The following is a 281,685-nucleotide window of genomic DNA, read 5'->3' as shown; positions in this document are numbered from 1 at the left end:
ACCTGATTTGCATACATAATGCTAGAACTGAGCAAGTAATATACAACAAAAACATATTCTATTAATATTATTTTCTTCTGTTCTGAAATTAGCTGCAACTGGATTAGGAAATACTCAAGATTTTCATCACTCAAAATGATTAGTCTGTTTGATGAACATTTCTAGGTCTACTGATGTGCTGGCTAATTACATATATCAAGTGATACCGATTTTGTACCCTGTTTGGTAACTTGCCGTGAATTTTACAATAAAATGTGCAATTCCACCTTTTTCACATTTAGAATTTGACTTGAAATTAATTTGCACAAATAAATCTTGAGCGCATGAATATTAAAGTATCACAACACAGATGCCCCCAAAATTTGCTTTGAATTCAAATATTCATTGACTTTTTTTTTCTGTTTGTGCAATCCAGCTGCTTTTCCGTGTATACAAATATGGAGCTGCTGCATGCGTAGAAAAAGAGGCCAGTGCAAAGAGAGTCTGTGGAGTCTGGAGGATATTTCCTACAGGACTGCAGTTGTAAGCAGACAGGTCACACCTCATAGATAATGAAACAAACAGTTTTCCCTTGGCACAGTAATGCCAGAAGGGTCTGCCTTACTGGAAAGTAAGTGCATACCCTGGGAGGGCTCTGGTGACACCCTTGACCCTGACCTCTCCTCTCCGGTGGCTCTGTCTGCCTCCCACTGCCTCCCTGCTCTGCACATGTACCAACACACTTCTTTTGGTTTGCTTCCCTTTGCTGTGCTCCGTCTTGTTCAGAAGGCAAATTCCTCAGGCACAGACCTGTCCTATTTGTCTACAAAGTCTTATGCATACTAAGGGGCTTTAGTTAGAGAATAAATAAACAAAAACTGCATTTCTGCTGTGCTGTGGAGACATTTTTGCATGTCTCTAACTGTTCTCATGGGCTTATCTCCAAACCCCTTTAGGCAGCTCATTATCATTTTTAAGATGGGGTCACCGAGACTCTTTCAGATAAGGGCAGATCTTTGGTTCCTGTGATGGCGGTACAAAGCTCCACATAGCGCTCAGCATTTTATTCCTCATGCATCCTGGTGTTTGCTTTCTGATCAAAGATGCCCATTTTACAGAGATGAGCTTCCACTAAGTTATCCAATGGCAATCAGGTCTTATTCTGGTACCTTTAATTTAAAACTAGGCAAAATGCTGAGGAAAATGGTTTCCTCACAGTATGCACAACTGCATATGCCATAAATTTCACCTGCTTCTATCTGGCTTATTCACCTATCACCAGTGTACCAAGTCCTGCTGGCTTGATTCTTTTATGCTCAAACAGCACTTTTAAACTTTTCAACATGCCCTCTTGTTCCTTCTCCTTTAGTATTTAAATTGTAAGCATTTCTGAAAAGACCATGTCTTTGTCTTCTAAAAACTATGTTGCACATCTTTGGCTGTGTCCTGGTTTCAGCTGGGATAGAGTTAATTTTCTTTCCAGTAGCTGCTGTGTTTTGGATTTAGTATGAAAAAAAATGCTGATAATACATATTGGTTTAGTTGTTTCCAAGTGATGTTTACATTAGTCAAGGACTTTTTCAGCTTCCCATAGAAGCACAGACAGGACAAGCTGGCCGAAGGAGTATTCCATACCATAGACGTCATGCTCAGTATATAAATGGGGGTTGGCCGGGGGGCAGAAATCTGCGATCACTGCTCAGGATGGGCTGGGCAACCGATCATTGGGTGGTGACAGCGACTTGTGTTGTATATTCTTTTACCTTTATTATTATTATTATTATCATCATCATCCTCTTCCGTTACTGTTCTATTAAACTGTCTTTATCTCTTTATCTTAATCCATGAGTTTTGGTTTTTTCCCCTCCTTTTCTCCCTCTTCTCCCTACCCTACTTGTGGGTGGGGAGAGGGTGGGTGAGTGAACAGCTGCATGGTTCTAGTTGCTGGCTGGGGTTAAACCACAACAGGCTGATACAAGAGAATAATAATAAAGAGCATCAAGATATTTGACAAGATCCACATTTAAGAGCCATTATTGTGTGCCAACCTTGCCGTTGATTATCTGTTGCCTCTCATTTCGGGAACTTCTCACAGTTTCTTATTCAGGGACTCTTCACCTCATGACCTATTTGTTAATTATCTTATTTATTTTATTTCCAATGCCTTTGCTGCTCTACAAAGTTTTGCTGCTCATAACTATGCAACCATTTGGCTCTTATTTGTCTGTCCATCACAACAGCTTCGAAGCACCTCCCAAGCATTTAAAATCAGAATATTCTGTGTGTCTCCTTTGTCCCCCTCTCTTTTTCATCCCCACCTGCTGAAGGATAGAGCTTGTCTAGTTTTCTTTTCTTGCCTTTGCCTCTGGCGCTTGTTCTTCCTTCATCCTCTATTTCAGGCTAAGGGTCTCCAGATCTCCTTGACACATGTCCCAAAAGAGGTACATTTCCATTTCTTGATCTTTCCTGACAGCAACCATCCCTTCCCACACTCAGCAATTTCATTTTTATAAGGAAATAAATACAGTAGCAAGTCAGGACCACCTTTGTAAGCTCAAGAACTTGTAAGAGGCACTGGAAAGTCATGCATGCCAAGAATGTAGTGTATCTGTAAGTCATATGTTCAAGCTATGGAGGTAAAAAAAAACAGTAGTTCTTCTGTCGCAAGGTGTACGTCATTCTAATCCTAACATTTATCACACTTCCAAATAAACAATGCTACTTAGAAAGGACTCAGGGCCTTCATTGTTCATGTTCATCACACATACCTAGTTTAACCTCACAAATTCCCAAAGAGGAAAAAAGCATTTTGTTGGAGACGCTGTACTTACACCATATACACAGCTTCCTTCCTGTATTTGCAAACAAATTGCTAAATGTAACCTACGTCTCTAAGGACCCATGGACCTGGAGCAAACCAGCTATGCAAGGTTATTGGACCCAGCAGGGAAGAAGCCAGAGAAATTACAGAAAGGACTTAGTAGTGGGAGCAAATTAAATGGGTGAGTGTGTGTGGTTTGCCTTGCTGTGGCAAACAGGCCCCTCGAGCTATGTGCTCAAAGGGGGACAAACTGCTGACTGAATGGACTTGGGACCCTGAGACAGAATAATCCTTGGGGAAAGGACTGAGAGGCAAATGGACTGTATCACTAACAGAAAACTACAGCAGCTACATAAAAGACACTGGCAAGAGCAATAGGTAGATATATCTCAATGGATTCTTCTGTTGTGAGGGGGAAAGATGGAAATGTTGTTTGTCTGCTGCTGAAAAACCAGAAGCAGACCAGGCACTCCTCCTGCAGAGTCAACAAAAGCAACAGGAACTGCAGCTTGCACCTCAGCAGGAGAAATTGCTGCAATGTATGCTGACGTGGGGTCTGGGAAGTGCTGCTGGAATGGCAGAAGGTAGTTTGGGCCAGCTTAGCTCCCTACTGATGGAGCTAAAACATTACCCTCCAATGCCCATCTGCGTCCCTGAATGCCTAGTGCTGCTGGTGTGGAGGATTAAAATTGAGTAGCTACAGCACACCTCCCCAGTAAGAGGGGGCCATGCAGCATAGAGAGCATTGAGCTTGGCTCTAATTCTCGCCAGGCTGAGACTGGCTCCAGAGGCAATGCTGTCATTGCATCTGAGCATCATAACATTCATGGGGAATGTGCTCATTTATAGCGATCAAACAGCCAGGGAACATCACTACCTGTATGTTCAGAGATGAGAACGGTAGCCTTGGAATGACATCCGCAGGGTCTGCAGCTAGAGCTCAAACTGATTGCCACTCTGGGCACTCCTCTACAAGTAACATGATGGAGGAAATAGATGTGGAGGGAAAGAATTCATGTGACAGACTACAGCATTCTGCTACAAAAGGTAAGGAAAACTTGTAGCTTGCCAAAAAGCTTTAGAAGAATCATTAGTCCTACATTAGCTTACAGAAGGTCCTCCTGAGAGCAGGGAAACTCCAGCAACATGCAGCTGGCATGCAAACCTGCGCACATGAAAGGATTGTTCACTCGAGCATATATAGGTGTATGCCCAGCATATATAGATATGTGTCATGTGCCATTTGAGCCATGGGTGGACATCTCTGTTCAGCACAGCAGCTTCCTGCACCAGGCAGCCAGAGAAAGTCTTGAATAGTGAGTGAGGGGTAAAATGTTGACGCAAAACCAAATGGTCTCAAATTGCGTGGGAACTCCACTGTTGCCCAAATGAAAAATCAAGATAAGTCTGATGACTACATTGCCAGGCTTCCTTAGGGAACAACAGCCAAAAAGGCTTAAGAAGCTTAGGAAAAAGAGCTACCCAGGCCCAGGCACCTTTAAGCATCAAGGAAAGCTGGTGTATCAGTATGCAGACTTGACAACCCTGAAATGGAACATCATTGAGAAGTCTGTGTGGTAATGAAATAGGTCCGCATCAAACATTGAACTAGCTTGGACAAGACCCTGAGGGTAATCGTGTGTGTGCTGCTAAGGATTGATCCCTTAAACGCTCACATCGCTGGGAAGGAATCAGGTGACTGTATAAAGAGCTCATCTAAGGAGGAAACTGTGTGGAGCCTGTGACAGCCTACAGTTCCCACAGACTTGGACTGACATATGAGCACAAAGGGCCCGCTTTGAGCAGAGGAATGACCTTCCTCTGGTCTGGTCCCTTGGTTCTAAGGTTTGAAGAACTTGTACTTGCTTTAAGCATTTGCCATCTTTTCTGGGCTGGAGGACAGACCCTATGGCTATACAAGTTCTGGACAAATGAGGAAGGATACAACTGTATTTACAGGCTCTGTGCTGGAAGGATTTTTCTCCTTAAAATATTAGAAAATAAATCTTTAATTTTATGTAACTCCTTATTTGCAACAGCAGGAAGGAAATGTGGGGTTTTTCTAGAGTGACTTTAACCTGATGTTGTTTTCAACAAAGTGCTATTAACAACTGTTATTGTTATACAGTTCTATAGAGTTATGTTGTAATTAATTTCCATAGCAACATGATCATGTCATATATTATGGATTTTAACTCAGAGGGAAAAGGGATGGGAAAAGCACAGAATGACGACTACAGAGCAAAACCTGTCCTCATTATTACTTGAATCTTGAATGTTCTTATTAGTCCAATTTGTTTAAACAGTGTTTATTTGTAGGTAATGTTGAGGATCCAGACAGGCTGCACCTGCCTCCCCAGGCATGCTCAAACACAGCCTGGGATTGCACATCTTCAAGGGAGAGCAGGGTGGGGTTCCTTCAAATGACAGAACCTTCTGTGAGGAGGAAGTTTCAAGCTGTAACTTGCAAAATATGCACAAAACACTACTGTAAAAATCCAGCCACCCGAACAAGGAAGATCTAGGCAGAGAGCTGCAAATAATCATGCAGAAAGCTGAAAGGAGCTGCTCTTGGTATTAAGCATGTGCAGTGCAGTTCTCAGGAAATGCTATTGTCTCTTCTAGCATGGCGAAAGACAGGTACACAAAAGCATGAGAATTTCTGCATCATTTCCTGGTATTTAACTATCACACAAGCCCCTAGACATCCTATCAAGGATGCTGACTAATGAATCTATCTTAGGCTGCAGGTCCTTGTTAACACAACGTAACTAGATGTCCACGGATCATGCAACTGATCCTATCCCTGATGGCTGCGCCTCTTGCTGCCTCCCCTCCAGCAGAAATGATGCAATGAGCACAGCTGAATGAGTACAGTTGGATGAACAGAAGAGTTGACTGCGGGGAGGGGGGAGGAGAACCATTTAAAACCACAGCAAGTGTTTGCCAAAAATGAGTATGTATACTTACCAAGGTACAGCTCTGGAAAGGCTGCATCCTTTTGATAAGATACATGGCATAATCTTTCACTGAAGGAGGTGGGATAAAATAGATGCACCAACTGGCCTTTCTTATCAATGCAGTCTGAGTTCTTCAGGGAGGAATTATCTTTATGTGTAACAGGGAGTCAAGCACATCAACAACACTGAGCAAGTAATAAAAAATATTCCAAAATTTACTGCTGCAGGAAGACGAGAGATCTTTCAGTTGTTTTAATCCTAGATGTTTTGTACCTTCTCTTTTTATTTTACAGAAATAATTTACAGACACTGAGGAGGAGAGTTCTGAGAGAAAATGTCTAGCATATCAAGCTAGATCAAATAAGCCTGCAACATCTTCAAGTCAGTGGCCTATATTTTTCAGTACCAGACCAGATATTCAGGCTTCACACTCCCTCCCTAGTTCTGCCCCTAGCTCTGACACAAATCAAACCTACAAAAGTGCATTTTCCTTACCCCAACTGTGTGCCAGCCTGGACATGTTAAAATGAAAACCTGGGCTACGCTATGATCTTGTCTCTTGTTACCATGATATGTGCAGCGAAGAGTAAGATTGCCTCAGATAGGTCCGGAATACAGCAATTCAAAGCAACCCCCTTCTGTCTTTGATTTGGACGTGCTGTGCTTTCCATCATAGCCAAAGGGGAGCTCCTACCTCTGACACACAGGTATGCACTCTCCTTCACCCCAGCCCTTGGTATGTTGCATCAGCAAGAACGGCAACAGCTTCCAGCCTTGGAGCTATCTCAGCAAAGGATGCAGGCTACAGGCAAATGGCCTGGCACTGAACATTGTTGTTCCCAAACACCTGTGTCGTACAAATGCTTTTGAGTTCAGCTGTACACAGTCGTTATAACAACATGCTTTTATCCCAGAGGAAGGGAGACTAGAGCAGTTGGGGCAGTAACCCAAGGCCACAGTCTCCCTCATTCTGATAGGCGTTTGCCGTGTGACCTTGGCTGAAACACTTCAGATTACCCATCTGGAAAACGGATAAACTAACGTACTGAATTGAGGAGTAACTTCACCCTTTCCTGGGCGCAGTCCTCAATTATGGTTAGCAACGTCCCAGACGGAAGGGCAAAATGCTGTTTTGGCTTCAAAACAGAGTTAGGGTTGCTCGCCTCAGGAGAAGCCCCCAATTCCTAGCCAGCCTTGGGCAGCCCAGAGGCAGAAGCAGGCTGCTAAATCAGTGGTTTGCCTGAGGAGCGAGCGGAGGCTTGCAGCAGCATGGCTGCTTTCTCTGCACATTCCTCTGGTGACGCTGCTTATTACCCAGCATGCAGATAACCCTGAGTCAAGGCTTTGGTATGAGTGGCGCTGCCAGGAGCTGCGTGCTCAGAATAGAGGGTTACAGTTTAAACCGAGGTGAAGCGCCGTCCCCAGCCAGCTGCACCCTGCCTGCCTCCCCTCTCGGCTGGAGTCAGACACCCCTTCACCTATTTGCAGAAAAGGAGCTTTCCAGTCCCTCCCCTCCACCCCACTGCTCAGCCAGGGATCATTCCCATTGAGAAGCTCTCAGCCTAATAGTAATCCCGACGAATTTAGCTGCTGCTAATAAATCCCACCCCTCTGCCCCTCCCAACCTGCCTCCATGCAAATCCATTTGTAGGTTACTTGAACAATAGCGGAGCTGTAATCAGCCCTCCCCTCTGGCAGCCTGCAGGGAGGGAGGGGAGGAGGATGATGACAGTGGGGAATTCTGCTCGGCTCCTTGAAGCTGCACAGACATGTTTCATGTCCCCATTCCCATCCCCTGCGCAGAGGCAGGCAGGCGGGCGGGCGGGCAGGCAGGCGGGGGATCACATGGCCGTCTAGGCTGGGCCCAGGCCAGTGGCAATGACATGCCATGGCAGCCCGGTGCCCCCTCCCCACCCTGGCCCAGCCTGGTTCAGTTCAGCTTGGTTCGGTTCAGTTGGCTGCTTCCCAGTCCCTGCCTGAGCTGCCATGCTGCAGCCGTGCCAAGCCACTCCATTCTCCGATGGGGTTGCCAGGCTCAGCCTCCACTCACAGAGCACTGAACAAAGCAAAGGGCCTTCGCACTGGCCAAAAAAATAGAGGAAAAGACCCCAGTGAAGCAGGTTCAGGGGAGCTGGTCACCCTGGCACAGCCGGTACTGCTGAGAGAGCAGTGCCAGCCAGAGAGAAAGAGGCAGCTCCCCGTTATAGCTCTCTTTGGGAACAAGGGAAAAATCCAGGCTTCTCACTGTTAAAGTTGATCGGTGTGGGAAGGGGGTGTTTTCCTGAAAATAATTTGCTATTCAACAGCAGCTCAGATCTTTGAGGTGTCTTTGCAAAGGGTCATAAAAGCAGCAGCGAGTGCATATGGCCACGCAGGGCTACAGGGGGAGGGCTGTGAGCGGATGCCAAATCAGCTGAAACCTAAGAAGCTTGACCTTCCTCACCTCCACCCCTGCTCCCACCGCCTCCAAATAACCTTACAAGGGCGCATCGGGAAGGCAAGGCACACAGCAGCGAGGGGAATGCAATCTCAGTCCAGCAGCAAGCAGGGCTGTGTGTCAGTGACGGGGGGAGAGAGGAAAGGACGCTTGAGGGTAGCTGCAGCCACTGTCAGCAATGCACACTGATACCAGCAAGGTTCATTTCGTCGAGCCAAGCACAGTAGTCAGACTGTGCAATCTTGAACCTACCTAGCCCTAAGTAGCTCAGCCAGTCCAACCAGTCAAAGACCGTACTGGCCGGAAAGACTGGTGACGAGCATCCTCCCCCTCCCATTCACATGTCTAACTGCTCCCTTCTGCTTTTCACTCTACAGTTCCCTGAATGGCTGGAAGAGAGTGGGTTTGCTGTCAGAAACTTGAAATGACACGTAATCTCCCGTGTTTCTTCCCACGGAGGTAGGTGAGCCCGTTCCCAGGGAGAAGAGCTGAGTTCCCGCAGAGCCTCTCAGTCAGGGCCAGCAGGATGGGGCTGGGCTGCCCTGTGGCAAACACGTGGAGAGGGAGATGTTCATCTGGCTCGTCAGAGGAGCCCAGTAGTAGCCTCACTCAGCGCACAAGCACCTAATCCTTCTTTTAAGACATACACCAGGGAAAAGACCTTGTCTGCAGTTCTTTTCGCATCACCCCATCAGCAGAGGCACTCCCCTTCCCAGTCTGCAATACAGATTTTAAGGCAGGGGCTGAAACAAAAAAAAAGCTCAGTACACGGTTTTCAGACACTTTGAAGATAAACCCAGCAGGGCCTATTTCTATACAGGAAGGTATAACTATGCCCTCTGTGTCTTCCAGGGGATGGTTGTAAGGACAGCTATGTAGGTACAAAGCTATGTTTTGGGTAGAAAATGCATGCTGTAATGGATTCTGATGGCTGAACGCCAAGGGGGAAGCTGTTCTGCTTCAAGAATAGCCTTACAAGAGTCAGCATTACAGTGACAGTTCAGTACTCTGCTGCAAATCTACAGGATGTGTCACTTTGGCAGAGAAAGAGGCTGCTAATGCACAACACAAACCATCCTACTATGAATGGAGAATGGCTGCATACCACAAAAAAAGAAAATGGCAAGACCTAGGGAAGAGGGAAGCTGCAAAGCAACTGCTGCATAGTAAGCTGGGAACCTGAGAGCTCTGAGGAGACAAAGCCCTTTCCCTTGAGGGGAATTAAAACTCAGCTCGCAAGATGCGTAAAGAAGCAAAGACAACCCTTTTTCCAGTGACTGCTGCAGCTCTGCAAAGCTATGCTGGCAGACAGCCTATTTGAAGAGATTGCAGTTTCAAAACAATGTTAGTCCTGACTAGTTTGGAGCTCAAATGTTAAAGGGGAAGGGGAGTGGGGGGGAAGAGCATGCTCATATGCATAACATTGCTATGCAAATAAAAAAGATAACAGACACCAGTGAGCATTGCTGAACTTGAGATCCTGATGAAACTGTGTAGTATTTCCCCCAAACGGACATAGCATCTCTTCACTGCACAAACACTTCCATCTCCAACTCACACAGAGCTGCCAATGCTTAAAAAACAAACATCCAGTGACACACATGTTCTAACCCATTTCTTAGAAAATAGGCTACAAGGCTATTAAAAGAAATGTCGAGAATAATCTAGCTGGAAAAAAAACGCCACCAAAACAACCACCAACCCTCCTTGGGAAAATAAACCATTTAAATACTTCCCCATTACAAGAAGGAATGAGAGCACAACAAATGACCACCTGGACAAATAAATTCACTTACGCGATTTATTCAAGCAAACATTGGGCTTTACCTTAAATAACTGGCTAATAGGGGGGAGGGGAGCATTACTGTAAAATACAGAAATCAGCTGAATCTCTGCATGTGAGACTCGCTCAGCAGCTCCCTTTTCTTCCTCCTCAAAAAAAGGTTACAGCTTGTTTGTCAGCTATGGACATCTTCAGAAACAGAAAAACCTATGGAGTGGGTTCAAAGAAATGCTGGATAATATGCCCAGACTGGCTGCTTAATGAGCCAGAGTAAAAGAAAAGGTCACATGGTTACAAAAAACCTCCATACAACAAATGCCCCGTAGCCACGGTTAACTTTAATTAACTGCAGTATTACAATTCACTTCAAGCTTATTTACCACCTATGTCTACTGCCCCTTACCTTTCCTTTGCCTGCTAAAAATCAAATTGATGAGTATCATAAGTGGGCTTATGCTTCCAAAATTCTGACTGATAAGAGCTTTTCAAGAATGCTCTGCAATTAAAGAAATCCACCAAACAGGGCTCTTTCTAACTCCAACTACTGATGACTGATTTCAGGATTACAGGAGTGGCTCCGTTTATATAAATCAGGGTACTCACACTTGTGTGACATAATTAAATGTTGAATAGCCAGTAGCTTTTTTCTCTTAATGGCAGCTGCAATTCACACATGAATATTACTTCTCTCCTTGTTTGGTTTAAACTCAGAATTTCATCCATGTGAACAATTTTTTTCTCTGACAGTCATGAGCTCACAATGTTAGTCTGCCTATCTCATGATTTAGAAATAAACTGCTGTGTGGGAACTGCATGATTAAAAATAATTGAAAATAGGATCAGTACAAATCTATACTCTAAAATCCGCACAGGTTGTATCCAATAATTAACTCAAAATGTATAGGTTGTATCTAATAATTAACTCTAAACATTCTTTTTCTGCATTATCCACTCCAATTCATTACATAAGAACAGTATGTTCAGAGATTTTTAAGCACCAATATATCACTGGGCAGAAAAAAAAATGAGTATGTATACACACAAAGTCATTGTCTGAAATCACAGATACAGTGATGCCAAAGACTGAATCTCAAAATATACCCCACACCACCCCCAAAATAACTGGAGTATGTACCTACACAAGAGAGCAAAGATCTGGATGCACACTAAGCATATAGTCTCAAGGCTTCTACCATCCTCTCCACCAGGAATACAAATGAAAAATGACTTAAGATCAAGCAGATACCAAATGCCATCTAGACTTTTAAAAATTACCTCTTTGTACAATTATGAGATTTGGGGGAATGGGGATCCTTAATATTCAATAAACTCAGAGCTCATAACCTATGACACTGTTGCATTTGGAACAGCTCTGTGTTCTGCCGGTCAAACTGCAAAGGGTTTCTGCAGCGCTGCTGTTTTTGTTTCAGGTTTTCTATCTTTCCTCCATTTGCCTCACTGGAAAGGACAAAGTTCACATTAGGTTTGTTTGCATTTTCTAGCTAGTGTGAGGCCTGTGTATTTACTTTGCCTGTTGATCACCTAACAGGTATTGCACTGCTCCTCAATCTCCAGCAAATGCCAATGTCACATAAAATAGTTAATTATACAAAGAACCACAAATGATCGTTGCCAAGAGGAAAGCATTTCACTTCAGCGCTTTAAGGAAGCTTCCTCACCTGAAAACACAACACAGCCCCTGAACTGTTCACCGACTCAGTTATGAAAGCCATTGCCTGAATGGGGTAGTGACCCACCAGCTGCAACACCAACAGTAGAAGCTGTTACTTCCCGCTACCCATTTTTGCGCCGTGCTCAACTACCGTCCTGCCTTACTACTTGTCTACGGCTAATGCCGAGCTTTGATGACTGCTCTTAAAATCAGCTAAAATAATTAACCACGTGATGCTGGAGGTTTTTTTGTGAAAGAGTGCTTCGTTTCAAATCTCAAGCCTTATTAAATTGCGTACGCAATGGATGCATCCTGTATTGCAGACACTTTGCAGCTGGAGAGCTGGGGGGGGGAGAAGAGAGGAGGAAATGAGATGCAGAAACAGTAAATAGAAAATGCTTAGTCAGCAACTGTTACTGCAACATTAAAGGTGAAATGTAAATAGGCACAGTGCCAAGATTTAGATAAGTTTGATAACACTATCAACATCATCATCTTACTACATATATGTGAAAATGTGTGTACAAGTGCCACAATTATCGCAACGAACTGCAGGCTCGTGGTATAATGGAGACTTTTAAAAAGGCAACATGGCTTGCGCGTGCTGCCTAAGCTCTGAGAAAAATAAAACTTGCTACTCGAGAAGTATTAATATCAATTGAATTTATTACAATTTACTAAGCTCCAAGGCACATTACAGTGTTCTGTTAACTACAGAAATGTATAAAGGACAAACAGAGCATGTTTTTCATGTACAGCATTTTGCTCTACTGTTCAAAAGCATCCGTGCATCAATAAAAGCAAAAACAAAAAACACATGAAGATTAAAAACGTTCAGATCAATAGAAACAAACTGAAACATTTTCCTTACAAACTTGCAACAAAAAACACCCTCCCCCCAGAGCCACCCCACCGTTTTGCAAACAAAAAACAAAAACGAAAAAAATAAAGTGAAAGACTAACACTCAGGGCTTGTAAAACATAAGCTGTCACCATTTTCGTAGCAATTTTTTAGGCATCAACACTGGCCTTGGCAAAAAAAAATTTTTTTTTGTCTTTTGTGTTTTTCTTCTTCTTTCAGAGAAGTGCATACATTTACAAAAATACACACCAGCAGCAGGTAATCGCTAAGGGCTATTAACTTTGTACCTAGCCAACACACTGCCAAAGAAATGAGAACAGGTATTATGTAGTAACCAAACAATATTATATTCTGTTTAACAAAAACCAGCTCTATCCTTCAAATGAAGAAGAGTACATACCTTTGTTTCAAAATATAGAAACATACGACGAAAATAATGTCTATACATAAGACTAACTTTTGCAGTTTGTTATATTCACAATTCTACATCTTCAGGAGTCTGAAGGGATTGGATTTCCTACTCAAGGGTCTCTCTCCTTTTTCACTTTAACGTCCCCAGCTAAAATGGTCGCGATCTCGCCCTGCATAAATGCCCAAGGCACATTGGAACCGACTAGGGGACATTTCTCTCCGCTGGGGCAGTAGACTTCGCCAGTCGCCCCTTGGGCCTTGATGCTCTCTCTGGAACAAGGGAAGCAGAACTTGTGGCTGGGCACAGAGGGGCACTGAACAAAGTGGGTGTCCTCCAAGCGTTCGTGGCAAATGGTGCAGCACAGGGGCCCGCTGTTGGCCATGGGGGAGTCCGGAATGTTTTGGGGGTGCACTTGGTCCATGGCGGGGTGGGCGCTGGGGGGAGGAGGGGCCACTTGCAGGTTCATGTCCCCGTTGCGGGAGGCCAGGCGGCGCTGGCCCGGCACCGAGGCCGGCGACACGGGGCTGCTGCTGTTCCTGCGGGTGGACGTGGTGGAGTGCACCGAGCTGCCGTCCTTGGGCGAGTGGGCATTGCCCAGCGTGTCGGCCACCGACATGAGCGCGGCCATGGGGGACTGTCCGTTCTGCGGGGCGGACTCGGGCGGCGTGGTCCGGTTGGAGTGAGGCCCGAGGGGCGGCGGCGGCGGCGGGGGGCCCCCGCCGTGCACCGCCCCGAAGCCCCCGGCCGACATGGTGAGCTTGAGCGCTTCGCTCTGGCTGGCCATCCACTGCTGCCGCTGCTGCTCGTCGCTGAGCTTCAGAGCCCCCTCGGCCGAGTCCGAGGGCTCGGGAGAGGCTTTCCTCTTGCGCATCGCCCCGCCGCCGCCGCCGCCGCCGCCGCCGGGTCCCCTAGAGGCGGCGGCCGTGCCCTGCGCCCCGCCGGCCCCGGCCCCCGGCCGCGGGAGACTCACCAGCGCCGTGGGCAGCATGGGGCAGCTGGCGTCCAGGTAGGGCTGCGGCAGCATGTCGGCGCCCACCAGCTCCTTGAAGAAGCGCACAGACTCAGGCAGTAGGTCCCCCAGGAGCCGCCAGTCGCCGGAGCCGTGCTTCTTCTCGTATTCCAGGTACTTGAAGCCCGAGGAGAGGCCGCGGCCGAAGTCCTTCATGCAGTCCTGGTACATCTGCTTGGCCACGCCGGAGGCGCTGGAGAAGACGGTGCCGGAGCCGCTGGGGTATTCGATGAAGAGCTTCAGCTCATAGTCCATGCCCGGCTTGGAGACGGCGTCGAAGGCAAAGACGCGGCCCAGCAGGGCGTGATCCTTCTTGAAGCGCACCTCGTAGGGGGTGCAGCCGGCCAGAGTGAGCAACGTGTCCCGCACGATCTTGGGCTTGCTGGCCCACTCCTCGGCCCGGTTCCGCAAGCTCTCGCTGAGCTCGGCCAGCGCCTCCGCGTTGCGCTGCTTCTCCTTCAGCTCCCGCTCTTGGTCACTGCTGGACACCGAGCCCGGCCGCTTGCCGCAGGCCTCGGAGGATGATCCGCCGCCTCCCCCGGCGCCGCCGCCACAGGTGCCCCCTTGGGAGGAGGCGGAGGGAGCCGGGGGACCCCCGCCGCCACGGCCGCTCAGGCCTCCGTGCGGCGGGGGCAGCGCCACGCCTGAGGCGGCGGGCCCGTTCAGCAAGGTCTGCGGCAGCAGGTTGGGGGGTACGTTCATCTGGGCGCCGGCGGCCCCCGGGGGCAGGCCGGACACCAGCCCCCCGTGCGCCCCGCGGCGGGAGGAGGAAGAGGAGGAGGAGGAGTTGGGGCTCTGCCGGTTCAGCTCCGGCGGCCCGTCCTCAGGCGGCTTGGGGAAGCCGTTGGGCCCCCCCAGCCCGTTGGGCAGGCGGGCGCCGTGGCTGCTGCCCAGGCTGCCCGGCGGCGGCGGGTATTCGAAGCGGCTGCGCTGCTCCGCCGCGGCGGCGCTGAGCCCGTAGCGGTCCAAGCTGGACTGGGTCAGCCCCGCCGAGGCTGCCTTAGAGGAGGCGTCCACATGGTTGAGCTGCTGGGCCGCCGCCGCCGCCGCCGCTTCTTTGGCGGAGAGTGGCACTGCCTTGACGCCGACCGGCGGCGGGGGGCCCGGGGAGCGGCCGTCCTGGAAGCAGCCGTGCGCCCGCTTCAGCTGCCGGGCCGTCTCGATCACGAACTCGATGCGGTCGGCGCCCTCGTAGTTGACGCATCCCCGGCAGACGGGCTCCGTGAAGTCCCAGATCATGGCCCAGGGCATGCGGGGCAGGTCGCACAGGTAGCATGACTGTCTCCGGGACGACGACACCTGCGCGGCGGACATGGTGCTGCTGGCCGGGGAGCTGCTGCCGCTGCCGCCGGGGTAGGGGCTGGCTCAGTCTTCCCCCCTGGGCTGCAGGGGGGCGGGGGGGGCTCTCCTGTACCTGATCCTGTTGCCCCTTTCAGCGGGGGGATCGTCTGCTTTTAGCTTGCTCCCGCCGCCGGAGAGAGCTTCTTCTACCTGGTCCTGCCGCTGCTGCCCCGGAGGGGTGGGAACCGCTTCTACTGCTCCTCCGGGGGGCTGGGTGGGGGTCGCCTTCTAGCCGCTTCTGTTTCCCTGCGCTCTCTAGCTCTCCGCTGCTGCTGCTCCTCCTCCGGGAGGAGGCGGAGGTGCACGGAGGAAGATGGGGGGGTCACCTTCCACCCTCCGCGGCTGCCTCGCGAGCTCGCACTTTGCTACGTGCTGATCCACCGCCGCGAGCGAAAGGGGGACACCCGCACGGAGCTGTCCGCTCCCGGCAGCGGCTTCCCCGAGCGCCGGCGGAGCGGGAGCGGCCCGGGGACAGCGGCGGCAGCAGCGTGGCGAGCGGCGCCGCCTGCTCCTCACTCACATCCTCGCCGCTGCTCGCAGTCCGAGCGCGGGGTGCTGCGCGCCGCCGCCTGTGCCTGCGCGCCCCCTCCGCCGCGCCGCGCTCCCGCCGCGCTCCCCCCGCGCCGCTCCGCGCCGCGCCGCCCCTCCCCACCTCCGCGCCGCGCTCCCGCCTCGCCTCGGCTCGGCTGCACCGGGCGGGGCCCCGCGTCACCGGCGAGCGCCCGCCCCTCGCTCCCCTCCCCCGGCCGGCGGCGCGGAGCCCAGTTGTTGCGCGGGAGCGCGCATGCCCGGCGCCCTGCCCGCGCCCGCCCCTGCGCGGCCGGCAGCTGGAGCGCGGCGGGGCACGGCGGGGCGCGCGGGCAGCCCGCGCTGCCGGCTATGTTTGGAAACTTGAACGCCAGATCGCGCCCTCGCCCTCCTCCTTCTCCTCCTCCTCCGCCGCCGCCGCGAAAACGCGGCCAGGAAGCGCATGAACAGTGATGGGGGGGATGGGGCGGTTGGTGGTGCGGTTTTTTTCCTGGCTGGGCTTTCTAAGTTCAAATGTCTCGTTTTCAGGATTTTGTCAGCCCGCGGTTCGCCCCGCTTCGCCTCCGTGACGGCTGCGCGGCGTCCTGCCACCGGGGCTGTCGGTGGGATTCCCGTGCGCTCCGGCTGCTGAGGCAAATGGGGGGGATCCCGCCTTAATATCCGATTTCGTGTTTCTCTTTCAGTGATCCCGGTGACAGAATGACACAGTTTCTGTAAGCCCGTGACTACATCAGAAGCTCTTCCACTTTTGATTTGTTTAAATCGGCCATGTTTGCCGAGTGTTTAAGGTTGGGCTGGGAAAGATAGTGCTGTGCGTTGCTCAAGGGTGTAGGAGAGGCCGGGCAGGTGAGTAATCGCTGTGATCTCATCTCGCTAATGCAAAGGGACATAGGATTTCCCCGGCGCTGTGAGAACACACGGCTCTTTTTTTTTTTTTCTCTATTTCCCCCTTTAAATAGCTTGCTAACATTTGCATAACACTGCTAACAGGCAAATTACTCAAAACAACTTCGCCTCATGCAAATAAGCCGAGAATTAATTTCACTGGGAGGAAAACAAAATAAAATAAAAAAAAAAACCTAAACCCGAAGCCTGCCTTCTCCCGACCGCGATCCCCAAAGCTGCCCGCTCCCCGCCTGCCCCCGCGGCCACGCCGGTGCTGGCCGGGAGGGGCTCCGCACAGCCCGCTTGTGCTCTCGCTGCAGTCGGCGGCTGTTTTTACAAACGCTGTCCACATCCAAAGAATAATAAACCCCCACCGCGGGGACGCGGTTCGGCAGGGAGCGGGCGGGCTGCGCGGCGGGCGGCAGCCGTCATCGCCTCACGGGGCAGCGCTGCCCGCGGAGGGAGCGCTCTCGCTCCCGGTGCCTGCGGAGCCTCTCCCAGCCGGGCTGTGTTGGGGGCATTTCTTTCTTTCAGTACTTCTTCCTGGTTCCTTTGTTGCTAGAAACGCCGAAAACCCCGTCCGTTACAGGTTTCCCTCTGTGCTTTAAAGGGACTTGGGGTTTCTGTGGCGTGGTGCCACGGCTCCCTTACACGCGTACACACACACACACGCCCAGCAGCGATGCAGCACCGAGCAGGAAAGATACCTTGTATTCGGTCAATAAATGTTTCAAAACTCACACTACCAAAAAGTTGTTGCTTTAAATAATTCTTTTCATATTGCCAGTGCGTCTCATTTCCATTTTTAGTTGTCTAAAACGTTTTATATGTGTCTGGTTATAATCTATAAAGCTGGCAAACGAATTTGATATGTATGTGAGCGGAATTATTTTACAGGGAAGGCTTAATGAAATGCATATGCTGAAGTTAGAGAAATGGTAGGAGCAGATAAAATACAGTAAGAAAATCAATTCTGACAAAGTGACTGTTTTTCAGGGGAAGCTTGCAGAAGCAGTGAGTAGAGATAGAAAAGTCTTTGAATTATGTGTGTCTCCCATATGCAAATTGGCTGAAGAAGATGCGCTAAAGGAGAGTGGATTTCACACTTAGAAATTTCACACCTAAACTGTGGACATTATAGAGGCTTCACAGAAGCAAGCTTCCAGTAAGGCAGATGAAAGATGGTCAAAGTCTTTGCTTCCAGCCACAGTGATTTAGTGATGGCTGCAGGATTTCTACATTAATATGACTTTACTTGACTAAACAAGCATGTGTTCGCTCTGATTCATACTGGAAGGTCAACTCCTTTCCTATCCTTTTATTGCCCCGTGTTGATCTTCATACGAGAAGCAGAACTGGGCTGTGGGAAAAGGTCAGCCTCTGCTTAAAAAACTCAGGTTTGAGAGAGCTGAGGCTTTCCCCTTCATCCCGAGTGTCTGGGAATGCAGAATTGCAGCATATCCCGACTGTATTTCAGTCCCCAGGTTACACAAACCCAACACATGACAAGGCACTCTGTGCTTGAACCGCCCCTCACCCTGGCTCCTCACTCCACTGAATCCTGCAAGAAAGCCCTTTTTTGGTAACACTCACCTCACAGGATCAGACTTCTTGGCTCACAAGAGCAGTCTTTATAGTGGGTGTAAATAATAATCACTTTAGATATAATCTAGCCCCAGAAAACCATTTACAGGTGCTGTCAACTCCCTTTATAGTTTGTGAATAGAAAAAGAGCAGAGATTAGCATCTGTGACCCGACCAAACTGCCTTTACTTTTACTTGCAGGATACACAGTCGCGGAAATATGTTTGTTTTTCCGTAATGATTAAACTTTGATTTAAACTTTGGTCATGGGCACGTACTGTACCATTACGCAAGCGGCACTTAAGGATGAAGTGTCAACGTAGCAACAATATGGCCAGCAGCAGCGGTGATCTCTGCAAAGCTGATTGATGAAGAGAACTGCAATGTAAATGCAAATAAATGCCACGCTGTGGCACCTTCACAGGGAACGAGTTGTCAGTATCAATCTAATCTGGTAAGGGAAAATAGATTGAACGGTGGCAAATGTAACAAAGCTCCACTCTATGGCAGCACTGTCCCTGCGAGGGCAGCAGTGTGCTTTCCTGCTCACCTTCCGCCTTTTCTCTCTTTTGCCATGTGTATGGCAGGGCAGGACTGATCCAGATTGGTCTTGCTGGATTTATACTAAACACGTCTGGTGTTTATTTAGCTCTGAAATAATCCAGGAATTAAAATTACGTTTGGAGGAGGAAAAGAGGAAGCCCAAACAATGAAACCGTTCAGGTGCTTGATCTGGCTAACTGAAAGAAAGAAGCAAGCAAATAAAAAACAGCATAGGAACCCCCCCTAGACAGTAGCTTGTTTAATAAGAGGGAGGGGAGCGCAAGGAGGGATGGAGCCGCCACCACGAACAATTGCTACCCAGCTACTGCTTTTTGTGCAGGAATGCGAGTCAGCACTTTGGATGCAGCATTTGGGATTCTGTGGAGATTGACCAAAGTTCACGACCTGCCAGTTGTCCCAAGGGACAAGGAATATAATTTTCACTATCAGAAGTGAAATCTACTGACTCCTTCCTTTCAGTGCTAGAATAAATACTGCCATCCGATAATCCCTTTCCCTTTATTCCTATTACCCTCTTTCTTTGGAAGTACACACGCACACGCATGCACATACACATCTGTGTAACATTAAACAGCAGGTGAAGTTTTGATTTAAATGAAGGAATCAAAACGATCATACGAAACATGGCATGTGGGAACCAGCCAGCACTTTTCTTAGTGCCACCAGCAGGTATGAGAAGCAGAGGGTGCGACGCATCATGAAGAAAGAAGTGACAAAACTCAGGTGCCTGGATACACCCTGCGTCTGCCAGGCTCTGCTCTGTGCCATTTGCAAAATATGGGGATTACTGTTGACCTGGATGCAAGAGAGGAGTACTGTTGATTATTGATCAGCAGTCCTGTGTTAATTATGCAGAATATAGGACAGCCCCAAAGTTTGCAAGCAGTAATAATTAGGAGCCTATGATATTGGCAGTTTGGGAATAAATGGTCTGGTCTGGCTTTAAATGCTCACAGCCTGGGAATACGTTTAACTCTTTCCTGCTTGCTTTCTAAGGCTTTGGCACTGATCAGTCACAGCAGCTGGTTCTTCTGCAGGCGCTCACCTACAGAAATGGCACTTCCCTCAGCGGTCAAAACAGCAGCTACAGCTGAAAAAAAATACAAGAACCAGAAGGGAAGCACACTCCCGAGCGTGTGATTTACATGGATTTACCTCAGTATACCAAATAAAATAAAATCTGTCACAATCAAATTACTGGCTTCAAAACAACGCAGAGATTAGCAGTGAACAGAGCACTCAGTGGTAAAGGGAGTGTGTTCAGCAAATCAAAACACAAACACTTCAGGAAGGAGTTGCAGAATTTTGTCAAATTAAAAGTTAAACAATATTGTCTTCTACTAGGAGCTGCCAGCCAGTGTCAAAACACCTAGATACAAAGAATAGGAGTGTAATTACGTGTTTCTGTTTATTGTTTCAGTTCTCATCTCATTATAATTCTGTTTTTCCTACCATTCTTCAGGTAGTGAGCCTTGCTGACATACAGAGCCTATCACTTTCCTGCCCAGGAACTCTTCCCTCCTTCCTTCCTTCCTTCTCTTCTTTCTCTCCTTGGTCTGCAGTGCAGACACACGTCTTAGCAGACATTGCCTGTCGTGTCCTCTGGTTTTACTGGTCCCATTTCCACATTGCTGCCGGAGCGTGGAGCCCAGAGCAGAGCCAGGCGGCAGGTTGCCCTGCCCACAGCCCCACGTGCCCAGCCGAGTCAGCTCTGCAGCCCCCCGACCCCACCAACCTCTCCTTTCTGCCCCGGAAAGCAGTTAGGGCTCCTCTTTGAGACCCGCCCCAAATCGATTTTCCTACAGCTGTCTTTATGGTTTTAAAACCTGCCTGCAAGCCCAGATTTCCACATGTTAACCTTTGCCAAATCTTACAATGCAAAACAAGACACCTATAATTAATTCTGCTCGCCCTGCAAGGGACTAGCAACTGGGTAGCATGTTTTAGGCTGGGATATACAGAGGCTGGATCCTCCGCTGTTGTTATTTTTACTTTATCCCTGGACTGTTTTCATCTTACATCCTGTGGACGTAGTAAACAATCAACAATAATGAATCAACTGAATCAGTACATTTTTTAAGGCTATTCCCACTGAGAGCCACTTGCACTTTCGTGACAGTTAAGAATCTGCCAAACATTAGCTTAGTTACCAGCAAGACAGGCTCCCCCCTCCCTTCACCCCATACACAGATTGTTTATCAAAACGTGCTGCCAAGAAAAATATCCCTGCTTTTGGCCTCCACTAGTGATTAATAACACTTGAGAACTGAACAAAACTTTACTGTGTTTTCCAAAAAATGGGGGAGGTGGGAAGGAGGGGGGGCGGGATTAAGAAAGAAAGACAGAAAGAAAGAAAGAGAAGGAAAGGAGGGAAGGAAGGGAAAGGAAAAGAAACTGCACTATCTTAAGTTATTTTACATGGCATAACCTCCTTTTCCTCTGTTAACTAGGCCATCTGAAAAGACCTAAACCACTTTTTCTCTAACACTATGTTAAAAATGCTGATTAACATTGTTATTGAAAGAAAGATGTTATGGACACAGGATAAGGGTGAGAACAGAAAGGGGGGTGGGGTGCATTTTCTTTCATTAGCACATATCAAGATGAGCTATGGAGGGAAACCGAGAGGAAAAAAAAGATCATTTACTTTCTTTTCAAAGACTGTTGGTAAAATTCCTAAGGGAGACTAAGTGCCAAAATTAACTGTCTTGGTGTATTACTTTTAGACACTACTGCCTGGGTGAATTAAGTCAAGTCTTCAAGCAGCAGCCAAAGATAGCTGCAAGCTGAAAAAGAGGCACTACATTTCCTTGTTTTGTGGTGAAACTCACAAATTTGTGGAGATTGTTTTTGCTCCAGGGTTTTTTTTCGTATCTCTCTCTCTCTTTTTCACCTTCTGGGCTATTTTTACTATTTTATATTTGGCATTATAAATGTGTTTTGTAAAGGGAAGGCAGGTAAGAAACAAGCAATTGTTAAGAAAAAACTGAAAAGTAAAAAAAAGCGCGTGCACCCATGTGTACTGTATCTATTCATATATACATACATGTGAGCGTATACATACGTATGTAAGTCATATAAGGTATTTTTCATTACTCTGTACTCCAGAAGACATTATTTAGTAAAAGATAATAAACAGCCCTTGAACAGTGGGATATAGACTAGTGAAAACAGTATACTGAAATTAATGATGCTGGATTGAACCAAACCTTCCCTTTGGAATTAGTGCCAGACATAGTTTTCCTGAACCCTGTCCAACTGCCTGAGCGACAGACAATTTTCATTCTATTTGTGCTAAAGGCTTATGACTAGTGCTGGAAAATGAAGCCCTTGCCCTTGATCTCAGTGCAGATTAAAAAAAAAAAAAAGGCAGAACTGTGCCAATTTGTTTCCTCTGCCAATAGAAGCCCTTGTGCTTTGGGTAATGCAAAACAATAAAAAGTTCACATGAAAACTCTCCATTGAAAGGAAACCCACCAAGAGCCATGTATCTCTGCTACATTCATCAGCCAGTTTCCGAGATTCTCACAATGTCAGCAAAATGCAGAGGGTAAGGGCAGAAAATATTTACCAGCCAGCAATACCATCTTCTTTTTCTATTCCATGTCTCACTGCTATGCATTTGACGATGATTGCTAAAAAATACTCTACTGTAAATAACCACACTCTGCCTTCTGCTAACACCCATCTCCCCACGCTCAGGTTCTGCATGTAGGTTTGGGGCTGTGCAGCCCCTGTTGTGGGAGCTGATTCTATTTCTGAGGGGTAAATACACATTTGACATACACACCCCAACTTATAAACAGTGTCTACACTGTACTGCTGTCAGCCAGCTAATCTCCCATTGCGTTTTCCTAGATTATTAATAAAATTAGAATCCCAAGCAGAAGGCGTATGCTTTCATTGTACAGTCTGCACTTGTGACATGGTACATGTGGAAAATTTTGAGTGCACTGCAGTGAATGGTCTGGGGGTTAGTTTTTAGCTTCCGCTAAGTACCTGGCAGGCTGCCATGGCTGAAGGATTCTGGGAACTGAAAGGCTCCCAAGTACAAACTGCCAGCATTAAGCAGTCCTGACAGCTCTGCTCCTTCCACACTTGGCAGCAGTTCAAAGTGCTCTTTCATTTGAAAGGCTGGAAGGCTGCCATGTGCAATGCAGATTTGCTGTGCCTGCTCTCATAAGGAACTGATAAATGCCGTTGCTGTTGCCATGGGGACAGGAGGCTATCAGAATGGCCTTGTGATCTGCAGCCTCTCAGCTCTGCAGGGTTTTTTTTTTTCTTTTTTTTTTTTTTTTCCCTGAGATGGTGAAATAAATGTTCTAGAGAAGGTTAACTCTTGAAGGACAGGAAGCGCTGGTTTGAAAGGACAGGGTGAGCCTCTGTGCGTGCTCCTCCGAAGTGCTGGGTACAAGATTAACACGTACCTGCCAACTGTCCCTATTTGGGAAGGACTGGCCCCAGGGATTTTTTTTAAGACCAGGAGGGAGGGAGGGAGGGAGAGAGGGAGGGAAAGGAAAGACCTCCTTCTCCCCTCTCAGTCCCTTCAGATTTCTTTTCCAGTTCAGGATCTCCCAGCACAATTAAAAGGCTGTCCCCTTTCTTCCCCTCACTATCCCCACACACAGTTTTCAGATGCTGGTGGAAATGAATTAATTTACCACTGGATTTTGCAACACGCCCGATGTCTTTAGCTCTCATTAACATCACCGGACAGCTAGCAGGATTAGACCCATTATGTGGACTCCGTGTGTGGTTAATGTGAGTAAAAAGAATGAAGTGTGATATAAAACTGCATGTTTAAGAGAGATCTTAGTGACGATGCAAGTCCTGAGAGTGAATCTCAGCTTGTCCTAGTTCCCAAGATTAAAATAAACACACCCTTGAGCTATGCAGTTTGAGTGTGTATATAAATGAGTGTGCACATCTACTTCTGAAAAAGTGTAAAGAAAAATATAGGTGGCATATATTTTAGCCAGAATTTATACCCTTTTTCCTATGCCCTCTTTTTCGTACATGTTATTTCTTTCCATCTCTGCTACAGCAATAAATTTGTGTTCCCTACAGACATTTTGCTGCAGTTCAGTAAACTGAATTGTGTTTAACCAAGGCGAAGTCTGAGAATGACATCATAGCGGGGAACAATGGAGTGCATCACTCCTCTCCCTGACCACGCAGCAAACTTCAGGGCAGCGTTTAGAAAGATCAATATGGGCATGTATCTGTGTTTACAGAGCGCGTATAAAACGCAATAAGCATTCAGATAATGGCATAAAACAGGAAAGATAAAGCATTGGGAGAATTTTGTTTATATACTGGAGTGTTAACAGTTTGAGGGCTTTTTTTAAAACTGGGAAAAAAATCAACCACCCCCCACATGAACAAATCTCCCCCTTCCTTTTCCAAACGCAGATCTCTGCCTTTCAGAACTGTACATTTGTATCTTTCCAATATATGTGAATGGTATTATATGAAATGGCACGTTAAAACTAAACAACAGAATTTCAACCCAAATCTGATAGACAATCTGGTTAACCACTTGATGCTTAACCTGTAGCTTTTTTAAATAAACACCACCACCCTTACTTATTTTAGTTTCACTTCATTTTAGTTTCACTTATTTTTTACTGTATTCATTGTTTAAAAGCTTTTTGGCTGTGAATGTGTTAAGAAAAGGTTTGAACAAAACGTATGTTTGAAAAACGTACAAGGGAAAATGTTTTAGAAATAACACAGAAATACACGCTATACGTGTGTGTACACACACACGCACCCTTTACCTTTTCCAAATTCCTTTTTAGTTTCTGTTTTCAAACAAATTAAGGCATCTGTGATTCTGAGTTTTGTATCTGACATCAAATCATGCTGGTTAAAACAATCTGCACATGCAATACTAGATAAAAGCTTCTTGTATACATTTGCAAAGCAATTTCACAATTGCAGACAAGGCTGCATTTCACAAGCCTTTGCACCACACTGAGCTAGGCCAAAGGAAATATTTCTTCCTGACTGCTCGGGATTTTTTAAAAAATAAATAAATGTGAAGTTAACTGTAATTCTACTGTAATTTCTTTACCTGATTCTCTCTGGGTTCTCGCCTACGGTTGTCATGGTAATTTGATAATTCTGGCTTGCTCTCTACACATTCTGTTTGTCTCACTGGATTTCCTGATTATTCAGAAAACTCTTTTAAAAAACCCTCCTGTCTCCCCCCCTCTGCCCCCGTTCTGGGCTCAATCCTGCTTTTTTCATTCCTCTAGCATATAGAAATGTGTATTATTTTGCTACAAGTCTACTAAGGTGAAACTGTTTGCTCCACTTACCTGAAAATGGAGATAATGAGATAAGCACACATACTAGATCACTTCTTATATTATCTTTCATAGTCTATGACAAGGGATAGAGAGGAAATGTGGAAAGATAACTGCATATAGATTTCTTGTAAAGTACTTGGATCTTAATCCTATAGATGTTATTTAGGGTTTAACTGCTGCATTTCTGACAGCAGAAACATGTATTTAACTGTTGCCTTTTCAAACGTGACAGACACATTTGTACCTACAGTGAGAGAGTTAGAATATATTGTCTCTATATGACAGAGTAGAAGCAATATTTTTATTCAGGGTTTCAGGTGACAATTTATGCCAGAAGAAATAAACTGATCATGCTTTGAATGCACCTGTAAAACCCAAAGAAAAATGCAGACTGCTAAGTAATATTTAGCTTGGGTGTGTCGTTACAAAAGGTTTATGTCATTGATGTGTGCACTTTTTAAAAAGCACGCAGTGTTAGATTATGTACACAAAATATATACAGACATATTAGAGATGTATACATAATACTTATCTATGAAGGCACATAAAACTTGCTTTTTTGGGGGCAGTTGTTCTCCCCCAGACACTATATGATTTTTGTGATAAAAGCACAGAGCTACCATATGTACCTATGGTCTCTTTAAATAATTTGCTTGAATATTGCATCTCATATTATTTCCTTTGTCTAGTCCTTGTGCATTTAGCCTCTAAGCTCTTCAAGAAAGGATATGTATTTTACTGTGCTGGATCTCAAAGAATTATCTCAAGGCAAATAATTCACCACCATTAAGGGTCGTATCTGAAGCTATACTCCAATTTATTACAATTTAGACCCAATAATTTCCACTAAATGCTGCATTTCCAATGTATCAATGGAATCTCCAATCCCACTGGATAAAAACTATCTGTATCAACTAAAAGTACCAGTATCAATGGAATCTACAAATTCTGCTGTCTGGCCTCTATTGTTTTCTTCTTCTTCCTCTTTCTTGTACTGGAAAGCAAATTTGGGATTTCTTACTAAGCCCTTTTGATGGCATCATGCTGTGGAATCTGCTAAGCTCAGTGAGCATTCCAGCCGTGACAGCCTCTCCGCCCTAACCTATTGACAAAATCTAGGACACCTGTGACATCATTTGACAGTCTGTGACATCACCCTGTGAACCACAAGACCACAAAAGGTTGCTGTTCCTTAATCATCATGAATTTAAAAGGTGTCATAGGTAGTATTTCGCATGCGACTGCAATGTTCACACTTGATTTTAACTGTGAAAATGCTGCTAAAATAACCCCTTGTACATAGAATAAAGGACCCATAAATCTGTTTGGAAACTTTTCAGCTGTACAAATCTTATTTTCGTCTTGCTTTGATTTTCAAATTTCCATTTTCAGTAAAATAAAAATGACAAATTTTATCCAATTCCTATGTAGTGTAATAAATCAGCAATGAACACATTTTCTCTTATGTGCTAAAAACCACATATCTCCCACTGCTACTCAACAGAAGAAGAGGTTTTGGTAAATCACATGTAGGACATTTAATGTTAAATTCACTTTAAACTCCTATTTATTCATGTATTTCCACAATATAGACACCACAGAAGCTCAATAGAGTGTATGCTTCATACCTAGCAGAAAAATGATGGCCTCTCTCTTCTGAAAAGAAGACTGAGCAGGGGAATGCTCTATTTTACATTCTGCTAACACTTAATTATTTTTACAAAATATATCCAGTAGCATCTATTATTTGAGTGATCATAAATGTTTACAAAGAAATTACAGTCTTGAAAGCAACCTACATGCTGATGCTTTTTTCTTTTCTTAGAATGTTGTTTGTTTTCATACCTGCTAATTGCTAAAATTCAGTAATCTGTAGTGATCTTACTTTTATTAGTGTAAATTAGCAAAGTCTTGCTGCACAAATTACCAAGGCTTTGCCACGCAAATATAATAGGCTCAGCTATTTCTTTTAAAAGTCAGTGTGCTCTAGTCTATTTTTTTTTATTACTGTTATCTTTAGTTCTGTGAAGCCTTGGAACACTTCCCAGTCTGGATCTATAGAAAGTTTCCCGGGAAAATGTATAAAGAGCCTGTGTTCTGCTTTACTCTGTGCTGGCAGTGCCTGTGTGCTTTTGGTGAGCTATGTCTTTGAAGACCTAGCCCATGCATGGAGTCCAGTCAGGCTGAAAAATTTAGCAGTTGAGACTTTTTACAATCCAAAATCTCTTTTAAACAAAGGTGTGGTTTAGCAGGACTGGCTGCTTCTGACCTCTTTCAGCCTCTTATTATTGCAGCTGCTATGATGTAAGGCTGAGTATGGTAGAGCTAAAGTAGCTGAGGCTCAGGGAGAAATGCTGAGAACAGCTGTTTTACTGTAAACATTAACAAGGGTTTGACTTCATTTGCAAGCTGGGAGCATTCACAGTTTCTGTACAAATAATACTTCGGGAATTTGATCTAGATGTTCACAGCATAAAGGAAAAAAATTATCCCTTCTATACATTACTGCAGCTTTGAATAAAGCAAATTCTCTGCACAGAGATGCATCCCATTAAAATCAATGGGGATTTTTTCACATTAATACACGGTTTCACCCAGACGATACAGACACGCACACAGGAAAAGAAGAAGCAATATTTATCTGCTTTAGCTATTTCTAAAGCTCCTATCATGTTGGTATCTAAGTGCCAATTAGATACCAAAAATATTCAGTTGTAGCAGACACTGATGTCTGCTGATTATTGCACAGCTACAAACAGAATCCTATCCAAGAGGGCAGAGAGGGATTTGAATGCTTTCCCCTTAGCTCGGTGCTGCAATTCATGGATGTTAGAAAACAAATTTCAGACCTCATTTCCTTCATTACATTCTCGAGGTTGCTTTATTCTGAAACAAATGAAAAATCTCAGACAAAGTGACCTTTGCAGCGAGTGGGGACATTCACTGACATCACATACATCTGCATATGCACACACAGGCGTGTGGGCCGGATCCTCCAGACACTGAAAGCTGTTTTTTTCCCACATTATCAATGCAATGGAGTCTGTAAGGTAGCTCAGCCAGCTACTCGCGTATCAGCCAGTGCAGATACAACAAAGCCTCAGCTGGTTTGCAGCCACTGCAGGGACTGCAACGGCTCTTCTTTTCTCGAGTCCTTGTGAAAGACATATAATTTAGAAATGGCTAAACTGAGCCCATTTCTCCTGGATGCCCAGTTACCAGACTAGTTTCTTGGGTCCAGTGGTAGCCAGTGCAAAATACAGTAGCTCTGCTGGTGTTACAGTTTACACTGGGGACCATGCTGTCAGGGAGACAACCCCAGGATGATGCAAGGATGGCTAAAGCTGCATTTTCACCACCCTCTTGGCCTGCCAAGAACTGCTTGGCCAAAGCTTGGGGTCTGGGCAACAGTCCCTACTTACAGACTCCTTCCAGAAACTCCCCGTATTAAATATAAAGCTACTTAAATCCTGACTATCTTCCCCATTTGTTATTATGGTTCACAGACTAAGTAGCATAAACTCTGGTCAGCCCTTTGATAAAAGACCAAGGCAAACTTGGGGTCCAGAAAGGCTTTTTAAAGTTCATCACTTCCAATGAAAATCTTAAAGTTGTGTCTGTGCTGTTGGATGTGGACCCCTTTGAATGAGAAATAAAATTAACCAATTGGACATCTGACCTTTTTAATGTTCCCAGGACACTTCCCACAAATCTGTAAGTATCAAATTTAGCATTTCTCTAAAATTCAAAGCTAGTTAACTATATTCCATTCTTAAGCTGTTTGTGTTTATGCAGAATAAGGGAAGGTTTTTGGTCGCTGTCCTGTTCTATGGTGTTAATCTAGTATGCAGTTGAACAGCTACTGTATCCTCCTCCAGAGTGGTTGTGTTTCTTCAGATCGTGGTTTGTTCCTACGTTTTGGGATGAAATAATATAAAACTCTGTCTACTTGCTACAGCTGTAGATATTGCTTCTCTTGCATTCCTGTATATAGTGGAAAATAAAAATATTCTGAGTGCCATTTATTCCTGAGCCCAGGTATGTTCAAGTCTCCAATTAAAGTTTCACCATCCATGTGCGATAATTGAGGCTTTGAAATGCACCTGGAAATGTATCTCTCTTTCTTTCCTTCCTTTGACAGGATTTCAGAGCTCTGGAATCTCATCTGTTGTGAGTTGCCTTTCCCCTAGTCATACATTTTATTGAACAAATGTTCAAAAAACTACCCAGTTGTTTGCCTAGATCTTGTAACCAAAACAAGGCCCCATCCTGTCCTCTTCCACTGCCCATGCCTATAATTTCTTCTCAAGCTGAATGCTGAATGGGGCTAAAGCCAGCATACTATTACATTTGGAACCAGGTTCCATCCAGGAAAATGATACAAATGAACCTGGGAAATAAGCTGCAGCTTGAGAAAGTAATAAAGCATGTTACAGTACTCATATGTAACTGGAGATGGAGGAGCTGCTTCCAGAACAGGGACTGGAAAGGACATACTGGCACCTGTGTAATTTCTGAACCACTGAAGTAAAATTCTTTCCTCTCTGTCTTGGCAAGTCCAGAGACCAGATGAGATGCCGTGGCCTGGCCAAAAGAGAGGCTGCTCTGGCACTACAGAAACCTTTTCTATAGCCGATTCTTCCTGTGATAGTAGCTCTTCTCACCACCTCAAAAATGCTCCCTGAAACACCAGCCCCAGCTGCAGTTTCTATAACTGGATGAAACATCTGTCACCACCATTAGAACCATTCAAGCAAAGAGTGGGATACGACCCTCCAGCACTGGCCCAGCAAAGAATAACCCTGCTCTAGACTGGCAATGAACATTCAGGCGGCTTTACTGGGGCATGGTAATTCTGAATGCTCTTTCCCAAAGGTCCCTGAGAAAACCTGGTCCAAAACTTTGGATTTTTTATTGAAATTCACCATTAAACATCCCTGTAAGTTGAAACATTTGGTCTTGTCATCTGTTCCCATTTACTAATCCCACTTAGAACCCTTCTTGTCTATAAACCTGTCAGACACACACAGTTGTCCACCAGAAACCAACAAACTCATCACCTTGGTAATTCACAACACTAGCCCACACTGTTTTTCCTGTGATAAAAACAGGACTGTCAAGGTATTCAGAGATCTGAAAGAGGCTGACCTCTAAGCATACAATCCAACGCTATTGACATACAATCCAAACTATAAATACTCTGGTTTATTTCATCCATTCCTCGATTTGTCAGAAATAAAACCTCATTTCTTAACTAAGAGGCTATAATTGAAAATCAGTCCTTTACTTCTGGCCCTCACTGCTCTCCTGCAACTCACATGTTGCTGCCGTAGTGCACTTCCAAATGTTCTTCACACCAGTGAGCCACCTCTGGTCACAAAGAATTGCATGTATATCACTTCCTAGTGCTCCCTATCAGGATCCTGAACCAGTCAGGTTTAAGGAAATCACTGCGAAACTGCAGAAGTTTAGGCCAGAAACTTAACAACCCAAAAAGCCAATCATATTGAAAATGTTCCAGGTTTTGTTTTTGGTTTTGTTTTTGGTTTTTAAAAAAGGGGGGGGGGAATTCCTGTGATTTTCCTCAAACATTTTCCAAAATCAGTTTTTCTCCAAATATAAACCAAAACTTCACTTGGAAGGTGTGCTTGTATTCCAATCCAGGCAGTCTCTTGGGGAAAAGCACAAAACACCAGACTGTATCACAAACCTTTTGGATTAGAAAAACTCCAGTCTAGCTTGTTATCTGAAAATAGGCATAGTTAAGCTTCTGTAATGGGAAAATGGCTGCATTCTCTAGCAGGTCAAGTACAAAACAAAAAATGAGCTGTAGTCAAAGATAAAGTCTGACCTGATTTTTGAAGCTTTTAATTTTAAAGCTATCTGGAAGAGCCAAAGGAATAGTGGTGGACTTGTAAGAAGGAATACCAAAAAAAAGTCAGTGCCAAGCACACTGGGAAGGGAACTGTGATGGAGAAACTGCATCTCAGAAATAGATTTTTGAGGTGACAGCCTAAGGATGAGGTCCAATAAGGGAATTAAGTTACCCAGAACTTCAACCCTGCACTGGCAAAATGAAAGGTACTGGTTTGCTACAGGGGAGTTCAGAACCTCTTGTTCTGTGTCTAGATTTCCTACATAGAGCATGGGAAAAATTAAGCACCTCTGAGTATGGTATCCAAAACATCTGTTTCTGTATTTTACCCAGTGACTATTTATATGATATATTTAAGAAACAGTCCTGAAAGCTGGGAAGGGAATCTAAGGCGGTCTCTGCCAGATGGGTGCCTTAACCAGTACAGTCATGCTTTCTTTTACGCTTTCTCTGCTCTCTGTGACTCCCATTCTCTCTCTCTGGCCCAATGAACTTAAATTATTTTCTGCAGCATGGCACAGTTTCAATAGGAAGGGTGGAGAGTGCCTGCCTTCAAAACAGCCTGCAGTCTGGTGGTCAGGCTGCTCTCCTGGGACAAGTGAGTCGGAGTCTCCTCACGCACGGAACATTCTTGTGCTCTCAGACAGGAAACGATGAGGGTGCACTTGAGAACTCACCTTGTTTTTTCTAATCTCTAACTGCTATTATACAGATAATAAAAGGAAATATTTAACAATAACCATGAGAATTACTGACACTTATAGACACCTTTAATCTCTGAGATTCCAAAGCAAACAATGGGTTATGCTGAAGCAAGTTTGCCCTTTGGAACTAGCAGAAGCACCCAAGAATGCAGAAATGGGCTTTGCTATACTCCTTAAAATGTCGTAATGCATGTTTTTTTTGTGAGCTAGATCAATTCTGTAGGCTGAGTCAGAAGAAAATTCTGCTTGCACGGTAACCTTTTTTGTCCACTCTGTGGAGACTGGCTAACACCATTTCAGCTTTAACCTCCTTCAGCTCCTTATGCTTTCCCAGAGCAAAAGTACAGCAGTTGTATTTAAACCCTGTGCAGAAGCTCAGAGGGGTAAGTCTTACCCACAGGTATGGACGTTTGAATCACATTGCTTACTATCAGTTAATCATCTCTTGGGGCATCGTGCAAGCAACACTGCACAAGCTTCGGCTAGGAGATGAAGAAAACTTCAACATGTTATTGAAAGTGCAGAGAAGAGCTTGAAAGAAGCAGAAAATAACAAAGCATGCTGGATTTTGGCCAAGACAGTAAGAATTAATAGCCTGACTTCCAATAGCATACTATGGGATAAACCATAATTACAGCTATGGCCCATTGTCTGTCAGGTTGTTGGTGTCACATGGATTTGACAGTTTTGCAGGTCGGTCCCCTTTGAATCTACTTTAATTCTTACTATATTCAAACAAAAGAAAAAGAGGAGGAATTTCTGAGTCTGCACAGCTCCGCCTGGCAAAGCTACACAGAGCTCACAGAACAGTAGGAAGCAAACTTTCCAGAATATGGATGTCTCTTTTTTCAGCCAAACCAACACTTGCTGCTCAGATAATGACAGGCAGTCAGTCTCGGCCTGCCTCTGTGCTGCAGCCGGCCAGGAGCCCTATCAGTGCAGGTCCTACTTCCAGGGTTACTCCATCATCCCTCCAGCTCTTGCACTTGTACAAGAAGCAGTTATAATAGCCCCATACTGTCTTTCTGTGCCAATTGCTGTGCATTAGCAGACCTTGTATATTGAAGGAACCAGAGCCAAACCTGTCTTAGTTTCTAGTTTTTTGACTCAGGAAGTTTATGCAATGCAGGAAGTTATGGTTTCCCAAGTCCTTTCCATAAACAGTGTTTTTGGTGAGCGCTTTGCTCCTCTGTGACCCAATCAAATCAACGGCAGTTAGCATATAAATAATTTCAGGTCTGTATTTCAATGCTTTGCTGAATCTGGGCCTAAGTAAAGATGTATTTAAAGACAAAAAGTTTTCTAAAATTACAGATTTAGAATCTTTGTGCATACCTTAGAAAATGAAAAACTAATGATCTTTTTCTAATAGCTTCACTAACGTTCTACATTAATTCCTTCCTTTTCCTATTTCAATGTAGAGCATTTAAGACTTGTAAAATGTGTGCTTTACTATTAGGACTTTGGTTCACTATAATTTTTGCTTTTGTGTTTTTTTGCCATACAAACGTACACGGGTTTCAATTTTATGCATTAAGGGAGATTATCTTTGATAGGCATGCCAGAGTGCACACACTATTCCAATCTGAGGACCTTTTGAGGAGACAGGTAGTGCCCATACTCCCTGAGCATACACTGAATGAGCAGGTAAGAACAACATCACAAAAGCTAGCCTCTGTCTCTGCCTCCCAGTAACACAGTCCCTGCAGCACGCACTCCACTTTGACTCATTGGTCTCACACATAGCATGTAACCATATAAACAGGGCTTCAGCCAGACACCGTCCATCAGTCTCCACTTTGCAGCTTTGACATATACATGATGCCTCTTGCTGCAACTTCTGCTGCTGCTGCTATTGGTTTTGGATGGGATCAGACTTGGAAGAACTAACTTGGACGCAATGGGATGGGACACAATGGTTCTCAATGACCAGGAGAGAGTTTGGGACTGCAGGCCTCTCCCTCATCCTAGGCAAAGAACAGAAAACCTCTGCTACTTATCACCTAGACTTACTCCTATAGCAGAGTCTATCAAATACGGATCTCTTCCCCAGCAAATAGAGGAAGGGAGAGGGAGATGAACATGCACCGGGAAGACTGTTTCACATTCTACAGAGGGAGTGTGGGCAGTGACTCCACCACTTTAGGATAAGGAGTCACTCTGTGCAAGCAATTGGAGCCTGCCCAGCAGCATGATGAGCTTTATCCTCATGTCTATAAGCACTGCAGTCTGCTCGCAAATTATGGACATTCTTGACTCCTGTAGCCAGTCCTGTAGTGATAGAAAAGTTTGTCGTCAGGTGGCCAGCTCAAATGTACTCAAGTCCACCACCCCAAAATAGTGTGGACCGCTGTTACCTTGAGATCATAACACAGTTTCCCAGAAAGTATGCTCAAATACAGGGAAAGGGGCCAGATTAGCTAATTGTGCCTGGCACAGAGGACCTTTGACAAAGTTATTCAGAAGAGATTTTACTTCCTGGCCTACAGAGCCTTGCTGAGTACAAGGAAGAATACAAGGACATCACGACAGGGTATGCCCACTGAACATATGATTCCTGTATTTTCTGGGTTAGGATATTGATTGCATTTTGATCAGTGCTATCTATCTTGTGCTCTCCTGGTCATGCTGTCCTACCAGACAGGGAGGCAAACATGAGTATTTCATCAAGCACTAAACTCCTGATGGGCTGGGGATAAATGAGCTTTTGATCAACTCATCAAGGCTACCAGGTCCTCCAAAGCTTTTACAGGGGCACACGAGAGCCTTTCCATTCATAATGGATGCTGCAAATAAAGCCCTTCATAGTAACTTCTCAAAAGCTAGCACCAGTGTAGGCCATGAGTCTGGCTTCTTGATGGGGAGACAAGTCTGAGAAGCTATCAGAGTTTATTTTGCAGCAGAACTCGCAGCATGCTCATGAAGTGAAAACATGTGGGTAAATGGCCACCAGCAGTGGCCATTTCCCTTAGCCACTCTTTTTTGCCCCCTCTTCCTTCATGACCCAACCCTTCAGCCCCTCACGACTGATGTCTTATTCCCCAGGAATGTCCATGGGCTTCAGCCCCTAAAAGGAAGCCAAAGGCTAGTCAATGTGCATTTGGCAGGAGCTCCCTCCTACTCTGCTGGAAAAGCTTCTCTCCTGTGAATACGGGACTCCTTCCCTCAGTCCCATCCCCAGTGCTCACTGCACATACCGTCTTCACACTGTGCATTCTGGACCAGGGTTTCTCCCTCTACACAGGATGCCTATTTTGGCACACATGAAGGACCAGGAAGGTGAGGGGAATAAAACATAAAGGCCAGAGCCTAAAAATTCAGAAAAATATAAGAGAGCACGCTATTGTAGTGCAGTATTCATTTTACAACTAGCTCATTATTTATCAAAAAAGCCCAAACAGGGCAATAAACTATTTATTCTCAGCAAACGAAGTAAGTGGGGATTTGGGCACTAATAAGAATATAGCAGAAGGTTTGGGGGTCATGTAGACAGATCTTAACATGACGAAAGGGGACATAAATACCTTTACATTTTGCCCTTTCTTCTCCCATCAGTTCCTGCTTCTCACTGTCCACCAGCAAGATGACAAGTGTGCTGGGAAGCACCCGGACTAGCAAGGCCAGAATGCTTGTCAGGATATCTCTGGAGACCTGGAGGTCTAGCACAGGTTGAATCTGTACTGTTTGCCTATAAACCAAAGCAAGTTTTTCTTGCACCAAGACCTATTTATTTTTCCCTTTAGTAGAAAACCTCAGCATAAATTAAGCTTGTATTCTGTACAGATGGCTAACAGATGAGGACACCAGCATGAAACAGGGGTGCATGGTATACAGATACACACAAAATAGAACATCTCTAGTTTCAGCATAGTCAGGTAAATGATGCTGTTACTGGGGTCTGGTAAACTATAAGGAAAGGTCTCAGGTTAAGCCCCGTACTTCTCAAAAATATCAATAAATGTACAGATTTTCCTCTTCAAACTACTATTACATTAACTGGCAGATCACCAGTTTCAGATTGAAATAGTCCAGTGTTGATACAGTCAGAAAATCAATTATATTTCTAATTATATTAGTGGGAATATAGGCTAACTGTATTAAATTAGAACTTTTGTTCTAAGACAGAACACAAGTCAGTTTTTTTGTTCAAAAGTTAGAACTTTTGAAAATCCCACCTAATATGGATAATAATACTGTACACTGCAACAGAGATTCCAGTTAGCTTTTCATAGAAAAAAGGGGATGTGACTATATCTATTTTTAAAATTCAATTATTAAAGTGTCTTTGAATAAACTGACAATAAAACACTTAATGATCAACAGCACCACATAAATGCTAGCAAACTACAGAAGACAGAGACTGATGGAAATTGTAAGATAAAATTATTCAATTTTATATTTGGCATATGTGGGTTTGTTTCCAGCCAACTACCAAAATAAGTAAATTGTTTTGTTATGGGCCTATGTTTCACACCAAGGTCTTCACAACTCTCACAGTTTATAGTGACTAAAAATGCTAAAAGGAGATGATCAAGATAAATTTTTGTGTTTTGAATGCCCTTGCTAACAAAATCTATGATACTGCATCCAAACACCCTTTAAAATGTTATTTTTCAACAATCAGACTGTTTAGTTTGTTTATTGATTTCCCTAAATATTGGCAGTGAAACAAATCTGATCTGTGTCAAGGTTGTTTCTCATCAGTTGCGCTTTCTGAGTCCCAGGTATCTATCCATATATATTCCCCCTATTAAGGTTTCAGATCTTACTGGGAAAGCTTTGCATTTGTCAAGAGCTGGTATAACAGTTACCTAACACTTGACATTATAAGGCCTTGGTTTAGTTGCTTGTAACTGCTTAATCATTTGAATTTAATTTTCTGTGCCATCCGCCTCAGGCTGATACTTTGTACAACGTCAGCATAGATGTCTCTGTCTTTTCTGATTAATAACTTACAGAAAACTATATTGTTTTGTCAATGATAAAACATTCTTACATTTGTTTTCAGAAGGTACCTTGCTGCTTCAGAACTGCAAACCAAATACTAGGGTAGCCCTGGCAGAGAGAAACTTTTCTTTGTTCCCTAGGTCATTCATGCTGGTAAGGTGGAAAACAACCCACCATAATAAAGACTACAATGGCTAGCTGTGTACACTCAGTACATGTAAGAGGCTAGTAAGTAAATATGTTGATTACTTCATCCATATTGAGCAAATCCTACTACAGGCTGAGCTGACAGGGAGTTTCTTTCCAAATACTGAAGGAAATACCTAAAGAGAGTTAGAGCAGAGGGTCTGTAGCCATTAGCGTACATACAGTTTCAGGACAAGGCTTCCTGAGTCCCATCATTCCTCTATTGTCAGCAACTAACCATGAAATCCCTTTGCAAAGTGCTTGTCTTGTTTTGCCTTTAAAGGCTGGTTCTCATAAAGGATAGCTGGCTGTTGTTAAGGTCAGTTAGCTCAAATGGTAGAGGTCTGTACAAGCATATCTAAGTTCCAGCTATACTAATGATCCATGTGAGACTTAATGTGGTTCCACATGATGGAATTAACACAGGAAATTACACATAAAGAGATTATATTAAAAGAATATTATGGCTGCAAAGTCAAACACTCCAAAATTTAAAATGCTAAAATTCCTATTGCCATGAAATCGTAATTCATTCTTTTCTTGTTGTTCACATAGAGCACAAGATGAGCAACACAGTTAAAACTTTGTGGGTACAAGCAGGTCCCAGGAAATCAGCCGCCTTAACTTTTTCTTAACAGAGGACATACACTTAAGTGTTTTGTTGAGGAAGACTCTGCAGCCTAAAAATGAGGACAATGACAGTGATGTTTTATCAGCCATTCACGTATCATGTAAATATTTTGAAAAATAAAGCCTAGTTTAACGAGTGATGCAAACCTCATCATCAAAGGTGAATTTAGGTGTCTTTCTTGTCTGTGTTTATCTCAAAGAGACAGAAAATGACTTCACGTTTCTAGGAGTGTGTGACTGGTACCCCTTCCTCCCAACCCCTGATAATATCGTTAGCTTAATTAGTGCCATTTTATGAGGCAAAGCCATTCTCTGTACCTGAGCGAGTCATGTTTGAGTTTCCTCTCCCCTCATTATTAGGCCCTCAAGGTCCTGTGAACTAAGCAGACACACCAGGTTTCTTCTTCCCCTCCCTGCCAGCCTCAAAGTTCCTGAGGCCAATTACTCCCTTCCTTACCAGCCTTGAAGACCCTAGGTACCCTGCCAGCCAGGTGTTGTTGATCACCCTGTCACAGAAGAGGGAAGCGTAACAGCACACAGAGCGTTGTCTACAAAATCAAGCAGTTACAAGCCCTAAGTGGGTAAGGACCGGAGCTGCTGCTGGACAGTGAGACCCATGACCTCCTGATGGCCAGGGACGCCTCCACCATCATTTGCTTCCTCTGAGGACCGAGTGAGTGATTTGGATTCTTTATATAACTTTTGAGTCTAGATTATGATTGTTTTATTGATACAGAAAACCATCTGATCTGCAAAGGGTCTAGGTAATTAGAAACCATAAGTATAAATTCTGTATTAGAATCATAGAATCATAGAATTGCTGGGGTTGGAAGGGACCTTTAAGATCATCAAGTCCAACCATTAACCTACCCTGACAAAAACCACTTCTAAACCATGTCCCTAAGTACCACATCTACCCTTTTTTTAAACACCTCCAGGGATGGTGAATCCACCACCTCCCTGGGCAGCCTATTCCAATGTTTAATAACCCTTTCAGTGAAAAAATGTTTCCTAATATCCAATCTAAACCTCCCCTGACATAACTTGAACCCGTTTCCTCTCGTCCTATCACTTGTCACCAGGGAGAAGAGGTCAGCCCCCATCTCTCTACAACCTCCTTTCAGGTAGTTGTAGAGGGTGATAAGGTCTCCCCTCAGCCTCCTCTTCTCCAGGCTAAACAACCCCAGCTCCCTCAGTCGTTCTTCATAAGGTTTGTCCTCCAGACCCCTCACCAGCTTTGTAGCCCTCCTCTGGACACGCTCCAATACCTCAATGTCCTTCTTGTAGTGAGGGGCCCAAAACTGAACACAGGAATCGAGGTGGGGCCTCACCAGTGCCGAGTACAGGGGGATGATCACTTCCCTAGTCCGGCTCACCACACTGTTCCTGATACAGGCTAGGATGCTGTTGGCCTTCTTGGCCACCTGGGCACACTGCTGGCGCATGTTATGCTGGCCGTCCAGCAACACCCCCAGGTCCTTTTCTGCCGGGCTGCTTTCGAGCCATTCCGCCCCAATCCTGTAGCACTGCATGGGGTTGTTGTGACCCAAGTGCAGGACCCGGCACTTGGCCTTGTTGAACCTCATAACGTTGGTCTCAGCCCATCGGTCCAGCCTGTCCAGATGCCTCTGCAGAGCCAACCTACCCTCAAGCAGATCAACACGCCCGCCCAGCTTAGTGTCATCTGCGAACTTACTGAGGGTGCATTCGATCCCTTCATCCAGATCATTGATAAAGATATTAAAGAGAACCGGCCCCAGCACCAAGCCCTGGGGGACACCACTTGTGACCAGACACCAACTGGATTTAACTCCATTTACCACCACTCTCTGGGCATGGCCATCCAGCCAGTTTTTTACCCAGCAAAGAGTACACCTGTCCAGGCCACGAGCAGCCAGTTTCTCCAGGAGAATGCTGTGGGAAACGGTGTGAAAAGCTTTGCAAAAATCCAGGTAGATAACATCCACAGCTTTTCCCTCATCCACTAAGTGGGTCACCTTATCATAGAAGGAGATCAGGTTTATGCTACTTATAAATTGTACTACATTGATTCTGCTTGTAGAAATCCTGTGCAATTCTGTGCTATGCTAATCGTAATAGCCTGTTAAGAAAATCAAGTTTTAATTGTAACTACAACTTAGTGCTGTCATTGTTTTGCCACCACCCCTAAAAGAACCTGTCTGTCCCCTCAGTGTCAGGTGACAGAGTGTTTTAGTCCCATCAAAACTAGTAATAAATTATAAATATTATGCTATGTAAATAATCAGCTCCATCTGCAAACAGAAGATGGACTGTAAAATAAACTGTAAATTTACAACAGAAAAAAAATGCAGATGCTAGGTTATACATACACAGCAGCTTAAACCCAGGAAATCCCAGCTCTTACATGTAGTGACTTGGGCTTCATTTCCACCATTCTTGGTGCCAGTTCTCCTTGATGGAATTATAGCTTTTACTCTCAGTGGTGGTTATTGATTTTACATAAGTCTGCATGCAAATAATTAAAGTGATAACTCTGGATTATATATGACTAATGAACAGTAAAACCCAGCACCTCCTGAAGCTTGGAAATGTTCCTCTGTTAGTGACATTACAGCTGATCTTGAATTGGTCATCTGAAGTTTGACTCCATCATTTCTTCCACATTGTTTTTGTCTTACTTACTGTTGAACAGAACTAGCTGTTCATTGAATATCCCAGTAAATTTTCCTAGATCAAAATCCTGGGTTCTGCTTCTGATAAAATGGGCACTCTTTGAAATAACCCACAGGCTGCTAATAAAAAATTTATGTACTGTAACAGCTCATTTCAGTTGCCTGACCCTCAAAGAAGATTAGGTACCTTGGCTTTCTATACTGTGCTGGGAGAAAATTAAATGCCCCAATCAGACAATCAAAAAGGATGAGTGGTGAGCTGCACAAAGATGCATAAAAGGAGAGAAATGCGAAATGCTGTTGAACCCAGGAATTCCATCTTCAAGGTGAGAACTCCGAGTACCAGCCTAGTGAGTCATGCCCCTTCTTGTCTGCCATTCTTCTGGAACTATAAATCTTGTGCTCCTTCCAGCATGAAGGCACAGAGCCAACAGGAAGAAAAACAATGCCCCTACCTCAACCAGTTTGCTAACTGTTAGGGCAGGCTCCTAGGGAGGAAGAAGATGGCATAATTGAACCTCCTTAAGCAAACTAAACTCAGAACCCCAAGGACTTCGTTGGCAAGTGCTCTCACCAGTGGCTTAGAGAGTAAGGCAAGAGCTCTAGCACAAGGTAAGGTAACCACCATATAAAAGGAGACCCCTATAATATAATTTTAAGAAGAAATTAGTTATGATTCCTTATGTAATTTTCAGTCCTAAAATTATTGTGTAGTATAACAATCCATCGTTATGATGGATTATATGGATTATAGCAGCCGTGATGTTCTTACCCAGAAGTGGCAGTATTTTAGCCATGAACAACCAGCCACCTGGGATATATGTAACTGGAAAAAGAAAAAGGGAGAGGATCTGATTATCTATGAAACATTTTTCTACCCTTCAGGATGAATGACAACAGCCAAAGATGTTTTCCCCATAGTTTCATATCTTGCTAAAACAAACAGATAAATCATAATATCTCACATTTCCCTATCTTCTGTGTTCTTTTCCCTACGAGCAAGTGCACACATTTACAATGGGCTTGGCTCTACAGTCTCGATAGGGAGCCACCTGCCCAAGCAGAAAACAAGAAAATTAGCAGCAGAGTGGATTGTTACTTGACGCTATGATGCTTTTCATATTAAAGTCATAAGCTCTTCCTTAAAAGAGTCCAGAAATGACAAATTCAACAGGTAATTAGTATTTGAGGTTTGGCTTCTTCCCTTGTGACCATCTTTAACACATACTTGCTTTTTAATTTACTGGAGAAATGACTGGCTACTGATACAGAGGCAGATACATTATCTTGGTTGACGTTTCCAGATACTTTATACTGAGATATATATATATATATACATTAATTTGAAAAGGCAGTAATTTTTTTTTCTTTCACTTTTTTTCCATTTCCCTTGCACTCTCTCTTCTCTGAGCCATAATAAGCAGAGAAGTGGATTGAGAGCTGTCGCATAGAGACAGGCTCCCTCAAAACCTGCCCTGCATACTAATTAAGTACTTCCCGTCTGCAGGCTTGGACCTGGATTCAGTCTTTCAAGTCAGCCCAAGGCTGAAAATGAAAATGAAAAGCTATAAACCACACTCAGCAGAATGGAAAGCATAAGGTTGCTGGGATATTGTATTGTGCAAGTTACATTCATGAATACAGTGAAAAGGACTAAAAGAATCTGCTGTCATAAAAAATGCAATGGATCAGGGGGATTTCTCAGGAGAGGCTGGGTATGGATCTGAATTCCAGCTACTGATTTGCTTTCATGTCATCGTCAATATTTGTCATCTCATTGTTCAATGCCCTTTTATAGGTAACTCCTCAATATATTACACACAATAGCAGTAGTTAGTACTGTACCTTGTGGCACCCCAATATTAACCTTTTGTCATGTGGAAAATCTAACAGTTCTGCCTTTTAAACAGTATCTAATTCATAAAGGTATTACCTCATATCTGTGACTTTAATCACTTGAATAACTTTGTCTGAAGCTTTGCCTGTGAGATTAATGATTAGTGAAGGTATAACTCCTTTACCCTATAGTACCCCTTCACGCTCTGAATCAACAGAGAGCCAATGGGAAGATTGGTAACATCAGGCAGCTAGGAGTTCCCTGTGAGATTTCTGCACAAAGAAGCTCAGACTAGGGGAAGTTCAGGCTGACAGGTGGGATGCACGAAGAATGCAGCCGTGGAGAGGTAAGGCACTGCCCTCAAATGCTGTACTGTGTGGTTATCTAAGAGTGAGTTTGCTTCACTGTACAGAACCTGTGAAGAAGGAGTGAGAGATCTTTGTTATTTACATTTTATTTCAGTTGTGTCTGTCTCTTGCTCCTCGAAAATAAGCTGTAGCTGCTCTGATTTGCAAGCAAAAGCTGCTTGGGATTCAAGGATTCTTGAAGAAGACATTTTTTTCCTTCCAGCAAGGAATGTGGAAGAGCTCTATTAATGTGCAGGTTTACCGCAGATCCAGAAGAAATACATCTCTTTTGACGAACTGTTGACAAACCAGAGCTAGGGTAGAACCCTCCTCCCACCTCTGCTGGAAAGATGCTGTGGACCTCACAATTTCTAGGGACTCTTCTAGGCGCGAACCTGGCAAGTGGACTGCTCTGGAACCAGAGATGCTATCTAGATAAGTTTATTCTGATGATGCTTGATTCCTAAAGCCCAGGAACAGATGTCACCCATTTTTCTTCTTTGAAGGGAAAAACTCTTTGCAAGAATGAGCGCACTTCACCATGAAACTGATGCTATAAGAAGCTTTGACTGGTGCACAAAGGAGTGTTATGGCCTGGCTGCCAGAAAAGGGGGCTGGTAAAAGTAAATGGTAGGCCATAGTGTACTGATTGCAAAGTTTTCTCTGTGTTAGCATTTTTCTCCAGAGAAACATTTAAGAGTTGCTCTGTTTTTTGGATTGGATACTCCTTACCAATCGTGATTTTTGGAGATGGCTAAAAGAAGGGCATCTCCATCCAAGTATATTTGGTCAGTACTGGATCGAATCTTTCATGTGTTGATGGAAAATGCACCGAGTCCAAATTTCAAATGCTTATTTTGTACTTTAAATTCTCTTATTCTGGTATAGATCATACCCAAATTGCATACCATTCTTCAGTATAAAATTAACGAAATAAAATAATATAACCTGGGTATTCTGTTGTGGATGTAGCTTGATCTACTGTCTGCATTAAATTTTAGCAGCTGTCCAAGCACATGTAAACTAGATCCCTTTTTGAGACTCCAGGTGGCCTCTGTCAAGGGAAGAACCTGAAATGGGGCAAAAGAAAGTCTTATTTTGACAGGGATTCTTCAAGTAATAAGTTTCCCAGAAGGCATGAACTACCCTGCTGTAAAAATGATCTCTAATGAGTAAGTTCTCTAGATAACTAATGCACCTGCAGACGTTAACAACAAAGATAAGATAAAACCATTGCCAAGCATTTAATGATAGCCTAAGGACTAATGAAGATCTGAAGGATAGCAACTTGAAAGGCAATGGTCACAGCCCACCGAGAACATGATGTACTTTCTTGTCTTACTGAGATATAGATGGGAAGGATTCAAAGGCCTAGAGACCAAATCCATCCTGAACATTGAAAGGATGGATTACTCTCCTCTAGTAAAGCATGCAAAATTTTCTTCTACTGAGGTATTTGTCCAAAGTGTGTGTGTGTCTGTGTCTGTATGTCTGTGTGTGTTTGGAAAAAGAATGCAGAAATTGAAATGCTTCCTCCTGGCAATGTCTTCTATGATTCATATTTTCACCAGGGCCAAGTAATACTCTTCAAGGGTTTTTTCATCAGCAAGATACCAGGAGCAGAAGGGGACAAGACCTATGGTCTTTGGTTCTTTTTCTAGTCAGAATCACCCGCCTTTTGAGCCTTTCAAGCCAAATGACCCAAAGAAAAGGCAAGATAAAGAATCGTCATAAGGAGAGAAATAAAAACATCTCCTCTTTGGCTTTAGATCTCTCAGTCATATGCATAAATGATATCTAGATTCAACTTTGGCTTTAACTTTGGATATCAGAGGCAATTTTGATTTTTTTTTTTTTAAGGGAGCAGAAGAGGGAAAATGGCAAGAGGGGTGTTGGTTTTTGTGTTCTTTGGTTAGGACCGGCAGATTCTTGTGGTGTCTGCAGGTACCCCGTTCCTAAAAGAGGACTGCTAACTGCTGTCACCTAAAGAACTGAAACAACTTCCTGCAACAGCAGAGTTTGATTCAAGCCCTGAAAACTGGCCGTCAACTCTGTGGCTTTCAGCTCTTCTAAAACCTTGTCTGCCTTGAGCTGAAGAGATCTGAGCAAGTCCAGTTTCTCAGATGAACAGAAAAGGAATTCTCATCTCCCTATTTAAGTTCCTATACTAGCCCAGTCTCTGAGATATGAGTCAGTAATGTCTCCTGAGAGAAACCATCATGCCTAAAGACTGCCAGCAGCACAAAATATCAAAGGAAATTGAGGAAATTTTGGACACCTCCTTAGCCTTCCTTGAACAATTCCAGATACTTCTGAACCCAAAAGCCAGCCATGAACCACAGTGGGTCTATGTCTGGCCATAACTACTCAATAATTGGCAGCTACAAGAATTGAGAGCGCCAAAGAATAAACCTTTCCTCCAATCATGTTCAATTGTTTGGACATTGTCTCTAGGGGCCGATGACACTTCTCTCAGTTTTAGACTTGCAATCTTGCAGCCAAAACCACAACAAGACAGGGTAGGATGCAGGAAATAAATCAGATGCCACCCTTTTCTGGAAATTATTTTTCTGCAGATATTTGGCAACATTTTTAGGTTTGTAGACCGGAAGGTTGTCAGACTGAACAACTCAAGAGACAGGGAAAGGAACAAGTTTCATCACTGGAATTGCTATGCATTCCTGCCTCTCTTCTCCCACCCAGTTTAATATCTACTATCTCTCCTTTAGGGCTTTTTTCTTAATTGTCTCTGAAAAAGTTACACAAATGGTTGGGTGAGGAGACAGTACTGGATGATATCTGTACCACCACATTTAGATGAATCTTTCATGTTTGGAATATGAACTTATGATTCCTATTAACATTTTCTTCCCCAAAGTAGTGGTGTGCCCAGCTGTCCCACAAATTCTTTTCCGGTCTTTCCTATCTTCCTTATGTTTTCTTTCTGTCTAATGAAGGTTTGATGCAGGCAGCCACAACAATCCTCAATTTGCACAATGCTCTGTGAGACAGTGACGAGAAAGGAGTGCCTTAAACAAATCAAAACTAGGAAAAGTTTTTAAGTGTCTAAGAAGAATGCTGGACTGCCCCTTCCCAGAAGTTACTCTGTATGCTATGACACAAATGAAAGTTACACTCACCCTCCATGCTATTTTTCCTTTCCCACATATCTCCCTTTTTTAAATTTATAAAGCAAACCAATGAACCAACCAACTCAGGACTGGCATCCAGCACCAGCAGTGCAATGCCACCTAATTAATTCTCTCTACTCCTCCACGTTTTTTATAGCAGGGATACTTAATACCACCTTTTAAGGCTTTGTATAGAACAATCAAATTTAAGTCTACATACCTGGCAGGCAAAATAAAGATCTTGCTTAGCTTCTTTTTTTACCCATGTCAAAACCCTTTCCCCCCTCTTTCTTTATCTAAGGAAAAATAGAAAGTTTTTAAGTCATCACTTGCAAGGGGAGTATACTTGGCTATAAGTGCATTTGCAAGGCATGCCACAAGCCACTCTGAAACCATCTGAAGAAGTACTCCCTTGAAAGAGGGTTTCTATACACTCACAAGTATAGAAATGATGTTTCTTGCCAGAGGGATGGGTGATAGATGAGCAGAACCTTAGCACCAACAGCCCATGTTACTGAACACCTGGAAGAAAACTGAAGTTAGAAGGTGAACTCTACAGCTATCTAAACTATTAGGAATGGCTTCAAAGGTGATCTCTTGCTTGAACATGATTTTTATTAAGTGGAGTTTCAAAAGAATAATATGAAACCAGATCCTGGACTCTGACAGGTTTATGACAGCAAGATGGGATCTATAGATTTCATAAATTTGGTGGCATAAAGTTGTCTTTAAACTTTGACTTCCCTTACACAAAGATCTCGTTTTCCTGGACACTCATTTAGTCCAAAGAAAATGCTTCCTAGAAATGTTGAGGCATCAGTAACTGTTCAATTATTTGACGTTTCCTTCATAAGCACTTCCAAAGATGCCAACTGATGGTATCTTGGCCAGGCAAACTTAAGCGGCACATTGCTACAGATGAATGATCCAGTCAGTCTAGATGCAAGAAGCTTTTATTCTTGAGATAGGATCCAAGGTTGTTGACTAAACAGATCCATTTACTGTTGGAGCCCCTTCTCTTCCTTTTTTTGCTCATATTACAGGAGTTGCTGTCCTTCACTTCATCTGACAAACTCTAAACGTTTACCTACTGGAACCCACTTAACAGTTCTGTGTCAGGGATAACACACATAAACCCCTTCCTGGTTCACTCTGCATTTAAATTCTCCCACTGTGTGAAAACAGGAAAGTAGCTCCTACACGCTGCTTGAACTAACAGCTGTGACTTGTTAGACTGTTAGAAAGAAGAGATGAAAACTCTCTTCTTAGTAGGGGAGGCTATAAAATAAGAAAGCAGGGGTAGAGGGGAGAAGGAGGTACATTCCTCCCATGGAAGGGAGGAAGAAACTAAAAAAAACCTGTAAGCCAAGGAGGCCACCGTGGTCTCCTTACAGCTTTTTCTAGTTTTGTTTTATAAGAGAATTCCTACTTTAAAGATTAAATGAAAAGAAACTGTACTGGCAACACCTACATGATCTTTTAGGAGACGATATAGTGGTTTAGGTTTTAGTGGAAAGCTTGAAAGACTAAGTTCTCAAGCTAAGAACTGTGTCCCTTCTGGACCCCTTAGGGAAAGGTTTTCAACACCACACCCCATAGCAGCATGTTTCTCAATGGCATAGAGGCAATTTCTGTGCCCTGGAACAAAAACACTGGGAATGGATCTGCCATATTGGGCAAGGTCCAAGGAGCCTAAAAATGTCCCAAATTTGATAACCTGTCAAAAAAAAATTAATTGAAAATAAATTTTGTGAATCTACCTTTAAGATTTTTTAAAATAACTCATAATTTTACAAATTTATTTCTTCCATAAGACGAAGGTTTGTTCTGAACACTGATCTCTAGTGCAGCTACTTGAAAATGAAGTCTCTGATAAACTCACTGGTTTTATTGTGTTTAATTTGTAAATTCAGTATCCTTCCCAGCAGCATTTATATGTAGGTACAACATTTACCTCTATGCAAATATCTGAAATATCATGGTAACTTATTTCAGATTTTTAAAAGTAGACTGAATATTTTATTAGCAGCTTAGCTACTTCAAGAACTCTGTAAAAGCTTAAAAATGGATAGAAAGTAATATTTTTTTTTCCATTAGAATCTCTCATATGTCTTTTAAATTCTTCCTTATACCTTGCATTTGGGCTGCATTTTTCTTTTCTGGAGGTAAGAATACTCATTTGTCTTGAACTACCATGTGAACTACTTTACCTAATGCTTTCCTTTACTATTTTTCTGGTTTGGGGTTTTATCATTACAGTCCCTTTTAAAATCGGGAATGCTTTTATACTTTATCTCATATTTAATAGTAAAGAAGTATAAATACCAGTCATAATAATTTAATAACAACACAAGATGATAAATGTTAATGTCTCAGCACAATGTGTCTTAGAAACTGCTCTCTGCAAGACAGCATGATGATGATTATAAATCTACCTGTCCCATAATTTAAATGCATACAAACTCTCCAATGCAGAAAAGCACATAACAGTACTACACAGCAGTTCAGGAAGTGATGAAGTCTATCATGCCTGGTTCAAACTTTAGAGGGAATGTAGTTAAACAACTGGTAACTAATCACAAAGCTGTAGTTAGCACCTCAATTCTTGAAAAAGATGCTACCAATTTTTAATAAAATCAAACAACAAAGAACTTGGGATTAAACTTCATCAATAAAAGAGTACTTTCTGAATCATAACTCTAGCATCAATATCATGCATCAGTTCAATCCCGGAACACAGAACTGAGAAGGACACAACAGGCACAAGAACATGCACACTTTCATTTACATCCTCCAGAAGTCACACCCAAGGCCTCTGTAATGTCAGGGGATTTGTTAGATGAAATGAACTCAAATGATCCTAAAGTGATCCACTTTACAAACTACAGGGAAAGGTACTCCCCACCCCCACCCCGCACCTCCAAGAAGATCCTTGCCAACTTGACCAGTAAAGAAATTTTCTTTCAGACCTGTAATCAGCGCACCAAAACTGAAATCCCATCAAAACTGTGGCCAATCTCATCAGAGAGAGATGGGAGAGTGAAAAACATTTCAAAAGTGAAATTACACTACTGAAAAAGAAGGCAGAAAACAAGAAATTTTTTCTTCTCCTCTTCAGGCAATGAATGGAAGCTCTGAAGCATCCAATAAATTAATTAAATGCAACAAATAAATACAACAATTACTACTGAAAGTTCACAATCCAGCAAAAGCTGAAGAACCTCATCTAAAGAGTGGATTTGGATTGGCCCAATCTTCTGTCCTTGCACATATCAGCCATAGAAACCTTTGGATCCCATACCGAAACATGTCCTTGAACAGTCAGTTTGCTTTCATGGTCATGCCTACTACCTACAGGACAGAAACCATGCCAGTACTTAGCCTTTCCTTTTATCTGTGCCATTGTATCTCATTACAAATTTTTCTGGCTTCACTCTCTTCCACTTACTAGTTTTACAGCAGACTAAACACATGGCACCAAACACTTCCTGACACACCTGTATATGGAAAGCCAATCTTCCTTTAGTACTCTAATAAGAATGACAGCAAACACAATGCACACAGCCTCACTTCACAAGCTTTACTTTCCAACTTCATGACCATACCTAGCCTGCACTTAATTTATCAAGCTTCACCTTGTAAGCCATTCAGATTCCTTGTACCCATTACTCCGTCTGGAAGACAGTTGCAGAAGTTCATTGCTCTGATGGCTAGAGAACAATGTTTTACTTCCTGTCTAAATGTATTATTGATTAATTCATATCCATTTGATCTTATATTTTAACTTTAATTGTTCCTCTCCCTATTTGCTATTTACCCCCAAATGTATTTCTAGAAAGTAATTGTATCCTCTTTGAATCTTCACCTTGGTCAGCCAAACCAAGCCACATACTTTTAGTATCTTCTCAAGACTTTTTTACCATTCCATTAATGGTCCTTGGAGACCTTTTCTGCGTTTTTTCCAGTTTAAATTCACCTTTTTTCCAGTACAGATGATCAGACTGATACCAGTAATCCAGATGAGATCTTAACAGTATTTTGTGCTAATCTTATCAATATTTTCCAATACCCACAGAAAATGTATTTTTGACATTTACAGCGGCTGCCTTCATGGCTGAAAAATACTATTTGTGCGTTTATCTTAATAAACACAGAGGCCTAACTTTCTGGATCCCTGCCGACCAATGAGTCTCCTACAGCAGAAGGTCCCTAAATGCATGACTTCGCAGTATTAATTTTTTTTTCATTGTGATGATTCTTATTGACAGTCATCTCATTCTTTCTATCATATAGACAGATTCTCCTTGATATTAGTAATGCCTCCTAACTCTGTTACCTGCAGATTTCATGAGCACAAACTGGGTTTTGCGCTAAGGTCACTAATGTGAAATATTAAACAGAATCAGACCCAAGATGAATCTTTGAAAAATACCATAAATAAACTCCCTACATTTTTACAACCTCTCTTTCAAAATACTCCGTTATGAGTCTTTAGCTAGTTTTTAATTCCACTTCCTTCCTCTCCTGCTTAAGTAATGATTTCCATGAACACCGTTTCAAATGTTTTGCTTAAATCCAGATGTATCAGGTCCACTGCATCGCCCGTTTTAAAGAAATCCCTTATCTTATCAAAGAAAGATGAGGTTTGTTCTTCCTGAGGTAGCATATGGCAGAAAAAGCCATCCCTATGCCATTACATGCATCTGAGAACACGGAGCAATCACTAAAATTAAGTTCTCTCTTTTTATTCAGAGAGTTATGACATTTCCTCTATCTGACTTTTCATCCCACAGAAATGTGAAATAAAATACAGAGTTCTCACAGTTCTTCAATCATAGTTTTCACTCATCCCTGAGACATGGACAAAATTTCACTCATCCATGAACCATGAACCATGGACAAAATTTACAGAAATGACATCTTTTTCCTTTCATACCAGCACCTCCAGACTCCCATCAAGCTCTGCTCAGGCAACCTAGTATGCTTGGACAAACAAGGTAACAGATCAATCTGGCAATTAGTTAAACACAATAGCCTTTACGATTTGTCCTAACTTAATCTATGACAGGACAAAGTAAATGAAGAATTTGGTCAAAATAATTCTTTTGAAAGCAGAAACAATCACTAAAAGAGGTCTTCTTCTTCCACAATATTTTTAAAGCTCTTTATAGCCTTCTCAGAAAGATCTGCCTTTAGGATACTCTTTTCCTATTTGACTGCCTTTGCCTTTCTCATTCCTCTTCGAACTCTCTGCTCCCATTAAAGGATCACAGATGTTGCAGAGACAAGCATTCACAAGCTGGTAAATGCCAGCAGTAGTTTTGTTCATGCATATTCATTAGAATAAGTTTATAATTGCATGATCACATAATATTTCCATGGTACTATTCCACTGCTCTACCCAGACAGTGCCTTTTACCCTCTTTTGTACTTTATCCATTTTCTACATGACTTCAAACATCCAAGAACATGTAATTGGATTATTTCATAACACACAGATAAAACACTTTGGAGTCAAGTTTGGCCAGGAAGCCTACATTCTGTTTTTCCCTTTTCTGAATGCATGACTTAGAACTTTAACATTCTTTTGAGATATTTTTGTAAGTAAAATGCATTTTTCTGAATGCATGGCTTAGAACCTTAAAATTCTTTTGAGATATTTTTGTAAGTAAAATGCATTTTTTCCTATAAATTCATAGGTCAGAAAAAACTTCAAAATCCTTTAGTTGGATCTCTAGCATATCACAGTCTATTAAATTTCACTCTATACTAAGGCTATTAACTTATTTTTCACTAATGCATATAAAAAAAACCAATCCTGTTTTGAGTTGAAGGTTATTCATATTTCTTTAAAGAAACTTTCAAATCTTCTTCTTAGGAGATGAAGAATCTCCATTTTCCTCCGTAGCTTATTCCATCACTGTTAAAAAAATTGAGTTTTGTTTCTAACGTGAATTTATCTGGAGACAGGTTCCAGCACAAAAGGATGCTATTGTACTATGCCTATCTCCCCTAAAATGAACAGCCCTTTAGAATGTGGGATTTTCTACACAGGGAAGTATTTATACATTGTAATCAAATCACTTCTGAATAATTTCTTTCTCTCTCTCTCTCTAATGAACTAAGCAGACCGGGCTCTTTAGTTTTCAAACTACAAAGCAATTCTCCAGAATTATTTCTGTGGCTCTCTATCCACTCAAAGTGCCCATCGTTCTTTTTAAAATGCAAGCCCCAGAAACTTATTCAGGATTCTAGTGCCAATTCCATATCCAAAATTTAAATGACCTCTCAAGTGGTCCATTTCCTATTCAAATTACCTATTTTTGCCAAATCATTACAGCGGGAACCCATGTTGAGTCATTTGTCCACTGTAACCTGGAAATCTTTTCAAAATCACCATTTTCCAGGAAACACCTCCTCTTCCTACCGACCAACAGACAACATGTTTTCGCTCCCTAAATATATGATCTTGCTTTTGGCAGGGTTAAAATAGAACTTTCTCCTCCATTACCCCTGTTAGCAAGAAGCAACAGCTTTAAGATACAAGGGAAAAGGTCTTAGCAGTTTCCTCTCTGGTGCCATGGCACTCCTAAGAACAATGTCTGGAAAAGTCATGGTCCATGCTAGTCTGTTCAGGGAGTTTTTGGAAATGGACTACTTTTACTCCCTTTAGAAAAGAGGCCATCAAAGGGAAGGAAGATCAGTAGAGACAGACAATGCTCAGTGGATTTGGCTGCCGGATTCTGACAAGCCATTTACGAATATTTAAAAACAGTGATTTTTGGAGATTAACAGTTCAACCAAATTAATCTGAATCACCATAGAGGCATACTGAGCTTGCTGAACAGAACTGTACCTATTTTGCAAAACTGACATCTTTCAGATTTTGAGCATCTATCCACTGTGTTTCTGCACCAAATTTTACTACTCTGACATAAATTCTGACATAGCTTCTTCCCATATATGTCGTGTACAAAGCCTGTAAATGTTAAAAGAATGAAGAAAAGTAGGCTTAGAGCCTACCTACCACATTTCTGCTATTTTTTCCTAATTTAGGCCAAAATCCAGCAATTATATTAATAATCAGTGATGCTGGCTAAATAACATTTCTAATTATAAAAAAAATAAACAACCAGTAACAAAGAAAGAACATCTTTTCTCCCTGTGTGGTTCTAGCTGTTAATTAGAGATGCCATTTTTTTCACTGTGACCATGACAGTAGACCTGTATGTCCATAAACTTTCTATCCCTCAAAACCACAACATAATAGCTTCTGTAAATGCAGCACGTCTGTAAAACAAAACCAGTAAAGTCTGTTGTGTTTTGACCACAGCCCACTTCGGGCTCAACACAAATTTGGATGCCTGTGTTATTTCTGAAGAAAGTATAGAGACCTTTCAGATCTGATTTCCTTTGACAAAAAGGTGAGATAATAATGCTTGAATCATGTAAAATGGACTTACAGGTGTGTTTAGGTCATTTTATGCAGAACAAGCCATTATCTTACTATAAATGAAAATCAGGTCAACGATTTTCCATGTTGTTCCTCCGAATGCTGTTGGGAAGGTGCAGCATCAATACTCTTCTTTTAATCAAGCAAACATGAGACTGATGGTTGCAGGAGAATATTTGAACTCCCAATATGTGCTATATGATGGTGTCTGATGCTACATTATTTCACAATTATATCTTCAATGTATATTGAACAGCTACCATACAAATGTTTAAATTGTTTTTTAATGTAAATAGCTTTATTCTCTATATCTCCACCATTAGAACAAGTGAAAAGATTCCTTTATGCTTTTCTTTTGAACTAGTAGGCAACATCTATACCAACCTGGACACAATATTCTTTGCTTTTCTTTTCAGACACAAAATCAATAGCATTAAGTAGGAACTCATTTTTCTGTATGGATACTTGTATCTATTATTGGATCATTTCTCATGTGCAACGAAACATCTGCTTTAATGTCAAAGTTGATTCTTTTAGTTGCTCCTTTAATTTTTTTCTTCTGTCTCTTCACTTGCAGTATCGAATATGAAACCACAAATTTAAATCTGTCTGAATGAGAGTATTCAGGGCAAAGTGCTTCAATCACTTTTAAATTGCTCATTTTGTGCTACACTGAAGGTGATGTTTTTAGAAGAAAAGAAGGTTGCAACTTTCTATCAAGTTCAAGCCTTTGCCTTCATTTCTTTCTTTTCTTCCTTTTTTTTTTTTAAGGTGCAATCGCCAATTGATCTGTCATATTGTCGTTTTCAAAGATGAACTGGGAATGCTCTGAAAGGAGGTTGCTGTTGAAGAGCTGCTGGAAGACCTAGAGTAGGGAATTACATTTTCATTGTGGCTAACTTTCAATGACACTGAAGATGTCTCACTTGGAAGATCATCAAACCCATGTTTTCTCTTCCACTTCAGCAGACAAAGCTTCATTCATTTGATGTGGAGACTCTGAAGAAACTAATTTTCTTTTTGAAATAAGTGTGAATTCTTTTTATCTTGTGATTTAACAACCCTTGACAACGCTTACATTTCACTTCAGAAAAATTAGCTGTTTTCATAACTTCAGTCTTTCCAATCATTTTTTCTCAGTAAGTCTTTTAGTATTCCCTTTCTCAACCTAGGTTAATATACATGGAATTTTAGTAATAACTACTTCTTTTTGTTGTACTAATAAAAAGCTTTCCCATTTACTAAAATTACCATAAAAATAACCACTTCTTGAATTTAACACTGTAAAGAATTAAAATAAGATGTGTTAATCGTGTACTCCAATGACTTAACTTCCTTTAATTTCTAGCAGATCAAATCCATTCTTGATTACGTGATACTCTTACCTGTTTTCTCCTTAACACTATCTAACATTTAGTGCCATCCCTGTTCTCCTGTGATTAAGAATATCATGCGTTCCCTGTAAGGCTTCCAGTTCTGTAACTATGCTAATGCTTAGTACAAAGAAAAAGTATTTCATAGTTTTATAATATGTATTTGACAAAGATTTCATGTACAAAAAGGGAGACAGCAATAAAAGTGAAATGAGATCAAACTTCTGGAAAAGCCTATTATTTTGAAGTTCCTTTTCTAGAAAAGAATCCTGATTTTTTCAAGTCGCTGGAGGTCTGGAACTAGTTTTCTATTAAACTAGTTTTCTATTAAACAGTTCAACATACACTGTGTTGTGACTTACCACCATGTTACTGGGCTATAAGAATAATGCTCCAAGATCTCATTTTGTATGTAGAGTGGTGCTAAGGCCTTGTGATCTCCTTTGGTGAGAAGATGCTTTACTCAAAAATTGCAATTTCTACCTGAACTACAGATATGACTTTCAGAAGTTTAAGTGAAGCAAGAAATTTCTTACTAAATTAGAAGTCAAATTGAAGCTCCCAATGCAGTATTTAAAAAGCATGTGGAGGAAAAACACAGGAAAAGAAAAAATGAAGAAGGATTACAGCTGACGGTGACTTTTATAGTGAAAACATGGAAGTCATTTTTGGTTTAAATATCTACTGCATAGAAGTTTAATGGCTTCTGCCCCCAGCTCTACATGGTACTTAAGTCATACAGGAAAAATCCTCCCAATATTTGTATTATACAAATCAGAATATCTGTTTCCTTCTTACAAATTTTTATTGAAGTGAATATTGGTGAAAAGTGCTTGGTTGCCATCACTGTTGTCTGAACTGTTTGACATACACACAAGATTAGGGCAACCAAGGTTGGAGAAGGGCAAACTTCTGACATAAAATGACCCTGGAAAGGACCTTTCAAGGTCTTATCTCATCTATCTACTGTCCTAATGCAGGACAGAAATATCAGTAACATTTCTGAGCACAGGTAGTCTGAACATAAAGAACTCGAGTAATAAGGATTTGACATAATCTCTTCACAATATATGCCAGTGCTTCATTATTCCTACTTTTTCCTCCCAATATTTAATCTGAATTTCTCTAGCTGCATTTCAAACCTCTTTTTTCTTGTCCTATCCATGCTGAACATGGAGAAAAATGATTCCCTTTCATTCTGGGGTAGCCCAGAAGACATATCTGAAGACATGTTTCGCCTCAGACTTTTTTTCCTATAACCTAAACACCACCAGTTCTTCAAACTTTCCACATAAATCATAATCTCTCTCATTGTTCTCCTTTGGACTCTCTCCAGTTAACTTACCTCCTCTGTGAAGTGTAATGCTAAATGCTAGCTACAGTAATCTAGGTGAGACCTTACTGATGCCGAGTACTGTAATTTCCTATATCTTACAGGCTACATTTCTGATTTTGCATCCAAGGGAGACCTACTCTATCCCCCAGATTCTTTTCTAAAGGACTAGCCAGATATTTCATATTCCAAGCTATTAAAGCTGCTTAATCTCACCTAAATATGAAACTTCTAATTTCTCCATGTTGAACTGCATCCAATTTTCCAGATTGCTTCTCCAACTGGCCAAGACCATTTTGAATTTGAATTCTGTTCTCCAACTTGCTGTGGCCAGCCTACTGCCATCTGTAAATGGAATAAACATACTATGCATTCCATCCCCAAGCCACTACTGAAAATACCAAATAGTATGAGAGATACTTGTTCAACCCAGTTGATACATCCTTCCAATTTGATAGTGCTGATTACTTTTGCAATTCTGCCACTACTACTATTGCTAAGTATTGTCTGAGTATGCTTTCCGAATAATTCTGCACTAACCTTACTGTCATGCTGTTCATATCATGTTTTCCTGCTTTGCTTATAAAAATATGGTCTATATGTATGACATATAAAGACGGTCAGAAACCCTGTTGAAGTCAAGATACACATCTATTATTGCTTTTCTGTTCACAGCCCTATTATCCCAAAGCAGAAGGAAACCAGATTGGTTTGACATGGGCTGCTCTCAACAGATCCATTCTGTCTGTTAGCCATTTTTTGCTGTCTTACAGATGTTTACATATAACTCGTTTGATTACTTGTTCATTATTTCTTCTAGTATTTTTGTAGGAATTGAAGTTAAATTGACTTATGTAAAATTCCCTGGCTTCTTTCTTTTTACCCTTTAAGCACTACATTTGTCCTTTTTAATCTCTTAGAGGCTTACCAAGCATCTCCAGGTTATCAGAGATGCCTGCTGACAGCTTTAAAGGGTTTTGGCCAGCACTCTAAATAAGCTAGGGTCCATTTTATTAGGCTGTAAGATCATGCTCCTTTGTTTTTCATAATAATTCTACTAGCCACATGATTACAGTAGACTTTAGTGAATACTGAAACAAAAAAGACATTAAATGTTTTGGCCTAAGACATCTTGCATTACTAGTTTTCTCTCTCAACTGAGAGAAACTCAGCCTGTCTCTTATTTCTTACAGAATTCAAGTAGAAACTCAACAGTCATAAACTGTAATGTTCTTTATAAAAACATATTTTTTAAGCTGGTCACCTATAAAAGGTTCCCTGTTCCTCTTAATTATAACTTCTTCTGTGCCTTGTTCTTTTTGATTTCTGTCCCCACATACTTATGCATTCCTTTATACTAATCCTAGTAATCTCACATAATTTTAATTTCCTGTATGACTCTTTCGCATGTTTGAGGTCAATGTATATGATTTAACCAGATGATTTCTTGCTATATACTTGCTATTCTTTCCTTGCATTGGGATCATTAAATTCTGAATAGCATGTTTTTCATCAGGAATTACTTAATTCCTTCATTCCTTTAAACTTCTCTTCCATGATATGTGATGTTCCAGTATCCGGAGTTTGTTGAAGTCTGCTTTCTTGAAATACTCTTTTTCTATTTCGCTTTTCGTGTTCACACAAGTTCTTTTCCACTCTCATGTTCTCATATACATCCTATTTAGCACAAGGCTGCTGTAGACTGTATTCTAACCTCTCTAGTTGCTTCCTCTACTTTCTGAATCAAGGCAGTCGCAAAAAAAAATATATTTTGCTTTCTTTCTGTAAGCTGTTATATTCCTTTCCAGCTGAAGTCTATATAAACTTTTTTGCCTGTTTTTATAAATTCTATGCCTTAGAGGATTTGTCTAGTTTCTCAAAGAAAACAAACCCACCCCAAAAGAGCGCCACCCCCACAAAAGAGCCAAAACTGAACTCAAGCCTTACGCAACAGACATTTCTGGCTTGGAATTTCAACAGAAATCTCCCTGATCTCATGACAGGTGTATATATATCCTCTTTCTGGACAAACCACCATGTGTGCCTTTATACTCATATTTTAGTCATATGAGCCATTCTAACAAGCCATCACTATGCCAGTTCAGTTGGAGTTTTGTATTAAGAACTAGAGCTTTTCTGTTTCTATTTTCTGTTCCTGATGTCTATGTTTGCAAAGACTTTTCTAGATTTGAAATGACAGCAATCATTCAGGCTTCAGATTGCCTGCTTAGTCTATCATCAAGGGAGAAAACGAACACCCATTCTCATGGAACTGTTTATATTCATATTTTTCAATGAAAAAACAAAACTTTCCCTGACGTGCGTTCACCACTAGGTTTTTTTTCTGGTGACCCTCAAGTCTGAGATGTGGTTTTTGCTGCTATATATTATGAGAGGAAGGAATGGCACCTATAGTCCAGATTTAGTAGCATTTGCTATATACAGAAGATAAACAGGAGGACTATTTGGCCTTAAAACTGGAAAATAAGTTAGAAATCTCAAGTTATTTTCTCACTCTGCTACTCATGTGGCTATTGTGTTTACTAAGAAGTACACGTAGTTTTCATGTGCTTTAAATATAGTACAGGTATAATCCTAGTGAAGACAAGAGAGTTATAGCATGAATCCACATTAGCTGCTTGAAATAAATTCTAAGATTAAAACCTTTTTTTCTGGTGATGACACTATCCAGGTATGTGAACTTTGGCAACTCATTTATCTGTCCTTTAATTTTTGGTTCCTAGCTGTAAAATGACTACGACAATAGTCATCAAATTCATAAGTGGGGTGTTTGTCTTAAAGAATATTTATAAGCCCATAAAGATCCCTTGATGATAAGTGCTACAGAAAGCAAAGGATTATTATAAATAATGCCCACTCAGAATTATGTTTGTATCTTAGCGATAACTTTATCCCTAAAATCACTAGGAGATTTAAAAGCTTACAGAAAATGCTGAAATGAGGCAAATTTTCTCTCATCTCTGTAAAGCATCTTGCTGCACTGAGAGCTCCATCACACATTTGTCATCTGGAGGCCAAGCAAGCCTTCCACAATTCCAGGAAATCAATTCCAAAGACTGTAGATTGTCATTTGCTTGTACACTGGAGGCCATCCAGGCAGCAGATTAAATTGTATGAGAAAATTGTAGCAGGCTCTAGACTGCACGTAATGGAGACCCCCCGTGACCTTTCAGAGGACTTGGGAAACATGCATTGAAATTACCAACAGGCCCTTTTGTAGCACCAAAAGCCATACTGAACTTCTCTCACTCATCACACAGGGTCATTCACAACTGAGCTATTTCTGAAGAGGAAAAACAAACCAGAAAATGTAATCACCATTCTTCCTTCTGGGAGAAAATGTACAAGGATACCAGAGCTGCATTATCTGTATGACCAAAAAAAAAAAAAAAAAAGAGAAGTTGGTACTTGTGAAAGCTGCAGTCTTTAGCAGCCTTTAATGCGGCTACTGTTCCTGAATCTTTCACCCCTGAGAGACTTCAGCAGAATACCCAAAACACTGGCCAAAATGATCGCTGATGCAGAAGCCTGATTTAGACAGTAACAGTTTCAGTTTTGTTGTTTCATTCAAACTCTGTTGACTACCCTTTGGTTTTTGGTTTCATTGTTTCTAGAGTACCCTTGACATGGCCAGAGTTCAAACTGCTAATGTGACCCTTTCAGTGCCGCTCACTTGGGGGTTCAGAGTGTGTAACTCTCCTTGTCATGAACAGGAATGCTACATATACACAAAGAATCTAATCCCTTTTGAAAATAAAGTTTTGCTATACCAGCAAAGGATGAGCTACATGAAATTCTGTTTACTACTTCTGATCAACCTATGGTTTCAAAAACTGGGGAGTTAATGCCCCTGACTTCTACTTTCCCGTTTACCAGTGGCAAGGTAGGCTGGTCATTTTATCTCACTCCATAATAGTATTCCCATTCTGTAGGAATGCTGCATGGCTCAATGTACATTTGCATTTTTTTTTTAATTTGAATTTATTAGAAAAGATTTACAGAGCATTTTAAGCAGATGGAATGAGTACATTTGTTGGTTTGGAGGGGGGTTGTGGTTTTTTTAATAGCCCCTTCACATTCACTCTAACAGATAAACAAGTATTTTTCCTTTGCTAAAAGATCATATGGAATCAGATACCAAGCTGCCCATAACTTAAGAGTTTTATATTTATCTCTAAAGCAGCTTTTATGGCGTCAGACCAAGCCAGTTCTTAGTTTGACAGCAAGGCTCTACAACCTCTGTAAGGCACATGATCCGAGAGGGAAACGGTGAACAGGAACTGCCCTTACCATTCTCATGTTTTTTTGACTCTGCCACAGACTTCCTATATGACCTTGACCAAGTTTTTAAATCTATTTCATAATTCCCCATGTGCTATTCTGGAGTAATAATTCCCCATGTCAGAAGCATCTGAGTATAAATTTATTGCTAAATGTCTTTTATGCTAAGGCTCGTAAGTAACATACTCTCTCAAGGAAAATTATCTTTCTGCTAAAGAGCAATTGCTCTATTGATTATAAACTAACCTTGTTTAAATTTTCTTTATTATAGATCTTGTTTTGATTCATCTGTAAGTTGTACCTGATGCATTCATTTACACACCGGTATTCTTATGCCGCTTATATTTGATATTTTTACACACATTTTGATTAGCTATAGATACCTACTTTTGGTGCTAGGCACTGTAGAATTAGACCTCCTATGTTCTGAGGAGGAAAGATGGGGAGAAAAATATGGAGCAGCAATCCTTGCACACACAAAAAGAAAATCTATGGGCTGAATGAATGAAGAATGGAATGAAAGGCATATGAATATGAAGAGGAGACTTTCAAAGACTGTTTTAGCCACAGGCCTTTTCATGTCAAATATCTGGTGCATCCAAGCTGTAAAAAGCAAAGCAGGAATTTCTAGGATCGATTTCACCCCTTTGACTCATCCCCTTCCTTTGCCCATTTGCTCTCGTAAGACAGGTCCAGAGTGTGCAACAGGAAACCAAGCAAAAACAATACAAGAAAAACGCATTTTAATTTTAGCCACACAGCTGCCTCTGGGTTCTTTAAATACACTCCCCTCTAAGTGCTTCCATACACCAAGCTATCCAAGCGCTCTAGACAGGCTGAGTTTCAACTGCAAACTCATTCCACAACTAATCTCTGTCTGGCATTGTTACAGCAATCAAACCCAGTTGGTCAAATGCCCAGCTGGGACAAACTGTGTCCTTATCCAAGTGCCCTCTGTTATGTAGCTTGAAGTGATGAGCTACAGTCTCCAAGTTCTTTGGGCAGGGACAAGTTTTTGGATAAGGGTTAAAAACAACCTCTTTTTTCCTTATCCTCTCCCTCTGCACATTAATACCCAGTGTAAGAAACCAAAAATATCTTTTGAAGTTGTGCCTGTGAGTGACACTGTGCCCTAGTATAATGTGACAGGTGACCTATTCTCCTTGTGCCAGGCTGCATGTAGTCTGGCTGTCTGGAAAACTATCTGGGGAATTTAAGGACCACTAGGAGAAAAATGGGAAATCTAAAAGCTTAGTCACATACTCAGTTCTTCATCTTGGGTTGTTTTTTCCCTCTGGCTTTTGAAGGTGAAACATAAACCACCTCTGAATTCCAGAGGTTTTTTACTGCCATCATGTGGAGAATTTCCTAAAAAAATGAAAAACCATCTTCCCTGACTGTTTTGATTTGACCCTGACTGGATGTGATTTTTCCTGCCCTTGGCAAAACTGAAAAAATCTAATTCAGTCTTACACCTAACACAGGGCTAGTCTTGGAGCCACAAATGCCTCTGCTAAAACATCTGCTAACTATTCTACCATCCTTAGTATACTTTGCTTTTGCCCTGCTGAAGCAGTGTATTTGTTGGCATAGCAGAGCTGGTCAAGAGTGTGACAGCCTGGGTATGCTTGTCGTTTCTGATATTCCATTACAGGTTTCTTTCTGTGGTCTGCAGGAACACACAAACATTTAATATCAATGCTATTCCTTTCCATGCAGCAACAATGCAAAGGAAAACAATATTACAAATCCAATTACATAAATTATCTTGGGATCAGAAATATACATTTTTCAGGCATTACTGTTTCCACTATGCAATCCTCCATTTTATCTGGCCACCATAACAATCATACTTGAGGGATTTGGTAAACAAATTAGAATTGTTCCAGAAGGTTGCAAATTTAGAGGTCTATATTAATTTTAATAAAAGAAGAGCATTTCTACCTTCCAGGAAATTCCAAGATTTCAAAAGTTTTGACCAAACCCAATAACTATATTTCAATTTAAAAAAAGCAAAATGGAACATCACCAAACTTGATTTCTATTTTATTTCTTTTTAGTTTTGTATTGTACTGATTAACATTGTATTTACTACTGTAAACGTCAAAATAAAATAGGCAGTGAACTTTTCATCAATATTGACACATTTGCCTTAAAGGTTTTACTTTCATTAAATCAATACAATCTGGAAGACAACTACTGTCAGAACATTTCCAAGAAGCTCTGTTTATTTTCCCAAAGACATGCAAACAAGTGGCCCTCTTTTCAAATGATAAGCCCCTAGTAGTTCCTTCAGATTGGCACAACAGAAATCAGCCTTGCGTGCCGATTAGGAATCCAGTTGGTATCTTCCGTCCATTCTGGTATCTCACTTGAAATCATAACTGGTTCTTAGTTTCTCCCTGACCAGAGGCTTGCAAACATAGTAATTATGGACCTCAGCAAGGTCCATAAATGACTCCAGAACAAAAGCATGTTCTAATTGACAGCAACATCCTCTTATACAACAAGGCGTCTTCAGAAGAGCTGCTATACTTGGTAAGTTTTGAAAGTTGGACTGAAGATCTGTGAAGTACTATCATCAAGGCACTGCTTTTTTCTAGTCTCATAAAAATCCATTCAGCTTTGGCTACACTATACACAGGCCACTGGAAAAACCAGCACTCAGCAGCTTTTTCTTGATCTGCTTCTATAAGCCCTCACAAGTCCTGTAGCCTTGAACACAAACTGTTCAGTGTTTTGCTGTGATAGTCTGTGCAACATAGATTTCTAAGTTAAAGGAAAAATGGACCCTGCTACTGTCCCCACAGCATAGGAGAACATACTTTCCCCTGTGAACTGAGAGCCAGTTCTATCTTTGTCTTTTAAATGGCTCTAGTAATTCTGAACATTTCACAATCATATTATTAAGCAAAGCCTCAACCACTACTAAGGAACCCACACGCAACAGATGAATTCCGCCATCGAACATAACAAGCCTACAGAGAAAGCAACTGAGTCACAGTGGCATCCGAGCTTCTCGGAAAGCCTAGTCTATACCCTTGGCTCCTCTATCTGTACTATGAGGCACAGCACATGGCTATATCAATGTTACCGCATCATATGATCTCTCTAATGACTAGTCCGTAGAAAATTTAATCCTTCTATGTGCAACTAATATGGCTAGTCTTTAATCCTCCACAGCAGAGGTCTGTACTGAAGGTCCAAGGTTCAAATTCTCTTCTGCATGAGGTACATTTCTTATCCTTGCACATAAAGTAATGAATTCGTGCCTTTTCATTTGCTTGTAAAAATGACAGGAAATAACAGTCCAAAATCCTTATCAAAATAATATTCTCAAATATAGCCATGTCAAATATAGTTCTCATCAATTAGGAAAATACAGATTTGAGATCACCAGTGCAACCTTAATTCTGCTACATTATACATTTATGTTATCAGGCTATCTTTAATTACGTACTGACATCTTAGGGTTTTTCCACCAAACAATGTGTCGTTCAGTTGACTGGGTAAATGTATTGGGAATAAATCACGTAGAGAATTAGGCTGTTGTTTGTAGTATCCTTATCTCATATTTGTTGCCTTGGTACATAAATAAAATTGTTTAAAAGTAAGATTTGGGATTACTCATTATAATTTTATATAAATTAGATAAAGTCCCTTTCATCCTGAAAAAAAGTCCACAGACAGTCCTTGATTGGACCAAGTTTGACCTTCCCTATATACTGTAACTCAGAGACACACGACACCCAGTGGTTATTAGAAATAACGCAGGAATGCAGAAGCCATGTAGAATGTGAAGATCCTTATCACCATTCCCAGGTTCACAAAATTAAGATGCGACAAGAAAAATGAAGACATTGGACAAGCTACAACCCATATTAAAGAGTCAGTAGAGATGACCTTAATAGACTCAACACCTACAACACAAAAGAACTCCCAAAACAACCACGCAAAATCTGAAATACAAACCCAAAGAGTTTTTGATCTCCAGGAAAATACAACATCTATCCTACTTTGGAGTAAGCAGTAGCTCTTTCTGTTACGTGACAACAGTTTAAATCCTGTAGATTTCTCCATCAGAAAATAATAATACCATGAGGAGATTTCCCTGATGGCACTGCACTGAGTAAGCAAAGCCATCCCTGTACATCCTATAGCTTTCCACACTCTGGAGGCTATACTGAAGACAGACAGAGAAGAAGATGACTGCACTGGGGAAGTGAGGGAGTACGAAAGGGCATGCCGCCCTTCAAAGCACTCTGGACTGCTGAAATGGTTTGATGCTGCACACATTAAAAGCGGTCACTGGGGCTGCTCTTTGCGGTTTCCCCAAATCCTCAGTTGGCCCAAAAGTCTAGGAGCTGCAAAGGGGGTATTAAACCCACCTTTCTTCTCCTCCAACATAATATGGTACAGAAGAGCATCAAAGGTGCTTTAATCTTGATATGCCGTCTCTGCTAATCATTTGTTACTATTAAACTATCGTCATTCTGCCTTCCCTTAATTTAGGGACATTTATGGTAAACTGAAGTTGCGGATGGACACAAGAATCTCAAAGATGTGTACTTTGAAAAGGAAACATAGCTAGGTACCGTTGAAATGTATAAGAAAAACAAGCCATTGCTAAAATACCTTCATTAGAGAAAAATCTTGTTAACTCAACTGCTGGGTGAAATTCTATGACCTGTGATAGACTTCAGGTCAGACCTGGTGATCACACAATATCTCTTTCATGCTTTAATATTTATTAAATAAGGTATTAATTATTAACAAAACCCACATGTGGAATGTCTTTTCAAACAGGTTTGGAAGTGTAATATTGTTTTAATGTCCAACAACACAACTAACACAAATTAAGAAGGAAACATGTTTGAGATTTAGTGCCCCTCTGCTGAAAGGTGAAGCAAATACTTTATCCACAGGAATTCATTCTTTGGTTGAGATCAGTGAAAACTTAGAGGCATCATTTGAACAATATTCTTCTATTAATGTATTAAAATTACAGAAACGAATAATAGAAGGAACAAAGATATCTGTATCAAAATATCATATAAGTTAGACTTCAGTTCAATAAAGTGAGATGAATACAGCCATTTATTTTCAGACTAACTTAATGTAAAACAGTACCTACTTAATTGTATTTTGTCTGTGATAGCAAAATATATCGGTGAGTAGATGAAGAAAAAAGATTGAGTACACCGTGTTTTCCGACAAACACCTAAACTCTCCAGTTCAGACAATGTATTATGAAATCACGTTCTTCTTCTGACCTGGCTATGCTTTACTTCCAAAGTTTGCCAAACATGTCTTTCTACTCCTGTGTTAGGACAAAAGATTCTTTGTTCCATAAGCATTTTTGAAGTCCATGCATCAACACCTGTATTAATTGTTTAGTAACCGCACAAGACCTATTATTTAACCACCTCATTGGATAAATACTTGCTTTTGTTCCTCTTAAGCCATGGAAGATGATTTCTGCAACTTTTCCTGGAAGAAGAGATTCAACACTTTTTTTTAAATAAAAGTGTTGAAACACCTAAGCTGAGTAAACATCCAGTCATACTTCACCCATATTGTTTTCACTCTTCTCTTGTTGTACGATCAGATTAAACAGGGAAGTGAACAAAAAGCTAATACTTATTTGTCAAAACGCTCACCTTGAGGAAAAACAAACAAACCACAGAACAACGTATGAAAATAGGAAAACATCCTGTTGCCACTGACAGTAATCACTGAAAGCACACAGTAAATGAGACCTTGTCCCAATGAAGAATCAATGAAAGGAAAAGGGAGAGAAGGGGCAATGACATAAATATCAAAACCACAAAAAAGGCATATTTTGGAGCAGGGAGAATTCAGGTGATAATGCTCAATATAAACCTAGGGTTTAATTCATCTGAATTCAGGGAGAATTCAGGTGATAAGATTTAGTTTATTTAAAAACAGAGTTTACCTTGACTATCCAAGACAAATTCTCTATTAAACAGTACAGTATTTCAGTTCTCCTACCTGCTGCCCCTTGGATGAAGGCCTGGTATCACACATACCAAATCTGTTCTGAATCACCTGAATGGCAGGTTGTCTGTCCCAAATACAGATTGTTCACTCTCTGATGAGCTGTTTTCAGCAAGCACCCACACATACTCCATATCCTGAGAAATCTGGTCTCTGTGGAGATCAGTAAGGGTTGTTTCTGGGGATAAGGCAACCGGGACCATGCCTGAGCAAATATCATGATGCAACAGCATTCTTAGCATGCTTTTCCTCAGAACTCAAACCTCCCAAACAGTAAGGGTTCCAAATCCACAGTCTAGAGATCACACATCTCATGGTACTGTTTAGATGTAACTCAGAGCCAACTCTGGTATTTAAATACTCAAAAATACATCCTAAGAATATGTCACTAGCGTTCTCTTGCAGCACTTCAGATTAGTAGGACTGGAATCCGTTCTATGTCACATTTTCAAAATAACAGTGTCATTTCACATAATACTGAACACTTTTGGTTTGCATTTGACAGGTTATTTATGAAACTACGCTGAGATTAAAGGTCCTTCTCTTTTTCACTCAGGAATTTATTAGATCGTGTTGATCTTTTTAATCAGCATGTTTCAGGTTCTTTAACAAGACCATGATAACAATGAAAGTATTTCTTTCATCCATTTCTATTCAGGGAATTCATTCTGTCTTTGCTCAGCCCTTCCACACAGCCTTTTCAGTTTTCTCTAATAACATGGCTTTCAAGTCCAAATGCAAAATATTCTGACAGACTTCTGGATGCTGGTAGTGTTTAATCAGTTCTCAGAACAAGAATAGCTACCCTAGTTGTATTCATTGAACCAGAGCGTTCACTTCCTCTTATTTGCCCTTGGTTTATATGCAGTTCATGGAAAGCAAATCCACATATTTCTTTCACTAATATTTACCAATCACCTAGAAGTATAAGGGTATCCTTTATTCATGACTGCTACTCCTTTTGCCTTGTTTTCCCTCTTTGAGTCAAGTTTAAAGCCTTTGGACCTCTTTGGTGCTGCTTTCCTCATTTTCTAAGTGGCTGTCAGTGTTTATGTTTTCACTGTCATCTCATTCTTGGAGTAAGAGAGGCTCTGCGAAAGTCTAAACTCCTGTGTAGAAATGAATTGTACTCTTTTACACAATATTTGGGAAGACCAGCAGCATCCCAAACTCCTGGCTCTGATCACTGTGGTTCCCTCAGAAGTCCAGGCCAGGCATAAATAGCTCCAAGCCCTCGCACATATGCCCGGCCACATGGTGCCTTGCCAACAGGAAGCACACACACCGTTTTTCAGTGAAGATACTCCTTTCTGCCATGTCCCTGAGAGTTGTGGTGGGATGGGTCTCCAGATGCCTTTTAAAACCAACTCGCTGGCAGGCCCTTCTCCCTGACAGACCCTGTGTGCATCCACGGCCACTTGCACAGCTAGAGCTGCCCGCTCCCACCTCGCACCAATCCCCACCGCACTCGAAGGCCTGCGGAAAGGACTCCTGTACCGGGCCTGCCCCTGCTGTCGCCCAGATGCCCCTGCCCTCCCGCCTCCGCTCCCGATGACCTCGATGTCACGTCAAGCCTCCGCCCCGCGCAGCGCGAGGACGGCCACCAACGGCCACCAACGGCCACCAACGGCCGCGCGCACGCGCGCCGCAACCGCCCCGCCTCCAGCAAGCGGGGAGCGCGCGGCGGGCCGGCGGCGGCAGCTTCGCTGTGCGCATGTGCAGCGACGGGAGCCCGGCGGGCCGCTTTCCTCTTCCGGGGTGGGCTTGTCTAGGCCGTGAGGGAGGTTGGTGCTTCATGGTAGGGTATCGCGCATGCGCGGTCTGGGGGGGTTTGGAGCTGTGGCGGCCTGCATCCAGGTGAGGGGCGGCCCGGTCTGGCGCGGGGGGTGGCGGCCGTCGGGGAGTGGTGGCAGCTGTGGGGTCTGGAGACTCCCTGCCATCGCCGGGGCTTGCTTCGCCTCGCCGTGTGGCGGGGGTGGCGGCTCGGCCCCGAAAGCCGGGTGTCTCGGCCCGCCTACGCGGGGCCCGCACCTCACGCCGGGCCCGCTGCGAGGGCACCCGCCCTGGCGGGCAGAACTCCCCGCCGCCCGAGGCTGGCCTATGGGTAACGCGTCGGGAAGGCGGTCGGGTGGGGTCGGCTCTCGCCGCCTCTGCGGGAGGGAGGGCCCTGGGCGTCGGGGTTGGCGCCCGGTGCTTCCCGCCGGTGCGCGGCGGACGGCGGAGCACCTGCCGGCCGGGGCGCCTCTGGCCCGCGGTGGGGGCCCGCGAGTCCTGAGAGAGAGGCGTTTCTGGTTTGTTTATTTTCGGTTGTGGTTTTGTTGTTTTTGTTTTGTTTTTCGTAAGGGAAGAGAATATGTGCCATCTCTTCCCAAAGGTTCCCTTGATGCAAGGCTGGTAGATGGCATGTTCTTACTTTACTTATTTCTAGCCCTTCTTCTGTTTCTACTTCAGCTTTTTTTGGAGTTTAGCATCAGTATATGTCACTTTCTCAAAAAAACCCAAACATCTGTTTTGGAAAGGGCTAAGTAACTAAAGTGTGGATCAGGACTTAAATCTCATCTTAAACCTTGTCGTCCATTTCAGGCATGGCATCTAGGTTGCTGTTATGAAATTAGTGTTTGCTCTATACCTGTTAGCAGGGCAGCAGGTGTGGCTGAAGATGGAAAGTAAGAGTGATGCAAATAGCTACTGAGGAAATTCTCTTCTGCTGCCCATTATTCTGTCTTTTTTGTAGTTATATAGACAGTCACTCTGCCATCTCAGCACTGTTACCTAATGTACAGAATTCATTACTGGAGGTGCCAAGGCTTGAGATCTTGGAGTGGAATTCTAACAACCAGTTTTCAGGACCTTAAGAAGAAACTTCTAGGGCAGATTATTCCAGAATGTCTGCTGCAATGTCATTTGGGGTAGGTTGCACTGGATACTGCTGTTAATGGGCTGCTGGCCTGAGTACGATGCAGACGCCTGAATTCCTGTATTTGTAACTTAAATATACAGCTCTAACATGAGACACAACTTCAAAGGGTTCCTTTACAGGAAAATAATTTCTACAAATAATATTAGGCATAATATCTGCACTTTATCCTGTCAGTTTTCTGTTAGCCAAACTCTCAGCTACTTTCTTTAAGAGAAGCAGAAACTTTGCTCTGTCTTACTAGAGTCTGCCTACCCTCAGGAAGCAGTTGAAGGTTGTGACAAGTATGTAGCATGGGAGGCTATAATGTAACTATACATTTTTCTGTTAGTTTCAGCCTTCCAATGTTCTCATTCTGAGTGTGGGAAGAAGAGGGCATTTCTAAGGCCGTGTCTCCCCTAGGAATGCATTGCAGGTATAGTACGTGCTGTGCTTTTAGCAGCATGGATTTCTTTAGCCCCACCATGTTCTTTTTCTCTGTCACTTATTTTACTTTACTTTCTTTTCTCTGATGACTTTACTCTTGAGAGTAAAACAGACGATGTTAGCAAAACCATAGCTTTGCAGTTCAGCTGTATTGTATGAACTTCACCCAGTACACATGACTTCTTTTGGGATTTGGTTCCTGGGATAGCTAAGTTTTTGTAAGATAAATATGGCCTGAGTGACTTTTAATTTTTGAAAAAAAATTTATTTATGAATAACCTTTAGCTTTTAGTTTGATTTGCCTTTTTTTTTTTCTGTGTTGAGAAACATGTCTAATAAATTAGTTTTCTATTTGCATTTAATTCTTTTAATAATTTGAGATGTTTCTGTTCTGAAAGTCTCCAGTCACTAGCAGTGTAAAAAGAGATACGTAACTATCCCACTTGACTCGGGGGGGCGTTGATTTAATTACAGATAACAACCATAAACTTTGTATCTGCTGTTTTATCTTGGTTACCCACGTTGCTGAACATCATAGAATTGGGCATTACATTTCTAGCAGATAAAGAAATCACGTTCGTTTTTCACAAGTTTTGTGTGTGCAGTAAGGAAATATTACCTTGTCCGACAGAGTTCATAACAGAATTAGAAATTACTTATGCATTGTGCTCTCCAGATGAATCTACCATGTGCCTTACTGAATAATTTTAAGTATGAAATTATTCTACTTCAGGTAGATTGGCTGACTTGTTCTCTGTACTCTGACTTGCTCAGCCATTGAAGAAAGGAGCTGAAAGAGAAGGGGGCATTTTCTGCCCCTTCAACTGCATCCATGTCTTCAGTACTTCTAAAATACTTTTAATTCATTGATGGCATTCACAGCAATAGTAAAAAATAAAGACATTTTTAAAAAAGTAAAATATCTGTACTCTATTGCTTCAATTAATTTCTTTGTTCCCATGCCTTAGGTTTTTTCTCATCTTTTAACCTACCCTAAGGGACTCAACAGCCATGCCTAGTGTGATATTGTTCTCTTGTAGTTGGTGCAGGGGACTGAAAGATTGGATCGTGGAAACTTTCCTGAAACTTAAAAATCTGCCTAAAGGCAGATGGAAGACTTTAGTCCAGAAGATTCTACAAAGTAACATGTTAGTTGATGCGAAGAATTGTTGCCTATCTTTTCTACTCTGTAATGCGTTATTAAACATGTATAGTTTAGAGAGTCTTGCAGGAAATAAACTGTGGTTTTATTGGCAAGCCTTTGCTAACCTAAATGTGTGATAAACATAGCAAATGTGAAGCTGGGAGCTTAATAGATTTCTATGGATTGCTTAACAGATGCAGCAAACCAGATTTCCTTAAGGACAAACATGGCCTTCTTTGTTGTCTTATACTGATGGGACTGTCTTTAGTAAAGCCCCTTTTTTGTTCTTAACTATTTTTGTAGTTCCTCGATGGAAAAGGTGTTAAAAACTGCCTGTGGCACTATGGAAGCATGGAGACAAAATAGCTGTCTATTGAGACCCTCAAGGAACTATTGGGCAAAGTGATGGAAATGAAGAGCTTGAACCATCGCTTCAGCATGGCGGCAGCTGAATCTGACAAGGACTCCGGATATTCAGGTTTAGAAAACCACTGCATTACCTTTTTTGTGTGTGTTATTTTGCTCAGACTTTGTTTTATTGTAGGTGTTTGGCAAATCTGACTCTAGCCCCTTACAGTTTGGGTCTCATTACCTGGGAGGGCCTTTCTATGTAAGACGGGTTGCATCTGCAGTCATCCTACCATCAAACTTTTTTGGAGTGGAGCTTTATGTAGTTATAAAGTTCATTCTGTGAATTTGAATGGCAAGGGAATTTAAAATGTGCCTAGTAAAGAAATGAATGGAATAATTTCAGACTTCAGAGTCTAGAAGTGGGGATGGCAAAATTACTTTTTGTTCTTTTCAGTGATGAATGGACTGTTGGATTATGCCATCTAATGTCTCTTATGATTTGACCAGGTTGTCAGTAGAGCCTGATAAACCAGAAAGTAACTGTTATAACATCAGTAGAACGTAGACACGGTGTGCCATTTTAATACTCAATACTCAACAAAACTGTGCAAAGATTGCCTTAAAAAAAAAAAAGCTTTTGTGAGAGATACCTGCCTTATTTGGTTTGTAGATAGAAGATTTCAAGACACAAAGTGCCTGCAGCATGGACTATGGCTGCGGCAATGTTGGAACCTGTAGGTTTTTCCTGCACCAGATTTTAGAGCAGTCTTCATGATAGTGCGCAGTTCCTTGGAGACTAAGTACAAAAGAACAAAAGGTAATAGATTTTTTTTGGGAGACGTTATCTGCATGAGAATTGGCGTGAAATATAAAGCCTTTTATTAAAGGCTATTTGACAGCTGTCTCAGTAGGTCGACTTTTATTGGTATTCCACCACTGAATTTTTTTTTTCTTTGTGGCTTGGTTCAAAGGAACCAGAACAGTAGAACTGAAAGGAGGTAGCAAGCATGCTGCACGTGAAACAACTAACAGCTGAATTCTACATCTGACAGATGGAAGTTCAGAGTGCCCGAGTGCTATGGAGCAGACTGACTCAGAGGATGTCCTGAGTGCGTTGTGTTGGAACACGGAGGATGGGCCTTGGCAATGCCCAATGACCACAAGCAACTCGTTTCCTGCACTTTCTCCTATGGTTGTAATGAAAAATGTGTTAGTTAAGCAGGTATGGAAGAAATAATATATTGAAAAATATTGCATGTTCTTAACTTTTTTTTAAATATTTGCCATAGATTTTTAAATATTTCTTTTGAAAAGATTTTATGAAGTTGGTGCAGTCCAGAAAGTAACTGGTAACTTGAAAAGTTCTACTGTGACAGCCTGTTCTTTTGAGAGGTACTAAGATGGAAAAAAAGTGAAACGGAGAAGCTCTACTACATCTTCTAAACCCCTTTGTCTCAAAGGGATCCCCCAAAAAATAGATCTTTAAGTAAATAGATCTTTATGTAAATAGCACCAAAGATCAAACCAAAAAAAGTGAGTGTTTTTCCTTGTAAAAGCTGATGTTTTCTTTTTCATTCAATAAAGATAGTAAAGTAGGATGATAGGTTTTGCTTCTTAGTTCTTAGGTCATAGAAGTGCTTTATGTGCAATGGGAAACACTAATTCAAAATGTTACAAATGGAAAAAATGAAATCCTATCTGAAGTTAGCTGTGGTATTTTTACTTAAGCAATTATTATATCTTAATTGCATGGGGTGGCTCACATTGCAACAATTAAGTTCCCAGTCTATGTCCTCCATTATCTTATTATGTGTTGTTCTTCCAGCACATCTGTGAGACTTTTACATTGTAACAGAAGATATGAGAGCTCCAAGTTCAAAGTATTGCCGTATTATTAGACCTCTTGCTCAGTACTCACGTTCTCTGAGCAGAGCAAAATTCTTCAATGTTTTTTATTAGAATACTTATGAGAATACAGTGAGAAGGGGAAAAAAGTAGATCCTGGTTCTCTTTCTACTGAATCTGTTAAAACAACAACCAAAACCTATTAAATTCAAATACTGTGTATCAGTGCTAACATAAGTATGGGTTTCTGTTAGTATTTAGGTGTTAGTATAATGCAGGTTATGCATTTGTGGGGCAGATGGTTCTGATCTCTGAGCATTGTGCTTTATCTTGACAAACAACTTTATTTTATAGTCGTGTTCCTAGATGCGTGGGCAAAATACTGTCTAAACAAATGCCAAAGTTTTCATATAGTAGGGAATAGGCAAGCTTCATCTAAGGTTGATAGCCTTTGGCCCAGAGCTCAAAAATTAAATACTGCTTGCAGTGGTAGTCTAATGTTAAACTCTGAGTTGTGCTGCGAACAGTTAGGAGATATATATAGATAGATAGATATCTACCTATATATATATATAAATAAAAAAAACCTGGTAGTGTAGCAAAAAGGGAGTTTGGGGAGGAAGAGTTGAAGGTAGATAAAATTACCAGTCTCGTCTCTCTTGAGCAGTGTGTCGTAACACCTAAGTCTAATTATGTATAGTTAAGGACAGTAATGTTAAATTGAAAAATGTTTACTGCAGTAAGCATCCAGTTACTGCTGTTTATTTGTTCCAGTTTCAATTTCAATTTGCATCATCCTTCTGTCTTGGAACCACTGTGATCCTGCGTAGTGATGGTTACCTGCTGTCCCAATTTCAGATTGTAAACAGCCAACAATAATGCTACTAAAAAAAAATAATCAAGCAGAGATTAATTCTCTGAAACACAGTGCTGCTTGTGGCAAGGTTTCTGTAAGTCTTGTAAAAGTCCTTAGTAAGTAGGAAAGCTTTTTAGACAAATGACACTGATACATGCAGGATGTATGTATCTTTCATTTGAAAAAAACCAAACCACTTTGCAGAATTAGTAAAATAAACATGTCCTCCTCTACTAAAATGAGAATTTGGGTAGGAGAACAGGACCAGAATACAATGTGAGTGTGAAGTAGAAGAAAGTAGGTAACAGAGAGGAAAAAAACAAGAACAAGATAAACAGTTACCACAGCTCTTTTGGCCTTAATGATTTTGGGGCTTTGCTGTGCTAGATACTGTACAATTGTGCAGTAAATGACAACTTCTGACCCCGAAACCTTGCTCCTTAAGGCTGCGTGTTCTGTCCTGTATGTGTATAGCCATGGTATTTATATACTTCCTCACTCCTAACATCTCCAGATACTTTTCTTTTGAATGCGGTTCTCCTTTATTCTGTGATAAGGTAGTAATATTTCTTCTTTACAACTTTTTACCCCTATTCCATAAGCATCTTTCCCACTGAACCAAAGAAATTCTGTGCCTCAGTGGGTAATTGAATCTCATCTCTGGGCTTACAACAGGTTTTTTTTCCTTGCATTGGTTGATATTCAGCATTTTTTTTTTTTTCTACTTCATGGTTTGAAATTTATTGAAACTGTGTGTTGTACTTGAGATTGCAAGACTTGCTGAACAGCTGTCATCCGTTTTAAATAACCATTTCAAAAGCTTGCTACAAGAGTAGGATTGACAAGTTTAGAGTTGCTGCCTTCTAACGAAGAGGGAGTCTGAATTGTTCCTAAAATGTCTGTGCGATCTTTCTTTGACTCTCTTAAAATATTTCATAACCACGATGCTTAATTAAATTATTTTTCAAATTTTCTGTACTCTTGTTGTTTGACCCCAAGTCTGGGTCGAACATTTACATGAGCATTGTATATATAAGCATGCACTGTAATCCTTATTTAGGAAAGCACATATAAATTCAGATTGAATTGTTTTTAAATGTATCTGCTGTTCCATAGTAAAAGGATTATGGATTACAGCTTTGATTCTAGTGCTGTGCTGTGTTGTCAGAAAAAGAGAAGGATGATTTTGATGGAAAACTGTTCAGAATGTATTAATCGAATGCTGTATATCAAATATGGAGAAATGGCACAGTCCGCCTGCTTCATTTAAGATTTTTTGATCCTCTTCAACAATGTTGTTGTAAGACTTCTGTTTTTTCCCCGCTTGTGCTTCTCAGGGCAGTTCATCACAGCTCCAATCTTGGACTGTGCAGCCATCCTTTGAAGTGATTCCAGCTCAACCACAACTAGTGTTTCTTCGTCCGTCAATCCCACCTCCCATTAACCCTCACCCTGTTGGGAAAAAGAGAAATGACTCCACTAATTACCTGCCCATCCTGAATTCTTATCCCAAAATAGCACCACAGCCCTGCAAGAGGGATCACTCCTTTGATCCAGAAGAACGTCAGGAAACAAATTGCCATAAACGACTCTGCACAGAAGGACCCAAAATGGAGACTTCTCCTGCACTGAGGGGCACAGGCTTGCCTACTAGTCCTTTTGCCCATCTACCAGTTAGCTTTAAGACCCCTCAGGATTCTAACCAGCAAAGTTCTTCAACTCTGGTGACAAGTGGAAAACTGTCAGCTCTTCCTGGTTTTCATCGTATTTCCAGTGACACTCAGAAAGTGCCAGGTTTGACTCCCCTTTTGCCTTTTGGAACTCTGCAGGCAACAAAGTGCACCCCTCATGAGAGTGAGAGTGCAGCGCAGACTACGATGCAGTCTGCAGTGTGGAGCCCCCCATTGATACCAGAAGAGATTTGCACTACCCCTGAGCTGCTCCTGCAACAACAAAGCAAGTGCAGACGCTTTCAGAATACACTCGTTGTGCTACGCAGGTCGGGATTGCTGGAGATCACTCTAAAAACCAAGGAGCTCATTCATCAGAATCAGATGACTCAGGCCGAGCTGGACCGGCTGAAGCACCAAACACAGCTTTTCATAGAGGCAATAAAGAACAATGCTCCACAGTCGTGGGCAGAGCTAGAAGCATCTCTAACAGGATCTGATAAAGCTGATAGCAAGCTTGAAGACTCTACTTATCCCAACATGTAGTGAAAAGGTACATAGGTGTTGGTCAAGTTATTTCTGTGCCTCCTATTTCCTGTCTCAAGCTTTTACTTGAGCGTTTTCTGAGTCCAAGACTTGCAAAGTGGCATGCTATTAACAGTTTGTCTTCAGAGCCAGCTGTGGGACTGGCTCTGAATGGGCACTTATTACTTCAGTGTGACCTTGAACTCCATGCTAACTCTGTGTACTTCCTTGGACTTGAGAAGCTTGGATGTGCTCTGCTGGCATGTTCCCATTCTTGCAGTGAAAAGACAGTCATTTGCAGTATTCTGCAAGCAAGCATCTTCCTATTCCCATCTTCAGATAGTCAGTTCTGAGAATGGGACAGCAGAACAAGCCCCAGTATTGGGCTGTCATTAGCTGCAAGTAGACAAAGGGAGCTGGTGCGAGGAGGGGAAACTTACTTTGGTGAAGTGATATCTGTAGGATATTGTTGTAGCAGAGAGTCTTGCTTTGGGGTTTGAACACATTTGAATTAGTGGAGGTCTGCTTGTGCTGAAGCAGCATTCTATATTCATTGCAGTCTTTGGTCAAAGTGATGAGCGTCTTAGGACCCAAGTGAAATTATGTGTTTTGATGAGTATACTTTTGATTTTGATCTGTACAGATGAATGAACGAAAATAATGAGGCTTGTGCTGGAAGTGTTTGTTCCAAAGCCATATTTATTAATGGCTAACAAGTGTACAAGGCAAGTGGCTTTGGATTTTCTCAGTAGTGAACAGATTAAACATTGTTATTAAAGACTGCGGTGACTTTTTTTTTTAAAACAGTACAAGGAAGGTATTAATTCACCAGGATTAATTTGGCAAGACTAGTTGCATATTATTTGATATGTCTATCTTTAGTTTACAAGCCTAAACTCCTTTTGTTTTTCTGTGAAATCAGATTGCTAAGTATGAAGAAAAAAAAAAAAAGAAAAAGGAGGGAGGTGAAAGGAAAAGAAGCATAATGGCCTCTGGTGAAACGAGTCCTTCTCTCATCCCCCTTCCCTCTCTTTTTTTATTTAGAGGAATCAGATTAATGTACCCGAAGAACAGGGTGGAGGGAAAGGAGGAGGGGAAAAAAAAGAAAGTGAGAGAGAGATGTCAGCTTGGATAATCTCCCTAAAAATTTTATCTACCTGAGTTTGAACTTAAACCAAAAAAAAACCCCAAAACATTTTTCCTCCACATAAATGTATATCATTCCTAGCCTGCTTGCCTTGAGATATAGCTAACACCACTGTGCGCATAAGATATTAGGCCTTACTAGTAGAGATCCACAGTAATCATGTTACAAAAACTGTTCTGTAGACATTTATTTCATTCCAGTTGATCTAGACACTTAACTACGTCACTTCCTCCAATCTGAAGGTTTTTTTTTCAGAGGCAGTCTGTAGAGAACTAAGAATGGCATTGTCTAAGAACGTTAAGGAATCTAGATTGTTTATGGTATGTTCCTTTCTGCATGACAATGTTTTCAAAAAATTGTGCAGTCTAGGTGACTGGTATTTTGATGCTTTTATCACTTCTATTATCTGTTTCAGATTATTAAAAAAAGAAACTTGAAAGTAGAGTGGATGTCTTGCTCATTTGTGATTAGAACTTCTCATTTTCTGAAGCCTCTGGGAATCAATATTGCAGAAGACTGTGGAGAATGCTTTTGTAGTCTTCCTCAAATATGTGCATTACAGAAATTGTAAGGGGCTTCCCTCTTCTAAGGGGTTTTCCCCTTTTTAGACTGATGAAAAGAAATGTTGTACATGCTTCACAAAGAGGAGAAATATCTGTCATATTTGTACTAGCCATAGGCCTAGAGAGAAACGTCATGGCAGGATTTGCCCTAGTGAAGCTGTAGCAAACTAATAGCCATGCCTTTCATGGTATCCTGCCCATCTGCTGAGGACTAGTGCAGTACATGAGAATTGATTAGAAGAAAAGTGTTCATAGACTATGTTCTGTCATGTATTTTTTAAATATACCTGGTATAATCGTGCATACTAGGATGTCTCATAACTCATAGGACAGCAATATCAAAACTCAGCCAACAAACCCAGAAGGCAGGAAGGCAACATAGTGCAGTGTAATAATGTAGGACATGTCCAATCTAGCTCTTTTGGAATCAGTTGTGATATCTGCACTGAATGACATTTGGCAGGATAGACATCATGGTACCTTAGTCCGTTTGTGAAAGAATCCCAAAAAATATGCTTGTTTCCTCTGAGCTTCTTACAGGAAGGAGAGGAGGCAGTAGGAGGCTGTTCCATTGATCTGATACCTTTAATAGGCCTAGAGGTGAGGTGTGGGAAAATGGATATCTTTCCTACTTTTCCTAAAACCCTTATTCTACCCACCAAATAGAGAGGAGAATTTGAAGTTCACAATATACATATTTTTAGGTAGCAATTGTCCTAGAAAACAAGATGATGGACTCAGGCTACCTGGAGATGAAAGGAAGTCAGAAAAAAAGAAGTCCAGTCCTAGCTGTTTGAGATAAGAAAAAGGGAGTCTACTGGTGACCTCCTCTCCATCCTATTTCCATTGCTCTGATAGAGTAAAAGGAAGGAAAAACTGGCCTTGCAAGGTAATACCCTCTGACTTAGGGAGACTCCTGCTGATAGAAATATCTCATAATCCACACAGTACCACATGTATTTTTTCCCCTGACGGCGCTTAGGATGGTCTGAAGTGGGTGTGCCTATAGCTGGTGGGCCTTTCAGCTGATATAATTTGTATAAATATGTATCCAATAAATCTGTGGATAAAGTCCAGCAGCTGGTTAGAAATCTCCTACTGGGCATCAGTCCAGACTTAAATAGTATTTGCTGAACTAGAAAAATCTACTCTGAAACTATTATATGTAAATCTGGGGCCGCGTAGGAAACTTATCCCTAGATAACTGCAAATCTTGACGCAACATCTATAAAAAAAGGACGTTGAAGGCCTCTAGTGATAGTCATCAAGTACCATTCTTTTCAGTTTCCCTTAGCTGCCTGTATTTCTAGAAGCCCTGATAAACCTTTAAACAATAAGGGCTTTCCTTTCTTGGCTGCAATTTAATAAAATAGGTTAGCTTGGAACTGTGTTGAGAAAATTAGTTGACTACATTAGGACCAGAATAGGTCCTGATTCTGGGCAGGATCTGGAAGTGGTCCAATAGATCTGAGCAGAAACATTAGCCTCTCTGATTGGAAACCTGTAAGCAATGAACTTACAGATTTATTTTTTTTTTGACCTTTCAAGAAGCAAAACTTTGCATTAACAAGTTAGCTGAAGACAGCTGTCCTAGTCTAAAAGTCCCCCCAAGAGGGCCTGCTGGGGATTCAGTTGCTGCTGACAGCTAGCAGGTGGGGTCAGACTGACTTCTGGTTTTCTATTAAGTTTTAATAAATGTTGGTATTTTTGATTACTTTTACTGTGTATTTTTGAAATTCTACTGCTCTAGTTGGAATGTAAACATTTTCTGTACTTTTGAAGTCTGTTGCCAGCTCTGAGTACAGTAGCCTAGGAACCCTGTTATAGAACATGACTTTTTTGCTAAAACTTTACAGAAACAGACTGTGAAATATGAATGAAATAAAGTATATACTTGAAAAGTTTGTGCATTATTTTAATGCTGTTAAACTGCAAAGCCCTTGGTTCTGAAGCATGCTTTACATACAGCTCCACAACAGCATGTTGCCTATGTGGGAAAGTGCAGATCCAAAAGTGATACTATGATGTATCTCTCAGAAGAGAGTCATGTGAGCTTTAACAGTATGTATGAATTAAAGGGTCTCTGGGAGGAGCATGAGTACAAGTGGGCTGTACAGAACACTAAGAATATATTGTCGTGGGTTACCATTGCCATAGATCTGTCATGAACAACCTGGAAGGATTTTTCCATCTCTGAACTGTTATCTCCATGTGATGACTATACATTATGCTCACCGTCTGTGCAGGGCGAACTCCTATACTCCATCTTAATCCTGTCAGCCGGGTATGAAGAAGTTACAAATTGTGAAGTGACGATCTTGGCTACTGAAAGAATTACTTGAGTGAAAAATCTTACTCTCTCTTGAAGAACATTCTTCAGCTAAATCTGCATACCAGCTTTTTACTAAAACACATTTTTCAACATGTGGCCATCTTTCCACGGTCTTTTCTTTGTTTAAAGATGATTCTTACAGTAAGAACTAAGTCGTCATTCCCAGAACATCCAGCAGCCTTGTGGCATGAGATCCTCTCTTAAGGTACAAGAGATTCTCATTAAAGTTCTTAATTGGCACCAGACAAGGCAATAACTTGAATCTCATTATTTTACATCCAAAAAGGAGTGCCATTAATTGAAGTAATTTTATTCCCTGAGACTGGAGACTCAGCGTTTGCAAGTTTTGTATTTGTAAAAGGTATGGGTACAATTCAAGCAGGAAATTTTCAGGTCTCTGTGTCTCTTGTGGCTAGCTTTTTCTTTACATGGTGAAGTCTATCTGCAGGATGTCAGCCTGTTCACCTTTATTTCACTGAGGCCAAAAAGGTGAATTGCTTTTTTCAGGTGTGCTGCATACGTCTGGTTTTTCTTTCTCAACACAAGAACAGTCTGAAGGGAGCAATACCCCCCGCAGGCTTGGGCTGAGGAATCTGCGGGCGTGCAAAATTTCTGGCATCCACTAGATTGAACAATGTGCTGTTACTGCTTTCGTTCTTGTAATTCATGTGACAGAAATGTGGGTCCCTACCTACGCAATTTTGCACTCTTGCTGTATCTAGGTGATGCTCTTTCAGGCCGCTTTGTAATGCAGCCATATAGCCCCAGCTGTATTACTTGGTCCAGAGCATCCAAAATCCACGCTACTTCTCTTCCCTTCTTAAATCTGTACCTCTTTTGAGGTATGTCCATGAGAGAAACTTAATTGTTCCAGTGTGCTCTGATTCAGAAGGCAGAAGGAAACAGCATGTGTTCAGTCTACTCTCTTGTAGAACACATTTTCCAAGACTTCCTGAAATTCTTGTTTGAACTAAAGCATGTTTTTAGAGGAAGCATCCTGCTTTGATTTGAAAGCTCCTAGCGATGAAGAATCCACCCAAATCGTTCAAAACGTAATTACTTACTGTTTAAAATGTGCCTCTTATATTGAGCCTGAATTTGTCGTCTTTTCAGTATCCAGCTGTCAGATCTTTTGCCTTTTGTCTGCTAAACTGAAGCACATGCTGTGACATTGCTGTTTTCACTGTAGGCATTTACAAACTGAACAAGTCACTCTTCAGTTTTCTTTTTCAAAGTAAGCTCTCAAATCTTTTGAGTCCTTCATTCATCTGTGGCACTCTTTGGATCCTTTAAAATTATTTAAATGCGTTTTTAATTGGAACACTGACGTTAATAGCAAAACAAATTGCCAGAGTTGTACATATCAACTCTCCCTGCTGCTACTCTGCCTTATTTCTGTAGCAGCCTTGGCCATGGCATCATGTGGGAAGTCTAAATCATCCTTGGACCTGTTGCCTCTGTGGTTGGTGATCCCTTGTCCTTTAAGTATGTTTCCACAAGCAAAACAAACTGTTTTTAATTAGTGACCAATTGCATTTATTAGTTACCTCTGCTTTTCTCCCTCAAAACTTTTTCACCTTTAGATTTTAAAGGTGATTTTATGTTGTATTCCAATTATTAAAAATAATATTAAGTAATGTTATAGTCAAGAAAGAATTTTATACTGTTTTCAAAATTGGAGTAGAAGATAGTGTTTACCAGATGTCTATATACAATTCATAAACCATAGTTGTAAAGCATTTCACACTAACCGGTTAATTTTGTAATATTCTGGCTTCAGTCTGTGATCGGGCATGCTATTAAATGCCTATCAAAAGTATAAATATTATATCCGTGTTGGTTTTGTCCTCAACCAATTTTTAATTCTAGTTCATCAGAATAAGGAGTCAATTTTATTTGACCAGCTCTATTTTTATAAGCTTCATTAATTTAAATTATTTTTGCTTTCTATGTCTGTGATTTATCAAAAGTTATGGGCTATTCCATTCTTTTCTCTCAGTTGTCCAGCCTATGTTCATTCAAATCAGCGTACCTACCTGCTGAAAAGCTGATGCTGTATTAGTTCTTCCATCCCCCCAGTCTTCTAAATCTTTCCTAGTGGTCTGAAATTCATTGAAATAGTATTGATGGTCCGGAGAGCTTCTTGGTTAGCTGCTGTTAAATTTTCAATCACAACTTATTCAGACTTGCTGACTTTAAAATGTTTAATAACCGTTGTTTAAAATGTCCTGAATTACTTTTTGAAGTGGAAATCAAGCTGCTGACATGGTAGGAGAGGAATACATCTGGCTTTTTTCTAATTGCTCAACAGAATTTTTTGTGAAATGCTTTTGCCGTTCTGCACTGCAGCAATATAATTTCCATCTTGAAATGGAGTGCTGCCAGCATAAAGATTTCTTCTGCATCTCGTACATTTTAAGAAATGGAGGAAGAAGGTTTTCCAGGGCCAAAAGGGGAGTTTCATCAAGTTCTTCGTTGTTTTCTTCTCATTCGTACTGCGATTAAATTAATTGAGTTAGTTTAATGGAACCGGAATGCCTCTTACCATGCCCACTTAGGCAATCTCACCTTTTCTCCGTAGCAGTAGTGAGGGGTTTTTTAGGCCACTTATATTTACCAGGACTAAGAAATCCAATAACAGACAGAAAACCAGTCCTTATTGTTTTTTAATAGATAGGACTGCTTGAAAAATTTATGTGTTTTCAATGGAAAACTCCTGTGTTTTTATTGGAAATGAAAATGTATTTTGGCTGGAAGCTTAGTGTTTTGCAGCATTAGTCATAGCATTCATTTTTCAGTAAATCTCAAGCACTATGGAAATAGTCTGGCCTGTGGGGGTGGGGGAAGAAGTTATTTCCCTTTACCCTCATCCTCTTCTCCTGGATTGTTTTGAGTTGCCTGTAGAGGAAGCAGGACCCCAACTTTGATGAGTGGTTCCGTCACTTCATGATGAAGAAGCAAAAGCCCACAAAGACAGCCAAAACAGCTAAATTGTCTGCGATGGAGAAGGAGACTAATAGAGAGCTCCTGAGTAAGTGAGGATGAAACAACACCTCTTGAGAAAATTGCTAACTCAGTGAGTACAAATACCACTTTTTCACCATATCCCTAAACATTCTAATTAAAAAAAATATTAAGGGTGTTGTTTGGTACAAAACACCAACGTGCCAGATAGACCTTGTTCTACATTTGCCAGAGGCAGAGCGCATTGCAATAACTATTCTGGGACATGAGCAGTGTTTAGCGTGGAAAGTGTGAAATACGAGTAGACAGTAGGAAAGCTGTTTTACCCATAGTGAATGTTAACAATGCCTATTGTTTTGTATTCTTGCTAAATATTGTCTCCCATGCAAATGATAATGCTATACAACATGTCCAAACATGCTTGGAAGTCAGAACAGGATAGTCTTTGTCAAAGTGAAATTGGCTCTCACTCTTCAACATCCTATCGCTGACTATGCTTGCAGCATTCTTACACAATAATGCTTTCTGAGAACATTGAAAGTGCGTTGCTAACATCAATTGTGTGAGAAATGGCCAGAAAGAATTTCAAAACATTTGTTTACACACTAATTGTGCAAGGAAGACAAGTCTGAGCTTGAAGATAATCATCTGAATACTGAAACGCCTCCAGATGTATAATGGGAGCTGCAGCCAGCCCAAACTGGAAGAGAGAAGAGCGGTGAACTGCACTGAGGGTCTGTTGCTGTAATGCTTGTGGTCTGCAGTGGCAGCATTTGGGTAGCGACTGTTGTAGTTAGACAGGTGATGCCGTTCAGTGTGAGATCCAGGACAACCAGGTGATCAGGCCCAGTCAGCATGGGTTTATGAAAGGCAGGTCCTGCTTGACAAACCTGATCTATGACAAGGTGACCCGCTTAGTGAATGAGGTTAAGGCTGTGGATATTGTTTACCTGGACTGTAATAAAGTCTTTGGCACTGTTTCCCACAGCATTCTCCCAGAGAAACTAGCTGCTCATGACTTGGATGGGTGTATGTTTTGCTGGATAGAAAACTGGCTGGATGGCCGGGCCCAAAGAGTTGTGGTGAATGGAGTTAAATCCAGTTGGTGACTGGTCACAAGTGGTGTTCCCCAGGGCTCAGTATTGGGGCCAGTTCTGTTTAATATCTTTATCAACGACCTGGATGAGGGGGTGGAGTACACCCTCAGTAGATTTACAGATGACACCAAGTTGGGCGGGAGTGTTGATCTGCTCGAGGGTAGGAAGGGTCTACAGAGGGACCTGGACAGGCGGAATCGATGAGCCAAGGCCAATTGCATAAGGTTCAAGGCCAGGTGCCGGGACCTGCACCTGGGTCACAACAACCCCATGCAGCGCTACAGGCCTGGGGAAGCGTGGCTGGAGAGATGCCTGGTGGAAAAGGACCTGGGGATGTTAATTGACAGCCAGCTGAATATGAACCAGCAGTGTGCCCAGGTAGCCAAGAAGGCCAACAGCATCCTGGCCTGTATCAGGAATAGTGTAGTGAGTAGAACTAGGGAAGTGATCATCCTGCTGTATTTGACATTGGTGAGGCTGCACCTCAAATACTGCATTCAGTTTTGGGCCCCTCACTAGAAGAAAGATATTCAGGTGCTGGAGCATGTCCAGAGAAGGGGAACAAAGTTGGTGAGGGGTCTAGAGAAGAAGTCTTATGAGGAGTAGCTGAGAGAACTGGGATTGTTTAGTTTGGAGAAAAGGAGACTGAGAGGAGACTTTGTCACTCTCTACAACTATGTGAATGGAGGTTGTAGCGAGGTGGGGGTTGGTCTCTTCTCCCAAGTAATAAGTGATAGGACAGCAGGAAATGGCCTCAAGTTGTGCCATGGGAGGTTTAGGATGGATATTAGGAAAAATTTCTTCACTGAAAGGGTTATCAAGCATTGGAACAGGCTGCCCAGGGGAGCGGTTGAATCACCATCCCTGGACATCTTTAAAGGATGGGTAGACGTGGTGCTGAGGGACGTGGTTTAATGGTGGTTTTGGCAGTATTAAGTTAACGGTTGGACTTGATGATCTTAAAAGTCCCTTCCAACCTAGACAGTTCTACAATTCTATGAGATGGTGATGCACAGATACACCAATAGCCCTGACTAGTTTCTGGCAGTTCAAAATCAAGCTGGGCCATCTGGACATGTGCCTCATGACCAAAGCCAAAGGGGCTATTTCTTTGAAAGGCTGGGATGCAAAGATAAAACTTGCCTGCACATTAAAATTGTTACCCTGTTAATTTTTTCCACAGCAAAACTTAAAACAGTGATGTTAGGCAAAGCAGAATGATGCATTACCTCTGCCTGATCCTGGAGGCAGCAAAGTTATGGGAAGCATTATTGCAGTTTCTAAGGCTTGCTTTTTTTCAAATTCCACTGCTTGTCCAGCACCTAAACACCTACCAGCCTGAGACACCATATTAGTACAGTAAAAGTACAGTAATACAGTAAAAGGGGTTAGTTTATCAGTGAGCTTAGTTGGGTGAGTAGAAGCAGATGAATGCCAATAAAATAAAAATTCTGAATTCCTGGGGACGAGATTATTCCCCAATATCACTTTTCCTGTTCCATGTCATTATATGCATGGGTGAACACCTTAGAGGAGTACCTACATGCTTGCTTCATTTCACTGTTCTGGCAGTTGGTTCAGGAACAACCAAGTGCTGGGTAGCCCTGCAAAGATTGACTATTATCTCTTAAAAAATAATGGCAATAACAGTAACAGGCCACTGCCTGCATCTCACGTTAGTTTGGGGAAGGGAGGAAAACATCCCATTGTTCTTCACAGCTCAGCTTAACTTTGGGCATGCTTTTGTAATTTCTTTATCACACCTTATTCTGATGCAAGATCAGTCTTTAGCACATCATTTTTCAATCAATGGGCTACTGCATCCATTTTAGGTCCCTTCAAAATATAAATGTGACTAAAAATAAGCGTTTATTTGCCTGAAATTGTTTCTGGTTGGGATGAGAATAAATGTGGTGGTGGAGGCCCCATCCCTGGAGACATTCAAGGCCAGGCTTGATGAGGCTCTGAGCAATCTGATCTAATTAAAGATGTCCCTGCTTACTGCAGGGGGGTTGGACTAAATGATCTTTAAAGGTCCCTTCCAACCCAACAGATTCTATGATTGTAAATACAGCAGCACTCGATTCTTGAACTCTTCTCATACATTTCCATGGCACCCAAGCCCCAGGTCAGAACGGCTCTAACCATTCAGGCTCTAACCTGAGCACACGCAACGGCATGAAATTGATATTGGCAATTGTGTTCATGCTTAATGTCCAACAGGTACCATCAGCACTAATGTGTCTAACACATGCTTTTGGACTTTTTCCTTTATTTTGAGATTTGCCCCAGTCTCTTTCTTATTCATTCAAAAAAGATCTTGGTGTAGATGTGATATTTATGATGTGTAATATCAGCTCTCAGTCTTGTTTTAGTGATTCTTATTGATGTTCAGTATTTCCTTGGCATGACAAAATGTTTGTTTTAAATCATAAACTGTTCACAATGCACTGTAATTTTCCGTTCCCTTTCTACAGTCTAAACAGTCACATCAGGTAGAAGATAAAATAGGAGAACTTTGAGTGAGGAACTGGTTGCCATATGGCTGATGCCTAAAATCTCAGCAATTTAAGGGAAAGAAAGTGGAAAAGGATGAAGTAAATTCCACAAAATTAATGCCATAAGTACGTGGCAGGTGTTAGTAAAGGAGAAGGAGAACAAAGGCAAAGGAAAGGAAAAGAATACTGAACAGCAATGGTATCAAGGATTTTTCTCACAGATGGGTGAAAATAGATTTTAAGGTAACCATCCACACATAGGGTCCTAAACCTGTTTTCCAGGTTTCTTTTTAAAAATGTGAACACTGTATTTTTAACCACAAAGATTATTTTTCCCATTTGATCTAGACATATAAGCTGAAATGTATCTCGATGGTGGAGACGGACTCACTTTCTTCTTTCCCTGAGTGGTTGCTCTTCTCCCCTCCTCTTTCCTCCAGCCAAAAAGTATGCTGTAGGCTTAAGTTTGTGGCTTTAATCCTGCAAATTACACCCAGCTCAAAGGTGCTTGGCACTGGCATTGCTACTGCTGCATGAAATAATTCAAACAATAACATATGGTTGGAATTGAGATGGCCCCAGGCTCACCTTGAAGAAGGCACTTTGATCTTCTCAGATGTAACGTGAGAAAAGCAATACTTGTTCCCTATTATAAGATTTTTTTTTTTTAAGATTCTTTTAAGATTCTTTTAAGATTCTTGTATAAGAATTGCAATATTGGTATTTATTGCAAGTCATGGCTGTGGGCTGTCATGGTTCTGGTGCTGGATTTTCTAAAGGCTGAGCATCTATGTGGTTATACTAACCTACATTTTGTTTCATATTAATAAACTATATACTCACTGGGTTAAATTCCCCTAATGTAATTCCACAAATGAATGTAGAGACTGGTTTCTTATGGTTTGGAAAACTGAAAGGAAGAAATATAGGAGACTAAAATCTCTACTCCTATGCCTATCCAGGGAAATTTTTATAAATATATCAAGGTTGATAAGGCTAGGGCAATGGAGAGAGCGTTAGCTGGCTGTGTTGCAGATATAAAAAAAATACAATCTTTTGTGGTGTAAGCAGACATCTGTCTTGCCCCTCTCATATTAATTTATGCCCACACATGTCATTTTCCTCCCCAGCATGTAAACCTGTTCCTGTAACGGTAGTAATGCAAGATGTGAAACTAGGGTCAAAAGCCTGGAGGCTTATCAGATGTTACATTTTCTTGTCTAAAAACTTACAATATTTGAAATCAGAAAAATACCCTCAATGCAGTCCTGGAAGACACTGAATACTGCAGCCTAACCAACAGAACTGAGAAACACATGAGCAAAATGAAGGGTGTGAGTAGTGCAGCTGTAGTTGTAGGACTGTGTCCATGCTTGAAGCTAAGAATATGCCCAAATCTTTTTTCCTGGACTGAGCTATGGTGCTCTGCAACTGGTAGGACTGAGTATTTTCATTATTGTCTTTTCATCCGTGGAGCTTCTGTCCTGCTTGCTTACCTGTGTTTACATAGTTTGCGCAATTTTGTTGGAGAGACACGGGGATTTGTCAAAGCCCAAGGTGAAAAAGATCTGGACATAAGATTTATAAAAATTGACTTTTGAGACAGCGTAAAGATTGATAATTCTCTCAGATGGCTTGTAATCTGTAGCAGTGCATTAATGAGTGGAATTTCTGTATGCCTTGAAGAAACTTCAGGGGCACATTCTTGCTATTTGTGCATCTATATAACCCAAGTGATTGAGCATTGCTCCCAAAATTCGCATTTGTTAAAGGACTTGACATTTGGCTAGTTAACTGCAAAAGAATTACTTTCTGTGATGTAGTTCTGGACAATTCTGACCACCAGAGTAAGGCTTCTAATGCCTCAGGGATTTCCTATGGGGAGTGAAAAATACGTAGAGCCTCTTAACACTTCAACTTAAATGTAAACTTTAATTTTAGGCTACTGCTGGAAATTTAAATTATGTATTGGTTGTATTTCCACTGGGGTTTCTGTAAGTAAATTTTATCAAAAAAGTATAAAAGGTCATTCGAGTTGATTCATAAATAATAATAGCTGAGCTAATGGAATGTCTGCTCTCTCCTCTTTGGTATTTCGCAGATACTGTGAAGGTCTCCCAATTCTTCCACATAAATCTTTTCTATATGACCTGCTATGTTTTATCAAAAATGTTTCCCAAATGTATTATATTTGGAAGGAGAGAGAAATGGAGCAAGAGTAAAGAAAAATAAAGAATATCTTAAAATGATGTCAGAATTCAAAAGTGATCTTAAATCTATTATGACATCTCAGTTTGCATGTATTTATGTAGCTGCTCTATTTAAGGGTACTGACATTTCCAGAAGTTCTTAATTGGCAATGTTCCTCCAAACCATATGAAAGTTGTGTTATGGGAAGTTAACATACCTAACTGTTCATTTCAATGTTAAAAAAACCAAAACAAACAGAAATATTGATATGTTTTCTTCAGTTTACATACACACAGAATGGTCATTCTGACAGTACTTGAAAGTATAAAAGAGAGTGAAAACATAAGTGGTTCGACTATCTCTTAGTCCTATTGAAATGCTGAGAAATATCCTAACTCATCATTGAACAGAAAACTACTTTAGGGATGTAAAATTGTGAAGTTCTCTGGCATCTGTCAATCATTGCTGTAGCATTTACAAACAGAAGCCATGTGGGAATCACGTGGTCTGATCCCATGCTTATAAAGAGAAGACCAAAACACTGTTTTGTGCTTCTCTTAATACATATTGCCTATATATAACTACTGTATTTTTGCACAACTATTTGTATTTCATGTTACTTCTATTGAATAAAGCACTGATACAAATAAATATTTTGAACCCATCTGAGATGGCAAGAAGTGCAATGCAGAATAGAAAAGGATCATAATAATATTACCAAATCCCAGGTGATCAGCATCTATCTCCTCTTGGCTTAAGCTTGAGCAACTATCTCCATAAAGAGTGGAAGTTGCTGTTTCTCCGGCTTATTTTTCCCCACTGTTTTCCAGCAAAAGCAGGCAGTTCCCTGTTCACTGTGCTTTACCCTGTTCAGTTCTGGAGCTCCCTAGATGTGAAGATTTCAGCTTCTCCAACATAAGCTTGTTCTAAAGGCTGACAGTGGAAGAATTGCTGTTTGGACGTATTTCCTGAAATGTTAACATGTCATTTTCTTTCCGTAAATTGAACTCTATTTCTAGTTGATGCTTGTTTATCCAACAAGAATTATTTCTCCCAGCTTCCAAAATATGTGGATGGTTGCCACATTTTCCTCACATCCACTTTGGCTGTAGTTACCCAAGCTAGGCAAACATAACCATGTTTTTCCTCTTACAAATCCATTTCTCAGCTTCTTAATCATTTTTTGGCTTTTCGGTGAACTCCATCTGGTTTGACTAATGAAGGCAAAGCTGAATATAATATTGTGTGTCTTTATTGCATCAGAGCAGCATGGAAAAGGTTTATTGTATTTTTCTTTTTGCTTCAAGTTCATCTTCAGATGCAGTCTGAAATGCTGCCATCTTATTCTGCAGGCTCATATTGAGTTTGACCATCATGCTATAATTTGTAGGCTGGGTTGGCACGCTCCTTCACGTATTTCACACTTTCCTACTCTTTTTCCATCAACATAATACATAACCTGATGAGCCCCGCTGAAATTCATCCTTTCCCAGAATATGCCGATAGCTGATTGGATGATGCTGGACAAGTTTGGGCCAAATTAGTTCGTGAGGAGCAGTCAGTACACAAAGCCAAAAAGAGATTGTCAAGGGGAGAGATGTGGCTCCAATGTGACTACAGAATTTCTCCTACCCCAAACCTTCTACTGCCAAACACAGAAAGCTTCTGTGTCACATGGAAGTTCCTTGCCTGAGCTAAGGGGTTTTTACTGTTGACAGCCTGGATAGTAGTATTTCTTTGTGAGCTGATGGCATCTTTTGCTGCAGGACATTGTCTCTGCTCAGGTTGACTGTGCCCGCCCGCTGCATTGATTATATAGACAAATTTCTGAAACACCTAACTACCCTAAAGCAACAGAGTGGTCTGAGATGGCAGTGGGCTAAATTCATACACCTGGAAAACACTCCAGTTCTGGGAGCCAGAAACTGGGTCTTACAGTTTGATTTGAAATTTCAGCTTTCCTCCTGGCACGAAAAATATTTATGAGTTTTTTAGAGCTTTGATTCCAGAGGCTTTAAAAGGGATTTTAGATCTGTGTGAACTACGTTGCTGATAGCTTAGTGGAACTTTGTTGACATCTTTTGTTTTCTGCAGTCAGTCCCTTTATTTCCTTGTGCCTTCTTTAATGGCTTCATATTCACAAATTAGCTTATTTCCTTGGATTGTTAGTGTCAACGGAAGTATAAGGGAAGACATCTAGAGCACTCATAAACTTGCAGTCTAGTGCATACTGGTCTAGAGACATGGATAGATGGGTCCAAAAGATTTTTTTATACCCTATATTGTGCTTGAAGAGAAAAGGAAAAAAATCTTTGCCTTAACAATAACACTTCTAAAATCTTAATCAAGTTTTGTTTAGTGTAATAACTACTTGATTAATCAAGGTTTTCTCAGACAAATCCATCTCGCTAAGTGTTACAAGTATTCCCTGGAGAAGAAAATCATAGCATCGATACATGCTACTGGGAGGACCTATGGTGGTCTTCAGTATTGTATAAACCACTCTTATTTAATTTAACACTGGATGTTTTGGGAGAACATCTAATGACAGCCTTGAATATCAAACTCAGTGTAGATTAATAAAGAACTGATACTTGAAAGTTTTCAGTAGGGGGACAGGTTCTCCAAGTCTTGAAGGAACTTCCATTGCTCAAAACATTGATCTTAGCTTTGAATGCTTGGAAGTTCTTATCTAGTGAAACACTTTCTCCTTTAGGTAATGTGATTTTTAAGTTTTTCTCAAGCTGCTTTCATAACATCTGGACTATGTGGACCTGTTTGAATTTGGCAGTTCATGTTTAGACATAGAAAGATTGCTTATGTTGTACTGGTCAACAATTTCCTCCCAGTGATCATAAACCATTAGGAGTCCTGGCTGATGATGCTGGATATGTCTTTTGTTTTTCTGTCACTGAACATAAAGCTCATTTGTGATCTCAAGCAGTTCTGGATGATAACATAATTTCTTGATAACAGCGTCTGTGGCAAAGCTACATTCAGCAGTTGTGTGTTGACTCTTAGGGCACTCTCATGTGGGTCCACTGTGTTAAACCCACTGCCCAGTGAATATGTAAGATTCTTAAGGGTATGGCAATCTATTGTATTTTTGTCAGTCTGATGATACGTATGTTCATGTCTTCATCTCTTCTTATCCAACACAAGCAGCTAAAAGTCTAACTTGACATCTAATGGAAATTTTCCAGTCAGGCATGATAACGTGAATCTGGGAATCATGGGTGGTAAAGATAAACTGAGCAAAACAGCTGAAATACATGCCAGAAGCTATGCCTTCCCCTAAGTTGGTGGATATGCAGTAATCACAGGAAACCCAAGTTGATAACTATTCAAGATCAAGGTAGATTAACAGCAGTGTTTAGAAAATCAGTAGCAGACAAATGAAACTTTCCCATCCCTGTTGATCACAAGGTGAATCTTCTCTTTCACATGTAGAGCTTGCTATTGTGTTCCACTGCTTTGACTCTTTTGAAGTAAACTGATCAACATGCTCCATTTATTTTTAATTGATAGCAATTCTGGAACTACTACTAAGGTGTCTGCTAACGTGTTAAATGAGGCACTGTGCAGACAGTGTATGACACTAGTACTTGAGAACTTGCATTTTTTATTTGTCAACATCTGGGGAGGCTAGATGATGCTGGCTCCAAAAGCCTTGAGGGACATGGGACTGGCCTGCTTGAGCTCTGACGTCACTTGCCAGTTAGATTCAGTAGGACAACCAATGCTAAAACCTCTTTGGTGTAATGAAGATGAAGCTTCTGGCTGGATGGCTCCATAAGAGGACTGAAGCACTAATTGGTCCGTGTTTGATGACATTTGGTGTAATCTCCAAGAACTCTTTATTCCTCTGGTTATCTGGAAAAGAGCTGGAAAAGCGGAGAATCCACATGTGGACATGTAGTTACTAGAGAAGATCTTACTGTTTGTTAATGTAAGTTGTCCAACACTGTGTTTCCATTGATTTAAATATCTAGCAGGGCACAGAGACTCCACATATGCTTTAAATTGTCTTCTCCCTTTATTTATTTATATTGAACAAGTAGGTCATTGCTTTACTTTAACCGTGATAGTTCTGGCTAGTCTTTAAATAACTTGAAGAGAACTATATAGATTCTGCTGTTGCTACTTATGACTTCTACCCATGCATCTCTTGCTTGTAACATCATTTGCTGTTCAAGAGAGAAATACCCTTTTGGCTGTGCTTGGGCTTTGAGGTTTTTTGTGCAGAAAGTGATTAGCAGTGAGTTTTCTCAGTCTCGGCTTTATTTGTGTCCATCCAGTTAACAATCAATGAAGATAACTTGAATTCTATTGTCTTAACTTCTACTGCCTGATGCGTCTCAGTGCATCATCCCTACAAACATCAAATCACTTCTGCTCTCACTGGGGCCACTGTCTCTGATTGCTCTCTTCTGACTGTTGTAAAGATAGATGCCCTAAGCTCTGACCTCAGCTTTTCTTTCTCTCAGTCCAGGACTATCCGTCCTCCTCCAGCTATCTCCTTACAGTTAATGAGTCTCCTCATTCATTTATTCTGTCTCCTTGCAAGTATTTTTAGACTGTGATCATCTCCCTTGAGTTGGCTATTTCTTAAACAAGATAAATGCTATTTCATGTCATCTTTTCTCATGTGTTCACTGTTCCTTATTACTTGATGTTTTAACTCCATATCCTCTGAGGATATCAAATGAAGACTTTCTGCATCCAGGCCTTGGGGGCTGCCCAATAGTGTAGTATGAAGAGGAAAGCCATCTATTTCTTATTTTGCATGAGATTCTTACTATACATAAGAACAGACTTTTTCTGATTTACTTCACAGTTGCATTCCCTAACTGGCTCTATACTGTCATTGCAAAGACTTCTGAGACCTTAGAGGTGGCACCATTTTTTCAGGTAGCCACACTTAAAATAGACAAGCCACTAAGCAAAAGTCTATGGTTTCTGTGCAAGGTCTTAAGCGACAGGGAGCTTTTGCTTCAGACATTGGCATTATCAGAGAAGAAATGCTCATCTGATTTTCCAAAGCCAGAGAAGTGTTTGATTTTTAAAACCTTCATAAGTATTTAGACATTGTCACAAGAAACCATGTTCCAAAATATACTTGCTCTTGCAGCTACTATTTAATAAAATGCAAAGAATAAATAATGGCTCTCTAAACACGGAAAATGAGAAGCTTTTAGTATTTACCCTTATAAAACTTTAGAGCTATTGAACAGATTTAGAATTTGTAACACTGCCATTGGGCTCAGCCTTCATTTACTAAGTCATAGCTAAGAGCAAACGTTCTGTTCACAGTTGTTGAGCCCCGTTACTTTTTGTTGCCAAGGATTTCTATAAGAGGATGCACAGGTATGACAAGGAAGGGATGTCAGGGCAGCTGGATAATTAAAGAGCCACTCTCAACTGTTCCTGCAGAACCACTACTCTGTCCCAAACAGGGCAGTCCACACACTTGGGAATGAACAGAGAAATAAGCCAATATACAGGGTCAGTCTAATGTTACATTTTTATAGCTTGCTTCGTCCCAGAGGAACATAACTATGAAGGCTGTATCCATCTGAAAGTCCCACCACTACCTCTGAAATCCAGCAGTTTGCTGCAAAGGAACAGTTTAGCTGCGTAAAATGGCGATGCATCAACTTACAGCTCAGAGCACAGGTGTCTGACAGAAAGAATAATTGTGGGGAACTGTGCTGCACTTACTCAAACCGGGATCTCTCTGCTTTAGCAAGGACCAAGACTTCGCGACGAGGGCAGACAGCCGTGATTCTGAGGCAGGGGCTGGGCATGATCCAACCCTGGTGTGAAGAGGCAACAGGCTTCATGGACAACTAATCCTGTTGTGCTGCGTGGGGGCTGTCCTTGCAAAGCGGCCCACCGAAACTCTGAGCGGGTTTTGCCCTTCTCAGCCTGCGGTCCCGAAGAGGTCACAGCCTGAGGCAGCGCAGCAGCAGGCACCGAGTGCCACGAGCTGCCCGAGACTGCAGTGTCAATCAAACGCCAAAAGCAGAGGGTGAGGGTGTGAAACCATAATTTCTGCTGACATGAGGAAGGTGCTGGCTGAAATGTTGGGAGCCTGTTGCCTCTAGCAATATACAAAAACGAAGAAGTTGGATCAACCGGTCTGTGGAATAAGAATAATCCTGGGAATCCTTCCAAGGCGAGGTGTATGGCACGAGGCACTGGCTCTGGTTCCAGCGACAAGGTGACTGTCTGCTCACCTTGATGCCATTGTGCCAGTAAGGAATAATTTACATCAAGATGCTGTTTGTGGGCGATGATAATAGCTTAATTTTCCTGTAGCTTTGAGTTGAGGTTGATTGTGTAATTTATAAATAGAAATTAGAATGGGTCTGCGAGTCGTTTATTAGATGCATTTTTAGATTGGTCATTACATTAAAGTAGGAAGAGTGAAAGGACTTGTCCAAAATCACATGATGAATTATTAGTGATAAACAAATCCTAACTTTTTCCTTCAACATGTCCATGTGTATGCTGTAACAAATGTACAGAGACAGCTAATGAACTGCCAAAAAGCACAATACAGCTCATGTAAAAAATCAGAACACTTTTTATTGTTCACTGTTAGTGAAAATACAGCGTATTACTCATGGGAACAGCGGTGCATTCATGTGAACACACAGAGTGTGGAAGGACATACATCCTACAGCTTTTAATTTTCCAGCTAAGGGTTTTTCCAGTATATTTTCATGGTTACTCTGCTCATCACAATAGACTTTGTTTGTTATTGATCCAAATGTGTATGCAAGTCTGTAGCAGTGAAGGACGGTTACAAAGCCTGTAGCAATGAGTGCCTCTGTTATGGCTCGTGAGAAACGCAAGGATGAAAGCAGGTGCATTCTTCGACCTGAGATGCACCGAGAGCATTTCTGAGGAAGAAATAACATTTTTCACGGCTTGTCAGCATACTCCCCAGCCTACTGAAGAGAAGCAATGGATTCCTATCCAGCCCGCATAAGCTGATGCAGTTTCCCAAAACAGAGGCTTCTTGTTGCAGCTGCTGGAGAATCCAGTGCTATGATCCTCGTAGAGATGTCATGGTATCCTTTCTTAAGGCACCTATTAAGCATAGGATCTCAGCACTGATCTCATGGGCTGTTGCTGCAGCTAGAAAACAACTGACACATTAGGCTGATTAATCCCTGTAGTAATTCCATTAACCTCCTTAATGGAGTTATAACATGGATGAATTTACCCCTCTGCAGCAATGCGAGAGGTAATTGCCCTGGAGAGCCTATAAATACGGTGTGGCAGGGATATTTGAGGTAAACATTTTTTTGTTTGTTTTAGTGCAAAGTGAAGCTTCCTGACCAGCTGGAAAACCTCCCTGTCTTCTGAGATTTTGAATTCTTCACAGCACTAATGGTGCAGGTGCCCCTGTGAGAGGGTGATGCATCAGGGATCAGGCGCATCAGCAGGGCTCTTGGCACCCTACTGACAGCTCGCTGTGTGTCCACACTTCCCCTTCTCTCTCTCACAGGCACACACAGCCTGCCTCATCACACAGCTTCTCAGACACAGCTTTTTCATTCACCTCTGCGGTCTCCTCTCCTTGTGCCTCCATCTGATCATGATTTATCTACTTGCTGCTCCCTGTCAGAAGGGCAGCTTTGCCTGGACTGTGTCATTGGGCAAAGGACTGCTAAAAATAAGTAGCGGAGCTACAGTCCTGACATATCATTGCACAGGGAGCAGATCAAGAACAGAAATGAGAAATTCTGTATTTCTCTTTGTTTCCTTCCTGATTTTCTAGCCTGTGGAGAGAAGGTTTACCTGTCGCCTTAGCCATGTGCATAGCTTGCTTCTAGGGCAGCTTGATTGCATTGCAGTTCTGTCATTAAAGGCTTCTCAGTACCGTGATGTTACCTCAAGCATATCAGAGCCAAAAGGGCACCCTGCAAACCCCTCCCAAGGAACAGACAGAGACACCGTTTTTGCAGTCTACCACAACAGGCCAGGCTCTCTGAAAGCTCCTGCTGCGGTTCATAAGGGACTATATAGGGTGGCTAATGGGGCTGGGGGCTGGAGGAGTCAGGCAGGAAGCCACAGGAAGGTCTGACTAATTTTTCTGCTAGTTCAAAGACTGTTGCCACGTACGCAGGTGCAGTGATGTGACTACTAAGCTGCAGTATCTCTTAATCTACATGGTTTGTGATCTCCTTGTTAATATGCTAAATTTATTCTGTTTGATAGCCAGTCCTTTCCTCCCACAGAGGCTGCAATCCCGAGAGATGGAGTCGCCCAGCCCTTCAGTGATCCAGGAGACAGTGGGAGAGAACAGGGGAGGTGTTGTGTGCATGGGATGCACGCACATTCCTGGGGATTTTATTTCACTTTCTGCCTACGGTAGTCACTTCCCACGTTCAGCACAGGGATGAGAAGTCCTAGCAGCCACCTCTTGCCAAAGACCTCTTGCAGGTTCTCCCTCCAGGGCCGGGCTCTTACCACTATCCCTTTCCGCACCTGGTACCGCGTCTGCCCACGCAGGATCAGCAGCATCTGGTGGCAGCAGAAACCAGCGCAGGCCAGTCCAATCCCAAGCCAGAGGTAGAGCATGAGGATGACAAACATCTCAGAGCTAAGGAGAGCTCCTGCAGACCAAGAATCAGGGAGAGGGAGGACAATAAAAGAACGAGTTTAGACACACCTCACATGCCAGTGTAACGCTCAGCCCCGAGAAATGACGAGCTGCCTGTATTCTCCGGCCACAAGCGGGGAGTTAGGAGCAAGACAGGCTGGTTGCTCTAACTATATAATATTGTTTCATTTGTAGTGTCTGATGCAATGGACCTCGCTGGGGAAATACTAAAATGATACACTTCTCCCTTTGCTGTTAATGTGAGGCTCTAGGTAACAGGGGCAAATTCAGCCAGAAGTGAAATATGTCTGTAAGACTTCACTATTTTGAAGAATGGTTAATTTATTTCAGGATCTACCTGCTCATCACAGCAAGTCTAAGATTTCTAGGTTCCTTTTGAAAAGAGATGTGGGTCCTACAGCAAGTAGATGCTTCCAGAAGCCTTACTGTGTGCATTAATACTAGGCAGAAAAATCTGGGATTTCGCTCTGTCTCTCTCTCAAATAATTTTTTAAAAATATCTTAAAAAAGAAAAATAAATCAGTAATGACTTTTCTACCATTGGGCAAAGGCAGTTTTCATATGAATGCAAGAAACAGAAACAGAAAACTTTCCAAAATATAATCTAAACTCCTTTTTTAAAACTGCTGCTGGAATATTCAAAATACTTTGTAGATCTGAAGCTCTTAATTTAACAGGTTTTGTAGCATGTATTTATGCTAAATATATTTAAATAAAAATGTTCTGTGGGCCCTTTCCTCTACAATGATTTTAGAACTCCTTCTGGAAAATATTAGTATAATAGCAGGTATCACTGAGTGACCTTTCAGTGCGTAGGCAGATCTAAGCCCATTAAAATAATATTCTCTGTGTGTGTATACGAATGTGTACACACATATTTTGTGTATATTGGTATATTATTAAACACCCATATTTACACACAGGCATACAAAGAAAATTAAATGTGTGTCAATACTGGTATAAATATATCTCTTACTGGTTCCTGCGAGGTTTAAGAATGAAGAAGCTCTCGCATGTTCCCATCCCTCTGGATGGGACAGACGGACTCAGGCAGGTGAAAGCTCTGGTTGCTCTACGGCCCTACAAGAGCAATTCTCCTGGCGCAGGGATTGCACGGACGGTAGAGGTCTGCTGCCTAAAACAGGTACATGGCTGCTTCAGGGTTTAAATTCAATACAAGGGTGGCTGGATAAGCGTCTCTTGCTTCTCTTATACAGAAGGCTGGATTAGGTGGTGTCATCTGGTTTTGCAATCTGTGAATCCCGGCTTCTCCACCTGGCAGTGCTGTAAGTGAGAGATCGGGGCTGACCTGTGACGATCACGTCAAGCTTTGGGCTCAGCCAGCAGGCCCCTCTGAGGATGATTTGTAAGGACACTGACTCCAGCCTCGAGCTTTCAGAGATTGTCCTCACTTGAAAATGGCAAAGGAGTCATTCAGTTTTCTTCCTAAATGCAATGTCATCTTTCCTTTCTCATTAGATCCCATTCAGCTCAGTGGGCTTCATATGCAATAACAGCAAGGGAAGAACAAGCCCCTTAGGATGATGACAAATGCTCATACCAATTCTGTCGGAATAACTTAATTTATCAGGTAGGAAGCCCAAAGCCAAATATGGGCTTCTGAGCCCCTCTTTTACTGGACCAGAGTGTGACAGACATTTGTTCTTTCCTACAGCTGATATTCAGATGGGATATGGAGAAAGACAGCTATTTTCTTTAGAGCCTTTGCAAGGCGGCTGTAAGCTTTATTTCTATGAGCTGCAGAAATTCAACATCAAGAGAGTAATTATCCTTGTTTCCCCTTGCAAATATTAAGCATCTCTGTGCCATGCTATCCAGATACATGATTTTTTTAACCTTTTCTTCAGGTTACCTAGAAAAGCATTTTCTATAATTTCTTTTGTGGATCCAATCTGACCTGTGTTTACAAAAGTGCGCTCCATTTGTCCCTCATGCATTTTAGTCTCGGATTCACTTTTTCTCTGACCTGGTGTGATCTCAAGCTTATTGCCATACATTATCTATGCTAGAAAAGCTGAATCACAGGCTGAAATTATAGACTCTGGGTCAGATTCTAAAATCCATGCCCAAGCACAGTCTGGGCCAACTGAAAATTTTCCCAGCATGAAAACAGGGAACGCTCAGTTGACATAAGACCAGCAGATTCACCCTTCATCCTCCTATACTCCTCCTCCCGTGCAGAGGGCATGATGGAGAAGGAGAAAGGTAAATTTTTTTCTCTGCTATAGCAATGCTCTCTTTAGATCCTACAACAACCCTTAAGTAATAGTTGCGTTAGCTGAAAAATACTGGGTGGACAACCCTTCCAGGCAACTATTCCAGGCTGTGTTTTTCTTTCCAGAACTGGAGGTTAAATATGCTGGTAGAAACCCAGTAGGCCATTATTCCCAAGCAGCCAAGACACCACATGCCCATATATTGCTGGGTGAGGCAGCAGTTCTCCCCTCAGCTGAGCTAGAGGTTCAGTGGGAGCTGTTGGGAGCTGCTGCCTCTCGAGGGTGTTCTGGCTCTCGGCTCCCAGCTCTGCACCCAGCGCCGTTGTGTCCCACTCAAACACTCCCCATGCCGTCCTTGGCACTGCAATTGCTGACGCCGGAGCTGGGGCACTTCAGTGGCTCTTCAAACATATGCCAGGACCCAGCTCAGTGCAGATGAGCCCACAGAGTCAGAGAGAGAGAACTAATTCCTTGATAATCTCCTCCCACATCCCCGTTCCCCCTCCCAGGCTGCTGTGCTGAGCACAGCTTAGGCACAGGGGAAAATCATTCCCAGTGTTTTTAATGCTAGCGAAGCTCATGCAACATTATTTACAAAAATTCTTCTACTTGGAAAAATGACTCCATAAAAATGTCATGGCAGGATTTCATGTTTATTGTCTCTCAGTGATTACCATGACAAATCTGCTAATTTGCCAAGTAGAGAGATATTTGTTTGTTTTCAGATGGCAACCCTGCAAACCCAGCCTGGAATTCTAAAAGCAAGCTGGGGCCTCTCTGGCTCCTGCATCCCCAGCAGCGGAAACTCCACGCTCAGATCATCATCAACACTTCTGGTGATGGTGCACGAGCCAAAACAGATTCCGGGCCCTTCTTACTGAGCTCAGCTGAATCTGCAAAGCTAAAATATATGGGATACCTATTTTAGTCTAACAAAAGCTTATCTAAGTGTGCGAATCATGAGCTGCACAGGGGGAGAAATAGCATTTTTCTGCCGTTGCTTTCAGGGCAGAATACCAGTCTAAGCTGTCTGCATAGTCAGTTCTCTGAGACCAGGCTTCATCTAGTTCTTGGGTTTGGACAGAGAAAGGGTTGAGGTTGGAGCGTTTGAGGGCATGTTGAAAGGTGAGGAGGCGAGGATGGGAGAGGAAGAGTTATGGGAGCAGAATCAGGAGGGGGAAGGGGAAAGTTTGTGGAGATTTATGGAAGGGCAGGAGGAGAGGGGAAAGGGGGAGAAGCAGAATGACGGGTAAGGGATGGGGACAAGGAGAAAGAAATATTCCCTTTTGGTGTGGGGCTTGTGCAAAGAGCAGGCACAGAGAATTTCCTCTGGTTCTCTGTGGACCCCCAGACTGGGGTCATGAATGAGGTGGCTGATCATGTCACGTTAACTCCTCTCTTGGTTTCTGTTGCCTGAACCCCAATTCTCCTGTGCTGGAAGGATGGCAAGATCTCAGTATTTTTGTTCTGCCAGGAGGCAGGTGACAGTGGAGGGGGTGAGTGGAGACCTGGATGAAGACGATGAGAATATCTCTGCTGGGATATAGAGAACCGTCAGACTTGTAGGATACAAAACCCTACGGACCACCCACCTCTGCCTGTGAGACAGGCAAAAGATTCCCCTCACCTGAAGTACAAAGAGTGAAATCCCTCTCCTATGTCTAATTGCAACACACTCCCTGCATGAGTGATAGCCCTATTCTAGCACTGACAAGCTGGTTATGGGGCGTTTTCCAGAACATTAGGAATAGGGCTGTGGCTGTAACCTGGAGTGGGTCCCAGCCTCTATTTCAGGTGAAGCAAAATCCTTTGCAAAGGCTGTCTCTAGCCTCTAAAGAGGACTTCATTGAACAAAGCTAATTCTCCCTCTTGCCCATTTCCCCACCACCGTTCCCCACACACAGCTATCTGAAGAAGATCATGCCCCCCCCCCCCCCCCCCCCCCCGCAGGAGCCTCGGAGGAGGAAGAAGGTCTTCATCTCCAAGGAAGGAGTTCTTACCTGAGAAGAACTGGCTGATGGAGTGAGGCAGAAGAGTGAGGAAGGCCAGCGGGTTCGCAAAGGACATGGAGAGTGCAGCAGAAATGTAAGCCATGCCTGCCACCAGGGAGTCGAGGCAAGCCAGGGAGGTGTAGAGGCAGAACATGATGAAGTTTCGCATGTTCCTGCTCCCAATGCAGTTCCCTGTGAAGAAACAGTGGTGGTCATGCCTCTGGGTGACTCTGGCACACAGTCTACAGAAGTGAGTGCTGGGCAAGGCTGAGCCAGGGGACCTGCTTCCATCCAGCCAGTCCGCCACCACTTCGGCTCCTTCGCCCAAGTTTAAGCCCTTGCCCAAGTCCTCAGGGGAGCTCTGGATCACAAGGACGTAGTTGCCCAGGGCATTAGCTGAGAGGAAGAGGAAGAGGGCCCCATGCAGCAGAGCAGGAGAGAAAAGTGGGGTGGTGGAAGGGTCTCTGAACATGCTGGGGATGAAGAGAAAGATCTGGAGGACGAAGGTCACTAGGGAGATGCACAAGAAGTAGGCTGGAGCGACAACATTGAGCAACCTGAGAACTAGCATTGCGGATTACGTTCCTGCAGGGGAAAGCAAGGAGAGAAGGAACATCACCGCTCCGGCTGCACACTTCATCCTTCCATTTCCTGCCGGGTCCCGGCCCCGCCGCCTCCGGGCAATGCCCTCCGGCGGCCGCTCTCCCCCGCCGCCGCCCCACGGCCCCGGCCGGGCCGGGGCAAAGGGACAGCCCGTGGGCAGCGACCGCTCCCCGGCGCCCGGAGGACGCACCCCGGCCCCGGCGTTTGCCTCCGGCGAACTTGCAGCAGCGATGCCCCGCAGGGGGCTGCGGAGGCTGGAGGGGAGAGCCGGCTCCCGCGGTGTGCCGGCGATGTGGGCTCCGCTCGCCTAGCAGAGTCCCTCTGCCAGGCAGGGTCAGTTTTGGTATTGCATGAGAGGAAAAAAGGTGGTGCTGGAGGAGGGGGGAGTGAATGGAAGGGGGGGGGGGGGGGGGGGGGAGGAGGAGAAGGGGAGGGGGGAGAGGTTGCTCTAATCCACTGCAATACGGATCAAATCCAATGCTCTAATTTACCCTTTAAAGCCACGGATCTACAGATTACCTCTATGACCGCTGCCCTGCTCTGCACGAAATTAGAAAATGCATAAAACAGCTGGTCAAGTGCTGTCCGGATGCAACCTGCGGCGCCGGGCTACCGAGCCGGGGCGGCCCCGCAGCCGCAGCCGCGGCTCCGGCCGGGCACGGCTCATCCCCGCCGGCCGGCCCCCCCCCGCCCTGGCCCCGGGGCTCAGCCTACATCGCCAGGGCACCGGGAAGCCCGGGGGACCAAACGCAGCGGAGAGCTAGCCGGGTGGCGGTGTGGGTGTCCCGGCACCCCGAGCACCCCCTCGCCGGCAGCCCCAGGGGCTCCCCTGCGCCGCCGTGTCTGCAGCGCCCCGGCGGCCCGGGGTGGGGGTCGTGTTCGCCTCGGCCCCGCGGCGCTGGGAGCTGCACGCCGCCACCTTGTCCCCGGGCGCGGCGGGTGCCGCCCGGTACCGGCGTGTCTGGCGCCGGAGGAGCCGCCGCTACCGCCCGCCGCGGCGGCCGCCCCCGGCCATGCCGAGACCCCCACGGCAGTCGCGCCGGAGCACAGCCCGGCGTCTGCCCTGCCCGCACGGTTCGGCCTTGTCCCTGTCCCTGTCCCTGTCCCTGTCCCCCCTCTCTCTGTCCCTGCTCCGTGTCTGTCTCTGTCCGTCTCCTGCCCTGTCTCTCTCTCTGTCCCTGCGCTTTTCAGCCCTTGTCTTCTCTTCTTCCTCTCTCTCCCTGTCTCTGTCTCCCTCCCCAGTTCTGTTGTCCGATCTTCTCTCTCCCCCGACTCTGCCCGTGTCCGGTGGCTCCCCCTGCCCCTCGCCGTGTCCCTGTCCTTGTCCCTGTCCCGGAGCTGTCCCTTCAGCACCACCCGCACCTCCTGCGGGTCACTCCGTCCCTCTCCGAGCACGACCCGGCGGGCCCTGGGGAGGAGAAGGGTGTTCCTGGGGCTCTGAAATCCTGACAAGTCCCACGGGGAGAGCAGGGAGGCGGGAAAGGGAGGTTCTGCCTGCTCCAGCCCGCAGAGCATCCTTCCTTCCTTCCCGCAACATGGGGAAGGGAAGCAAGGTGAGGCTGCAGCGAGTCTCCCTGCCACCCCAAAGCGGCCCCTATTGGAACGAGCATCTGAGGGAAGGCGAAATTTGCAGGTCTCTGCGGGTTCAAAGCCTCCTTGGGTTTGAAGGGCATCTTTGCACAACAGCAGGTAGGTAGGAAAGGCTTTGAGCTGGGCAGGTGGTGCCCGGGCAGTATGACAAGCTTGTAGAAGCTTTTCAGACATGTATTTGCCCTCTGACAGCTGCACACCCTCATCCCCCTGTGCCCACCCACACAGTCCTTGTACTGTCTACACAGGCACTGTGCACAGCCTCTCACTCTCCTAACACACCTACGTGCTGCACCCTCCCAGCTCTGATGAAAAGCATCCCCCTCTCTTTCCACAGACGAGTCACCCATGACAGGAGAAGGGGAGAGAAGAGGCTGCTGGGCTGCAGCTTTGCCCCTGGAGACAGTCAAACTCTGCGCTGGTCACTAGTCAAAGAAAGATGGGTTTAACCTAATCTTAGGTCCTAGGCTTCCTGGTCAACCCCTCAGCACAACCAGTGACAGACTTTGCTTCTCCAAGAGAGACTGTCCCTTTGCCTGAAGGTACAGAGCAAAAATAAAGTGTGTTTTGTGTCTCGGTTTCTAGGAAGAGAGGCCTGTAGGAGCGAGTGGTTATTTGTCTCCTGCACGTGCACTAGCATGGAAGGTGGTGACAGCAACTGAGTGTTCAAGGGTTCCTTATCAGAAATAACTTCTCCCTGATAACTTTCATGATTCAACATTTCTGAGAAAAACAGTGGCAATAATAAAAGCAAGTGCAAACCAAGCCTGTAGGCACTGGATCTGCAGTGACGAACAACTAAGAGACACCTTCGGCAGAACTGGAGGGAAAGCGGCTCAGAACTGATGGAGCTTTCACTCCCACCTCCCTCATTCTCCTGTCACGACTACTGAGAATAAAAAACCTCCAATATTCCCTCGACTCATCAATTTAAAGTAGACTGAGCCTTGCAATAGAGATACGTGACCCAGCCTGGATTTTATCTTTAAATAATCAGACAGTGTTTTCTCCATATTTTAACAGCTTACATCAAAATAAAAAAAAAAAAATAAAACTGCACATGTCATGAAAGAATTCTGACTGAAGGGACTGCATCTCATGAAAGACATTAATCTGCCTGGATTGGGAGCATCATAAGCTGTAGCCAAAGGGAAGGAAGGAAGGAAGGAAGGAAGGAAGGAAGGAAGGAAGGAAGGAAGGAAGGAAGGAAGGAAGGAAGGAAGGAAGGAAGGAAGGAAGGAAGGAAGGAAGGAAGGAAGGAAGGAAGGAAGGAAGGAAGGAAGGAAGGAAGGAAGGAGTAGTAAAGGAAAGAGAGAGAGAAAAAGGGAAAGGAAGGGAAGGGAAGGGAAGGGAAGGGAAGGGAAGGGAAGGGAAGGGAAGGGAAGGGAAGGGAAGGGAAGGGAAGGGAAGGGAAGGGAAGGGAAGGGAAGGGAAGGGAAGGGAAGGGAAGGGAAGGGAAGGGAAGGGAAGGGAAGGGAAGGGAAGGGAAGGGAAGGGAAGGGAAGGGAAGGGAAGGGAAGGGAAGGGAAGGGAAGGGAAGGGAAGGGAAGGGAAGGGAAGGGAAGGGAAGGGAAGGGAAAACCTGTTTTCCACTGGAATGGAAGACTAGTGAGGCAGATTATCCCCCACGTTCTCATTAAAATGCTCCTGCAAATTGATGCTTATGATTTGTCACTGTCAAAATACTGGCTTCATATCTTAGAATATAGTAAAAAAAAAATCCTCTTTCAGCGCTGTTGTGTTGATATGATGAGCTGTTGGCAGGATGGGGGAGAAGTTGTCTGGGGATGAATTTGCCTATGTATGTGCACGTGTATGTAAGGGAGAGGTGGGTAAATAAGGAGATTAGCACAGGGAGTAAGTAAATAACGAGAACAGTAGTTAATTTGGAGCAAGCATGAAAAAGTAATGATATTTACTGGAGGAATTTGATTTTCTCCTGCTGTAAAATCAACATAATGAGAGAACTTGCATGTGTGGCACTCAGAAATAGTATCTCCCTTTCCCTTCTCTGGGGAGACTGCGTTTCCCTGGACAGAGTGTGGTTGTGACCCAGGAGATGGAGTATTTCTCTATCCTGCTTTTCAACTGCAGGTAAATTATTTCATGCACATGTCAGGATTTTCTTGTCTTTTGGATAGAGTAGAGATTATGCTACATGCCTTTCTCTGGAAGACCTTGACAGCTGAGCATGAAGAACACCTGTAAGAGCAATTTATTTTTGTTATTACCTACTGTGCAGATGTTCTCCAGAAATTAGCACAGCATACTGCAGCCAGTCCCTCTCTCTCTCCCCAGCCTTGATATTGCTGAGTCTCACCACTCCATTCTCCTCTGCTGGCCAGTTGTGTGGACAGGCTTTCTCTGTTAGGCACCCTTTCCCAATATGTCCCTTTAGCAAGCGCGGTGGGAAGCCACAGGCATAATCTATACATTTGTCAGCCAGCTGGTGTTTTCATCTTCCAGCTCAATAGCCTGGGCTACGCTTCATGATGACTGGCAGATGACAGTCTTGGTAGCTTAGTCCCCGGATCTCCTAGTTCCTTGTGCTCAGACATTTTAAGCAGAATAAAATACAGTTCCAGCTGATGCCATGCTCTGATACAGCCTGCTCAACGTCTTTCAATGTCTCGCTTTAAATTGCATCCCAAATTATGTATCATTTCTTCCAACTCAAAATGTGCATTGCCTCAGACAGTCCCATTAGTTTAGCATTCAAGATACAGCCTAATGGTGATTTTTCTCTGAAATGAGTGAGTTAATCTCTGCTATTTGCTGTGATAGTTTGGAAGAAATGAGTGCTCTCTCTGTGGTAAATCTGGTGCTGCTTGCCTGAAATTATCACTTAAATACAAGCCTTATGAAGTTTTTGTGGGCTTTTTTTCTTTTTTTTTCTTTTTCCAGTTAGTTAGCTTTCAAAATTTGAACGCCCACAATGTCTGGAGAGGTTTCCTGTTTGGTTAGGTAAAGTTGAATGGCCACAAAAAGTAGCAGACGATGCCTGATGTCTTCAATTTAGCAATGAAACAAATATAGCATTGTTGGCAGTGGAGCTGCATGCCTGTATGCTGACCAGCTTTCAGTTGGCCTCGGTGGAGACACAAACACTGAGACAAAAAGGGAGCTCAGTCCTCTCCTCATTCAGCTCCGAGTTATACTACTGAGGTTGTCAGGGTGGACCTGAGCTTCCTGAAACAGTAAACTAATGCTAAGCTCCTACTCAGAGTGAGAAATGACCTTCAGAGTCCAACTCAACCATCTTCCCCAGTTCATCTGTATCCTTGCCCTGAGTATACTTACCCTTTGCAGACAAGAGTCTAATCAGGTCCCAAAGATCTCTGCTGATGGAGATTGTCCACCGCCCCCAGGAAATCCATTCAGTTCATTGTTATCCTCTCAGAGTATTTCCTCATACCTAATTTGACACTCCCTTGCAGTAATCTAAGGCTTCAGTCCTTATCATATGGCCAGTGGATACAGAGAACATATAATCCTTTCCTCTCTGCAGTCTTTTACATAGTTGAAGGTGGCTACTATGTCTTCTCTAGCTGAAGCCACCCTATTCCCTCAATCTTTCCTCTTGGATAGTGTTTTGGAAACCTCTGAAAGAAAGACTGAAGGGCCTGGGGTATTGTATCTGTTGTGCGAGTATGTAAGAGCTGAGGGGCACCCAGTACCAAGGTCAGGCAGACTGACAGCATAGTTTTAGGTAACCGGGTTTTAATCATTTTGACCTAGATTGCCAGTTGTGCTGCAACAGTTGTGCTGGGGGTTTCAGTGAGGAGGACACTTATTAACAAGGGAAGAGACGGTAACTAAACAGTTGACAGATGGTCATGACTTTAGCACGCTGTCAAGCGCGTGCTGTATCTGAATTTATGACTTAAGCTACTGAACCTCTTTTTCAGCTCCCATCTGGCCAATCTTCACCTGCCCTCCCTTTCTCCTTCCTTCAAGGACAGTGTCGAGAAAGGGAAGGGTTTTATACAGCCATACCTCCTGCCTCAGTGTGCCGAGCCTTCCCCAGACTAATACTGTTTTCTCATTACAAACCCCACAGCTTATCATTCAGCGTAAAACCAAGCTAGGATGTAATGCCTGGTGTACAAGGTATTTATGCAGGGACACGTTATGATTCAGATAGTGGCATACATTGAAAACTAATCCAGACAATTCTAAAGTAAATGAGTAAATAATCTGCCACCTAACGACATATCCGTGGCTCGCTGTATCTTTGTATTTGAGAGAGACATTTTCAGGTCAATAAGCCATGTGAATGAAGAGGAGAAATGGAAATGAGGTGGGGGAATGCACCTAGAACCCCACTCTTCAAAAAGGCTTGTTCTCCACCTTTCCCTGTGACAATGTTCTTTAGCGAATGGATTTCCAGCACTTCAGAAAACAGACTGAAAGGTTTATTGACAAAAGGTCAATTGCCTCCAAATGAAGAATGAGTTGTTGAGTAGGCTGTAAAAGATGTTTCATTTCTATTGAACAAAACCCACCTTCTGAACATCTGAATAGCAACCCACCACACAGACCAGGCTGTTGTCATTCCTGCCAGAAAGTCCAAGACTCAGGTGGCTCCAGTAGTGTGAGCACAAAGGGTATCTTTAGACAAGGAAAATACCGGTTGCTTTCTAACAAGTGTCTTAGGGGTCTTCTAACTTACAGTAAATTTTCTTAAACAGGACTTGGTGCCTGGGGTACAAGGAAGGCCATCCTTCAAAATATTAGCTGATTTACTTTTCTATGCTCTGCTTGAGTTGGTGCTGGCTACCTGGGACTGCTTCTCCTCCTGCAACCAAGGAGCTGCCATGATGGCTACATTCCTCTGATACTGGCGGTGACTAACAGGGGGAATCCTTGTGATTGTGGGATACCAGCTGTCTACAAGCACTCAGCAAGGAATACAGAGCTCTCACCATAAAAAATCAGTGCGGTCACTAGCATTGCCTCAACCCGTGTGAAAGTCCTTACGTGTCTCTCTGTCCTTCCTAGCCTATCTCCCTCATTCTTGGAGTCATAGAAACATCTAAACATCTTTTGAGGAGCAGAGGAGAAAGACCAAGCGGCCAGCGTAGTTCCAAGGAGCTGGGATATTGTGTTGTTTATGATGCCCTGGGCTGTTCTAGCTGGCCTGTGCAACGAAGCACCAGGTCTGTTTGAAACAAGTCACAATTCACGGTGTACCCTGCTGTGTTAGGAAAGCTGTCACAAAAAACCAACATTTGACTCTTTGCTGCTTGCTGGTGGTGTTGGGAAACAAACTTTTGCAGTCAAGTAAAGTTCAGTATGTCGGAGCGTGCCAGCAGGAAGAGAAAATGCTGATGATAGGCGGGAAGGGAGTGTTGCAGGAGGGAAGGCACTTATGGGGTTGAGCTCAGGCCAGGGCTGTTGTCCCTGGCTGTGGTGCACCCCCTCCTCCATCCCACTGGCCTTGCAGGTGCCCCTGAGCTCTGTCCCCATAATGGTCCAGGGATTCTACCCATAACGGACCCAAGACCCTTCCCTTCAAGTGCCTACAACTGCCTCCTCCATCAAACCCTGCCCACAATACTGGCTCGGCACCAGAGGCTGAATGCCATGCCAAAAAAAACTGTGGAAAAAAAAAAAGCTCAGGCAGTGAAAAGAAAAGGAAGGACAAGAGAAAGGGGGAGTACTACAGTCATTTCTTCCCGCAAAGCTTTGAGCATCCTCTGCAGGTATCTGGGTGCTCTCGAATTCCTGTCATCACCAGCAGGCTTCAGTATCAGACATTATACCCTGACAACAAGGTGCCATCCTGGGACCTGATGGGACTATTCTCCTTGCTTTCAAGATACTTTGGCTAGCAGGACAAGTGCACAATAAAATGTCTCTTTTTGTTTCAGCTGACTGATTTGAAGCTTCTGAGCCACAATGGTCCAGCCAAGTGAGCGGTCCCATCACCCCCAGGTGAATACCACGGCGAGGAAAGGTATTGGACCAAGGTTCCTTTTGTTCTGCATCATTTCCAGGCAGGACACTGCAGGAACAGAGCTCTTGAGAAGCAGAGAACTAAAATTATAGATGTAAATGGTGTTTATTGCAGGGGAGGATTAAAACCCAAACTAACAGGCATAAATATGAGAGGGTGGTCATCTGAAGCAATCTGCTGTCAGCAGGAGCAGCTACTGCTCCACAAGTTGTGCGCTGCCCTTTTTCACAAGGGTGGCATCTTCCTCCCCACATCCAGCCAGTTGCCCAACCCTCATTTGCCATGCTGTGTTGCTGTTGAGCGTTGTGTCAAATTCATATTGAGCACAACAAGGCGCAAGAGCCCTGGTCTTCCTTTCTGCTTGTGAAGCGCCAGGCACACCTAGGGTATCCTATAAATGATAAATAACAATAACACATGCACATATTCATAACCAAGTCACTTTTTACATAGTGAATATTCAGCAGCCAGCAGATGGTTCTTCTTTCACTGCCTCCAAAATGGAAATGACCAGTTACTAAAGATAAAATATTCCTTCCCTTTTGCTGCTTCCCGAGGGCTCCTACTTGTTGTTCTCTTGCAGAACTGCTGCTCCCTAGAGAAGGAAGCCTTTCAGCCTTGGAAACAGTGAAATCAGATCTGAAATATGAAATGTTTCAGCAGGAGCTGCAGATAAATGAACAGAGTGTTAAATCAATTCCAGAAAATAGACTTGGATTAATCCTCCTGCCTGCCACAGCAGTGCTCTGGGAGGAGCGATCTCTCTCCCTGCTGCCACACGGCTGCTGCCCCTGCCATCACGACACTCCTCTGGCGGGTCTGTGTGAGCAGTTCCTAAATTACTTTGGCTCTGCAAAAAAGCTAGCTATCAACTAGTGCACTGGATGCGCTGCACACAGCCACCAGCCCGGCCACACTGCAGGTGGCAAGGATTTTAACTGGCTACTTGTTTGCTACACGGAGGGCCGGATCCTGCCTGCTTCGTTTCTACCTGCCCCAGTGGGTGCAGTTTCCATTTAAGATCCATTACGTAAAATGCACCTACAGCACTGGGAGCAGAGACCAGGCCTCCAGCCACCCAAGGCCAAGTCAAACACCATCTTGCGTCTTGCCCTTCTGTGTCCCCACGTGTCACATGCACGATTGCCCAGCTCCATTGAAGGACACGGTCCCATCCCGTCCCATCGGGTAGCTTGGTATGAAAGATGCTGGGCTCAAACTCTGGCAGATTTAGGAGGAGCTGGAGCCCAGGCACTTCATTTTCTGAGCACCTCTTTAAGCCCTGGGTTTGGTGCAGAATAAGGGCCGTTTATCCCCCCCAGTCAGATGCCCACGTAGAGGGGATTCCCACACCAATCCCTGAGTAGGTTGAGGTGCTTTCTGCACAGCCCTGAGCTAGACATCTGTTCAGCCCTATCACAAGCCAGAATGTTCTCTGGGCAGCTCTCTGTCCCTACCAGTGATGAACAGTGTCTTTTCTTGGAGCAGATCTGGCTTGCTTTACTGGAAGAAATTCAAAGCCTTGTTCAGGAAGAGGGTGAGAGGCAGAACCAGGTCCTCCTCTGAGGATGCTGGAGGTAGCCCCACGTTCACTTGTTTCCAGCCCCCATGCGGCCTGGACTCCCAAGGGAAACACCTCCTTCTTTGTGCCGGGGCGGTGTGGAGATATCCCTACAGATGTTGGGAGTGAACATGAGGGCCCTGAGGCCAATACGCCTTCTGGGCTCAGGGCTGAAGGGTAAACCTCAGCCCAGTAATATCATCTGCCTAAATGAGCCAAGGAAAAATAATTGAGATGCTGCTTTCTTTTCTTGGCTGAAGGAAAAGCAAGCCACAATTTGATCATATGTAGCTGTTTGTCAGATTCCAGGAACCACCTGACGTATTTGGTATCAAGCAAATGAAGCCCTTAGCACTGCTTTGAGTAAAGTTAGGTAGATGGCACTGTATCAAGGGCAACTACCCATCAAGCTGTCTGAAGAAAGGGCATACTGCTGTCAGATGGTAATTTCCCTTATCCCCAGGCTTCTGGGCATCTCCAAAGGCCAATGGTGGTCCAGGGCCCACAGAGCCAGTGTGGTGTCTGCTGTGGGGGTGGCATCTCCTCCTCACAGGGGCAGTGATCGAGTGAGGAAAACCCAACAAAGGATTGCAGTAGAGGAGCAGTGACCTCTGCAGTGGAGGACCGCGGAGGATAATTACAGAGGACCACAGTGTAAACAGCCAGGAGGGAGATGAATTATTCACCTCTGAAGACCCAGTGAGGAGTTATGAGAGGAAACAGAAAAAGGGGGAATAAATGTGAGGGAGAAATCCCACAGCAGTGAAACTTGGACTTTCTCCAGACTTGTCTTCACTTGCTTCTCTCAGATTCCTGCCTGGTGGATTTGGGGTAAGCACAGCCAGTACCCAGGTTTCCAAAAGGCCTGCCAGAAGAGGAGCCATGGTCTGCTTCACTCACAGCTGGGGAAAGAGGGCTGCCCCATAGAGCTGGAGGGGGCGGCAGGCAGGCTGTGCCTGGGGAGCAGAGGGAGCAGTGGGGAGCAGGGGCACGATCACTCTGGGGACTCTGAGAGGACCGAGGCCAGGGGGAGGCCTGGGGAGGGCTTGGGCAGGAGGGGTCCTGGCATGGTGTGGAGGGCAGGACTGAAAGGAGCTGGGAAACAGGAGCGGAAGAGATGGAGATGGGGGGATGGAGGGGACTTGGGGAGGGAATGTGGAAGCTGGAAAGAATAAGGGTGGTTGGGGTCAAAAAGAGCCAGCGGAGGGGTTGGGGTGAGCGCCGGGATGAGAGGGGCTCCGTGCAGGAGGCACCGGCTTCCCAAGCACCCTCCCAATCCCGGCACTTCTCGCCGCCCCTCCCCGGGCACCCAGCTACCGCCCCCCGCCCGGTTTTCCACGGCTGCCGGCTGACCCCCCCCCCGCTTTGCAGCCGAGGAAGAGCTGCAGGTCCGCGGGTGACGGGTGAGCCGGTCACCTCCTGAGGAACAGCCGCCGGGGGGTGCCCGGGGCGGGTGGGGTGGCCCATGGGGACAGGAGAGCATCCCCCTCCCGCCCCGCCCCGGCGCCGGGTGCGGCGGGGATGCCCGGCCGAGCCGGGAGGTGGCGCTGGGAGCCCGCCGGGAGCGGCGGAAGGGAGGGGACGGGAGGGGAGCGGCGGGGAGCGCAGCCCTGCCCGCAGTCTCATCCAGAAAAGCCCCGCCGAGCCGCTTCCAAAGGCCGCTCCTACCCCGCTAGCCGTGATGCCCCCGGCAGGTCCGCCCCCGCCTGGCCGGCTGAAGGCCCCAGAGTGTCGGGGAGGGCGCCAGGCTTTCGGTTGTCATTGGGCAACTCCCACTGGAAGATACAGGCACAGACAAACAGGGTCTTCTTCAAAGAGGCGTAGCTCCTTCCTACGCTCACCTTCATCAGGGGCATCCAAAGGCAGTGGAGTGATGATCGAGGTAAAGGGAAGCAGCAATCCCACCTCCCCTGCCGGGGTGGGATCGAATCACCTCCCCAAAGCCTTTGTCATCTTGCCCTTGGGGAAAGAGTAGCAGATGGTTGGACTAGATGATCTGAAAGGTCCCTTCCAACCTAGGCTATTCTATGGAACAAAGGGTCTGCACGGAGAGGAAACAGAACAGATCGACAAACTCACTCCAGCACAATTAACCCTTCCTACAGTACCTGCTTGCATATCCAAGGCAGACAACTTGAAGGTTCATCTGGCTCCAACCTGCCCATAAAATATGCCCCATATGGGGACATCCACACCCATATCTTAACAAAATGCCATCTTGTCAGAGGCTAACGCAAACTGGGCAAAGTGCTGGGAACCACACGGTGGGGAATGAATCAGCTGAGCAAGCGATGTAGGTCAGTGGGTACAGGCCAGGCCTGTGCCACATGTGGTATGAGATGCTGCGGTGCTGTGTTTTCGGCCCACTGGGTTACAGAGCTCAGGGCGCTTGCTTGGCCCACAGCCCCATGCTCACCTCAGCAGACCCCTGAGGCGCTGCCCTGTCTGGGAAGGTCGTGAGACAGCAGCCAGCAATGAGTGTGGAGCGTACATCCTGCAGCAGCCAGCTCTTCTGAGCCCACCTCTCCATCCCTCACAGCACACAAAAGGGAGTAGGGGGCAGGTGGTGTGGGGTGGAGAGACATTTCAGTGGAGGCTGAAGATACAGAAGGGGTAGGAGAACGGGAGCCCTGCAGTAAGGTGTGCTGCCCCCCAGCACACTCCTGGTGCTGCAGGGAGTGGGCTGGGGGGGGGGCAGAAATGCACAGGTTACACATCCCTTCCCTGGGTCACCCACTGCGTGGGGCTGCCACCATTGTGACTTGGGAGCCAAACAGCTCAAGGGGATTTGTGGACGTGCGATGGCAGCCCAGTATGGTACCATCAAAACCCAAGAGAGACCTCTCCCCTGCCTCTGTCCCACCGTGGTCCACCTCCAGCTCTGCTGGGGAGCCTCCAGCCCCACAGCTGTGATCTCCCCTGGGAGGGCAGTGCTTGCTCTCCCAGCAGGATCCACACCTCCCCAAACTGCCACCAACAAGGACTTTGTAGTCCTCATTGCAAGAGGCTAAAAGCTGCATCAGATGTGAATCTTACCCGCTGCAGTGATTCGTGCTCTCTTGCAACATGGCTAAACGTGCTCCAGGAGTTCTCCAAGCTTTTGCTTGGGAGCTTCAGTGCTTTCTCCTTGTTTGTTACACCCTGTGTTACATTGGTCACCAACAGAGAGCAAAAGAGCTGCTGCATCTGCCTTGTCTCTGTGTGCTAGAGCTCTCCCTGGGTCTCTTGGGGGTCTGCTGAAGCAGTGGCAAAGCTGCCAGTTGCTGAGCTACCTGTGAGAGTAACCTGGAAGTCAAAAAGCATGGCTGCAATCATCAGTGACCACCAGTGTTTCAGGACTCTGCTTTGCCACGGGGTAGCATTATTAGCCATCAATAAATGTCATCCACCCGCACTTCCCTTCTAGCTTCAGTTTGTCAGAGTTCTCAGCTCCTCCCTGGTGTAACTCCAGCCTGATAAACGCATATTGCCTCTACCTGAGTGGTGGCTTCATTTCAGCAAAGGGGTGGGAGAAAGGAGGTGCAAAGATCATTATGAATGAAGTTGAAGATGAGAAATTATATGCGCAGTAAAACCATAGGTAAAGCCAGCAGCAGCAGCAGAGAAATTAATAAATAATTATTTGTTGATGACTAGGGCTGCAGGTGTTCCAGGCTGAGAAGTGGTCGAAAGTAGCTGGTGAGTGGGTCAGAGGAGACGTTGTGCTCTTCATACAACGTGCGGCTTACCTAGGGAACACCTTGCTGCAAGGTGCTGTGGATGCCCACATTTTATACGACTTCTGAATTTCTTTCAAGAACGATGTATTTGCTGGTGCAGGAAGCCTCATGCTGGCGAGTGGGAGAAGACACTGCAGGAGCATCGTCCTCCTGCTCTGTTCTTATGCTTTACTCAAGGTGTTTGCTGCCAGCCACTTACAGAAACAGAATGCTAGTCTACATAAATCCTTTTTCTGACCTAGGACCCTTCCTTTTTCTTCCCTTTTGTCCTTTTTTTTTTCATTCTGAGGCTATCCTGCACATGGAGGAAAGGCCAACAAACCGTTAGCAAATATGTTTTTGTTGAATATTTTTTATATGAGACAGCCTATTTAGAGTTAATGACTTTCATAAAGGACCACGCTACCCTGCATTAGCTAGCTGCACTCCTGACAACTGTTTTTGCCGGCGAGAACATCAGTGCATTGATTGTTTGCTCCTGGGCAGGCTGGGCATGTGGGCAGAGACACAGCCTGCACGCAGAGGCCCTGTGTTTGGCCAGGATGGGAATACGGTTCATTACATGATGTGCATATTCCTCGCTGGCTCTCCCGGCTCAGCCTGTCAGCTTACATCCTTCCCCCATAATCCACTGACATTCTCATTAAAACTACCATCACTTTTCCCTGCTATCTCTGCAATCAATCTTTCATTGCTTGAAGCATCATCGCAAATGTCATTTCCTGCTTCAGAAGGTCAAGTGCTCAGCCTGGATCTTCTTCTCATCTGTCAGGAATTACCCGTTGCACTTCCTGATGCAGTGGGGTCATTTCCCTGAGATTTGTGGGAAAGATTTGACTGTGATCCACGACCTCCATTTCGAGCTCCATATAACCACGTATTTATTTCATTTCTCTCTCACACGCAGGTGCGTAAGAGAGGGAGGTGTATTTTCCACAGAGTGAATGGACCGGTGTTCCTAGCTGTGTGCATCTCCAGACCACAAGGAAGCAACACAGCACGCCCTGGGCTTTTAGAGCAGACACAGGGCCAAGTCAGAGCCTCTGTTGGTGACAGGGTAGGTGGGCGGTGGGCTTGACCTCTGGGGAAGTGAGACTAGCTATTTGCAGAGTAATGCAAGGATGTTTGATGCACAAAAGCTGGCTTGGCATTACCACGTGCAAGCCTGCAGGTCTAGAAGACGACCTCTACTGGGTCCTTCTTCAAGGGGGTGAGCGAAGTGCTCCGTGTTGCAAAAGGCAGGGGAAAAGCGGAGGAACATTTGGGTAGTGGCGGGATGCTGGGGTGAAGAGAGGAAAGTCCTGAGCAAGAAGCTACACCAGTTGCTTGTGGTGACACAGGAGCCAGCGGGAGCAGCCACAGAGGCGCTGCTGGAGGCAGGAGCGGCTGACAGCCGGGAGGACCGAGGGTGGTATTCATTGAGAAGAGCGGTTGAGTTTAAGCTGCATTGGTGGCTCGGACAACTTGAGCTGCTGGTGCTGAGGGCACAGCCATGGTGTCTTTTGGAGCCAGGCTGACGGTGGCTGGGCAGCACTGTGGGAATACCTTGCTTCCCCAGGCCATTAAAAAAACCGAGATCTGGAGCCACGGAGAAATCCCGTGCCTGCGAGCGCTGAGCCACACTGTCCCACCTGCCTGGCAATCGGGAAGAGCCAATTAGCATATTTTAATGTAACTGATTAGTGCCTGGTCACGCAGCCTGGGTGGTGGGTGATGTTTGAAGCAGATTTGAAATTACAAGCATGTAGACACCAAACCACGAGGGAGCCGGCATGGGGGAGAGACGATTTCCCAGCTTAGCAGCTGCGGCCCCAGTTTCTCTGTTATTCCCAATGGCAAGCCGCCTTCAAAGAGCCCTGCAAGGGTCTGGGGTGAGCACTTGAAAATTAAGAAATTAACTTTTTTTAATTAAGGGAATTGAGGTGGCTGGTGTGATGGCGGCTCAGCCACTGCTGCAGCTCTTCCAGCCTTTCCTTTTCCCATGGTCTCCTGTGGGAAAGGAGAAGCGTCTTGCGTGGGGCCGGGGGTCCCCCCCAGGCAGACCCCAGTGAAGGGCTCAGAGCCCCCTCCCCCGCGCAGGGACATGCAGGTCTGTCGCAGCTGGCTCTGCCCCGGATTTCAGGGGGTGTATGTGGGAGGTGCTGCCCTGCATTTGGGCTCTGGGAGCGGGCTGTGGGGCAGCCCGGAGGCCCCCGGCCGGGCCGTGGCTGTGGCGGGCACTGCCTCAGCCCGGGATGGTGCCCGCAGCTCTCCCGCGCTCTGGGGACCCAGCAATGGTGCTCACTGAGAGAAGAGGCTGCCTACAGAGGCCCTGTTTCCTTAGTTACGGCAGGCAGGAGGTATTTCGGGAAGGAGGCAGTCAGCGCTGGGAAAGGCAGGCAGGCCTCGGGAGAGGGGAGCTAACGCTGCCCCGGGGAGCAGCTGCCCTCCTGCTGCCATCCCCAGGGCTGTGCGAGGCAGGGTGGTTCACCAACACTTCCCTTATGCGGTCACTGAACTGCCCGGATTTCATTTTCCGAGTGTCTGCTCGGTGCCCTGGAGTCCAGCTGGAAGAAACGCCGGGTGCCTGTGGCTGGGGTTGAAGTGCTGCTCCCCAGCCGCAGGGGAAACCATCCAGCATCGCTGGGAAAGCACAGCTTTAACCTCCTCAGGTGTGAGTTTCCATCTCTAACCAGGAGATAATCCCCAGCTTGTCCTGGGGATGAGGAGAAATTCATTCCTGCTTTCGAAGCATGGACATAATATGATGATGAGGAAAAAGTCCTCCAAGGAAACAAGTAATTCTGCCCTGGAAGCAGTTTGCAGGTAAGAAAGTCTGGGGCCTCCTCCAGGGTTGCGCTGCGCCAGCACCGGCCAGTTTGTGCCTTTGCCCACTCCCAGCCCTGCTTCCCAGGTGCCGTGTCCAGGCCTGCCCACACCGCACGGTCCCGTGAAGCCCCTTGCTGGCTCCCACCCCTGTGCTAGGGATGTGAGGGCTCTCTTCGATGGTTGCCTACATGGCTGAGGGCTCGCGGGCTGTGCTTGCCGCACCCCAGCTGGCTCATCCTGGTGGGGAGCAGCCTGCATGGGGACATCCCGGCAGTGCCGTGCTGTGCCAGGCTGGGCTGCCAGCCAGGGGCACAGACACAGTCTGGTCGGCTCCAGGAGCAGGGACTAAAGGGTATTTTCATTCCTGCACCCTTCAAGTCTGCCCCTGGCCTGGGCAAACTGCCGTTTTTGGGACATACACCAGCTCCACAGGGGTATTCAAAGGCATATCTCCAGCGAAGGGCCACACCTTCGCCAGCACTTGGCTCCAAAGCTCGGAGACACTGGAGCTGCCCAAGGGAAAAACCACCAGCCTTTTTTTTTAAACATGGGCAAAATAAACTTTTTCTCCAGATGTCATTCTCAGGAACAGTTGCACCATCTTGCCTGAAATGTGTCTAGACAAACTCAGCACGAGTCCCTGAGCTTGCCTGGAGAAATTCAGCTTGAATATTAAAGCCATAAGCAATGGAAAAGAGGAATTACAATTGGGAGCATCACACAGACAGCAGGACGCAGTGCTACAGCTCCGACTGCGAATCAGCTCCCTGTGCCTTGTCCTCCCGCGGCACTCTGTGTCTCTCCTGTGCTGCTGCAGGGTCGTAAGCAGCGCAGGAAGGAGGTAACGGGCTCCTCCACATGCGGAACTGGAGCCTGAGCCACATGCTGCTTGTGCTTCCCAGGCGTGGGGAGGGACCTAAAAACCATGGGTTGCCCGAGCCCTTGTGAGACCACTCCTGTAAGGCTCTTCCTGGGCAAATTCTATTCTATTCTATTCTATTCTATTCTATTCTATTCTATTCTATTCTATTCTATTCTATTCTATTCTATTCTATTCTAGTCTATTCTATTCTATTCTATTCTATTCCATTCCATTCCATTCCATTCCATTCCATTCCATTCCAGCTAAGCACAATCTGGGCTAGAGTCAGGAATCAGAGAGTCATAGAACGGTTTGGGTTGGAAGGGACCTTAAAGATCATCCAGTTCCAACCCCCCTGCCATGGGCAGGGACGCCTCCCACTAGACCAGGCTGCTCAAAGCCCCATCCAGCCTGGCCTTGAACACCTCCAGGGATGGGGTATCCACACCCTCCCTGGGCAACCTGTTCCAGTGTCTCACCACCCTCACAGTAAAGAATTTATTCCTAATATCCAATCTAAATCTACCCTCCTTCAGTTTGAAACCATTACCCCTCATCCGATCACTACACTCCCTGATAAAAAGTCCCCCCCCATCCTTCCTGTAGGCCCCCTTTAGGTACTGGAAGGCTGCTATAAGGTCTCCCTGGAGCCTTCTCTTCTCCAGAAAGAAACAAGCATCTCCAGGGAACAGCTTACACACATGGTAGGTTTGCCCAGCTTTGTGTGAGCCCTGATGTCTTGGTGGGCCAAGGGAGGAGGAGTGGCTGTTCACTCCTTTGGGATTTGGGCAGCTCAGCAGCAGCAAGGTTGCCAGTTCTGCCCAGAAGTCAAGATTTCCCAGCAGCATTTGCCAGTTTAGATGGCAGAGAAGCCATGGCTTATGAAAAACACGGTCTGCGCTTACTGAGAACTAGGGTATCGAGTATTGGGGACCCAGTGGCAGATCACAATCACGAGGCATTTTAGAAAATCCCCACAGATTTGTTTCTCCCACAAGCCCCCGCTGTTCAGCATTTGCAGAGCACATGTTGTACTAAGCCAGTACAGTCCTCTCTGCTCTCTCCTGAGGCAGACAGTGTCATCTGCTGCAAGGCAGCAGTCACGGTCCCCAAGCCTTGGTGATGCTGTAGGACTGGTGCTGGCTTGTCTGGGGTGAGGGGGCAAGTTGCATGACTTCTCTGCATCATACGTATCGCTAGGGCTGAAGGAGATGGCAGTGAAAGAGATCTGGAAATCTTTTTTTATTCAGCTGTTCCCTAAAGTTTTAGGCACATGTTGTTTGGGCTATGGTAGGTCCTAGACATCACCAGTTGGGGATAAAGGTCTCATTTATAGTAAAGTTTTATCAAAAGGCATCACGTTGTAGCCCACCCGTGTTCTGCACCATGCCTCTGCAGAGCAGAAACCAGCTGAGTGCTACCTCACCTTGTGGAGCCTGAAAAAAAAAAAAAAGGAAAGACCGTATGGGAGACACCCGTTTTTCACCCCTTGGTTCCTCATGGTCCGTGAGCGGTGTCAGCCTGTGTCCACTTGCAGTATGAGGTTCCACTTGCAGTATGAAGGGAGGTTCTTGGCTGGCAGCTGATTACACGTTTTTGTTCCCTGATGCTTCTCCTGGTGACTTTCATAGCTGTGCTTGTCAGACTGGAAGGTCTTTTAAGCGGTAGGGGCTTAGCCACTGGATTGTTAAAAGAGATGAAATGAGCCCAAACCAACCTTCAGAAGATGCTGCAGAGCAGCACTGTTTACTCAGCATCTGGAGAAGCCCCTGATGTAGGACCCTAGGCCCCCCATACGAGGTGGTATCAATGAAGCACTTGGGATGTCAGTGGGACTTCCCTGTAGTCACGTTCTGGTGGCTGTTCCCTGGCAGTCCAGCTGCAGGTGTGTCCCTGATCACCGGCTGGGAATACCGGTGACTGGGTGAGATCGCCAGTACCAAAGCCCTGTGTGTGCTGCCGGCCCTTTCTCCAGCACGGGGTGTTGCACCTGCATCCTCACATCCTGTGGAGAGATGTGGGCATCCTGTGGAGAGATGGGGCACAGGGTGAGATGCTTAGGGGAAACCAGGCTCTCAAAACCCCTTTGCACCTTGGTGGCTCAGGTCCCTGTCCCACCTGCCGGTCACTCCTGATGGCAGGAAGGCACGGCTGCCCTGCAGAAATAAGACCCCTGGTAAGTTTCTTAGCTACCACCCCTGCCACGCAACTGAGCCGTGCTGCATCAACGGGAGAGGCTCTGCAAACGCTGCCGAGGTCTAAACCGCTCCCGCCCACCTGCCCCTGTCGCGGGGCTGACCCCCTGTGTGCCCCCACTGCGCTGCCTGCCTGCCCCGGAGGCCCGTTCCCCTCGCCCCCTCCCGCCGGTGGGCACACGCCCGGCCAGCCATCCCGAGGAGTCCCAGCGCCGCAGAAGCTGCTCGCAGAGGCCGATGCGGGGGGGGCAGAGCCTCAGACCCCGAAATAGCCTGAGCCGCCGCAGACCCCGCAGCCCGGGCGCTGCGCCGGCAACTCCCCGCCCGCTCCCCGCACCGGCAGCCGCCGCGGAGCCGCCGGCCGCGGCCTCGCCGCCTCCTCCCCGCACGGTAGGCAGCGCGGCAGGGGGCTGCCCGCCCCCGCTTCGGGCCAGGAGGCGGCTCCCCCCGCCCTCTCCCCGCGGCGGGGCCCGGAGCTCCGGCCGCTCTTCGGCCCGGCAGCGCAGGCCCCGGCGTCCCAGCATCGGTGAGGCGGAGGGAGCGGCCCGGGGTCCGCGGCCTCTCCGCCGCAGCGGGGCGGGCGGGGAGGCGGAGCGGCGGCGGCCCCGGCCCCTTCCCCTTCCCTTTCCCTTGCCGGTGCCGGTGTCGGGCAGCCGGCGGCCGGGCGGCGCGGGGGGGCCGCGGGGAGAGGAGGAGGGAGGTGGCGAGCGCGGCGCGGCGGCGGACGCGGGGCCCGGAGCGGAGCGGGCGCGGGACTCCCCCCCGAGCAGGTCAGTGCGGGCTGCGGGGCTCAGCCGGCGGTGGGCGGCGGGTCCGGCGGGCAGCGGGGCTCCGGCGAGGGGTGGCTGAGGGGTCCCCAGGGGTGCAGGATGGATCGGGGGGGGCGCGTCGTGCCGGTGGGGTGATTGGGGTGGGGAGGTGGCCGCGCCGTGCGTGGGGGGAATGCCGCCGCCCCCAACCCCCATCCCCATCCCCATCGTGCTTAGCTGCGCCTCCCGGGTGGGCCTGGCTTTGAGACTGCGCTGGGGGATGCTCAGGGCAACTTGCCTGACCCCCTGGGCGAGTGTGCCAGCGCCGCGTTGGGCAGCACCCAGATGCGGCTTGTGAGGGTGACTCTGTGGGTCCAGGGATGGGTTTGGTTTGCTGTTGTAGGAGATTTTGGGGCACTGAGCTCTGTTTAGACACCGTTTTCCTGCCCTCCTTCTGGACCTCGTACCGAAGTGGCTTTAAGTAATGCTTGTCTCCACCCGCCTGATGGGCGGCTGGGGCCCAGCGAGGTGCGGGGGCTTCCCTGGGCTGCTGGAGTACGTCAGTGGCAGAAGCAGAGCGCGAGCCCCAGCCCCTCAGTGTCCTTTCCCAGTGCCCGCGCGCTGGCCTGCGCTCCTGTCCTCTGATGCGAGATAAAATGTCATCCCACCGCTGTGTCATGCCATGGGCTTGTGCTCGGTCCCCACGTCATCCTGGCTACAGAATCCTCCTGACGGTGTTAGAAATGCTTCATGCTGGCAGGGGGCAAGAAGGGGAATCTCTCCCCATTTCTCCCTCCAGCTTTTGAGAGATTGATGACTGTGAAAGGGCTGTTGGGTCAGGATGATCTAACGCTCTAAGCTGTTCTCCCCCCAGTTTACGACTTGTCCGCAGAACAAGGCCCTGCCTTCTCCCTCACTTGCTTCCCCATCCTTTCTAGCAGCAGCAGTGCTGCACAGTGGGTTTGCAATTCAGAAACCTCCTGAACAGAACGGGTGTTATCCAGGAGAAAGAAAGAGAAACCTTTGTCTGGCTGGCGGATGTTATTTCTGCATGAACATCTTTTTCTCTTTAACTGTTTAGCCACCATCTCCAGCACTGATCTGCACTCCTGCCTTCTCCCCTTTCAGAGAGGTCAGGGGGGAGTGGACAGAGAGTGAGGAGGAGAGGGGAAAGCTGTCTGGGCAGAAGAGGTACAAGAAAGCACCTTGCCCCACGTTGGGGTTTTATGATGCAGTGTGACAGGTCAGGCTGCCTGTCTGAGCAGCAAAGAGAAGGCAAAATGTGCCATCTGGAATAAAAGGTGCCGTTGAAGTGGTTTGCGGTATTTGTTCAGAGGAGAGAGGGGCAAAAGCACAGAAAAAGCAGAAGGCAGAAAGTCTGGCCTTGAGACCAGACCTGAACCCTGGCCTCGCTGCCTGCCTTGCTACCCTGCGAAGTGGTGGTCAGGGCTGGGCAGCAGAAGGAGAGGGAGGCAGAAGCAGCTCTTTCAGGAAGGATTTATCTTAAGTAGCCTGGCAAACAGCCATTGGCAAACAAATAAGTAATAAATAAAAAGCAGGGAGGCTGCCGGCACCCCTGCAGCCTCTGACTCCGTAGCACATATGGGCTTTTCCGGCTTCCCTGTAAGCTTAAACCTCTGCCTTCTTCCCGTGGCAGCATCCTGGCTCCTGTCTTCCTGCAACTCCCATCTGAATGCCTTTCTGCTCTTTTTTTTTTTTTCTTTTTTTTTTCATGATAACACTCTAATCACTCTGTAGCTGCTCTCCTCTTCAAAGCTTTCCCTGATGTTAACTAGTTCATCCCTGGTTTGGTGGCTGCTGACACTGGTAAGCATAGGGTGGTCCTGCAAACGGGGACAGAAATAGCAGTGCTTGCTGGGGATGCGGGTCAGGGGTGTGCATAGGCCCTCGCGGGTAAATACCATCCTCTTTCCACGCAGAGACTTCTGGCCCAAGGGAAAGTAAGGCAGATTTCATCACACCTTCAGAGCCTACATCTGCAGAGTTGTAAAAGGAGGAGTGTTGCTGCTTTAAAATATCCCTCGCAGGAAATACTCCCGTCTTAACAGACTGCGAGAGCTTTCCCAAAGCAGCAAGGAGAGGGAGAAATGTTTCGAACACCCACAAGTGAATTAAATTGATATTAAACTAATCAGTCACCTAAACTCTTAAGCAAACACCAGCGTGCTGTGCAAATGCTGACTCCTCTGTGAGTCCTATAAACACCAAAGCCTTCTACCATTGTCACTTCTGTGTTTGGTGAAACTGCTCTTCTTACCTGCTTTAATTGCTGTAAATATAGTTTGTGTACTTAGCCCTGAGTTTGAAGAAAACATTGCATCGCTGATGCACTGCGCTCAGAGCAAAAAGCGGGTTTGCTTTGAGATTCTTTCAGGAGAGGCAGCTCCAGTCCCAATTCCCTTCGGCTATGGCTTGATTACATTCAGTCCCTAACCAGCTATCAGATCCCTCAATGATGAGAGGCCTTAGAGCTTGGCATTTACCTGCACTTTAAGATGCCTGAACATCTTTTAAAAGCTAGCTTGAAGTTCTTGCTTCAAATGTAGCTGCGGCTGGTAATTAGGCTGTGATCACAGCTCGTTATTAGGTGGGGACAATGGCAGCAGTTTGCTTACACCGTTAAAACAACAGCTGTGCACGGCCCTTCCCATCGCCCAGGCTGCTATTGTTGCTGGTTAATGGGTGAGACTGGGCACAGCAGGTCCCGAAGGAGAGAGGCCAGGGGAGGTGGGGTGGAGTAGCCTGTTGGGGGGCATGGGCTCCCCTCTCCCAGCTCGCTGTCCCGGTCCCTGTGTCACCCTCACCTCTCTGGCAGTTCAGCCGCCGCTCCATCACCAGGCTGGCTTTTTATGACTCATCTTGGTGGTTACCTAAGCCCCAGCACTGTGTCCTGCCTTGCCTGTCCTGGTACAACCCTCTCTTAGTGGATGGCTGTGTTGGCGTAAGAGCTGCAGCCACGCTAAAGGCTGCAGAGAAAACCTCTTTGGCTGAGAAATCTCCTTCCTAATTGAAATTACTGTAATGCTGCCCGGCCTCTGGGGAGCGTGAACGCCACAGTGTGGAAGCATTTCAGCACTGGGATCAGTTGTGCAGTTCCCAGCAGAGTCCCCATGAGAAGCTGTGGGTACCATTTTGACCAAAGAGGGGCCTCTATGCTGTTGTGGTTTGATTTCACACAAAGATGTGTTTAAAATGGAGTTCCGGGGCAGAGGGGCTCAGTGCTCCTGTTCAGTGGGAGCATCAGAAAGCTTTGGGTTACCCAATTCCCCTACCCCTAGCACCAACATCTTGTGTCTTGTCATCTGCAGAGTGTGGGTGAGCCAAGAGGAAGGCAGGATCTGAGCTGCGCCCCCAAGTGCTAGAAGGCAGGTTGTGAGAGGTGGAAAAATATGTCGTCATGTAATTTTGAGTTCACCCTAACAGAGAGAGGAACATGCTCCGGCCCTGCTCTGCCAGGGAGCACTTTATTGTTAGCTGGGAGTTGGTGGCAGGGGGCAGCTGGGGCAGGAGGTGATGGAGATTGAGACAATGAGACCCTTGATGTGCTGCATTGGATGGTGTAGGGGAGACCAAGAGAAGGTAGAGGTGGGAGAGTTAGGGCAAACCTCAGGTTTGGAAGAATAGCTGGGGAGCAGCTCCCAGCTGTGGCCCAAAGTGAGCCCAGGGTATACTCTGCGATGAGGCCTGGGGACCCTGTGTTGGCCAAGCCATGGTGACTATGCTGGAAGAGTCCCCTTGCTGCACTGCCAATGCAGCAAGATGACCCACGCTAGGATGACACACACGCCAGGGAATTGGCACAGGCTGAAGAGATGAGATGTTGTGTGAGGGCTGGCAAACTGAGGGCTGCCTTGTGAGGCTCGGAAGCAGCCAACCGTGGGCCACAGGGCACCAGCGCAGCTAGGATCCCAGCCAGCGCTGGGACAGCCCCCAGTAGCCTGTGGCTTGGGACCCACCTGGCTAGAGGACCTGGTTGCAACAGCAGGTTGGGATGGTTTTCTTGGCATGGCCCTGGCTTGGAGCAGAGTCTCCATCCTTGGAGATACTCAAAACGTGCCTGGACATGGCCTTATCAGCCTCCTCTAGCTGACCCTGTTTTGAGAAGGGACGCTGGACTAGATGATCTCCCTTCAGCCTCAACGCTTCTGTGATTATTTGTCCTGTCTTCTGACAAATTTGGTCACCATGGGATAATCCCCAAGGCAGCATTAGAGACCAGAAGTTTGGAGGTTTGCCTGGCTGCCCTGGGCCTGCAAACAGCGGTCTGGAGGTCTCTGTACCAGTAAGAGACTCCCAGGGCTTGCAGGCTCCAGGCTGGGGACATGCACCATTCTTTGTGTTTCTGGGCAGCTTTTCTCAGGGAGAGGTCTCAGATGGCAGAACTTCATGGAAGGGAAGTAAAATGACAAAAATGGCAGAAAAATGAACCAAACTTCATAGACTTCAAGTTTGATCTGCGCTTTGTTTGGCTCTTGACCTGCTGCTGAGTAGGATGGATGGATTAAAGTCACAATTTACATTAATGATCATAAAGCCGTGACCTAAGCACCTAGTTTTAATCTGGCTGTGTTTGTACACTTCTGCACTTTTCCTAAGGACAAACTGATTCTCAGTGATGAGTATGTTGTGATACTTAGGGCTGAGCAGGAGGCTGCACCGTGCTTGAGTGGGTTTACAGTGTAACATATAGTTATTTAGATTCTTAATGTTTATATTTCTTGCATTAGAAAATGGTGAGTGACACATTTATTTGTTAGATATCATTTCATTATTTATTATAAATTTGGTCCAGCTATATTTCAGTGGACAATGAAATCCAATTCAAACTGCAGACAAATGGTTTCTAGTTGGTTAAAGTGTGGGTCCACAACACAATAGAAAAAAAAATAGTTTATGAAAGCATTATTTGTATATGTAATTAATTTAACAATAGTATCTTACTATACTATATTGTATTACTATAATAATACATTATAAGAACAGAATTTTATTATAGGAGATGTAAAATATAACCAGTGATATAACCTGATTATTTCTGGCTTTTAAGAATTCAGAACTAGTAGAGATTATCTTCTCACACTTCATCCTCATTGGGCTTGGAAAGGGAACCAGGCTCTCCTGTGTTAACCTGCAGTAATTTTCTGAACTTTGACTAAACTAATCAGTGTACTAAATTAATTGAAACTTTTTTTTTTTTCCCCTCTGCTTTCAAAAAAGTTGCTGCTGTCAGAGCCGCTTTTGCAGTTCATCGGGCTTTAGCTCCAGATGCTCAGCCAGTGTGTGGATCTGGCAGCAAGGACATTCTGCATGAATTTCTACTGACTTATTTCTCACTGATGAGAGTGATCTGAGGTCTTAGCATGTAGGTTGTTATAACTTCCAGTTTTAAATTGACTGTCTTTTAATTTAAAAAGTTTTTAGTTCAGACAAAATCTGATTACTTTTAAGTCAGGTACGTGTTTCCAAAAGCCATCACTCTTTTATTTGTTCTAGTTCCAAGTCCTCTTTATTGCTTTTTCCTTTCATATTACGCTGCTGCTAATCTTGTCATCAGGCAGTTTCATTGCATTTTTCTGTTGGGAGGTTTTCATGAAGTTTAATTTTCTTTCATCCAAGTTTTTAATTTCTTGTGTTTTCTTCCACGAAATTTCATCAAATTCTTCCTTGTTCAGAAAACAAAAAAAAGCCCCAACAAAGCAAATACTGATAGTAACAGCTGCAGTGGCTAGGCTACCTCCTGAGAATGGTGAATTTTAAAGACTTTCAGGTTAGTTTAGTCATTGCAGGAAAGTCAGGGGATGGATGTTTCTGCAAATACAGTCTTCTGATACCTTACGCATCAGGCTTGATAAACCTAACTATGCAAAACTGTAGTAATTGGACTTATAGAAACTGTGACCATGCCCTAAGCCTTGTCCTGGGTACATACGTACACTATAACAGCTACAGCTTTACATGGGTTCCAGAGTAATCATTAGGTTTCAGGATTCCTTCATGCCAGTAGCTACATCTGAGGGGCCGGCTGTCTTTTGGACAGTCCCTGCACAGAGTCAAACTTCAGGTGTTTCTTTCCCTCCATAACAAGGAGGTGAATTCCTGGTACTCATGAAAGGCATGTTGTAGTTGTTGGTTTCAGCAGAGAAGGGGTTTCACTCTACATTTCTTTGGGCCTGGGATTTTTTGTGGAAAATATTCTGGGGGTAGAATAAATTTCTGTGCATCTGTAGCCTTTGAAGTCCCAGCTGGGAGTGATGTTCGGGGGTGTCCCTGGGAGCCTGCAGTGCCACCACTGTGTCCTCCCCAGCCCCTGGGGTGGGAGAAGGGGTGCACAGGCGTGTGATGGGACCTGCCGAACTTCGGGTCTGATCCTGCTCTCGGTGCTGCAGGCTGGCTGCCCACTCCCCAGACGTGCTGGGGAATGCTCTGTGTTCCCCGGAGCTTGCCTTGGTCAAGAGATGGGAAGCGAGGAGGGTGTTTGTGTCAGCAGGATGGTATCTCGCTCCCTCATTGACCAGAGCTAATGCGGGTAGCTGGGTTTTGCGGCCATACCTGTGCACGTGGCCAGCCTGGTGCTCTGCGCAGTGCCAGCGGCATCTCTGGAGCCCGCTCTCAGATTCGGGCTGGTCCTGCAGCTCATGTAGCACAGGATCTCTCCCTGCCATGGGGAGCATTAGGAGGAGCCTTCCCGGTCCCCTCCTGTGGCTTTTCACTCCTGGCTTTTGGTCCTTTTTTGGTCCCCTCCCTCCAGCATGACATCCATATGCCCCGTGATGGAGCTGTGCTGCCAGGAGAAGTACAAGAAAGCAGCTGGACAGGATTTGGAGTCTGGTGTGTCCTGCGGGTGGTCCTATCCCCAGGGATGTGGCAACAGTGTGGGATTCAGCATCACTTAAATATTGATCCCCGCCGCTCTGGAGGAGGGTTTGGTTGTCTGTGCGGAGCTTTGCTCACCCTCCTGGGGCTGTGGTCAGCACAGGCATGTCAGGATGAGCCGAAGCCTCCACAGCATCTGCGGTTGCACAGTTTTTTTGGCTCTAGTAAGTGCAGGTGCAGCACTGGCACTGGTGAAGCAGAGGGGTGTTTCAGGGCAGGATGTGCCCGTGCTTTACTGGAAGCACTGGTTGTCTTGGAGAGCCAGGCTGGGAGTCAGCGGTTGTGCTGAGGTCTTGTCCACTCTCACCTTGGGTTTTCTCAAACTGGCTGAAGGCTCTTTGTGTTTCCAGGTGGGGAGATGCTTCCCAGAGCAGCGATGGCAGCTATGCAGCACAGTACGCGCCAAACTGCCCCTTACATCAGCAATGTAGTGGATGAGGAGGTGGAGACCCTCGCTCCTTTAGTAAATGCCTTGCCGGTACCGCAGAGGCCAAGTATGGGATCTCAGGCGCTCACTGCGGGGCCAGCCCAGCTAGGCGAGAGCAGCGTTCACAGTGGCAGGTTTGGGATGTGCTGAGCGGGGATGCAGGCAGGGAGAACAGCATACACAAAACCAGGCAGAAAGCAGGAGCCCGGTCTGGGGCTGGGCCAGGACACCCAGCCACTGTGAAAAGCCCTACATATCAGCACTGCATCCCCAAGCATCTCTCCCAAAATGGGCACAGACCCTGTCTGATTCTTGCTGATTTTGGCAGGGCCTCAAGAGCTGCTGGGCTGTGGAGAGGTTTGCAGTGGCTCTTGCTGGGACACTGCACCTTACCTGGGCCCCCAAATCTCCTTGGATGGCTGTATTCCTGGTGTTGGCTCTGCTGTGCCCAAAGCCTCCTGGAAGGACGAGGGGGCACAGGCTTGAGGAGGCTCCTTTTGCAGCCATCTGCTGCAGCACCTCCCATTTAGTTTCTTTTCCTTTTCTCTTCCACATGAGCGGTGATGCTCTGGAGGGCAGGGGTGGCTGCCTGGGACCCTGCGCTGCCATCAGAGTGGGCAGAGCAGCGCAGGGGCTGCCAGCCTTTCCCCAAGCACCAGCCTGCCTGCGTGGCCCTGTGTGCAGGGAAGGCAGGCTTGTGCAGAGAAATTAGGGACAATCTCTCTGTTTCCCTGCCCCTAAAACTTGCCATCCTGATTTTTTTTCCCATTTCCCCTCTGATCCCAAATAGCCTTTTTCCAAGGCTTGCCCACGGAGAATCTCTGATGCTGACTGTTGGATGCGGCATGTTTGAAAGGATGCGACCTCCCTCCAGACCTGCCAGGCTGGGCTGACAGCCGCTGCGCAGTGTCGTGTCGCCTGCTCTTGCAGCTTGCAGGTCTCTCTGTGACCACCCTGCTGCCAAATCTGCCATCTGTTTCACCACATCCTCTGGGCGATGCTGCGCCTCCCGGCCCACGGCTTCTCTCCTCCCGATTCCTTGTCCCTTTCTCAGCTCAGCTGCTGTACATGTCCAGATGTGACACTTGCTTCTCTGCCTGAAGGGAAAGAAACCATTTCTTGTGTTTTCCTCCGTTGCATCCATCACTCCCGACAGCCCTTGCACTGGCCATGGGCAGCTGCTGGCCGGTGGGCATGGCCGGAGCAGGGCAGGAAGGCAGTGCAGTGGGTGCAGGCAGTGCCAGCCTGCGGCACTGGGACAGCAGAGGCTGCGTGCTGCCCATCTGTGCCCAGCTCACCCCTGTGTACTGGGCCACTCGCCTGCGGTAGGTGTGTGTTGGGGTGGGATCCTGAACCCCAGTCCTTGCCATGCATCTTGTCCCTGCTCCTGCTGTTTTGGGATGCACCAATGTGCCCATCCCAACAGCCCCATGATTTCCATCTTATCTCTGATGCTCCAGGGACATTTGACTCTCCGGTTCCTCTCCCTGGAGGAGACGAGAGCAAGCTGGTGGGTGTGATGGGCTGTCTGCTCCGCTCTGCTCTGCTCTGCCCTGCAGCAGGTACATGGCTGGGGCTTTGCTTGGGTGTTCTGGGCAAGGGGAATTCCCTGGGGGTGACGGGGGTGATGGAAACGAGCTGTCTTGTCGTGTGAGCACCCGTTGTGCCAGGAGGAGGCTGGAACAATCGGTGCTTTGCAGAGCCACGTGTCTGCAGCTCCACATATGCCCGTGAGAGCCGCCTCCCTTCCCAGCTGCAGCAGCAGCAGCATCTTTCCTCTGATCTCCCCCAAAGGCTGCGTGGGCTGCGGAGGCGGCTGGATGCATGCCCCGGTGATTGGGGGAAGACTGACTGCATGATTCCCCCGCTGCCCAGTGAAAAGCAGGGCCCGGCTGGCCCTGCATGGGGACAGGATTTGGTGGGAGGGCAGGTGGCTGGCCCACGGCCCAGGCAAAGGCAGCACAATCTGGTGTTGAGACTATGCGACGGGTTCAGTCTCTTCCCTCCGCCTTTTCAAGGACCAAATTTACTTGCACACTGGGGGATAGTTGGTGATTTGGTGGATCCCCTACAGATGTGTCCCCAGGGGATGGAGGTGGCTGAGCCAGGCCTTGAGGAGCACCTTCTCTCCTTGTCCTACTGCTGCAGACCCCTGTGTTAACCATCAGTCTTTCCCCTTCCCTTTGATGCGCTATTGACTCAAAGTGGTATGCTGAGAGCTAATCCCTCTGGCGCAGCTGGATGCAGCTAGTGCAGTGGCTGCCGGGGCCATCCCAGCTTGTGCAACCCGCTGGTGCCGGAGCCTTCACTGAGCTGCCAGCTCCCACACTCCCAGGGCAGCGTGATTCATCCCGGTCGGCTGCTATTACCCCAATCTGCTCGGAAGCTGGGCAGAGGTGGGAGGAAAGCCTCATCGGGGCCAGGATTGGCGAGTGGTGTACTCGTGGGCTCCTGCTGCAGCCCAAATCTCGCTCTGCTCCTGGCACCGAGCACAGGCGATAGAAATGTTCTAGCTCTGCAGATGCTCTAAAATCGTATTTTATGTGTGCGCGTGTGTGTATAAATAGTGTTGTAACCCACTGCTCTCAGGAAGAAGCTTTTGTGTGTGCGGAGAGGGGAGCTGGGCAGGGCAGGAGTGTTTCTTTGCTTCTGCAGCAGAATCAGCTATGGGAGATGTTGTGGCTGCTCAAAGCTGGGGAGAAGCAAAGGGGGCCAGCAGCCGGGTGCCAAGGCCTCCCCCAGAGCAGTGTGGAGGGAGGCGCGTGGGTGGCCCGAGGAGAAGTGGATCAATGGGACAAGCATGATGCTGCCCACCTTATACTGGCCCCTGGGAGGCTGTGGGGTGAGGGTGCTCGGTGGCAGGGTGCCCTCAAGTCCCTGGCAGGCAGCAACAGGCTGGAACAAAGCACAGCTGGATCCCTGCTAGCCCACCATGTACTCACGCTTGCCCCCCATTGCACAGCAGGCTTGCGGGCATCAGCTGTGAGGGTGCTGGCTGGAACAACTGTGTAGGGGACTTGAAATGCACCCGCTTTCTCCACCAGCTCGACAGCGAGGTCCCTGCCGTCCCCACCCATGCCATGCCATCCTGGCTGGGATAGCTGCTCCCCAGCCTGCAACCCCCTCATCGCACGGCCCGAGCACGCTTGCGTGCATGTGTGTGCGAAGCGCAGTCCTCTCCTTGCCTCTGCCTTGGGGTGAGGTGCCTTTTGCTCGCCGGGGATGGCTGTAGCTCTGCTGGAAAGGGCTGTGCTGGCCACTCCTGTGGCTGGCAGTCTCTCTGCAGCAGGTGGCTTTATAAATGGCAGCAGATAAACCTCCCACTTTCCTCTTCACCTCCCACAGCTCCCCGCTCCCCAAACAGCAGAGGGGCTTCGGGGAGGAAGGAGCTACTCTCCTGCCTTTCCCCCCATCACCAGGGACCACAGTGCTGCTGGCACGTTGTGGCACTGTGAAAGATGGCCGTGACCCACAGTGACAGCCTCAGCCTGGCCCCTGACCGTGCCACAGCTGTTACCGGTTTCCATATAGTTTCCATGAGGGAGTGTTTTTCCCAGCAGAGGTGGCACTTTCCTTCTCACGGGCCCTAAGATTCTCCTCTGTTTGAGCATGGTTACCTGGGTGGAGGAAGAGCAATCTGCCTTTAAATGCCCAACATCCCATCACCATCACCGCCTTGCTGAGAGGTGCCTGCCTTGGCCTTTGATGCCAAAGGGGAGCTGCTCCCGCCGGGCTGGCTGTGCATGGGCACAGCATGCCATGGTCCTGGGGCTGGCAGGTGATAAACAACCCAGGGGCACCCTTTGCCGAAGCCTTTCCCTGGGGCTGCCTGCTGCCATGGCCCTCAGTCACGCAGGCAGCAGGGGCTGCGAGTTGTCCTCATCTGCGCTTGTCATCATTAATTAATTGCAAGCTCAGGGGTTGCTCTGGGGACTGCGAGCAGCCTTCAGCATACCAGCTCGGAGCAGGGACCTGGTGGTACTGGGGGCTCTCTTTGCTGTTTTCCTGAAATGCTGTTTTCCCAAAATGCTGTTTTCCCGAATGCACATGCATGTGCACATGTGTGTGTGTTAACCGAGAGCCCTGGGATGACTCCCTGACCCTTTCCCACCTGCGAGCGACCTCCGTCCCCTGCAGTCAGCCCTGGCTTTTTCACAGAATCATAGAAAGGTTTAGGTTGGAAGGGACTTTTAAAGGTCATCTAGTCCAACCCCCCTGCAATGGCCAGGGACATCTTCAACTAGATCAGGTTGCTGAGATCCCCGTCCAACCTGACCTTGAATGTTTCCAGGGATGGGGCATCTACCACCTCTCTGGGCAACCTGTTCCGGTGTTTTGCCACCCTCATTGTAAAAAATTTCTTCCTTAGATCTAGTCTAAATCTTCCCTCTGTTGTTTAAAGCCATTACCCGTTGTCCTATTGCAACAGACCCTACCAAAAGCGTGTCCCCATCTTTCTTTTCCTGGTTGTCTGCTCCCAGCCATCACCCACCAGCAACTTGGCCGCTCCCTGCCCCAGGGCTGGGCCCAGCCTGGGTAATCCTTTGTGCTGAAGAGCGTTGATTTAAGCGTTATCAGAGGACAAGGGTGCAGTACGCAGAATGAGTGACAGGCCCCTGCCCTGGAGAGCTTGCAGCCCAATTAGCTCATGTTTGCTCGGTGCTTTGGCACACACAAAGTGCGGTGTGAGGGGCTAAGCATGCTGTGTGCACAGCGGGATATTGAAATATAAAACAAATACAGGTTAGAGCTAGCCTGCAGTGGCAGCTTAGTCAAATGTGGTGAAAAGGGCTGGGGATGGAGAGAATACACTCCGCTCCGGTTCTTCCTTCCCAATCTCCATGTGCTGGCTCCAGCAACTGTGGGCTCACAGATGTGGGGAGGAGGCGCTGGAGGAGAGCATGGTGTCTCCCACGCAAACAAACCTCCCCGGCTGTAGATCTCGCCCTAAGCACCGTTTGCTCTCGGTTGCCTGAGGTTTGGCTTTATTCTTGTACCGAGGAGCACTGCAGCGAGTCAGTGCTGCCGTGTCCGGTCCGCAGCATCCCTCCGGGAGAAGGGGCTCGTGCAGGTAGGTGGCTGCTGTACCACAGAGGAAGGCCACAAATATTGTCCTATGGAGAGCCCCGCTGGAGGCTGGGGGCTAGGATGCCTTCTCATCCAAAAACCTCACACATGGAACTTAGTCTGTCCCAGCACCAAAACGCAGCCGCCCCTGGGTCTAAACAACAGTGCCTGAGAAGGGGAGGGCAGGGAGCTGGGGGCGATGTGGCAGCCACCACAGGGGGACATGGCAGGGAACGGTTTTGCTCTCAAATGCTGTGTTGGTTTAAGGTGAGTCTCAGTTTTTTTCCCTTGGGGCAGCATGACCCTGTGCAGGGTTTCCTGAAGGTGGTGATAACCCGCCACTCCTGAGAGCAAAACAAATTGCTTGGCTCCCCAAAATGGGGTCGTGGTCTCTCCCTCCTGGTGAGTCATGTAATTTAGACAGTCAGTCTCAGCAGGGCAGTTTGGGACCGGTGGGTGAGGAGAGGGAAGGGGAAAGGACATGCATTTTCTGTCCCAGGAACAGACACCTCTTCCCTCATCCTGCTGCCCACGTGGTCCCTGGCTGTGGGTCGCTGTCCCTCTGCACCGTCCCTTTCTGCAGGAAGCTCCCAGGGGGCCAGGAGGGACACATGAAGCATTTGGAGGTGAGAGTGGGGGTACCAGAGGGGGACTTGCTGTGGGGTTTGCATCCCCAAGGCCTGGGTGGGCTCATGGGCCAGCAGCTCCCCTCGCCATCCTGCTCTGGCTGGCAGGGAGCCTGGCAGGTGTTTGTGCCCATCGAGGGGAAAGCAGTGCCAGAACTTACGTGTGTTTATTTACATCATCTTTAAGCAGGTTTATTTTACTCAGCCATGTTCTCACTCTCATTTTCTCATTGATCCCACTCACTCCCACACTCATATCCCCCATCCTCACAAGCCTCTTGTGGGCGATATGGGGACAAGGGACACAGGCTCTTGGGTCCTCCTGACTGCTCTGAGCAATCATGCTAGTCTTTGAGCATGTATTTTGTACCCATTAGGAGTCAACAGTTGCTGCAGGGTGGTCCTTTGCTCCAAACCTTGCTGGCCCCAGGCATCTGCCCTGAAGATGGTGTGAAGATCCCTGCCCAGGGATGCTGCTGCCCTGTGCCTGCTCCATGGCCCACTGGCAGCCCACCTTCTCTTTGCTTTTTGGACCTGGAGGCCATGACTCTTAAGAGAGAAGGGCGAAGGGAGAGCTAGGGATGCGACCCACATGGGGTTTTGGAGTGCCGTGTCTGTGGTTCCAGCCCCTCTATGCTCATCCCCCTCAGGGACAGATGTGGCCTGTGGTGTGCCTGTTCTCCCATGCAGCGAGCTACAGGGATGGAGAGGTCACCACGCCCTTTGGTGCCAAAACTGCTTCTACTAGGGTGTGCGCTGAGCTCAGCACAGGCTGTTGATAAGCCTTTTCCCAACCGGAGGTCGTTAGTTGTGCTGAGTCAGTGGCAGCGTCTCAGATTTCCTGGCTGCCCCGTTCACTGCAGTCCTGCAAGGTCAGTTGCTGCAGTCCCACAAGGTGGGACACCAGTGGCTCACCTCCCCACCTGGCCCTGGGCACACCAGGGCACAAACCTGATCTTCCCATGATGGCAGTCCTCATTTTCCCCTCCCACAGCCTGGCCACATCTCCTTGAGAGGAAGAATGGTGCAGAGGCAGTCAGGTAGCAGGGATGCTTGCTTTTTGGGAGACATGGTCTGGCTTCTCAGCCTGGCTTTTCTGCTGTCTTTGCGTGGCCACGGGCAGCTCCATCAGCATCCCTGTGCCCTGGCTGCCCACCCACCAGCCAAAATGAGCAATGCCCTCCCTGCGGGAGCAAGATGCCAAGGCTGGGTGAGCGCAGGCATGCCGAGAAGCCTGGTTTAGTCATCTGAGTGCTCCCAAGACTTTGTTTTGGTGTTTTGCTACTCCAGCTGTCCGTGAATCCCCTAGCAAATGAGTTTGCTGGCAGGGTGCTTCAAGGGAAAGACGAATTTTGAAAAATTGCACTCACATAAAAGAAATGCCTTATTTTCAGTCAGAAATCTGATTCTCTGGATTAGTGCCCACCCAACCGGAGAGAAGCATATGCTGGCGTATCAACAAAACAAACAGGGCACTGAATATTCAAGGCAAACCTTACACACTGGAAATGCTTCATAGAAATTACACAGCAAATCACTTTCAATGGCAAATCTCATACATTGACTGTTGATTCACAGCCACTGCAAACAGAAGAAAGAAGGATTGCCTTCCTCTAGTTCTGTGCATGTTTTCTGACCTTATTTTACCCTCTTTCCTCCAAGTAAGACCTAGATTGTGTAGACCCTATATTGTGATTTCTGCCTCTATTTTATTGCTTCGTTTTGCCAGCTGCAACCCTGCCCACTCCTGTGTTTCTTGACTTGCCCCTTGCTGTCACTTCTCCAGGACAGCAGCTACTCCAAGGGACACCTGTCTCTATGGTTGGCATCTGGAGGCACTGCCTCATACATAGCTAAGGGGAAGCTCTCCCAGTGCTTTCTGGAGGTGAAGGCATCCACCCAGCTCTGTTATTCACAACAATATTTCCTCCTCTGGCCATTAAAGATTAGGAAAAGCACAATGACAGTGGTGTAGCTGGGAAAAGGATCTGGCCTGGTGGTGCTGTGGGGTTCATTTGGACCTTTAAGATACGATCACCAGGGTATTGCAAAATACTGAATTATCTTGTACATTTGGTCTGAAAATTTAGCTTAGGTGTTTTAACAGTGACTTTAAGACTGACCTACAGTGTCTGTGTGATCTCTCACTCAGTATACCAAGTAAGGTGCCTCCTCCAGTTGGAGGGAGGTTGAACATGTCCTGCAGCTCTGAGTTCAAGCTGCTCCTGGAGTACACGAGGAGAAATCTCCTCTCCCCGTTTCTGCTGCATGTGCTGTTCCTAGAACGTTTACATGATTTACATTTAGCTGGTTGCTCCCGATGGTTATTTTAATGGTAACACTGCAGCTATATAATTTGCATAAGCTTTTCTAAGAGCAGCACCATAAAAGGTGAGATTAGCTGGAACAAATGATCTAGAAAAGTACCAGTTTGGGTATTTGAGGGTGGGTTTCCACGGGTATTTGGGGGTGAAGGGACCAGGGAAAAGGCAGGAGACTGAGCTTAAGATCAGCTTCATAGGAGCTGTGACACACTGCAAGGGCTGTGTTACAGGACTGAGCACTATGTGATGGCTCCTTCAGGCAGCAGAGTTGAAGGCACCTGAGAGAGAGGGGACAGAGCTGGACTGGTGGATTCAGGACTCTTCTGCTCCTGAAATTTCTCTGTGCAGTGCTGGGTGGAGAGACAGGAACCAGTTTGGCTGGGTGGGTGAAGGCTTGCATTTGGGATGTCTGTGGACAGGAGAGCTTGCAGCATGAGATGCTAGCACCATGTCCAGCAGGAACCCATTGCTTTTTGCCACCAGGAGCAAAATATCTGCTACTGGGGGATGGGGACAGCAACAAGGACTTTTGTTAGGGAATGACAACCCATACTGATCCCGGTGACAATCCCCCTCACCCTGCCATTGTGCCGCAGGATGTTCCTCCTACAAGCATGAACACGGTGCCTAGAAACAAGCTGCAGGATCTTACCGCTGGCAAGTGGAGTGGTGGTGGCAGAGAAGGGACTCGGAGGTTGCTAAGAGTCTCCTTGTTTATTTGCTGAAGGTCCAACAGCTCCCTCGGTCAGAGATACACTCTCCTTGTTAACAAAAAGGCAGTGAATTATTTAGCAGCTGAAAATGCCAGATGGCGATGGCTCTGCTGCTTGCAGGAGGAGGGGAGGGAGGGAGATGTGCACATGGGGAGAGCAGATTGAGAGCATCTCTGTAGGAAAGGGCTGACCCCAGCCAGAGGCCCTGGTGGTTTCACAGCTGCTTGATGGCGAGTAGGAGGCAGGCAGGCTGGGGCAAATGGCTCCTGCTTGTCACAGTGGCCCACCCATTTCCCATTTGTCTCCCCTTGTTGGAGTTCCCTCTTCAGGGGTTGTTATCCCAATGGGACCATGTTGGGCATCGAAGCATGGGACTCCCAACCCCAGCTGGGAGGCAGGCCATGACTGAGGGAACTACAGAGAGGCTTTGCCAGCCCATCTCTCACTTCACACCTGGCTGCAGGGATGGTACTTCAGCCCCAAGTCTACTGGGATGCCCTTGGGACCAGTATCAGCGTATCTCAGGTGACCTGGCAGTTCTTTTGGGAGCTAGTGGTCAACTGTCCCAGCTTGGGCTGCGGTGTCTCCAGACACCATGAACTGGCCAGATCAATATGTATATGGCTAGGGACCTCCGAGGAGAACTGAAGATGCTGTAGGCAGCATGAGCAGATCTGTACCAGACACTGAAGCCCGTGCCCTAGGTGACACAGCACCATATGCACAGTAAAAGGGACTGCCATAGGTCTGCATGTTCTGCGGATCTTGATGCCTGTAGTTCAGCAGCTTCTGACATCTCTTCAAGGCATCTATGCAGGTAGCCAGATGCCAGCCTGATCCTGGAGTGGGGTGAGCCTCAGGCTCTGCTGGGGTCATAGCCTTGGTCCAAGCATCCCAGCCACTCTTTGGCTTCCGGTGGAGATTTTTCTTTGGGCTGGAATTTACGCTTCAGAAGTGAAGAAAATAGCGAGTCACCATCTCTCTCTGTTTAATTTGGAAACTGCAGACACCAAGGCTAGTTTTTAAGCTCTTCGACCCTCTCAAGAGCTTGAGAATCTCTTAGAAATCCTTGGTGTCCACATGATTGCATTTGTCAGGCTGTCAAAGCCTTTTTTTTTTTTTTTTTGTTGTCAACTCTGTGTTTGAAAGCCTCTCTCTTCCTCAGTCTTTCCTTTCCCCAGATTAGGATGTCAAAGAGAATCAGTGTCTCAGGTGTGTAATCTGTGTCAACTCCTGCCCCGGCACCCCTGTCCTACCTGCTCTGCTCAGCTGCGGAGTGGGGATGGTCTGGGCTCCTCAGGAGCTTTAGGACAGTCTAATCTCCTCAAGCAGGAAGCTGCACAGTCTAAGATAGAGAGGCTGAGGCTACAGCAGTCCACATAAAACCACATGCTGCTGTAGTCTCCCGTCTGTCACACTGACACAGCAGAATTAAATGTTACCCAACAAAAGCAAATGCATGTAGAGCTCAGGAAGATCCCCTTTCTAAGCCAAGGCATTTTGTGCGTGCTCTCTCTGTGCTCTCCAAGGACCTCTTGATCAGATTTCCTTTGGTGTTGATGCAGAGTTGATCCTGTTTGGTCTTGATGGGAAAAAACCCCACCATAAACACTTTGCATCTCCAGGTCCCTGGAGGTGCTGGCTGTCTTTGCATCCTCCTCCATTCCTTAATCAGACTGTGGTTCCTGCTCCTCTTCCTCCATCCTGTCCATGTGGGCTGTGGGCATCCTGCAGAAGGGATCAGCTGTGGCTGGGTGACTGCAAGGGCTGCAGCAGGGTCCCAGTCGTGGCTGGAATATAGATAAAAAGGAAGGAGATGAATGAATGCTTGATGGCTTGAATACAAAGCTCACAGGAGTACGTGTTAATGGGCATGATGAGGTTTCATGTGGCCTTTGCACAGGCCACAATATACTGTGCTCAGCATGTCTGTGGGGCAAGGCACTCATGTAAGTCCTTATAAAATTCAGGCAGGCCGGAAGATGTTGTTGTCAGGAGCACAAGTCCCTGAGAATAGGGACATAGAATAACTGAGATTGGAAGGGACCCCGTGGAGGTGAGCTGATAGAAGCCCCTGCTCAGGATCAGGCCAGCTTCAAAATTACATTTGGTTGCTCAAGGCCTCCAGAGACAATGTTTCCTTGTCCATCTGTTCCCTTCCACCCCAGTAACCTCAGTCTTCCCCTAAGCAGGATCTTCAGCCCTCTGGGTTTATCTGCCTAAAAAGTATGAGACATCCTACCTCAAGGCCTTTTCAAAAGAGACATTAGGGATCCAACCCATTTTGAAAACTCCCCAACGACCTGTTAAGGGACCGTCCTGAGAACACCCTGAAGACCCCTTGCTGTCCCAGTGTGCCTCTCACCCCAGCAATGTGGTTGGTCTCACCACAGTCCGAGCTGTCCTCCTCTGAAGGCCATGCAGATCTCCAGGCCCGGGAGCAGCTGACTGAAGGTGCTAGTGGGGGCTCCCACACATGCAGACATGGCAGGAGGAGAGAGTCTGGCCCTGTTGTCCCCGCCTCGGGTCTGTTAGCATTTGCTGTGCTGGTTCCTTCTTTTCCTGTAGTTCTAGTGAGTGCAATGGCCATGCAGCACTGTCCTGGCATGCAGGTCTGTGGCATCCCCGTGAATGACAGCCGTGCTCATTCATGCTGGCAGCTGTGGGGTGCTTGTTCCCAGGGGTCTCAGGCACCGCACATTTGGAGAGGATCCCCTCCTACTTAAAGCATGGTGATAGGAAACATTCCACACTCTTGGCCATTAATAGCCTTTAAGTGTTTCCTACCAGTGAGGGCTGTAGCCTGCAGTATCAGCTCCTGGGGAAATGGGGGGAACCTTGGCATTTAAGGACTTTGAGAAGCTGATTCTTCTGAAGACTTCAAGATCTCTTGGAAGGAGCAATCCTGCTCTGATGGAAAGACAGAAGGGAGGTCCCAAGAATCCTGAGTCACACAGAGCATGATGCTGGAGAAGGGAGGGCTGGGGGATGTTCCACATGCAGTAGATATCTGGCTGGAGGGAGCCAAGCAAGCACAGCCCCAGCAGCCCAGTTGTTAACATCATCATTGCTCTTATTCTCAGAAATTCAAGCAAATGCTTCAGCTCCTCATTCCTGCCTGCTGACCACACCAGGGTGGCCATGACTCAACCCAGCTTCCAGGACTGAGGGGCAGAGGTGGCGAGAGACCTGTCTCAGGTATGAGAGAGACAACCAAATCACCTGGGGTGGGGTAGGGAAAGGATAAGAGGTAGCTGTGAGATTTCTTCAGCAACTGCCCTGCATCCCACAGCCCCTCCCTGGGAGAGACAGGGACTGGGGAAGCTCCAGGGTCACCAGCCAGTCCTCTCCCATCCCTGTCCTCAATGAGCTCCTCACCTCACTAGAGAACCTGCAAGAGCCATGTCCCCTTTTCAAGCAAAGGCTTCTCCATCTGCACCCTTACCTCTGTGTTGCAGAGTGAGACCCCACGGAGGCACCGATGGAGAGTGTGTACTCGGTGGAGCCAGTGCCTGACGGTGCTGGTCCCACCTCGCTGGACGTGCTCAGCTTCCTGGACGCCCTGGTGAACAGCACGGAGGAGCAATGCTTCAGCGCCCGCTCCCGCAGCACTGTCCTGGAAGGGCTGCCGTTCGGCGGTGTGCCCACCGTGCTCGCCATCAACTTCATCCTCTGGCTGGTGAGCAGGCCAGGAGGGTGCCATGTCCACGGGCACCGCAGCCCCCAGCTGGGGTGTCAGAGACTGGCTGTGAACATGAGTGTCTATGTTATGGGTGTGCTGATAACCACACGTATGTGCAGCGTGTGTGCCATTGTTTAGGGGAATGGGTGTGCGTGCAGGGGACCAAGAGCTTTGCCCACAGCATGATGGGTAGCAGGTGGTACTTGGGCAGCAGTGGTGACAACACGGAGCAGGAATAGTTTGGCTTGGGGCAAAAGTTTTGCATGAGCTTGGGCTCGTGAGTGGGAAAACAGAAAGGAGCAATGTGGGGAGATCCCGTGGATTGAGACCCTGTGGTAAAACCCTTCACCTCTCTTCTTGCCTCTTCTTCCAGCTTCTCCTCCTGGTCTTCTCCTGCCTTCGGAAAGCGGCTTGGGACTACGGGCGCCTGGCGCTGCTGATGGACAATGATAGGTGAGCAGGATGTGAGGCCACCGAGGGTGATGGCTCCAGCCTCTCCAAGAGGGCTGGCAGGAGGGCCAGTGCTGTGGGGTGGCCCATGGAGAAGCTCCGCAGGTGTTCCTGTCCCCGCTGCCTACTAGGAATGGCCTGGCTGCCCTTACCCGTGGACGCACAGTCACCATCTGCTGCAGGGAGACAGAAAGCCCAAGCCAGCTTTGATGCCCTCTTGCAGGCACCATCTGGTGACTGTGCTGTCACTGCCAGGGAGGGCACTGTCCTGGGAAGGACAGATGCCCAAGAGCTGCTTTCAGGTGGGAATTGAGATGCCACCTCTCCCCCTGCCGCTCTCTCAGGATCAGCAGGGCTGGCCAGTGGAGGAGGCAGAGGGCGACATGCAGCAATAATACTGTTCCTCATGTCAGCAGAGTAGCCCACGGGAGGAACTGTTGTAAAAGCCCCTGTCCTGCGTTCTCCCCTCTCCAGCTCCTCTTGGGCTCAGGCTCTGGAGCTGAATCTGGCAGTGGACAGGCAATGTTTCCCTTCACCAGGGAGATCAAAAGGGCAATCAAGACTTAAAATTCAAGCACAGATTACATTCCTTTTACTGTAATGCTGTTTGAGGGCTGAAACCAGTAGAATATAAAAATCCGGTTCAGCAGGCTCTTGTCGTGGAGCTAAGGCCAGTTCTCCACCAGCCACCCTGCTGTGGGCCAAGGCCAGAGAAGCCACAGGGACTCATCAGTGCAGAGGCAGTGAGTGCAGCCCCTGCCCCGAGCCCAGTGGTAGTCGCTGGTCCAGCCCCAGTGCAGGATGCAGGGAGGGGGAGGTTGTCCTAGTTGCTCTCCTAGGAGAAGCTTCTCCTCTGGTGCTCATCCTCTCCCATCTGCTGCTTCTCTCCTGCCTCACCCCTCCACTCCTCCCCTCACTGCAAAGTTTGACGTCGCTTTTCTACGGAGAGCAGAGTGAGAAGGAGAAGTCCCCATCGGAGAGCAGTCCCCTGGATGTCGACAACAAGGATGTGGTGAGTGCTGGTGGCCGTGGCAGCAGGAGCCCAGGCTGGTCTCATCCTGGCCCAGCCTGCCCTGCACTTCATGGGAAACCCAGATCAGAAGTTAAATGGGAGAAATTAAATCCTCCAGTGTAGGGTTTCCTGCTTGACACCCTTTAACAGCTGGGTATTCCTGGGAAAGCTGGAGGCCTTCTTTGTCCTGGCTTGGTTTGAGGCATCTACCTTGAATGGAAGAGATGTTCCCACCAGTGTGAGCATCTCCTGTCCGCGTGGCCGTCTCTGCTGGCTGTGGGGACCTAGTTAGAAGCATGGCTGGAGCCTTGCTCTGCACGCCCGCAGGACCTTTCTGGCCCTGGCCAGAGTCCCCTGGATCACACCTCCACCTCTGCAGGCATGGTGGGCTGTGGGGGCTTTAAAGCCATCTTTTGTTTCTTTCTATCACACCATGCACAGACCAGGTTTTGCTGGAAACGAGCATGGACCGACACGTTTTTCTGTCCGTTTCTCTTTTTTGGCAACAAAAGCTCAAAAAATCAGTCACTGGTGCGACTGAAAAAATTACAGAACTTCTTTAAAAAAAAGAAACTAGGCAGGAAAGGTGACGAAGGAAAATCCTTGCAGGTGGCAAGAGTCCTGTTTAAAGGCTCAGTACTGGATGCTCTGGGCAAATCTATATTGCTCATCAAAAAATAAGTGAGAAAGACCACAGGGAATGCCAGCATGGCTAAAGAGCAGATTAGGGGAGATTATTAGATATAAGAAGACATCCTTTTAAAAGTCAAGCTGTTCCCAAATGAGGAAAATCTAAACTCTGCCATGTTAGAAGTAAAAGACTCTAAGTTGCGGGGAGGGGGAAGAGGAGTTTGAGGAGACATTTGTAGAGAGCATAAAAGCAGGTACTGGATTTTTCTTCACAAATCAGGAACAGGAAACCTGCCAGAGGGTTTGTAGGGCTGATAGGTGGTGAAGATAGAAAATGCTTGCTGGAGGAGGTGAGGATGTGGCAGGAGAGCTAAATAAAGTTTTGTTGCCTGTACCCACTGAGAAGGAGCTTGAGTAAATTCCTGCCCTTCTCTACGGGGAAGCACGTAGAGCATCCCTCCAATGGCAGGGCTGGAGTATAAGGTTGCAATAAAAGCAGCCTGACAAATTCTCAGGTTAGCATCACAAATTCCCAGGAGCAGGCGTGGGACTTCTCACTCACGTGCAACCTCTCCCCTGCACATGGGCGACCTAGAGAGCTGGGAATCAGCTGATAAATGCTGGTTTTTCAGGAGGGTTTCTGGAAAACCCACGAAATTACAGCCCAAGGAGCTTGTGGGCTGCACAAACAGCTTCCCTGGAGCGGGGTGTAGGAGGGGAGTCAACCTGGCTGTCCTAAGGGGGTGTCTGGCCCGCGCAGAGCTGTCAGGTGTGCAGGGATGCCTGCGCCTCCAAAGCATAGGAGAGAAAAATCCTAAAATTGCATATTCAGTGACTGGGAAGGAGCTATTACACAAGATCTTGGTGCTGTTGTATATCACCCTATGGCAGTGCTGGCTCAGCGCTCGGTAGTGGTCAAAAAAGCACATTGCATGTTAGGGACTGTCAGAAGGCAGAGAGGAGGGAGCTGCTGGAAGCCAGGAGCCTGTGTTACAGAGATGCCCCGTGTTCCCTGCTCCTCCCGGGGCAGCTGCCTCTGGCCATTGCTGCAGAGAAGCCGCTGGGCTGAGCGTCGCCGAGCTGCCCTGGGCACTGCCTCCATTTGCTCAGCCCCCTGGCCCCAGGCACTGCACCGTCTCCACACACATCCCCAGTACATGCCGTGTCCCAGCTCCTCGCCGAGGAGATGGGGGTGGTCGCCCCCAGCTCATCCCAACTCTCTTCCATTCCAGGGATTCTGCTCCTGGCTCATTTCTATCTACCAGATGAAGTAAGTGTGTGTCCTCAGCATTGCAGCCATGCCTCACCGCTGCCTGCCCCTGGGGAGTCCATGCCCATAGGTGGTCACACATCACCCAGAGCTGCTGGGACCAGTGGCTGAGGAGAGCCCTCCTAAAACATCCCCCCGGGAGAGATGGCAGAGGGCTCACCTCTGTTTCCTCCTGGCCCCTGGCTCCTGTCCCAAAGGAATAGGCTTCGACCTCTTCTGGTAGGAGCTGCCTGTGGGCTGCCTGTGTCCCCCATTCCCTCTGTGCCCAAATTCCACATGCCACACACAGCATGCCATGAGTTGGCATGGGTTGTGTGAGGCCGAAGCAGCCAGTGTCCCTGGGGTGGGAGGTGGTGGGGAGGCACCACCAGCGCTCACCCCCACCTGCATCTCCCCCAGGGACGAGGAGATTCAGAGCAAGTGTGGGATCGACGCCACCACCTACCTCTCCTTCCAGCGGCACCTCCTGGTCCTGCTGATGCTGGTTTGTGTGCTCTCTGTGGCCGTCATCCTGCCTGTCAACTTCTCGGGGGACCTCCTGGGTAAGTGCTTCCCCAGTTGTGGGATGGCTCAGGAGCATGGCACAAGCTTCCCAATGCTCAGGCTGAGCACTCTGCTCTGGGGATGGAGGGCAGAAGAACCCCTCCGTCAGGAGACCCCATGTGAGCAGGAACCCACCATCAGCTGTGGGACAGAGGAATGCAAGAGGCAGGGAGCTTCAGGGTGGTGTGGGCTTGACAGGGACCTGGGAGATGGAAAAGGAGGGACCAAAGACCAGAGCTACTAACCCTGCAAGCATGGGCACGCACACAGCACTGGATTCCCGTAACCTCCCACTTCTCTTTCCCTGCAGGACACAATCCCACCCACTTTGGCCGGACAACCATCGCCAACATCCCAACACAGTACGTGGCTCTTGCGTTCGGGGAGGGCTGTGGGCGCTGCTGCGGCAGGCACTGCTGAGAGAGCCAGTACTCGCCACAGTCCTGGAACGGGGACGGGTCCATGTGAGCAGCGTACTGCTCCTGGTAGCCTCATGTCTGTCTGCACCACGCGCGAGCACCATCGTGGTGGGCAGCCTGCTGGCACTGCTCGCTGCACCCCGCTGTGGGCAGAGGTGCTCTCAGGGGTTCTGGGCAGCCTATCTGCAGTGTCTCAGCCAACATGCTGGATGCTCCCTGTCTTGTCCTGGGATCAGGGTCCGGCAGCCAGCTTGGGGAGGCTCCGCTGGGCGGTGGGGGTGGCTGTGGGTGAGGCGCTGAGCACCAGGCTGGTCGATGTGCCATGCACCCGCCGCAGCGCTTGCTGATCCCCTATTCTCCTCCGCCAGGGACCGTCTCCTGTGGCTGCACAGCATCTTCGCCCTCATCTATTTCATAGTCACCATCCTCTGCATGGCTCACCACTCCGTCCACCTTGAATACAGAGAGAACGAGAAGGTGAGCAACCAGCCTTCCTCCAGCCCTGCCTTGTTCAGCACCAAGGGACAACTTTGTGCTTTGCAGAAAGGATGGTCCCAGTAGATAGGAAGAGCTTTAGAAACAGCCTGGCACTGGGCAGGCACGGAAAAATAAGGCTGGTTTTCTCCAGCTTGTGGAGAAAGCCTGGAAGCCTGGAGGCAAATCTCTCTGTCCTGCTGCCGTGTCTCTTGAAACTGAAGCTCTGCTGTGTCTGTCTGTCTGGGAGGTGGCAGCATCTGGCTGTGCCCTGGGGTCTGGGAGCAGGCGTTGAGGAGGTCTGTGCTGACTTGCCTCCGGGGTGGCAGTCGGTGGCCTGGCTCATCTCTGCCTTCTTGGTGGCTGGGCGAGCAGGGTGACAGCACAACGGCCCATGGACACCCACCTGCCCACACCCTCTGCCCCTTCTCCTCCCCCAGGTCGCTCGGACACTGATGGTTACCCACATCCCCAAGGAGATCACAGACCCTTCCCTTATCATCAAGCATTTCCAGTGAGTAGCGGCATGCCGCAGCCTCGCCAGGGCAGCTGGCAGGCAGGTGGCAGGGGCTGTCCCCATCCCCCAGCTCCTGGTGTCACCATGTCCCTGTGCCCGCAGTGAGGCTTATCCCAGCTGCACCGTCACCAACGTCCAGTTCTGCTTCGACGTGCGCAAGCTGATGAAGCTGGATGCGGAAAGGTGAGTGCGTGCAGGTCCCTGTTGCCTGTGGGGGTGGGTGTACCGCTCCTGCCCAGCATGTCGAGGGACCCGGTCTGTCTGTCTGCTGCTCCCCAAATGACCCTCATCCCTATCGGCTTCCTGGCAGGCGCAAGGCAATGAAGGGGCGGCTTTACTTCACCACCAAGGCACAGAAAGAGGGGAAGATCATGATCAAAACCCACCCCTGCGCCCGCATCTTTTGCTGCCGCTTCTGTGGCTTTGAGCAGGTAGGTGGGTGCAGGCAGGGCTGCAGGCAGCACGTCCCCACATTCCCACTGTGGCAGGGCAGAACACGGCAGCTCGCCCATGCCGCAGCCTGGCGAGTGTGGCAGAGTCCCGGCTGCTCCTGCAGGTGGATGCCGAGCAGTACTATGGGGAGCTGGAGGAGAAGCTCACGGATGAGTTCAATGCGGAGCGCAACCGTATCACGCTCAAGCGGCTCGACATGGCCTTCGTCACCTTCCAGGACGAGCGGATGACAGCCGTGTGAGTGGGGCACCTTGCCGGCTCCTCTGGCCAAAGCCAGGCGATGGGCCTGTCTCCGCTGTGCCTCTGCCACCTGCAGAGATGGCTGCTCTGTTGGGGCTGCGGGAAGTGTCTTGTGAGAGGAGTTGGGGGGTCCTGAGCCCTCACTGCGGACCTGACCCCCTGCTCCCTCCTCCTGCAGGATTTTGAAGGACTACAGCCACATCCACTGCCGCAAGCACCCCCAGCAGTCCTCTGTCACCACCGTGGTCAAGTCACATCACTGGGGCGTTCGCTATGCCCCTGCACCCAGCGATATCATCTGGTGAACCCCCATGGCGTGAGAGGGAGGGAGGGCAAGCAGCTGAGAGGAACCCATACCCATAGTTATAGTCAACCCATATAGCTGTGGGGAGCTTGCGCCTCTACCTCTCAGGGTGGCAGGGGCTGACAATTCCTCCTGTGGCCATAGCAGAGATCACCAGGGGTGACTGGATCAGGCGAGGTTTGTGGTGATTGCCAGGCTCTGGTTTCTGCAGCCTGACTCCAAAGCCTCCTGGTGGCATAGCACTCCCACTGCAGTCGTACTCTGGTCCTCGGGGCTCTGCAGGTGTCAGTGCAGCAGCACGGGGAATGAGATCGGTTGAACTTGGAGCAGGTGCTGTCAGGATGGTTGATGTGGGCAGCGGGAGGCAGAGCTTCGGGGAGCCAGGCTAGGAGACCCAGGACACGTGGCTTTTCCTCTGCACCATGTCCAACTCATGCTTTCCTCTCACAGGGAGAATTTATCGGTCCGTGGCACATCTTGGTGGGTGAGATTCATCCTCCTTAATATCTGCCTCTTCGTCCTCCTCTTCTTCCTCACAACACCAGCCATCATTGTCAACACCATGGACATGTTCAACGTCACACAGCCTGTGGAGAGCCTCAAGGTAGTCCCTGGGGCCCCATGCCAGCTTTCCCAAAGGGAATTTTCAGGCTTGTCCGTGAGGGGGAGGGCACCAGCTCTACACTGGCCCAAGTAGATGAGCCATCACTGGTGTCATGGTTTAACCTCAACTGGCAACTAGGACTACGCAGCCATTTGCTCACTTCTCCCTGCTCCCCCAGTGGGATGGGGAGAAGAATCAGAAAAATAAGGAAAATTCGTGGGTTGAGATAAAGACAGTTTAATAAGTAAAGCAAAAGCTGCACATGCAAGCAAAGCAAAAAATTCACTTACTACTTCCCATTGGCAGTCAGGTGTTCAGCTATCTCCAGGAAAGCAGGGCTCCATGACACGTAATGGTTACTTGGGAAGACAAAACACCATAACTCTGAACATCCTCCCCTTACTTCTTCCTCCAGCTTTCTATGCTGAGCGTGACATCATATGGTACGGAATATCCCTTTGGTCAGTTGGGGTCAGCTGCCCCGACTGTGTCCCCTCCCAGCTTCTTGCGCACCCACAGCTTACTCTCTGGTGGGTGGTGTGAGGAGCAGAAAAGGCCTTGACTCTATGTAAGCACTGATCAACAGTAACGAAAACATCCCTGTATCGTTAACATTGTTTTCAGCACAAATCCAAAACATAGCCTCATACTAGCTGCTATGAAGAAAATTAACACTATCCCAGCCAAAGCCAGCACAACTGGGTTTGTTGAGTCATCTGCGTTGATGAGAAGCAAGGAATGGTCATGCCCCTGCTTGCCATCCGTCCCCTTCTTGATGTGTTTCTGGTGGCAGAGCCCTGGGGCACGTGTGCAAACCTGAGCTTTGGTGCTGGTGTCCATGGTGGAGTGCAGATTGGTGTCCATGCAAGAAGAGAGGGGTGGGAAGAGCTCCAGGAGATGTTAGGAGCTGCCAGTAGCCCATCTCCTTCCTGCTTATTGACCAGTGAGCTGTTAGGTGGACACTAGGGCTCAGAATGTGCCCATGGTGCCTTTGGCTGGCCTCAAGTTCTTATCTCCTGAAACAAATGCCCCTGCTGATGGAGAGGATGCCCCAGCCTGCCTGTTTCACACACTATCCTGCATCAGGAGGCCCAGGGAGATACCTCCAGCATGGCTGAGCTCTGGCGGGCTTCTGAGGGGGTGTTCGACATCTCTCTTTCTGCAGAACCCCATCATCACCCAGTTCTTCCCCACGCTGCTGCTCTGGGCCTTCTCCGTCTTCCTGCCCTTCCTCGTCTATTACTCAGCGTTCTTCGAGTCACACTGGACAAGGTAATGGGGCTGGCCCCTGCACTCCCCCAGGGCTGTGGTAGCTGGGAGGAACCTCAGTAGGCCTCGTGGGACCCGACCTGCAGGGAGGCAGGCAGTGGAGCAACAGAACCCCACAGAGCCCCATGGGTGTTGCCCTCTGTGGAAAGAGCACCAGCTCCATGCCTGAAGGAGCCATTTCCTTGCCATAGCCCTGAGCACTTCCAGGCTGCTGACAAAGGCAGGTGGAGCTGGTTTTAAGACGAGTCTGAAGAAGTCGGTGAAAGGGATGGTGTGATGGTGGCTTGGCAGTAGGAGGGCCATGGCCCTGACTTGGGTGGCATATCCCAGCCATAATCCTAGCCCTCCAAGACAGAGGTATGGATTCAGGATGCTCAAAGTCTTCTAGCAGAGGAAGCTCTGCCCAGCTCTGAGAATTTGTCTGTCTAGACCCTCCCCTAGCCCCGACCCCTGTGCCTGGTCTGCTGAGTCCTTGCAGGAGCTTTGTCACCACGTCACTTCCTTCTCCCAGCGAAAACGGGGGCTCCTGAACCTATTGTAGACAGCCAACTGCCTCTTGTTTGGTATCTACACCAGCAGGGATGGTAGGAGAGACTAGGGATGAAGGAGGTGAGATGCTGGGAGGACAAGAGCTTTCACTACAGCAGATTTCCTCATGGTGCCTCCCACTGGCCTGGGAGAGGCTTTGCAAGACCCCAGGAGATGCACAGATCAAATGCAGGTGGCTTCCTGGGGCTGGAAATAGCTCCTTGGTGAAGAGTAAGACCCAGCCCAGCCTCTCCCCCCACCGCCTGCTCTGCCTCAGAAAAGTGCAACGTTCTTCTCTTGCCTCCCTTCTCCACAGGTCGAGTGAAAATCAGCTTACCATGCACAAGTGCTTCTTCTTCCTGGTGTTCATGGTCATCATCCTGCCCTCGCTGGGGCTGAGCAGGTATAGACCACCCTGCCATGCTGCTGCCTGCTCCCCGGCAGCTGGGATCGCACCTGAGCCCCTTGCCTCCTGCAAGCCAGCCCCAAAGGGCTATGGGCCCACCGCCGCCGAAACAAATCTGTCTCTGGAGAGGAAAACACTCGCTGTTTGGCCATGCCGAGCTGCTCCTAGAAAGCTTCCAAGGGGAATGGAGCAGCTTGCCAGGCTGGCACAGTGGTGGTTATGCCCTGCTTGGGGTCAGCCCGCAGCAGACCCTGAAAGGACCAGGTCAGGTATCAGTGTAGCCCCAGCTACAGCAATCCTGACTGTCCGGGAGGTGAGCACCCACGCTGCGGTGGTCCTGTGTGGCAGAAGGGGCTGCTCTGGCAGTGTAGGGTCCAGAGGGTCTCACCCGCCCGGGTCAGAGGAAAGCATGCACCCACTGCGTGCACCCCCCAGTTGCTCTGCGGCTCCCCATCTTTCTGAGATGCTCCTCTTCTTTCCCCTGCAGCCTGGACCTTTTTTTCCGCTGGCTCTTCGACACCCACTTTCTGGACGAGGCCAATATCAAGTTCCAGTGAGTAGCAGGGAACTCCCAGGCAAGTGGGAGCACCCAACACCAGCCCCCAGCAGCTCTCATGGCGATCTGCCCGAGCATCCTCTCACCCTCTGTGTCCCTGGGGCAGGTGCGTTTTCCTCCCAGACAACGGCGCTTTCTTCGTCAACTACGTGATCACCTCCAGCCTGATCGGGACAGCCATGGAGCTGCTGCGCATCCCAGGCCTCCTTGTCTACACTGCCCGCCTCTGCTTTGCCAAGTCTGAGCCCGAACGGCTCCACGTCAAGCGGGTACGTGGCTCTAGTCACCTCTGAGCCTACACAACCCCTGGCAGCCCAGGGATATGCTCTCTGGAAACTCGGACTGTCTTGGTCTTATGGGGAGGCCACCACGCAAGGGGCGCTGCTGGCCCTGGCCCCATGGGAATAACAGGGGGAGGCAATCGTGTGGGCAAGGCTGCAAAGACAAAGGCAGCCTTTGCAGAGGCAGAGGCAGTGGCGGTAATGACGCTTCTGCTTGTGCCCCAGAGCCAAGCCTACCAGTTCCAGTTTGGACTGGAGTACGCCTGGACCTCCTGCATCTTCTCCGTTGTCATGACCTACAGCATCACCTGCCCCATCATTGTCCCCTTTGGTGAGTACGAAACCATACCCCAGTCCCACTGTCCCAGGCGATGCCAAGAATGGCCAGTCCCAGCTGCCAGTAGCGGTGTGGGAGTATGAGCTTCCCATGTGGTACAGGAGGGTATTGTCCCCTGGGCCACTGTCCCCCAGCCCTGGCTATCCCTGTTGTCCTCCCCCCAAACTGCCTCTCTCCTCCCGCCAGGTTTGCTCTACATGCTGCTCAAGCACATGGTTGACCGGTACAACATCTACTACGTGTACATCCCCACCAAGCTGAACCAGCGCCTCCATGTTGCTGCCATCAGCCAGGTCGTAGTGGCCCCCATCCTCTGCATGTTCTGGCTGCTCTTCTTCTCCGTCCTGCGCCTTGGTAGGGAGAGCTTGGGGTTGCCCCCTGCCACTGCTAAAGGTCATATCTAACACCTGGGGGGACGAGCCACCGGTGTCACCCTTGAGTTAGGCACGGCATGGAGGGTGGGAGGGGGGATGGGATGGAGGAAGGTGTGATGGAGACCTGGTAGATGACAGGGGTGTCAGCTAGTGTTTTGGGAAGGGGGTTGAGAGCCTATAAGACCCAAAGCGGGCGCCAGCCTGGGTCTCAACTGGATGTGCTGAGATGGTCCTTGGAGGCTCATGTGCTTCCCCAGTGTCTCTGCTCTAGGTCCCACCCGCCCTGTCACGCTCTTCACCTTTGTGGTCCTCCTCTCCTGCATCGTCTTCTCCTTCTTTGGCCTCTGCCTGAAGAAGCTGCAGCCGCGGAGACCCTCCAGCTACCAGGTGAGCGCGGGCTGCCCGTACTGTTCCCTGGCCCCGCTGCATCCCCTCCTCACTCTCTGGGGTGCGTTTGCTGCTTCTGCTGGGAACCCACAATCCATCGCTTCCTCACGACCTCCCTCTCCCCAGATGTCCGACCAGTCTGATGGCACCTTCAATGATGTGGAGCGGAGCAGCGTCTCCTCCACTCCCAACTCCAATGTGAGTACCCCTTCCCAGCCCTGCTGTGACACGCCCCCCCGCAACCTTGCTCCACTGGACCCTGACCTCCTGCTGCCCCTGGGGCAGCTCTTTGTGGCCACCGTCCTGCAGGAGCCCGAGCTGAGCCTGACGCCGGCGGCCTCCCCAGCGCACCAGTCCTACGGCACCATGGGCAACCACCTGGAGCCAGCGGAGGATGGGGAAGACGGGGGGCTGCAGAGCTTTGAGACGGAGCTGGAGACAGTGGAGGGCGAGTACAGGAGTGGCCCCGTGATGGAAAGCCAGGCCCGCTACCAGTGAGCATCCCTGCCGCCGGGGCAAGGACCAGCCATGCTGAGAGCGGAGGATGTGCCAGGGGGCAGGAAGGAGCCTTCTCAGCCCTGGTGGGGACCACCTCGCCGATGGGGTGGGGGGGACGACAGGACTGTTGTGAGGGTGATTTCCCACTGCACGGGAGGTGGAGGGAGGCTCTGATGGTCCCTCCTGCTGCTTGGACCGGCTCAGCATCCCCTGTGCTCCCTCATCCCCACCTGCCTCTTCCAGCCCATCGTGGGGAAGAGGGGGTGCAGCGGTGTGGGGAGAGGGCCTCTCTGAGAGGCCATGGTTTGGGGGCAGGAGGGAGGCTCTGGCCCCTCCATGAGGGGGAAGCAGCCCAGACAGCTCAGATGAATGTGCCCGCCACCACGCTGTCCCATGGGTCCTCAGTGGCAGGCGACAGCCACCCCTAACCCTTGCTTCCTACCCTGCCCACACACTACTCGTGGTGGCTGTCCCTCCATGCCAGCCGTGCAGGCTCCCACCCACCTCCGCTGCCATAGCCAAGGCTTTGCCATTAAAGCAGGGACTGCTGAGACGTGTGTGCTTTGGTGGAGGAGGTGAGTTCCCACGGCTGCTCCCACACCTGCCTGAGTACCAGCGGCCCTGCCCCGAGGCAGGCATGAAAACGCAAGCCCGGCTCTTCCCAACCCTCCCACCCCATCCTGTCACCGCCGCTGCACCATGCCTGTGCCCTTGGGTCCTTGGGGATGAGTGGGAGGTCAAGGGACGAGTGTGTTTAACAGCTGTGAGGGCAGCAACTTGTCATCCCGCACCCCTCAGCAGCATCCCCCTCGTGCCTGCGCTCGCCCTGGGGCTGGCCATGGGACCCCGCATGGCTCTGTCTTAGTTGCCACAGAAATGGGGCAGGAGGAGCTGGCAGAACCCCAGCCTCCGGGTCCTGGTCCACCGCATCCTGCCCTTGCCCACAAGCCACAGCCATGGGATGCTCCCCCAGGAGCCGCACCGCCTCTTCAGTGCGAGTCCTGCTGTGGTCAGTGTAAATGCACCAACTTCTGCCCGGATGGCATCCCTGGTGTTTTCCAGCTCATCTGCAGCAGCTGTGGAGGCCTCCAGGGACAAGGGCAGACTCTTGCCCTGCTCAGCCCCTCTCCCACCAGGCTAGTCCACCTGGCCATGTTGGCTCCTTGCTTGGCCCTGCTTTGGCCTTGGGGCTGATTTTCCTGCTCCTGATTTTCCTGCTGGCTTCAGAGCAATCTAGCCACCATCCCAGGGCCGTGCTGGGAGGGAAGGGACAACGATACAGCTCTGCCAGCACTGGGGCTACAGTGTGGGGATCGCTGCTGTGCACAGGCAGATGCTCGGCCATGGCACCATGCAGCATTACTGGTGCCACTAGGTGGGGGGGGTGGGAAGGGGGGGGCATGGTGTGCCAGTTCTGGGGTGGGGATTTAAAAGGCAGCCCAGCAGCGAGCTGTGAGGCGCTGTTGGATTCTAGTGGGGATGGTGGGTCTCAGCTCGGTCAGCTGACAGCGCCGTGAACCCCATCCCACCCATACTCCTGCGTGCTGGCGTGATAGCTGTGGCTCGCTAGCCACTGAGGGGTTGCCTCGGGGGAGCCTGGAGCTCAGCTGCTCCCTTCCAACCCCAAAAAACAGCCTGGGGGACTTGTGGCTCCCTGCCCAGCTGCCCCCAGGGCTGCCCACAGTTCAGCTGCTGCCCTCACTGCCTGCTCCGGGGGCAACCCCGGCCGGAGCAGGGGGATGCTGGTGGCCTCTTTCCGGGTGGAAGCAAGTGCCTGCAAGTGGCACCACGTCCTTGGGCGCTTGGACTGCTGGTCCGATTGCCCTTGGCTGCCCCGCTGTAGGAACATGCCAGAGGTCTGTACCTTCTCGTGATTTATTGCTATGACCGTGCCTTGAATAAAATGACTTCACCCAACTGCTGCCTGGTGTTGTCACCCCTGTGCATCCTGCCTCGCACCAGGAGAGGCGGGACCCTTGCCACTGGAGCCAGTGGAAGTACCCCATCCCCTTTCCCCACCTGTGTGCTGCTTTTCACCCTTCCTGGGGATGTCCTGCAGAGACTTCAGTGGCGGGAAGACCACATGGACACCTCCCCTCCTCCAGGGACCTTGCCCCCACCATGGTCCCACAAAAGCAAACCCCAGTGAGTGGGCAGAAGCAGCAGAGGCACTGGAGTAGGGAAGCATCCCGCTGTGTCCCCTCAGAAAGATGGGCACAGCCCTTGGCACCATCCCAGACATTGGGGATGGGGTGCAGCCTCAGCACAGGCATGTGCTTCTCCTGCCCGTCCTCTGCCAGCACTTGCCCCCACAGGCAGGGCTGGCTCAGGACACCACTGCCTGGAGGGAGCAGGAGGGTGGCCTGGAGCTCCTCTGGGACTACAGCAAGGAGCAAGGGTAGCCATCCCATCTGGGGATGGAGCAGATGGTGCCAAAGCTGAGTTGTCCACCAGCAAGTCCTGGGGAAGTTCTAGGAGCAAGGGAGCAAACACCATTTTGGGAGCCCTTCTCTAGGTTTTGAGCAGATAGTGCTCTTTCACTCCCCTCTTCCCTTCCCCCAACACATTCTTTGTACCCAAATTCCTATTTGAATGATTTGCCCCTGGTTTCAGGAGGTCCCTCCTACCCACCCCTCGACGGCTTCCATGGGGTGAGCCCTGCCTAGCCAGCCTGGCTCACGGCACAGGGCACAGGGAGGTCTTGCCTGTGTGTGAAAAACTGGAAAATTTAAAAACCCAGCCCCCCCCCATCACACATCCCCACGGAGGCCTCCCACAGTTCATAATTAGTGGTAGACAGGGCTAAATGCAGGGCTTTGCTGGCGCCAGGGAACTGAGGCAGGAGCCCTGGCTGTGAGTGAGGGCTGTAATTGCCCCCCGCAGCTCGCAGCTCTCCCAGCCCTTGTGCCAGGGAAGCTCATCACAGCCTAACGAGGTTGTGTAAGCCCCAGCGCGTCGCGCCTCTGCCACTCCAGCCCTCAGAAGCCCACTCTCCTGATTACAGCCTGCGCATACAAAAGTCCCTCACAGCCGGGGCTGAGCAATTACATGGCGTCTCCCACCGCTCTGGCCGGCGGCGGCGGTGGGCAGTGCCGGGGGCACCCCCGCTGGGCAGCAGCCAAGGCAAAGGGGTGGTTTGGGGGAGCCGTGGCAAACCTCCACGCCGGCACAGGGAGTCGAAGACGGGGTTGCTGTGCTGGCCCTTCCCCACAGAGCTGGGGTTGGGGTCCCACCACCAGCCCTGAGGCTGGCAGCTGTGCCCCAGCACAGGAAGAGCTGGAAAATTTATTTTAGCAATGAAACACACATTTCTGCTGCCCTCCTCACCCTTCGCAGCCCATCACATGTTGCCCTGCAATGCAAGACCCATCCAAAGCGTAGCTTTCCTAGGATGCTCACCATGCTCACCTGTGGCAAGGCTGGGATTTCCAGCCCTCAGGAGATGCTATTACAGATCCCAAGCTGGCTTCCCCGCTGTAGGAATCATCCTTCTCCAGTGCCAAGCGCCCAACTCTCCCAGGGCTGGAAACCCACCATGTCAAAGCTAGAACATGCCCCAGGAAGGGGGAGACAGGACCTCCTGCATCCCCACCAGCTGCTCCCTGGAGCAGGGCTGCTGGGGCGGCTCCACAGCCCAGCTGGCAGGGGGGATGCTGCGTGGAGCCCAGCAGGACTTCCCTGTGAGGCCATGCCCTGCTGCTGCGGGCAGCCAGCAGCGGGTGACCAGCAGCAGGTGAGGTGATGTTATCTCAAAGATCAAAAGCAGCAGTTGAACAACAGAAAAGGGATTTTTAGGCTGATTGCTTAAAACTCTAATTCTGTTTGAGATCGTTAAATTTGAAGGGTAATGAGCAATCAGCAGCAGGACGCCATTGCTAGCCCCTCTGCTGCTCACCCGTTCAATTACAGTGCAGAAAAGCTCCCAACAGACATTTGGTGCTGGATGCCTTCTCGTGTCAGTCGAGCTGAACCACATACATGCTCCCAGGGACCAGTAACTCCAAAGCCTGAGCCAATAAGAAACCAGTAAATCCCTCTCTGACATCCTTTTTTTTTTTTTTTTTTTGGCTTACTTGGGCCTTTTATATTAAAATAAACAGAAGGCAGCAAAAAGGGCCAAGACTCACTGTTGTTCTTTATTAAACAGTACAGCTGGATATAAGAGGCACACGGACTAGTTCAGTTCTGGTGGGAGTTACACAAAACATGGTGCAGAAGAGGAGAAGTTAAGGAGCTGGGAAAGCTAGAGGGAGCAGGGATGGTTTGGGGCAGTAACACCCACACCCCATCCATCACACAGCTGCCTACTTGTCACGCAGAGTCAGAAGGTCCCCCACATGATGCTGAATGCTGATACCCCAGAACGGGGTTGCAAAGAGGACATCCCCATTCCCAAACCCTCCTGTCCCGTACCATGGGGACCTACCCCATCACAGCTAACACCTCCCTCCAGCCCCAGCTCCTCCAGGCCTCACTACCTGGCACGAGAATGGGGAGGACCTCACCTGACCCAGCTGATGGAGAGAGACATGGGCTGGGATGCATGACACCACGCTGCAGGACTGCAGGAGCAGAGCCTGGTACCATGGGGAGGACAGCGAGCATCCTACACAAGGATGTTCACTACCTGTTCCACAACACCTCTCAACTCCCCTCCCAAACACAGCTGGAGGGCTCCTTGCTTGCTGGAAGCCTACGGCCACCACCAGGCCCGGTGTCAGGGAAACAGAGCCCCATCTCACAAGGCACCCCATCATCCCCTCCATGGCATGGGGCTGGGAGACTTGAGCTGCAGCTGCAAGGAGCGGGCAGCCCTCTCCTGCCCCAGAGTGGAGGACATCTGAGTATAGGAGGAATGTGTCTCTAGAACAGGACCATCTCAGCCCTCAACATCAGGCTGTGCCTGCCCTGAAGGAGCAGCAAAAAAGGGACCTGCCTGTAACTGAAAACTTGCTCCATGTCCTTGTCCCAGGGCTAGTGATGTCTGGAAACATGGTTCTGCCTGTCTCACAGTGACTTCGTCATAAAGATGAACTCTTCTTCAAAGTGCTCAAGTTCATTTCCCCCCAGAGCCCTCAGGTACTGCCTCTCAGCCATTTCCTGGGATTTCTTCCTGCAGATACTGTCTTCTCACACCTGTCCTGACACAGCACGGCTGCATGCACCTCGCTCTGCTACAAAGCGTCTGTGTCTCCAGTATGGCTGGGAGGGATGACTAAAGGGTGAGGAGCTCTGCAGATGGGCACTGTGTGCAGCTGGGAAGCGCTCCAGGTCCTGACAGCATCAGCAGTGAAATTCCAGCTATGCTTCCTCTGGCCAAGAGCCAGAATGATTTCTGGAAGCTGTTGCCATGACATGATTGCAACCTTCATTTTTATTTTAAGACATCTTTTCTTTGTATTTACTTTATTCTCCTTAACACAAAGCAGTGAAGAGCCACCACTGCTGCTGCATTTCAGCTGGCTCTGAGGTTAAACCAACCAGCCAAACCAACACAAAGCCTTTCAGCTGACAGCCCAGACCCGCTAAAAGCAGCCTCACCTCAGGATGAACATGAACCCACTGCTCAAAGCATCCCTAGGAAACATGCCGAGTTGTGGCCAACCTGACATGAGGAAAAGCCATGGATCCCATCCAGGGATGAGGCAAGGCAGAAGAAAGCAGCAGGATTAACCATCTGGTAGTGACATGTTGGTGAAGGAAGAGGGGGAAAAGCTCCCCGAAGGTTTGGGAGGACAGCCACACAGCACGGCATGGCACGGCATGGCACGGCACGGCCAGCTCCCACCTCTGCTGCCCTTGCCCCTGGAGGGGCCAAATCTGCCACTTCCACAGCTGAACCGGGCACAGCAGCACGGGAGGAGTGAGCAGTGCCAGACCCGGCTGGTCTTGGGCATAGCAAATAGGATCTTGGGCAAATAAGCCCGAGAGGCCTATGCTAGCTGTCATCTAACTAGGGAGGGTGGCAAGAGGAGGGGAGAGGAGCCAGCTGAAAACCAGAGCAGGTACATGGGTGTTGGTGGTCTGGCTAGCCCAAAGGAACTCGGGGCAGGGCGGCATACCTGTGCTGCGGCACTCGTAGGCTTCGCTGCAGAGACATACCCTGCCAGCCCTTAGCAAAGGCAGAGATGTGGTCGTGTCGAAGCAAGGCAGAATCACTGGGAGACCCCCGAAGCACGCGTGACTGAAGGAGACAGCAATGGGCTAGTGCACAGAGAAAGATGGAGGTGGAGAGAGGCAGAGAGCGCAGTGTGAGCGCTCCCCCTGCCCAGGACCGCTGCGTCGTCAGGGATGGGGATGGCTGGCAGGATCTAGTCCCCTTCTGGGAGGGTGTCCCAGCCACGTCGCATGGCTTTCACCACAGCACCGTAGAGTTTGCTCCAAGCCTCCCGCACATCTGGGCTGAAGGCAGCGCCAAGGCATTTCTCCAGCATGTACAGCAAGGACTCGCCGACAGTCTGCAAACCAAACAGGGAGGCATCAAGCTCAGCAATGGGGGACAACACGCAGCCCCTTCTCTCACTTCACCCCCTTTTTGGATTTCCCCCATTGCAGGGCAGCTGCTCCTCCTCCACCAGCAGGGCCAGGCCACTCCATCCCTGGCTGCTCAGAGGGGACCCAGCCCCAGCCCATGCCATCCCCTTCCCCTGCCCTGTGCTGGCCCTCACCCCGCACCCCACACCCCGGGTGAGCGGGGAGTGCAGGCAGGGAGCAAGGGCTGACACCGCGCACGTAACACCAGGGGAGAGGTACACGTCCATCCTCCATGGCTCCCACATGCGGGTAGCCAGCCCCATCCCCTGGCATAGCAGCGGATCAGCAGAGCTGAGCAATGCCCTGATGCCAGCAGAGCGGGTCAGACCCCAGGCTGGATGCTCAGGGCCTGCCTCGCCACCTCTCAGGCCTTTCCATGGTGCACTGCTCCTCACGGAGCTGCGAGCAACCCCATCCAGGAGCACCAACACACTGAGCGCAGGGCTGGTGGGATTCACTATCCCAAGTTACGGGGACCCTGCTCCCTCTGGAGAGGAACAAAGCTAGCAATAACAGCAGGGAGCCATGCGGTTTCCTTCAACCTGCCCTTCTCCACTGCGTTATCCAGCATTTATATCTGTGCTTGATGGCAGGAGAGGAGTAACCAAGGGTTTAATATGGAGGATGCTCCTGTCTTACTGCCACGGAGGAAGGAGTGGCTGAGGTGCAGCAGCCCCATCCCAGTGCAGACACAGAGGCACGTGTGCGGTGAGCATTTGATGAGCGCAGAGCATTTGATGGAGCAATCCAGGGCCCAGGGCAAAGGCTGAGCCTGCAGCTCCGTGTCGCAGGAGAGACTGCAGTGCCCCTAACCGCGGCCTTCTTCAAACAGGGGAAATGCCTTGCCCCTCTCTGTCCTTTTTCCCTGGCCGCACTGGGAGAGGGCAGAAAATGAGGGGAGCTCAAGGGTTTCCCTGATTGAGCCAACGTCACTACGCAGGTAGCAGCTCGGGGGCTGCCCTGAGCCACCAGCTTTCTCTCCAGCCAGCTGAACCCAGCAGGTGGGCACAGAGGGATGGGGACGGTCGAGGGCTGCACAAACACAGCCGCAGCAGGACAAGAGAGGATGTCTCACCGAAAAAGACTCGACCTTCACACCGACTGCCTGGTGCTTCTTGCCGAGGTTGCAGAGATACTCTTCCAGGCAGGACAAGTTCTCCAGGTGGCTCACAGCAGCATCGATCACCAACATCACCTGCAGGAGCGCAGAGGCAGAACGGCACTAACAGCAAGGCTCAGCTGCCCTGCCAGGGGAACAGAGAGTCTGACCCCTCTGCTTCACCCTTCTCGGTGTGACCACCTCCCAGCCCAGCAGATGCCCTCTGAGCTTTCCTTTGCTCCTCTGTGATCTGTGTGACACATAGGTGAGGCATGCTGGCAGCAGCACACACCACATCCTTCCATGGGATGCTGCCAGAGGTGCCACGGAATCATGGAATTTTTCAGAGTTGGAAGGGACCTCTAGAGATCACCTAGTCCAACTCCCCTGCTAAAGCAGGATTGCCTAGAGCACATCACTCAGGACTGCATCCAGGGGAGTCTTGAAAGTCTCCAGAGAAGGGGAGTCCACAGCCTCCCTGGGCAGCCTGTTACAGTGCTGTCACCTTCACTGTAAAGAAGTTTTTTCTCATATTTGATTGGAACTTCCTATGTTCCAGCTTGTGCCTGTTACTCCTCGTCCTGTCACTGGGAACCACTGAAAAGAGTCTGGCTCCATCCTCCTTAAACCCACCCTTTAGATACTTGTAAACATTAATAAGGTCTCCCCTCAGCCTTCTCTTCTCCAGGATAAAGAGTCCCAGCTCTCTCAGCCTTTCCTCATAAGGGAGATGCTCCAATCCCCCAGTCATCTTTGTTGCCCTACGCTGGACTCTCTCCAGCAGTTCCCTGTCTCTCTTGAACTGGGGAGCCCGGAGCTGGACACAGTATTCCAGTCGTGGCCTCACCAGTGCAGAGTAGAGGGGGAGAATGACCTCCCTTGACCTGCTGGCCACACTCTTCCCTGTGCAGACCAGAATTCCGTTGGCCATCTTGGCAACAAGGACACATTGCTGGCTCATGGATAATTTACTGTCTACCAAGACCCCCAGATCCTTTTCTTCAGAGCTGCTTTCCAGCAGGTCCACCCCTAACCTATACTGGTGCCTGACATTCTTCCTCCCCAGGTGCAGGACCCTACACTTGTTCTTGTTGAACCTCATTAGGTTCTTCTCTGCCCAGCTCTCCAGCCTGTCTAGGTCATGCTGGATGGCAGCATGGCCCTCTGTGGTGTCAGCCACCCCACCCAGTTTGGTAACATCAGCGAACTTGCTGAGCATACACTCTGTCCCCTTGTCCAGGTCATTGATGAATATGTTAAACAATACTGGTTCGAGTATTGACCCCTGGGGGACATCACTGGTTACAGGCCTCCAACTCGACCCTGCTCCATTAATCACAACCCTCTGAGTCCTGTCACACAGCCAGCTCTCAATCCACCTCACTGTCCCCTCATTTAGTCCACACTTCCTCAGTTTCCTAAGGAGAATGTTATGAGAGACAGTGTCAAAAGCCTTGCTGAAGTCAAGGTAGATGACATCTTCTGCTCTGCCCCCATCTAGCCAACCACTTATAACATCATAGAAGGCTATGAGATTGGTCAAGCATGATTTACCCTTGGTAAATCCATGCTGACCACTTCCAATAACTTCCTGCTCTTGAATGTGCTTGGATATGACAAGTCGCTCCATTACCTTCCCAGGGACGGAGGTGACACTAACCGGTCTGTAGTTCCCTGGGCCCTCCTTCCTGCCCTTTTTGAAGACTGGAGTGATATTGGCCTTGCTCCAGTCCTCAGGCACCTCTCCTGTCCTCCATGACCTTTCAAAGATGATGGAGAGTGGCCAAGCAATAACATCTGCCAGCTCTCTCAGCACTCGCGGGTGCATCTCATCAGAGCCCATGGACTTATGGATGTCCAGATTGTCCAAGTGGTCTCTAACATGATCTTCCTCTACTGGGGAAAACTCTTCCTCTCTCCAGACCTTCCCCCTTGCCTCCAGGGCCTGGTATTCACGAGGGACAGCTTTAGCAGTGAAGACTGAAGCAAAGAAGGCATTCAGTAGCTCTGCCTTCTCTGTGTCTTCCACCACGAGGGCGCCCATCTCATTCGTTAGTGGGCCTGTGTTTTTCCTAGTCTTCCTTTTTCTATTGATATACTGAAAGAACCTCTTTTTGTTATCTTTAACTGTGGTGGCCAAGACGAGTTCTGCTTGAGCTTTGGCCCTTCTAATTTTCCCCCTGCATAGCTTCACTACATCTTGGTATTTTTCATAAGTAGCCAACCCCCTTTTCCAAAGATTATAAACTTTCTTTTTTTTCCTGAGGTCCAGCCAAAGCTCTCTATTTAGCCAGGCTGGTCTTCTTCCCTGTCTGCTTGTTTTTTGGGACTGGGGGATGGCCTTCTCCTGAGCTTTTACGAGATCCTCCTTGAAGTAAGACCTTCCTGGGCACCTTTGCCCTTCAGGACTGTCCCCCAAGGGACACTCTCAACCATGCTCCTAAGCAGGCCAAGGTTTGCCCTTCGGAAATCTAAGGTGGCAGTTCTGCTGGCTCCCCGCCTTGCTTCACCAAGAATCGAAAATTCTATCATTTCATGGTCACTCTGCCCAAGACGACCTCCAATCTTTACATTCCCTACAAGACCTTCTCTGTTAACAAGCAGCAGGTCCAGTAGGGCACTTTCCCTAGTTGGGTCCTTCACCAGCTGTGTTAGGAAGTTGTCTTCCACACACTCCAGGAACCTCTGGGACTGTTCCCTCTCTGCTGTGTTATATTTCCAGCAGACACCTGGGAAGTTGAAGTCCCCCACAAGAACAAGGGCGAGCGATTGTGAGACCTCTGCCAGCTGCTTATAGATTATTTCATCAGCCTCTACATCCTGGTTGGGGGGGTCTATAACAAACTCCCACCACGAGGTCTGGCTTATTGGCCTTCCCCTTGATTCTTATCCATAAACACTCAATAATGTTGTCATGCACATTGTTAAGTTCTTGGCATTCAAAACTGCCCCTGACATAGAGGGCCACCCCACCGCCTCTCCTTCCTTGCCTATCCCTTCTGAAGAGTTGGTGGCCATCAATCACCGCACTCCAGTTGTGCGTGTCTTCCCACCACGTTTCTGTGGTGGCAACTATGTCATCGTTTCCCTGCTGTACAATGGCCTCCAACTCTTCCTGTTTGTTGCCCATGCTGCATGCATTCGTGCAGATGCACTTCAGCTGGGCTAATTGCCTTGTCACTTTATTGGGGGGGACAAGCCCTTATTCCCACCTTTCCGTGTTCAGATGTTTCTGTAGCTGCCAACCTGTCACTAGTCCTCATGTCTTTGCTAGCACAGCAAGCAGTGCTGCCGACCTCCCCATCCCAGACGTGGTAAACAACCCTATGTCAGCAGAGCAGTCACAGGCTAAGATCCAATGCTGATGCGGTCATTACAGCCCTTAGAATCCCGGGACAACTGCAGGAGAGCCCTAGAAGTTACGAGGACTAGAGTTTCCAACTAAAAGTTGCCATGATGGTGCAGTTGTGAATAAGGCAACTCCAATTTTAAGATTAGCCAAGGTATTTTGATGAGATGGGGTGGATAGTACAGCTGAGAGACCTGGTCTGGTAAAGCACGAACTACCATGGTCTCCCAGGAGCACGAAGAGTCAAATGGAAACAGGACAGAGAAGGGTTAATAAGGGATGAAGGGAACAGACACACCAAATTAGAAGAAGAGATTAAAGCCAGGACATGGTTAGCTTGGCAAAGCCAAGAGGTAGTACACTTGTGCTCTATAATTTCAACAGGGAAATTATCTCCAGCAAAAGCAAAGAGCTATTTCAGCTCAAGGCAATAATAGCAGAAGTAAAAATGGACTTAACTTTGCCAATAAACAGAGGCTGGAAAATAACAAAAAGCTTGCAGCTATCACAGGAGCGCAGTCCTGAAACAGCCTCTTACAAGGAATAAAGACAGTCAAGCGAGGCACCAAACTGGTTTAAAGATGGAGCCAGACAGTTTATGAAGGCATCTGCAAGCCAAGGCTGTGCTCTGCCCTGACGTGGCCTCTCCGCGGAGCTCAGCAAAGCGTCTCTGCTGCGCTGGGTCTAATTCTGTCTGTGCATGAGCTCCTCCAGAGGACATCAGCATCGCTCCTCTCCCTATTTTGGGGGGAGGCAAATGTGCATGGCAGCACTCCCCCAGAGGCTATCCAAGAGATGCTGTGGGCCTTCTGGCTCTGCAGCCGCACCAACAGCTTCTCCACACTTAGTGGGTCCACAGAAGCCTGGCCCACTACGCAGCTCTATGCCACCTCCTGACCAGCATGTGGCCAAGCAGAGGGCTTCGGTCCTTGTCTGGACAGAAGTGAGCTCACTGATGTGGTTCCATGGTAGAAGAAGGGGGCTTCCAACTTTCACAAGAGGCAATCCACTCTCAGATGAGGGCATGGAAACCAGCATGGTGCATCTCACCCACCACAACCCGCATCCTTCTCCCTTCCCCACTGTTGTAGGGCACTTTGTCATGGCAACAGCACCTTCTGCTAGCACAAATCACCCCCCGCAGTTACCATCTCAGGAGATTTTTCCATGCGCTGCCCAGTCAGACACCCCACAGTCCCAAGCCATTGCCCAAGGGCTTCCCACTCCATGCCACAGCCCCTCTCTCACCTTCCTGATGTGATCCAGGAACTCAGGGGCAGAGAGGCACTCCTGAGGGCTGGCAAACTGTTTGCAGTTGTACTGGAAAAGGGGCAACAGCTCAGGGTCCAAGTCAAACAACCTGCAATGGCAAGAGAGAAACCCCCATCTTTTCACTTAGCTTTAGAGTTCTGCTCACCCCTGGAACAACCCCATCAGCAGCACACCTGAACCCACACCCCCCCGCCTCCCTTCCCACCTACTGATCCCTCCCCACCTGTAAAGGACCCAGAAGTTCTGAAAAGTCTTAGTTTGGAGCAACCCAAGTTACCTATAGTCAAAAAAGTCTCTGTTTCCCAAGCCCACAGCCCCAGCTCTCGGACAATTGTTTATGGCACCTGAGGACCAGTCCCAGCTTACTGGAGTTCCTCCCCGCCTGGCCCTTCTCCCCAAAGTCTTCGTTGTCATCTCAACTCTTCCCATTCCCACTTCGTGATCCCCTTGAGACCCAAATCTGCCAAATCTGGGGAAGGCCTGCAAGCTCCAGCAGCTGGCTTTCCCACTGGAGTAACAGGAGCATGTACAAACTCAACTAATGCCCCACTCTCCCGCAGCATCACCAGCTCCCATTTTCGCCCCTTCATCCTCCCTACCAGTGTATGGCCAAGCACACGCAGGTCTCAGTAGCAGCCACCCAGGCGGATCTAACAGGCTGATGCTGTCCACAGAGGCCCCAGAGAATTCAGGCGAGACAGTCTCTCTTCTCCCCATCCTGCACGTTAAATTACTGCATCCCCCCGCTCTCCGCTAAAACTCCCAAACATCGCTGTGGCTGCTCCCAGCCCTGCTCTGCGAGGTTTGGCTCCTGCCTGCTACACCCCACTCCAGAAGCTGCTCATCAAGTCTCCAACCGTCCTTTTTAAACCACTTTTCATAGATCTTTTTCCTTTTTTCTCTTCCCATAATCAAGACATTAACCTGCTTAGGAGAGACGAGGAGCTGGGTTTCAGCCGCTCCCCCTGGCACACCGTTTCCTCTGCCCTGAGACTGAATCCCTCCCCAGCGGCCAGGCCTTTGCTGGGGCTGGAGAGTGTCGTGTCAGGGACAATGAGGAGGTCCCTTCCACACACTCCCCGGAGCCGGGCGGACATGCAGCTCTTCAAACAGCAGAAGTCAGGGTGCCAGGGCGGGGGATCGGTGAGCAGAAACGCGCGAATCCTGCCCACCGCCTCTCTCCCTCTCACCCTCCCTCTCCCCGTAACAAAGTTCTCACACTGGTGGAGGGTGGGAAAGGCCGGGAGGCGGCGGGGAGCGGGGCGCCCCCCTCTACAACGGCGGCCGCGGCTCGGCGGTGGGGGGGTTGCAGCCCCGCGCTGCTCCCCCCGACCCGCCAGCAAGGGAGCCGGCCGGGAGCCATGGCTAAGCGAAGGGAAGAGCTTCTCCCCGAGAAGGGGAGCCCGTCCATCCCCCTCCTCCACAAGCCCCCAGCGTCGATCCGGACGGGCGGGGGGGCTGGGGTGCCGGTGTCCGCATCCCGTCCCTGCCGCCCCGCTCACCTGGTGAAGAGGACGAGGCCGTGCTGTACGGGGCTGCCGCTCAGCCGCTGCCAGCTCTCCCGGATCAGCGCCCGCTGCCCGCCAGACAGCAGCGTCCCGCTCTCCATGGCGGGGGCGGAGAGGAGGGGGGGGGTGGACACCGACCCCTCGCCGCCCGAGGCCAGGCGCTGGCACCGCTCGCTCCGCCGGCGGAGGGGCCGCCGAGCGGCAGGCGCCCGCCCCTCGCTCCGCCGGGGGGATGCTCCGCCGGGGAGGAAGGGGGTGGTAGCGGGGAGCGGGCGGTGCCGCGCTCACCTTGGGGGGGGGGGGGGGTCCCGCCCCCGCGGGCGGCAGCGCACCTCCCCGGTGCCCCTCTCCGCCGCCCGCCGCTTCCCCGACCACCTCAGCGGGAAGGAAGAGCTCGCTTTATATTTCCCACGCAGGGGAAAGGAGGGAAGGCACACACCCCCCACCCCCCAAAAAATAATTTAAAAAGTAAAAATTAAAATGCCCAGCCCCCCCTCCCCGCAGGACAGAGGAGAAAGTTCAGCTCATTCGTGGTTGACATTTTCCGATCATCCCGATTTTACGAGCGAAGCATCACGGCAGAGGCGCGCTGGCGAGGGGACCACCGTCACCCAGCCCTGTTCCCTCCCACAGCTCCCTCCCAGCACAACTTTGCTCCAGCACTAGGGCAGCCCCTTGCTCTTGGCCGCTTCCACTGGGACTAAGGATGCCCCACAGCCACCTGCTATCTCCCTGGGCAGATGCAGTCCAGACACTGCAAGATACATGTTTAATTTAAGGCTAATTAAGCCAGCTGAACCAGGCAAAGTTGCTAATAACAGATCAGAAGACGTGTCATCTTTGTCAAACATGTTGAGGACACCCAGCTCCTCTTTATTGTTCAGATACAGAGAAACACCGCTTTGGATTTGGCCCCAGGATTTAGGCAGCATGGAGGAAACAAAGAGGGAAGGGGCAAGCGAGGTCTCAAGCAAGCACAAAAGAAGCCAGGAAAGCCAGAGCAGTCATGCAAGTAAAGGGTGTCAGAAGGACGCGAGCAACATAAAAGCACAAATATTACTGAAACCATCACAATCCGCTCTGAAGTAACAATTGTGCTGATCTTACTACAAGTTCTGGTTCTACACATCAGACTTCTTGTAATCAGGAGAGAAGACAGCAGCCTCCGACCCAACCCAGGAGCACGTTAACTCAGTGGCAGCAGAAAGGAGGTTCTTCTTGTTGGAATACTGAAAATAATCTCTGGAAGGAGATAAGTTCAAAGCCACAGTGCTACATCCTCAGCGCCAGCCCCAGCTTGCCTCCCAGGGGCCTTTCTCCTAAACAGCCAGAGTGACAGCACTGACTGCAGTGACAGTAAGAAGCCACCCGAGACATCTCTGCGAGTGCCAAAATAAATTACTTGTTTCCTTGGGATTTTGAGACCCCTCATTCTCAGTGCAGACCAGACAAGATGCTGTACAGGAAAAGCTCCATATACATTAGAGGAAGCTGGAGAGTCCAACAAAACTCACAAAGAAACTGAACTGTCAGGTGGGACTGGGGAGTCTCACAAATGCTGCAGATCTCTGGCTGCTGAGCCAGAAAACAAATGATGCTCCAGGTTTGCCCTGTTTTGAAAGACTTAATTATTGTCAAAGGTCCCAGGTCCTGGAAAGATGTAAATGGCTTATGCAAAATCATGGCTTCTGTTAAAAATACAGGATTTTAGTTTTCACGATAACTAAGAAAAGCCTGAAAAGCATACGACGTCTATGCACCTATATTCTTAGAGAACAGGGGATAAATAGAAAGCATTCAAGAATAAAAAAAAGTCACAAGTTGCACGGCCATCTCATGGCTGGGGCATCGGAACATGCAAACCTGCTGGCCCGCAGCGCTTCCTGCTGTTGGCCACCATCTTCTGGTCCACAACAAGCTCCCACTAAAACAGTGTCCTAGCTGTATGATTGCAAAGGAAACATTCACGCTGGGGACTGATGATAAATCAGGGTGATGATAACTGCCGAAGCTGCAAGGAGTCTGGAAGAGCAGCGGGAAACACCGGGTTAATCTGAGCAGGGCAGCGAACACCAGCCCAGCAGTGCCAACGCAAACATTAACCTTTAGCTGTCTTGCAGCTGATCAAGCGCGCCAGTAAAGAGCACGAAGTATCATCCTACAGGCATCTGCGCAAGCTCCTCTGACATTTCAGCCTGCTGTCACAACCACACAGCCATGGAGCTCCACCAGAGCCTGGCTGGACCCTTCAGCCTGACCCTGCTAAGGAGAAGGGGGAGCAGAAGTGGGCAGTGCTGTGCTGCCAGGGCGCTGGAAAGGAGAGCGGAGAGACTTCCCTAGACCACAGGATACCCAGGAGCAGAGTTGAAGCACATATACGCAGTCAGAGCAGCAACTGAGACCGAATATTTGCCTAGCAACATTTTGAATATATTCAGCCCTAGCCGATAGCGAAGGAAGAGAAGCACCGCGAAGGCAAGTTATTCTAGTTAAGAGTGATTGTCTCCTAAAGCTTACTTGGGATATGGGACACCTCTCTTTGGGTCCATGCAGGCACCTTACCAGCTACCGCATCCCAAAACAACAGCAAAATGCAGGTTCAGCCATTGCTCCTGGTGGCAGCGGTATCTCGGACAATAGCAGTGAAGCCGTGACAGCACGGGAAAATGGTGGCTTTTGTCCAAAAGTCTTCCCCCACACACCTTCCCTCCATGCTGCAGATGGTGGCTGCACGCTGAGTGCTTGCAGACAAGGCGCAAGTGTCAAAACAGACTAGAGATAACAGCAGCAATGAGAGCGCTGAATGTGACATGTCTTCTCCTTCCATGGAACATATGGGTGCCCCAGCTGACGGAAGGGGCAGTGGGCTGGCCCTACCACTGCCCATCTGTTGGCACCCAAAGCCTACGCTGGTATGACACTCAGCAGAGTCTAAGGACCAAAGGGAGTGAATTCCTCCCCTGCCCCCAGCACCAGCTCCTTCTGGGCAGGGTACGGGCACATTCATGAGCAGTTCCCCACCTTCCCTGCCCCTCTGAACAGTCAATTGTCCCTTTGTTGCCTTCTGGCACTGGTACATCCTCTCTCCCTTAATAAATCCAGCAGGTTTGTTTTCCCTGTGACAGCACCAATCTTCCAGCACAGGAAGAGGGAGCTGTAAGGAGGGTCTTGAGGTGGGAGACAAGGAGAGCTCAGGGGTAAGAAACATCTGAACCCGCCGTTCACATAACTTAAAAGAGCAAGGGCTCAGGAGACACAGTTGCTCTTCCCTGCGTACAAAGCAGCTTCTCCCTTGCAGCTACGTGGCTGTCAGAGGAGTTCCTCCTGCTGCAAGAGCACTGAGGTGCTGACAGCCCAAGTGGAGTCCAAAGAGGATTTAAAGTACAAGGACAAACAAACAAAGAAACCTCCCTTCTTGTTCAAGTATTTTGTGAGCCTTCAAGCATGACGAGCCCCAGGACGCATCAGGAGGTTGAACACTGCAAACATTTCCATGGTCCGAGGGTTTCTTCTGATGGTCCCCAGCTCCCTTGGCTCCCTGTACCCAGCCTGGCAGCACGGCTCTTTCCTGAGATGTTCTTGGATTTCTGCAAGACTGTTGCTGGAGCTGTCATGGGTGAAGAACCAGGTCAGCAGCACAGAATTCTCCAAAATCATCTTTAGGCCACTTGAAGAAAGGGGAGGCAGATTTCTGGAGAAACTCGCTGACCCACAAAAAAAACAATAAAGCTTTTTTTGTGCTTTGGAAGAAGACAGTTTTATGCAATGTTTTTAACTTCTAGTGGGCCTCATTATTGTAATCTACGGCACCTTCAAATTACAATACCAACACACGTAACTCTCCTTGCCAAGTGTTGGCTTTATTTGCTCAGTGCCTCAGTTTACCCACAGGGAAAGAAACTTACCCAAAGCACGTAAAACAGTGTGACAGAATTGGGAGTAAGCTCGTAAACGCCTGTCCCCAACCCTGCACTCAGGGTTCAGGCCCCTGGAAAACAGACCTCCCTCCCAAAGGAAAACCACATCGGCCTGGCCCAGGGATGGCTGTTTTGCACGTGCTGCTGCAGCGCCGTCAGTTTTCACCCCCGGTGCCGTGCCAACAAACCCAGATCCCCTTTGGACCTTGTTCATTTCCCATTCTACATCTGCAAGTCCTCATGAATAATGCCACTCTGATCTAGCTGCTTCAGGCTCTCCCTGCTCACCTTGGAGATGGACTCCTGGGCTCGGCTAATCCCATTTCTTCCCCCTTGCCCCCAGTCTCAAATCCACAGACCGCGGCAGCTCTTCTTTTCCCCAGACTCCCATTCCCATCCTCAGGTGATAGCAGAAGTCATGCAAGTTCCCAGCAGCCTTCTCAAGCTACACCCCCCCAGGCCATGGCACGGCACAGCTTAGTAGCAAAGCAAACATGAAACGCAGTTGCATAACATGAAGCAAAAGAGATGCAGGAGGGAATAATCTTGCCCATAAAAAGATGAAGGCAACAGCTGCAGAGCTCGCTGGCTGCCACCGTGCCTGCGGGGAGAGCAGGACAGCACTACCGACCTTGAAGATTTGGGCGAAGGGGAGAGGGATAGGCAAAGGGAGGAGGAACTGTGCATGGGAGAGGATTCAACAACAGAATAAAATGAAAACACAATCTTTTGACTTCTATTTGCTGCTAGTCACCCCCAGGTTCAGCTTGGATCTCCCAGGACCAGCTGGGGAAAGTTTGTACAGGCAGGTGAAAACAATCCAAGGTTGATAGGGCATGAAGCGGGGAGAGAAGGCAAAGGGGACCACGCAGAGAGCTGTTAGCCTGAGTATTTTTGACTTATGAGGCTGTTGAACCATGTCTGTCACTTACAGATGCCGAGACCTTACCTTGGTTGTTATTCACCTTGTGCTCTCTAGCACAATGATGATCCACCAGCTGCTACCCCCCTACCAGGCTGTGATCTTCCAAGAAGCAACTCCTGCCATTTGTAAGTCGGTCTACCAAAGTGAGTTCAAAAGTCTATCATCTACCATGTCAGTCTCGTCCTAAAGCTGAATTTGACAACAAGACACAACTACAGAGGTGTGCACACTCCCAGCTGGTGGGATGCAAGCAGCTGTGGTCCCAAAGCTCTGCAGCCTCATTAGCTCAAACATGGTCCTCCAGCTAATACACCTGGCAACTTGGCAAGCGCTGTGTCAGCACAGTTACATGGCTTCTGTCCTACCTCGGGACAGTGCACACGGGCTTGGATCTCCCTCCAACTGTCCTTATACTTCCAGACTGAATCATCCTTCATGGCAAAAGCTTGGTGAAAGGATGCTTTACTCCCAGTGGAGCCTCCTCTGTGTTCCCCCTCTGGATTTGTCTTGTTTCAGAAGCGCTGCTGGTGCCAGTCTCTGAAGTGCTCACTGTTGTCTTCTCTCTGATCTCAACTCTGTCTCTTCTTTCCCTCCTTCTTGCAATTTGAATTGATGCTATTGACCAGGGCGTCTCCTACAATCATTTGACCTACAGCAGTTGTCTCCCAGAACAGTGTCTTTGCTTGATTTATTTAAAAAAAAAAAAAAAAAAAAAAAAAAATTTTGCACTTAATTGCACCCATTCCTTGATGGCAAGGCTGTGCTAGCATCACAACCTTTCAGCTTTGCGTTCAGCCATCTGCTCTCAAAGCAAACCCCATGTGTTATTGCTTCTATGTGTGGGATTCCTTTTCTGCTTGAGGTCGTCTGCTCCCCACCTAAAGCCATTCCAGTTTTGGAGCTCTGTCAAAAATATTCTCTAATTCAGTGAGAAGTTTTGCACCTGCAAACTCCAGAGTCAAAAATGCCTAAGCGTTGAATAAATATTGTGGCTCTGTCTTGAGGAGAACGATGTACTTATGCCACATCATGAAGCGCTTTCCAACCCATTAGTAACTAAATAGGATGTTAAACAGCAACTGTTAGCAATAAAGACTTAAAATCAGCAGGCACAGAGAGCTTGCACCCATGAGTCCTACAAGAGCTGCCCGAGGGTATCTCCAACCCACTTATTGTTAATTTTATTTATTTTTATTTTTTAATAATGCTTGAAACAAGGAAAAATCAGCAGACATATGGAGTATAAAGTGGCAACACTCAAAAAGGCCAAACAGGATGATTAAGTAAGGCAGAAACTAACTAGCTTGATAAAAACCACATAGAGAAAATAATGAAAAACCCAGTAGGGAGTTTATTTTAAAAGCTTTTGAAGACGGGTGTATAACTTCTCAGGGTGATCCATCAGTTCATGCCTTTCCATCTCTGCCAAGTTGTGGTCTAATTCTCGATCCGTCTCTTATTACCTACATCCTGACAGTTTTTCATTAACTTTGATATTCCTCATTACGTCTTCATTTTGTGAAGCAGCCTTTTTGCTTTCCCCCTCCACATGACTGTTCCATAGCAGCCCTTAGTAATTTGAGTTGTCACTTTCTGGATCCCTCTCTCTTGTATTTGAAGTCAATTAAGAACTTGTAACTCAGCTTCTCATCTTTGGCTTCTCAGGTTCTTCCCGGCCTTGCTTTGCGCTGGGATATAGTTGGTGCTTGTGCTCTTGGTCTCCTTTATTTAAATATCTCTCCTCAGACTTCCTTCCAATGGGGTTTTGCCTGGAAGTTATCAAATTGTTTAAATTCCCTTTCTTCAACCGCACTGGCTTTATTTCGCTGTTCTCACAGAATTCAGAAGTCTTAAAGAAAGATGTACCATCTTTGTGTGTTCACATTCTCATCTCAACCAACTCCTCCTCACTTCTCCGCCAGTTTCCTTCTCTACCTTGTAGCCAAATAGTTATGGTCCCTAAAGTATTCCAAGGGATCAGCACAGTGCCAGGGTGGGACTCAGCTGGCCCAACACAGATGCCTTCATATGGGCAAGTAACCTAAACTCCCTTTCTGGTCAATGGAGAAAAACAGGTTCTTCAGAACCACCTCATCCTAAAATACACGGTGAAAACAAAGGTCAGATGAATGAAGCCTGAAAGCTACCTTTTTTCATCTGCAAGGATGTCAGCTGCAAGACGGCAGGATGACTAGCTTCAGATAAAATCTGGAGATAAAACAACTACTGCAAAAATGGTAAATATAGAAAAAGCAATTTACAGCAATCATAACACTTGGTAGACTGATGTACAGCTAAAGCACAACCTTTCTGTTTCCAGAGCATGCATTACATGGGGCAGAGCTACAGAGATAGAGATGGTGTATTAGGAAACAACTCCAAAGTGTATGACAACCGCAGTCCCTGGACATAAACCAGGAAGCAGTGGTAGGAGCAATGAAGGTTTATTTCAGCATATGGAGTTGGGGAGACTGGTATCAGATGACAGTGTAGTTTGGGAAAACATACAGGCAAACCAAAGAAAATGAGAAAAGAGGCACAGGAGGTTTGAGAGCAAGAGAAAGCAACTTGCATTGAAAGTTTCTATTTGGTTAGCAAAGAGATCAAGCAAGCAGCTTGAAGACAGAGCACAAACTCTGTATTAAAACACTAGGTTATAAGGCGGCCCCATTCTTATTGAGGAACATGCAATGGGATGACGACTGGAATCTAGAAGCCTAGAAACCCAGCAGGTTCAGGAAAAATGCAAAATGTAATCAGTCACCAGTGTCCACCCATGTGAAATCACTTACCTGCAGAAAGAAGCCATTCTTCCTTTAGAGGGCAGTCAGAAGTAAAATTTTACTTCAGATATTATCAGCATTTTCTGAACAGTACTTCATGCGTTTTACTTCTGGTCATCCCCCTGCACTCTACCACAGCTACTGTATCAGCAGTCCTTCCTTCCAGAACAACAGCCCCGATCAGACGATATCCAAAGACCACCTTGCACTTGCTGAAGCAATACTAGATGTCAATAGGCTTTTTAGTCTATCGTATAACCTTGCGCAGGCCACAGTCCAGTTTCTAGCTGTCCTGGCTTTACTTTAGCAGCCCTTGGAACATGTCTAAACCGACTGGTTGGCTCTGGTCTGGGCATCAATGCGTAGCCCCAAATAAGAAAGCTGTATTTTGTTTTTCCCCATCTTGTTCCCCCCCTTCCAAGGATGGCAACCCTTTGTTACACTACTTAGAAGTATACACTGCCCCGTCACTACAGCCTGGCATAGAGCTGGATTCTGATTTACAGCATTCCAATTTTATTACAGATGCTTGCATTTAGTTCACTGCAAGGACCTCATTTGTATAGAATTGTGCATCAGTCAAATGTTATAGACACTGCACACCCAACATAAGAATGATTTACAGAAAATGTTGGGTTCCTGAATAAAGTGCTTGATCTGTCAAATGAAGCGTTCATAAGCAACCGACCAGAAGCTTGCTGAATATACCCATTGAACCTGACATATTAGACATATTTACAATTTAACTCGTCTTTAACATGCAGAAATAAACCCGCTTCAACAGACAGCACTTCATTCGCATCCGAATGTACCAGTTTCACTTCCCACTGCACTTATCAGCACATCACTTGGACTGCAGTAAAACATGACCTCCTAGAATTGCAGTCTAGCAACATTTGTGTGCTAAAAGCTGACGTCGGTCACTGTTGTCCTAGATCAAACTCTCCAACGGGTCTGTTTAAAGTTCATGTTGCTACTTCAAGTATGCATGTGAGGGAGAGGAAAGCAGAAAAAAAACACCCCAAGATCTAAATGCAAAGAGAATACTTGAAAGAAGAGGTATTTATTACAAAATTAAATTCCAAGTTCTAGCTCATTTTCCACATCTCCTGTACAAAATACATTTATAGCTCAAGGGAACATTCTCCCATCCACACTGTATGGTGCAGTAATTACACTTTAGTTAGAAGATATTCAGTTCATGGACAGATGCACACACGTGCACACACACAGCATTAGTAGGAAAGGTTCAGAATATAGGACAGAACTACAAAAGAACCCCTCTCACTGCGGCTCCAAACTCTTGCTCAGTCAGGGGCAAGTTCTCCAAAGATGGCTCTAAACAGCGCCTCTTGTAAAACACAATAAACTCACTTGGTAAAGTTTTAGGACCAATTACAAGTTCAGCAGGAGTGGTTTCTGTGCTATTATGTCCCCTACCTCAGATATTATTTGAGACAGTCATAGCCCTTGACATTCAAGAAAAGAGCATAAGGGATTTTAAAAACTAAAGCAACTCACAACCAACCATGCAACCAAAGTCTTTGTACTTTAAAGAAGACAGAGGCAATTTACAGTGTCGACTGCTTGCAGCCCACAACCTCCCGAAGAGAGCAGTGTGCTATGGAGGTGGTGTTCTTATCCTCAGCCTTCCTTTCCCAGCAGGAAAGAGCCTTATGATGTTCTAACAGTCTACACATTTTTGCTTTCATGACATACACCTGCCAATGTGTTGGGTCACTTGCTGGAAAGGGGGGGGAAAAAAAATCTTACCTATTTTCACCAGCTGGCGGAGGCACAGGGCACTGCTAAGGAGATTTTCACATTGCCAGCAGGACCCTGAGAGGAGTAAAGAGTGTTATAATTGTATTTGTGTGCAGAGTGCCAACCCAGAGGGTAAGTCACACAGACACGGCCTCTGGAGGGGAAGCTGCTAAGCGTGGCAATGGAGAATTTCAGGTAAATGCCTGTGTCTCCATGCTGACGGCTGGTTCACTCTCAAGTCCCTTGAAAACAATTCTCAGAGGGATACAGGAAGGAACTGTCAAAAAACATATTTGTTTACCTTTCCATAACAAGATTCTGGGTTTGCTCTCAGTATGTGACAGGTATTCATCCACTCAGGATACTATGAGGTGTCCTGTCCTACCCCTTGTTCAGGCACCCATAGGAAATGAACGCGCAGCCTGAAAACTGGAGGAGAAGCAAAGACGCATCTGGTACTTTGGGGCACAGGTGAAGAAGAGGAAGGAAGGATGGGGATATAAAAAGACAGATCCTGTCAATGCCCTTTGTGCATCAATAAGCCCTTCCAATTAGGATGCAAAAAGAAAAACTCTCTGCAGACGAGAAAGTGGTGGTGGCTCTCCCACCCACAGGGCTGTGAACAATGCTGGTAAGCAGCGCACGACACAAAAGCCCTCCACACCTGGACCAAGGGCAACCTTGGCACAGGAATCTCCATTCAAATCCTCCTCACAGTCACATCTGTGTCTCATAGCATAAGTAGTCCAGTTCCTGGAAATAGGCCAGTCCCTGCTGCTGGAATAGTTGTGTGCATACTGGTGTCCTGAAGCAACTGTTAACAGAAACTTTTTAAGATGGATGGAGTGTCTAGGATGAAGCTAGATGAGCCTAGAGGCCTTCTATCTATCCTCCAAAGACTGAAGAGGTGAAAACAGAGTTTACACATAAAAAAGAATTTGAAGTAGGGAACGCGGCAGCCCGCAGCTTTTTGTGATTTGAATCCATGGATACAGTTTGATCAAAATACTTTGCCAGTGATAAAAGGAGCCCCCGCCAAGCAAAGTTCAAAGAGAGCAGCTGTTCCAGAGAACAGCATCTTCTGGCCTCAGAAAGCACCGTTAGCTATTTTTCACATGACCGGGGAAGAGGACTAATAAGCAATCATCAAAATGAACCTGAACTCATTCCACAAGCACAAACGGAGAAACTGAACGGAAGCAGCCCAAATTCCATTCAGAAAGCAGAGTGCGCTGCACTCGTCACCTCACGTCTGCACCACTTGGACATTTTAAGTCAGAGTCAATAAGGGAATCACAATTATTGTATTTTATTGACCTCACAAAAATACTGGTTACTATTATGCTCCAGCTATGGCCTGACAGGTTTTGTTTTGAGAAGCAAATACTGAAGGTCAAGTTCTAACTAAAACAATTTTTCAGTATTTTTCTTCTGAAAGAAAACAGAGCAACATCAATTTACACTTATGTGAAAATGCAATCCTTGGAGTCCAGAGGGTGCAGAGGAAATGTCTGCCCTCTAGTCTTCAAATGTAGACCTTTTAATACTTTTATCTCCACATTTTAAATGAGAAAAAAAAAAAAAAAGATTCTGTTGAAGGCTGCTCCCTCTTGTGGAATAGCTAGACTTTTTTCACTGTATGCCTCCACCCCCTTACCCGCAACACAAGGCCTAAGAAACAGGCTGGTGTCAAACACCAATTAAGCGCTCTCAGAGGATTTCTGAAATGGCAGTCCTAAGAAAAAAAAAAATAAATAAATGTTTGTCTGTATTGAAACAGAAGCTCAGCTTGTGCACAGGAAGGTGGGATGCGAGCACAAAATTGCCTACCTTCAGCTGGCCCATCCCCAAATTCAGCCGCCAATTCCCACCCAAAAGATCATTAGCAATAAAGGACAGAAGGACCCTGGCCAAGGAACAAACTGGCTCATCTTCCACAGGCAGCTCCTACAAAGCTGACCCGTTCATAACAACTGAAGTAACCAAGGTTTCCAAGTCAATCTTTGCTTTTCCGCAGATTTAATTTAATGAATAAGGAGTGTTAGAAACTGTCATACCAAAACACAAGTTTCTAAGTTTTCTTTGTTGTTCTTTCTGTGTAAAGGGCAAGTGTGTGATTGTATGTGCTGGGAAAAACTCTACACTTTAAATCACAGCTTTAAATCAGCTCTTCTGGCAAATCCTCCCCATGGCAATAGGACTACTTTAGGGAAAGCTCATATTCAGGATAGCAAGGTATTAAGCCGATAATCTCACCAAGAGTAGAAGATGCTGAATTGCATTACTGCAAAGGCAGCACTGCACTGTCTGCCTGCCATGCTGCCAATAGTTAACAATTTGCAGCTGCTGTCAGATCAAGCAGGCTCTGACGGAGTATGCAGCCTTCTCCCTCATCCTTCTTGCCTATACATCGCCTCTGTGAACCTCTGGCTCATGCAGCTGGGAGCACTTCCTGCAACAGCAAGTGGAAAAGCACCATCAAACCCAGTAGCTAATTAGCGCAATGACTTCCCACCATGTATTACCAGCAGGTGATTAACTCAAAACCTTTAGAATCAAAAGCATAGGCCCATACCACCTGAGTTAGTGTCTACAGGAGTCAACTTCTGGCAAGAGATGTGACACACCAAGCCAGAGCCTTACAATAGCAAGCAGCTGCCTTACTGAACAATGCTATGGATCTCTATTAAAGAGGAATGAAGGCAAGTCTGACTGGAGTCTCAGTGCCCCACACAGAACAACTATGTTAACACAGCCCTTCTGTGTCATAGGAAATACATTAGAATTCAAGGCTTGGTAAGAGAAACGAATGCACAATTAGTATTTAAAGATGCGACATACTTTGCTGCTGCTCTCCCTGTACCTGTAATTTTGATGCAAGGCTGAGAAGCAGAGCAAGAATTCTGAAATAAAAGGCTTGAGTTTCTTGAAACGTACACAAAAGAGTTTTGCAAATATTACTTCTTGAGACAGGAACACAGCTGGGGTCTAACTGCCATTCATGTTGGATGCTACAAGGTAGCAACCTTGAACTGTGACAAGAAATTGAAGTTGGATGAAGAGTAGGAGATGGAAAGAAAGGAACATTTACAAAAATAGACCTAACTTAGGAGAAAGGCACCTGATAAATAGTTTTCTGCTTTCTTGGAAGGGGTGGATTCAACACCCAATGCTCTTGACACTTAGCAGACAAAGAATTTTTGCCTGGCCTCACATTTTCTTCAACACAGTAATTTGACGGTCAGCCATCTATGAGAGGGAACTTGCTGGAATACAGTGCGTAGACACTGTGGCACTGACAGCCAATTTTGCAGATGCCCCATTAAGATGAAGCCTTCCCCTTAAAAGCACAGATACCGGCACTGGAATAGCTGGTTTCAAAACATGAATGACAGCTCTCTGTAAAATTCCCAAGCTATCATTTCAGTCTCTAGTACACCCACAAAAAACCAGTCTTCACAGCATACTGGGCAGAAGATAAATTGCCTGCTATTTCCACTGTAATATCCTTAGCAGTTCCAGACAGAACTGCAAAAAAGCTGCAAAGTGCTGAGCTGAAACAGTCTGGCTCTGAACACAGGCCTGCTAGGTGATTGTTATAAATGATTAAAGGTGACCAGAAAGCAAGACAGTGTACAGGGATAAAAAAAAAAATCTCACTCTCCTCTGTCTGCAGAGGGCCTGGGAGACAGGCAAGGCACAGTGGCTCAGGAGATTTCAAGCAGACCCCTTTCAGTCAAATTCTAAAAATCCAGGGTCAGAACAAAAAACCACAGACAGCCAGGACAGGACAGAATGGAGGTCCCCAGATACTTACATGAAGCTTTCAAAAAACCTTGCCATAAGAAAGCTTGTTAATCATGATAAAACTCCTAATGTCTCAGACACCGTCTGGCACTCAAACTGCAATGCTACTTAGATTCCCAGAAGGAAGACACACACACACAAACAGGCATACACACAGCCTCCAACTGGTACTGATCTGACTGCTGGAATGCCACTGCTGTTTGACTGATATATATTGCTCAAAAGAATTGAGATTTAAGCAGACAGTTGTCCAGGAATACAACCTAAGGATTCAGGACATGAGTCTTTTTAAGAGGACCTTATCATGGTCATCCTCTGCATCTTCCAATGCAGGCAGTGCAAACAAACGTCAAAGCAACAGGGCTACTATACCCAGAGTTGTCCAGAGAGGGCATTTTACAGTTACATGTTTCCAAAGCACCAGAATCAGCCTGACACGCAGCAGATCTCATGCTTCTCATCCACTGTTCCCAGGTTCCCTTTGCTGGCTCTAGAACTCCCAGGAGTCCATCCACCGGAGCCCTGCCATGGGGCTGCTAGGGTCAGAGGCCATGGGTCCTATCATCCCATAGGACAGAGGATGGAAGAGGTAGAAGCTGTGGAAAGAAACCAAATGCCCATCAGGGACTGAACAGTTTTCCATCTCAAAAACATTGCAGCAGATTAGTCCATACAGATGTCCTATGGGACTTTTGGTTTTGTGCTGGTCTAAGATCCACTGGGGACCTTTTAATCTCTGCTGAAGACAATATATACATAGTACACAGTTTTAGCATAGGTGGCATTTTCTCTTAGCAAGCTTTTCTCTTTGGAGAAAAGCCAGCTGAGAAAGCCTACAGCAATGAAGAATTTGCCTGTGTTTGAGGGATGTGTCACCATCTGACACGGGGACTACAATCAGAAACCACTGAGCTGCGGGTCTGGAGGAAAACAGAGTGTTCACATTGAGTGTTGGGATACAAGAAAGATTCCCTGCAATGGGACGATGTTTTAATGTTGTATAATGTATTGCTGGGACACAGATGCATTTAATCTAAAATTTGATCTAATCAAATTTTGAAGGTTTAGAATTGGGCTTGATGAGGTCTGACAAGTTCAACAGAGAAGAGAGGCAGAGACAAAGGCCATGGATAATTAACAGGTTTCCACTGAGACAGTGATTGTCACACATTCAGGAAAGTTCAGCTTTCAGCACTTACCTGTACGTGATGAGCAGAACCAGTGCCACGAAGCCCCCTCCATATACTTTTCTAGCTGTAGTGCTGGGTGACAAGAACCCAGCGCAGAACTTCAGTAGTGTGTCCCAGGTGATTCCTAGGAGAAGGAAGAGGTAGAAGTCAGGAGCAACGCAGAGGCCAAAGAACAGAGCTGCTATGTTCAGCCATAGAGCGGGCTGACAAATTTCTGGTTAATACCAGAAAACCTTGTCAATTTTTAAATTAATTTACCTTGGTAACCTTCAGAACTATAGGGATTGGCTTGTATCGGCAGAACATTCTTTTTTCCTACCTTTCCATTTGAATAAATGCAAAAGAGATATGGGTCCCAGCATGCTAAGTTGTTACAAAACCACAGGAAAAACTACCAAGACTGAACTATGAACAGACATGACAGAAAAAGTGGGGGCAGCGAACAAAGGGAACTTGTAGAAAAGCATGTGTAAGAACAGTGACACAGCAGAGAACAGGAATCATCTCTCTAAATTTAAATGCCCTAAGCACTAGACATGACTGCCTCTTTAGGGGGGTAACAAAACAAACAAACAAACAAAAAAAAGACAATCTGGCACTGCAACGTGCTTTGTGAAAAACATTTTGAATTAGTCAATGTTTTCAAGTACTTTGTACAAGCAACCAGAAAACCCATTTAAAAAAATATATACTTTTTGGTCTGAAAACATTCCATTTAACAGAATTCTCTTCTCCCAGACTCTAGTATTTTACCTGTCAGCATGCTGGAAAAAAGCATGGCAGGAAAGTAGTGGTGAAAGTAGAGAACACGTCCCATCATAAAAAAAGGGAGGTAATGAAGAAGCCAGCCCAGCGTGATCTGTCCTCCACCACGTAGCACAACTCTGGACAATTCTGGAACACAAATAAACACACTTCAGCAGAGAAAAACTCAACTACAGTTCCTATTTGCAAGCCTTATCAGAGTAAGTAAACTCAATGGGAATGATCTTTGCAGGAAGTCATGTACTTGTCTGAAATCGCTCCAAGCCTCTACAACATCCTAGCTGCATTCTTTATAAACATACAAACGCTCTTCATGAGAACAGTTACCAGAAAAGATACACAAAGGCGTAAGTCTCAAGGGACTGGCAGGAGGTTGACCATGCCCTGTGTTAAGAGTGAACTTGCAGTTTCTGAGGACGTACATCAGACTAATTACGTCATTCCAATTTCTGATTTTTTTTTATTCTCTCTGCAATGAGACTACAAGCCATCAAGATGATGACTTTGCCAGCCTTTCCTGGAAAGAAATGTTGCCTAGCTTCCAGAGCCTGTGGAAGGGACTGAGAGCTCTGGTGTCTGCATGCAGCTTAGCCAATAATTTATTGTGTAATGGAATAGTTTCACATCACGTTTCAGAATTCACGTCCCACAAAGAGATCTACAAAACAAAGCAACCATTGATGCAAACTGGAATGGTCAAAGTATGACCTATTAGGGTTTGTGAAAAGCTCTGCAGCCTTGGCATTGGACATAATAAAGGATCATTGCATCCCTTGCATTTGCCATTTACTTTCATAAAGATCAGGAAACGTTCCTCATTTCAAAACACGGTGCATGCTACAGTAGTACAGAGCACACGCAGAGCCTGAGAGCAGGGCACTGATCCAACTGATCTGTCTCCTCTACAGCCGATAGAGTAGTCCCTTGCAGTATTTTTGCTGAAGATCTGTCCTGGTCACTATTAAACTTTTTGAGATACGAAGCTCCCATTCTCTTCCTTGTGGACATTGTACGATAACCTAAGTTCAGTAGTTTTCCACCCTTGGCACACAAACTCCTACCATCCACACACTTTTAAGGTGCCCACAAAAGGCATTTGTGAAAAGGAAGCCTATTATCAGTAACCTATGTGGGGTCAGTGTCTTTACTAGAAAAAACACCTTGGAAGCCTGCAAAGCAGAACAAACTAAAAATCATGGGACCAGTAGATCTCTGCATCAGGAGGGTTTTCCTGACATACGTTTTACCACCTTCTCCCGCTGTTATGTCCAGATCAAATATAGTCTTTCCAACAGATATGCAGTTGGTTATTTCTGAACTGCAGTAATCATGTAATTGACAGCAACTGCGGCCAACATCTTGACTCTTGAGCAGTTCTTATGCAACTCCAATGCCAGGCAGGGTGACCACCTGCAGAGCAGAGCTGGCATGTGAGCTACGGACTAATCCAAGAGCTTGTTTCCTGCAAGAAAACAAGGCAGCAAAAGCCTACTGAGATTCATATCTTTAAATCACCTTAAGATGCCAGCTTATACCCAGTCCAGCTCTGTACTCTCCAGCAAAAGAGTGGTAAGACTTTTGAGGAGCCGCTGATCACATCTCCTGCCTGTGAGTCACCTCCAGAGCTCTTCTCTTTGGCTAAGTAGGTGTCCCAGGGTCCCTGCTGACTTGAGGATTTCCAATCAAGTTTTGCAGGCTTAAGAAATTTGGCAACTCATCAGGAATGGTGTGCCATGCAAAATGTGAGATTTATTCACAAAAGTGATGATGTTTACTATGGAACCCTTTGTTAACAGTCACATTGTTCAGTGCTACACTTTCAAAGCGCTATATAGCTTAGTGTTTTGTACATACAGCTGCCTTGCGTGTATTTTATTCAACTGCCAGGGTTTTAATACAATATAAAAAAAAGATTATTTTTTTTAATAGATGAGTCCCAGGATGAGCTTTCCCGTATCAGGAAACCAAGGATGTTATAACAGGGATTCTATCGTGCAGGAGGGATAGGAAGACTGACCTCACCTTTGAGTTCAGATGTCAGCTGGACACCTCTCTTCAGGGTCACTGCAGTGGAAACTGCTATCAGAAGATATAAACCAATAGTGACCAGATTTAGCCACCAAATCACCTACATAGGAAAAAAAGAAAGATTTGGGACTTTAGGATAGACAAAGGAACGTGCATGTGAGAGGAAATGAAAAGCTACATGCAAGCATAAGAGTACAACAGGAGAGACAGTCCACAAGCAGGAGAAAGAAGAGAATCATTGTCACTGGCCGAATCAAGAGTAAGCTAAAATTTGCTAAAGACACTGGCTTGGAACCTCCCACTCCAACTTACCGGGTTTCCCAGCAAATAAACCCGGTAATCAGTCTCATTGACACCAGAAAAACGCAGGCCCTGAGGAAACAGACCAGAAGAGAGTAAAATGGGCTTGCATCAATCCAGTTTGTATTTTGCAGTGTCGAAGGTGAGACAAAGTCTCATCCATGAAGCTTAGGTGCTACAAAATAAAACCAACAACATTTTCAATGCAATTAAGAGGTGCTATGCTTCAAGAAGCACAGCAAAAGCCCTTGAAAACAGAAAGGAAGGTGGATTGATCAATATACCTGGTAGTTGATGGGCCAGTGCCAAGGTTTGGATGTAACTTCATTGTCCTTTGGTTTGAGGCCACTGTTTCCCTACAGAGAAGTCAAGATAAAATTTAAATGGACAGGCAGTTATGCTGCAAAGCCTGCCCAGAAATGTCTGGGTAAGCAAACATACATGAATACTCTTCCTGAGTATAGGCTGTTTTCTGACTACATAAAAACGTCATCGTCTGGAAACGGCCACAGTGAGGACAATTAATGTTTTAATATTACTGTGCAAGTGAAAATGTCCTTTAGGTACCATTAGAGGCAGTATTCTCTCACTTCTCTTCTCCAGCTTTTCTGTCACTGAGGACCCACGTTGCATAAGCAAGACCTGTGCTCATTAAGAGACTACTTCAACAGGTTTCCCTCCACTGTGAAATAAAAACCGCAGAAAGATTATTTCCATGGAAACTTATGCAGGTGCTTCCTTACCTGAGACAACATTATCACTGGTTGCCATGGAAATGCTTAGCATTAATAACGATTTGCTTGACTACCGTCTTTCTTTTAAGAATCTGGGAAGAGCTTTACAAACAGTAGCAAATAAAACCTTAGACTCCTCTCTCAAAATAGTAACTTCTTATTCTTCAGACAAAGGATTGAGGAGCTGGGAGCAGAAGGGCTGTGGCCAAGAGCACAAAGAACAAAGAACGACTGCAAGAGTAGTCCACTTGGGAAATATTAAATCCAGCTCTGTTTTGTTGTTTGTTTGGTTTTTTTTAATTCAGGGATAAATCGGGAAAAAGAAAGCAGAAAACACAGCACCTTGATGAACTTTTAAAAAAGTAGTTTTCCATTTTCAATCCAAACGCTTGTCGTTCTCCTTTTTGTTTAGCTGCTTTTCCTGACTCTGACCATAGTAATATACTCATGCCTCACAAGTATTAATTTAACCTTAAAACCTTCCAGTAGGGTAGGGAAAATTTCTAACTCTCCTTTACAGAACTGAATTTCAGCTGCAGAGGGATTACATAATTAGGCTGTAGCTAGATGACACCAGCAGCAGATCCAGGCATCAAGCCCAAAGCTCCCAAAACCTCTGGAAGATTTAGCTGCAAGACCACCCCTTTTTCTAAGTATAAATTCAATTAGGTTGCTGGGGCATGTAAATTCTGCCCTAGCTTGCAGCCACCACCCAGATACCTCAGAAAATGCTATTTCTTTTTGATGCAAGAGAAAGAAAGAAGAAAATTATAATCTAGAATTAATGATATCCTACCCGGATCATAACCATGTGGGATTCTAGCAGAATTTCTGCAAAAGAGGGCTTCAAAACATCCAGGCTGATATTGGGCACTTTAGAAAAAGAGAGAAAAATAGATTAGAAATCTATATGGTTTACTTTTATTTGCCTCTTTCATAATAAACTAATCTCCCTCCTCCTGTAACAATCTGCTTCTAGCACCTCTTTTAATTCCATATGCAATTCATTCATATTCTAAACACAGAGTCTTGCAGTCAAAAGTATCCCCCAGTGAATTTCACAAGTGATGTACTCCTAGATTTCTCCGTTCTTCCAGGAGCAAGAGAAATAGATAAAAGTCCATAAAATAAACAGATTTGTATTTCTAGCTGAAAATAGAGACATATTGTTCATAGGCTGCTGGTTATCTGTGAGCCATGAGCGCGGGAATGTAAAATGCATTACAACAGAAGAGGAAATTCTACCGAGCCAACAGCCCAGGATTCCTCTCCTTTGGTTTGCATACAGTCGATCTGAAAGGATGAAGAACACTAGGTTTTTTAATAACTCAGAACTCAGCCCAAGTTATCTGCAATTCATGGGATGAAAATTGTATCGAATCATTCAGGCCAAAAGAGGCTGTGACACCTATCTAACTCCTGGATGAGGCTGCAAGGGCCATCTGTCATTATTGGCAAACTTAGTTCTCTGTCACACTTCTATTCATTTCTTGATGGTACTGCAAAGTCATTATTTAGCATGCCCCTGGTAAGAGAAGGAAAAATACACCAGAACAGGGTGAATCCTAGCTTTTTAAGAAAATCATTAAAGTATATATGATATACCCATACTGATGACAATAATTCCCAATTAAACCAATGATGTTAAAAATTACACCTTGTACTGTGGTGCCTATAAAATTTCATACTTTTGTTACCCACGAAGCTCTCAAAATCCTTAAAAAAGTTTTTATACTATCACTACACTTGAAGCATTATCACCAGCTTACTGTACAAACAGTGAAGTAGCAAAAGGCTACGCATCTCTGAACAACTGGCCCAAGTTCAGCAAGTTTGTGCTTTGGGTGGGAAAGAACACACAAATTCCAAACACTGAACACCAGTTCTTGCCACCTGATAGCTCATCCCTTCCAGCAAGCCAAGATGCACTCTCAAAGGGAAAAGAAATAAATGACTTACACCTAGGGTTAATGTGATCTTCAAAGTTCCAGAGGGAATTGGGAGTCTCCTTCAGGTATGGTGTGCAGGTGACTTCCACTTGTTCCCAACCCCTGAGGAAAAACAGAACAGTTAGCCACCACCCTGCAAAAGATCACTCGATATTTCCAGTTCATGGCTGATTTTTCCCCCATTTAGCCCTATACTTCCCCACAACACCTACCATACCACCCAGCCCCAGCAGCTGCATTCTTACACGCTCGTACATGCTCTAAGAACCATGTAGAAACCAAACCAGATTTGCAAGGCAGCCAAGATCAAAATTCTACTGAATATTTTAATCACATTTCTAAGTCTAAATGGCGCTTGCATTCCTGACCAGGCAATCACCAGAGGTATGTGCCTGCGCTCACTATGATTCAGCATCCACAGGATTCATTAGAAGCCCTTTTTAACATAACACAGTGAAGGGAAACTTAAGCTAGCAGTACCGGTGGCTGCTCTGGAAACAGAAGCAACATGACCGCACAGCCTGCTGCTTCAGGATCCATGTTCGCATCCCACACAGTACGGCTTTGCAGAAACAGCAGCTTGCTTCGCATTAGTCTGGATGTCTCTGCATATACCTCATTTTAATGATGAGATATGTAATCCAAGGACATATTAAATCACAACCCCTGCTAATAGCAGCTTGGTACTGTTGCACATGCTTCAGATGCTGTGTGTAAAAATGGCAGAAGGTCTTCCAAGCACAGAAGTAATATCAATAAAAAGAAATTTGCAGGATTACGGTATGGAACAGCACGAACTGCTCCAGTTTCTAGCAATTTTTGAGAATCTCGAGGATAAAATGGGCTTGAAGAACACATCTGTCATCCCCTCCTGGACTTACCAGATGACAAGATCTACGCCATGCCACTCTTCAAACTCCTAGTAAGGGATATTATTTTTCAGAGCTGTATACCTTCACTGTAACAGACTGCATAACCCTAACCCAGATCTCCCCCTCTGGCTATACCTTTAGTACCAGCTAGTTACTTTTTTATTCTTTTAAAGATAAAGAAATGGAGGAAACGTGGTTATTGCTTAGTTTAAAAGTACCATTGAGCAAAGGAACGCATTAGCTCAAGGCCTTGCCGGGGTGGAGGAGGATTAAAAGCTATTTACCATTTTGGCAGAGTCTTTCCAGAAGAGCCCAATATACACCCTGTAGCCACATGGGTTAGCCGGACCTGACTCCGTAGAACTTTGATGAGCTTTCCAGACTTTCTGCCCACCACTTCAATCCGCCAGAAATCATTGGAGTCTCCTGTTCCATTCTATCATGCAAACATACCATAGGAGGAAAAAACCAAAACCAAAACACACAAAAAAAGAAAACATACCAATCCAACTAGAAGATATACAAGATTGAAGCACTGCAAATACGAACTTCTGAAATTCTAATGGTGGCAAAGCTAAACAAAGGAGCCCGGGCTACCCTCACACAGACTTCACAGAAGAGATTCCCCATCAGGAAGAGATGATTCTAGACACGAACAACTACTCACAAATACACGTTTATCTTGCCAACCTTAATTTTTTTTTTTGCTTCCAATTCATACTTGACTGTGGCTCAGAGTTACATTTTAAATGGGGATAACTTGGATGCTTCACAAAAAGGGTTCAGGCAACAGCCCCTTGCATTTGGAAATTCAGCCCTCAAAGCAGATTTCGTTTTAGTGATTCAAAATTCTGTCATCATTCTGTCAAAAAAAGGCACTTGTCTATGTGACAAGGCCAAATACATAAAATAATACTTGTCAGAGCAACTTCCAGGTTGCTCAGTTTGGCATTTCTGGAATTGAACGCTGCCAAAGCTAGACTGGCAGTAAAAGCTTAAGTTATTTTCTTGTTTGTGTTCACATTAAATAGATTATCTCATATTTAAGGTCTATTTCATACTAAATCAATTTTTCCTCCACTATGGTAGATGCACACCCATCACCTTGGCTAACAAACTAAAAAAGCAAGAATAGATCCCCTTGGCATGGTATGAACTCTGCCCAAAAGAAGGAGCTTTTGTTTTATCTTGCCATTCACTTACTATTCCATAGCCAGTGACCTGAAAATGCTTCCTTGTCAGGGGAGCCTTATGCTGGTGACTGTGAAGATTTCTAGAAGTTCTGAAATGAAATTAAAAGTCAAACCTTGCTTTGATTTTATGTCTCAGTCAATTTGTGATAACAACTTTGGTCTGACCCATTCAGAGAGTTGCCAGCGCTTTGATCGCTCAATTCCAGCCAAGGGCAGGGCAGGATGCAGCCTTAACAGTGACGGGGGCCACAGAAACTGCCGTGTCTTACCATGCAACTCAGAGCTTATGCCACGCTGGGCAGCTGCTGGGAAAGGAGGACATTGTGAATAAATCTGACCCTCAAGCTACAATCCACCACCTCCAAGTGGGAAAGAGATTGTTGGTTTTGTTTTTTAATGGTGGGACCAACAGTCCTGCTCTTGCAAGAAGCAAAGCAAGGCCCCGACCTCTCTTGGTTATCAATTTTGCTTTTGAGGGGAAAGATTGTACCATTTAGCCAGGCACGGATTTACTGAGGGCAGGATCTGTGGCCCCCATTAGCACCAGCTGTAGACAGCGCAGACAAGCAGCCTCCCACCCTAGCAGGGACTGCTAGCTGGGGCAACCAGAAAAACCTGGCCATATCCTGGTCAGTCCTTAATAGTAAATCAGACAATGAACCACCCCGCCAACAATACAGCTGCATCTAGCCCGGCCTGGTCTGCACAGAAACCCTCTGCCCACACTGGATGTGGTTCCTTCGCAAGGAGACGGGAGCCATCTGCCGGACCTTTCCCGCAACACCACAGTTTCACCCCCCCATTCCAGAGACCTAATCAAGACCTAACCAGCACTGCCTAATCAAGATTTTATCACCTTCATTATCACACATTTGATAGTAAACCCCAAAATTCAAGGCTTTTTTTTTTTAAACGTTAAAATAATTTTGGAAACCTCAGCAATGATTTGTGAACATGCAGTATCGAACGCAATATGACACGATTTCCAGGCTCACAAGTTTAGAGCTTCTGTTAAGAAATCAAAGCTGTGACAGCACTGAGCATTGTGGCACAGTGACATTAGGCTTAGATGAAGATTAAATATCAAGTCACTAGGGTTCCCCTGCTCCCTCTCAGGTATTCCATACAAAGAGGGATGGCACCAGCCAACATTTTCATTAGGTGTTTCACTGCTGTGTGATCTCAGTGCTGTTGAGAACTTCAGTAGGTGGATACTGCCTATGCATATAGGAACAGGAGACTTGCAGTACGCTGACAAAAAAGCCACACAATTTGCCTAGAAAAATTGTCCTAGAGTGGGGACAAGCAACAGAATGAGGGTTTTGAAATTGCTTCTTTGCAGAGGAGTTACCCTTAATATTCCACCTCACACAGACGAACGAATCCCTCTGCTGCTTAGGTACGTATTTCTAATGAAGAAAAACTCCACAAACTCCACACTGGAAACACAGATATACAGCCTATATCACACAGCCCACTTGTGCTGGCCTAAAAACATGGTCTCCAGCAGGACAAATCTCCCAGCAATTCTATTCAATCATGCCATCTCTTGGAATGCCAGAAATCATCCTTACTCTTTATGTTCCAGACGAATAATATCTCCATGCCTCACGAACTCCACACGGCTCGAGGGGTCTGACAGATCTGCTGAAGGAAGGCAAACTAATCATATCAATGCACTGACAAACATATCAGGGTCTTAGTTTCTTGGGAATGCTCATGCCTCAAGCAGACAACACACGGCAAACTAATCTGTGTCGACTCTAAGCCTGGTGGTAAACCACTGCTCGAGATTAAAGACCAGCCCTGAGGGCTACGCCAAAGAACGTGGCCCCAAGCAGCACATGCTGCCCTTAAATAAGGGGGACGCCTGGTCAGGCTAACTGAACACCAAAACTACTTTTTTTTTTTTTTATTTCATGAACTGTAAAATGACTCTTGAAAAACTGATCATAATTTTGTTGTATCTAGGTTATTCGAATTTTTTTGTTGTTTAGACAGCTCTTGTTAATTTTTATATACACATGCTGCAGGTGAAGAAAGGAAACTGCCAAACATGCCTCAGCTACACTATATGATATTCTAAAACAACAGATGTATGTACAAACCATAGACCTTCACATCCAGTACTCTATCTTGTCACAAGCAAACATCCATGCAAGTCACATGAGCACAATGTATCAGGACGTACCAGGACCCAACTCCCCCCACACCCATAGCCACAGTAATAAATTCCACAAAATACTGAGTTCAGATTAGGTTCCTCTCTGTTATTTGCAGCCCTAACCCAGCTGAAAAGTTGTCAATGCAACCTTCAGCTGAGAAAAGCTTATTTACATCAGCTGTACAATCTAGAGAAAAAACAAAAACACAGGAGACACAAACAGATTCCCCTTGTTCTTCCTCCTCCCTTCATACACAGGAAGGATGCTTTGCCCTGGAGGGAATATTTAAGCGAAAATCTGAAGCAGAAGTTATAAAAGGCATTTTACTGGTATTTGTTACCTGTATCCGAATCATGTTTCTTTATAATCCACAGGTTATTCAAATCTTTATGTAAGTAGGCAGTGACCTGAAAGCACAGGATAAATTATTTTACCAAGCAAGAGAAAAGCTGGTGATAGCAGACACACATTCACCAGCAAATCGAAGTCCCAAATGAATGCACCAATAACATAGAAACCCTGGGATGGCTTTTACGTTAGCACCCCCTGCAAAGTCAGCTGCTGGCCACTCCTTAACCCAGATGACACCTTTTATTCAGCATACAGCCCGTACACTCAGAAGCACTACACTTAATGACAGTTCACATGCATCATGAGTAACAGCCTCCAACCATATGGCTCAACCTCCTCTCACCCTACTTCAGAGGCTCCTTCTACAACAGGATATCCAAACCTGAACTTTTTGAATAATCCCTGACCAGTACCAGAACCAGGAGATGGCTTTACGTACAGTCATCACCAGTAGAGATTTAAGACAACAGGCTGCCTGTGACAACCATAACGCTTCTGCCAAAAGATCCAGGCAAGTTAAGAAGGATTCAGGGATCCACTGTTAAAGCTGCACATGCTACCCAGCTAATCCTTACCGGCCTGCTCAGACTCATACAGTGTAACTGCTCCTACCTCCCCCCTACCATGGGCAGGGGAGACCACCTGGCCCCAGGGTGCTGCTGTGAGGGCAACCTTCCCAAACAGCATGAGAAACTGTACCCACTCTGTTTACTCTCCTCTTCCAGCAGCAGCAAGCCCTGCTCTGTGGCACCCTAGACTGGTCCCAGATCTGTGCCTCCCACTCAGGTGGAAACAGATGGCCCGGAGGGTGGGTGAGAGGCAGAACTTACAGAAGTGTCTGAGGGTGGGGAAAAATGGAGAGCTGGAGGTGGAACCTTGTACCTTTAGGTATATAATCAGGAGAGGAAGGGAAAGGAGGCAGAGAGATCACTGCCTCCATCTTTTCCTCCCTAAACCTCCTCCAAGTTCTAAATTCCTTTCCCTTCTCCACAGCCCTCAAACTGTCCCATCCCCCTACACTCATCCTAACTCCAGAGCAGGGAGCACAGGGAGGGAATCTCCATCCTTTCCCACTTACCCTCAAGGAAACTCCCATCAGTGTCCTCTCCAAATCCCCTTTCCCTGCTTTTAGTGTCATAAAGCATGCTGTGTACTTGAATTTTGCCTATCCTTGAGACAGTTTTGGTGTGACATTTCCATCTACGGTAATCAACAATGTCACATGAGAGTATTAGAAGTTGTGGTTGGGAATAAAAGCAGGAAAAGAAGATTGAGACAAGTTTTCATTTCTGAAAACTTCTTCCTCACCACACAGACTGAAGGGAGTTAAAAACAAGCACTTATTTTTCTCTGGCAACTTTCTTTGAAGGAGCTCAGAACCATTTTTAGACGCTAACATGCAAACTGCAAAATACATCTTGGGAAAACTGCAGAAGCTGAAAAGATTTGTGAAGCTTGATGATGACAAAAATAAGAAATTCACTTAATTTTTGTACTACTTAATTAGCGATAGTTACATGATTTCTGATTTTTACTTATTGCTTAATCATTTAATCAAAAACCCTTAGGGAGTTCAGACAGTTTAATTATGGCTAGCTTACGAATGTACAGATATCTAATTTAATGAGCAAAATCTTAGAAATTCTTTGGTGACAGATGAGGAAAGCAAGGTACAAAGGGAGAGTAATTCCTGTAAGGTCACAGAGGCCAGTGGCAGGAGTGAAAACAACACACAGCAGCCCTATTCTGTTGCTTTTAAAACACAGCAATGAAACCTATAAGATAAAGTAATGTATTTGTTTTAAACATAAGTTCTACAGCCTTCCTTGAGGTAATAACAGTACTTTACTATGGAAAATTATTTTTAAGTCCTCTTGGCCTCCATCCACGGAGCGTGGTCTTGCTATTAGAGTGAAGCCTTGTTACTGTAAGTCAACTCTCTGCCCTCTTCAAGCATCCTTTTTACTCAGACTTCCACGCCAAGTGCACAGCTGTGGCACTGAGAGGGTAACAGATGTTGAGTAAATACACAGCTCCTGTCACAACAGCACCTAATGCTAAGTGCAATGGAAGCGAGTCGATGGTTGTAATCAGAGGCACTACTACTGCTGTACACTAACCTGCTGCTGGCGAGCCCCCACGCCCTCCGGGTAGAGGTGCCAGTGGGAGTGAAGGTATCCCCCTGCCATCCGAAGGTTCTTCATTGTGACCACAGACCCGTAAGCCAAGTCTACAAGGGAAGGAAGGTGGAAAAAAGGCATAAGGCAGCTCTCCTACAAATATTTCCCCCAGCTAGTCTGCAGTGCTCCAATTAGCCATGCATTCTCTTGCATTGTTCAGATGAAAGCTCAATTCCTGCTTGACACATTACTACACACAGCTCATTGCAAGCTTATCTTCCATCCCCAACCACGATTCAGTAAAATTGTTACATAACATTTGTCTGAAACACTTAAAATTGTCCCACCTACTTTTAACATAAACAGAAGTACTAGTTCCTTTGTGTGTAATTTCAATAATGAGATGTTTGAGATAGCTTTCCATAAGACTATATGGTCAAATTAAAACATGATCAAGTTTGAAAATCATGTGACTACTTTGAAGCACTCCATCACCCAACCCCTACAGCAATGCAAGAGGGAAGGGAGACAAGCTCAGCTATCAGATAGGGGAGCTGACACCCTGGCTTCAGACACCTTCCTTCATAGCCTCCCAACACAAGTGGGAGAACACAGTCTTGGAGAATGGACTTGATGCTTTACCCCAGTTAGCAGCTCTGGAGCAGGGAACAGCCAGAGAAAAGCTGATGTAATCGAAAAGCTAAATCACATTAAAGCCTCGGTAGTGCCTAGCCAACCTGAACGACCACAGAGCCATCTTTCCCCTAAATTCATATGCATGCCTGAATACAATACAGCTGAATCGGGGGCATGCTGTGTCACAACGAAGTTGATAGTTTTCATTTACAAATATTTTGGAAACAAATCCTGCATTTGACCACCTACAAACCTAAGGTGAACAGGGTAAATCTCTTTTTGTTGTCTCAAGCAACATAAAGGACAAAAAATACAAAGATGAATGTACACAAAACTGTCAAATCCCTCAAAATGGCATCTCTCCCTCTAGAAGGAATATGATGAAACAGCTAGTGACCTTGCACTAAACATGGTGTTATTTTCAGCCTTCTTTTCTGTCAATATATCTGCACAGAGGAAGAACATGGATCTGACCACGAAGGCATAATCTGCACTGTCCTGCACTGACTCACAGGAGATGCTGTTTTTATTTAAACCCCCATAAACATTGACAACACTCAGAGTGGTTTATTCCTTTGGACACTCACACTCTGGAACGGAGACATTATGAAGATTGTTCCCAATCAGCTGGGACTGAAATGCTGAACTGAAGAAACCATCCCCAGGACCACTAGAAAAGAGAACAAAGAATGGGACATTTCAAAGTCCGGCAAAACAGGCATACAAAGCTCTATCATGCATTACCAAATTGTTTTTACAAAAGGAAAAAGATAAAACCAGACATGGCATCAGGAGAAGAATGACTGCAGTTCCCCTAGATGCACACACCTCTAATGTTGTGAATCATAGCAAACAGTCTTGCAGAAAATTGTCCAGAGCTGCAAGGACTTGAGGTCACAAAAATATAGGCACTGACACTGCACAAAGCACCATCAACTACCTTTGGAGGTGTTCTTATGGCAAATACATTGACCCACTGCCAGGTTAAATATAACAAAGCCTCTCTCTGTGCCTCTTTAAGTGTCATTTCTGCTAAGAGGGTAGTGGCAAGACCAGTTGGCTTAAACTGAAAAATAACAGATTTAATTTTACAGTCTTTTTTTCTGATGAAATGCTTATTCACCTCATCTCTTCATGCTGGCATATGGAAAAACATTACTTGGCCATTTTGCTAGTTGTTGTGCTCTTTCCACATCAAAAGCGTCCCTTGGTTGCAGGCATTCAGGGAAGAGTCCTCCCTCAGGGTGCATTCAGACTTTTTTTTTTTTTTTTCTTTTTTTTTAATCACAGCCAAAACATTTTTCAGGAATGCAATGTCTTTTTTGTCTTTTTTAATTACAAAAACAAAAATAAAAAGAATGGAGTTGAGACATTTTCAGGTCCAGGAAAGAGAGGAGGGGAAAAAAACCGAGACAGAGAGTTTGGTTAAGATACTTGCTTGGCATTTCAGAAAGTCTTAAGCTCAAACTCAGTTTCACTGCCAGCTTGGCCAGAGCCTTTTTCTAAAAACAATGTAGGAGTCTGGGAAGGGAATTAACAAAGACACAGCTTGTGACTGCGCTTCTGACACTGAAAATGAAGCAATTCATAATCAATAGCCTTTAATTCAAAGCAAAAACAAATTACTCTTTCTGGAGAAAACATTATGAAATACCTTTTATTTAATACTGTAAAATGAACAGCAAACATAGCCATGTAGAGTACAAGCGGGAGCAGGATGAGGCAGAGTACACGAGCCAGTAAATGCTTCCCAAACATGACCTGTAACAAACACAACCTGGATCAAACAGTGCAGCTGCAGGAATATCTCCACTCTTTACCTCACAGGACTCTGAGCAGTGGTCCTACAGCAGAAGCCTACCACGCAAGCAAGCCCAGCAGGGCGCAAAATTACCTCAAAAAGGCCTAGGGAGCAATAAAAGCTTAGGCAGACCTTGTTGTGCATCTCCAAAAGCTGGACCCAGGGTACCTTGAAATTTCAGGGTCTTGGGAGGAAGACAAAAACAGGCAATAGGAGGGTTTAACTTTCAAAAATCTTGGGCGTACCTAACTTTGGCAAAGAAGGTTGGGCAGCTGCAATTGACAATACTTTGAAAGCAAGGACCATAACTCGTTTATCAGTGGTACACATCTTGACACAAAATCACAGCAAGGAGATGTCTTCCAGAATAGTAACTGTCAAAGCTAAGCAAAAGGGAAAATGAAGACATGAGGGCACAAGTTACTAGATACAATTCTCCCAACAAGTTTCCCTATGCAAATATGACTGCAATAAGGACTTCTTGGGGACCTAGATATGTTGCATTCACAGAAACCAGCTCACTTAGCAAGGATGCTCTCACACTCCAACTTCTGTTTCTGCTCCTCAGCCAGAAGTTACAAAAAAGTCAGCAGCAAAACCGGTGTTTCTAGCTGCCTCAGCACAAGAGCAGAGCATTTTATTTAAAACCCTTCGAAAGGTGGTTTGTACACAGACACCCAAAATGCAATTACATATTCACGTCCTACTGACACTGCTGGTAGCAGAGCAAGTAATCTAAAATACAGGGTGGGTAATAAACAGCTGTGGGAGAAGAAAACACCTTAAATAGCAAAAATTGTTTGCTAAATGTCCATACCTAACTTCAAAGCAGACGAAGGCAGATGTACTTGCCATCTTGCATATTTTTTTATGTGGTACTTATCATAAAATCATTAAGCTAATCATCCTTCATCCCTTAATAACAGATCCAAAGATTTCAGAAGTAATGGAAAAAGAGATGAACACGTTACAAAACTAAGAACTTACTGAAGGCAACAAAGGAAACAGTTGCTCAGCTCAAGTACTTGAGCAGAACACCACTGGGCACTGGGAAAAATGCTGATTGATGGTACATAATCAAATTTATGCAGCAGAGAGGCATATGAACTAATCTCCAGTTCCCTACTCAGAATGACCACAAGATGCCTCAGTCTTTGTGAAAAGGTTTTCTTTTAACTACAGACTTCAATGCAAAGTCAAAAAAGAAAATGTACATGAAGGACAGCATCGAGCAAACCAGAACAGTGGACCAAGATAAGCTGAGAATTCTAGAAATCATGATTAGTTTCCTAACAAATGCAGAGATAAGTTATTCACGGGTTTAATCCTCACTTGTGTTTTTTTTTTTTTCCCCCTCTTCTCAAACACCAAGGTTGCCAAATAGTTAGTTATTCAGAAAGCATCTACCTTCTGGAGTAAATTTCTTTACATATTCTAACACTCAGGGGCTTGCTGCCTTTGCTGCCAGCAGCTCAAATGAAATCACTGTGCAGCTGTCTACTGGCAGAAAGCTTAGACATGATGGATTTGTTCCATTTCAAATGCAATTAACTGACTTTGCTCAAGAAGTGTTTCTCTGGAGCTGGAACATTGCATCTTTGCAGCCCATATTGATTCACATTAATCAGAGAAAACAAATCACACAGCAGGAATGGAAAAAGTCCCCCCAAGCCCCCACTGTTTTTGAGACAAACAGGACAAAAACAGTAAATGAAAGATATAGAATTTTCAAGCTTCAGAAGAGGCTGAGACAAGAGGAGAACTAAACACCTTTTAAAAGATGCGCTTGAAGAATTTATTTTCCCGCTGGTTGCAACACAGCAAAGGGTACAACAAGGTATTTCTCCAAATATTAGATTTCACAGGCCCCAAATATAAAAGGCAACATATTAAAACAGGCCACCTAAACACACTAGCAAATTTCTTAGAGCCTGTAAGAACAAAACATGTGCAAAATTGAGCAGGTTGTCGCCCTCAGGACTCGCTACAGAGACTCCAAGTTGCAGAGCATGCCCATGACTCATGATGGACTATAGCATGCTACTGCTATGCGGCCTGCGCCCCCCTACTCTCACAAAGAGAGCCTGAGCTTGCGCTGCTTATGCAAACTGGGTGCTGCAAGACATGCCTGTCTGCCAGGTAGCTCATACTCCTCAGAAGGTCATGTAACAGTGTTGGACAACATCTTGTTTTGGGCCATTGTACGGCCATCCCCAATGAGCATTTTTAACCTAGACGGAAATAAAATTCATCCAACTGGAAAGGTAATAGTTTCTCTCAAGAAAAAGCAACAACCTTTTTGCTCTGCTCTTATGACATTATATCCCGCTGACACATATGGGTTTTTTTTAAACATATGGCAATAGTTTTTCCATTATAACCTTCACCTTTAATCATCATCATCCACCTCAGATGCCCCTGTTTGCTACAAACAGAGTATCACTGTTCAGCTAGTTCCACGGTTGACAATAACTAGGAGAATTACAACAGCAAAAGAAAGCAAAACGAAACAAAGAAACCCTTAATGTAAAGAAAAGTTTTTGACACTCACCAGTGACAAGCTGAGGTCCCCCAGCAAGTCCCATAGGTCATAGATTGTGTTCAGGCCAACCAAGAGGACGACAAAAAGGCCAACAAACTTTACCCCCATTGCTCCAGCAAGGTTCACGCCAGTCAGACTCAGCCAGAACCACCACGAGGCAGAAAACGGCCTGCAGGACAGATGGAACAGGTCAGTGTATAAACGATGGCTACTTGAATGGGTATCTGCGATCTGGAAAACAAAGAGCAAATCGGCTACCCCACAAAATTACATTCCATTCCACCTTACATTCCATCATCTTCTCAGGAGCCAATGAGGAATACAAATGTAATTGTTTTCATTAATTTTCGAATGATTCAAGGATAACCCTGATGCAAGAGGTCCCAACACTTAAGCATGGGCAGCCATAGGTCTTCCTTTTAAGGAAGGGAACATAGACACCAGGTATAAGCTGAAATACTAGTGCGAAGAAAGTCCCACACATGGAAGGTCTGAAGATAGAAACCAGACTTTTGCCCCATAAAATGCAAACTTACATCTCTCAGAATGCTAACGACATGGGGGAGAACGGACAATTAGCAGCTACTTTTCATAAAGCAGAAAGGCCATAGTGGAAAATACCTACCCAAGGCACAAACAAAAGCTGCAGCAAAAAGCAAAAAAATTACAAACTAAACTAAAATTGAACCACAGAGAAAAGACGAGAAAAGATGATAGCAGAACTAAAACCCCTTTTCTGACTGACTCCTGATGCCTTGACGCTTGTATTTTGGCTAGACAAAATCCCTGTGACCCACTAAGCAACACAATAGCTAGAGCTGGCTTTTAATTTTAATTTTGGCTGATCAAATACTGCCCTATAACTTAGCGCGTGCATTGCCTGGGGTGTGCGCTGTAGATGAGAATATTCAAACGCCTATAAATCACCATCCCCCTCTGGAAGGGTCTACAGCAAATACCCTGAGCAACTTAACTGCTTTATTCAGTAACACCTTGGCCACATTTCTCTCAAATTTTTGGTACCAATTTCTCTAAACCCAACAAATTACACTATTTACCTCAATTACCAGGATTTTATAAGTGCTTACATGATCAAAGTCACAGATAAGCTGTGTTTCTCCAGCCAAAGTGACTGGTTCGAGATAACAAATTAATATTTTTGCCATTAAGGAGCAAAGCCTTGAACAGGCTCCAACCACCCTTCATTCCTCCTCCTCTGACCTACAACAGCCCATACTAGCTTGCTTGCTTGTCAAGTTTTAAAAAGCCGTAACCTTCATTGTCAAGATCTGCAGTCCCATAAACACTATTTCTGCTGAAATTTCCTTTCATGCTAAAACAATCTATTTAAGTCTCTCTCCTGGTTTACGCCAGCCACGATACTTTCTCCCTAGTTTCACAAATCCTTATAATAAAATTTTCTCTCCCCTACCATGAGCCATTTTCATCTACAAATTTCCTGAAACAATCTGATCTCAGCCATTCACCCAAACTACCAAGTGGTAGATATGTTCTAGTACTTTATCTGTGTGGAAGTTGAGTATCTATAGTTTAACAATATCATCATCTTTATCTTACCTATCCGCACAGCTGTTACATTTCACCATACTCAGAACAGCTCCCATGAGGAAGAACATCAGAATGGGGTCCAGCAGAATATATTGCGACAAAGTAATACAGCCTGTATCTGCAAACAGTCACACAACAGTGTCAAAAAGGCTTGCGGTTCCAAAGTGTATCTAAAATTGCAGGAAGCCAGTTTCCTCAGTGTAGTCAAGACAAAGGGAACAAGGAAAATTTTAGAAACAAGAGCAGATCAGAACATTTCAACTTCCACTTGCGTACCAAATGAAAAAAAAAAACTCACAAAAACCAGGCATTACAACAGTATCTGTGAAACACCATTTGGGAGGTGCTGCTGAGATACTCAGATGGAGGGCGTTACAGACAGCAATGATCTACCTACTAAGGCAGCAGCATGGTGCCAGAGGATGCTACGGGAGAAGTCATCTTTCAGGTGTTACCTATAAAAAATTAACATGACTTGGATATTTTAAGTCTCCATGCCTCAATATCTATGTGTCCTCACAAAACCTCAATTTGGGTAACTTCATTTGCAATGTTAATTTCTCCACTTGGCTCAATTCAACAAGGAACTTTATTAATTTCTTACTGTGAGCTCCTCCACAGTAATGCAGTGGGCTGTTAAACACCTCTGTAATTGATATGGGAGACATCAATATTTCACTAGTGAGCAAAATCATTCCTGACCATCCATCTTAGAAAAATTTTTAAAATTGAGGTGAAATGTAGTCCAACACTGCAGTCATGGTTATAACAGAAGTACCTATCAACTAAACAAGACTGTAAAATTCTCTAGGGGACCACTAATTAAAAAGCCTCATATATATAAAGCAGAATTACTTTGTTTTTTGGGAATCTCTCTCATTAACCCAAATATCCCCTGGCTAGGTAACACACGCTAATACAGAAATTAAATTCTCTGAACAATTAAACTGCTCAATTTTGCTGTAGCAGGAATACCTACCAAAAATAAGGATGAAAGCTGTGAGTAAGGCTGCTGGCAGTGACTTTGACAGTTCCAATACTGTGAGGTAGGCAAAGGGAACCAGGCAGGAGCCAAGGAATGCACAGAACTGCAGGAAAAGATCACGGGAGAAGTTATAACGCTCCCCACGGTGAACATGCACCCACATCCACATACCAACAACAGGAGGTGTCGCAGTAGCTGAACTGACTCACTAAGAACATCAGACAAAAGCCAAATGAGCAAAGATACTGTTCAGAGAAGGACAGCTGCTTACTCTGTTCTGTCTCTAGAGGTGTCAGTAACAACAGACGGTCATTCTCTTGCTAGACTACGTCAGATATTCATAAAAAGATATGTCAAGCAGGTGCGCTACACATCCACTGTACTCAACTTCTTTTAACAAGATATCAGAATACGAAACCCAAGAACAAAATGTACCTGTACCTTACATCTTTAGCAGATCAGTATCACCTCCCCTACATAAATGAGACTGAGGATAGTTGGAAGAAGAACAGAAATCAAAATAAAACAAAGCAGCATCACAACAAGATTTGTTCTCTTCAATGCTGGTTCTAGCACTTCTCCCACCTTTGGCTTAGGGAAATCTAGACCCACAAATTGCTGGAGGCCTGAAAAGTAAACCAAGAAAATACACCTTCCCAGTTTTTACCCTTCTTTCTAGGTACTAGCAATTGGGCACTGTTGGGGTTTTTTTTGGCTCGTGTTATCTGCTGTCAGTTTTATGGCTCTTGGTCTTCCTGGAGAGCAGTACAGACAGGGTTTCAGATAGAATACTACTCTGAATAGTAATTCCGCCCCTGCCCCCGCTCCATCAGCTCACTGTCACTGGTGGTAGCAAACTGCAAGTGGCAGGGAATGATCCTGGCTTTTTGACATCCTTGGCTCTCCACCAGAGCAGCCAGGCACAATGGAGTGAGCAGGAGCCCAAGCTCAGCAATGTTCCCTTTGCAGAACAGGCAAAGTATCTGTCCCACTCATGAGTGTAGTCCCACTAATTAGCAGCAAGGGTTGGCCTCAATAATCACCCTACTTTCTCACCTGGCCTCTCACAGCCAGATATTAAGACTTATCTGCAATACAACCAATAACACTTTTCTAAGGAGCTTAAAGACAAGGCGCAAGGCTAAACGGACCTCTGATCTGATCCGGGAGAGCTGTTCTTATGACATAACACTGTATAGTGAAAAGCATGGGAGCGCCAGCCAGCTTGATACTAGCCTGTAGCGCCTTACCCCTCTCATTCCCACGTAGTTGTGCTGCTCATATCTGTCCCCTGGCTTTTGGAAAGGAAACGTACCATCATATCCACTAAGGTAGCCAGCAAGTCCAATCAGCATCTGAAGAGGAAAGGTGAAAAAACAGGTCAGGGAAATCACATTGGAGAAAGCAGCATCTGTATCCAAGCCAGCAGCAAGTAAGATTTTTATAGAAGCTAAGTCTGATCCAGAGGATAACTACTAAATTCAGATATATAATCCAAACAAGAGTTTATGTACAGAATTGATATGCATACATATTGCCCTTTGTCTAGAGGCAAAATCAGAAGTGATCAAAAGGACTTTGGCTGCTGACTATAAGGACAACTGCAAGCTCAAGAGAAATAACAGGTGTGAGACTTAGCAGAGAGAATTCTGTCTCTGTAGATTCTCCCATAGCTCCCTCTTCCCATAGTTTAAGGGAACTCAGCCTGAAAGGAAGATAATCTTTCTGAGGCAGTGTCTTCATTGACACTGCACACAGTTGCTAGTACAAGTTCTGTGATTACAGAATAGCATGTGAAGGCTTTCAGGGTCCTTTGTGGTAGGAGTCTTATTTACTATCAGGAACTGCTTGGTTCCTTTAAACTGTAGTCTTTTATTAAACATCTCCTCCAAAACATGTAAGTGCCATGTTCATTTTTTAATGTCGAGCCTTTCAAGTACCCAAGATGCAATACTGTTTTCCTTTCACATATTCAAAGCATTTTCATAAATAAAAAAAGATGCTAGCTGAGGCTCTGGGTAGAGAACAAAAATTACCACGATGGTAACAACAGTTAGGAAAGGTGTTGGTGTCCATCACATCCTTCAGCCAGAAGGATGGGGAAGACTTTTGTTGTCCCACTCCCATGTATTCTAAAACGCTTAACAGAAGAGCAGTTTACCTTCCCCAAAGGGGGGTGGACATCAAAGAAGAAGGTCCGATTTATGTAGTAACTTCCCATCTTCCCAAAATGAGTTTCATCCCAACTGGAAAAAAAAAAATAAAATAACCAAACCACTAAACAACCAGCTGTACTGATGAAGACAGTAAAAAAAAAATCTATGTAGGTCTCTTTACTCATGCTTTTCATCATGTAGAGGGTTAGTGCCATACATTCTGTATGAGACAATGCATTAAACGCGCTGGGTAATCATGGAGAGTGCTTCAGCCATTCTAAGCATGGTCCTTTTCAAAGAGTTTGACATTAACACTCCAAAGTCTATAGCCTGCCCTTCTGATTCCAGGTTGGGCTTAAGAGATGCTAAAAAGTGAGCCTGCAACCCACAGATCCTTAAAAAATGCCTCCCTGCTCTGCAACACGTTCTGAGAGCCGCAGTGAGAGCAGGGGCGGGAGCTGGGCAGAGAGCGCACCGCTTCCCCGTGTCCCTCACCGCCAGGATCCCATCCTAGATCCTGCCTGGGACACACACGGATCCCTCCCAGCCGGGCAAGGCAGGGGCGGGCGGGTGACTGAGAACGGGCCGCAGGCGGGGAGTTCGGGCGCGCTCCTCGGGGACAACGGCAGGGTCCTCCTGGGAGGAGGCGGACTCCCACCCACAACCAGGGGCTCGGGCCGGGCCCGCCGCCCCCAGGGCACAGGCCTGCCCCCGGCCCCTACCAGACGTGCGGCGGCTCCGGCAGGCGGTGGAAGCGGGAGGCGAAGCTGAGGAAGGTGACGAGGGCCAGCGCCGCCGGGCGAGCCGGAAGGGTGGCGGAGCGGACCGACCCCCCCGGCAGGCGGCGGGATTCCCGCTGGCCCGGCTCGGCCTGGCCGCCCCCCGCCACCGGCATCCGCGGGGCTCCACCGCTGAGGCGGGCGCGGCGCATCCTGGGAGGCGGAGGCCGGGGCGGGCGGGGCGCGGGGCACGCTGGGAGATGCAGTCCTGCCGGGGCGGCGGCCGGCCGGCCCTGAGAGGAGGGGACGACCGAGACCGGGACGGAGCTGTGACACCGCAGCTCCCGCGGAGGTTCGCGGCGCGGGATGAGCTCTGCCGCGGCCAAGGTACGCGGGGCTTGGATCCCCGCTCTCCCCGCAGAGCGTCCCCGCCGGGCGGGAGGGGAGCGGGGGGTGATGGCCGTGCCAGAGCTGGAGGGAGCGAGCGGTGATGGCGCGGGCTTCGCCGCCCGCCTCGGCAGCTGGCTGGGATCGCGGCCTAAATCAGCTTCTGGCGCCCCGGGCTCCGCGAGAAGGCCCGGACGGTGGTTACCGAGAAGGCTGCAGCCCCGGGCACGGCGCCTCGTACCGATTTCGTCTGCCCCGGCCTGCACCCACGTCTCCGTCTCAGTGGAGAACAAGGAATTTGCCCCCATGCTAAATAAAACGAACGCCTTTCAAAGCAGTGGTGGTGTTGTCCATGTGAGCTGTTAACACCAATACCTGCTGCAGAGATACTGAGCATTTAGGAGCAAACCTGCGCCTTCTGCTTATACCTTTACGTTTCAAGCCAGCAGAATACAAGCGGTGCCTTTCAGACACCACGGTTTCACCTCTGCGAGCCTCCGAGGAGCAGGTTTCTCTCTCATGTCCCACACGGGCGGCTGCTCCGCGTCAGTCTGTGCGTGCAGGCTGTTTGGAGCGATGGGTCTCCGGAAAGCAGGGACAAGACTTTGCCTTTCCAAGTGCCTCCTGAATATAGCCTGGAAGGAGGTGGTATCCAGAGGAGACCATACTGAAGCGGACGGGCTTGGATACCTCAGGGCTCAACACACAAAGTTTGGGATGTGTCTTCCATCTTCCTAAACAGTGAAATGTGTTTCCCGGATTTTTACTCTAGATTGGGATTTAAGCCCAAACTTTCCTCAGTGCACCACCGACGCTAGCAATGACAACTGAACCAAACCTGAAATCTCAGTAGACATGAAGCAAATTTTGTCCTCCTGCTATCCTCGCAGCTCCAACCAGTCCAACCTGCAGCTCATGGGGATTGTACCCTGCGGGGCTGTAAATGGAGGCAGTGCTTCCCAGCTACTCCCCTGGCCCATGTTCAGCTGTTAGTCCTAGGAAAACTAGATACAATGTCATTCTGGGACCTGTCCACTGAGGACAAAACATCCCTGCTGTCTCCGGTCTTTACTTAGCTGATTGTTTTGCCTGTGATCTTCCCTGACGCTGGGAGCAAAACAGCCTGAACTTAAGAGATCACTCCAGGCCCCAGTCTCTGGAGACAGTTCCCAGCTGAGGGATGGGTTGTTTTCCACTCTCCTTTTGGTAAAATCCCCTGGGGCCTTGAAATTATAGAGCGAAGCAATTAGCTTAGCGCAATTTATTACAAATGATAGTGCAGGCTGCAAAAACAACAAAGAACTGTAGAGAGGATCAGGAGAAATGTCACTGCCAGCTGAGAGGCCAGAGTCCAAAACAGATGTGGTGAAGGACAAGAATTTCTGAGCCAAAAAATCAACAGCAAGGTCCCTGGAAAAAAAAAAAAAAACAAGTAAAAATAGTATGTTATGAATGCTCTATGTGCCCTTTTGAAGTCATAGTTTCTGTTACTTTGCCTGCAACCCAGCGGGCTAGGCATTTGAAAAAAAAAAGCATAGCTGAGATTTCTAATGCCCTGATTCCACAAGCAGAGAATTTAAGAAAATCAGTAAATACTTTGTCTACAAAAGTGTTGGCAATACTGCCATCACTTCCCTCCTTGCTTAGAAACCATTTCTCCAGTAAACTTTGACTAGAGCAATTTAACCAAATGCATACCTCATTTAAAGTGAGAAGTAAAGTAAGAGAAGCATTGAGTTTACAAAGAGGACTAGAGCACAGAGATCCTCGGGGTCTCTCTGGTTTTCTGTTGACAGATTGTGTGTCAGTGAGCAAATCCCTGCTTTTTTCTACCATATTGTCAGCCTCTGGTGTAATTTCTATGTGTTTTGGGAGAGTGGAGACACAGAGAGACCCCTGGCATGCCATGGGATCTATGGAAGTAAGGAGAGACAAAAGTACGGGTTTATTTAGAGACATGCGTGAATACCAATTTCCTCTGTGGGAACAAAAGAACGTAACATACAAAAAACCCCCAAGCTTCGTATTTTGCACAAACTTGTCCTGGGAGCAGAGTAGCAGCCTCTCCCAGGCGTGCAACGTAGAAAACCCTCCGCACCAGCTGATACTGGCGGGACGAGGGCTATGGGGTACCCTGAGGGACCTCCCCGCAAAGGCAGCCCCTGTTTGGGGAGCGGGCAGTGTTTCCCTAGTGAAACACAAATTCTGCACATGGCTTCAGTTTCCTTGCTTCGTTCCCCAGGGCTATCTTTCTGCATTGGCAAGCGCTGAGAGCCTGACAGGCTCTCTAGCTATCTTAATTTATTTCTGGACAAAAAGCTAGGGAAATAAGGATGGTTCCTAAACGTGCTTCCAACCTCAAAGCTGGTTAATGGTTCTGATATCGGCGCTGGGGCTGCAGCACCGCACACGTGCACGGTTGCTCAGGATTGAATCTGACTGGCTGGTTTTCATGCCCTGGGCACAAATCTGGGGGCATAGTCCTTTTCTTATTGGCTTTAGGAGAGAAGCCTTCCCCCATCCCAGCTGAGTTAAAAGGGAAAGTGAAGAGGTTGTCTTTCTTTCCTGGAGCAGATTCCAAACACTGACCATGGCATCTGAAAAGGTGAGAGCTTGGACGGGGTGGAAGGGTCTGTGAAAGCTGCCTCGGTGCTGGAGTTCAGGTAAAGAAGAGCTGTCTGCCCTCTTGGCATTCATGTGGAACAGCAGTAGCTCTTCTCATTTGGAAAGAGGCCTGGCCCGGCTCTGCGTGCCTGAAAAAGCCATTTCATACCACACAAATAGCCAATGCAGGTGCTTGGCGTAATCAGTGGGGAATTTGCTTAAAAAATCCAAGATGGGGTAAAAGTTAGCAACATCCAATAGGGACAAAGAGGAAAGCTTTGCAGGGGATAATCTTAAGGTCACTTGTGCATCGCTGGAAACATCAGCTGCAGCTAAATATTCAGAGGACTAGCATGAAAGACAGTGACACCACCTGTATACCCAAACCAGGAACAGTCACTTTCAGAAAGGAGCCCTCTCTCCCCCAAACCTTGCTCTGCCCTGTCTTAACAGTTCCTGAAGTGCCTTCTGTTCATGCATTGTTCTCCTTACAGTACTCTGGTGCTGTAAGATTCCCACCATATGACCACTTTATTTGTCTTTCTCTTCTCAGACGATACTTTACAGCTATTTCCGAAGTTCCTGCTCTTGGAGAGTGAGAATCGGTAAGAACCAGTGTTGCAGTATCCTCCCTTTCACTAACCAAATTAATCAGTGACTCATTAAGAGAGAGATCAGCAAACATGATTCTGGAACAGTGAGGCATTTCCCTGCCCTTCTCTGCAATGGGAGGAAAGGGAACAGCACAGCCTACCTGGAGCAGGTGCAAGGGAGAGGAATAGACAGGAGGGCTTCACTCAGCCTGCAGCTAGTTAGAAGGAATTACTCCTTTTGTAAAGTTAACACGATGCAGATGGCTCTTCCGCATTATCTAGAAGCGCTCTACACTCCGTTTTCATGCTGATACTGCCTCAGGCTCTGCTTTGCCCAGGCCTGGAGAGCTAAGCAGGGCTGGGAATGGTCCCTACTTGGACTGAGACAGTCTTAAGCAAGGATTTGCAGTTGAGCCCAGGTCCCCCTTATTTTGAATAATGCAGTGGTGTTGCCAGGACTGATCTTTAGTGCTTTCGTCCTTCATTTGCCAGAACGCTATCTTCTCAGCGGACTCAGGCTGCCTTTCTTGAGGGATAGGGTCTTTTCTGGTTTTAAAGCCATTCCTTTTTTCAAATGGAGATGGTAACATTTCCCTGAGCCCATTACCAATGAAACTGGTCTCAGTGTGCCTGTCTGAAGCTGTACACTCTGCTCTCCCTAGCATTGGCTCTCAAAGGGATTTCCTATGACGTGGTGCCAGTGAACCTCCTGAAGGATGGCGGGCAGCAGGTAAGGATACAGCTACCGTTGCTCTCTCCAGGGGTAATGAATTTGGGGATAATTCGGAGAATTAGGATTAGCACTAGAAAGTTCAAAGGCAAAGTCACTGAATTCCTCACGACTCCGCTTTCAGCACTGTTCCTTGGCATGCAAGACAGGGACAAAATGACTGCAGGAGACTAAAGGTTTTTCTCCTCTCTTAAACATCTGCGACTGAATTTCATAAGGCTGAAGATCTTTTGCTCCTGCTTAGCATGATATAACCGAACATATCTGGTACACAGACTTTAGGGAAGCTGCACTGCAATTTAAGCACAAACTTGACCTCATACAATTAGCACCATAGTGCGTGGCAGGGGACATGTGTCCAAAAGATGCTAAATGATATAGCAAGGGTCTGCAAAGGGCCTGTCAAAGGGGTGGGTTACCAGAAGAGATCTGCACTGAGAACTTATTCAGGGGACCGTAGCAGGGAATTGTGCACCTAGTACTACCACCGGCTTGATGTGCCAGTATGAGCTAAGACGGAGTTGGAGAACTAGAACAGTAATAACGACACTGCTGCAGTACCATCCATCGCAGGCTTTGTAGTGATGGTTTATCAACAGGTAAGGCAGTCTGGCCCTGGATGCAGTGATTCCTGAGCCCCAGTGTGAGCTTGCTGTAGGCTTATAGTATAGCATAACTTACTGCAAATATTAGTACTGAGGTAGAGGGAAAAGCCAAAAAAAAATAATAATTTGGTAACTCGGTTCTAGGGGAAGAAAACAAGGAAGAATAATTTATTGTTGCAGTAATCTCAGGTTTGTTTCCACAGTTTTCTGCTGAATTCAAGGCAATGAATCCAATGCAGCAAGTCCCAGCCTTGAAAATTGATGGCATCACCCTTTCTCAGTCGGTGAGTTACCAGGTTAACATCCCTGTTAACCATTCACTGCAGCCTGCTGCCCAGTCTGGAGGGGATGGCTTTGCCCCATCTTTTCCCCCAGAGCTCTCATCTGTGCATTGGAAAAGAGACGGCATTTGTGATAAACAATCTCACTTGAGGGCAGAAATAGTTTATAATCTCTGCCGTGAAACTGCTCTCAAGGATTTAAGCACAATTCAGCTTTGGGTGGTAACTCCACCTTTCACTGAGCAGTTTGTCATCTGACTTAGAAGGCTGTGCCAGGGTTTGCCTGAAATTACAGCTGGGCTCAATGACAACAATGTCCCAAGCAGATATTGAAGGGGATATTCTGTTGGTTGGATTGGTAACAAACTTCATTCAAAAGCTGTTGTATGCTCTTGGATTAGCTCCCCTTTCCCAAGTGTTCAGGATGTGAACTTTTCCTTGGCTCTCCAATAACCTCCCCTTACCTCTTTGTTCATTACAGCTAGCCATAATTCATTACCTAGAAGACACCCGTCCTAACCCCAGGCTCCTGCCCCAAGATCCAAAGAAGAGAGCCCAAGTCAGAATGATCGCTGATCTCATTGTCTCTGGCATTCAGCCACTCCAGGTATTGCCTTGTCATATCCATGCAAATGAGAAAACTAGGATGGATTTCCAGGAGTCTGTATCTCTGAAAAGCTCAGTCTCTTTAAACTGATGCAAGCCAATAGAGCGGCAGACCTTAAGACTGTGTGTTAGCCTCTGCCTGATCTGCTAATGACAACACCACAGTATTTCTTACAAAGAAAAACCTATAGCACACCAAGGTTTTTTTACAGAAACAGCTGAACCCATATGGTTTCACTGCTGGGCCTAGGGTGTTTTAGGAAGAAGACAACTGAACAACCAATAGGGTAGAGGCAAAGAAATACCCTGGCAGCAGTTATAGAAGGACAGTCCCAAGGGAGAGATACAGCAGGGTATGTGATTCGGTGAGGGTGAGGTCAGGGCTGACCCAGCTGGCTGAACTCAGGCTGGAGGTTCAGGCTTGGCAACTCCTCATCTCGCCTCCCCTCCACTGGGTGAGACAGTGGGCAAGTTCCAGCCAGCAGCAGTCAATCTAACCTGGAGATTGCTTGCCTTTGCAGAACCTGAGTGTCCTGAAACAAATGGGGGAGAAAAAAACAGAATGGGCTCAGAACTGCATCTCATCTGGCTTTCAAGGTGCGTCCCACATCCAAAATGATCAGTACTTCGGCTGACCTTTCAAAATGCTGCACCACTGGGGTCCTATTTTCCTCTTCAAGGAGAACAACAGATCTCCCTAGGCTGGTGTGCTGGGGTCCTGCCCTGCAGGCAGAGACAGTGCTCTTCCTGCCCAGAGTCCCTTGTCCAGAACTGCTAGGTCTCCAGGGTCTTGAGGAAAGATGCTGTCCACGGGGCGCTTCCACTGCTGCGCATGGAAGAGGGGAAGCCTGGGGCCATCCTGTACACCACAGCAGTTGATTCACCCTGAAGCATAAGGGCTGACAGCACTCTTCCTTTCCACCCAGCTGATCCCAAACTACTGCCTTTTGCATTAAAGTTCTATCAATCTATATTTATACGCTTTTGTAACCAGACAAAAGATATCTGGCAGATAAAGACAGATGGCAAACTCCCACAGGATCTAACAAGTAACAGAGTATTTCTTTACCTCCCTGTGAGAAACAGGGTGCTTTTCATTTCCTCAAAACCCTTTCCCCCATGTGCTGGAATAGCAGGCCCATCTTCACTTCTGGACAGACACAAACTGACCAAACCTTTGTATTTTTCCCCTCCTCACTCACATATCTGTACATTGTCCTCTTACTATTTCAGGTGCATTGCCTGAAGCAGCTGAAATCACCCTGGGTCCCAAATGGTGAAGGACCCTAAAGACCCCCATAACTATACTACTGTAAGACTTCTGTTCCTTCTAGGTTCTGTCCCAAATTGCTCCTTTTTCTCAGGGTCAAAATGCACTTGTTCATAATTCCCAATCTAAAAGGTCTTTGGTGTCCCTTTCAAGTGAGTTTCCAATGCCTGACTCCAGCGTACTACCTCTCTTGGCAGCACTGGAGCAGACTCTGCAGCACACTGCTGGACGCTACTGCGTGGGGGATGAAGTAAGTATCTGAGAGAGCGTTGTGTAGCATTAGAGAACTGAAAACCCCAGTATATTCCATAAAATAGGAAAGGAAATCAGTTGTTGAGACACAGCAGAACCCCATCCTGTGCCAGGAGTTACATGTGGTGCCTTCAAAATAAGCAAAAAGGCTGCATGGATCCTACTTAAGCCACTACTGACTTGCAAATAGTTACAGAGATGTTTACTTGTCCCTGCCTGTAACCTGCTGATAGCCAGACTCTGCAGCTGTATCTAGGATCTGGCTGCGGAAACAGATTTTATATATTTTGTCTTTAAGAGATTTGGAATTCAAAGTAGGGGAAAAACTTGGCTCAAGAAACACAGGTTCAGTTCTTTGCTCTGTGTAACCTTTAACCAGATTGTATTGTATTTTTCTGCTCTGTTTGTCCAGTGTTAACGTGGACAGATTTCAGAGAGCTCACACACAAGCTGTTCTGACCCTTACCAAGCCAGAGGCCACTTAGGCCTCTTCCATTTAGCAGTCCTGTTTGGAGGACAATCAGATCTTTCCTATAAAAGCCTGACAAAAAGGAAGGCTCCTGCAATATCCTGTGATGCAGAGGATTGTCTAGTAGGAGGAGCCTTATGGAACTGGAGTCCTTGGTGGGCAAAGGCTGGTTATGAGATCTTGGAGAATAATGTGTGCTCTTAAAGGCACCCAGAGCTTTGTGACCTGGGGAGCGGGGTGGGGACAGCTGCCTCCATGCAGATAAGCAGACAGCTGTATTGTCCTTGAGTCTTCTTCTCAGATTGCAAGTCCCTGAGCCTATGTGCAAAAGCCCTATCGCATATCAGGTCTTGACATTGGCAGGAGCTGCTTGATATTCCTGCAATGCAAACAAGCAAAATTTACTCATTTTTTCCCCTCCCTCCATCGCCTCCCTGTGCAGCTTGCCAGCAGGCTTGTTTGCTCAGAAGCAGTTGCCATAGAAGCACTGTATCCTTGAGGTCACGGTGGAGCTCCCTAAGGCTGATGGCTGCTTCTGTTAGTGACGCCTATGAAGTCCTTTCCTTGTTCTGTTGTCGTATTAATTGTGCTGGATTAAAGAATGGGATTGTTGTGACAACTCCTCTGTACTGGCTGGTAAAATAATTTCTACCCTGCTGTCAAAGCCTGCCACGACAGTGAAGCGTGATGGGACAGGTTCTGAATTACTCAGACACCTTTTTCTTCACTACATTTGCAGGTTTCCATGGCTGATCTCTGCTTGGTGCCTCAAGTTTTCAATGCTGAAAGGTAATTAAGGCTAAACTTTAGGTGCTCTTCAAGGATACCTACTCCTTGTGCTGGGCTGTCAGAGCTTACCTTCTGCTGCTCCTTGTGCCTGTTAGGAAAGCATCCCTCCTGCCTGCCCTATTCAGTTATGGATTTTTCTCTGCATGAATTTTCCTGTATCATAAATACTGTCTCTTTTCAAAGCTCTTGGAATTAAGGAGCTAGGATCTCAGAGGTCCCCGAAGGAAGCCTGCTCTGTGTCCTTAGAAAAGCTAAGGTTGCCCGCACTCCACATCCTCTCTCTGTTTGCCCTGTATTTACACTGCACACAGGGAGAAAATATTAATCTGACTATATTTGTTGAAAGCCTTAAACCTATGCAAGTAGTGGCTGCACGATTCCCAGGAAAAGCATAGTGCCTTCTTACCCTGTGCTGCACACTATGTAAAAGCCTAGTGAAGACAGAAGAACTAACTAACCTTTCCTCTAGCATTTGTTTTCAAGCCTACGAAGATGAATTTTTTCTCTTAATGCAAAAGTGCCCCAGCCTGTGAGATTCTCCCATACTGGGCAGGCACAGCACATGGCTCTACCCTTCTGCTTACTGCTGCACTGGCTGTCTTACTCAAGAGTACCTCACAAATTCTTTTTCCTGTTACAGATTCAAAGTGGATATGGGTCCATATCCCACGATAACCAGAATAAACAAAGCTCTTCTGGAGTTAGAAGCATTCAAACTAAGCCACCCATCCCGGCAGCCAGATACTCCTGCAGAGCTGCGAGCTTGAAGCCCTTCTACTCATTAAATCAAGTAAGTTGGAGTGTCAAAGAGGACAACAGCTGCATCTTGAGCAGGACTTCAGTGCCAGCAGGAAGCCCTGGTACTATTGTCTCATTTTCAATTGGATGGAAAGAAGGACGGAGGACCTGGAAGTAGCCTGGATGACTTACAGGAGCTATACCTGTGCTAGAAAGCTTGCAGCTACTTCTGGCTATGTTGGGTTTTCTTCCTATCCGATGTATCTCCATGAAGCAGATTAAAGCAGAAGCATCCATAAGTATCAGAAGCCCCCTTTGTATGGCTTTGGGTTGGGGAATGTGGCCACAAACAACTGTGAGGTATTGAGCCCATTCCAGACTCCCCACAGTTGGGTTTCTTCTTTCTACCACCTACAGAAAGGGCATCAGGGAACCAGTGTACACAGTGCACTACTAACCTGGCAGGCCTGCATGTCCTTGCAGCTGCCTCAGAGCTATGGTACAATCATTACTGCCATGAGTATAACCAGCAAGAGCTGGTCTCTGACAGAAGACAGCTTAATCCCGATCCTTGTTGGGTCCCATAGGTCTTACAGGAGCCAACAGTCAGCAATTTTGCCACCCCTTGCAATGACAAGAGAATTACTACCTGGGACAGCTGATTTGTACCTCTTCCTTATGTTTAACAGCAGTCTTGTAGAATTTATAATAAAGGTCTGACTAGAGCAAAGCTAGTTGGTTGTGCCATAGTCAGCAAGGCACAACCAGCTCACTCCCATATGCTGAACATGACGGCGTTCTCTTTTTTTTTCCCCCATCCTCAGGCACCCCTCTAGGTGTTTTCCTAGTCCTCAGCTGCAGACTGTTTCCCAAGGGAATCCCACCCCAGATTCCCTCCAAACCAGAATCATGGCTGTACTTTCACTGTGAGGACCTTCCAAGCAGCAGGAATAAATCTCATTCCACTCATCCCAAATGAAACCCAACATCTGAGTCACCTTTGAAGCTGAAAGCACCCCAGGAATTCCATCCAGAAACCTGTAGGGCAAGAAAGGAAACCCAGAAGCCTGTGACTGTGTTCCCATGCAGGCTCAGCTCAGATCCCACTGAATGTTTTGGCAGCCAAGCCAAGGTACCAAGCCAGGGAAAAGGGAGGAAATCTGTGCCAGTCTGATGCTGTATATCAGCTGCCCTAAAGCAGCAATACCCACAGCCTTCAGAAAGACTTTACAAACCCATGATCTCTTCTGCCAAGGTAGCATTCACCTACATATAGATACTTGGACTGCCACAGTGCTTGGACTCATTTATTGCCATCCATTTCTGTATTCAGGCTGCTGAAGAGCCCTTGCTGTTCCAGGCTCATTCTGAGTATTGTGCATTATCCTAGGTCCAGCTGGATCTTGACTGTGCTGTTGTAAAAGGTCCCGGCACAGTTGGAGCCCCCAAAGACCAACACCGCATGCAGATTACGCTCCTCTTTGTTCTCCTTGTCCACATCCATCAGATGGGCAGGAGTCAGGTCAAGCAATGTGTGGCCAGCTCGGGGCACAGAACAGAGGTCATGGTGGATCACCGTGCTCCATGAAAGAGTATCTGAAGTAGAAAGCAGCTATCATTACTGTCAAACCCATTCCTAGTGCAAGGGATGAAACAAATGGACGAGAACAGGTGTTCAGAAACACCCCTGCAGCTCAATAGTCACCTTCAGCTATGGAAACTGGGAGGAAGAGTCACTCACCTAGGTGGAAGACAAACGCATCCTGCAGGGCTCCCTTGGCATTGCAGCCTCCGCTGATCAGAACCTTCTGGTCCGACACAGCCAGAGCTGCATGAAAACTGCGACCAAAGCAAAGCCGAAAGATGACTACAGCAAAAGCTGCTGGGGTTGCCTCAGTCAGCAATAGGCAGGGGTGGGCAGACTTCAGCAGGAGGCTGGGGGCTTAAGCTGCAGAATGGAAGTTAACTTCTGCTTCTCTTCTGCCCTGAATAACCCCGAAAGAGCTGTTTGTTTGCCTCTGCAGGTCAGGCCATAATCAGGCCTGAAAACCACTTCATTATTTCAGAAGGAGCTATCAAAACTCCTACGTTTTGCTCCATGGGGTGAGACAGCAAGGCTAGCTGGGCTTTGGTCTGATTTAGGTCATTGTTCTAGTGGGCAATAGCATTCCTTTAGGAACAGCATAGGTCTGGTACAAAAGTTTCTTCCTCTCTGTGTCGGTCATACTCCAGGTACTATGGAGACCAAACAGCAGGCAATGCAGTTCACTAGCACATGGCAGAAACCTTCCCCTAGCCTGAAAGGCAGATTTCCAGGGAGATTAAGAGGTCTGTACCCCCCACACACACCCTACAGGCACCAACTAGGACAGCACAGGAATTTCTGGTCCCACAGCAGAGGGGCCATCCACTGTATTTTCACTAGTGGGACAGAGATAAGCAACTGGATCTGACCACAAGGACCATTTAAACCTGGTTTCAAGGAGAAAGGACAGAGGAAGAAGATAGCTACTGGGTCTGCAATAGGATCTTACCAGCGTGCAGAAGGCTGTCCTGCAAGGAGGGGGACTGGTGTGTACTCCATGAAACCTGACAGCCAGGGGAAAGGCAGGTGAAATGTCCAAAAAGCTCAGCCTCGTAACTAGACAAAAGTTTCCATACTCTGCCACACCAGCAACATACATTCTCTGTTACCCAGCTTCTTCCAAAAAAGCAGTCTCTTGTTTTTCCCCATTCCCTCCCCTCTTACCCCAGAAAGGTTTTTTTTATGCAATAGCTTTCCATCACCATTGCCTAGTCAGGAGTTTTTATAACATCAGTGCTACCTTCCCATTGAGCATGCCTCATTCCCTGTCCCTGTCCCAAGGCATCCACCTGGCACAGACTTTCTTACCCAGATCCAGGATGTGCATGTCACTGAGGTAGAGAGAAGTCCTCCGACCCCCAAAAATCAGCAGCTTGTTCTTCAGTAGAGTAGCTGAATGCCTAGGCAGAGGAGAAGCAAGTGAACAAAGTATCTTCAGTGAGCTCCCAAAACTGACTTTTCAGCCTTTGCTTCTGCTATTGGGCTGCCATAGCTTCAGTCTACAACTGCTGCTACCCCCAGCCACTGTAGCCCAAGGACGGAATCCCATCAGGACTCATGATGAGACATATTGGGAGTCACATTGCTCAAAACACAGCCCTACCTTAAGGAGCAAACAGTGGAAAACAATCACCTAATATTTAGGAAGTTACACTGGGCTGGGAGAGGGAGGTGAGCAGAGGTTTCCTGCTCTGTTTTGGAGGGCTGGAAGAAGAGCACTCTCACCCAAGCCTAGGCAGAGGCTTCTCCCCTTCTGAGATGGGCTGATACCAAATTTCATGCTCTGGATTGAAGACATAGAGCATATTGCTGCAGGGTCCAACTGCCAGCGATGCCTTCCTGGGAAAAGTCCCTCCAAAAACAAAGAGCTCCTTGCGGTAGATAGTTGCACTGTGGTAGGTGAGCACTGGCATCCTCCCTTTAGCCTTGGAAAAAGTTCAACATAGATTTGTTACGAGAAGTACATTATTTGCTGCATAACCCATAGGAAAGGGGCCCACGTCATACAGTGGGTTTGACAAGTCTCAGTTTGCACTTTATTGGCTCCCCAGCCAGATCTTTGCCACATAGTACATCCTTTGTGTACTCTGCACCACCAGAATGCTCTGATGAGAGAACAAAGTCAACCTCCTACTCCAGCTCCCTCAGAAGATGACAGAGAGCAGAAGGATCTCACCCAGGCTTATTCGGTAAAAGCCATCTTGTGACTTAGCCAGGAAAGAGACAGATAGTCCCTTGCTGACAGGGCCCTCTGCAAGGACATGACAGGCAACTAGAGAGCTCAGATATCTGCTGTGCTCAGAGCAGTCCCTGATTTGAGAAGACCAGCTCTTCACCTCAGCATCCAGTGCAGCGCTCAACAGCATCATATAAAATGAGAGGCCATTTCCCTCTGCCGCTTGTACAGTACCTCCCACCCACAACCCTGGTCAGACACAGCACTCTGCAGAAACCATTTTTCACCTCGATTCATTCATTGTAGGCACAGCCCTGGTTTCTACCAAGCTTGTGGCCTTTCAACATAGCCTTCTTACACATGTCAATCCCAACTAGGCAGCTCAGACAACCTGCAGCAACAGTGCACCAGGACTACAAGAGTAAGGATACGGGCACACTGGTTGCCGCATTCAGGCAGGACCTGCTGCCTCTCCTGTGCTTTTGTCTTGGAAGAGCTGCTGTACTTACAGCCACGAGGAGCCACTTCCAGGTGACTGTGTCCAGAATGTAGATGTTGCTGTAGTCTTTGTCCTCCCTTATGCCCCCAAAGACGTAGATACGCTTGGTGTCTGGGTCATAGGTAGCTGTGTGACCATGCAAGCACAACGGCATGGTGTTTTGTAGCTCGAAACCCACTGGAAGCCAGAAATCATTGTCTGTGGGAGCAACACCAGACAGATGGTGTGGGAGTTCAAAGGTGCTCTCAATTTCTTCAGATTTAAATATGTCATAAAACCTTTACTCAAGACCTTGCTCCCTTCGTCTCCTCCTCTCCTTTGATTCAAGGCTAGAGGGGCCTCATACAGAAATGTTTCTGTGTAAGGAATCAAGGGGAATACTAACTAGACAGGGAATACTTAGGTGGAAGAGAAGATTGGCAAGGTGCAGAATTGTATCTCACACTTCTCCACCAGTCATCACACACAGACTGCAAACCACGCTGTTGCTTTTACCCCTTACAACTCACCCAGCTCTTTCCAGAACTTATGCCTTAGCTCCTGGAGGGCTTTCACACACAACCCCACAGCCTCTTATGGCACCCTATGCTGTCAGCTCAGCCTGGTGACCATGCTAGGAGATGCAATACCTTTGCTGTCCCCTCACTATACACAGACCCCTGAGTATCCCCATCCCATCTGTATGAGTTGTCCTCAACTCCCACCACCCCCATTGCCTTTGATAGCCCTAAAGTCCCCACCAACTTCCAGCTTCCAGAGTGCATCCTTGCAGGACTGATGATCAACACCTTCTCCACCGATCAGAACAGCTGTCCTCAGGTCACTGAGGCACATGGCATGGCACCACCGCGGGCTGGGACTGCCTGAGGAGGGGAGAACACAGGGCTGTGAGCAGAGTCAGATGAGACACCCCCAGCTCCCTTCCCTGCTGGGGAGAACAAGGCAGCTGAAGGCTCAGAGGGGAGAAGTGGGAAGGCGAGGGCCCCAGGTCCCTTCCCTCTGGGGTGGCAAGAGACAGAGCTCCATGAGGAAGATTTTCTGTTGGCTTTGGGTAATAATTGCTGTACTAGGAGAGATGTCACGAGCAGAGGGAACCAGCAAAGAGTCCGGCTGTATGTAGGATGCATACAAGCTGCTGCTTCAGACAGGCTTGCATGCTCCTCATTGATTACCCATCCCCAGAAAGGATATCCCAGTTGTGCTGTCCCCCTGTGTTACTCCTTGTGAGGGAGGGCTACCCGGGGACAGCTTGTTAGTGTCTAAGATATAACAACCAGAAGCCTGGAGCTGCTTCCAGAGATATTCCTTGTACTGCTCTGTTCCTCCTCCTTTTCTCTCCCAGGCCCCTGCAGTTGGCTGAGCAAGCTAATAAATACTTTTAAATCAAAGTCTATTCCACACCCTACCTTTTGCCTCAAAGGGCTATGAGCCCAGAGGTGTGCCTGAGATTCAAGGGACTACAGAAGCATGCTGGAGAGTCTGACAGTACTGGAAACAGCTATACCAACAGCAGTTGCATGGAGAGGAACAGTACATACGTGCAGCCTACTTGTTTATTCTTGATCACTGGAGAGATAAAGGATGAAGCATGAGAGGCCTGTGACATTAAAAGGAATGGCATCACCAAGTGGCTGAAAAGACAAACCAGGGTCTAGGAACCACATCCTCACCTTGCAACTCCTCCACCGCCAGATCTGCAGAGGAAACACAGAGATGACCCCATAAAGAATGCAGCCAGCAGACATACCATGGAAAGCACTCTGCTGCACGATTTAAGAGCCCTTCGGCCTTCCTTCCTCCAATCCCCAGCACAAAGCTACCTCACTGCAACAAACAAGGTGCAAGATCAAGAACCCTGAAGGAAGTCTCATCAGAAGAAATGCAGAAGATAGGTAAAAGCAGGGCACATTTCCTTTGACTGCCATCATGCTGTCACCATTGCATTTTGCCCCTCTGATGGAACCTTATTTCCCCCCTTCTCACACTGCCTACAGCAGAAGCGACTTCATGACGGAACTGTATTTGCCTTTGTGAGAAGCAAGCCAAGTCCCAAAAAGTCACTTCACTTCTTAAGGACCACTGAGTTATTGTCAAATATTTACACACAAACTTGGGCACATCCTGGAGCTGACTTGGAATTCATGCTCCAGAAGCTAATGGTTTGGTTTCCAAACCTCTTGGCAGCTATATTCGCACTACTGAAAAGTCAGTACAATCATCTCATTATACATATATTTCTTTTCATATTCTCTATACTTTAATAATAACCAATGTCTTCTATGGACCAAGTGGTATGCTCTTAGCAGGGGAACAGGCTAACGGAGAGGTTACAGAAACGTCACAGCAGGTAACTTCCATGTGCCTCAGTTTACTCTTTTGTAAAACAAGGCTAATGATACTTGCCTACATTTATAAAGCATGTTTACTCATATGAAGAGATAGGCATATTTTGTTATGGTACAGAGTGCTGGCACTAACAGTACACCATGTTCTCTTTCTGGTGTTTTCCCAACAGGCAAAAATTCATCAAGCAGTTCATCCAGGACTAAAGAGCAGTTCTCGGTATGTCACAAGCCAAGACAGACAAGTCCATCTTGCCTTGGAGGTATACGGAGAAATGGACTGGTAAGTTGTTGCCCAGCAGCAACAGACAAGACCTTGTCGTTCAGACAAGACCTGTAAAATAAACCTGGAAGCTGCCAGAGTTACCTTCTTCACTGAGGTCTCTCTCAGATGCTGTGGGTTCAAATAAAACTTTCCTGGGCTTCTTGGGGTGGACAGGACTCTTCCTCCAGTCCTCACGGGCTTCCACCTTGCCAGATGGTGGCTTTAGGGCACAGGGTACTGCTAGGGTCCTCAGTGGTGGGCGGTCATCCTTCCTCACAGGCCTGGATGCTCTAGCAGTCACCTCTGAGTTCTGGCTCTTAACCTGTGACAAGAGTTCCAGTCAAATCAGCCCTGGGGGAAAAAAAAAAAAAAAAAAAAAAAAAAAAAAAAAAAAAAGAGAGAGAGAGAGAGACCTGAGGCTACTGTGAGTTGTCTATTACTGGGCCAGAGATTAGTTTCACATGGTGACTGTTTTCAGCCTTGTCTTCCTGTTGAGTCTTAAGGGCCAGCATGCCAACAGTATCAGCTGCCAAATACATACTGAGCAATGCAGCTACCTGCACAGTGGTCCACTTTCAAACTGCTGGCTGCAATGGCACCATTGCTAGCACAATAAAAATAAAAAACATAGCTAGCACAAAAGCTACCACAAGGCAACTGTAAAGGCAGAAAGGCCACCTGTGCCAGGAGTAACCAGGATGATCGATCACCCCACCAAGGGCTGTTAAATTCAACCCTTCCAAAGGCATTTCAATGGAGAGTACCACTTTCTTTAGCACAAGTGAATCTTTGCCTCCAAAACTTGCTTAGCCAGATCCCCACTAAGAGAGCAGCAGCAAATGTTTCTGCTAGACGTCAACTGAGCAGCTCTGAGTGAGGAAGAAGACACTAAGAAGGTGGTGAAATAACGAGAGGAAGGCTCCAGGGTACACATACCGCAGTAGGATCCTCCAGGTCCCGGCCAAGGGGCATATAATCTGCTGGGAGCACCGGCGACTGGGTGACCTCCGGGACAGGGAAGGGGTGAACAGGTGTACTGCTGGAGACACCTCGGAGCAGCTGTGGCAGCAACAGTGAGAATAAAAGGACACGCCAAGTGTGCTGTCCTCCATCCACAAAGGGTGAGCAAAGAGATGTCTTGCAAGGGACAGATTCCCTGCAAGGGCATAGCCCAGCTTTCATCTCCAGCACCAAGAGAATAAACAAAGAAAAGCAAAGCCAGGCACTGGGTGATGCTAAATCCAAGCGCTTCAGCACAAGGTAAACCAAGCGTTTAAGTACCACAGACCCAGGAGAGAGTGGAACTGGAGGTTAAACGCTCTCTGCTGCCCGTGTCCTGCAACACATGAGGTATTTTGGCAAGGCTGCGTTTAGGCAATAGGTCTGGAGGATCACAGAGGGTTTAGGCTCAGCACAGACATACATTAACAGATCCGCATGGTGCAGCTCTGCCTTGGAATGGCAAAGAGAAGGGAAAGGAGAGGATGGGAGGGGAAGTTCTGTAGCTCAGAAGTGACACCATTTGTGACCGAGGGTAGGAAGAGAGGGGGATGTCAGTTCTTTTACCCGTCCATTGACAGTCAGGATAAGCTTCACAGAGTTGCCTTTGTCCATCTCTTTCAACGAGGCCATGAAAATATCCGTCCTCCAGTCACCTTCCCACACCAGAGACCTGCACAGGGGACCCCAGGTTTTCAGCCCACAAGTGGCACTGACCAGGCAAAAATTCCTGCTCCCACATGAGCTGGTAACACCCCAAAGCTGAAAAAGATCCAGCCCTGAAAGCAGCCAAAAGGAAGCTGGAAGCACCACTAGAAACACCACGGTGGAGGACCGGGAAGCCTGAGCAGCTTTGGGATGACACCAGCAGAGCTAGGCAGCAGCACACAGCAGAAAGCTTTTCCAGGACGCCCCTCCGAACACCCCGGCAGCACCAGCTCCCACCGTGACCTGCGGGAGGGCTCCAGCGTGCCGACCCGCTGCGGCGCGATGCCTGGAGACACCAACACGTCCACCGTGATGCTCGTGTCCGGAGAGTAACAGCTCCAGTCTCCCAGCCCGAAAACCACCAGCTGCTTTGGCAAGGGCAGGGGCAACCAAGCCTGGAAACCCATCTTGCTGGACTGGCTGCGGAGGGGAGGGAAGAAAAAGAAACAGAGATAACCATCAAGGAGCAAAAACAGACCATCAAAAAAATAAAAAAATATTAAAAGGCTTGAAAACACGTTTATGCCAGGGGAGGGCGAAAGGGGAGAGGGCTTGCGTTATTGAAAAGAGGAAACAGCGCAGAGATGCGATGAAGAAAAAGAGCTGTAGCCCGGGAAAGGTGCGCAGCCATACGGGCAGGGCAGCTCCAGGGAGGCGAGACGAGGCGTCGAAGTCGTCCCCGGCTCGGGGGGAGCCCGCCCCTGGAGAGGGAGGTGGCCGGGCCGGGCCCGGCCGCTCCACCAGAGGCCCCGGGGCAGCCGCCGCCGCGGCCGCTCGGCCGGTCCGCACCTGCCGAGCGGCCGCGGCGGCTCCCGCAGCGCCCACACTACGTAGAAGGCGAGGCCGCTCTCCTGGACGCTGCCCCCCGGCCGGGCCCGGTAGCGGACGGGCAGCATAGCGGCGGCGGAGGAGGGTGGCTGACTGGGCCGGGGGGCGCCGCCATTAAGGCGCCGCCCGTCGGCCGCCCTGAGGGGCCCGCCCCGGCCCCAGCGCTTCGGTCGGCGGCGTTAGGAGCAGGTACCCGCTCACGGCAGTGCCCGGGAGGGTAATCCCTGGCAGCCGGGAGAGGAAGGCCGGCAGCTCCGGCCGACCTAAGCCAGGCCCACCCGCGCCTCCACAGCTAATTAGGCTGATTGGTAGAGCTCAAGTCGCACATCGCTTCTCAGGGAGGGACAGTTTCTGTGGCAATTCCTAAATGATGGCATCTATGCGTGTTTCTTGTAGCTCTCATAAAAAGGAGCAGGTGTTGTAATAAATAGAATCATGTTTGTTAACCAAATCAGGCTTTCTTAAAGGCTGGTGGAAACTTACACTGTTTCGACTCTTCACATACTTAAATCGCAGGCATCCAGCGTGTTATCTGGTGCACTTTGATACCTCAAGGCCTAAATCACAGGCATCCGGTGTGCTGTCTGGGGCACTTTGACACCTAAAGGCCTAAATCACAGGCATCTGGTGTGTTTTAACACTTCAAAGGGAAGAGCTAAGTTGTGAGATAAGCTGAAAAGAGTCTCCCCAAGGACACTGATAAAGATGAGGAGCCTTCAGCCCCACGACCATCAGGAGGCGGGACAAGACCGACCCCCTAGCAACACGTCGCTCAGACACGGAATATACCAGGATTGACACATATACGGGAACCAGAAGAGTATATAATCAACTACTTTCGGGAAGTGGGTGTGCGCCGTTGGCGGAGCAAAGACTCCCCGGCCGCCCAGCGCTGTTTTGCTTGTTGCCGCTTGCTTAATAAACTAATTTGATTAATTGGACTGGTTCCTGTCAATTATTGGGCCTCAATCTATAACAGTGTGAAACTTGCTTCTCTTACTCCGCAGTCAGGGCTACCACCAAGAGACGGCAGGATGGCAGCAGATCCTCATTAAACAATAATTAAATCAGCATCCGTGTTACTACAACGATTCCACTGAGTATCCAGTACCACCTGTGTAACAACGAACAGCTCTGCTAAGCTCAAAGCTGCTGTTGATAATCAGACACCACTAAAAGCAGTGACTGGGCTCCAGCATCCCAAGAGCCATGCCCTCTGTGCGCAGCTGAAAGAGGCGAGAGTCACTTCCCAGGCAGGGCCAACGACACCCGCTGCCAGACCTTCGCTGGGCACCTCACGATCAGAGCGTTTCTGCTGCAGCCCAACCCCCAAAATCACAGAAAGGGTGGGAAAAGAGCTAACGTCGTGAAATTTCACATGACTTCCCTGCACCCCCCACAAAAATGCTTAGTTTTCCTCTTGGCAACACACCCGAGCCAAGCACAAGGACAGGGATTCCTAGGGAGCGCCTGGTCATGAAATAGCTGTAGCGCTGTTTCTCTTCAGTGGCCTTAAAACAAGATGAAACATCTTGGCAGAGTCATTAACCCCTTTGGTCAACTTGCTTTATGATTGCTCCTGCCCATCGATTATTTTATAAAAAGTGCTCCAAGCAAAGACAGGACTACAACAAAGACAACTGAGCTTCTGCAGAACTTGTCCTAACAAACTCCGTAATGAGACAAGTGAGGAAGGATGGCCCTGGCTGCAGGTATCATTTTCACCAGCAGGTGTGCTTCCTTCAGGCCATGTAAATACAGTCTTCATAGTAAGATAAAGTTGATGGGGAAGCAGCTATGAGGAGCTATGAAGGGCAAACACTTTTCTCTAGATAATTTAATCAGCACCTGGTAACTGATGAGATGTTTTTAATCCTTCAGATTGAATGCTGAAGAAACAGAAAAGGCAGCTATAGGGGATCTCTCAAAATGGACGTGAAAAGTACCAGTATGAAGCACTGGAGGGTAAACCATTCAAAACCTACCCATGTCCATGATATGAGCTTGGGTACCACTTGTTCCTCTCCAATGCTTTAGGCATTCGCTATAATCTCAAGCATTGCAAAGAATTTGAAGAATTAAAAAAAAAAACCCACAAACAAACATATCTCAGCAAGTCATTTTAACAGACAGAAAATTTCCTGTCTGGAACCAGCAGCAGCAGCTGACACAGAACATTTTCCTATCCGTTTGCAACCAGGATGCCCAGTACACTGCAAAGTACACTTCGAGTGTTTGTGTCTTCTTTGCTCATAAAACTAAGTTTAATTGTATTCTTGTTTTGTTGGAATGTCTGTAGTTCAGTTTTTCATATCAAGACACTCATTTGCTTTAAACAGGAAACAAAAGTTCTTGGTTGCATAGTGAAAAGTTTATTTAAAGGGAATAAGTTCCAATATACTGTTACAAATCAGCCACAACACATCAAATATAAACAATACAAACCAAGCGTAGAAGGAATGCAAGCACACTATAAATACAGTCTTCATATGTGCCCTTCAGCAAGAGGTTCAGTACCACATTTTGTTAAAATACCCTCTCCTCCATTTAAAACTCCTATCTTGGCAGGACAGGAGAAGCAAACAGTTGGAGCCGAGAACTCAATTTTGAAATCACAGGACATCAAAAATATTCACATCACATCGATAAGGACTTACAGACAGCCATCGCAGTTCACAAGAATATAGCTCTGAAAAAGATATGACCAGCTACAAGATGCTCCCCATTGAAAGACTACGCTAGCAGCTTGCAGCAGCGAGTTAAGAGCAGACTACTTCCCTCTGAGGAGGGCCGATAGTCACCAGGGCATCCTGGAGGTTGCAGGGAGACCATCTCCAGCTATTTATAATTTCAAAACGCAGCTCCTTCAAGGTCATTACTTGGCAAAGCCTCCTTAGCTCTGAGATTAATGGTGGGCATCCAGCTTCTTGCCCAAGGGACTTGACTCACCAGTCCAGATGGGCTTAAACCAGAGAAGCCTCACTGATGGATCACAAAGTTCTTCCTCTCTCCCCGACTGATAAAGGGTACATTTCTTGTGATGAAGCTTCTGAGAAAGCAACATGTAAAATCCAGAACAGAACGCAGAAAAGCCAGGGGGAGTCAGACCTGTCATCTATCCAGCCTGATGTCGCATCTTCAGCTGCAACAGCACCAGTGTTTCAGAATAAGTTGCCAGAGACTCTTTGGAGGCAAACGTGAAATAACCCCACAGAAAATTCTTCTCCTAGCAAGACGTGTTTGAACTCTGCAGTTTTATGTACCTTCTAAAACTTTGTTTAGTTGGTATTTACTGCAAATCAACTTATTTAGATAAGTGATGTAGCACTTTCACTCCTGCTAAATTCATGGCTTCTTCCACAGTCTAATTAGCCAATGTATTTAACACAATCAGTTCCCAGTTTTTCATTCTACCAACTGAGATATTCTGCTACATCTACATGACATTGTCACACCCATTATTTTCCCAGATATGAGAAAAGGAGAAAACAGTCTTTTCTTTCACACTTGTAGATCAAAAAAAAAAAAAAACACAAAAACTTTGTTGCTTTGGTCTCTTATCCAGCCTCAATACACATCAGCACACACCACTCACAACGCTGGATTCAGACACTCTTTTTAGAGAAAATGATGAATGGTCACAAGGAATGCTCTTCTGTATCTATCTAGTGTCCCTCTGGTCCTCAGGTTTAGCATCAGCATATAAAAAGGAGTAGTCCTCTGGTGCTCCTCAATATCTGACAGCAGCATATGATTTTAAAAGGCAAAGAATCTTACGGCGCCAGGAAACTCAAACACCATTCTAGTACTCATCTTAGGGCAACAAGGCAGTCTAATGAACAGCTTAAATCTCCAGGAAGGGCCTACAGGGGCTTTCCTGGCCTGACCTTAGGAAGTGCCTCCCCTCTACCCAAATGGGCAGAAAACAAGGAGAAGGAAACCCTTGGATTAATGACGTCTATGGCTCTTATTTCAAATATGCTCCTTGTTCCTAAGGCACCTTGTGATAAATCCTCTGTGGAGTGGCTTTAGTGGGGGTAGTGAGACAAGAAGGAAGGGTATAAGCAGCAGGGATAAAAGTGAACTCATTTAAGGATTCATTCTCTACCCTAATTCCCCACAAAAATTAATGTCTTTCAGCAACTAGACACGTGACAAGGTTCACCTCTAACCCACCTCACCGGGGCAAGCACCATGATAGCTGACCCACTGCAGGCCACAGATGAAGGTTACGTGCACACACAGTTACAAGAAGACAAGCGCACAGGGTAGATCCAAAAAGGCAGGCATGTGGCTGTCTTTTAGCCTCAGTTGCATAGTAACTCAACGTTCTTTTTAGCACCTGAAGTCAGACAACTAAGCTCATTCTCTTACACATTTTCATCTTACCTGTTTATGTAAATGGCCCATTACCAGTAATGATCATCTATGTAACTGCTGAATGGGTCCCAAGCATTAATTTGCAACTAGCCTATGTCTGACACCAATAACCTTTCACAAGAATCCATGTTACAGGCCTCCAAAGAGTTTATGAATAAATTAAATCAGTACAGGTGGTCCCTGATTTAAGCAATTCTAACTCTCTGTCCTCAGTAAAACATATAGTTTAAACTCCTGCCGCTACATTACACCTAAGAGGGGGAAAAAAAAAAAAAGAGAAAACAATGGAGAGCTTATGACCCTCTGACATAAAAAAAAAAAAGCCCAACAGATTGTTAGCATTATTATAAATAAACAACTATATGAGCTAATTTTTATACAAGTCCTGCACTGCAGGACTTCTTCAGAGCAGAGTTCATCTCTGGCTGAACATGTAAATCTTATTTCTAGATCTAAATTATATTCAAAACAAAATGGGAAACGATTTTGTGCTTTCACAAAAGCAAACCCAAAATGCAAAAGCAGCTTCTTCCTTGATTTAGCTATTTGAATTTCTAGACATAATTTACAGTGAGAAGAAACACATTTTAAAAACTTATCTGAAATCTTCCTTCCACAGAAACAAAAAAGGAATTTTCCTTTCTCGAGGATTAATTTTCCTCTCTAAAGTGCAACTGCCTTTTTAATTCATTTGTCTCTCTAGACCCAAGGTCTAGTTCCAAAGGTCTCTAATTAAAATAATAAGGGTTTCCATAACTGCCTCAGCCAGATTGCAGGATTGGACACAAATCCAGGAGATACTCCAAACTGAAAAAAAGGACACATGAGAAATAAAGACTACTTCTTTGAACCAACTACAAGTTCGATTTTGAATGGGAATGGCTGCTGTTAATCACTAGCCACACAGCCAAGCTACTGGATTTATCAGAAAATGAATAAAGACTATATACCGTTCCAAAGAGAAGTTGTCATGTGAGTAACAAATGCTATCTGAATACCTGAGAAACAACATACTTGTGTAATGTGGGATTTAAAAAAAAAAAACAACACAAAACCAAAAACAAACAAAAAGAGGAATTATCCTGTATGACCGTGAAGCTTCTGTTTCCTATAGATGAAATATTCTGTGCCTAAAACTATCCTGTGTTCAAAAGAGATACCAGATATTTCTGGAAAACTGAAGCGGAGAAATAACACACACAAAACGCTTTCAGTTCCACGGTGGCAGGCCTATCTATGGGCACACTGCATTTGTAGACCAGACACACGCGGATCAGGATGACGTACCATGTTCAATGCTGCTGTGGGGCTGAAGTCACTGAGACTAGGAGACGGGCACAGTTCCAAACAAGTGACCTGAGCCTTATTAAAGGTTGGTCCACGCTTCAGAAAGCTAGAACTGAGGAACAGGATTGCCATCTACAGTGCAACTTATCTTAACTGAAACCACTAACTAATGGCTTGAAAACTGGCACATAGTATTTACGTGTCAGTGAGTGATCAAAATTGATGTGAAGCAGGCCTTATTGACTTCTTAACAACATGACAAAATGCATTTCAAACTTTAATATGAGCAACAAACAGACAGGAAGGGGAAGTAGCTGCGAGTTAGCAATGGGGAGGCTACACTATAAGGGAAACAGCTTTTTAGTGGAGATAACCCACTAGCCTGCAATAAGCCATGCAACTGAGGATCAATGATTCTGAAATATCTAATGTATGTACGGGTCAGAGTTGCCTTCATAATAAATAAGTCCTAATTAGAAACTGGAGTGGGTGAAAGACAGGGCATCATGCATTAACCAGCAAATGCACGCAGGGTTCTGTGGATCTCCCAGCAAAGGGCCAAAGGCAGCCATTGAGTGGGGCAGTGCTGACGTGGTTGTCAGACTGAAGGGTCTTTTTCTATCTTCTTCTGTTTAGTGTCTAGGAACTTGATAGACAAAGGATGGAAAATAAAAAGGCGAGTGCCTTACCTGAGTTGCTCAGGCCTGATTCAAGTGCTGTACAAAGGCCACAGCATGGTCCTTCATCTTCCGCAAGAGAGGCTAAAGGAAGGAATAGTCCTCCCCAAGCTGCTAAATGAAAGAGCATCTTACTCTGACAGATACCAAGCCTGTTCTGCTACCTGCAAGGTTGTCTTGTCATTGCGCCTGCTTGAATAAGGCAGCTTTGCACTTCCCCCCCTAGCCCAGGTGTGCGTGCTCTCTCTCTTGAGAAGGGCAGCTGTTTTCTCCCCATCTCGGGGTCCAAAGCAGCAAAAACTCTGCTCTCTGTATACTCACACAGAAAGCCACTGTGCTCCAAACCAGTGTTCTTTGCATTTCCGCTCCTCCTGCTCCCAGCTTGGCCTGCTCTGCTGTAGACTGACTGCTCTCTCTTACCATTTGGACATACTAAGTGCTCTGGGGCAGTGAATAAGTAAGCAGAGATAGTTAAGAGCTTGAATATGGAGCAAATTGCACAGCATTACAATACAGCCTTACTAGGAAATACATGGCCCTCCAACGGGAGTGAAATCTTTGGCTTTAACTACCCCAAAATCATTCTGTCCATTATTCCCTCTCAATAGAGGGAACGGACCAAGTAGAGGTGCTTTTCCTGAAGGATTTAAAAATAAAACTCAGAACTTTACTAGAATCACCATGCAAACAGCCATTTTGTGTCTCTGCAAAGAGGTATCAAAATGTAAATACAGCAGTATTCTTAGAAAAGAGAATGATTTCAAGTTAAAAGTATTAAAATAAACAGGTTACAGATAAACATGATTTAAAATTCATCTCTGAAGGATTAACTTAATCCTTGTTCAGCTCTCCCAGTACTTGAGCAGGTGATCACTAATGCCATCGCTAGCCACCAAAACATGCCAAGGAACTCCACCCTTTACCATGTGGCCAGGGTTAGCAACGGCCTTTCTGATTCTGGTTCTCAGAAAGGACCGGTTAAATCCCACACCTTTCGACTGTCTGAGCAGAGATGTTCTTTTCCAACAATACCTTTGCAACAGCACTAGCAGCTGACAAGCTACACTTCTCTGGGGAGCCTTTTCCTTGCTACATATGGTATTATCCAGCTGGCAGCAACACCAGTGAACCAACATGCTGCTACTGGGAAACGTTTCCTGTATATTTTATTGGTTGTACTCCAACCTTTATTCAGCACAGCAGTAAGTAATTTCTTCTGCTTCACATCTGGATTATAGAAAAAACTTTTGGTGGTCACTGAAGTTTTAATCATCTACACATCCCTACAATCAACAGGTATAACATCCGATTCTTTATCTGTAGGAAAACCTTCTTATGGACTTAGAGGTGTGCACCCTCCCCCCCACCCCCTGTTCAAACACATGCTGTGACTACCGTTTGGGGCCCGCCCACTGTAGCGTGGCCTAGCCACCACTGCTGCTGGCCAGCTGCACCCCCACTGACACAAGTGACGGAAGCACTGGCTGCTGGTGACATGTAATGGTGGTAGGTGATGAGATTATCAGTGGCTAGGTGACAAGCCAGCTGTGCTTTTGGCTCATTGCAGCTGACAGCTGCCCTCTAGTGATGCAGATGCAGCAGGAGAGTGGGAAAAGTTATTCACAAAAAGTAACAGATCAAGAATATTTTCACTTCATTTCGTACCAGTGCAACAGATCGAAACCACAACCACCTGAACCTGGCCTCTGGGCATCTACCAGCTCGACATGAAGGCCCAGCCCGATGCCTGCGTAGAGCAGACCTCCCAAAGTTTTACAGAAAGTTGCCTGTGGACAACCAGGCAGTCACAATTACCTTTCTCCACTGGGACAGCAGGGAAGGAGGGTGTAGGGAGAAACCAGTTAGTGTCTGAAGAGGAGCCGGCAGAATTGTGCGTTGGTTCTGTCACACAGCAGTGCCCATCAGGCAGTACCAGGGCTGGGTGGCAGCCTGCTACGCTCACCATTACCTGCCTGCCATCCCTGCCCCTTCCCGTTTCTTCAGCTAGTGTAATAGACGTGAAAGAACAGAGTCTTATTGCGGAGGAGAGAGTATGAGTTATCAAATTTCAGCAGGTAGATGCCCTCGCCTGGGTACTCGTGGCTGCCTGCCTGCACCTCCCGATGGCTGTTCCTCCGATATACAGGCATGATCTCTCCATAGCGGTTCCGCAGATAGCTTTTGGAGCCCCTTTCCACGTCACCAACAGGGGCAAGTCCTGAATGGGAGAGGGGAGACAAGCAAGTAGGCCAGAGCCAGTTAAGCCACTAGGTAGTCCAGAAAAAGATCGACAAGACGAGAATGCAGCAGAGGCATGCCAATATATGGAAGGCTAACTATGACAGCATCACCCATAGCATCTACTCCGATCTCTCTGCAAACAATACCCACAAACTCCAGCTTTCCTTACCATTACAGAGGACATGCTGAGAACCAGTTCTCTTGGGAATACTGATGGTACAGTATCCACTTGCCTGCCAGCCTGGTCTCCTTCTCCCTGGACTTACTTTTTAAACAATTCACTGCTTTCATACACACAACAGTGGTCCAGTGATACAGACTTGAAGCAAAAGAAAGGTAGGAAAGCTCTTAGCTATAACCTCACTGTGTTTATGTCCTCAATTCACTTCCACAAGAGGATTCCTCCTACAGGAACCTACCCCTCTTTGGAGAACCTGCAAAATTAATTTCAGTCACCAACCTGCCAGCTACACTGGTCACACATACAGTGAAGCCACAGAACAGGCAACATTGCTGTGTGTTTCACAAGTACAAAGACCCAGGTAGCAATCCTCTCAAATGCAGTCAGCAGGAGCTACTGGGGGAAAAAAACAACCAACCAATCAAAACCACCCCAGGAACAAAACCTTTTTGCTCTTACTCACCTCCAGAAATTTCGCAGTCTGAGAGACTGAAGAAAAACAGCCAAATTAAAATTGCAGACCATAATATTTTTATCAGGTAGAAGCTGAACAAGTGAATTCTGATTTTAGATTTCGAAGTGTTCGATTTCAAGAATGCTATTGGAGAAGGACAGCCATTGACATACACTGAAGCAGGAAAGGATAAATGCTTTCTCATCGCAGCCTAAACAAGAGCCCAAAAGGCTGCAGAGATAACAAGTGGGCTGAGTAAATAATATAGATGGAAATTACAGCATGTGACAGACACTCTCAGCAGCATGGCAACAAGCACCACAAATTAACCCTTATAAGCTCTGCACTAACCTTCAATTTCCTCCTCCTCCTCTTCATCCTCCTCATCACTGGATTCGCTGACCTGAACAGTAATGGCAGTGCTGGTAACTGTGGTCCAGTCAAAATAGACTCCAAACCCAATGTCGTAGTCATCTGTAGCAAACTCCCAGCAAATGCATTTCCCATCAGGATGGGTTGGCACGCGGACTGTCACCACCTCGCCTCGCTTCACCACCATCCGGCCATTCTTCTCCTTTCCCATCTTGGCTTTGAATTCCTTCGTCTTCTCAGTGGTCCACATGGTGGGTGGAGCCAGAGGGGGAGGCTGAGCTGAGACAAGGGAAAAGATCTTGGACTCATCTGACTTTTCACTACTGACAAACTGTTACCTGAAAACAGTGAATCTATTTCTGATAAGGCTTTTGCATTCTGGAGCCTGTTCCCAGAAGCCTTGGATGTGAAGTTTTCCCACTTGCCAGCCAGGAGCCAAAATTTCCAGCAGGAATTAGCAGTGTCTCCAGGAGCGCCTCTGCTCTTCTCTAGCCAGGGCAGGCACTTAAAAAGCCACCCCAACAAGTGTTTTCCTTTCAGGACTCACCTTTCCTCTGCTCCCCAAGGAGGTCTGCAGTCTCCAGCTCAGCTGAAAGGATATCCACAGCACCAGTATGATCTGACTGAATCATTACTATATCCCCTGCTCCTTGAGGTACATGGTAGTTGGTTACTCGAACAACAGCTTTCTGCACAAAGCACATAAGAAACATTGTCACCTGTCTTACCATTGTGGTAAGAAAAGTCCCCAGCTGGATTTAAAGCAACTCATTAGTAATTCAGGCATTTTTCTGCAGCCAAGTCAGACTCTACAAAACTTCTATTCGTTAAAAAGAACTGTCTGGCTCTGAGACACCTCTCTGCATTATTTCCCCCACAGCACCAAAGTCATGAACTTTGAAGTCAAATGCTGCATTAGTACCACAAACTACACACCCCTTGTCAGGCACATCTTTGCATCTGCCTCAGAGTTCATTGTCACCTCTCAGCAAAGCAACAGCCTTACAGATTTATCTGCCTGCTCTTGGAAAGAATTCCCAAGACTCAGTCTCTCTAGGGAGAGCCTTTCAGCTCTGTGTGCATCTAGACTACAGCCACAATCCAACTGTCATTTGCTGCATCCTAGTTAAAAGTCCACCTAGTTCACTAGGGCCAGCCCTCTCTCCTCATATATACAAACTCACAGTTCCTGAGCTCGGTGCCACTTGCACAGGTTTTCCCAACTGTAGCTGTAATGCAAATGAACTGGCTGCTCAGCAAAAGAAACAAAAGATGGCAGAATCGCTTTCAGTACCCTCTTCCGTAAATCTGCAAGAAGGGAATTCCCAGAAGCCCCAGACAAGAGGCAGAAGGTGAGAATAACCCTGAAGCACTAGCGAGCCAAAAACTGCAAGGAAGCGAGGACTAGCCAAAGACACAAGAGGGATTTTGCAAATCAGATGGATAATGCTTACCTCATGCTAACGTACAGAAAAAGATATAACTGAATCTATGTTAAAACCACTTTTGTCTTAACACAACCCTTAAAGCCTCAGTCCCATAGCCATAAGCACAGCAGTAGGGTGGAAGAACTATTGCTACGCCTCTGTCCTTGCTTTCAGACATAAGAAACACCCACCTACCTCTTTGAGGGACTGTATTTGGTCAGGCAGCTTCTCTTCTAGTGCAGCCACTTCCTGGTCCTCTGAAGTGCCAGCTTCTTCCTTCGAATCCTCTGTTGCGCCCGCACTCATGAGCAACCCAATCTGCGGCCTTTTGGAGGAAGAGAGCACTACAATTCAGCACTTGCACACAGGGCACAGCCAGCAGAGGAATCACTCTGCTCTGGAACTCAAATTCAAATGAACTGAAGGGAACAAGCTTCTGTGGTCAGCACCTGCCAAGTGCAAAAAGAGCTCTTTGCACCCCAGTCCTGCCCTCATCTCCATGTGACTATCTTCCATGTGAGCCAGAGGGAGCAACTTTAGTGAGATATTCCATATTTTCTGTGCTTTAGAGAGCTGTAATTCACTGCACTCACCCCACAGCATGCTAGCTGACCAACACCATACCAAGTGCAGAAACCAGTAGCAACTTTTCTGCTCAAGAAAGGACAACTTCTTTTATGCCAGCTACTACATAACATCTGCATATTCCATCAGAGGTCAGCTGGATCAGTGAAAGGATTCAAAACAGCCATCCTGAAAATGCCCTCTATTTACGTGGCCCTTTATGCCTTTCCTGTTAGCAATCCCAAGAGATACAGGGAGCACCCAGGTGTCTCTCTGCCATATCCAAACATGCCGCACAGACAAGCAAGTCGTAAGATGTACAATGGCAGCACAGTAATAGCAAAGAGGTTCAAGTACTGTACTGTGACAAGAGGAGATGGACATGTTAGAACAAAAAGAAAGGTACGTAGCAGGAAAAGAATGGTCAAGAAAGGAAACGTCTTTGGCATTCATTCTCTGTTGAGGGTTTTCTTCTTAATTATATTTAAAAACCTCTGCATATTGCCTATAGCTGCAAAGAGTTATCATCCCAAGTGAACTCAGATGGATGTCAGTAGTCTCCTCTGTCATACTCTCAGATATTATGTGAAACTTCCATGAGAAGCAACCTAGTCTTTAATAAGAATAGCAACAGTTGCCCTTTTGAAAAGCAAAGCCTTCTCACAGGTCTATAAAACCAATGTCAACTGCCTTGGTCTAAAGGATCAGGAACATGAGAACACAGCGGTAATGGAAAATATGTGCACTTCCTCTAATGTCTCCTTTCAGAAATAAGAAATACTCTCATTAGCAAGGGATCAGACTATGAGTATAGTATGGAACAGCTGGAAAAAAAATTAAAAAAACCCCATACACAGCTCAACTCAGACAGATTCCTTGCTGTATCCATAGAGAAGACTAGAAAATGGCAAATGCGGACACTTGGAGAGGACATTTTTTTAAAGGAAGAACTCTCACAGTTCTCTGGCAGCCCAGGACAAATTTGGACTTCTATGCCATCATTTTCCAGCCCATTTGTTTTTTAGCTTAGCAGTTGCACACCTAGAAGGGCTGTTTGGTCACTTGCTATGACAGGTGCACACATCTGCTCAAAAGGCTCTCCATCAACATAGGAGCTAACAGCTTGGGAATTCTTTCCTCCAGACACCACTGAAGCCCAAGTCTCACTGAAAGATTACGAAGAGCTACACAAGCTTTATAAGCAGATTTACAAAGACAGAGTCCAGATGATTCCTCCTCACGCAACCCTTTTGGACCACCCCTGTCCCTTTTAAAGGAGATCTAACTTAGATAAATTTATCAGGTAACATGCACAAGTATCCAGCATCTACTTTGGCCATTTTGCTCACAGTCTGTATTAATCTCTTCAAAGAAAATTAGAGGACATAATAAAGAGATGGAAGAACACATGTTTGGAGTCAAGAAGGCTGATATCATTAGCATTAGCTAATAATCATCATTGGCTTATGTCATTAGCATCAAGCCAAGATGGCATCAAACTGTCGTTTTAGTAAGTAGGGTGGTTTGCTGGGGGTTTTGCTAGAATTTTTTTCCCCTCTTTTTCAGTGAGGTTGTGGTTTATCTACTGCCTGATGTAATTAACTCACACATTTCTGAAATTGTATCTTGTGCAACAAACGCATGATGGCAAATGAAACTCCACTGCTTACGGTATTAGTGCTTGTAACCAATGCAACGACTCGGGCACAGGCACCACACACCCAACATAGTAACAAGCCAAACATCTGATAACAGCAGCATTTATGAAGGAGTGACACAGAAAACAAAGGGTGAAGAAAAAAACCAAAACATTGTCAAGAAAACAGTAAAAGGTGTTTTCTTGCTCAGCTTCCACCAGAATTATAGACAGCCGGAATGCTTAATTATTAAAGTGTCCTTCAGACAAGACAGAGAAAATTTCCTGCTGAAAGTTTATTAGCTCTTACAACGGACTACAAAACTTTGCAGCGTTCCTTCCAAGCTGAATGATTCTGTGATTTGAATAGCTGCGCTATGAACTACACTTCATTAATTCATAAGCTTTAAAACAACCTTAAGCCTGTAAGAACAGCCCCTCCTATATCGGTTCTGTCCCAAAGCAGACAGTTCAGTCTCTGGTCCCTTCTCTTCACCTGCAAAGCATCAGCTGCCATATGGAGGAGGTCACAGGGGTGAAACAGATTGTCGTGCATGTAAGCCACAATACACAAAAATATCTTCCTACCTGCTCTGCGAAGCACTGGACTCCAAAGAATCAAACAGCTGATCTGCAGGCTCTGTCTTTTGGGCCGAGTCTTCATTTTCTAACAACAAACAGAATTTACAGAGAGAAGGTGAAATAAGTATCAGTCTTCAAAATACACAGGCAGAAGGAAAAACTACAGCCAGCACTCTAATGTTGACAAAGTCACACGGCTGTGGAACAAAGAGCTGCGCCAACCAGTTTTTCATGTTATGAGCTGTGTCTAGCGCCTTGCAGAACAAAGATTTTTAATTGTTTCAACCTTAGGAAAGGGAGAACAAAACCCCATGAGTGTTTTTGGTGCAGAACCACTCTTCGAAGCAAGGTTCATTGAGGAACCACCAATCCTAGCTTTAGGAGGACAGAACAAGGCCAAATTTCATCACGTAAAACTGGGCTGACAAAGCCCTGGAAAAAGCAATCATGCAAGCGGTTCCCACGGGGCACTGACGAGATGGAAATTCCTAAGTCACTGCTAAAAGAACGGTCTATAAAGGTGGCTCCTAGTCTCCCCCGAGTCTCCTGAACTCTGGGAAAGCTCTGTCCCCATACGACTGCGGTACACGCTCCACAGTCCCGCTGTCTGATCGCATGAAGGCAGAGGGCACGGGCAAGCTCCAGCTTTTGCAGCTCTCTGATGATACACCTTACCGGAGTCAGCTGGGAGCTGCGAGGCACCTCCAGCCCCCGGGCAACAACGCCAGGCCCCCAGCCCACGGCAGAGACCGGACGGCGGGGTAGCCCAGCTCCCGGCTAGACGGGGCCTCCTTCGCCGGGGAAAGCAGCCTGTCTCTGATAAACCTCCATCGACTTCCCACTGCGGGGAAGAAGCACCGGGAACTGTTGCTGGAGCTCCGGGCGACGGAGCGGAGGCGATCGGTGGCGGGCTCCCCCCTCCACGCCGCACAACGGGACGCCCAGGCATCGCAACCCGCCCCCCTCCCCCAGCAGCCACCCCACCCGGGACGGTGGCGAACGTTAGCCACGGACTAACTCCCGATGCTGCTCTTCGCATGTGCGCCGAGGCAAACTGTCACCGGGGAAATAAGGCTTCTCCGGGAGAAACGAGGGCACCCACCATGGAGAGGAAACCCGCGGCATCCTCCCCGGCCCTAAGGCCAACGCTGAAACAGGCGCCCCCGGGCCTGCCGCCCCGCCGCCGGGGATGCTCCCCCTCGGGGACCGCGGCCGGGCTGCAAGCGCTCACCGCCGCCGGGAGGCAAGCGCGCAGGCCGGGCGGGGAGCCGCTCCCGCTCCCTGCCGCGGCCAGCCCGGCTGCCCCCTCCCCTGCCGAGCCCGTACCTGAGGGGACGTGGGGCGCAGAGCCGCCCGGCGCCCCGGCGGCCGGGGGCTGGAAGCGGGAGCCGGCGGCGAGCGGCACGTCCGACATGGGCAGGGCTGAGCGGGCGGGCGCGGAGCCGAGGGCGGCAGCCCGCCGCGGCGGAAAGAGCCGAGCGGGGCCGAAGCGCTGCGGTCGCCGGCGGCGGAAACACCCGAGCGGGGGGGGACGGCAAGAGCCGAGCGGAAGCCGGCGAGCCCGGCAGGAGGAGAGGGCGGTGCCGCGGTGCTCTGCTCTCAGCCGCCCCCCTCGGCAACGCAGCCAATCAAAGACTAGTTCCGCAGGGCCCCCGGGCGCGGGCAGTGAGCTGGAACGACAGCGTGGAGGGGGCGGCGGAAGGGAAGAGGGGGTGCGCCTCCAGGAAGTGGTGGTTGCCATAGGGGCGAGGGCCCGGAAGGACGCGTTACCTGGGGACGGCGCCCATGGAGCAGAGGCCGAGGCCCGAGGGGCCGGAGCCCGAAACCGAGCCCGAGGGCGCGGGAGGGCCGCGGGCCGCCTGCCCCTTCCTGGCCTGGAGCGCCGCGGAGGTGGCTGAGTGGGTGGTGCAGCTCGGCTTCCCCCAGTACGAGGTGCGGGGCTGCCGGCCCGGGCGGAGCCTGAACCCTGTGTTCAGGGCGGGCCCTGAACTCTGTGTGTGTGCGCGAGTGTGTGTGAACAGCGGGGGCGGGGGCGGTAGTGGCCGAGGGCGAGCCGCTGCCCACCCGCCTTTCCCTCCGCTTCCCTGCCCAGGAGTGCTTCAGGGCCAACGGCATCACCGGCCGCCGCCTCATCCTTGTGGACTGCTCCAGGCTGCCCGCCATTGGCGTCACCGACTTCGGCCACATGCAGGTGCGGCCGGCTGCGGGTCCCCGAGCTGCCGCCTCAGCGCCTCCGAGCCCAGCTCTGACCCCTTCTGCCTGCGAGCCAGCTAGGCTATAGCCTGTCCGCCCAAAGAGTGAGCCTGGAACTGGGCAACTAATGTTGTTCAGCCGAACAGTTATATTTCTTGAGACTTTTCAGGTATAAATCCTTAGCCGTCTGGAGATCGCAGGCTTCCTCTCTGGAGCACCATAAGTGCATCACAAGCGCTTAGCCTTTCTTTAAGCCTATGTTGCTCCTCTTGCCCCATGAAATTGCTTAGCAAGATGCATGCGCACCTTTCTTAGATATCCCTCAGAATTTCTTTTCAGTAATTTTCCACTTCCTCATTTGTAGAACTTGTAAAAATCTAGTCAGCAATTTAACCTGCAGCAACTGAGCCACCAATCTCAAGCAGCAGAATGGTAACTCATTATTACTTCCTTGCCTTACACTTAGCTGAACACAAACAGCATCTCCATCTCTTCCTCATTTTATAAACATGTAACTGTGTGATCATTTTCCTTTCAAACCTACCGCTTTTCTTTAACAAACACTGATAGTTAAGCTAAGTACACTGAAGTTCAGGGCTACAATCTGGCCTTCCAAAGCCTCCTGAAGGTTCAGAAAATAAGGAGATTGAACTTAGATTTTATTACCCTCCTTCCCCTCCCTAATGGAAAACACAAAGGGACTTGGGGCTACATTTACAGAGCCAAATCGTTTGTTTCATATGACGGTTTGAAGTTGCTTTCCCCAGAGGACACAAGGTAGAAGTTCAAATAACCAGGAAGAGAGAAAAATCTTTATGCTCCAATGACTAGAGTAAAACACTATTTGTTTTATTCTAGAGCACCAAAAAGTAATTTCACCACAGTTCTGTCTGGCTGCACAATCTTAACTGTTTGTTTGAGATGAAATATGCCACTAAAAACATTGACTAGTGCCATGACTTTGCCTGTTGGTTGGAGGAGAAGGCATCAAATTACATGGCTTCATTTTTCAGATGGCAGCCCTTCAAGCGTATTTCTAGTAAGGGCAGATACAGCCTTTATAGTCATTTGCACTTACTAAAGATGTCATTAATTTTACAGGCTTTGTAAGCCTCACCCTCGCATTGGGATATAGGGGTTATGTATGGTGGTAGTTTAACTGCTGAGAAACACTAAGCCACAAGTTACGGATATCATATGGATATGAATATAGTCTATTCCTCCTGTAGAAACTGAAATTCCTCAGTGCTAGGATAAGCAGTAGCCAGCATACTGCAGCAAGCTTGGAAATGAGACTGTCTCTGTAATGTTTTCCAAAGCTTGAAAGTGAATTGTGAACATCTCACAGACTTCAGTGGAACCTGAGGGTCCTTGAAGATCACGCCCTATCCTGATAGTTCTTTGTGTTTTAAAGAACTTTACTCTGATAGAATCCAAGTATGAGGAGCTCTGAGCAGGATGTGGCCCTTTGGGTCTGTCAGGGATTGTGTACTAGAGAAGGTGCAAAGTTAAAGCCATAATCCTGGGCACATCAGCTTCGCAACAAGAAATATCGATGAAAGGCTGTGAACAGTTGAAACCGAGATAGTTACTATAGAAATAAATGCGATAGCATCAGGTCAGTGAGACTGAAACTTTTTGCAGTTTTGGGGAAATGGCAGTTTGGTAGAGAACTACATAGTGAATTATTTGGAAGCTACGCAGCATAGACAAGGGAAGTTACTGCTGGTTTTAATTCCACTGTAGTGGTATTTTAGATATCAAAACCACTAAAGATACTAGTCTGGTGTCTTTTGATATCACACAAAGTAGGATACTGCTCTTCAGAGTCAAGCCAAAGCTGGGGGAAGGTTTTGAGCAAATGCTGTGAAAGATCAGTAAAACCTTGTGAATTGTATTTTGAAGCTTCAGTCAAATCAGAAGGTTACATTCTCAGAAGTGACTTCAAAAGTAATGGCAAGGCTCTGTTCGCTGACAGTTACAGGTCCAGCTGGCTCAGACAGCCAGTCACCCATCATTTTCTTAGTGAGCAGTATGGCTGATTGGTTTAATTAGTTTTTTCACCTCTTCTGTGTATAGACTCTGTTGTTGACAATATAACTTAGCAAACAGCAATGTTTTTGCATTAGGCAGAATGGACTCCAGCTCATTCACCCATAACTTGTTTGTTTTGCAAGTGCAAAAAGGAAAGCAGAGATATTTGTGCTACTAAGAGTCCAGATATGATGCCAACCCCCACAGTAAATCTGGAGAATGAGCGGTCTGCTGTGCTTTTACAATGTCACTGGGGGCTCATGGGTTCAGATCTCCCTCAAATTGCAACTTCAAGCGTGAAACTGTTCCAAAATTCAGTTCTTTTCCCTGATGCTCTGGCACAGACTGAATGGGATCAACTGTTGCCCTGTAAAATGAGAATTTCTGGTATTTTGCCTTGTATTTCAGGAGATTTCACGACATGTGCGAGAATTGCTGGGGACTGAGGACCCTCTCTTCAACAGATCCGTTGCCCTCCCATACAGAGACAACATGGGTCTCTTCCTGGAGCAAAAGTCCCGATCAGGAAAGAAGGCAGATGCTCTCACTTTCCCACGATTTGTCCAAGAAGCAGGACTGGAGCCCTATGCTACAGTTCCTCCTTTCCAACGAGCCCAGGCTGGGGTAGAAGCAGATGCTCTCCCTGTGTCGCAGGGCACCCAGAGGCAGGATTAGAGACTCACATTGCACTTCCACCTTTGTAAGAAGCTAGCAGGGACAGCAGAATATACCTGGCAGTTTGTCCAAGGAGGTACAGTTCCATCTTGTCTCGATTATAGAAAAGGCCACTGCAGCTCTCAGCCATTTGATGACAGCAAACACAGCCCCACGTTGGCTCTTTTCTGCAATCCTTTGTTTGCTTCCAGGAACTAAGTGAAGCAGAAGCTATAAATCAGAGTGTACCACTGTCTGTCTTCTGCTTCACAGTTGATTAAAAAGACCAAAACCCAATCATAGACATATTTTAATTACCAGCGATTGATAACAACTTCGCTGCAGCTCAAGTGAATGGATTTTTCCCAGGCTTTAGTGTCTGCAGACTGGGCTCACTGTAAAGCCCACACGTGAGGTAAATGGCGTACACAATAACTGGTATACAGGTGCGGTGACAGCTGCTCTTGGCAATCGTAATTAAGCGAGGGGCCCAGTTATAACTAATCCCTGGCCTCACCACAGAAATGATTTCCTGTGAGGCAAAACCAGGCAGTAGTTTGTCATAGTAAACAGTAGTGAAACACGTGATAGATGACGGCACGAAGTATAAGAGAATACTGTAAGCTGAACTAGAGCACTTATGGGGAAAAAAAATGCTTTGTCCTGAATGGATTTGGACAGAATATCCAGTTATGTCCTTTTTCCATGAAAGAAGTATCACGTAGTCTGTGGCGGTGGGTGCATTATCACCAGCAAGGAAACATGAATAAGTGCTGATTAAAGCCTGGCTCAACAGAAGGAGTGCGCCTGACTAAATCCTTACTATTTTGTCTGGCATCAATGGCTTCCTTGAGATCCCCCCATGGTGGGGAGGGGGGGGAAATAGAGACCAGGCCCAATCCTATTTGGTGGCTACACCATAGCCACTACAAAATAACTGTAATTTGGTTTTTGTATTTCAGTTTTCTCTTGAAACTGCAACAGAAACCAGGGAAACTGAAGCAGTTGGCCAAGATGACTGTAATAAGCAAATTCAGACCAAAATAAAGCAAGACTCAGGCAGCCAGGGAGAAGCAAGTTCGCTGAGCAGTCTAGAGAGTGACACCTGTAAAAGCAAATGTGTATGTAGGGTTACTGGCTGGAACATTTTAAAGTGTCTAAGAGTGAACAATGCTCGTTCTTGCACCCCTGAGTCCCCTGAGGGGGCTGTGGTGAGATCTTAGCAAACCATTCTGTCATGGGCTTTGTTATAGTTTATGAGGATTTAGAATCATAGTCAGCATTTTCCTCTGGGATTTCTGAGGACATGTCAGAAGCGGCTGTGGAGAATGGAGACTTGTCATCCAACGTTACACCAGGCTCCATTACAGCTGAAGTAAGAGATGTCTTGGTGACGATTAGTCCCCATTGCTTTGTAGGCCAGTCTCCAAAGGATGCCTGGTATGGTAGAGCAAGATGGCATCAGACAAGCTCACTCTTTTCTAGCAGCTGGGTAAAAGGAGGCTCTGTCAGCTGAGCAGCTCTCAGGTCAAACCACGGGAAGGCTCTGGGAAGGGGCAAAAAAGTGGAAATACTTATGGGCAATAACAGTCCAAAGCAGCATGCTAATAATTTAATAAATAATGGTTTTCTTCAATGTCTGACTACAAGTCTCTTTCTTGGATCTTTGAGAAACAGTCGGACTCAGAGACTTGAATTGGAAGTGTTCCAGGCATTACTCTGCCACGTGGAGCTAAACTGAGCCTAATGGCTCTATAACAATCCTGCACAAGCAGGACTCCTTTCCCTCAAGCAATGTTCCCTCGACTTAACATCCTCAACAAGCTTCTCCATCAACTACCATAAGTTTGTTACCCATAAGGACTCTCCTCTCTAGATATTCCCATAAGTTTTTTGGTTTTTTTTCTGCATCCAGTGCCCCATTCCTGATCAGTGGCTCGAGACAACCCTGATAAATAGCCAAACAGGAACCAATGTCAAAATAACTCAGAGATGATAGTCCAGATCTTTTATTGCTAAAACATCATCTAAGGCAACATTCCCCGGCACGTATGTGGTCCTAAAGGCAACACACAGTTCAGCACCTTCCAACCCAACAAGACAGCCCATGCTTCAGCTGTGGGATGAGGCACGTTTCAGAGCAAAGAGGAAGCCAGGACAAGCAGTGCCTCAGCATTCAGCCCTTTACTTACTCCTCTTGAGTCACTGAAGAGCCAAAACCTTTGTTGACAAAACTCTTGCACACAAACTGCGGTCAGGAAGTTTTCTGCTCTGCACAGATGGGGCAGCACTCAGGAGAACAGAGGTCACTGAGTAATTTCAGTGCCTTCTGGTGAGGCAGGCTCTGCCATGTGCTGCTGTTCAGAGCTGCGCAGAAAACGGCCACCAGCCATTCAGCATTGACTCTTATTTTCCCTGCAGGACAAACAAAATCAAATGTCAATTACCAGTGTGCACACAGGTGTGAAGCGATACTCTCATCTCCCACTCCTGTGAAGAATTGCATTGGCAATCAATCAGACTTGGTTTATTTGAAACCTTTGATCTAGGGTCACTTTAGGTGAGGAATGCTGAAATTAATAGTAACAAGTCTAGTATAGCTTGCTTTTTCTGTAGCTCATTCTCATCGAGTAAACAGGAGTCCTTTACAGACTGCATATGAAGTCGTATACCTGTTCAGCCATCACGGCATGATGAACACCGTAGCTCCTTTAAGAGCATTCAGCATCTGAAGAATTAGAAGGGCATGCAGAAGTGTATAATGAAACTGCGATGGACAGAGATAGCAGTTGGCAATAGGAACAGCACGTCCATGGAAACAGAAGTTGTGCCTGAGGGAAGAGAAAAAGATTTTGGACTGTGTATATCTCAGCTCCTGCTCACTGACTTAGCCTCAGAGCTACTATTGTTTCATGAAGGGAAATGGTAGCTCATTAGAAACTGGTGGCAGGTACAAGGAAAGCAGTGCTCCCGAAAGACAGGGTGCCCCCCGGGGCACTAATCAGAGAAACTGGTGAAGGAGATGCATACTGCCTCATTTTGCCCACCCGCTTCTCGTGCATGACTAGCCCCTTCCACGCGCTCTGTGTCCTCTCCAGCTTTCGCTGTACGGTGGCAGGATTTCTCTAGGAGGGTTTTCTTCCCCACGCTGCACTCCTAACAAAATCACCATTCCAGACCCAGCCTTGAATATCCCACTGCACCATCCATGGCTGAGTCAACAGTTGCTGAGATTCATCCCATTAACATTTCTTATAATGCCTCCTTTCAAACAGCCATCTTAACCAGCTAGAAAGGTTCTTCCTGTTTGATGGACCCTCATTGCCTTGTGTTAAAGTTAATCCATGGGCCTTAACACTGCCAATGGAGAGATGGCCACGGTAGGATTGTTAATTTTGCCATGTAGTGATCTGTTTAAAAAAAAAGACGGGGGGCAGGGGAGAGGGTGTGTAAAAATCATCCCTTGCACTTTCTCCCCCAGTACAAATAGGTCATACCACAACTGCAGCAGCGCAGGAACACGTGGAGGTCCAGGTCCCTCCCCACTGCAGGCAGATTCCCTCAAGCAAGACCTCTCCAACCTTTTCCTCTCCTCGGCCCTCTCCAGCTGTATCCCCACTACTTGTCCGCCCTCCCTCAGCCCTGCAATCAACAGCCAGCATCACCCAGGTTTAGCCGATGGGGCAGAAACCAGGTTTAGCTGGTAAGGAGGAGGAAGCAGTTATCCTTTGCAGGATCTGCAAATCTTTTCCTTCCTTGTAAACAGCCTTGCCCATAGAAGAAGAGCAGCGTCACGTCTAGCCCCTCACTGGTCACCTCAGCAGGAGCCCAAGACTGGCCTGACCTCAGAGGCTGGGCACCCCCTGGGGTCAGGAGCAGGGGGTACAGCTCATGCCCCAGCACTCAGAGCTTTGGGAGAGCTACGGCAGCAGCTTAAAGTGAGACATGATGCGGTGGGTTTGCTTTATTGACCGTGGAGACTGGAGGCTGCTCCTTTGCACCTTGTTTCCTGCACTGTCTCACAAGACGTTGTCTTGCAGCAATAATCTGAGGCCCTGGCAGGAGCGGGGTTTCAATGCCAGCACTGTGTTTGATCTGGGGCTCCCTTGACTCCTTTTGATCATGTTTTCAGCTTTATAGCCACAAAATCTACAACTTCCGCTAGACAAATAGAAAGCTGAAACTCTGAAGTGTTCCCCTGACTCCAGCAGTTGGGGACCTGGGGAAGCGACTAACAGTGACAAGGTTTGCAATGACGTTTCACAATAAAATTGTGAGAGGCAGTAAGAGCTGCGCTCCTGCACAGTTCTGGCTTAGCCAGAGCACATGCGCCGTGCTCGCCCCATGAGGTCCCAAACAACTGCAGCACGTCCAGGCTCTGAGTGACGTGGTCCATTTTACCTGAGGAGGGGGACGGCGGTGACAAGGCTGTGCACAATGCTAGATTTCTGGGTGGCAGGCAGGCCGAACAATGCAGCAGATGGACGGCGTGTATGACTGGAGGCAGCAGAGGAATGCAACATCTGCTCAGGCCACCAGCTGAGCGTTGTCGTCACAGCACGTGAGCCCCTGCTTCTGCAGCTCTGCTGCGATAAGCAAGGAGAAAGGGACTGAATAGCCCACAGAACCAGCACAGGTGACCGACCGGCACCTCCGCTGCCACACGCAGGTGAAACACAAGCCGCTGCTCCCAGGCTGGGACGGCTGGCTGCCAGCCCAAAGTGGCACAGAGGGACTTCGGCTGCTGCCCATCACCGTTTCTACATGGCAAAGGACAGCAGCAGGGTGACACAGAAGAGGCAGCCTCTCTGCCAGGAATGCAGGGAGCTCAGCTGCCTGGCCCCAGTTCACGCAGGCTGATTTAAAGCCTTTAGCTGAAACAGCCGAGCCTTAGGATCTGGCTAGTTTTCAAGATCTATAAAAAGCCATTTAATAATCCCTGCTTCCTCTCTGCCCCGAGATGATTAGAATGAGGATTTTATTGTTCCAAACATCTCCCCGGAGGACCGTTCTCCCCACTTGTCTTGTTTCATGTAAGAGTTGGGGCAGTTGACAGTTTATATGCAAAGTTGCTGTAATGCTGCAGGTTGATCTCCTCTCCTGGCCGGCCATTCAGAGCCCAGCGAGAAGCTCGTCTGCTACAACTGACCCTGCAGCCATGAAACAAGGAGAGGGACGTCTCCATTTCAGCACTGCCGCTCATTTGGGAAGATGTTTTCTCTGTTGGGTGAATATTTAAAAAGTTGGAGTCTCAGTCACCAACCAGGCTCTTGGCAAATGACAAGGAGAATCTTGAAGAGCCACAAAAATAGGGGGGACTAAACTAAAATGTGCCTTAAACTAGCCAGTGTTCAAGGAACAGGGTTAATGTCTCCACCACACTCAGATGGGACTGGTAAAAAAAACAAGTGAACAACTAAATTAATGTTTGGTGAACAGTGGGTTTCCAATCAAATAGAAGTCTTTCCTACAACAGCATCCTCTGCTTCCCAATAAAAAAAAAAAACAAACTGGTGTTTCCATACCTCCAATATTTTTGGCAGAAAAACATTATTTAGTGAGTTCTGCCTGAAGTGCTATGAAAAAAGTGCAGTTAAAAGCCCCAATTCCAGGCCCAGGCTGGGGAGCACTTACCCAGGCTCTCAGGGTGCCTGGTGGAAACACGGATACTGGACTGCAGAGCACAGCTCAGCATCAGGAGCACTCAGGCCATCTACTTCTCAAGGTGGCCCTTGCCAATAATCCCAACTTTCAGGCCATGGCCGTCCCCCAGGGAAGTCAGCAAACCATTCTCACTCCCACTCTGCCTGGGGAAACAGAGAAGCTGGCATCAGCCCATCTCAAGCCACGGTTTCTCCAGACCATGTGTGGTCCTACCTTCCAGGAAGGGTCCCATGCCACGTGTCCAGATAGCACATCCCAACCCCACTCCTTGCATCCAGACCAACTCCCACCCCTGCTCTCCAATGGGATTGCCAGAGAGACAGAGGCTGATGGCTGCAGCCTGGTGTGCACGGCATCCATGGGGCTTGGGGCTAGATCCCAGGGAGCATGGTGTCCCCATCCCAAAACACACCACCCACGCTGAGGCTAACTGTGAAGCAGCTCAGCAATTGAGAGCTGATACCTGTCAGACACACCAACCCACGCGATGGCCAAGGTCAGCAACAAGTCAGCACGAGGAGGCTAGACTAGTGACAGCAGAGGCTGCGGCTGACGAGGGACACGGGACAGCACTTGCTAGTGGAGGACAATTGCCTCAGTATAAATCATATAGACTAGTGGCAGGAACAACTCAGAAGCGTTGGGCACTACAAGGTTTCTGGGATGAAACCCCAATTTGGTGCTAGAGACAATCTCTATTCCCTGGTTTTCTCAGGGGAAAGCTAGTCCAGATGATTTAAGAGTGATTGACAGTGCGTTTATACAAATACAGATGTTCAGTAACTAACAAGCGTGGGCATAAACAGTAGGAGAGCTTTGTAACTGCGCAAAACCAGATAAAAAGCTAGCAAACTGTAGCATTGTGTAGGAACACCTATATAATGCTTAACTTCATACAAAGCTGGTGCGAACCAAGCAAGAATCTCCCTACAGAGACCTGCCACCTTCCCCAGTCCTCCCAGTAACACATTCATGCCGTTTAGACCAACAACAGAATGACCAGTGATGTGCCTGTGTCACATTTTAGCTCAGTAAAGATGCAGTAGTTTGGGAAGAGCTTAGCACGTCAAGGTTTCCCCCTGACATGACTACGTCACCCAACCAGCACATTTTACCAACGGTGAGGAGCTCACTTCTACCTTACCTGAGGTCATGGAGAAGTTTGCAGAAGATGGCATGGGCACACGTGTTCGCTGCCAGCCCCTTGCAGCACCTCGTCAGATGCATCAAGGCCTCCTCACTGACTGCTTCATCAGCCTGAGAGGACTTGAAAGGCTCTGTAATGTCCCACACCTTGACCCAGAAGGACAAGCATCAGCAGCAAGAATTTAGGAGAAGGACACGACCGCCACCCACGCAGCATCACAGTCCATCCCAGCACCTGCCAGGGTTGTACCTGCAGTGTGAGACCCCAGCCCTTCTCAGGGTTTCTCCTTGCAGACATGGGACCTATAAAAGTGGCTGGTCCCCACATGCAATGCAGTCGTTGAGAACAAGATGCATCAGTGGACATCTGAACCCGTGCTGTCTGATGCTACATTTCTCCTGGTAAACAAGTCCCAGCTGGGCTTTGAAGCCCAGCCACCCACAAGCTGCAGGCACAGTACTTGGGACAGACTTCACTGGAGCTGCTCCTAGGCTTAGAAGTAATGAAAAAAATCAAATCTTCAGCAAGTGGTTCAGTTTTCCAGTTCAAAGCTATTTTTGCATTCGCCTTCAGCTTTCCTATGGTCGTGGGCAGTGAGACCAGAGCCCTGGAGGTGACCAACCAGCCCAGCCTGGGCACTGCCACAGCAAGTGCCTGGTTACCAGAGAATTGGACACTTTCAGCTGGGGAAACTGGCAGCGTGGGCTTTTCCAGAGCCACCGCAGCATCCCCCAGAGCCCAGAAGAAAGCACAACTCAGTCATGGGGTACGACCACCTTCACTGCAGCAGTCTCTGCTTTCTTCTGCTGGGTACAGCTGTGCCACCCTGAGAGCCAGCAGCTGGTTTAGCAGGAAAAAACTAAGAGGGCAGGAGTTGAACATGTCTCTATGCCAGCTCCTGCCCACATGTGTTCATGGGGAAAAGATGCTCTCAACCAGAAGGGCAACCTCTCCAGCAGGGGCAGATGGGTTGAATTTCCACAGGAAGGAAAAAAAAAAAAAAAAAAAGGCATTTTGCTACCTTCACGCAAATTCTATCCACGATCTACTTCATCAGCTGGCCTGTACTGCCTAAAAGCAGATGCATGCCAAAAGCACACAGGGCCCAGGAAACCTGTATCCATTTGTCATACCACAAGAGGGGCATCCAGGACCGATGCTTGGAGAATGTGGGCTCCTCACTACAAGAGAGACATGGACACACTGGAGACAGTCCAGCAAAGGGCCACTACAATGACTAAGGGACTAGAGCATCTCTTGTATGAGAGGCCGAGAGCTAGGACGCTTCAACCTGGAGAACACTCGGGGCGGGAGGTGTGTGTGTGTGGGGCGGATCTTATTAATATAAGTATCTAATGAGAGGGAATGAAGAAAAAGGACCCAGACTCTTTTTTCAGTGGTGCGCAGTGAAGACAAGAGGCAGTGGGCACAAACTGAAACATGAGAGTCCATCTGAAGACAAGAAAACACCTTTTTACTGGGAGGGTGGTCAAATTCAGGAACAGGTTGCCCAGAGTAGCCAAGTCGCCTCCAGCTGTGGAGATACTGAAAACCCAAATAGACCCAGTCCCGGTCTGCCTGTTCTAGGTGACACTGCTTGAGCAGGATTGGACCAGAGGATCAAGAGGTGCCTTTCAATCTAAACAATTCGGTAAGGAAAAAACCCCCAAACACTAACACAAAAAAGTTGAGAGTGCCGAGTGCAGTAGGGAGGCTGGAACCCAAACCTGCCCTCAGACCGGTACATCACTACATATAACCTTCACCTTTGCGTGACCACCCCTGCGGCAGCAAACTCTCCAACAACATTAAGATTAACTCATCTGTGCTGATAGCACTGAAGGTGTGAAATAAGGCACTGGAAGCAAAGCCACTCCGTGGTGACACGCACTGTGCTTTTCAGGACATGAGAAAACACCCTGCACACTCACTTTGTGGGAGGTGTGATAAATTGCTCAGGGTTAGCAAACAGAGTGACAAAGTGCTCAGTGTGGGAAGGAAATAAACAGCCCAAGGAGAAAGAGACAGCTTTATTTAAGGAATTGAAGTGAGGTTTGGAAGGATGAAGCCAGCACTTGCCTGAGGACTTGTGTTTCTGAGAAAGTGCAATTCAATCCTTCCTGGAATAACACTCTCAGAGAAAAGAGCTGCTGGGGCCAGCAGGTTTGGGCCAACTCAGAGGGGTCCCTCCTTCCCCTCCATCCAACCCAGCAGGGCTCTGACCAGCTCCACGCCATGTGCCTGTTCTTCCCTGACAAAGGGATCTTCCAAGAGCTGCAAAGTGCCAGCACAAAGATACCAGCAGAGGCTGCTGTCCTGGCTCTCTGCAGGAGCTCATACAACACCTCTTTTTTTCCTGGGGTGAGCCAGAACAAACCAACAAAAAAAAAAAAATTAGCTTTAAGGTGCAGCTGGTTCTTTTCCCCAACACATTCTGATGCAGGGAGAACACAGTCCGGTAGGCTTTACTCCCGCCACTGCCACGACTGGTGATGCTCAAGCCAGCTTGAGTGTTACAGGGACCACTCAGCACTATCTGGTGGAGACCCCCACAGGCCTGACTGACCTGTTCCTCTTGTGAGAATAAGCCCAGGCACCACCCAGAGCAAACGTAACCTTGCTGTGCCCAGCAACTTCCCTCCGTAAACAAAAGTGATGCCTGGCTTACAGCCAAGTCAAAGGGAATCAGATTCCAAAAAGAATCAACCCTGGTGGATCAGTACCATGGTTTCGCTGGCTACACTGGAACAGCTGCCTTCAACCAGCCTGAATGTCACTGTCCCAGGAGCCACGGGAACCCACTGTCACTGACGAACGTTGATCATGCAATGAGTAGTAACAGAGTTGCTCTGTTGGCACTGCACTGGGTTTTGCAGTTTCCTCTTTCACTGGCAAGGCAACGGCCAAGCAGGCTGCTTCACAGGTGCTCAGTTCTTCCATCGGATTTGCTAAAAGAGAGAACAAGACATGACTAACACCAGTGCTGAACACAGATCCCTCAGGGGCCAAGTTAGTGAGTCACAATCCCCAACAAGGACAACTATGGCCAAAGGGTGCTACTTCTATCAGTTTCACCCTTCATTCCTACACTGAATGCAACCCCAAATCTAAGATTAGCTTCCCAGTAAGGATAAAAAGTATGTAGAACAGCCATGGCCTTACACCTAATTCACGGCCGTTTCTGATGAGAGTCTCTGGAAGAAAAAGTAGGTGTTTCTTACCATGTTGTTGAGAATGCTGTTTATCTTCTCTTCTTCTGCAGAGCCTCGCTCCACCTTGCACTTATATGCTGTCAGCTGGATGCGATCCTTTAGATCCTTGTACGTCTAGATAAACAGCAAAACCAGCACCCAGCTGAGTGAAGAGGACACTTACACAGTCAGATGGTGCCCTGCAGATGAGCTGGGCAGCTCTTCAATCCCCCCTCAAGTTCCCACCACAGCACAATTTCGCAGCACAAATGCTAGAAGCCACACACTGGCTCAACTTGGCTTCCCCTGGGAACCGTATCATTGCTCCCAAGCCACAGGGATAAACAAACCCCACCACACACAGGACAGCAGCGGCATGTGGCAGAGCGCAGGAAAGCTAGGGAGAAAAAGCAGGCTCTTGGTTCCATCTCTTCACGCACACAGCAAGGACCTACCTCAATGACAACATCATGGCACTTGTATTTGGTGGCAAGGTTCAACCGTGTCTCCACATCCTCCACCAGGCGCACATACTCCTGCAGCACCTGTGAGGGAAGGAAGAATGTCTCAGCTCTCCTCCTGCCTCATTCTCTCACCGCCGTCACAGAACCTTTCAAGGTCGCTGGTCACACAGACTCAACCCCTGCCTTCCTAAGGCAACAAGCGACCAGGACAAGACTGCTCAGGACCCCAGAGGCAGCAAAGCTTTGCTCACAAAGCTCAGAGTCCTAGGCTACCTTGTTCCTGTGGATCAGGTTAACCATTGCCACCCAGATTAAGCATATGCAAAGTTAACATAGCAGACAAAGGTGGCAATGCCACTCTCCTCTGTGGGGAGAAAGCTCCCAGACAACTCTAGGCCTGCTGTCCCTCTTGCAGTCAGACCTAGGAGCCAGCCCTCACTACCACCCACACTTCCTGTAGATGCATGGGTTGTTCAGCTGAGTGCTGCACCCACCTGGCAGAGCCAGCAGCTCGGCAAGCTGTTCTGCCTCTCTCAGCTAGGAAGCAGCTCACTTGGGGAATCATTCACACCCCAAATCCCAACAAAGAGCAGCAGGACATAAGCAGCAGTTCCTTGCTCACCTGCACAGGAGCATTGTTCCTCTGCAAGATCTCCACCACCCGGTGGAAGCCAATGGGTGCCTTCTTCTTGGTGTAGCCCAGCCAGTTCTGAAACGAGCACCAAACCCTACGTTAATCCTAAAGGGCAATCCCTCCAGCAACTAGAAAATGTTTTTCCCCAATGCCAGCAACATATGCCACACCACCAGCCACCACATGCACCACTGGCAGAGCCCTTCATGCAGCGGCTGGGCGCAGGTTGGCTGCAAACCCTTTGGTAACAGAGCATGAGGGCAGCACCCTTCTCTGACCTTGTTGCTGCAGCCAAGCCAGGCCCAGCAGAGGTCTTAGGCAGGGAGAGGAGGAACGTATTGCAACACCCTCCAACAGAGGTGCTGGGCCCTGCTGAAATAAAACCAGTCTGTCCAGTAACTCCAGAACAAACCAGCTATCGGTAGCAGATATCAGTACTTGGAACTGACTCCCCAGCAGGGCTTTCCACAGCTCACCTTGGTGGTGAAGAGGGCATCCACATCATCCCAGGCTCGCAGCTTGGCACGAGCAGCCAGGGCAGTCAGCACGTACTGCTTATCAGGAATCTGCAAAGCAGAAAGCTGCAGTCAGAGCACTAGCACAGCTCAGAAGGCCTGTGCGGGTTGGACAGGAATGGCATCTGCCCCCAGCCCTGTCAGGACTCACACCAACAGCCAGGCAAAGAGGTGAGATGCTGCCTGAGACCAAGACTAGCACTGCAGAGAGCAGGAGGTGGTGATTTGCAACTGCTGCTGCAGCCAGGGTGCACCCAGTGAAAGCCTCCACGTGGCTCCCCCACTTGCCTTTCCAAGCCTCCAGAATGGCCCTGCTCAAGGAGGACGCCATGCCCTTCTCCCTGACTCAGTGCTGAGCCCCTCAAACCCCTCCTACCCACCCGCCTCGCTAAATACATTGTGACTGCCCACATTTTCAGCTAGTGCTGCCACAACAGCAGGAGACTCACATACCTTAAATGTTTTCTTCAGGTTGGTTGGGCTGCTGAATGTTCCCTAGAGAAAGCAGACAAGTCATTGCAAACTCATCAGGGCAGGCCACGGGAGAGGTTCAGATACCTATTGTAAGGCATATGCCTCACACAGGGTGAATCTCCCCAAGTTTTTACTGCTTTTTGCTCATGTCAGTGCCACAGGAGGAAACAGCTGGCAGAAGAGAGCAACTATCCCACCCTATTAGCTCTCTGGTTTGGTTTCCCCTACATCCTCAACTGGTGCATCTCCAGCACTTCCAAGACCACCTCACCACACACCTCAGCCTCATGGGATTAAGGGCCAATTCTGGCTCCTTGGAGCCAGAAGTAAAAGACAGTGGTTTCTAGGAGGCAACTCCCTGACAGGCTGTACCAGGCTGAACGTCCCATTTTAGAGAACAAAAGAAAACAACAAACTGGTCCCCAATGGACAAGGCGAGCCGGGTTCCTCTAGATCTCTCTGAGGGATGAAATATGACCTCCCTCCCCTTCTTTCCTTAACATGCTCCAGCTTAACCACTCCACATATTGAGGCTATGGGGATGAGATGTAACCCTTTCTCTTCTGCCACATCATCCTCACCTCAGCCTCTGTGTAGTGGTAGAAACAGGAATAGAAGAGGGTGGTCACTAGTGGCATGTTGAGAATTGAAGCCTTACGAGGATATTTCCGAAATATTTCTGACTGCCCAGCAGTCTCCAAGTGCCGATCATTGGCCTGTGGAAACAGGAAGACAGAGGGTGAAGATGAGCCAGGGCAACTGCCTGACCTAGCTGTGGGGTAGAGACCTGGCGAAGCGTGTTGTGATAGCAAAGGACAAGCACAACCTCGACACGCCATGAAGTCTCAGGAACGGCACCTCACACATGTGCCTGGCATAGCAACTTGGATAGCAGTTAAACTACACTAGCCATGGCAGGCTGGTTAGATCCGAAGTGGTATAAGTTAGGGACAGATAGAGATCTCACAGCTAGTCCCAGTCATCTCCTGACCATCAGGGAAGATTTCATACCTCGATGATGATCTGTCGCTCCAACAGGGTATAATGGTCTTGGATGTGGGAGGTATCCTCAGCTGAAAATGGCAGCCTGGCCAGACATGGAGGAAGGAGACACTGTCAGCAGCTCTTAACACAGTACACTTAGAAGGATGCTCTTCTCCACCAAAGATGCTCCCCACAGACAGAGAGAGATGTGGGGAACACCTCCCATTCTCCCCAGCCTGAGTGGCTAGTAGGTACTCAAGGTTCTGCCTTGCTGCCCTCTCCAACTGGCTCTCTCCTAGACAGGCTCCAGAGAAGGAAAAATAATGTGGCATCTCTCACAGAACAACCTAAAGCTGACGCTACCCATTTCCTCAAGTGCTCAGGTACCCAAGCTTTTATCCTTCACAACCTGAAGGGTCAATGATCAGAAGGTCCCTGAAGCCTCTTTGCCTCCAAGCAACAAAAGCTGCTGGACTAATGATCACCACAAACTCTTCCTCTCTGGACTACATTCTGTCCACAACATCCCCTTCAACAACCCGAAACCAACATCAGCTCTCGAACTACATAAACTGTGGCACTAGGACAGAGGTCTAATTTTCTTTTCTACCACTTTCTGTGAAGCAGCCACATCCCTCCCACCCTCTCGCATTTTTTCTTACCCAATGCAGCCTTTCAGAAATTCCCTCCTTTTTTCTACATCTTGGATGTTCAAATGCTCCCGGTACTGGGACAGCTGGAGGGAGAGGGAAAAGAAGCACAGCCTGTTCTCATGGATTTGGGAGATACAGGACTCCAGAGGGCAAAATGGGGATGCAAAGCTCTTGCCTGACTAGCAGACACCCTGCAGCCAGCATCCCCCTGCCCTACACTCCCTCTTCACTGAGGGAAGGGAGCTTCTGCTCCTGGGAATACTCACAGCAACTTCCTCAGTCCTGTCTAGGAACCTGCAAAAGGGAATGAGCAAGCATTAACTGGGAGGTAGGTTCCTAGCAGCCTGCTCAGCCCCACCACAAGGCTGGGCAAGAGCCTCACCTGAGCAGATCCAGAAGCAACTTCTGCTCACCCGTCTCTTTGAGGAAATGGATCAGATGACACAAGGCCACCTGCCGCACCTCCAGCTCCCGAAACAAGATCTCTACAGGAGACAGAGATATGTAGAGGTGGGTAAAGTAAGTTAACACTAGCAAGACAGAGGGAGCTAAGCATGGTGCATGGAGCTAGAAGCCATTGGCAGGATTCAACAACTTTACCCCATCTCAGAACACAGTCTTGGAGGCTAGAGCCCAGAAGAGCTCATTCACTAGGCTGACAGGGATGACTAGGCTGAATTCACAGCAATGTTCTACCCCTACAGATTCTTTTTCATTCACCCCATCACCACTACCACTTACCACTGCTTAAAGCTCCTCTCTGGGGCCTTTGTGGGCATCACCATCCCCCCCTCCTGTGTTACACTCACTGAAAAAATATTTTGTGCTCAGTAAAGTAGCAATACCCTAGATGTTCTCTCTGTGACTTGCACCCAGCAGAAGAACTAGCTCCTCTTCCCTTAACTGAAATTCACTATAAAAACCCTGGCCCCAGTCACACTTACCTCTCCTTAGCGTCCGTTTCAGGAATATCAGGACCTGTTAGCACAGAGAGGCAGCTCTCAGCTGACCAGATCGGTCTTCACCAGAATTAAGACAGACAAACAGCAAACTGGTCAAGGCCTGGGGAAGCTTTTGCAAAGGGCCTCTGAAGACACAGCTCTTAGAGTACTGAACCGAATTCTGCTACCCACTAGACACAGGACAAGCAGTGAGCCAGGGCCACAAGTGCCTGGATATCTGCCTAAGCTCTGGATCTTAAATAAGTGAGACCAAGATTTACAAAGAAAAGCCTTTCCACAATTGATCCAAGGGCTTAAAATACCTGGGTAAGGGAAACTTAGACACAGTCCCATTTGCTGCCAGATGCTTTGGAAGCCAAATAAACTGGAAATGCCCTTCAAATCTTCTATGCTGCAATCAGCAGATTAAACCTTAGCCTTCAAGAAGCTGCTGCAAAGAATCTGAAGGATCAGGTTCCTTGCTATTAACCTGACATGAATCCTGCAGAGTGGCAGGAAAGCCAGAAGGAATATGGAACTTCCCAGTCTTATGCTTTGACATTTTCACTAACTGCTTGGTTTTAAGGGAAGAACAACCACCCATCTTACAAGATTAGGTGGCCAACTGACTGCATTCACACAAGCACCCTCTGTGGGGTCACCCAGGAAGTCCCAGCCCTATATGCGCCCATCAGGACTCACAGCTGTAATGACATTCCCATCATGCCCTGCTACAGCTTCATCCAAGAGCACCAGCTTGTCCTGCAGGGAGCGAAATCTCTCTAGAGAGCAGATCTGGAGACAGAAGAGATATAAGTAGGCATACAGGACATCAGACAATCCCCAGGCTGAACCAACCCCCAAGGTACTACCTCTTCTTCCCCTACCAGCCCTTAAGTGACATGAATAACCGTCCTCCCAACCACCAGAGAACTTCTCATTTAGCTGAAACCATGTGCTGCATTATCCCTGGGAACCCTTGTCCACAGGGGCTGCACAGTTAGCCTCCACTACCGCCCAGGCTAGGACAGCAGTCATTGTACATTCAGCACAAGCACCCTTGTAACAAGGCAAAACTTCCCTGCACACCACAAACCACTACCTGACAGGACAAGAGAATGCTCCTCCTTTCCATGGAGGAGACCAAAAAAGTAGAGTTGTAAGACTCTTCCTCCCTTCTTCTTACCCCTTAATTGTGGCCTCTCTCAGCCTTTAGTTCACCTCAGCCTTTGAGGAGACACATGCAGAGTAAAACCACAAGCTCACTGTGTGCTCACTGCAAACTGAGGCAGCTGAGATTAAGATTCCAACTCCAGCATAACCAAGATTGCTTCTGTTTTCCTCCCTCTGTTTACCACCAACTAAGAAGGGAACTAAAACCCCACACCCTTAGATTTTTTCCATAAACCCAGCCCCAGGGAGCAGAAATGGTAGAGAGGGACATAGCAGTACCGATACCTTCTGTCAGAGCCTAGCTGAGGGGACAACTCACATAAACAATACAACAAAACCCTCAAAGTCTCCTGCTGCTCCTGAGCTAGTGTAATCCCAGCACTGCCACCTGGCAAAGCACCATCCCTGCTAGATGCAGAACAGCCAGGAGCACAGGGAAGCCTAAAGCAGTTTAGGACCACCCACCCTCCATCTCTTCCAAGCAGGTGGGAGTGGAAAGTCCTTACCTTGCCCCTCTGCATTCGCCTGACTGTGTCTTTGGGGTTCCAATCACTGCTGTAATCCTGCCACAAGAGAAATAAAGAGCTCTTGAGCGTCAAGAGGCCAGATCATGCCAGCAGCCCACAGGCTGCTTTCCACTTGTGCTGGATCAGAGTAATGGCCCCGTGTAGCTTCTCAGACTTATCATTTAGCTGCTCCAGGGCAGACGCTAGTAGGATGTGTCCCTACAGTGTTCAGGTGCCGAGGGAAGCTAGAGGCTCAAATGTTAACACAGAATCTTTCTATTGCCTCAGTAAGGTCTGTCATCATATCCTTTATAAGAAGTGCGTTTCAACGGGTTGTCCCCCTTACAAATTAAAGCTCCAATGTTGCTTTCAGAGGGACAAACAAAATACACACAAAACTGACAAACCCAAAACCGAGAGGGAAGGAGCCAGTTTCTTGTTACAATTCAGACAGGCTGGTGAGCCATCCACAGCAACATCGAGAATGCAGGGACGACAGCCTCAGGCAAATACCTGGGGAGTCTCGCAGGACTAGTACAATATGACAAAAGCACCAAAGCCTGTAGTGAGACCATGTTAAGGTAATATGTGACTGCTGCTACAATGACCAAAGTTCTTCCCTGCAGCCTGCAGACACTACGAGCTGGAAGCACTGGATAAAAGTGGCAGTGGCCTGAGCCACTCCTGAACTCAGACTCCAAGATGACATCTAAGTTCTTTGTGAGGCACTCAAGCCAACAGTTGTAATTCAGCCTTCTGCCTCAAAAAAGCCAGAGAAAGGGAGTAACCAGAACCAGCTCTGAGGACATTGAATTTTAAAGTCATTAAAGATTTACTGAAAGCCCAAATCTAAAGAAAAAAAAGGGCTGACCCAGTCCTGTCAGGGGACCACTGCACTCGAGCCTCTCAAGTCAATGTAGAGCCAAGCGTCAAATGTCCTGAGCACCAGGGCTCCCTCCAGCACCTCTGGCCAGAGGCAGCTCCTCAGCACGTCACTGTCAAGACACTGGTTCAAAGCTGCCACTAACCGTACCATCTTTTTTCCACCTCACTTACAATACTCCTGCCTGCTTTTAAGGGGCTGGACAACTTTTCTCCTTCCTGCTTCACTGCCACTGCAGGCACAGAACAGAACACAACAGGGCACACTTATTTCTCCTGCTGTGCTTTCAGGAAGTGCCTGCCTGTTAGGCTATGTGATTAATGGCTAATCAACATAAACACACCAACCTGGTGAGGATCAGATGGCCAAGGACAGGCGAAAACCCAGTAACCTAATCAGTGCAATCTGAGCACACTGACTTGGCCACTCCTTGCCACCATCAAATGAGACAGATTAGGTCATTATCTGTTGTGTAAAACCCTCCAAGATGAGCAAACCAAAGAAACTTTCCCCAAATGCCATGCAACCCTAATGAGGCACAGGACTTAGTATGAGATGCAGGAGAAAGAGAATCCTGGTATGTTTTAAGACAGTTGTGTAAATGTGTGAGGCTTATTACAGAAGTTTACAGGAAAGACAAAATGCAGGGAAAGGGAGGGATCAAAATTAATTGGGCAGGAGTAACCATGGGAAAATAGAGGGAAGAGGGGCCATAGGGTGCCAGCCAAGTTTAAACAAGTGGCTAGTTAGTGTGCTTGTCTCACTACGCCCTGCAATGCATCACTGCAGTCTATCTTACATTCTCATTAAATTCTATATTTAACCAGCTTCTGTGTGGGTGGGTTCTCTATTCCAAGCGTATGTGTTTGTACGAACACTAGCTAACTTCAACCTCAAGCAGCCAGTGAGTAGAATAAGCAGTCTGAGTACCAGGTACCGGAATGGGACCATGAACCCTAGGGGCTCAAGGGTCCAGGTGCCAGCAACTGGACGAGACTGAGGTCTGGGATACAGCTACAAAAAAACCCTGTATGTCTAAAACCAGCTGTGGGAGAGACCCATAGAGTGTGTGTATGTTCCACTAGTGGAATTCAATCCTGATCAGACAGAAAGGAGGCTCAGGATCAGGCTTAAGTGTTGTGTGTTTATGTGTCTGTTGGTAAATGCATTGGTTTCTGTCTGTGTTAATCAGTGTGGGCAGATGTGTTAGTATTGTGGATGTCTGTATCTGCTGGGAATATGAGCTCAGTCCTGGGGACGTGGAACCACAACCTCACACCTAGTAGAAGGAATCCACCCAGTCCCAAAATCCACTAGATTCTGCAACAACCAATGCTGCCTATCTTGGAGAAGAACATTCCTGCCAACTGGAACTCCACCTCTGTGCAACTCCCTCTGTGCTGTCCTGGTGATTCATGAACAAGAAATTTAGAAGCCTTTAGATTTAAAAAATTTTAAAAGCACATGTGATACCAATTTATCTGACCCAGCATAAAAGCTGCTTACAGGCAAAGCAGTATTTAGAAATCCTTTTCACAAAGACCGCTGAGCCATTCATTAGAAAGAGTAACTAAGACTCCCAGCAAAGCTCCCCACTTCTGAGAAAAAACAGAGACCACCTAAATTACTCTGAGGCTGCATTTTGCATCTCTGTCCTATTCCCTGCATTGCCCTCTGCTCTCTGAAATCGTGATTAATCACTTCCCATGAAACCAATAGAGTAGTAAAGTCCTCCTGGCAGCACTCTGACCTCAGGACACTACCAAACAGGCTGCTCACCTTGTACTCAGCTTTCGGTCTGCGCAGCTCTGGGGCATAGTTTTTAACTCCTGTGTCAGAGAGGGCTGAGAAGGAAAGGCAAAACTGAGTAGCATATCAAAATCCTGATTCACACCCACTTCCAAAACTACCTTTTTCTTGGTTTTTATGGTTAAAGACCCAAGCTCAAGCACCAAATGGTAATACAAAGTTGCTCTCAACCCAACAGTCATCAGTTGTATATAAAAAGATTACCCCATACCATCATGACAACTCTTTCGCTTCTTTGCTGAATGACTTTCAGACAACCCTGAAACAGTTTCCTTTTCTGCAACACAAGGAAGGTGACACTTCCCCTTTTTAGGAAACGCTTTGGTTTATGTAAATCTGCACCCCGCCCAAAATGAGGAACAGATTCAAAAACTTACCATCTGAAAGGGACTGAAAACTTGGAAGTTTGTTTCGTCCTGAAATCAAAACAAACACTCATGAGAGACTTTCTTCACCAGCAGTATCTCTTGCAGAGAGAACACAAGCGTAGACTGCAAGCCAGTGCGCTGCAGCTACGCCACCGCAGAACATGCCACTCTGTACAGTGATTCACACTACACCGGCATAGCTGGGGCTCACCTGCTTGCAGTTTAAGACTTTGAAGTTGCCTGTGGCATCACAAGCCATATCACATCCCAGCCCTATCTGCCCGCTTGTTGCTGAGGCCAGGGGAGGTTAGAGAGCCTGAATTCACTCATCTACCTGCAGAGCAGAGGCTCAAGCACACAGTGCTGCCCAGGCCACGGCAACACGGACAGCTGCATTCACCAGAGCAGCGATATAGATGCCTTTTATTATCACTGTATTGTCAAAGTTGAGAGTGAAAAACCACCCCAGAGAAAGAGAGACAAAGTAAAAGCTGGTCTGTTGTCTGGCTGTGAGACAACAGAGCTGAACTTCTGCAAGCTGCTTAAGTCTCCCCATGGCCTGCTGTGCAGTTCCCCCCATAACCAGCTATGCTACCACTGCTGCTACCATGCGTTTGCTGAACCAACTATAACATCAACAGCAGCCAGCTGAGCTCCAAATAAAGTATAAATAACCTGTCTACAATAACATGTCTACAGTACTGAAGATAAAATAAGGGCCACATGGGTCCAGCCAGTCCCTTTGTAGCCCGCTCTTTGCTCATGCAAACGGGTTGCTGTACAGTGCTGCGCTCTACCTTGCTGTTCTATGGAACCTGCCTTTTAAGAAGCCATAATCTCCAAAGCCTCCTCCCATATCACAAGAGTATGCGATCTTCTGCACAAGACAGTATCCAGCTTCTGACCAGTGAGAGATACACTCCCCCACTGAGGAGAGATCTGGGCTTCCCTGTTTTGCAATACACTTAAGAGAAAACGATTTACGTAAGATAACACAATTGCCTCTTGACACTCTTGAGGGAGAACTCATTTGTCCACATTGTGTATGAGGAACCTCACCTTTGAATAGGCTGCTTAGGGAGTAGGAGGAAACTTGTTTGGGAAAAGCTGCATAGGAGGAAGAGCCCTTCTGTAGACTGGAGTCTCGGCCCTCCAGTGAGCTAGTGCTGCTGGAGGCTGTCTCTTTGATTGACCAGGAGATACCTATGTGCAGACAGAGGTCATTTATAGCAAAGAAAGAGAAAACCAATAAAGAATGAGCTTATGGCATGACAGGAATGTTACGAAGTGTATCCTGGTCAGTTCTGCACTAGCACTTCCTCATAACTTTGGCCCTCAGCACTAAGTAGATGCGGCGCACAGAATCCCAATCTCGTGTAATACTGCTTGTTAAACAGTTGGGCACTGTTGTGCAGAAATGGTGGATTTCAGCAATATTGTACAGCTGGTTATGCTTACCCCATGCGATAACATACAAACGTTGTTGCATGGGGTAAAACATACTCCTTGCTCTCAAGGTAAAGAGCAAATCACAAGAGCATAAGAACATACCTCCCTGAGCAGTGAAAAACTAAAATAGTTTTCCTCCCCAAAGGAAGGAGGAAAGACAAAAAGACAAAACAGCTACCGCTGTGCATATGCTGCTGGCAACAACGCATATGTCTCCATCCTGCTTGTTCGAGACACATTTTTCCCTTCTTTTCACACAGCTGCACAACATGCACATTTTAGGACAGGCAAAAAAGCCGATAGGTAGAGACCTTGGGTGGGAAAAGAAATGGCCTGAACCAGAGGAAGGAGCTACAGCATGTGACAAGAACAGACTCTTTGAAGGTCCTCTAGGTGATCCAAATGTAAATTTTCACTGTTCGGCACTGGCTAGCAAATGCCACACATTTTGTGGGCCACAAACTCCAAAGCGCAGCAGACAGCATTGTGTGTGGGTCATAAGCTCACTCCCATCATCACTAGAAACTCATTTGCTTAGTGCTTTCCCTTTCGAACTTCAAGCGTGAGAGTCAGTCCATATACACACAAAAACTTGGAATATCTCCTTAAAGTGCTGTGGGAACAAAGCACAGAGAACTTTAAATGGTGCTATTTCAGGCAGCAGTGTGAAGGAAATGATCACCTAGAATCCTGCATGCCAGCTGAGCATGATGACTATCAAGCCATAACCTCCAAAATATCTGCTCTAACATATCTAATATCTGCCCTAATCAGCTATATTTTGGGAAAAACAAAATGATTTCCCTCCGCTTGTCTGCATTCCTCTTCTTTATGTAATTTATCCTTCTGCTAGTTCTTTTTTCAGTGGATCCACGCAGGTAAATCAAGTGGCTGACAACGTGACCTGAGGAGACTAGAATTAGACTAGATATGCAGGATTAGATAGCAAGTAGTACTCCTGACCTCGACTAAACGACATGACTTATGTGGTAATTTTAAACTCCCTCTGTCTCAAGGATAACTCGCAGTACTTCTGCACTTACTTCCCACAGGTTCCCCGCTCCAGCTGACCCTCTCAAGGTCATCATCATCATCATCGACGATATCCCGAAGGCTATTCACTGCCCGTTTGGATTCCTTTAGCTACGGACAAAAGAAAGAGCTTGTATAAAGACCACCAGTGTTACAGAGTGTGCATTGCTTCCTATTACCTTCAAGCAGTCTCCCCCACAGAGCTCTGAATACAGCTTCTTTGGCTTCCGCTGCCTCTTCCAGAGGAGATATTTTATGCCTGTAGGTGTTCAACTGACACAGCGGCCCCTTCCTCACCGCTGGGAATCCAAAGGCCACTGACACGGGCACTGACAGCTCAACCCGCAGGAGATGCACTTTGGTGCAGGGGCGAGGAGCCATCGTCCTAACGAGATTTCGGGTTGGCGACCGTGAGGCGCGAGGCGGGAGCCCTCGGTGGCCTCCACACAGGGCAGGAGGGCGGGCACCCACACCACCCACGAAGCACAGACCCTTGGTGAAGCGCGGGGCCGAGGCCTGGGCTGAGACGGCCACGGAGGGGCCTGCCCATGGGTGGAGTGTGTGTGTGGGGGGGATACACTTCACGCTGGGCCGCGGCGGGCCCGGGGCCGAAGCCTACCTGCGAGAGCTCATCATCCTCGTCGTCGAAGGTGAAGGCCCGGAACTTGGAGCTGTGCCAGTACTCCTCCTCGTCCGCCCTCGCCCGGCTCATCTGCAACGGCACCGCGCGCCGGCCTCAGGGGAGCGGCTGCCTGAGGGGAACCACCGCCCCTGCTCCCGTGGTCCCCGGTCCCGCCCCTCGGCCCCGCCGCCCCCCGGCTCCGCTCACCTCTCCCGCGCCCGGCACCGCCACCGGCAGGGCACGGCTGGCCAGGGAGGGAAGGGCGGGCGGCTGCCGCGCAGGGCACGCCGGGACATGCAGTCCCCCCGCCGCCGCCCGCCCCGCCGTTTCCCTCCCTCGCGCACTACGAGTACCGCTATGCCCCGCGCTGCCGCAGCGGACGGACTACAAGTCCCAGCGGACCGCGCAGGGCCGTGCGGTGTCCGGAACGGGCGGCTAAGGGCCAGGCTGCCGGGGCGGCCGGGCTCGGGGCGGCGAGGCTGGCTCCGGGAGCTGCCGACCGGCGGGGGACGGGACGGGAGCGGCAGCTGGAGGCGGCGCGGCGGAACCAAGTGGCCCGGCGAGGCGGGGGGAGGGCGCCGGAAGGGACCGTGCCGGTGACGGAAGCCGGGAGGTGGCGCGGCGGCCGGCGGTTCTAGCAGTTTCCACGGGCGGTCGGCGCGGAGGAGGCGGCGGCGGCGGCGGTCCCGATGGCCAAGTGGGGGGAGGGAGACCCGCGCTGGATCGTCGAGCAGCGGGCGGACGCCACCAACGTTAACAACTGGCACTGGTGAGCGGGGCGGCCCGGCCGGCCGGTGGCGAGACCCGCCCGGGAGGTCCCCGTCCCCCTGGCTGGAGGGAGGGTGCCCGGCCGGTGTCCCGGGGAGGGGCTTTTCCCCCCTTCCCTCCCCTACGAGAGCGCTGTTGCTGAGGTGGAGGTGTCCGGCGTGATGCCTCGGGAAAGCCGTCGCCTCTGTGGGTGTGAGGGGGGGGGTGCCCCGGGGGAAGGGCTGGGGGGTGCCTGGGGCCGGCTGTGTGTGTGTGTGTTGGAGTTGGGTAGGGAGGGAAGGGGCCGGGGGAAGGCTCGGTAGTCCCAGCGTGTGCTGGCGGTGTGGCCTGTCCCATATTCTCAGCTTTCCCCCCTCCCCCGCCCCCGGCTTTCTGGCAGGACGGAGCGGGATGCCTCCAACTGGTCCACGGAGCGGCTGAAAACTCTCCTCCTGCCTGTCAGGGTGGAGGGTGAGGAAGGGGCTTGTGAGGTGACAGAAGTGAGCAAACTGGATGGAGAGGCCTCCATTAACAACCGCAAAGGGAAACTTATCTTCTTCTATGAGTGGGCTATCAAGCTGGCATGGACTGGTGAGTGATGTTCTCCCCTCCTGTTTCAAGGCCAGATTAAAGTACAAGGTCAAAGATAAGCATGCTTACTTCTTTTAGTAAATAATAATAAAGCAAAGTATTGTATTGTGATACAATAAAAGTTTGCTTTTACAACAACCAGACTCAGAAATGTTGATCTGAACAACATAATTGTAATTGCAGGCACCTCAAAGACAGGAGTGAAATACAAAGGTTATGTGGAGATTCCTAATCTCTCAGATGAAAATGACATTGATGAAGTTGAGGTAAGCATAGCTACGGTCTAATACTGCTGGCTGTCTGGCTGTTCTAACAGGAATCCTCACAGCGTTAATGTTTCTTTTCCTGTTACTTTTTTAGAACATTTGTGTAGAACTTCTTTAGTGTTAGAGACTGCTTAAGTTAATAGAATAGTTGGAGTTGGAAGGGACCTTAAAGATCATCTAGTTCCAACCCCCCTGCCAAGGGCAGGGACGCCTCCCACTAGACCGTGTTGCTCAAAGCCCCATCCAGCCTGGCCTTGAACACTTCCAGGGATGGGGCATCCACAGCTTCCCCAGGCAACCTGTTCCAGTGTCTCATGCCCATCGTAATAGAGTGGTGAATAAAGAATTTATTCCTTGTATGTAATCTAAATCTCCCCTCTTTCAGTTTAAAACCGTTACCCCTTATCCTGTCGCTACGCTCCCTGATAAAGAGTCCCTCCACATGGTGTTAGATCTTTATCAAATTAATTCCTGTCTTCTAAATATAAGGGGTTTATAGCACATGAAGGTATTTAGGTAGGCTGAGACAGACAAAGTGAGGGATTAATAAAACTGCACTGCCTCTTGTGAAAGTTTAGCCAAAGTCTAACTGTGATGTTGAATTGAGTAATGTAAGGATCATGCAAGTATGGCTTTGTTAATCAGCACTTGTCTGTCTTGTTTAGATCCATGTCAGCCTTGCTAAAGATGAGCCTGACACTAACTTGAAGACCCTGATGAAGCAAGAAGGCACAAAAAAAATTAGAGATGCAATGAAAACTTACATCAGCACTCTTAAAACAGGTATGTACCTGAGAGGGAGAAGTGTTACGGGAACCCATATGGACTAATGCTGAAGAAGGGATGGGGGTAACGAGAGGAGTGAATATTAGTTCCTCATCCCATCTCAACAAGAAGGTGTCAGAGCAACAGTAACTTTTCTGTCTCTCTTGAAAATGGTTAGCATTTGGCCAGAAGCACTTCTGTCTCTAGACACTGTAGCACAGCCCAGAAAGATTGTTTTTGGTGATAACCCAATAATAAACAGCATTTTTTGGTTTATGTTTTAAAACTGAGAACGTCCTTCATGTGCTGAAGCTCAGCTATAGTGAAAGTAAAGCCAGTGAAATGTATTTTCTACCCCAGTGACACAGAGTATCAGTCACTGCACGTAGCACAATCTGGCCTTTAGTTTGCTTACTCCCTTGGAAGGTGGTATCTTTTCTCCAGTTTGCTGGTTTTTCTCTTTTGCCACGCTAGTAAAGGTGTCTGGTGTTATTTGGATTTGAGAATAACCGACAACTGGAAATTGATTGCTCTGCAGGTTTTGTTGGTGTCACTTAATGAACTGTCTCGGCATCTGGATCAAAAAATTTTTTTTTTTATAAGATCAGTGGTTTCAGTAGTTGGAATTAAATCAGCGTGCTTTGTTTGAGTTTGGCTTTGCTCTCTAGTACAGGCTGGGAATGCGGCAGTTGCTTTTTATGTCCGTTTACCTGTATTACACTATATAGGCTAGATATTCAAGTTTTGCTGAGTACAAGCCGCCACTGGTTACTGTTTTTCTAGGATCAAATTTCTATATCCTTATGTTTTTTTATGTTTTTTTCAGGCTTTTTAGTGTTCGGGTGGGGGATGCAGCCACACAGAGGAAGATGAGAATGTTATTCAGGAAGAACTGTAGGATCTTGTGGGCTGGAATAAATGAGAATAGGTGGGAACTAAGTATTGCAGGATACAAGATTATACATGTATAATAAAATTCTGCTTTATAATGGAATTTTGCCAATTTGAACAGATGAAGAGGAAGGAGAAAGAGCAAACTGGTTTATAATTGGTAAAGGCAGAAGCTGTAGAGCTGGAGAAGAAGCAAACATGATGCTAAAGAGACTGAAACTTCTGGTACCGTTATAAAAGCGCTAATGTTGCAGGACAGGGCACTGGTGAGACCTCACCTGGGTTTCTGTGTGTAGTGCTGGCAACTGGTGTCAAAAAAGATAAATTGAAGATGGATTTAGAAGTAACTTTATTCTGTACTACAGTGATATGAGAAATGGAGAGCCAGTCTGAAAAGAAATGGAAAAGCTTGGTTTGGTTTGTCTGCACCAGCAAGATGGAAGTATCTGAGAGGCGATTGCTATTTACATTAGAGAGAGAGAGAAAAAAAGCTGTGTAAGCGTAAGGCTAATGTTAATATGAGAGCAATAAGAGTGATTGGTATGTCTAGGGTACGAAAAGGAGGTAAGTTTCTAACTATTAGTCTAGGCCTTCAGTGGAGAGTAGTGAGGGCAAGAAGAATTAATTGCTTGTAAAAAGAGGTCCATTTACTTTTTTTAAAAACTGTTTCAAGTCGTGGGTGTTAGCAGGAGCAGGGGAGAAACCAGGAAGCCCTGTTTGATTGTGTATTTCAAAGAACAGTTAAAAGGTTTACTTGATCTTTTATTAGTTTCATGGGCGCATTCCTGTCTTTCCAGAATTCACCCAGGGCATGATTTTGCCCACAGTGAATGGTGAACATATGGAAACAACACCTCAGGTGGCTCCTAAAGCAGAAGACCGCAAGGTAAATAAAACTGCGCAAACATGCTTTTGCATCTCTGAAGAAAGGTACACAGTACTAGATTCTGGGGTTTACAGGTGCAACCTATGCTGTTTACAGGATATACATATATATATATATTCAGGAATTGGCAATCTGTGGTGTAGGCCTGACTGTTTTGATTTGCAGCACATAATATTTCTTAATTCAAGCAGAGCGATAAGTCTCCTTTTTACACTCAAGGATGATTGTACCTAATTACATCTTTACCAAATGCCTTTGTTTTTTCTCTTGCGTATGTGAACCACTTGTTGAGTTTTTTTGTGAAAAAAAGTACGTGTGTGTGTGTTTTTGTTTCTTGTTTTGTTAGACGGCCGCTAGCAGCAGTACTACCACATCACAGTCCAAATCCATAGGAGTCAAGATCCCTACGTGTAAGATCAGCTTGAAGGACACCTTCTTAACATCTCCCGACGAGCTCTACCGGGTATTCGTTACTCAGGAGGTAATGCCAGGCTTGTTCTGAGAATTGTTCTTTGCGCGTAGTAGGTTGTTCCTAAGAAGCTATTCAAGGCATTCTGTAGGACACTCACAATCCATGAGAGTGGAAGAAGAAAGCTGGTCTGCAGAACAGTTGCTTAAAGCTCGTGTGTGCATCTTGTCACACAGTTGACAAGAGAGGGTAATTAATGCCAGCCAGAAGGCAATTCCAGACTATGGTCAGCCACCTATCTGTAGGTGTATCTCTTGCTGCATGTGGTCACATCTCTTGGTCTTTACAGTTGTGTGCGCTTTTTGGTTTTGTTTTGTTTTTTCCTGTTAAGGTTAGGTGGTATCAAAGCATGCCTGGGGAATAAGTTCCCCTCTCCTGCACACTATTGTATAGTTTAAGAAGAGAGAGCAGCATTGTGTCTTTACTTAAACATGGTCTTAGTCTTTTGTTCCTCCTTTAAAAAAAAAAAAGGAAAAAGAAAAAAATATGACCTTTTCATTAGGTTTCATTAAGGAATCGACAGAGTAAATCAAAGTGTGGCTTACAGAACACTGCATAGACTATGAAAGCTAGGGATTCTTTTCCCTTGGCAGGCAAAATGCTGCTGTAGATGCTGTAACCTTGCTCTTCTGGCCAGGGCAAGGCTTTGGTCTCTTCCTGATGAAGACCTTACACTGTTGACTTACCTCCTCTTCCAGAACTTTTGTAGCTAGGTGGGAAGCATTAGGCAACAAGTTTCCAGGCAGATAATGTCAAGTAATACAAGTTTCTTTCTGAATTCTTTTTAGATGGTCCAAGCTTTCACCCACGCACAAGCTGCCTTGGAGGCTGATAAAGGAGGGAAGTTTCAGTTGCTGGATGGCAGTGTCACAGGAGAGTTCGTTGACCTAGTAAGTACTAACTAGTGCAGGTGTGTCTGCAGGTGTCAGGGGCACCTTTTTTATTTTTGAGGTATCAATTCTGTAAAAATGCTTCAGTTAGCTAATTGTAGAGTTCTACCTGGTACCCAATAGTTATCTATAGTCGCTGTGGCTATCAAAGTATTCATTATACTATGGATTAATGTATGGGACTTCAGTCAGGGGAGAAAATCTAGCTTCCAGTAATGTATTTGCCCTCTCTGTGTGATTTTACTTATTTATTAGGGGTTGAAGGGGTGTAAATGATAGTAACTGACCCTTTTCCTCTTTAGCCCTCCTGCCACTAAAGTCTTCTGTACTGGGACACTGTCTCAGTGTTAGGGGCTGTACTATGGCCTAACTTCCTAGAAGAGGAGTGGAAAGAAAAGGACACTTAAAATCTCTTTCCCTCTGTGTGTGTGTGTTTTTCTCAAGGGGTCTCTAAGGCTTCAGATCAACACAGTTCTAGTTGTTTTCTATTAAGACTGCAGGATTTGCCAAAAATTACTACTCGATCTTTCTGTGTTTTTTTTTTTTTTCAAGGTCCCTGAGAAGCAACTTGTTATGAAATGGAGATTTAAATCTTGGCCAGCTGGTAAGTAGTCCAAAAGTAGACTATCATATTGCAGCCCTTGCAGGTGTTTGAAGAATTCCAGCCCCATTTCCCACGCTGCACTCTGGCTTGTGTTTGGGGAGCACAGGGTGTTCTGGGAGCTGCACCAGCCTTATCCCAGCTTCATATCCCACACGGTCGGGTCAGAATCGTTAGCCACCGTTTAGAGCAGCGGCCGGGGATTAGGAAGGATGAAGTAGCAGCTTGCTCAGCTGTGGCTGCAACTCCTTCGAACGCCATGAAGAGGGAGCCCTCTCCTCCCTCTGTTTCTGAGGAAGGCCTGCAGCTGCCATAAATAGGTCCTCTGTGAAGGACCCTGAGGAGTCTTTTAAGTGGTGCTGTGTGAGAGGAGGAGCAGAGCAGCTCCTTGGGGCGGCGTATACTGTACTACACACTGCTGACAGATTTCCTTTGGTTCCTCTAGGGCACTTTGCAACAATTACCTTGAACTTCACTGACAAAGGTGGTGAGACAGAGGTGTGCTTGGAAGGCAAGGGCATTCCTGCCAGTGAGGAGGAAAGAACAAAGCAAGGCTGGCAGCGCTACTACTTCGAGGGCATAAAACAGACATTTGGCTATGGCGCCCGCTTGTTTTAATACTGGTTGCTGGGAAGGCTCTGGCTGAAGACTCTGCCACGTGGACTGATAAATTTCTCACCTGTCCCTTTCTAATCTTGGCCTTGCTGCCGAGTAAAGTGGGATGACAGGTGATGAGGAAGGCCATTGAGCAGCACCACTTTCAGTCCCTCACTGCTTTCTGCATGTCTCGTGCTGCAGGGGATTCTCTTACATGTACATACTTCTATTGCTAAATAAACCTAACTTAAAAAAAACACCACGGAACTTGCGTCCTCAGATCGGCTTGAGTTCAAAGGGTCGGCCGATAGGCTGAGGGAGGGATCCGTGTGGAAAAAACCCGATCAATGAGGAGTGCTGATCCCAGTGTGATTTACTCCTCACTTCTGAGGGAGCAGAGAGCATGAGCTTGATGCAGTTTTTAGTTGGAGCAGCTGCTTGCTTTCTCTCTCTGCTTTTGATCTGCCGCTAGTAAATGTTTCAAACCCTTCCCATTTCTGAAGGGATCTAAGATCCTGTTCAAGCTATTCCTCTCCTCCCTTGCATATCCCCTTCTTCAACGTGATCATTTCTTACGCTTACATGAGCCTGCTCTATGAGAATGCTGATCGTTTAGTCACCTAAATTGTCCCAGACAATCAGCAAACCACTGCTAGGGAAACTCCCACTTACAAAACAGTTCTAGCAGGTTGTGGGGCCCAGGGTCAGCTACCTCTGAGAGTTTCAGGCCAAAGCAAACTATAGGCTCTCAATGGGGGTGGGATTTATTCCTGTAAAATAAACAGGGTGCAGTACTTTTGGCTGACCCCACTTCAGCTGTTGCTTCCACTGGTGAGGAAGGGAAAACCACTTGCTTGTTCTCTGCTGCTAATACAGTTACTTCCCAGAGATGCCTTCTAAAGCAATAAACTTGTTTATAGGGTGGGGGGGAATTAGTTCTGGTCAGAAGTGTCAATCTGCTTAACCTCAAGGGTTATGAAATGCTTGGTTTTCCCTTTGAGGCATGAACTTCTCTTACGTATTTGGTTTTCTGCAGGTGTTTTCTGCAGAGCACTTGTAGTAAGCTCGGTGAGAATTACTGGTTTGGGTTTGGTGGGTTTTTTTTTTAAATCTAGATGGTATGTTGTAGCCATTCCCGTTGGTAGAGGAAACAGGAAAAAAAACAACTTTAGTGCCCTTTTATAAAGCCCCAAATGTAATTGTTTGCGTTCCCTTTTAAACTACGGAGAGCACTTCTAGCCTTTTCCACTTGCTATTCCAAAGTGACCTGTGACCATAAGGAAGGTGTATGGCAACCAGGCACCTGTAGATGTGGTGGCTTCCCTGTGTCCTGCAGGGCTGCCTTCCTTAAAGCATCGCCTGGCTGGGAAAGGGGCTGCGGGTGTTTTGCCAGGATCCTTACGCACAAAGGAACTACCGGCTGTGGGAGCATAACATAATGAAAACACACCGATGTCACCATTCAGCATGTGTGTTTGGTTTTCTGTTTGGGAAATTTGGATGGAAACACGGGAAACCTTAAACAGCAGGGCTAGAACATGTGTTCACAGCCAAGGCACAAGCTTTGGTAAAAGGAGAGTGAAATGATTTGAAAAACTGAAAAAACCCCACACTCATTCTAAGTTAACGTGAGCCAAACCGGACAGGTGAACGGGGCTGTCCTGGCTGTGCTCCAGCAGCTGTGCCGGCAGCCGGCCGTGCTGCAGCAGCAGTGCTGGCCTGCAGCGGGGCTCGGCTGGCACAGCGGAGCCAGGGCAGCAGAAGGCAGGCCCTGCTAATCACCTGCCGCTGGAAGGTTAGGAAGTGGGACAGAAAGGCAGCCGAAGTGGAATTTTAATTGCCTTCCTTTCATCACAAACAAGGTTTACTTCGGGCATCCCGCTGCTACTCTAATAGGACGCGCTTTGGCCTCAGCCAGCAGCCCACATTCATGGGGCTCATGGACTCAGGGCTCTGCCCAAGGAGCCGTTTGAGGGCTCTTCTTCCAACAAACCGGAGTGCCCTGAGCTATGCTGGTGTTGCTCCAGCTGGCTCCCTGCCCCTCGGGCTGGGAATCGCCATCCCCACAGCAGCAGAACAGGCAGCGGAACCATGTAGCCACCATGCCTTGGCTGCCGCTCGCAACTGAATCTATTGGAATAACCCACCGGTGAAGAAAAGCTGGTGCTCAAAGGCCAGGCTGTGAGCTAGCGCTCAGCCTGAGGCACAGAGCGTGGCAGGCTGTGCTGGCTCTGGCGGGGCACCGTGGTGGGGATGCCTCATGCCACTTCAGCCGTTTACTTGGCAAAGGTGATCTGAGCCTTAAGTCGCTGCCTGCTATTGAAGGTCCCTGCCCTACATCTGCCTGCTCGCAGCAGAGAAACCTGCTCTTTCAGCTGCAGCCGGCATCTGGCGCAGCTGTGCAGATGCTAATGAGAAACCCCAGACTTTTGCTTTTTTCAGTGTCAGGAGAGCCGGACGCAGTTTGCAGCTCTTTGGGGGAGAGAGGGCTATATAAGATGACGAAGAAAAGCAAGGTCCAGTATACTCCCCCCCAAGGCTCTTCAAGAGTCTGAACTGACATAGAATAAGAGCGAAAGTCTTGTGGATTAAAGAAAACGAAGCTTAAAAAAACTCCAGAAAACAAAGATGGAAGTAAACAGTGAATTTTTCACAGTGATGAGAGGTCAGAGGTGGACTCTAACTGGCTACGCACTTTATGAGGCAAATGGAGAAGGTAAGTAAGGAAGCAACCATCAAACAACAGAACATGGGGGCCCAACCAAAGGTGTCTTGCAGCACATTTAGTGAATTCTGGAATTTCTTGCAGCTGGTGATACGGTACCACTAAAAGTTTACATGGATTCAGAACAGGAGTGTAAAACTTCATGAAAGAATAAACCAACCAAGTTTAAACAGGACGGCCATCACATCTGGCTCAAGAAGCCTCTTGGTCACCAGCTGCTGGCAACCAGGAAAATACTTCAGGGAAATAGTGACATGTGCTTGTCCTTCTCTTTATTCTTCCTTCCTAGTCACCTGCTGTTGAAAGCTGTCAGAGACTGGACCTTTGTAATTACTCTCTTGGCCCTTTCTCGTGTGTTTTGATCATTTATGTATGTGAAGCTTCTATGGGAAAATCAGGCCACAAATGAAAAAGACTGAAAGCTCCCAGCTTAACTAACTATTAAAACTGCTTTGAAACACCATCCCAAACCTCCTTCAATGGCAAAACAGGAAGAAATTAAATAAAATACTTTTTTTAAAAAGCCAAAGTGAAAGTAGTTGGATGTTTCCAGCATGACAGGGTCTGACACAGTTTACCCTAGAAGGCTTACTTGGGAAAGTGAAGAAATCTTTCCAAATTTGATGAGAAAGGGGGCTGGGGAGAGGGAGGGAGGAAGAGAGAGAGGAGAGGGCCAAGGGAATTAGTTCAGTCTGTAAAAATCAATTAATGAAAAAAATACCGAAAAATGCAGCCAGTAACCTGTAAATACCCAGCTAATCAGGTAAAAAGTAGCGAGCAGCGCACCTATGTCATGGCTACATCAAGCACAACTCATATCGAGTCAACCCAATGCCTTTCTTTATCAGAATATCTGGGCTTTATTAAGACTTCAGGCAATGCTTCATACGATATTTTTATTAGTAAATGAGGGAAGGCCTAATAGAGCTGTAATGAATCTAGTAAGTTTCAGTACAGACGATAATATAATTAGTAACTTAAAAGTCCAAAATAATTTACATCACCACCATTGTGGTAAAACCCTTAGAAGACAAGTGTAAGATTGAAAATGATCTTGACCAAGTGAGAAAGTGATCCAGGAGGGGAAAAAAAAAAAAAATTGATCTCGTTGTTTTGCAAAGTTTTACACTGAGGCAGAAACCACCAGTAACGTGTACAAGAGGGGAAGCAACAGGCTTGGCAGCACATGTGTAAAAGACATTTAAGCTGAGTGAGTTATGATGACTTTTCAAATGACATAAATTTAAAACTTCATGGAAGAGAACAAAAGCTGCTTGGGATGCCGAGGTTTGTAGGTCTTGTGAAGAAATCTTTCCATACGGCATTAAGAAAGCCCCAGATAAGACCCCGTGGGCTCAGTTTTGGGCTCCACACTTCAAGAAAGATGTGAATTACCTGGAGCGAGCCCAGTGGTGGGCAGTGAGACCAACTGGAGGTCTACAAGTACAGCTTCTAAGGGAAGCCTGAAATAATCTTCGCATTTGTTTAGTCTGGAGAAGAGACGATGGCAGAGAAGGAGGGAAATAGGGAGCGCAATGATAAGATTCTGAAATACATCCGAGGTAGGAGCAAATAAGGCAATAATATGCTCTCTGCGACCACTGCAGGTAAGATGCAGTGGGCTTAAAAGAAAGCAGGAAGGATTTAGATTGGCTGCTAGGAAAATATTTCTCCCTGCAAGAACAATAAAGCTGAGGGTTACCGTGGAATCTCCATCACTGGCGAGCTTGAAGCCCGGGAGAGAGCAGGACCCATGGGTGAGGAACGATCTGCCCACATCTACATGATGGGGCTATGTAGTTTCTCGAGACCCCAGCTAAATCCATTTTCTGTGGTACATCCCCGTGTGCGAAGGCTGTAATACCTGGTGTGTGGGAGCGGGAACTTTCTCCTGGCTTTCCAGAAACCTCACGGCTCAGCTGCCCCAGCGGAGAGAAGCCTGGCCGGGATTGGGGCTGGCAGGGGCTGGCGTGGCGGGGGATGCTGGCCGGTGGATGGGCTCTGCTGTGGCCCCAGTGGCCCGTGCGTGATGATCAAGCTGCGCAGGGCTGCGATCGCTGCTCCGGGCTCCCATGCAGTGAGAGAAGAATAGCTGACATGCTTGCAAAGACCTGGAACAAAGCAGGGGCCGGGCCCCACCAGCTGGGCTCCTCTCAGGCATTTCCAAGGGGCAGCTGGCCGCTGCATGGCAGGCAAGGAGGGTGAGACATTCCTTTCCCGACTGCAAACGTGTGGGTCCATCCTCTGTGGAGACGGAGGGAGTAAATCCTGCCCCATGGACACGTCGAGCGGGGCTGACCCAGTGTGATTTTGGCATCCCTACAGCATGGCATCAGTGAAAGCGGAGAAGAGGATGGGCTCTGGTGGGGACCTGCCAGGGGTGATTTCTTTTTACTCTTCTACAGAGACGTTGGCAGCTGCGTGCCACGCTGTGCCACCAGCACACCCAGCCCGGGGGGATGATGTGGCCACACAGTGGAGCAGGTCCTTTTACAGACCAGGAAAGGTTGGGGTGTTTTCCTTTCCAGAGCTTAATTTTTAATTCAAGGTGCATGCACCATCACGACCACACTTTGCTCTTTTCTAGGCTAGGGCCAGGCCTTGCAGTTCAGGTCTGGTGCAAAGGATTTGGCCAAACTCTCTTGGCATTATCATCCTCTGTCTTCTCCTCCCATTAGTAGTTCCTTCTGGGCCCAGCTGGGCTTTTTGTGTTCTTTCCAAGAAACAGATGCTTGGAGCAGGAGCCCTGAAAAAATGCAGACAGCTAACAGGATCTCTGTTGCTGTAAACATGTTTCTATGAAAACTCGTGTTCATCCCTGCGAGATGGGCTGCACGCACCCTGCCTGTCCCCCAGGCAGCTGGCCACGCACCCATGCCTTCAAGGTGCCATTCACAGTCAAAAGGTCTTTGCATGGCTTGCGCACGACTCGTCTGTGGCCGAGAGGGGACGTCAGCAGGGACAAGCACGTGCTGACTGTCATGCCTAGCAAAATCTGGGCACGGTTCCTTCTGTGTCCAAACTAACTCAGCTGCAATTCGGATGCCAGGGAACTGGTACAGCGGAGCCACATGAAGCTCCAGGTCAGGCTGGCAAACTGAGGCAACTCAACTGGTCAAGAAGTCTTGTGTTCAAAGCAGCGGGCAAAGGTGCAGCGTGAGACTCTGCCCCAGACTCACTCTGTGATCTCAGGTGACATCTCCAGGTCTTGAGCGCCCGCAGAATTAGGGCAGCAATTCTTCCTGCTTCCACCCTCTGGCTGCGGGATTTCTATAGCCCAGGAGTTTCGGAGCAGGGCTCAGCATCCAGCAGAGCAAGGACCTTGTTGCAGAGGATAAAGGCATGTTAGGCATGTTATATACACAGTAGTAACCGCTCACTGCCCCTCCAGGGAAAGAGCGATTTTCGCTGTGCTGCTTTTCCTGCAGAGCAGAGCTCAGCCTGCTCCCCCCGGCTTGGGCTCCGTGCAACAATGTTTTTGATGTTGTAGAAGACCAGCGGGAAGTTCAGAGCATCCTTCACAGAGAGGAGCCATCTGCTCCCCCCCAGGCAGGGGCCAGCAATGGCGCCAGGCAGCTGCAGAGCAGAGCCCCGTGCTGGAGTAGCAGATAACCCTTGACAGATGTGCAGCCAGCACAAAGCAAAAGGAGTAAGAGAGAAGGAGAGAAAACAGCTGGAAATAGCAAGAGTTTGGAAGTGGTCACGATTTATGCAGCAAACTGACGGCAACAAAAAGTTGCGATCCCTGGAAAGCTTTGTTGATCCCCCTGCTATCATTAGCTGTTGGCTCTGGAGGTGGTTTGCCAAACCAGTTTTCCAGCTGGGATGATGCTGGGTTTTTTCTTTCCACCCACTCCCATGCTCAACACCTGCTTAAAGCAGCCTGTTGGTGTAAGGTCGGCCGGCACTCAGCTCTGCCAGGCTGAGCATGGAATAAAACCTGGGGTCAGGGCTGAGACACAGGTCAGGCACTTGCTTCTCAGCACTGACCCTGATGACCTTCTCATAGGATGCTTCCTTCCCTGTAAGAAGAACTTCACAATACCCCCTGGCTGTGGCAGCGGGGTCCGGATAGTCTCTGTTACCTGCAATTCTTGCAGCCAGACACCATCAAATGCAAATGCTAAGGGAAGCATGCAAAGCCACCAGGGTCTTTGCAGTACAGCTGGGGCTGGGGACACAAGACACATCACATTCAACGTAGCATCATCCCTCTCAACCAAAACAAATAGCAACCTGTGCTTCAGTCCCAACTGAATCACATCAGCAACACATACATATATAAAGTGCTTTATTGCAGCATCAGAATAAAGAACTCTTCTCTATGAAATTTTGTATGAATAAAAGACATTCTGTATATATTATATATAAAAAACACAATAAACTTAAGGAGTGGAAGCTTAGAGATTCATCACTTAAATAGCAGTGGGCTGGACAGAATCTTTGATGGGATATAAAAATAAACGCTGGCTTAATGTCTACTTTTCTCATGGTGCCCCGCAAAGCCTCCCGGTGTGTAAGGTGCTTGTGTGAGGAACAACACTGCTTCTTGTTTCTCACGCTCCACTTCATGCCTGTATCGTCCAAACCATAGAGGCAGCGAGGCAGAACAGTCATTCGGCTTTCAACGAGCTTTTTTTGGGGGGAGGGGGAAGGGAATGGGCTTGGTGCAAGAAATTTTTCTACTTGCCCTTGGACAGGAAGTCCATTTATTACAGAAATTACAGTTTCTTTTTTGGGGATTGGACTGGTTGACATATCCAGCATGAAGAGGAGAAGGGTGCAAACCCTGGGTAACAGTCATTATTATAAGAACACTTCCTCGGAGAGCACCCAGTCTAACGAAAAAATTGGCTGAGCTTTGGAAAGTCTCCTTCAAAAAAGGCTGTTTGCAGAGGTTCTGCTTCCACGCGTGGGTCCAATACTGGTCACTAGGCACATTTAATGGGAGGTTGTTCTAAAGAAGTCTGTGCAATGATGGTAAATAAGCTCCTCTGAGAGTCTGCTGATGTTAATGATGACATATGATATGGGAGAGGAAACCTCTGCCGAATGACAGATAACAAGCTCATCCTTCCATGGCCTTGGCTGCTCAATTTGTCTGCTTCCTGTACAAATGCTTCCATGTCTGTTTCTGAGCCTCCCTGCACACGTCCCAGACTCCCAGAATCAAGTCACTCCCTCTTGACCACCTCTTTATGACCTACCTCTTTACCAGAAACTAGTGAGCAAATGACCATTTGGGCTAGGGAACATGTAACGGTCATGAAAATTTACCAGGGTTTGGGTCTCCATCCATGCTTATTTGCTTGTGTCTTCCTTCTCACCCTTTACATAACGCTGGTCATCTCAGACTGCACGCCTGTTGGGAAATGGACAGTGTCTCCTGTATTTTGATAGCACTCATAATTGGAGTCTGGGGATACGAGGGTGGAATAATAGTTAAATAAGAATAATTCAGTGATAGCTTCATTAATTATTTTGTTTTACCAGCAATGAAGTCTCAGGTACTGATGACCAACGATGCAATGTTCTATCAGTAACCAAGGCAAAAGGATCAACATACACTCAACATATAAAAGACATTCCCAGAAAGACTCCCCAAAGAGCTCTTAGACCATGGATATTCATTGGCTCTGGAGAAAGGTCCTGCCAAGAAGGACAGACCTAGCAGAGGACAGTCAACAAAGGACCTCTGCACCCAGACAGATGGTTTTTTGTCCAATGGTGTCCTGCAGAAAAACATGGAGTAGCCAACAGCCTTGGGTGAAACCTCTAGTTTAGAAATGACTCCGTTCTTCTTTACGTGTTCTTGACTTGCTCTTTTATTTCCTCTGATGCATAAAATTCGGTAAATAAAAGCTATGAACAGTTTCTGCCAGGTTCAGTAGCTGAATGTCCAGGGATAAAGGTGCTCAGCCTAGTTCCTGTGCAGGAAACTTGTGAGCTCCCAAAACATGCTGGGAGAAACTGCCATGGACCTGTGGAAAGCTGAATAAAACCCAGACAAGACCAAAGCGCCTATGGAGAGCATCATGATCCATGACCTGCAGACACCAGGTATTGACATTATTAGCACATGTGCCTCTTCCTCCTTTGGAGCCACACTTGCTCCCCTGGCCAGGCAGCGAGCCTGAGGAGCACAGGGTGCACCCACGACTTACTTTTTCTAGGCTGCCCCTCGCTGGGGACCTGGGCAGATGCAGCACGGAACAGGGCCCAAGGCCAGCAGAAGACCAGACAGGGGTACCTGCCATGTTACCATCCCCAGGGAGAACTTGGCTGTGTGCTTTTTGCTCCTCTCCATCAATGGCATGAGCGGTGGCCAAGCTGCTTCCTGCCCCTGGCAGGGCTGTGTGCAGGAAATGCAGGACTTTGTCACGGCCATGTCATGGGTGCTCCCGAGCACTGAAACCTGCTGGGGAGCTGAGAGATGGAGGTGGGCTGGTGGTGGGACTTGCATGGGTGCTGCCACCCTGCTCCCCCAAGCACTGAGGCAGAAAAGCACACAGGTGGTGTCCCCTACCATGCTGACCTCCTCTGAGGTCCAGCCCTGTTTGGCTTTGGCACCCAGTGCTCCCTTTCACAGCCAAAACCACTGTGGCAAGGCAATCTTGCCAGAGGAGCCCAGGGGGCCAGTCTCCTCCTGCCCCACTCTCCCCCTGAACCCCTGCCAAGCCTCTCCCTGCTCCTTCCCAACCGCACATGGAGGAGAGGGGAGGCCCCGCTCCATAGCTGTGGCTGGGACAGCCCTGCCCCTCCCTAGGAGGACCACCCCCACTTTCAGAAGAAGACCGGTGTGTGGCAGGGCAGGCGTACAGGCAAGAGCAGGCAGCTCTGCCTGCAGCAGGCCAGCAGGAGCTGAGGCCATTTCACCCTGCAGATGCTCAGCTTTCAAGGCTGCAATAAGCAGATGGGAGCGGCCCCCCAGTTCCTTAACGCCTCCCATCCCCGGCATCTCCCCGTGTGCTAGCTCAGGCACCCCGGGGTGCGGGACCCCCCTGAGTGGCACGGCAGGGATCACACCAGGATAACCTCCAGAGCCCTCAGAACTCTGAGGGGGGCCGAGGCGCCCCTCTGAGGGGACAAGATGGACGGCGCATCCTCCCAGCTCTGCCTGGCGCCAGCGAGGAGCCCATGAATGGGGCTGGGGCTTCGCCAGGCTGGGCCAGGGTGGGAGCCGGCGGTGGCCATGGCTCCTCTGAGCGTGGCTGTGGCTAGTACTCCTTGGCCTCCTGCAGCTGGGAGAGGTACTCCTCCTCGGCGGGGTTGTCAGCACACCGTCGCCCGTTGTTAGGGGGCCGGACGGCATGGTAGCGGCTCCAGTCACCCTTGCAGAGGATCCAGGGCAGCATGTCCACCTTGTAGTGCAGCTCCGGGGAGAACTCTGTGCTGATGAGGTTGGGGACACCGGCCCCCTTGCCACGGGTGATGAGGCGGGTGTGCTCGTCGTAGCAGCAGTGCTGGGCGGCCAGGGTGGTGCTGTCGAGGGAGAGCATGGAGCGCAGGCAGAAGCGCGCTGTCGGCTTGTAGATGTCCAGGCGCTCCTTGGGGCCACTGGCGTCCCGCCATCGGAAGCTCTTGCCCTGCCGCTCATCCCGCAGGTTGACAGCACTGTAGACGGCCTCCAGCGGGTAGGAGCAAGGGCAGCTGGGCAGGTCCGTCAACACCTTGCTGAGGTACTTGGTGAGGAAGTCGCTCTTGCAGTTCAGCCACTTCTCACAGCTGTCCACCTCTGGGGAGGAGACACCAAAAGGGTGAGGGCACGCGCCCCCTGCTTTACCCAACTGCCATTTGCCCGTGACCTCCCCAGCACCACCTGTGGAGCCTGCAACTGCTGTGCAGGAGCAGCCAGGCTCCTGGGATGAGCTAGAGCCAGGCTCCATCCCCGAGGCAGTGACAGAGGGAAGGGGTTTCGTGCTGAGGCAGAGCCCCCGCGAGGGCACCCATCACTACAGGGACTGGGCTGGCAGGAGGAGTGTTCCCCCATGGCAGAGGCCACGGGGCAGGCTGGCCTCAGCCCCTGCACCATAAAGCAGGACCATGTTGTACCAGGGCTCTGGGAGGAACTGGGTTTCCCAGCAGGACTGTTGAAGCCTGTACGTGGGCAGTGGTTTGGGTGACTTGGGTCTGGACACTAGATGTGGGAGCCCTTGGCAGAGCCCTCCCCATCAGCCAGCTACAGACCCACAGGGTCTGGCACCGAAGCCCCCAGAGCAAGGCAGAGGCAGAGGCTAACCTGAGTTGAACATCTCTGTGGTGTTGTCATTTTTGAAAGGTGTCTCCTCTGTGGTGAAGACCATTTCCCCCTCTGCTCCTTGAGAGGGAAAAAAAAAAAAACAAAACCAAAGAGCTGGGCTGAACACCAGGAAGAGTGGTGGGGTTTTTTCCTCCATAAGGGCACCAGACACCATCCATCTTCCACCTCCTCTCCCACCACTGCTTCGGCAACAGACCTGTGCCTGGAAGGAAGGGACAGCAGCAAGACACACAGGACAGAGGCGCCCAAGGCTGTGGGTTATGCAAATCCCAGTGAATGGGCTGGCTCTCAATACGCCTCAGGAGAGGATTTCAAGCTCCCAGTGTGAGAGAGGTGCAAGGAGTTGCACACAGAGCTGGACACCAGCTCTGTCACCCTTAGGCA

The 281,685-nt window shown here is 47.1% G+C and overlaps 13 protein-coding genes and 1 long non-coding RNA gene across 33 annotated transcripts in view; 6 read left to right on the top strand and 8 right to left on the bottom strand.

Moving 5' to 3' along the window:
* Positions 1–12,298: 12,298 nt before the first annotated feature.
* IRF2BPL (interferon regulatory factor 2 binding protein like) lies at positions 12,299–15,959 on the bottom strand. Its single transcript, XM_063333035.1, has one exon. The coding sequence runs from the start codon at positions 15,247–15,249 to the stop codon at positions 13,036–13,038; it is 2,214 nt and encodes a 737-aa protein (XP_063189105.1). The 5' UTR covers positions 15,250–15,959; the 3' UTR covers positions 12,299–13,035.
* Positions 15,960–40,625: 24,666 nt separating this feature from the next.
* Positions 40,626–54,375, top strand: LOC134514891 (uncharacterized). 2 transcript variants are annotated; one of them, XR_010070826.1, is made up of 3 exons: positions 40,626–40,759; positions 42,176–42,330; positions 53,687–54,375. It is a non-coding gene; the product is annotated as an uncharacterized LOC134514891 (long non-coding RNA). The 2 variants fall into 2 exon arrangements; XR_010070827.1 differs by lacking the exon at positions 53,687–54,375 and adding an exon at positions 42,447–43,220.
* Positions 54,376–67,611: 13,236 nt separating this feature from the next.
* CIPC (CLOCK interacting pacemaker) lies at positions 67,612–79,257 on the top strand. 4 transcript variants are annotated; one of them, XM_063332848.1, is made up of 5 exons: positions 67,678–67,725; positions 69,190–69,273; positions 70,732–70,906; positions 71,832–72,001; positions 74,818–79,257. In XM_063332848.1, exons 3-5 carry the CDS (start codon positions 70,834–70,836, stop codon positions 75,694–75,696), a joined length of 1,122 nt encoding a protein of 373 aa, XP_063188918.1. In that variant the 5' UTR covers positions 67,678–67,725; positions 69,190–69,273; positions 70,732–70,833; the 3' UTR covers positions 75,697–79,257. The 4 variants fall into 4 exon arrangements, with proteins under 4 accessions (XP_063188919.1, XP_063188918.1, XP_063188917.1 ...); XM_063332846.1 differs by having other exon boundaries at positions 67,710–67,798; XM_063332849.1 differs by lacking the exon at positions 69,190–69,273 and having other exon boundaries at positions 67,612–67,725.
* Positions 79,258–95,013: 15,756 nt separating this feature from the next.
* Positions 95,014–102,302, bottom strand: ZDHHC22 (zinc finger DHHC-type palmitoyltransferase 22). The gene is made up of 2 exons (XM_063333921.1): positions 101,342–102,302; positions 95,014–97,096 (listed from the first exon to the last, which is right to left on the bottom strand). Exons 1-2 carry the CDS (start codon positions 101,901–101,903, stop codon positions 96,831–96,833), a joined length of 828 nt encoding a protein of 275 aa, XP_063189991.1. The 5' UTR covers positions 101,904–102,302; the 3' UTR covers positions 95,014–96,830.
* Positions 102,303–120,880: 18,578 nt separating this feature from the next.
* On the top strand, positions 120,881–154,572 carry TMEM63C (transmembrane protein 63C). Of its 4 annotated transcripts, none has more exons than XM_063332421.1 (24): positions 120,881–121,019; positions 140,513–140,627; positions 140,888–141,108; positions 141,485–141,564; positions 142,486–142,573; positions 144,436–144,473; positions 144,873–145,015; positions 145,327–145,378; positions 145,804–145,912; positions 146,350–146,423; positions 146,529–146,609; positions 146,737–146,857; positions 146,983–147,116; positions 147,298–147,420; positions 147,874–148,027; positions 149,193–149,299; positions 150,141–150,227; positions 150,718–150,783; positions 150,893–151,055; positions 151,293–151,398; positions 151,591–151,758; positions 152,050–152,165; positions 152,292–152,363; positions 152,451–154,572. In XM_063332421.1, the coding sequence occupies exons 3-24, from the start codon at positions 140,911–140,913 to the stop codon at positions 152,661–152,663; spliced, it is 2,493 nt and encodes an 830-aa protein (XP_063188491.1). In that variant the 5' UTR covers positions 120,881–121,019; positions 140,513–140,627; positions 140,888–140,910; the 3' UTR covers positions 152,664–154,572. The 4 variants fall into 4 exon arrangements, with proteins under 4 accessions (XP_063188491.1, XP_063188490.1, XP_063188493.1 ...); XM_063332420.1 differs by lacking the exon at positions 120,881–121,019 and adding an exon at positions 121,033–121,399; XM_063332422.1 differs by lacking the exon at positions 120,881–121,019 and adding an exon at positions 130,184–130,261.
* A 3,853-nt stretch (positions 154,573–158,425) lies between these two features.
* Positions 158,426–166,546, bottom strand: NGB (neuroglobin). Its single transcript, XM_063334293.1, has 4 exons — positions 166,420–166,546; positions 164,894–165,005; positions 160,273–160,392; positions 158,426–159,121 (listed from the first exon to the last, which is right to left on the bottom strand). Exons 1-4 carry the CDS (start codon positions 166,524–166,526, stop codon positions 158,975–158,977), a joined length of 486 nt encoding a protein of 161 aa, XP_063190363.1. The 5' UTR covers positions 166,527–166,546; the 3' UTR covers positions 158,426–158,974.
* A 7,742-nt stretch (positions 166,547–174,288) lies between these two features.
* Positions 174,289–204,595, bottom strand: POMT2 (protein O-mannosyltransferase 2). Of its 3 annotated transcripts, XR_010070845.1 has the most exons (22): positions 203,700–203,981; positions 202,983–203,067; positions 202,072–202,176; positions 200,816–200,924; positions 199,846–199,954; positions 198,277–198,436; positions 195,579–195,685; positions 194,512–194,594; positions 193,289–193,398; positions 191,158–191,224; positions 190,227–190,299; positions 188,663–188,741; positions 187,744–187,895; positions 186,598–186,689; positions 185,435–185,511; positions 184,189–184,260; positions 183,917–183,976; positions 183,599–183,704; positions 181,565–181,705; positions 180,821–180,935; positions 179,994–180,217; positions 174,289–175,889 (listed from the first exon to the last, which is right to left on the bottom strand). XR_010070845.1 is itself a non-coding variant. In XM_063333512.1 (21 exons), exons 1-21 carry the CDS (start codon positions 203,906–203,908, stop codon positions 180,112–180,114), a joined length of 2,217 nt encoding a protein of 738 aa, XP_063189582.1. In that variant the 5' UTR covers positions 203,909–203,981; the 3' UTR covers positions 174,298–180,111. The 3 variants fall into 3 exon arrangements, 2 of the variants coding, with proteins under 2 accessions (XP_063189582.1, XP_063189584.1); XM_063333512.1 differs by having other exon boundaries at positions 174,298–180,217; XM_063333514.1 differs by lacking the exon at positions 203,700–203,981 and adding an exon at positions 204,512–204,595 and having other exon boundaries at positions 174,299–180,217.
* On the top strand, positions 203,949–213,322 carry GSTZ1 (glutathione S-transferase zeta 1). 3 transcript variants are annotated; one of them, XM_063333520.1, is made up of 9 exons: positions 203,949–204,083; positions 207,241–207,292; positions 207,943–208,010; positions 208,819–208,899; positions 209,378–209,503; positions 210,024–210,099; positions 210,970–211,022; positions 212,233–212,282; positions 212,923–213,322. In XM_063333520.1, exons 1-9 carry the CDS (start codon positions 204,063–204,065, stop codon positions 213,047–213,049), a joined length of 654 nt encoding a protein of 217 aa, XP_063189590.1. In that variant the 5' UTR covers positions 203,949–204,062; the 3' UTR covers positions 213,050–213,322. The 3 variants fall into 3 exon arrangements, with proteins under 3 accessions (XP_063189590.1, XP_063189592.1, XP_063189591.1); XM_063333522.1 differs by having other exon boundaries at positions 210,926–211,022; XM_063333521.1 differs by lacking the exon at positions 203,949–204,083 and adding an exon at positions 206,548–206,688.
* Positions 213,323–213,935: 613 nt separating this feature from the next.
* TMED8 (transmembrane p24 trafficking protein family member 8) lies at positions 213,936–237,812 on the bottom strand. 7 transcript variants are annotated; one of them, XM_063333516.1, is made up of 13 exons: positions 231,994–232,133; positions 221,838–222,014; positions 221,454–221,559; positions 220,824–220,946; positions 219,990–220,209; positions 218,951–218,974; positions 218,021–218,143; positions 217,291–217,478; positions 216,331–216,530; positions 215,914–216,005; positions 215,555–215,609; positions 214,762–214,859; positions 213,936–214,616 (listed from the first exon to the last, which is right to left on the bottom strand). In XM_063333516.1, exons 2-13 carry the CDS (start codon positions 221,999–222,001, stop codon positions 214,402–214,404), a joined length of 1,608 nt encoding a protein of 535 aa, XP_063189586.1. In that variant the 5' UTR covers positions 222,002–222,014; positions 231,994–232,133; the 3' UTR covers positions 213,936–214,401. The 7 variants fall into 7 exon arrangements, 5 of the variants coding, with proteins under 5 accessions (XP_063189586.1, XP_063189585.1, XP_063189589.1 ...); XM_063333515.1 differs by lacking the exon at positions 231,994–232,133 and adding an exon at positions 230,582–230,762; XM_063333519.1 differs by lacking the exons at positions 220,824–220,946; positions 221,454–221,559; positions 221,838–222,014; positions 231,994–232,133 and having other exon boundaries at positions 218,687–218,974; positions 219,990–220,072.
* Positions 237,813–237,999: 187 nt separating this feature from the next.
* SAMD15 (sterile alpha motif domain containing 15) lies at positions 238,000–242,703 on the top strand. 2 transcript variants are annotated; one of them, XM_063332333.1, is made up of 3 exons: positions 238,000–238,155; positions 238,316–238,414; positions 240,859–241,125. In XM_063332333.1, exons 1-3 carry the CDS (start codon positions 238,009–238,011, stop codon positions 241,123–241,125), a joined length of 513 nt encoding a protein of 170 aa, XP_063188403.1. In that variant the 5' UTR covers positions 238,000–238,008. The 2 variants fall into 2 exon arrangements, with proteins under 2 accessions (XP_063188403.1, XP_063188404.1); XM_063332334.1 differs by lacking the exon at positions 238,316–238,414 and having other exon boundaries at positions 240,859–242,703.
* NOXRED1 (NADP dependent oxidoreductase domain containing 1) lies at positions 242,359–248,212 on the bottom strand. The gene is given in 8 exon segments (XM_063331788.1): positions 242,359–242,650; positions 243,297–243,519; positions 243,758–243,813; positions 245,506–245,567; positions 245,569–245,690; positions 246,739–246,911; positions 247,913–248,061; positions 248,165–248,212. Coding segments are annotated over 8 exon segments (1,125 nt in total).
* A 1,714-nt stretch (positions 248,213–249,926) lies between these two features.
* VIPAS39 (VPS33B interacting protein, apical-basolateral polarity regulator, spe-39 homolog) lies at positions 249,927–263,939 on the bottom strand. 2 transcript variants are annotated; one of them, XM_063331515.1, is made up of 20 exons: positions 263,821–263,939; positions 263,611–263,703; positions 263,003–263,102; positions 261,570–261,713; positions 260,520–260,558; positions 260,113–260,177; positions 257,451–257,507; positions 256,474–256,566; positions 255,775–255,808; positions 255,213–255,315; positions 255,097–255,124; positions 254,840–254,913; positions 254,205–254,280; positions 253,775–253,909; positions 253,173–253,214; positions 252,681–252,770; positions 252,193–252,279; positions 251,562–251,651; positions 251,137–251,241; positions 249,927–250,863 (listed from the first exon to the last, which is right to left on the bottom strand). In XM_063331515.1, exons 2-20 carry the CDS (start codon positions 263,701–263,703, stop codon positions 250,843–250,845), a joined length of 1,476 nt encoding a protein of 491 aa, XP_063187585.1. In that variant the 5' UTR covers positions 263,821–263,939; the 3' UTR covers positions 249,927–250,842. The 2 variants fall into 2 exon arrangements, with proteins under 2 accessions (XP_063187585.1, XP_063187587.1); XM_063331517.1 differs by lacking the exons at positions 261,570–261,713; positions 263,821–263,939 and having other exon boundaries at positions 263,611–263,812.
* A 220-nt stretch (positions 263,940–264,159) lies between these two features.
* On the top strand, positions 264,160–270,579 carry AHSA1 (activator of HSP90 ATPase activity 1). Its single transcript, XM_063331518.1, has 9 exons — positions 264,160–264,382; positions 264,761–264,951; positions 265,135–265,217; positions 265,883–266,000; positions 267,671–267,759; positions 268,106–268,240; positions 269,017–269,118; positions 269,671–269,722; positions 270,165–270,579. Exons 1-9 carry the CDS (start codon positions 264,303–264,305, stop codon positions 270,335–270,337), a joined length of 1,023 nt encoding a protein of 340 aa, XP_063187588.1. The 5' UTR covers positions 264,160–264,302; the 3' UTR covers positions 270,338–270,579.
* Positions 270,580–279,462: 8,883 nt separating this feature from the next.
* The window catches only part of ISM2 (isthmin 2), a 19,270-nt gene continuing 17,047 nt past the window's right edge, over positions 279,463–281,685 (bottom strand). Inside the window, exons 5-6 of the mRNA XM_063334264.1 lie at positions 281,281–281,358; positions 279,463–280,776 (exon numbers count right to left, since the gene is read on the bottom strand). Of these exons, the coding sequence (XP_063190334.1) occupies positions 280,259–280,776; positions 281,281–281,358 (596 nt within the window). The 3' untranslated portion in view covers positions 279,463–280,258. The remainder of the gene's footprint in view (positions 280,777–281,280; positions 281,359–281,685) is intronic.

Source organism: Chroicocephalus ridibundus, chromosome 4, assembly GCF_963924245.1.
Source record: "Chroicocephalus ridibundus chromosome 4, bChrRid1.1, whole genome shotgun sequence".
Classification (NCBI taxonomy): domain Eukaryota; kingdom Metazoa; phylum Chordata; class Aves; order Charadriiformes; family Laridae; genus Chroicocephalus; species Chroicocephalus ridibundus.
This window is presented reverse-complemented; position numbering and strand designations above follow the sequence as displayed.

Bases quoted from the DNA above. Each gene is read 5' to 3' on its own strand.
- IRF2BPL (XM_063333035.1), bottom strand. From the start codon at position 15,249: ATGTCCGCCGCGCAGGTGTCGTCGTCCCGGAGACAGTCATGCTACCTG.
- CIPC (XM_063332849.1), top strand. From the start codon at position 70,834: ATGGAAATGAAGAGCTTGAACCATCGCTTCAGCATGGCGGCAGCTGAA. The intron at 70,907-71,831 runs GTTTAGAAAACC...TACATCTGACAG, and splicing joins CAAGGACTCCGGATATTCAG to ATGGAAGTTCAGAGTGCCCG. The intron at 72,002-74,817 runs GTATGGAAGAAA...TGTGCTTCTCAG, and splicing joins AAAATGTGTTAGTTAAGCAG to GGCAGTTCATCACAGCTCCA.
- ZDHHC22 (XM_063333921.1), bottom strand. From the start codon at position 101,903: ATGCTAGTTCTCAGGTTGCTCAATGTTGTCGCTCCAGCCTACTTCTTG. The intron at 97,097-101,341 runs GTAAGAACTCCT...CTTGGTCTGCAG, and splicing joins CATCAGCCAGTTCTTCTCAG to GAGCTCTCCTTAGCTCTGAG.
- TMEM63C (XM_063332421.1), top strand. From the start codon at position 140,911: ATGGAGAGTGTGTACTCGGTGGAGCCAGTGCCTGACGGTGCTGGTCCC. The intron at 141,109-141,484 runs GTGAGCAGGCCA...CTCTTCTTCCAG, and splicing joins TCAACTTCATCCTCTGGCTG to CTTCTCCTCCTGGTCTTCTC. The intron at 151,399-151,590 runs GTGAGTACGAAA...TCCTCCCGCCAG, and splicing joins CCCCATCATTGTCCCCTTTG to GTTTGCTCTACATGCTGCTC.
- NGB (XM_063334293.1), bottom strand. From the start codon at position 166,526: ATGGAGAGCGGGACGCTGCTGTCTGGCGGGCAGCGGGCGCTGATCCGG. The intron at 165,006-166,419 runs GTGAGCGGGGCG...TTGCCATTGCAG, and splicing joins GGCCTCGTCCTCTTCACCAG to GTTGTTTGACTTGGACCCTG. The intron at 159,122-160,272 runs GTGAGACATCCT...TTTGGTTTGCAG, and splicing joins TGAAGGTCGAGTCTTTTTCG to ACTGTCGGCGAGTCCTTGCT.
- POMT2 (XM_063333512.1), bottom strand. From the start codon at position 203,908: ATGCGCCGCGCCCGCCTCAGCGGTGGAGCCCCGCGGATGCCGGTGGCG. The intron at 203,068-203,699 runs GTAGGGGCCGGG...TTTTTTTTCCAG, and splicing joins CCGGAGCCGCCGCACGTCTG to TTGGGATGAAACTCATTTTG. The intron at 198,437-199,845 runs GTAAGATAAAGA...TCTGTCCTGCAG, and splicing joins TGTAACAGCTGTGCGGATAG to GCCGTTTTCTGCCTCGTGGT.
- GSTZ1 (XM_063333520.1), top strand. From the start codon at position 204,063: ATGAGCTCTGCCGCGGCCAAG. The intron at 204,084-207,240 runs GTACGCGGGGCT...TTCTCTTCTCAG, and splicing joins TGAGCTCTGCCGCGGCCAAG to ACGATACTTTACAGCTATTT. The intron at 208,900-209,377 runs GTGAGTTACCAG...TGTTCATTACAG, and splicing joins GCATCACCCTTTCTCAGTCG to CTAGCCATAATTCATTACCT.
- TMED8 (XM_063333516.1), bottom strand. From the start codon at position 222,001: ATGGGTTTCCAGGCTTGGTTGCCCCTGCCCTTGCCAAAGCAGCTGGTG. The intron at 217,479-218,020 runs GTGGGGACTTTA...TTGCTCCCACAG, and splicing joins ACTCTGGAAGCTGGAAGTTG to ACAATGATTTCTGGCTTCCA. The intron at 216,006-216,330 runs GTGAGAGTGCTC...TCCTCTGCCTAG, and splicing joins AAGCCTCTGCCTAGGCTTGG to GCATTCAGCTACTCTACTGA.
- SAMD15 (XM_063332333.1), top strand. From the start codon at position 238,009: ATGGAGCAGAGGCCGAGGCCCGAGGGGCCGGAGCCCGAAACCGAGCCC. The intron at 238,156-238,315 runs GTGCGGGGCTGC...TTCCCTGCCCAG, and splicing joins TCGGCTTCCCCCAGTACGAG to GAGTGCTTCAGGGCCAACGG. The intron at 238,415-240,858 runs GTGCGGCCGGCT...CTTGTATTTCAG, and splicing joins CCGACTTCGGCCACATGCAG to GAGATTTCACGACATGTGCG.
- VIPAS39 (XM_063331515.1), bottom strand. From the start codon at position 263,703: ATGAGCCGGGCGAGGGCGGACGAGGAGGAGTACTGGCACAGCTCCAAG. The intron at 263,103-263,610 runs GTAGGCTTCGGC...TTTTGTCCGTAG, and splicing joins AGGATGATGAGCTCTCGCAG to CTAAAGGAATCCAAACGGGC. The intron at 255,125-255,212 runs GTGAGGCTCTTG...TCCCTTTTGCAG, and splicing joins TTGCTTCTGGATCTGCTCAG to GTTCCTAGACAGGACTGAGG.
- AHSA1 (XM_063331518.1), top strand. From the start codon at position 264,303: ATGGCCAAGTGGGGGGAGGGAGACCCGCGCTGGATCGTCGAGCAGCGG. The intron at 267,760-268,105 runs GTAAATAAAACT...TTGTTTTGTTAG, and splicing joins CTAAAGCAGAAGACCGCAAG to ACGGCCGCTAGCAGCAGTAC. The intron at 269,723-270,164 runs GTAAGTAGTCCA...TGGTTCCTCTAG, and splicing joins ATTTAAATCTTGGCCAGCTG to GGCACTTTGCAACAATTACC.